The sequence below is a fragment of the Chanodichthys erythropterus genome, chromosome 13, assembly GCF_024489055.1.
Source record: "Chanodichthys erythropterus isolate Z2021 chromosome 13, ASM2448905v1, whole genome shotgun sequence".
NCBI classification, from domain to species: Eukaryota; Metazoa; Chordata; class Actinopteri; order Cypriniformes; family Xenocyprididae; genus Chanodichthys; species Chanodichthys erythropterus.
The window spans coordinates 27,491,446-27,775,121 of NC_090233.1; the positions used below are offsets into that span (position 1 = coordinate 27,491,446).

The 283,676-nt window shown below is 36.5% G+C and overlaps 14 protein-coding genes and 5 non-coding genes across 32 annotated transcripts; 14 read left to right on the top strand and 5 right to left on the bottom strand.

Moving 5' to 3' along the window:
* Positions 1–324: 324 nt before the first annotated feature.
* On the top strand, positions 325–72,337 carry garnl3 (GTPase activating Rap/RanGAP domain like 3). The gene is given in 30 exon segments (XM_067406568.1): positions 325–651; positions 25,232–25,301; positions 40,714–40,788; positions 43,292–43,391; positions 47,033–47,151; positions 47,447–47,511; positions 47,617–47,680; positions 48,057–48,083; positions 48,226–48,301; positions 48,590–48,688; positions 48,791–48,894; positions 52,587–52,695; positions 52,869–52,914; positions 54,354–54,460; positions 54,926–55,041; positions 55,805–55,909; positions 56,012–56,086; positions 56,175–56,289; positions 57,482–57,508; positions 57,708–57,812; positions 58,599–58,715; positions 58,958–59,151; positions 59,291–59,449; positions 59,855–59,921; positions 59,997–60,104; positions 60,231–60,349; positions 61,229–61,364; positions 67,439–67,657; positions 68,202–68,319; positions 70,176–72,337. Coding segments are annotated over 30 exon segments (3,093 nt in total). The 5' UTR covers positions 325–550; the 3' UTR covers positions 70,327–72,337.
* Positions 72,338–87,425: 15,088 nt separating this feature from the next.
* On the bottom strand, positions 87,426–92,398 carry ptges (prostaglandin E synthase). Its single transcript, XM_067407920.1, has 3 exons — positions 92,221–92,398; positions 91,873–91,955; positions 87,426–88,880 (listed from the first exon to the last, which is right to left on the bottom strand). The coding sequence occupies exons 1-3, from the start codon at positions 92,326–92,328 to the stop codon at positions 88,631–88,633; spliced, it is 441 nt and encodes a 146-aa protein (XP_067264021.1). The 5' UTR covers positions 92,329–92,398; the 3' UTR covers positions 87,426–88,630.
* A 6,924-nt stretch (positions 92,399–99,322) lies between these two features.
* usp20 (ubiquitin specific peptidase 20) lies at positions 99,323–125,805 on the bottom strand. Of its 6 annotated transcripts, XR_010896924.1 has the most exons (26): positions 125,479–125,656; positions 124,477–124,575; positions 124,337–124,390; positions 121,964–122,026; positions 121,735–121,869; positions 121,489–121,591; positions 120,535–120,604; positions 120,282–120,395; positions 120,046–120,124; positions 119,296–119,728; positions 118,703–118,849; positions 118,494–118,606; positions 118,194–118,366; positions 117,209–117,303; positions 117,043–117,076; positions 116,825–116,870; positions 116,559–116,739; positions 116,272–116,398; positions 115,845–116,014; positions 112,469–112,550; positions 112,078–112,186; positions 111,351–111,453; positions 110,136–110,204; positions 109,848–110,006; positions 103,012–103,123; positions 99,323–100,584 (listed from the first exon to the last, which is right to left on the bottom strand). XR_010896924.1 is itself a non-coding variant. In XM_067407170.1 (25 exons), exons 2-24 carry the CDS (start codon positions 124,555–124,557, stop codon positions 109,852–109,854), a joined length of 2,736 nt encoding a protein of 911 aa, XP_067263271.1. In that variant the 5' UTR covers positions 124,558–124,575; positions 125,681–125,805; the 3' UTR covers positions 106,599–108,998; positions 109,848–109,851. The 6 variants fall into 6 exon arrangements, 5 of the variants coding, with proteins under 5 accessions (XP_067263271.1, XP_067263272.1, XP_067263273.1 ...); XM_067407170.1 differs by lacking the exons at positions 99,323–100,584; positions 103,012–103,123; positions 125,479–125,656 and adding exons at positions 106,599–108,998; positions 125,681–125,805; XM_067407171.1 differs by lacking the exons at positions 99,323–100,584; positions 103,012–103,123; positions 125,479–125,656 and adding exons at positions 106,599–108,998; positions 125,700–125,746.
* Positions 125,806–125,926: 121 nt separating this feature from the next.
* On the top strand, positions 125,927–128,655 carry c13h9orf78 (chromosome 13 C9orf78 homolog). Its single transcript, XM_067407174.1, has 9 exons — positions 125,927–126,096; positions 126,354–126,413; positions 126,572–126,623; positions 126,734–126,804; positions 126,892–126,969; positions 127,076–127,273; positions 127,409–127,545; positions 128,102–128,200; positions 128,296–128,655. The coding sequence occupies exons 1-9, from the start codon at positions 126,017–126,019 to the stop codon at positions 128,388–128,390; spliced, it is 870 nt and encodes a 289-aa protein (XP_067263275.1). The 5' UTR covers positions 125,927–126,016; the 3' UTR covers positions 128,391–128,655.
* Positions 128,656–128,940: 285 nt separating this feature from the next.
* On the bottom strand, positions 128,941–134,068 carry med22 (mediator complex subunit 22). 5 transcript variants are annotated; one of them, XM_067407179.1, is made up of 6 exons: positions 133,929–134,068; positions 132,751–132,837; positions 132,400–132,574; positions 132,233–132,313; positions 131,397–131,605; positions 128,941–129,535 (listed from the first exon to the last, which is right to left on the bottom strand). In XM_067407179.1, the coding sequence occupies exons 3-6, from the start codon at positions 132,520–132,522 to the stop codon at positions 129,364–129,366; spliced, it is 585 nt and encodes a 194-aa protein (XP_067263280.1). In that variant the 5' UTR covers positions 132,523–132,574; positions 132,751–132,837; positions 133,929–134,068; the 3' UTR covers positions 128,941–129,363. The 5 variants fall into 5 exon arrangements, with proteins under 5 accessions (XP_067263280.1, XP_067263278.1, XP_067263279.1 ...); XM_067407177.1 differs by having other exon boundaries at positions 128,942–129,535; positions 132,400–132,563; XM_067407178.1 differs by lacking the exon at positions 132,751–132,837 and having other exon boundaries at positions 128,942–129,535.
* On the top strand, positions 133,015–137,278 carry rpl7a (ribosomal protein L7a). The gene is made up of 8 exons (XM_067408206.1): positions 133,015–133,038; positions 134,785–134,905; positions 135,112–135,261; positions 135,844–135,984; positions 136,297–136,376; positions 136,613–136,743; positions 136,956–137,025; positions 137,139–137,278. Exons 1-8 carry the CDS (start codon positions 133,015–133,017, stop codon positions 137,241–137,243), a joined length of 822 nt encoding a protein of 273 aa, XP_067264307.1. The 3' UTR covers positions 137,244–137,278.
* Positions 134,645–134,712, top strand: LOC137035143 (small nucleolar RNA SNORD36). Its single transcript, XR_010897038.1, has one exon. It is a non-coding gene; the product is annotated as a small nucleolar RNA SNORD36 (small nucleolar RNA).
* On the top strand, positions 134,965–135,036 carry LOC137035145 (small nucleolar RNA SNORD24). Its single transcript, XR_010897039.1, has one exon. It is a non-coding gene; the product is annotated as a small nucleolar RNA SNORD24 (small nucleolar RNA).
* On the top strand, positions 135,604–135,673 carry LOC137035146 (small nucleolar RNA SNORD24). Its single transcript, XR_010897040.1, has one exon. It is a non-coding gene; the product is annotated as a small nucleolar RNA SNORD24 (small nucleolar RNA).
* Positions 136,420–136,494, top strand: LOC137035141 (small nucleolar RNA SNORD36). Its single transcript, XR_010897036.1, has one exon. It is a non-coding gene; the product is annotated as a small nucleolar RNA SNORD36 (small nucleolar RNA).
* LOC137035142 (small nucleolar RNA SNORD36) lies at positions 136,793–136,864 on the top strand. Its single transcript, XR_010897037.1, has one exon. It is a non-coding gene; the product is annotated as a small nucleolar RNA SNORD36 (small nucleolar RNA).
* A 1,193-nt stretch (positions 137,279–138,471) lies between the features above and the next one.
* Positions 138,472–142,633, bottom strand: surf1 (SURF1 cytochrome c oxidase assembly factor). Its single transcript, XM_067406505.1, has 9 exons — positions 142,486–142,633; positions 142,285–142,360; positions 140,014–140,141; positions 139,840–139,922; positions 139,551–139,742; positions 139,381–139,453; positions 139,042–139,204; positions 138,847–138,928; positions 138,472–138,624 (listed from the first exon to the last, which is right to left on the bottom strand). The coding sequence occupies exons 1-9, from the start codon at positions 142,546–142,548 to the stop codon at positions 138,558–138,560; spliced, it is 927 nt and encodes a 308-aa protein (XP_067262606.1). The 5' UTR covers positions 142,549–142,633; the 3' UTR covers positions 138,472–138,557.
* A 23-nt stretch (positions 142,634–142,656) lies between these two features.
* Positions 142,657–145,715, top strand: surf6 (surfeit 6). 2 transcript variants are annotated; one of them, XM_067406503.1, is made up of 5 exons: positions 142,657–142,887; positions 143,068–143,166; positions 143,300–143,494; positions 143,589–143,668; positions 144,843–145,714. In XM_067406503.1, the coding sequence occupies exons 2-5, from the start codon at positions 143,073–143,075 to the stop codon at positions 145,554–145,556; spliced, it is 1,083 nt and encodes a 360-aa protein (XP_067262604.1). In that variant the 5' UTR covers positions 142,657–142,887; positions 143,068–143,072; the 3' UTR covers positions 145,557–145,714. The 2 variants fall into 2 exon arrangements, with proteins under 2 accessions (XP_067262604.1, XP_067262605.1); XM_067406504.1 differs by having other exon boundaries at positions 142,660–142,788; positions 144,843–145,715.
* Positions 145,716–146,049: 334 nt separating this feature from the next.
* On the top strand, positions 146,050–153,101 carry kyat1 (kynurenine aminotransferase 1). 2 transcript variants are annotated; one of them, XM_067406596.1, is made up of 14 exons: positions 146,050–146,128; positions 146,338–146,444; positions 146,557–146,615; positions 147,163–147,310; positions 147,449–147,598; positions 147,757–147,843; positions 147,926–148,051; positions 148,818–148,938; positions 149,023–149,099; positions 149,245–149,334; positions 149,420–149,606; positions 150,138–150,214; positions 150,316–150,402; positions 151,526–153,101. In XM_067406596.1, the coding sequence occupies exons 2-14, from the start codon at positions 146,373–146,375 to the stop codon at positions 151,583–151,585; spliced, it is 1,341 nt and encodes a 446-aa protein (XP_067262697.1). In that variant the 5' UTR covers positions 146,050–146,128; positions 146,338–146,372; the 3' UTR covers positions 151,586–153,101. The 2 variants fall into 2 exon arrangements, with proteins under 2 accessions (XP_067262697.1, XP_067262696.1); XM_067406595.1 differs by lacking the exon at positions 146,050–146,128 and having other exon boundaries at positions 146,139–146,444.
* A 10,527-nt stretch (positions 153,102–163,628) lies between these two features.
* ifitm1 (interferon induced transmembrane protein 1) lies at positions 163,629–164,096 on the top strand. Its single transcript, XM_067408207.1, has 2 exons — positions 163,629–163,817; positions 163,908–164,096. Exons 1-2 carry the CDS (start codon positions 163,629–163,631, stop codon positions 164,094–164,096), a joined length of 378 nt encoding a protein of 125 aa, XP_067264308.1.
* A 2,241-nt stretch (positions 164,097–166,337) lies between these two features.
* On the top strand, positions 166,338–178,153 carry prkaa1 (protein kinase, AMP-activated, alpha 1 catalytic subunit). The gene is made up of 10 exons (XM_067406817.1): positions 166,338–166,493; positions 168,556–168,697; positions 170,389–170,482; positions 171,493–171,637; positions 171,985–172,072; positions 172,250–172,474; positions 172,606–172,755; positions 173,481–173,829; positions 174,889–175,015; positions 176,076–178,153. Exons 1-10 carry the CDS (start codon positions 166,397–166,399, stop codon positions 176,369–176,371), a joined length of 1,713 nt encoding a protein of 570 aa, XP_067262918.1. The 5' UTR covers positions 166,338–166,396; the 3' UTR covers positions 176,372–178,153.
* Positions 178,154–180,070: 1,917 nt separating this feature from the next.
* On the top strand, positions 180,071–190,189 carry kank1b (KN motif and ankyrin repeat domains 1b). Of its 3 annotated transcripts, XM_067407140.1 has the most exons (12): positions 180,071–180,208; positions 182,069–182,163; positions 183,031–185,478; positions 186,038–186,124; positions 186,815–186,902; positions 187,056–187,187; positions 187,278–187,365; positions 188,077–188,296; positions 189,132–189,274; positions 189,373–189,573; positions 189,724–189,822; positions 189,933–190,189. In XM_067407140.1, the coding sequence occupies exons 2-12, from the start codon at positions 182,127–182,129 to the stop codon at positions 189,984–189,986; spliced, it is 3,597 nt and encodes a 1,198-aa protein (XP_067263241.1). In that variant the 5' UTR covers positions 180,071–180,208; positions 182,069–182,126; the 3' UTR covers positions 189,987–190,189. The 3 variants fall into 3 exon arrangements, 2 of the variants coding, with proteins under 2 accessions (XP_067263241.1, XP_067263242.1); XR_010896923.1 differs by lacking the exons at positions 189,724–189,822; positions 189,933–190,189 and adding an exon at positions 188,503–188,561 and having other exon boundaries at positions 189,373–189,505; XM_067407141.1 differs by lacking the exons at positions 189,132–189,274; positions 189,373–189,573; positions 189,724–189,822; positions 189,933–190,189 and adding an exon at positions 188,503–188,629.
* A 6,835-nt stretch (positions 190,190–197,024) lies between these two features.
* LOC137034916 (probable global transcription activator SNF2L2) lies at positions 197,025–203,121 on the top strand. The gene is made up of 6 exons (XM_067408155.1): positions 197,025–197,180; positions 200,197–200,426; positions 200,653–200,758; positions 201,138–201,239; positions 201,948–202,080; positions 202,320–203,121. Exons 1-6 carry the CDS (start codon positions 197,097–197,099, stop codon positions 202,472–202,474), a joined length of 810 nt encoding a protein of 269 aa, XP_067264256.1. The 5' UTR covers positions 197,025–197,096; the 3' UTR covers positions 202,475–203,121.
* Positions 203,122–244,870: 41,749 nt separating this feature from the next.
* LOC137034170 (neuropeptide FF receptor 2) lies at positions 244,871–272,390 on the bottom strand. Its single transcript, XM_067406846.1, has 5 exons — positions 272,257–272,390; positions 264,836–265,190; positions 250,239–250,338; positions 247,194–248,106; positions 244,871–244,967 (listed from the first exon to the last, which is right to left on the bottom strand). Exons 2-5 carry the CDS (start codon positions 265,188–265,190, stop codon positions 244,950–244,952), a joined length of 1,386 nt encoding a protein of 461 aa, XP_067262947.1. The 5' UTR covers positions 272,257–272,390; the 3' UTR covers positions 244,871–244,949.
* Positions 272,391–283,676: the final 11,286 nt, after the last annotated feature.

A 283,676-nucleotide genomic window follows, 5' to 3' on the forward strand; every position in this document is an offset into this window, starting at 1 on the left:
AGGAAAACTGTGTCTCGGTAATTATACTGTTCTCACCAGAAACGTAGAAAAAATACAGCGCGTATATGTTCGTTCATTTGAGAGCACCGCCCCACAAAAAAATCATGTATTTTCTTCCATTCTTCTGGGTAGACATTAGGACCGCGCAGACTCTACGGCTGGAGTGGTATATTACTCCAGTATACATGCCCTAAACTACGGGGAACGGGGGATCGACCCGGAGATTATCTAACCTACGACTTTTTGCACTTTTGATCCAAAGGATCCGGTGTGAATGGAGTTTACGAATCCCTTCCTCAACCCAGGGAACGTTTTATACACTTGAATCATATCTTCTCTGGCCACAGAAAGTGTGTGGTTCACTTTTTGGTTTTTCCGTGGAGGAGGACCCTCTGTTGATCTTATATCCCCCTCTCTCTTTGTGCGCCCTCCCGGTTCTCCATTCGCCAGACGCGGAGCAGAGCCGCATCACCATCATCATCAGCGCTCGCGCTGCCTCTGTGTCTCTGCGCGTGCAGTCAGGACCCGTGTGCCCTGCTATCCCACCACCATGAATTCGGATATTAACATGTACTTGGGGCGAGAGAAAACGGGGATCATGCGAAAGAGAGCCCTGCTACTCAGGAAAGGCTGCAGTTTCGAAATAACGAGGTGAGTTGATATATGGGGAAGGGGTTTTATGTGGGGAGTGGGCATTTTGAGAGCACCGCATCATCCGGTTACCGGATGGTTGGGTTGTAAATTATCACAGCAGTGTTAGGGCATCTGAGATAGACATGTTTACTCAAGTGTGTGGGTTTGGACTGGCTTTCAGGGGGATTTGGCATAGACCAGCAGCATATTAAAAGGGTCTTAAGGCTGTCGCTAGGGATCTCAGAGTCAACAAAGCTTTATTGGCATGATTGTCAGCATATATTGCCAAAGCATATATGCAGCACTTAAAGTATTGAAATTCAAACAGAAAATACAGTAACAGAAAATAAAGGCACATAAAACCAGAGGGGAAATAAAAAGGGGAAAGGGTGGTGGTGGTAAAATATAATGGAAATGGACATATACATATGTGTGTATATATATATATATATATATATATATATATATATATATATATATATATATATATATAAAATTTCTTGAGAGTTTAGACGCGAGTCATGGTCCATTAAATGCTGAGACATCAGCCTCTATTGGCAATAACCCACTTTTTCCATCGGGATTCCCCATGAACAGTCGTGAGGAGATCCGGGTTTTCTGCAAAAAAGACACCACACTCACACACCCCACCCCCTCTATAGGCTATAATAGAGAAATATTCCTTCCTATAAATGCACATCTCAATTATCGACCCGTTGTTCTTGCATGTGCAAGAGTATTGTGTTTTCATTATTGTTTTCCATTTCTGACAGGATGTTAAAGCTCATACTCAGTAATGGTTCTGCATCACTGTCAGACACACCAACACAAGCACTGGTGGTTTAGCAAATGAATGTGTGTCTGTGTTTATGTCAGAAATGCAGAGATATATAGAAAGAGAATGAGAAAGAGGTTACACCCCATTTTAGCCTATTGCCTGTGTTAGGACCATCATTGTGTAGACTGCGGTGTTATGTTGAGACAATACTGTATAGCCTATTTCTACTGAATCTTAGGTTATTTTGAAATGAGAGACCCAGTATTTACTTATTAATTCATTCATTCATTCATTAATACTAATTAAACTAATACAAGTTCTGCAAATCTGCATAGGTCTTTCATTAAGTTGCTCGAGTAAAAATTGATGACATTACTGTGTCTGTGTTACATGATATTATAATTAATTAGTAAGCCTATAATATGGCTAACTGTTGTAGCTGGCGGATCAATGTTTGTATCACTCTTGTCCGTATGACTGTCTGTTTTTAGTGGTGGAGATTTTTAAGAGACCCTTTCTGCTGGTTAATTATGCAAGTATGTGTTGACAAATTACTGTCTTTGTGAGAGAATCGTTGAATCATTCATTCCAAATCAATTCCTTCAAATCACTGATTCATGCAGGAACAAAACAAGTGACTGCCTTTTTGAACAAGTCATTGAATCATTTACTTAACAGTTGTTCACAAACACTGAGACTTTTAGAAACTAAACAAGTGCACCCCAATATGCATACTACTTTACTATATAGCAGGCAAAAAATGGTATGTGAAAAAAGTAGGTGAAAATGTACCCAGATGATCTACTACTTCCGGCGACTTTCTGAAGTGCACATCCAATGGACACTTTACTATCCCATGAGGCCACAGGAGAGGATTTGTGAATGGCAGTGAATTGAACTGATGCTGGGAGGTCACATGACAGTAACAACATGATGAATTTGAAAATGACGAATTTAAATGTGTTTTTCAGAAAAGTATACCTACTCATAGAGTATGCGATTTTGGATTTAGCCAGTGTCTTTACGATCATGTCATTGAATCATTCATTTAACCGAGTCAATTCAAGAACGAAACTAATGGGCATTGCTCAGGTACACAATGGCTATTTCTACTGTGGCTACGTTTTGAATTATTTTAGTTTTTGGTACGAAATTAGACAAACTGGCAATATTGTGTCTGAAATGTAAATATTAACGTATTGTACATTGAACCATTAAAGTATAAAATCAACTGCAGAGAGTGCAGCAAAAATGCTGTAATAATTCAAGCACTTGCAGGTAATTAGTTACACAGAAACATGAAGTCTGTAAAGTGTGACCAAAAATTGCTTTATATCTTCAATGGGCTCCATGGAATGTACCTTATTTCAATAAAAGCTACACAAATCCCTTCCCATATAAACCGCAAATTACATACTACTCCCCAAACAAGCAACAAATTACTCCTGCGGACAGACTTAATGTGCTCAGACAAGGACATTGATGAGGAGGAGAATGCATCAGCCCCTAACAGCGTGTAGGCGAGAGACCCACTGCTTTCATTTTATTTCTCCATAATGTTTTATCACGAAGACTGTTTTTTCTCAAGTGGCAGAGTATAACATGATCATTCAGTTGTTTTGAAGGCCACACACAAACACACATGCACAGTACTTTATGTCTATTTACAAAGAAGGTCTGGTAAAATGCTGTGAAAAATATTTCTGTCCATTATGGAGTTTTTATGGTATGTCTGTAACATCTTTCTATTTTGCCTAATTTGCTACCTTTTTTTTCTTTCTGTACTGAACACTTAATTACAAAGTCCTCCTTTCTCTCTCTCTCTTACTTACTAGGTCCTTTCTGTGCTCATTCATGCACCATTTATTTTGCTGTCTTTTATCTACTTTCTGTAGTAGCTTCTCTGTCAGGAATCAGTTGTAAACAACTCTAATGGGACTTTAATTTCCTCAACATTATAAATCATTCAAGACACAAAGATACCTGTTGTCTTTTTCAGTCCTTCAAAATAACTAGTCAAACTAAAATCATAAAACATTGTAAAATGTAAGAAATTGAAAATCAATGAGAGCATCAATTCCAGACTCCCACTTCATTTTTTTGAAATAATGAAATATATTAAATAACAAGAGCTAATCAAATACCATTTTTCAAAGCAGACATACTGTAGTACAATAACAAAGCCTCATTGTGATCATAGAAAGTATAACAAAGCATTTTATATAGCCAATTCTTCCTTTCACTAGAGGTAGGAGAATTAATGTATTCTTGTGGATTTAACAGTTGGTTTTGTGTTACCTACTTCCTTTGTACAGCCGCCATAAAAAGTAGAAATAACAGTGGACTGCCCACATTCTCCACAGGAGAATACAAGAAAGGATCACTGTTAATGTAGTTAAATGCAAGCAAGCACGTGCACAAATACACACCAAAACTTTAACAAATAAATAAATCATGATTTTCAGAAGTTACAAAGAATAATTATATAATTGTTTAAATATTTGGTAACACTTTATTTGACAGTTACACATCTTACATGTACTTACTATAGTAATAACAGTAAATTATGCATAATTAAAAGCAATTAGCCCTAAACCAAATTCTACCCCTAACCCTAATTATATAGTAAGTACATGTTGTTATTTAATATTACTTAGTACTTATTTGTATAATTACACTGTAACAAGCACATCCTAAAATATAGTGTAACCAAACATTCATGCCAAATTTATGCCTTGATTTTTTTCCTGTCTTTCTGAATTTTAGCACTCATTGCTAAGCAATCTAAGCAAACTAATTCTAAATCCAAAGTTGATAAACAAGTTTACAAACACAAGCCCCCTGCATTCTGTAGTTATTACTAATAGAGTGAATAGTGAACACAGAAATGAAAGTGAGAAAGTTCACGGCACAATTTAAGCTGTTAGGGTGGAGATGACACTCTATGACTCACACTGAGCTCATTTGTGTTTGAGCGTGTGTGAATGTGTGTATGCTGAGCAGCTGCACACAAACTCATCTAGTAACCTGAGCATGAGCCTGTATAGTATCTCATGAAACTCATTTGAATCATTTGGATTGTGCTTGCAAAGACACTAAAGTTCTTTCTATTTTCAGTCATCTCTCTTTTGCGTCTGAGCAGCTAGCCCTGCAGTTCGTACCAATCTGATAATACTAGCACTACAGCTAACACTAATCACTCTCAGCTGTGCGGTCTGCATGTGCTCGAGCACAACCTCCTCATTTGAGAAAAATAGACGGAAATCAAGCAGCGGAATAAAAGAAAGAGTCCCGCTCTGATTACAGCCCTATGTAAACTTTCATTCCGCGCCCACATATGCTTCCATTTAAGGTTTAAAGACGCATACCTACACATTAGTGTTTTTCGCTGCAGGAAGCCTCACTAGGAAAGACTCTCTTCCCATTATAGCAACCCTGGAACGCACCCAGCTTAGGATGGATGGAGCTTTTTGGAGTTTAGCCTTTGGCGGGACCACTGTTTAAAAACTGTTGGTTAGCTCCCCACCACAAGGGCATTCACACTGGGTGTGTGTAGCATAAATTTAGTGGTGTGGCTCTGTGTTAGGATGGCTAGGGATCTTTAAATTGGAAGTGCTGTATGTGTAATGCCCTCTGACATGGTGTTATATGTTGGTAGGCCTATTATATATACCTGAACTGAGAGGTAAAGGAAATATTTTTCACATATGAAGTGACACTTTTTTTTTTTTTTTTTATTGTTCAAATAATTAAAGTTATGGGGTGTATTAAAAATACAGGCAGGTGTGTTGGAGCAGGGATGGAATGGAACTCCTGGAGCAGGGTTGAGTTCCTTTCAGCTACGGTATATACAGTCAAACCAAAAATTATTCAGACATTTTTTATATTTTTGATCCATTTTTACTAGTGGGTATATGACACTATAATTCATTTATGTAAGTGAGGATAGCAAAATAAAGTAAACTGTGACATATTATACCCAAAAATTCTTCAAACAGTGGACTATTGATACAAATTTGGAACCACAAATTAGTCAGACACTTTGGCCTGACCATGATTTGCTTAAGTTTTATCTGACATAATTAAGATTTTTTTTTTCTGACACAGATTAACTCTGAGATCTTGTCATATTTTATTACCATTTGTTTAAACTATAGTGAATAAACTGTAATAATGAATGAAATGTTCAAGGTGTCTGAATAAATTTTGGTTTGACTATGTATATAGTTTGTCTAGTTTGCCCCACCTGGTGGTCAGTGACCACCACTTCTGACAATAAGGTTATAATTATTTTAGCAATGTTTTCATATTATATCCACATATAATTCATATAAATATATAGTCATATTATCTTTTTAAAATATTTAGATAAATACTTTTAGAATATTCAGATACATATTTTTTTTATTAGGTCATATTTTCCTCTGCTAATGGAAAACATCAGCATTTCAGTATTTACAATTTTAGGAACGGAATTTCATATCATTTTGTTTCAAAAACATTTTTGTTGAAAAACTTATTGTAGCCTACATAACTAACTAGTAAGCAAAAGGTGACTGGAATAAAAAATAAAATAAAAATAAAAGCTATGTGAGTCTGAGTACTATCAGTGTAGCTGCTTTGAAGGGATAGTTCACCGAAAATGAAAATTCTCTCATTTAAAGGCCCGCTGAAGTGTTGGAACGCGCAGCCTTATTCAGTGTGTTGACGTAATTTCAACTGAAACAGGAAGACAGGGTGATATCTCAAACAGCCCCACCCATTTTTTTAAATAGCTAATAGCGTTTCGTTCTCGGCCAGAGCTGTTAAACTCAGTAAAACCTCTGTTTCCTTTTAACAGTTCATCCTTCTAATCTCCTCTATATCACTTTAAAATACAGCATTCTGTGCACAATTCAAATGGGTCCGATACCTTTCGTGGTCTGAGCCGACTTACGGATATGATCCGCTCTGTGCTCTCGTGTCCCAGAGCAGACTGTGCACGAGCCACGGCGGTTCACGTTATACTAACACAAAAACGGGAGGATGGAAAGCATATTTACATCTGAATCGTTCCCTATTCTCTATATAGTGCACTATGTGCCTTTCACCATGTAGAAACTAGTAAATGTGTGAACAAATGACCGATTTCACACGCAGCTTGTATGTTGATTGTGTAGGAGTGTACAGATTCTAGAGAGCATTTGATTGGACAGAAGATTTGATGAGAAGCTGAAGTGCGATGTGATGTCATGAAAATTGGAACACACCAGCTTATTCATATCACTAAGGCTAACATATTCATACTAAAAGCTAAAAAACTTAAATTTTGATTTCAGGGGGACTTTAAATAAGGGTAGCCATAGTTTGGGGGGGGGGGGGTGCTATGGAAGTCAATGGGATCCATCAACTGTTTGGTAACCGATATTCTTCAAAATATCTTCTTTTATGTTCATCAGAAGAAAGAAATTCATACAGGTTTGGAACAACTTGAGAGTGAGTAAATGAATGACAAAATTTTCATTTTTGGGTGAACTATCCCTTTAAGAAATTTAGGACATTTTCTGTAATTCTTCCTAGTGTATATAATTATTGGATGTTAACTCACAATAAATCTCAGAGCTTTGCTGCCTTTGGATGAGTTATTTTCTTGACTGTAATGAATTACCTCTAAATCAGAGGGCGAAAGTTGATTTAGATGACTTTAATGCAAATAGTCAAGTAGATCACATTACCAACTGTATCTGGTTCTGCAATAGACACATATAACCACTAGAGGACACTGTGGTCCAATATATGTAACCCATTGGATTTTAAGACGCAAGAACCAGGTATCATAATTTTGCTGTACTTTCTAAGTCAGTTGATATTTTCTGAGAGATCTGTAGTTGACACAAAGCATTTCAACAAAGAAAGTGTGTCCTTTGGTTTGTCAAAAAGCCCATATTTTTCACAGAAGAAAAGTAAATGATGTGATGTTTAGCTGCCATGGGTCTTGCAGTACTATATTTGATACACGTTGAGGCACAATTCAAATGGTGGCTGGAAGTTTTGCTGTTAAGCTGCCAGTCGATCCAGCCTATAGTATTCCATAAAGGGCATAAAGCATAGGTTTAATATGATTAGCAATGCACTCTGTTCCAACTGCATTATTATTAGATTTAAACAATAAAATAAGAGACTGTATTTTGTCTAATGCATTTCTAACATTTTTTAAAGAATTTTTTCTTTGGTACATTCTTCTTTCCTCAGGGAGCATTTAGCCCCCAGTCTAACATCTGCCCTCAGTCTGATCTGCTCCAAAATGCCAGCAGTTCATAGGCTGGGCTCTGAAAATGTCGCCCTGTCAGACACACACCATGAAGAATGACCCCACTCTTTATCCTAATCAAAGGACTTAACCTTTGTGCCACAGCTGGCCAGCTGCAGATATGTGCATTTATATGCATGGGCATGTTTGTGTCAGAGTCATGATTTTTCGAATCATCTACATCCAAGTTTAAAAGGGAAAAGGTTGCTGTTCTGTCTGGTCAGAAATGCTCTTTTCTTGTCCTCGTGTTCTGTGTTCATATTTCTTGAGTTGTAATGGCTACCGTTTAACTTTCATGAGATTGTAACCAAACTAATATATAGCATTAACACATTATTTGATGTTTACAGTGTAGGTTAGCCCTCTGTGGGACATCATTTATAAATGACTCTAAATTGCATTTAAAATACAATAATAATGTTAAAAAATAGAAATATGACATCCCTTCAACCAATAAAATTAAAATCTATTATTTACTTAACATTTTTGGCAACAAGAAAAGTGAAGGAGACGTGTTATGCTGTCAAGGTACCGTATTTCATTGTACATCCAAATGTGATGTTGATTTTACTAAGTTTTATAGAAGTCAGAGTGGAAAAGCTGTTCCTTTTCCTAAAAGTATTGATGGTAGTGATGGCAGTGGATCAGAAAACTAGGTCGTAGTAAGAAAGAAATTTGAGGATCAGAGAGGATAGAAGCAGTGAGGGTGATACCAGAGATGAAGAAATAAGTCGTAGATTGTTGTGGAAGTCAGGCATTTTGGTACATTGCCCTCTGGCAGTTTGGAAGATGTGATCCATAATACAACAAAATGTCAGATGCTATTGCCTATTGGCCTCACTACACTGACAAGCATGGATGCTCCAAAAATGACTAAACAGGTCAAAATCGAGTTGCATGTGGAAAGTGTGGACTACACTGAAAAAGAAGAGTCTTGTTGACTTTCACTTGTGCTACAATCATTGATTTGAAATTCCAAGAAAGAAACAATGTTAATTTTTTTTAATGCTTTTTGAAACACTTCCAGGCAGTAAAGTTGAATCTGAATTTGTGTCAAGACATTTTTACATTTTCCAAATGAAATGTACTAGCACAAGATTAAATGGAATGTTAAGAAAAAAAAATTTTTTAACACTAAGACGTTTTTACTACTTTTCAGATGATAGTGAAAATGCAGTAGCACATATGATATCTGTGAAGTTTCAGACAATTTGCCAAAAATGATTTACCCTAAACTGACAAAGTCAGTTATAAATGTTGGCATCCTAAAAAAGTTCAAAGGTCAGATGTAGAAATCTAATTCTGGAAAATGATTTTAGTCTTAAATGTAAAATATAAACTAATTTTTTTTTTCTAGCTGTGATTTCACAAGCATGTGTACACTGTGTTGATATTTCTAAATTCTTGATAAATGTTGGTACTATGTAACATATCGTAATAAGGAAAAAAAGCCTCAAATCAATGTGAAAAATTGTATATAATCATGCAGTATTATTAGCATATTATCCTAAGGATGTTTGAATGTTAGCTATGCATTTTCATTGTTTTCTTCCACTAAAAGTCTAATGAATTTTGATGCATTAGTAATGATTTTATTGTGCTTTGTTCAAATAGAATTTAGATATTATCATAAAATCAATCTATAAACAATTCTTTTAAACTCTAAATAGTCAGCATCATTGTTAGCATTGATGCTGTTATTCTTTCTGTTTTCACCCAAAAATGAAAATTCTGTCATCATTTAACCAGTTCCCATGAAAGCCAGCATTTGGCAAATGATTGGAATACTCAATATAGAATGGAGCTAAAGTGCAAAATTGCTGATTTTGTATAGCATGATGTCAGTGAGGGTGCTTTACATCAAGGCTGATCTATGTGGGAAAAGATCGTGCTGTGCTTAAGTCTGTACTTGGCAAGGAAACACACAATATGTTCATGTGATTTTGGGCCCGCTCGATCTTTGCTCTCCACGGTGTGTATGTGTGTGAGAGAGAAAGCAGAGGATCAGTGGTGTGGTATTACAGGATTTTCTGTCACATTTCTAGTTCTCAGGTACATAGACAACAACAAATATTCCAACAAATAGCACTGCTCGCTTAGCAGAATTCTACCGGACAGTTATTCCTGTGTCGCTCTAACGGCCTACTTTGATTTACAAAAAAAAATCTTCTTATGGTCCACACAACATTCATGATGGGAGCAGTAATAGGGTTTAAGCTGACTTACGAGGATATTGTTCATGACCAATGAGGATTTTAATAATGTTTTTGCTCTTTTAATGAAGACTGACATCTTTACTTTTGCAAGGATTTCAGCTTTGCCATTTTTTCCTGCAATCCTCAGAAGTCAAGGACTCACCCATGATCTGCTTAAAGTATCAGAACACTAATAGGTAAGGTTTTATTGGGAAAAAATGTTTTTCCCAATTAACATTATTCAGATTGCTAACAGCCAAACACACTAAAATATGCATTTAATGTGCTGATTGCATTGATTTTATATTGGACAATCCCATTCAGGGATTTTTGGACATGTTCTTTCATTTTAGCTGAACAGATCTAATGTTTGAATGTTGCCAGATACATAAACTAGCTGATGCTAAACAAGTCCAATATCTGTGCATGAAAATACAAATTCGATTTGTATGCAAATAGAAATGATTTATTTTTAAGGCATTCAGTGTCTGATAGTTCCAAAGCAACAAGAATAACCAGGGATAGCTGTACTTTCCCCTTCAATGGATGTTTTTGGAAAGACCTGCTTTGGAAAGAATACTTGTCTTCTGCAAGTTGTTGCTGCAAATCATGTGAACTGATGCAAGGTATCTTTTGGCTTATCAAAAGGATCATATTTTACACAAAAGGGAATTACCAAGGATCTTGCAGTAGCACATATGATATCTGTCGAGGCACAATAGAGCTGCTTTTGAGCTGATATTGCCTCAAGCGGCGTGGGGGAAATTGCTGTCCTGTTGTTGTATGATCACATATGTGCAGATATTCCACTCCCTTGCTTGTGTGATATTGTTTCATTTTATAATATACAGTAACAAAGTCTACTACTGTTATTTAAGGTCTTCTCATACATTTTTGTGTTAATGTTCCTAAACTGTTTTGCACCATCAACACTTAGGAATTGGTTATTTATAATCAAAATCTCAGCTTTCGGTATAGTTCAATTCAATTCACGTTTATTTGTATAGCACTTTTCACAATACATATCGTTTCAAAGCAGATTTACAGAAAATGCATGCCTACATTACAATTTAGAGTGAACTGTTATGAGGGTATCAGGCTGGTATCAGTCCAAATTATGAATTTCAGAATTGTACATATAGGAATCATGCCATTAGCTAGCAATGTGTACTAATAGTTTAAACAATGTATTAATTTAAAGCAGAAACAATGAGCTCAATGATGTAAAAAATACATTTTGTTAACAAATGATTAGGATATATAGAAAGATTTAGCATTGGAGCATGTTGATTCAGTTTTATAGTATTATGTCATAGCAAACTTGTTCTGTCATATTTCTAAAAACTGTCACTATTAGGGTTGGGAACCGAGAACCGGTTCTCATCCGGAACCAGTAGTGTTTTTTGAAAAGAACCGGAACCGTGCAAGATTTCTAACCCTAACCCTAACCCTAACCCTAACCCTAACCCTAACCCTAACCCTAACACTCCACCATCTGAAATGCGCCCGTTGCAGCCCACATCAACATACAGAAATCTGTAGTTGCTGTCTACCAGTGCCATAAGCACTATTGAGAATGTATGCTTGTAGTTGAAGAATTTAGATCCAGATCCTGGAGGGGGACGAATGTTAATGTGCTTTCCATCCAGAGCACCCAGGCAATTTGGGAAATGCCACTGATTCTGGAATCCAACGGCTACTTGCTGCCACTCTTCCACTGTGTCTGGGCACTAAAAAACAATATAATTAAAAGAAATTAGTTTAACTCGTCAGACCATTAATAACTCAGTGATTTTGACATTCTTGAATTAACCCTGCAAAGCCCACTTCTGCAGAATTACAACATCACTTTCAAAAATTTAAAAAAAAATGCCTGCAAATGTTTTTTTCTCTCAAGATCACATTTACATAGTTAATGGGTTCTATTGTTCGTCCTCACAATGCTATTGGGTTGAAGAAGTGTTTATAGGTCAGCATTAGGCTCTTTATGTTTTGGATTTTGGGGGAGATGCCTGTTGCATTGTTCAGGGACAGGTATGAATGGTCTTGAATATGAACCTGTAAGTGCTCTGGGGGGATGAATGTGTTCTTTTAGTATGATAAGTAGAGAGCATAATAGGCCAGCCAGACTGTATTGTTTGAATGTAGTAGTGGAATTTTATTTGCATTGAAATTATAATTTGATGGATAATACTTAGATCTCTGCCCTCGACACATGGTCTACCATCCTGTCTATTCTTTCAGTTTATCTACTACAATATAAGACCCTAAAATTACCCTTATTAAAATGTAAAAAAACTGAAAAATCTTTAATTTCTACATCAGAGGCCTCCTAAAACAATATCTGAGAGATCAAAAAAATTGCTCATTTTTGGGCTAAAACAAAAAACATTAAACAGATACATGTATACCTTTAGGTATTTCTCTTTTAAGACTTGGTAGATTGCTGCACAGGTTTCAGGAACAAATTGCTGAATTGTGGACATTCCCACCCGGAATTGGTAAGAAAGGCTCTTGAAGCTTTCTCCTGCAAAGATTACAAACACATAACTCCACTATTAATTTTCCACACCTTTTACAGAGTCAAATCTAACACTTTTAATGCATTTGTACTACACTACATTAAAGCAAATATTTTTTTTATCAGTTATTAAAGACATTGTGCTACAAACAACCATAATAATGTTTTATACATTGTGTCTTTTTAAAGTAGGCTACAACTGGATACAAAATAATAAAATTCTTTTCACTTTTATAATGCTTCATAATACACCAAAATAAACACAACTGAAAAGGTGTTTTAATGAAATGTTCAAACAACGAATAACCTTACCTGTTGCCAAGAACCGTAGTGTAATCATCAGACGTTCCCCCACGGAGATACAATCCCGGTAGTTCGTGTTTGTTCTCTGTATGATTGGACTAATAAGTTCTTTTAACATGTGAAATTGAGTGGGAAAAAGCCGAGCGAAATTTTTAAAACCACAAGTTTCCTGTAACTCGAGCTCTCGACACAGGTTCGGGAAAGCACCTTGGGCCTGTCTCTGGAGTATCCATGGTTTCACCCATTTAGTGCGCTTTCTCCGTATTTTTCTCATCCGCTTCTTCTTTTCCTCTTCCACAAGCAAAAGACCAAGGGCTGACAAAGCCAGTGCCATTTGCAACGTGTCGGACATTTTTGAAATAACACGAATCCGTATGTGATGAGCGAGAACTGGTTTTTCATGCACCTTTGTTTATGTTTTGTATCCCTGTAGCTCTTCCGGTCTCCCTAGCAACGAACCATAGCAACGAACACAAACTACTGCCACCTGCTGGCATGGAAAGGCATTTCATCTCACGCAGGCGCAGAACGGACGTGCTATTTGGCCGTCGGCTGTCGAACGTCGGCTTGGTGTGTCAGGGCAACTTTGGACCCAGACGCTGCCGACGCCAGCCGACGCCAGCCGACCCCGCAGTCTGCTTTCGTCGCCACTAGTTCGTCGCCGTCGGCTTGGTGTGTTCCGGCCTTAAGTTTCGGTTCCGAAAACGGTTCTGTGTGATGTGGTCGAAGTGCGGGGAGCGTATCCTTTCATAGAGACGTCTCACATCATGAATATTATAGCAATGAATGCACTGAAAAGCCCTCGCACGGCGCTACTCATTTACGCAAGATTTCAATAGAGAGAGAGAAAGAGACGTGCCCAAACCTGCACGATTAATCTTTAAAAGATCGCGTTCTCGATTTCATCCCCCACATGATCGCCCATGTTTAAACCTTTGACAAAAGTAAAATCGCGACATTCAAACCTGCGTTTGCGCTGCCGTTGATCAGAAGATAGTTGTAATGTGTAAACAGCTTTTCAAAAGCACAGTAGGCTATCATTATTTCTGTGTGACAAATAGGCCTATTCCAATTATAACAGAAGTATACAAAAGTTTATTATTCAAATAGAAACGCTGATGTTTATGTATAATAAATTACCTTCTGTTCTGAAAGTGACGACTGCATCGATTGCATTGTTACGCCACTAGGTGGCAACAAATTTACTGTTAAAAATGTGTCTATCAATGAATCATTCTGTCAGAAACAAGTCTTTATGAATCCAACTTACAAAAATATTCAGTTTCACCTGTCTGAATCTTACATGTTTGTTAAAGCATCTTATCTTATTTGTGGTAACACTTTATAAGGTTCATTTATGAACTAACCATCATTAATACCTTTGTTACTGTATTTGTTAATCTTTGTTAATGTTAACAAAAATACAGCCGTTCAGAGGTGTTACTTCACAGTGCATTAACTAATGTTAACAAATACAACTCTTGATTTTAATAATGTAAATGTTTAAATTAACATTAACAAAGATTATAAATGCTGTAGAAATGCAGTTCATTATTAGTTCATGTTAATGTAGTTAAAGGTACAATTTGTGATATTTTTTCCGCTAGAGGTCGCTAGAAGCCTATTCAAAACAAAGGCGTAGTTTGAAGACGCCAAGTTTTAGAGCGGAAACTTGGGACATGTGGTCTCCATCTCAACGGATTGTGCAAAAGAATAGGGATTGGAGTCTGGAAGAACTCATGTTCGTGGATGCGATTATTAACGTTACTGTAGTATGAAGCAGAGCAGGACCGAGTGTTGCGGGAGCTGGAGCGATTGATCATCACACGCCTCACGGGTAGCGGGACTTTTATTATGACACAGTCGCCGGCGCCGCTTCCGCTTTTCCGGTCATGACTTTACGGGAGCTGTCCCTTGTCGACAGAACCAGCGTCAGATGGTAAACATTAATTATGTTCCATAAAAAAGTGACACAATCCACCATAAAACGTGCAAGAAGTAAATAAGGAACTGCTTGAAGCAAGCTAGTGGTTTGCTGGACGCTAGACACTACTTCCGCATTTGTCCACGGCACTGTTGTCATGTGGTTTCTACGTCAGTAAAGGCGGTAACAAAGGTAACTGACGTTATTGACAGGCGACTGCACTGCCCCGTGTCACTGTTTAGAATGGGAATTTTCTCATGATTTACAAGTAGTTCAAAACATTAGAGATATTGTTTGTAATCAGCTGGACAAAATATATAACAATAGCCTAGTGGTTTTTGGATATTTTACTGCAAAAATTTTACATATTGTACCTTTAACTAATGTGAACTAATGAACCTTATTGTAAAGTGTTAGCAAATTTGTTGAGATTAACAGTTTGTTAAATTAATTTTACACAAAAAGGACTGTTTGAGTCGAGTATTGTGCATTTTTCCCTTATTACTATTTTTTAATAGTTGTTTAATTATTTTAATGGAACCGGAACCGGAATCGTTAGGCAGAACTGGAATCGGAACCGGAAAATTTCTCACGATTCCCAACCCTAATTATAATAGAGTGTATATATTAATAACTATAGTAAAAGTAACATTTTAGTATATTAAAGGTGCAGTGTGTAAATTTAAGCAGTATCTAGCGGTGAGGTTGCGAACTGCAACTATCAGCGCACACTCCTCACACCCCTCCCTTTCAGAGAAACTAAGGCGGTCATCATCTGAGAGAGCAGAGAGTAGCTTGTGTGAAGCAATGAGGTTTCTTCTTACTTCTAACATACGTTCTAAAGAACGGTCTCTGTTTCTAATAAACCAGACGACTTACTACTACTACTACTACATAGTGACGATACAAGCTGCCTCTAAAAACACAAACAATTTAGAATAAGAACAACATAGTGACAAAACACGCTCTGTAGTGTTTGTCCATATAGGGCTGCTGTAGAAACATGCCGGCGCATAATGGTGACTTGACATGGAGGGGGGACCCGCAGTGTATGTGATAGAAATGGCTCATTCTAGGGTAATAAAGACCTTACATAACGAACCGTTATGTTTTTATGTACCACTGAAATCATTATGTATATTATATTGCATTTCTGTCAATAGATCCTCCCAAATTTTACACATTACACCTTTAAAACATGAGAAGCTTAGCGAAAAAGTGGATCATATTGCTTTGTCCTGTTGTGGGAAACTTCTTAAGTATATACTTAATTTTTTCAAAATTTCTATACCTTGAACTGTGCCAGAAGTTGCAGTGGCAAACTGAGGCTAAATGCAAAAGCTATAACACATAGAGTCAATTCATAATATTAAATGTCATGTTTCTGTGCCTGTAAGACTTCTATAGTAGGCTATGTAAATGTCCTCTTTGCATGTGAAATTTTACATGTACTCACAAGCTATACTGTACTTACATTGCCGTTATAACAACAACAGCCTCTTTGCAAAGTCTGAAGCACTGAGGTTTCTAACATTTCATTCTTTAGAAAGAAAGTTTCGGGCTAAGTTTTTGAATAGCAAACAGGTAGGCCTATTGTTGATGTGTAAATGTAGGCGGGCAGGTGTGCGCATCGGGCGCCAGAAAGTTGTGGAGCTACTGTCAATAAATGAATGTTTTTAGAGTTTTAAAACATTACAGAGGTGTGGTTATATGTGCCCATTTATTTCAAGTTTTAAGAAGTATACTAGCTAAACATGTTGTGAAGAGAATAACATGTTTGCATGCTGGTGTTTGTGTATGTGCAAATGATCCACATTTCAGTGAGACGGATTTGTTTTTCACCTTGCTCACAGATCCCCTCTTCCACATACATTGAAAGTTTGATCTGCATGTGTGGTCAGGAAGAGTGAAGCAATTGAATACTGAAGCAAAGCGTAGCTCACAACCGCACAAACACGGTCCTGTCTAATGTGCTATTCAGCTGGAAGAGCCAATGTGAGATGAATGCTGTTATCATGTGCTGAATTTTTCAAAGACTAGCTGTTTCTAACGTGACTACCGTGCACCTGTCTGTTGTTTATAGTCATTAGCATCTGGATTTTGCGTATGCTGCTTTAGTCGAAAAATGTCATTATGGTTTAAACTGTTGTGTAATATTCTTTTGTAACGTGTATGCATGTGTATTGTTGTGAAGTGTGTGTGTGTGTGTGTGTGTGTGTGTGGACTTGTATGTGATTACTGCACCTGTAATTTGAACTCTTATGTTGACAATGAGGTGCTCAACCGCACATTTCATTTGGTGCTATAATACCCACAAGCCTCGAAACAAAAGAGTTTAGGTTACAAACACACACAAAAGCCTGAGCACACACACACCTGAACACAAACCATTCAGTACATAAACACCCCTGCATGCTCAGCTTGATTTTATGTAAAATTGTAATTGTAAATGGTTTGATTTTCTTCTGTTTGCCAGTTGTTTGCCCAAATAATCTTACAAAAATTGCAGTTCTTTTATAATTTTACATGTTTTAAGTGCTTTTTTGTTGTTCATTCAAAGTCCTTTATAAATAGATTAATTGAATAATTAATTGTACTATGCTGTCCTTACACTTCAAATCTTATATATTATATAAATATCAAGTAAAACACACAGTTTTACCACACATCCCAATTTTCTTTCAATATAGGTTTCCAAATCTATTCATTACCTCTTCCCAGTCATTCCATTACTGTGATGTCACCAGGGAGGGACTTACATACCAGATACACGCCGATACGTGATACACATACGTTTGTGTTGGAGTCTGTTTACAGCATGCCTCAGCTAATAACATGCTGTTCTGCTAGTAATAATTATAAAGAGTAATAAGTCTGAAATTAAATCTCTAATCACTTTCTTTTGCATATATCAGGATTTTTATATTCCTTAAAGTCCCTGTGTAGTCAGTAATTGTATCCCTTAAAACTCATCTTTGATCATCTTAAAATTACATATTTAAATGTTTTTTTCCTATGAAATTTTTTTTAAAAATAGCTTGAATGTAACTCTACACCCTTGCTTCATTTAGTATAACCGGATCAATGAATATGCAAATTAGCCCCTCCTCCACTCACTCACACCAGCTCGGAGATCCACTCGATCAGCTTTACTCAAGTTACTGTAGTAAACGCTGCACAATGGAATCACTCTTTACAACAACTGACACATAACAGTATTAATATGATTAGCCTTGTGCTTGACTATGTTATCAAACAGCTAATAATGTTTTGCTAATATTACACAAGCCATGTTACTACACAAATCAGTATCATTGGAAATGCTTTGAACAACTTGGAATGTCAATGGAGAAAGACATATAGTTCATCATAACATTGTAATATATAGATCATATACATAATTCTCTCGCTTTATTGCTAAAAGTACCCGATTTTTCATAACAATAGTAAAATATTTCGGGATAACCTTGCTTCTCTTAAAACTCCCCTGCTTCACAGCATAGTTAATGATATGCTAAAGCCCGCCCACACCCTAGCATGATTAGTTACAAGGTAGTTTTGTGACATAAGAAAGACAGGAGATTTTGAAGTTTTAAAGAGAAAATATTCAGTAATGGTGTTGACTTATGAATTTTCACATGGTTTGTCTTAAAGCATATTAAGAACACTACATAGACAGACATATAAACAACATTAAAAACTTGATTTTCACCACAGGGGGTCTTTCACCCTTTCTCTCGGTCTCGCTAACTCTCTAGCATTTAAACATTTACATGCTCTGCAGGTGTATAATGAACAGAACAGGCATGTAGATGTGTCTGACTGTGTGACATCATCAGACATTGAGGGTGAGTCAAGAGAGAGAGAGATTAAATGAGAAGAAAAGGTTATTGTGTGAACAATGACCTCATTGCGCCCCTCACTTCTGTGCTAGACAGTAGGATTATGGATAGACCCGGGGCAGTGGAAAGAAAAATGAAGGTTATGAGATCATAAGGGCAAAAAACACTGTCTAGAAACACATAAACAGCGCAGGAGGAATGCTTTTCATTAGCGGTTGTTGTTCTCAGTCCATTTTGTGAATGCAAATTGTGCAGCGTCCTTGGAGACAGATGTCAAAACATGCACACATTCACATCTCACATGCATGCAAACACATATGGCTAATGATCTGCCTTTTGAAATAAAACCCTGTGGAAAAAACACCCTCATTTGCATGGACTCACCTCATAATGTGTTTGCATACAGAGCTGGTGAAAACAGTTATTCCTTTACCTGTGATGAAGCAGCTGTAAGTCACAGTCACCAATTGTGACATTATTGAAAATCATACAAGCCTGAATCTAATGTAAATGAGTGTCATAATGAGAAGCTGTCTGGCTCTACAGCATGATGATCTCGGTCAGCGTTACATGCTGTTCAGCGCACTCAAGGCAGTGCCTGTGTAAATGCCTCAAAATGATGTTGACAGCAAAACTAACAGACATGGAAATGTTGCTAATAAAAAGATGCTCAGCATTTCAGTGAATGCACTCGATTAATAATAATCTTTCACTCTTTAAATCACTTTGCCACAAAGGCAATTAAATATTCCAATTAAAATATTTCACCAAGTGTTTTTGTATGAGAGAGAGAGAGAGAGAGAGAGATGAGAAACCAGCCTTGTCTATTACTGCACATTAATTGGTTAACTCCAGAATCCCTTAAAAATGTTATTTGTGAAAAAATAAGTATTTTTTTGTTGTAGAAAAATAAAATCTATATTTTATTTAACAATAATATATAATCTTTTATGGTAAATTATTGTTAAAATTATGTTTTTAATATATAAATTATGCATGAGTCGCCTTAGTATGAGAATTACATCACATTTATTTGGATTTTATTTAAGTTTTTTAGCTATGTTGTTTGAATTGGAGTGCTATGTTGCTTTTTATGTTATTTGGTTTATAGCATTAATTTAGTGTCATGTGTGTTACCCTGATTATGTGTTGTGTCAGTTGCTGCTTATTCACAGGATGCTTCGATATTTTCTCGTCGTTTATGATTTTGCAACGGGTCTACTGCTTTTGCAACGTAAACAGAATATGCAGTTAACAAGCTCCCCACCTGACTTTCTCTGTCACGAGCACGGCGCGCGACCGTGAGGGGACTCCAGTCCATGAGAATCTGTTTCTTGAATGTTCAGTTACGTGCGAGGTGTGTCCATGTGAATCTAACCACTGCGTCCATCAAGGTGCATTAAGAAAGGGACCGGCAGAAACGCGCTACTTCCAATAGCCCAGGCTACTAAAAAGGCAACGCAATGAAGGGATACAGCAGCACGGGCAGCTGTAGGGAGAATGATGGTTACTAATCTGTCTCTTTGAAAGAGAACACTAAGAAAAAAGGCGAGGGACAGAAGAACTTGGACTGCGGGAGAGAATAACATCGCATGGGGCCATGAGCGCTGCAGACCCTGCAGCGAACAAACTGTTGAGTTTCAACCAACGGTAAAGCATTCAGTTACTGTATTTCATGTTTATAGGTACTGATATTTAAAATAAGATATCTGAAATCAGATGTTAGTTTGTGGAGGTTATTCTGACACAGTCATTGCAGCAGTATCAGGGGTTATATACTCAACACATCTCATTTCAACGTGCAACAAGCGGCACCCTCCCAGGAGTGATCAATCAGCATATTAGATGCGGATATTGGAAACATGCACTTCCAACAAGAATCATTCATTTTTCTTTTTACGAACTGGTATTTGAAGCTTGTATTTTATTTATGCTAATTTTGTGTGTGTGTGTGTGTGTGTGTGTGTGTGTGTGTGTGTGTGTCTTAATAATGTCGCGGTCTAGTAAACTTAAAGGGACACTTCACAGAAACGAAAATTCTGTCATCTTTTACTCACCCTCATATTGTTCCAAACCCCGTATGACTTTTTCCCCGTCAGATGCAAAGGAGAATGACAGTCTCAGTCACTGTTCACTTTCATTGTATGGAAATATGCAGTGAAAGTCAGCGGTGACTGAGCTAATTTTGTCTAGCATCTCATTCTGTGTTTAGAAGTCATATACAGATTTGAAACAAAAAGAGAGTGAGTGAATTACAGAATTTTCATTTTTGTGTGAACTGTCCCTTTAAGAAGCAGCTGCGCTCTTATTTCTCTTCAGCACCGCAGTAATATTTGTACATACTAGTCCACAAGTCTTTGCATCGCAAATGTTAAGATTAAATTCAGCCGGGAAGGAGGAAAACTCCTCTGTTTTGTCTTATCCTATAGGATTCAGTGGTGATGAAACACAATGTTTTAGACTTTCCCACTGTGTAGTGGGATATACTAGTACGGAAAAACAGTAAATTATTCATGCGAATGCCTCGGTAGAATGGACATCCATGCGCCACAGTGACTGGTGTCACTGTAAACGTGATGTTTCCTCTGATTCAAATATGAAAGCAAACAGGAACTACCTAAAAACTGATTTGCTGTGCATTTTAAGGCGTTATATAGTGTATTTCTTGTCATGGTAATGTGTTGTTGTGAGGCATGCGCAATCATAGCAAGCGGTTTTCCTGAACACCGCAGCGAATCTGCGGTAATTTGAGGTGAGTGTGATGTCACTCTGCAATTATTTACATGACAACATAATGTAACCTCCAGTGAGTTGGCCTACAGGACAAAAAAAAAAACCACAAATCCACCTGTTGACATGTCCCAAATAAAAGCAGCAGGAGTTAACGCACATCTGTTACAGTAACAGTAGTTTTTTACAAAACAAACCCACTCACTTAGCATAATTTCAGATCATGTGTTATCTCAACAATGCAACACATAGAACTCTCCATATAATTAATGTAATATAGACTCATATTTCAGCTGCCTACTACTAAATTATCACCACAAATCCCATAAAAATACTTCAAGTTGTGTATCTGCAATGTGTTCATCTTTCAATTAAAATAAGTGATTTTCTCTTACATTCTTTCGCTCTGATATCTTTGCATGTGTTTATCTCTATTATCCACTTTTATCACATTCTCAAAAGGCAAGTTCCCTGAACTCTCGCTGCAGTTAGTGCTGGCTTAATTATATTAATCTGTTTTAACAATGCCATTGCTTTTTTCTGCAACAGTGTTGGCAAATAATAAGAAATGTCTGAGTCTTTGAGCTCTGCATCATTGGAAACATGATATCATTGCCAGATCATTATGACTAAATTATTATTGAAGATTCATAACAGGAGTGATTACTGTGAACAAACTTGACCGTATTTGGTTTCTCGGTATCACCAGAGGGTAATGGCCACGCTAATTATGTCATGCTGTTGCTGTCATCATAATCGCAAACACAATCATGTGCCGGCGCACTTGTGTCACCATTATTGGATTTCTTTTCATAAAAATAATCTCATTTTTGTGACTTCTTTCTTCTGAATTTAGTAAAGCATCTTTCTTTCAGCCCCGTGCCACGATAAATCATCTAATTATGAGCCACTCCTTTCTTTTACTTGTTCTCCAGAATCACATTGGTCTTTAAATGCTCTTAGTCAAATAAGATATGCCTAACTGACTGTAATTCAACAGTGGGCCATTCTGACAGGATTATGAGGCCATTTCTGAAGTCGACCTTTTATCTCATTTCATTTTTTCCCCCTCTTTCAATTAACCATCTCCCTTCCCCCATCTAGGTGCATAGGAAATGAGGCATCTATGTTTAAACTTCTTCTGAAGCTAGCCTAATTAAAGAATGTATGTGCATTTGCAATTTCAACATATTATATGACCACACAGGATCTGCAGAATTCAGTATTTCATTTATTTTTTTATTTAAAGGATTAATTCACTTTCAGATTAGCCCAAGCTTTACTCACCCTCAAGCCATCCTAGGTGTATATGACTTTCTTCTTTCTGATGAACACAATCAGAGATATTTCAATAAATATCCTGACGCATCTAAGCTTTATAATGGCAGTGAGGGGTTACAAGTATAAGCTGAGGAAAGTGCTTCCATCCACATCCATTCATCATAAACGTACTCCACACGGCTCCGGGGAGTTAATAAAGGCCTTCTGAAGCGAAGCGATGCGTTTGTGTAAGAAAAATATCCATATTTAACAAATTATGTAGTAAAATATCTAACTTCTGCCAGACGGTTAAAATCAAAACCTCGATTAATTGAACATTTTACCTCGATTACGATTAATGAACGATTATTTTGTTTTTGTTTTTTAGTTTTTTGCCCTCATAGCTCACTGACAAGGTTTGTACTGTAAATATGCTTGACTATTAAAGGTGGGATATTTTTTCCTATTGAAAGAGTGATCTGACATAACACTTTTTCCACAAGTTGAATAGGGAAGGCGTAGGATGTAGCGTAAGCTTTGTGAACTGCATGAGTTTTACGCTTTCACGGTCTGGCGGAAGTTAGATATTTTACTTCATAACTTGTTAAATATTATATATTTCTTACACAAATGCATCGATTCACTTTAGAAGGCCTTTATTAACCCATCGGAGCCATGTGGAGTACGTTTATGATGGATGGATGTGGATGGAGGCACTTTCTTCAGCTCACCCTCGTGACCCCTGATCACTGCCATTATAAAGCTCGGATGCGTCAGGATATTTATTAAAATATCTCTGATTGTGTTCATCAGAAAGAAGAAATTCATATTCACCTAGTATGGCTTGAGGGTGAATAAAGCTTGGGCTAATTTTCATTTGAAAGTGAACTAATGTTTTAATAAATATTTTGGCTAATTTCATAATACAAATAAGAGTGCCGTTAAACACATTTTACCAAAGTCCCATTCAAGGAAAGTCTGTTCAATCAGTGACCATATTTGCACCGCCTCCTATTTCGGACATCCAAGACCAAGTCTTCAGGATTCCCCCGATCAAATCAATAAATCTCAAAATCTGACGTGAACTGACCCATAAATGTTGTTTCTTATGCTCAAATAGCATTAAAAAGCATATTTTAAAGGCTAAGGGAGCTAATGAGCATGTGCAGTCCTAAGCGTGAATCTCGGGTTTCGATTGGAACCGGAGCTTCTAACAGCAGCTGCAGTGATGTAATTACTTTACTTTAGAAGACAGGACATATTCCGCAATATTGGCACGTTGCAGTTTCTACCATTCATAATTAATAGGAGTGCACCGTCTTTGTATATCTATAGTCTTTGATTTTACTGTATTTAAATCCATAAAAATCAGCTCAAAAATGCAAACAATGTCTGAAGATTCCAGCTGGTTATAACTTATCACCCCGTATGCATGCATGTGCAGTATCTCATCTGTTGTCCATAAAGACATTCTAAGCTGCATTCTGCACTAATGGAAACATAATGATAGCCCTCACATAGAGGAAATGTGTTTGCTCACATGCACTATTTACATTGCACTTGAAGTGAAATGGCTATAATAAATGTAAGCATTCATGTGGCTCAGCATATAAATTGTTTAAACCTCAATCAGAGGAGATGCTGTCCTCGATAAAGCAAATATTATGAAAAAGAAAATAGTTTTGAGGAGTACTTCATACCACTTAGCCAGAGTCGCAAGTAATTTGCTAAAACAGCAGCATTATTAAAGTTGAGGTTTTTATTTAAACAAAATACTTTTTCATATCCCAGTTTAATATACAGAGACATCTATAAATAAGACATCCGTATCTTGATGCCTTTGATAAGTAAACACTGTTGCTCTTATGATGGCTTTTTTGTTTGAGCATCTTAACCTGACATAGCAACACTGGCTCAACCAATGGTATCAGGGCTTAAGGTTTAGGTACCAAATCAGGACAGTAGTTCAGATTTGTACCTGCCCTGGTGTGTGTGTGTGTGTGTGTGTGTGTGTTGCTGTCATCATAATCGCAAACACAATCATGTGCCGGCGCACTTTTGTCATCATTATTGGATTTCTTTTCGTAAAAATAATCTCATTTTTGTGACTTCTTTCTTCTGAATTTAGTAAAGCATCTTTCTTTCAGCCCCGTACCACAAGAAATCATCTAATGACGAGCCACTCCTTTCTTTTACTTGTTCTCCAGAATCACATTGGTCTTACGTACTTACGTAGTTCTGTGCTAGTGGGCTATCCTTATTGGTGGGGTAAATTTGGAAAACCTGTTTGAAAACAGTACTATTTTTGCTATTTTATTTCATCATAATAGTGGCACAGAAATGACACACCTTTAGTGCTTCTTTGGTCTTCCTGTGAATTGGTTGGAATTGAGGTTTTGGGAAGATGTGTGATGTCTAGTTGTCAGCTGAGTCACTGAGCATGTAGTTCTCGCTCTAATAATCTGAAACAATTTCACTCAAAAAGTCAAAAAAACTGCTACATCACAGGGTTGTGAGGTGGAGAGGCCAGGGCTTCTACTTTTTGGAATGCAGGTTTCTGGTATTGAAACTAAAATGCTGTTTCTGTGTTGAGTCAAATAGCAAAGCATTTCTCTGTAAGGAATCCCATTTACAATAAGACGGTCTTAAAAGTGTAAAACATACAAACAGTTCTTTACAAGAGAATGAAAAGATCGTATTGTGTGCTATTAAAAAACATGAAATCGGTTTGAATTGTTATACGCTTTGTTTTGCAGCTCAGCATCAGAGGATCTTGGGTGCAGGAGAGGAGAGTTCAGCCGAAAACACTATGGATCAGTTGAACTGGTGAGGACTGTCATATTTTAGCTCTTCTGTACATATTTACATATTCCACCTTCTTCTTTTTCTTCTTCCTTCTAATCTTTCTTGGCCTGTGCATTGCTGTGAATGTAGAAGCTACATGTTTCTCCTTGATTTCTTATCTGTTATATATCTGTGGTTCAGTCTGTTATATCAAATGTGATTCGTACATCTTTGTAATTTAATTGTTCTTGAGATGAAGTTCACTCAAATATCATCTCACCATACCATGAGCATTGCAATAGGTGAAATAGTCAGCATCATTTATATAATTCAGAGTGTTTTGACTGGTCAAACACATGTGCTGTATTGAGTTGGTGTGGGTGTGTTACTTTTCAGCAGTGTCTGTCTCTCCTAGATAGTTGTTGTACGGAAGTGGCTTAATACCACACTAGATACTACTTCCTATGTGAAACGTGCAAGAGGTTTGTGGGTGGAATGAAATGGGTGACCTTGTGTCAGATAGAGCCATGTCACAAAACCACATGCATTATCATGCACGACAGATGGAGAATATAAATGTGTGTGAGAAAAGGAGAGAGAAGGGCATTTGTTGCCGCATGTGCCATTGTTCTTAAGTATCTAAAGCTACAGTTGCGTCAAAACGTCTTAGACCACTAATGTAAATTTTTTTTACGTTTTGAAAAACGTACATGAATCTTAGAATATCTTAGCATTTGGATTTTTTTTGTTGTTGCTGTTTCCTAGATTTTTTAACAGAACTAGATTGAATGACCATGATGTTTTGACACAATAATTTTTTGGGTTGTGTAGAAAATGTAGCATAATTGCATAAGAGTACCTACTTTGCGCTCTGTAATACTTGATTGGTTTGGTCAGTCGCTTATTCTGATATTTCTGAATAATGACCGTTGTCCAGGGCAATACTGACCAATACTGTGAATGTGTTCTGTTTCTTCACAGTTTCTACAAGGCAGTAAAATATTACATCTCCAATTGTCATCTCAAATCAATATTTCATGTCCGTGTATTTTTTGTAAGAATTTACATAATTATTCAGAAAGTCATTACCACAAAAATAAACATGGAAAGGTCGATCCTGGACACTCCATACGCTCTTTCTTTTCACAAAATAAAATGATTTAAACTCAAATCAATATTTCATGTCTGTTTATTTATTTAGTAAGTAACCGTGTAATATGTTTCACACCGCGTCCCTCTTCTCTCTGTTGGGGTTTATTTTTGCGTAATGACCATCTGATTGCACATTACCCCTTTCTTATATCCGTTGTAAATTTAAAGCAAGATATATCCAGTTTATTTAAAAAAAAAAAAAAAGTAATGCATGCAAGCCACATTTACATTTGTTATGTTGTCTTTATTTTTCCAATTGCATGTTTTGTTTTTATTCCATTTCTTACTGTTTGTTTTGCTTTGCCGCATTTCTCTTATTAAATTAGGATGAGTTACTAAGAAACATGCTTGTACTGTTTCTCTCTTTTTCTCTAATGATTGCTGTGCTTAATTACATTCATTATTCCAGAATGTGTGTAAGTCTCTTATTTTGGTTGGAATCATTGGTTGTTTTGTGTATTTATCTGTCTGACAGTGTTTTTCTGTTATATCAATTATTATATTATACTGCTAATAGATGCTATTACAGTTTTTATGCCAGTGTTTGCATCATTTTACATTTGCACTTGCATGTGTGTTTTGCATTTAATAGTGTTAATCATCATGAGGGAAAAATATACATATTGTCCACCTTCGTCACATTATTACACAATTATACTGTGCAAACATACACAAGGAAGACATCCTCACATACAGATTACACACAGACTGTCTGAATTATAATCAGAGCATGATTATAGGGACATTTTGTGACTATACTTTATAGGCTGCAACCTGAAAACCAAAGAAATGTGTGCTCTTGATGCTTTAGATGCAATTTCTATATGCATGGCTGGCTAGCTGTATGTTTCAGTTGGTTTATGTAAGTGCATTAGCTCTAGGGATCCTCTTATAGGTGATTTTATGACCTCTAAGTGCAAAGTGTGTATGTAAGGGTTGAAGTATGTAATGTGTGTATGTCTATGTAAGGGGTTTAAAGTTAAAAGCTTCCCAAGTGCTCCATTCTCTCATTACTGAATGTTAGCCTAATGTAAACATGACTGTTGTTTAGATGCTATTACATGCCGATCAACCTTTTCTAGAAGTGGCTAGACATCATCTAGAAACTCTGCAACCTATAATCATAGCAAACTCAAACATTGGACCTGATCATTGATCAACAGCCAATGCAATATTTTTGAAAACCAGATTATGTGCTGCATTTGATGACTTTTCCATTGTTAATAAAGTATGTAACTTATGCATGTGTGTAGTATGAATACAATCTGTACGAAATGCATCAGTAGTGTTGACTTTGGACATACTACTCATTTGACGTACTGTTTTTTGCATACTTTAAAGTATGGAAGTAGACATATTTGCATGCAGGGACTGTGATGTCAAAGGTTGACTACTTAATTAACATAGTCAATGAGATACCAAGAAAATATGATTCCATCCAAGGCTGTAACCATATATGAACACTGGAGAGGGAGACAAATGTCACAAAATGTAATGGTAATTTTTATTTATTTTAAAGTATGCTCACATTAACTCTTAATCATGGCTGTTATTTTTCTTGTCTTTAACATTCAATTACTAATTACATTAAAATAATTACATAAATGGTACTGTATAGCCTATTTTCAATTCAAAACCAAAAAGTTAGTATAGTATAGAATAGGTTGCATCACTGGATATTACTGTCATTTATATTGTAAAACTTTATATACTAACTTTAAATATTAAAGGGTAAGTTCACACAAAAATGAAATTTCTGTCATTAAGTACTCACCCTCATGTTGTTCCACACCTTTAAGACCTTTGTTCATCTTCGGAACACAAATCAAGATATTTTTGATGAAATCTGAGGGTATCTGATCCACACATAGACCTTTTGCCGTCCAGAAAGGTAGTTGTTTAGCTACTTCTTACATTACAGTCTTTTACTGTTAAACCTGAAGTGTTCAGCATCTGTGAACATTAAAGCACTTCTTCTATGATTTGATTGACCATCCCTATCTTTTTGAAAGTCCTTACAATGAGTTGTGTGTAATGGAGTGAAGGACAGTAACATCAATAATATCAAATATTGGTGGAGGCAATTTGGCTATATCTAATTATTGGGGTCGACTTGTCCCTGTCAGTGTCTATGGTGGTTACTGCAGCTTCCAGAACTATGCATGCTTTATATAGGGTTTGTAACAGAATTTGTAAATATCCAATGTTTCTGAACTTACACGATCAATCTCTCATCCATGTTTGAGGGATAATATACTGTATATTGATTGTTCAAAAACTGGGATTAACATTAACAAGCTCTTGTTACCAGAGCTTGTTGCATCATCTGTAATCCGCATATGAAGGAGCGGGAAATGGTTTGTTTCAAAAAGAGCAGGTGAAAATGTTTTGTCATAACAGCAGCATCACTGAAGTCTATGACAGGACTCAGATGTACTTGCATGAAAGCAGATAACATCAAAGATGGAGAGAACACAGCTGACCTACAGTGCACACCTGTATACAGGTTGAAGATGTGTTGGAGAACCTTTATAATCCCAAAAGAAATTTTGAGGAACAGAAATGATATGGAGTGACATCTAAACCCAGCCTGATCTGCCGGCGATTTGATTTCGCCCGGCAACTCAGTCTGGAAACCCGTACATTCATTTCTACTGCTTCTGTTACACTTTTGCAGGAACCAATCACAGACTTGCTTATCCACCTTGCTCGCTATTGGCGGGTATAACAAGATGACGATAGAGAAGCGACGGCAAGCACGACCGTCAATCCAATTCCTTTTAACCTCTCGGTGATGCTGAATGACTTCTTTAGTTTAGCAAACAAATCGCTCGAGTGGGTGTAAATACCGATCACTTTCATGTTTTTTTTTTGGCACAACCTGCAAAAATTGCTCGATGCTATTGCTGCTTCTGCAAACCGCTGATCAATGCTACAAACCAATACAAACTAAACCTGTTTTCGCGTCGCTCTGCAAAGTACGTCACCCGGATCGTTGATCTGATTGGTTGAAGGACTATCCAATTGTGTGAATAATGCTCGTTGATCACGCCTCTTGTGCAGTAGAAAATGCATACAGACTCCCCAGACCAATGTTCAATTTTAAATTGAGCTTGGTCTGGTGATAGCCAGACAAACAGAACTAAGCTTCACTGTCCCTCTTTCATTTCATCACCTTTTCTCCATTCAGACACATTGCTGTATGAGCTCTTTAATGCCTCAATGTTCCTCATTCAATTTCGGTCTCTCAGTCACTCACCATTATATTTCTTCCTTTTGTATGCATTAAAAAAAAAGTTTATGTGAGGATTTTCCCTTCCTGGAGCTCTGTTTGATTGTCACTTATTCTTAAAGCTCTTTTAAAATGGACATTTATAAATAGCTTCAAAAACTAACCAGATGAAGAGGTCTTGTTTTTTTCTTTTTTATGGCACCTGATGGAGCAATTGGTGGGAGTAAATAAATTATTATTCCATTTCAATCGAGAAATAAGCATTGTAGCCACGTTTTCTTGGTTATGTCTACAGCATATACGGTGACCGGAAGGGCACATGCTCGATTCACTTATTAACTCTTGGGAACATGATAATATATGTCGTGGCCACAAGACATGTGTTGTCATCTAGATTTTATCAAGGTTTTATATGTTGTTTCCTCAAGATCCTATGTTGAGGGAATGACATCTGTTTCTCATGACCACATGACAAACATGCGTGACTATAGAAACTTGGGATTATCAGAAATGGATAGTATTGATAAATTAATATTTATTATGAATTACGGATTGACAAAAAAGTGCGGAATTAAGAAATTAATATATCAACCCTTATTATACTATTATATTAGTTAAATTGTTATATTGCGTGCATTTGTATCTAGTGGTAATTTCAGATGCAAAATGCAGTTAATTCTATATGGGACATTTTGGGTTTTTTTCAGAAATGTAAACTTTGCTTAAATACGTTCTCAAACAGCTAATAACATGTTGCTAATGTTACACAAACCATGTTTGACAGCTGCCTTCTAACAATCAATATTCTTCCAAACACTTTGAACAACTCAGAACGTCAGTGAAGAAAGGCATTTAGTTCATCGTAACATGTATGATATTTACCTGATTTTTCATATCAACTGAAAAAATACACCGGAATAACCTTCTTTTGAGACTTCCTTTCGCGGTCAGTTAATGATATGATGTGATTGGTTACAAGGTAGTTTGTGACGTCAGAAACACCAGCGATTTCAAACCATGGGTTTGAGACTGTCTTTGGTTTACTGCAGTTTTAAAGAGAAAATACTCAGCAATGGTGATGACTTATGAATTTGCACATGGTTTGTCTTAAAGCATATTAAAAACACCACATAGACATATGAACAACATTAAAAACTTGATTTTCATCACAGGGGGACTTTAAAGTAATAAAACAAGCACATTTGGCTGTGGATTCCTGTTGCTTTTAACAAATAAACAAACAGATAAAATAAGATAATAATAAGATTGTATTACATATATATACTGTATATATACTGTATATATATGCACACACAATAAATATGAATACAATCAATATAAAGGATGGAGTTGGATCTATTCACATTGTTTAGTAGTTTATAATTATAATTTCTGATAACTTTCTTATAGATACAAATAGTTCTTGAGGATGATCTCCTGAGTTTTAGAGGTTGTTGTTTGCATTAACTTATATTGATACAGATATAATAACAGATATAGCTGACTGGAGAATTAAACATGTATATAGTCATGAGGGCCTCCCTTTGGCCGTATTGAAATTTCTAATAATGCTTCATGATGACACATACACATCTCACAGTATGCATCTTCTGCCTGTGACTTATTGCTTTTATTATAATAATTTGATTCTAACCAAGTCCAAACGCCTTCAAACCCCACACACATATGCTGAGCAGAGGGAGGGTTGGCTGCAGAGCGACTGCGGTGTGTAAAATTAGCATGTTGGGCTCAGTGGAACATGCTGCCTGCAGCTCTATCATATGAGGAACTAGGAGTGACTCATGCTCACTGTGTCCAATGCTGTGGGTGGGTCACTTTCACAAAGATGGGACAAAATTAAGCAATATTGAAGACATATTAGTTTGGTTATGGATTGTCTGAAGGTTAGCTGTGAGTTTGGGGTACTTGTCAAAGATTTTGTGTGAAGTTCTGGTGAGAAATGGCTTACGTGGGAAAGAACAACGCATATACACATCAAGTCAGTATGATTAGCTCATTTACAGTATGTGTGGGTGTGTGTTAGAGGGAAATCCTTTGTTTTGTTAAATATAACTGAATTAAACTAGTTTTACTATTTTCTCATTCTCTCTTCCTTTTTTCTCTCTCTTTTCTCTAGTTCATTCATCTGTAGTGGACAAGTTTATGTGTATGTATCGTGCAGACAGGGTTGGCTACTTTAAATCTAGCTAATAATATTTAGAAAGAGTTAATGTAAGCTACAAACAAAAAGTAGCTAACTACATTGAGGTTACCTAATGGGGCAATATGTATATATTTTTGTGAATGTGTTCATTTACATGAACCACCAAACCTTGAATTTTAACTAGTGACTCCCCTACACTGGTATTCTGTTTGTCTACTGTATGTGTGTGTTTTATAAAGTTTTAGGGAAAGACGTAAGAGTGAGATCGGCATTAAGTCACACACGCATTCTTAAAAATAACATTGCACGAAATGTCTCATGTTTCATGTCACTGCTACAACCTGTGCCCCTTAAACTTTAAAAATAAAGGTCCACCACTCACCAAAAGGGCACATGAAGCAGCTCCTCTGGCATTTATCCATCGCTGCATTGGTGTCAAAGTGGCATTATATTCCACAACCCAGACTCATTGGAAAAACGTGCCTCTGGCTACATTTCTGCAAAGTGATGTTACACCACTATTTGTACTTTTTCACAACAATTTCAAAGTGAATTGTCCAGTGAGTGGCACTAAAAGTGTGTTTAATTTTATCCAAAATGATCTTCGGAACACAAATTAAGATATTTTTGATGAAATCCGAGAGCTGTCTGACTCCTCCATAGACAGCAATTTAATTACCACTGTCAAGGCCCAGAAAGGTACTAAAGACATCGTTAAAACAGTCGACATGACTGCAGTGGTTCAACCTTATTTTTATGAAGCAACGAGAATACTTATGTGCAAAAACAAAACAAAAATAATGACTTTATTCAACAATTTCTTCTCTACTCTGTTAGTCTCCTACGCAGTTGATGCAGTAAGCACAGTGAAGACTTCTGTGTTTACGTCCAAACGCCGGTTCAGTATTGGTTGATGCTGTACATGTGAGCAGCATGACGCACGCCTGTGATGCTGACGCAGGGGCCGGCCAATAATGAGACGGCGTTCTGACGTAAACACGGAAGTGCTGCACTGTGCTTACTGCATCAACTGCATAGGACACTGACATGAAAGAGAATAGATTGTTTTGTTTTTGCGCACAAAAAGTATTCTCGTCACTTCATAAAATTAAGGTTAAACCACTGTAGTCACGTGGACTATTTTAACGATGTCTTTATTACCTTTTTGGGCCTTGACAAGTTGACCATAGTAATGATGAAGTTAACTTTTTATATTCTTTTATTCCGTGGCTTCCACAGACTGCTACTGCAGAACTGTCATTTTCTGCCACCAGGTAGGCTCCGCCCACAAAAATGTCATCGCTGTTTGCAAACACAAAATAGGTCTACAGGTACGGTTTTCAGGTTTCGCAAAAATATAGAGGCACATTTTTCCAATCAGCTTATGTTGATATTCAACCTCAGGTTTATACACTTTGTTAACGTGTATGCAATTAAACTGTTTAAGTAGCAAAAAAAAAGTTGAAGTAGCACAAAACTTGCAGTGATTAATTTCCTGCCACGGTCAAAAAGAAAAAAGACCTGATTATTTTATGGTAATTGTAGGCCTTTGTTTGATGGTCTCATTGTATATTAAACCTGTTCGGTATTTCAAAATTCACCCAAAGCTCAGTTCCACTGTGTAGACTGATTTAGAATATGGAAATGTTTCCTTTTGTTTTCCTCTCAGATTCAGATGCTTTGCTTTCTCCATGTGTGTCTCTCTCCATATTCTTTCCTCATCTCATCTGTCTCTCTCTCTTTCTCTTGCTCTATTGTGTGAGGCATGAGAACACATACAGAAGCTCTCTAAAAAGATCAATGCTACATCCCCAGTCACAATAGCATTGATTCTCTTGCTCTCTTTCTTGCTCTCTCTCTCTCTTTGTGTGTGTGTGTGTGTGTGTGTGTGCTTTTGTTTATATTACATTGTGGACAAATGTCCCCACAATGTAATATAAACCTGAGTTCACCTATATCGTGGGGACCAGCCACCAGTCCCCACAATGTAAATTAATTAATAAAAATACTAAATGATGTTTTTGTGAGAAAATAAAGGTGTGCACAGTTTCCTGTGATTGTTAGGTTTAGGGTTAGGGGTAGGGTAGGGGGATAGAAAGTACAGTTTGTACAGTATAAAATGCATTGCGGCCTATGGAAAGTCCCCACAATTCACAAAAACAAACATGTGTGTGTGTTTGTGTGTGTGTGTTTTGAACTTTTGGTTGAGTTAGGTAGACTGTCCTGTCATTATCCTGCTATCATTAACCTCATGCCATTTATCAAAACACCTTAATAGCATCACAGAATGTCACTGAGCAAAAGAAAAAATTCTCATGTGACACACATAATTGTGTCTCTGTGTGCTTAAAGTAGATTCCTGGGGTGTGTAAGTCCATTAGCGGGGATGTTGTGTATCATAGGCATGTGTCATGGGCAAATGTCAAGTCTCAAGGGTTTTGATTCAGCTGCATCTATTTTTCAAACAGTATGAAATTTATCCACAAAACCTTTTAATACTTTACCTACCACTGATTTGCCTGTTTTCCAGTCAGCCTGCATTTACTGTTCTGCACATTCATTCAGGCTGAAGTTTTCCACTGCTCAAACCCAGCTAACAAAAATATGCTTGAAGAATGTGTTGCTAACGTCCCTATTAAGTTAAGAAAACGTTGGTTGCGTCCGTAAGCTTAGAAATGCTGCTTCGGATTGATTTCAAGGTAGGAAGGCATCAAGGGATGACCGAATATAATGTTAGCTTCACATTCTGTCTCCGGAGATACCTTCATCTATCCCACAAAAGATGGCGTCTGAAACAACTGATCATTGTTAGTTCATGTTAGCTCAGGTTTTGATTTTAAAGGTGCCCTAGAACTTTTTTTAAAAAGATTTAATATAAGTCTAAGTTGTCCCCTGAATGTGTCTGTGAAGTTTCAGCTCAAAATACCCCATAGATTTTTTTTAATTCATTTTTTTAACTGCCTATTTTGGGGCATCATTAGAAACGAGCCGATTTCAGGTTGCGGCCCCTTTAAATCGTGCGGTCTCTGCCCCCTCCCGAGCTCTCGACTCTATCACAGCATAAACAAAGTTTACACAGCTAATATAACCCTCAAAATGGATCTTTACAAATTGTTCGTCATGCATACTGAATGCATGCGTCGGATTGTGTGCGTATTGTATTTATCTGGGTGTTTATATTTGATATTGAATGAGTTTGAGGCTATGCTCTGTGGCTAAAGCTAACACTACACTGTTGGAGAGATTTATAAAGAATGAAGTTGTGTTTATGAATGATATAGACTGCAAGTGTTTAATAATGAAAATAACGACAACTCTTGTCTCCGTGAATACAGTAATAAACGATTGTCATTTTAACCACATTGAACAGTACATTAGCAACATGCTAACAAAACATTTAGAAAGACAATTTACAAATATCACTAAAAATATCATGTTATCATGGATCATGTCAGTTATTATTGCTCCATCTGCCATTTTTCGCTGTTTTCCTTGCTTGCTTACCTAGTCTGATTATTCAGCAGTGCACATCCAGACGTTCTGCCCTTGTGTAATGCCTCAATCATGGGCTGGCATATGCAAATATTGGGGGCATATACCCCGACTGTTACCTAACAGTCGGTGTTATGTTGAGATTCGCCTGTTTTCCGGAGGTCTTTTAAACAAATGAGATTTATATAAGAAGGAGGAAACAATGGAGTTTGAGACTCACTGTATGTCTTTTACATGTACTGAACTCTTGTTATTTAACTATGCCAATATAAATTCAATTTTTAATTCTAGGGCACCTTTAATAATATAGTAGCTATTAAATGTTGAAACTAACATTAACTAAGGTTAATACATGCTTTAGAAGTATTTTTATTACTAGTTAATGTTAACTAATAAATTAACTAATGTTAACAATTGGAGCCTTATTGTAAAGAGTTAAAGGATTCACTTTCAAATGAAAATTAGCCCAAGCTTTATTCACCCTCAAGCCATCCTAGGTGTATTTGACTTTCTTCTTTCAGATGAACACAATCAGAGAAATATTAAATATCGTGACGCATCCGAGCTTTATAATGGCAGTGAGCGGGATCAACAAGAATGAGCTAAAGAAAGTGTCTCCATCCACATCCATCCATCATAAACATATTCCACATGGCTCCGGGGGTTAATAAAGGCCTTCTGAAGCAAAGCGATGCGTTCGTGTAAAAAAATCATCCATATTTAAGTTATGAAGTCAAATATCTAGCTTCCACCAGAAGTAAACCCAATATTAACACATATTATTAATCAGAAAACAAGCATCATAGCAGTTCAGATATTTGAGCCAAGTGGAGTATACTGTTTTTTTTATATATATAAACAAACTTCACCCTCCTCTACTAGGATGCCATATAATAAGTGCTTATTAATTGATTAGTGTGAGAGCAAGAGTCTATCTAGAATGATCTGCTTGGACCTTTAGCATTCTCAAGCCAATACCATCTTCCACACACACACACACACACACACACACACACACACACATACAATGGCAATCTAACACACACAGCTGCAGTCTGTTTTTAGCAGTCTGGTCTGCCAGATACACAGAAAAGGGAAGAGAAAGAGAACGAGAGAGTGCAAGAGAGGGAGGCAGACCAACAGGTGGAGAAGAAAGGTGAGAGAAATGTGAGGAGGAAAACAAGGTGACTGAAGAAAAAGGAAATGGGAGAGGTTCTGTATTCTGTTGCCTAGCAACTAACATTGTTCCATCTGGGGGATGTTGCAATTTTACTGCAAAGACCAGATTACATCGTGTCAGGTGCAATTGATTGTCCCACACACAATATCTGAGCAGGTAGACTTTCACTGAAACTACTTCTCTTACAGATATGTGCTAAAACAAACAGATTGTGTGTATGTGTGTGTTCTTGTATACATGGTTTATCAGGACACAAATGTGTATAATGACATGGGTATTACAACGTAAACATGGTTTACGAGGACACTTCCTGTGTCCTTGTGAACCAAATGGCTTAAAAAACATACTAAACTGTGTTTTTTTTTTTTTTTGACATTGTACCGTGCGTTCACACCGCCGGCGGCGAGAGCGTCAACATTCGCCTTGGCCGCCCTGCCAACAACGCTGTGCTGTTCGTTCAAACCGCCGCCGACGGGAGGGTCAAAGCAGAGCCAAAGTAAATGACAAGTCGCGTCAACCAACTGGAAGCCTCTCAAGCGAGGACCTCTACATTCTAATTGGTTGCCGCCGAACCGCGTTCGATTCTTGATTCTTGTTGTTGCAGCACGGTAAATGTTCCGTGGCAAGCGTCACGGGCGATGCGTGTATGCGATGCGTGTATGCAATACACCGCTCACGCAACAGGGGGTAGTAGAGTCGCGTGATATTCAGATCAAAATGGCAACTGAAGAGGAGTGTATTCTGTTGCTGATTTTACATCGGCGGCAACAAAGGCAACGCAGAGATAGACGGTGGTATGTTCGCCCTTTAAATCAAAAAAGAGATCAGGATGGGGAGTTTGTCTCTGGTGCTTCCCATGCGAAGCCTGGACGAGGAGAGACATTTCCAGTAACAAAAACTAGGACGACACATTTGGCTACGCACCGACGCATAATGGCGGCCGAAGCGTAACGATGCGTAGCCTCGGGGACGCGTATGCGTACAGATGCGTTGACTATGAAACGGCCCTAACAGCGGTTCACTCACCTGCTCAATCTCCAGTGTCATTACAGTTATATACAGCCCTTTGTACATTTAGCTAGTAATGCCTTCGTCACGCAAATGCATATTACATGGTTGTTAAAATATACAATATGCTCGGTCTCCTTATTTAAATTTCCTAAAACGATGATATTAAGGATTCTAAAGTGATCGTTCTACACCGGATAGTTTTACAAACTTTCATCACAGATTCACATCGCTGGGATTCACAGATAATCCGCTGTTTGGTGAATGTGACTGAACAGACCTCGGCCTTCTTACCGTCCCGACGATAACCGATGATATATGGGGCCGGGCAGAGTCTCTCCCGTCCCGGCCTTCATCCTCCCGTCTCGCGGCACCGTCATCTGTCGACTCGACAACAGTCCGGCAGTACGTGCCCAATGAGTGTAAGTTGTCGTGTGTGCTTATGTTATAATACGTAGGTAGTCCACAGTAACTCTACTAAAATGTGCAACCCTCAAACGTGATTCTTTTGTTTATATGCATCAGTATGTTTGACTCATTAGACAAGTAAGTTGAGACGGCAGCTCTCGCGAGTGGGTGTGGTTTCAGCGTCGACAGCGGACACGCCCCCAGCGTTTGAGAGCATAGAGCGCTGCCTATTTTTTCGAGATTTTGATAACTTATTTCATTTTTAATCATTCAAAATTGGCTGGGTGGTTAATAACACATTTTTCTGTGGTGTGACAAACTCAGAACACATACTTTAAAATTACTTTACAGGGACTTTAACAAAGCAATGTGAAAAAATAATAAGTAACCTAAAATGTGCTTAATTTAGTGACTGAACTGCTTGTTTTCAAAAATATGATTTAATATATCACTAAGTTAAACCAAGGGTCAAATAAAATAGAAATGGCACATCAAAAAGTTACAGTTGCATGATAAAACCTTTTTTTTTTTTTTTTTTTTTGCGCGTGTGTGTGTGTGTGTGTGTGTGTGTGTGTTTACATTCATTGTACAGGTCTGATATAAAGAATTTTTTTGCTCAGGTGGCCAAAATGTGCGCTCAGCGAGAAATAAAATTTAGAGGGAACATTGCCTGTAAACCACATATACAAGTGTGTGTGTGTGTGCAGAGACACACAGATGAAATGATCAATGCTCCACACAGATAGATCAGACACACAGGGATCACTTGTCTGTAATTAGTCTGATTGTGTGTGCAGCTGCTTCTACATTGAAGGGGTTTTATGTAAACAAAATCATCTGTATGTGTTCTGAGTGTATGTCACAGCAGATTAGGTATGCTGCCTTTTTGCTGTCTTTCATGTGCCTTTTTAGGCATTTCTTAAACTTCTTATATTGCTTCTTATTGAAAATAACTGAATCGTTAAAGAGAAAAATTCAACAGCAAAGAGAATGAATGCACCTCCCGTCTGAGGCTACAATAAAATCTGTGATTCGGATTTAAATCTGGAAATAAATGACATTTTAGGATTTTAGAAATCCTTAAAATCAAAGAAACAATATCTGTTGTAACATTTACATTTAGATAATAGACACAATCATCAATGTCAAAGTTTGAGAGAAGCGAAGGTACAATCTAGTGTATTATTCCAGCATGAATCAGTGGTTTAAGAGGTTAAAAGTGCCATATAAGATGTAAATTGACAAATAAGGAATATTTGCCCTCTGTTTTCTGATAAAATAAAACTTTATATGAATGTTTTCAGGATATAAACATTAAGGGCCCTATCATACACCCGGCGCAATGTGGCGTGAGGTGCGACGCGAGTGATTTTGGTAGCTTCAGACCGACGCAGTTAGCATTTTCACGTTCTACGCTACGTTGTTTAAACAGCAAATGCATTTGCACCCATTTGTGCTCTGGTCTGAAAGCGAGGTGTGTTCAGGCGCATTGTTGGTGTGTTAATATTTTAAAGGTGCCCTCGAATGAAAAATTTTATTTATCTTGGCATAGTCAAATAACAAGAGTTCAGTACATGGAAATGACATACAGTGAGTCTCAAAAACCATTGTTTCCTCCTTCTTATATAAATCTCATTTGTTTAAAAGACCTCCGAAGAACAGGCTAATCTCAACATAACACCAACTGTTACGTAACAGTCGGGGTGTACACCCCCAATATTTGCATATGCCAGCCCATGTTCCCAACATTATGAAAGGCATTAGACAAGGGCAGCCAGTATTAATGTCTGGAGCTGCACAGCTGAATCATCAGACTAGGTAAGCAAGCAAGAACAACAGCGAAAAATGGCAGATGGAGCAATGATAACTGACATGATCCATGACATCATGATATTTTTAGTGATATTTGTAAATTGTGTTTCTAAATGTTTCGTTAGCATGTTGCTAATGTACTGTTAAATGTGGTTGAAGTTACCATCGTTTCTAACTGTATTCACGTAGACAAGAGCCGTCGCTATTTTCTTTTTTAAACACTAGCAGTCTATATCATTCATAAACACAACTTCATTCTTTATAAATCTCTCCAACAGTGTAGCATTAGCCGTTAGCCACGGAGCACAGCCTCAAACTCATTCAGAATCAAATGTAAACAATATAACAGTATACAATACTCACATAATCCTACGCATGCATGGTAACATAGTGGAACACTTTGTAAAGATCCATTTGAGGGTTATATTAGCTGTTTGAACTTTGTTTAGGCACTGTTTAAGGCAAGCGCAAGCTCCGTGGGCGGGGAGCATCAGCATTTAAAGGGGCCACGCAGCATAAATCGGCTCATATTTAATGATGCCCCAAAATAGGCAGTTAAAAAAATTTATTAAAAAAAAAATCTATAGGGTATTATTAGCTGAAACTTCACACATTCAGGGGACACCTTAGACTTATATTACATTTTGTAAAAAAAGGTTTGATGACACCTTTAAAGCAACTGAAATAGACTGTGCCATTGACCAACAGAAACCCGGTCTAAAGTCAATGGCAGAATATTTTTTTGTTATTTAAAGAGCGCGTTAGTAATATGAGCCTATAGGCGGGAGCACAACGTGTACACTCTGCTTATTACACACACAGGGACACGCGACAGCACGCAAACATGCCAAATATAAAAAAAAAAGGATTACAATGTACAAGATTATTATTGTGTGCATAAACATAAAAATGCTTTGGTGGAATCCGGCTTTTCCCGTAGATGGTCTACATCATCCACATGATGCAGGTGGTCTCACATTCATGCCGTATCTGTGTTTCTCCTCAGCTCATCTCCAGTGATGCAGATGGGGCTATACAGAGAGCTGGGAGATTCAGAGTAGAGAACGGCTCAATAGATGAGGTAAGATACTCATTAAATATTGTGCAGTCTGAAATGTGTGTGTGTGTGCACTGAATGTGCTGGATTGCAATAGACCACTAAGCGTTACAAAACTATTATGAAAATTGCCAGAATAGAGGTTAAACAGCCCTACAATTGTTGAAGTTCTCGTGAACATGGAGGTTCAATAAGGTTTTGAACTTATCCACATGCATACTGTTGGCTGCGGGTTCAAGTCAGTGCAGTACTGCAGGAATGGGGGCGATACAATGTATTTAAATACATGCATAAGAAGTGAAGGTGGACAGGAAGAGGAACAGATTAAAAGAAGTGGGAGGAAGGATGAAGAAAAGAGAGAGGGAATAAATGTATTCATCTTCTGGCAGTGAGTAACAAACCAAAACTGCCAGCTTTCGTGTCTGTAGGTGTTTCAATGAAATACACATACATCAGCAAAAACAAAGCAATTCAATCAATCCTCAATGTTCTCGCTCTCATTTTCTCTCTCTCTCTCTCTCTCTCTCTCTCTCTCGCTTTCACTCCATCCACTTGTCCTTTTAATTTCAAGAACTGGACTGTAGCTATGACAACCTCCAATGCTTTATCCCACCAAAACAGACCTCTGATTGGTTGTTAATGATTTAGGGTGGACTGTCACCATAGTGATTAGGGTTCCTGACTCTCAGAGTATATAGGAAAGCTGTTGTTTATGTTGAGTTTTTTTTTTTAATTTGTCAGCCTGAAAATAGAAATTGGAATTTGTTCTGGAACATGATGGAATTGATTATTGGGTGAGGAGAGGTAATAACCAACCAGACATGTTTGTGTTCGCAAGTATGTGTGTGTTCCCTACCACAAAGCTCTATAAATAAAAAAAAGTGGATCAAAAGGACAAATGACTATTTCGCCAGAGACAGTGTTGCATTGCCAATGAAAATCTTACATTTTATTTATTGTGTGCAATGTGCATCCATTTTGATGTATTTTGATACATTATTTATTTTTTTATGATACATTCTATATTGTTGCTGCAAATTTGTCAAAATTGCAAGAATGATGCAATTTTGTCTTGAAATTGTCTTGAATGTGTCAGTAAAAAACCAAACTACAAAATAGTGTCCAATCAGAAATGTTTTCACATGACAATTTTCTAGCCAAAATGTGCTTATAAAGTTACACTATAGCTGTAATATATATATATATAATATTATATTATATTATATTATATATATATATAATATATATATATATTATATATATATTATATTATATATATATATAATATATTATATTATATTATATATATATATATACAGTTGCAAGAAAAATATGTAAACCACTTGCAGAATCTGTGAAAATGTGCAAAATTTTAACAAAATAAGAGGGATCATACAAAATGCATGTTATTTTTTGATTAGTACTGTCCTGAGTAAGATATTTTACGTAAAAGATGTTTACATATAATCCATAAGACAAAAAAATAGCTGAATTTACTAAAATGACGCAGTTCAAAAGTTTGTGAACCATTGATTCTTAATACTGTGTGTCATTACCTGGATAATCTACGGCTGTTTTTTTTTTTGTTGTTGTTGTGTGATGGTTGTTCATGAGTCTCTTGTTTGTCCTGAGCAGTGAAACTGAGCTCTGTTCGTCAGAAAAAATCTCCAGGTCCCAAAAATTCTTCAGTTTTCCACCATCTTTTGCATATTTGAACCCTTTACAACAGTGACTGTATGATTTTGAGATCCGTCTTTTCACAATGAGGACAATTGAGGGACTCAAACACAACTATTAAAAAAGGTTCAAACATTCACTGATGCTTCAGAAGGAAACACAATGCATTAAGAGTTGGGGGGTGAAAACTTTTAAACAGGATGAAGAGGTCCAAATGTTCAAATGTTTTCACCCCCCAACTCTTAATGCATCGTGTTTCCTTCTGAAGCATCAGTGAATGTTTGAACCTTTTTTAATAGTTGTGTTTGAGTCCCTCAATTGTCCTCAGTGTGAAAAGACGGATCTCAAAATCATTTAGTCACTGCTGTAAAGGGTTCAAATTGCAAAATATGCTTAAACTGAAGAATCTGCAGGACCTCAGAACAAACAAGGGACTCATGAACAACCACCACAAAACAAACAAACTGTCGTAGATGATCCAGGTAACCAAACACAGTATTAAGAATCAGTGGTTCACAAACTTATGAATGGGGACATTTGTGGATTATATGTAAACTTCTACTCAGGACAGTACTAAATAAAAAAATAACATGCATTTTGTATGCATCATCGCCCTTATTTTGTTAAAATTATTAAGATTTTCACAGATTCTGCCAGTTGTTCACATACTTTTTCTTGCAACTGTATGTGTATATATATGTTATTTCTAGGAAAAATACATTGCTAAAAATAAATAAAACATCGTTGTTTTTTGTTAGGGGCCAATGAAAATGTTACAGGGCAAGTACAAAAAAAAACTTTACTGTTGAGTCCTGCACCTGGTTAAATTCTTGATGGGGCTTTTCTGCAGACCTCTGACTACACGCCTGGAACATGGAGGAGAACTGACGTCCATTTGGAGAACCCAGAGTACCACACCAGATGGTACTTCAAGTACTTTCTGGGAAAAGGTGGGATTCCACTGCCAAGTATAGAGTATGCACACATACACACACAGATTTACAAATTCTCTTGTACTGCATATGCATACTGTACATGCACACACATACAGTACAGTTGAGATAATACTGAACACAGCTTAATGGAGAGCATAAATGTGGCATTGTTTTGAGAAATCCCATTCTGTGAAATTTTGGCTAATAAGTTTGTGGGAAAGATAAATTGAATTATATAGGGAATAATTAAACAATGTTTGAAAGTAGTATGGCTGCATTGAGTTCTTATTCAGAACCAGTTCCATTTTATAAAAAAAAAAAAAAAAAAAAAAAAAGTGGAAACAAATACATTTTATTACATATGTTAACAATTTTTGAATGTCTGCATTCTCATGCTGAGGAGGACGAAGCACCAAATACTGGTATTTTATACTAGTGTTTTATATTTTATGCTAAAATACTGTTTTACACTTCATCACTCTGTTTTTCTTTTATTTGTTTTTCTTTATCTCCCTTCCTCTCAAACAAATACAAACACTGTTGTTCCCACACACATTCCCGAGGCAGATTCTGCATTATGTCTCTTTAATTGATTTAAATCACTGCAAATACCTTTTATTCAATGAGAGAGAGATTGAATGAGAGAAAGGGAGAGAGACAGAATATTCTACAGAGGAAGGGTGGAGATACAGAGACAGACCAGATCTTGTCTTCTAATTGGATTTCAGCCTCTTTTCATTTGTCTTCTGTCTGTAAACCTGGACTGTCTCAATCCAAAATATTCCCCTTAAACAGCAGGCTTCCATCCCTTCCTTCCTCTTTCCCTCTTATTCTGATGCTCCAGGAATAGATCTAAATAAACAGGCATCTTCACAGTCACGTCTCTGAGGACAGTTCACATGGTCACAGTGCTTTGGTGTGGAATCTATCAGCATCATTGTGCAGGCAGCACATTAAGGCAGCACAAGTTACATTATTCAGAAAAGAAAATAGCCAAAAAGAACTTGATGCATTGATTAAAATCCAGCTGATGCATTGGTCTTAAAATATGTTCATTGTTTCATTATGTCACATTTCTGAAACTTCATGCATTTATTGATTAATCCAGCTGTAACATTTTAAGATGTTGACGATGCACAAAGTAATTTTGCCAGAAATTGAGTAATCACTTTCCCATTGTGTAGTAAACCAGGGTCCTTACCAGTGCCCAGATCTGTATACATGATTTACTGTTTCTCAAGCTAGGGAGCTGATTGAGATGCAACCATTGTCTGTTTTGCCAGAATTCTAGTCATTCATTCGTTGTCATGGTTTCTAATTACCCCACACCTGTTCCCTGTTCTGTTAATCATCATCCTCTACATATAGAGGGTATGCTTTGACGTCACTTTCCCGCCGGAACACGCTCCCTCAGCTGGACTGAGTGGTAAAAGAACCTGCTGCATGACTGGATTTAATAGGGGAAACAGCAAAAACGCGAGTAAAACAAATGATATCACAAAAGGTTGGGCTCGAAAGTGTTCCTTATAACATGTCAAAGAAATTTAATCCATGGACATTGACATGCAGCCAGGAATCATGGTTCCTGACATAAATATGTGCCTGATGCTTCTGCGAATTGTACAGATGCATTTGCTTCTTTTTTTTCTCAAGTTTTCAGTAGTCTGTAAAAATATATCAGATTTTGTGTCAAAGCTATTTGTACAGTCAATCGCAAAGCTCTTTCTCGTTTTGGATGTGTTTTGTGTGTTGAGGCATTCATGATGAAAACCAATGCTGCCACTCTTTTTGCCACTCAGTGGGCATAACCGCAGTCATAACGGCCGATGGTGACGTCACATGCATACCCTCTATTTAAGCCTTCTATCTTCCTCAGTTCATTGTCTTGTGTAAACGTTTATGGATTGTTGCGTTTGAGTTCTCTTCGTATTTAAAGGTGCTCTAAGCGAAATCACGCGTTTTTAGGCCAAAACATTTTTTGTCACATACAGCAAACATCTCCTCACTATCCGCTAGCTGCCTGTCCCCTGAACACACTGTAAAAAAACGCGGTCTCTGTAGTCGCCACAAGCTCTGAAAACGGCAACAAAAACAAACTGATGCAGCCTGGACCACGAAACATAATAAACATGCTCCAGCCAATAACCGACAAGCAGCATCAATACGCAAGCTACTTACATTTTAAATGCGTGTTCATGACTGTTTCAGGAAGCACGGAGGGGAGGGCCAGGAGGAGTAGGAGGGAGGGTCTAGCTGGCCTCTGTTTTGTTTGACAACACTTTGAACGTCAACAGGAAGTTACTCCGCTCAGAATCGCTTAGAGAGCCTTTAATTAAAGTAGTATCTTCGTTCATTCTGCATCATGCATCACCCTTTTGATTAAACACAAGCATCCCATGATACAGCAAGGATGCATTAAATTGATCACAAGGGTCAGTAGAGAAATTTATAATGTTATAAAAGATTTATACTTCAAATAGTTCTGTTCTTTTGAGCTTTCTATTCATCAAAGAATCCTAAAAAAAATGAACACTGTAAAGTCCAATTCATTTCTGCAAACTGGACAGTTTGGTTCAGTGAACCGGTTCAAAAACCGTTTCATCCGTTCCTTGCGTGATATGATGTGATATGTCTCTACGCATCTTTTCTAACAACTCATTGTTTTATGAAACATTCAGATAAAAAGTTACGTATATATCTGATTATTGCCTTTCTTTCTCTTAAGTTAATGGTGTTTGTGGTCATACTGTCATTCACGGATTCTTTATGTCGGATACGACAGACCAATATTGAGTAGCCTACATCTTGGATAAGCTTGTGCTTAAAGGTGCTGAAGAGGTTGTTTTGTTTTATACATTTTTGCAATATTACTTGAAACTGTCTTTAATAACTGATAAAAGACTATTTATTAAGTGCACTGAAAGGAATAATATTAATATACATCATCTGTGCACGAGGTAGGTAGTGCATCTATGCGATGATTGGCCCTCTGGCTTGTCAATCACTGTCATGACGTTCCTTGTGAGAGACGAGCGCGGCTGCGCGCTCCAGTAACTTTCCACACTCCACAGGCGCCTCATGCAATGTTTTTGTCAGGAGACCGGATTAACAACTGCAGATTATGAGTTACCTGCGGTGAGTCCGACATAATGAATCCACTAACACGACACAGCGAATGCCGGTGGTAAACACTCGTGTTCCAATACTCGTGCACAAGTTTTGGGAGGCATTCCCTTGAAACGAGGGGGGTTGTTCTTACGCATGCGCTCATTTCACTAACAGTCTTTGGTTTCTCAGTCGACGAAAAGATCCTCTTTAGCACCTTTAAGCAAGCTACTTTGGCTTGTGTGTCGTGCGTCATCAACCTGGAACTAAAGTTTGATTCAGTTCGATTAGTGAACCGGCTCAACCGGTTACTTCCTATGAACCGGCTCAAAACAACGATTCGTTCAAGAACCAAACATCACTACAAATATTAAGCAGTACAACTGGTTTCAACATTGATAATAAACGTTTCTTGAGCACCAAATCAGTATATTAGAATTATTTCTAAAGGATTATAATTAATGTGACAATGAAAACTGCAGTAATTACTGTTGGAAATTTAGCTTTGCCATCACAGAAATAAATAGCTTTTCTCTCCCTTCTTTCTGTAGTTCATCAGAACTATGTGGGGACGGATGCGGAAAAGAACCCCTTCTTCCTGTCTGTGGTTCTGTCAGACCAGAACAACCAGCGGGTCCCACAGTACCGAGCCATCCTCTGGCGCAAGTCGGTGAGTCGTGTGTGCGTCACTTTTGCTCTGAGCAGTGACTCACATAACAGATTGACCTCTTCATGCAGTGACTACACTGTTTTGTTCTGATGTCTCAAAGGCCAGTATGTGAAGACTAAATGCTTAAAAACCCTGAATGCACAGTGACACGGTATTAAATGTCACCTTCCTATGAGCAACAAGGTCTCGGTTATAAAACCTTGTGTCATAGCCTCCAGCAACACTGGCTTGCTGTCTTGTTATGCCATGTCACATTTCGCTTTATATATGTATAATATATGTCCATCTCTTTCAGGGTACTCTAAAAATCAGCCTTCCATACAGTCCAACAAAAACACTATCAGTCAAATCTATATTAAGGCAAGTCTGTCTGTAATGCACCCTATTCACACATGCGAAGATTCAGTTTGAGCGAAATAAATTAAAATGCATTAATTTGCCCCTCTTGACCCTTTCACCCTCCAGTGCCATGAATGTGGATCGTTTCGAAAAGGGCCCGAGGGAGATCCTTAACCCAGAGATTCAGAAGGTGCCCACCCACACCTGTCAATCAACATTACATGTCCTCCTCTCTGTTAATTACTGTCTATTTTTGCTCTGGTTTGTTGTTCTGCTTCACAATCACTTTAGGATTCAAACGCAGCCGCTGTCTGAGCTGCTATTGCTCCAGAGAGCTTAGCTTTTGTGAAAATGTTTGCCGCTAATCAAAGACCATTGTCAGTGGCATTCAGATATTTGAATGCATGAACATGCTCTCTGTAATGTTTGCGTAACCCACGCTATTAGTGCTCCTAACTGGTGTTTAGAAATTTAACCTCGATAAAAACTGATTGTTTTATTGTACTGGGATATAATGATTTGATTTGAGCTAAACTGTTATTTATTTATTTATTTATTGTTGGCAGGACTTACTGGTGCTGGAGGAGCAAGAGGTGTGTACTGTCAAATGTGTGTATGTGATTGATTTAAGTATGCCATGCAAATAAATAAAATAAAAAGTTCTTAGTGATTTTTAAATCAATTTCTTAGTGAATTCCCCCTGAATGCTTCTCAAATGTTTGTATGTTCTTACAGGGCAGTGTAAACTTTAAATTTGGTGTTCTTTATGCCAAAGATGGGCAGCTGACAGATGATGAAATGTTCAGTAACGGTGAGCACAGAACCACTCATAACATACTTATAATACTAAATATTTCTTTACCTTTCTACTGAGAAGATTTGGCTCACACACTATGTTATAATAAAAACCAATAACCAAATAAAAGGATATTCTGTTTTACTCAGAAATACATCACATTATGGAAGTACAATGCAATTAATTACAATTCACATTGATTTTAAAATATCTATGTGAACAGCATAAGGTGGTGTCTTATTTATTTATTTATTATTGCTCTACAATCAAGTTGATTTTCTATGTTTTTGTACTTTTTTTCAGAAACAGGAAGTGAGACCTTTGGCAAATTTCTGAATCTCCTTGGCGACACAATCTGTCTGCAGGGCTGGGCAGGGTATCGAGGAGGACTAGACACTAAGAGTAGGACAAATACACGTGTACACATGTTTACAAATGAACAGAGAGATATTTCTTTCCCTTAAAACTGTATTTTACTCATTCATTTTCTCTCTCTCCGTTTAGACGACACTACAGGAATGAATTCCATCTACACAGTCTATCAGGGTCATGAGCTCATGTTCCATGTTTCCACCATGTTACCTTATTCTAAAGAGAACAAGCAACAGGTAAGTTGTAGAACACATACGCTATGTATGCACAATATGTTGTATATTGTTTACTGACCGATATTAGTGGGTTTTCCTACACTACTTTTCAAATGTTTGGGGTCAGGAAGATTTTTTTTATGTTTTTGAAAGAAGCTCAACAAGGCTGTGTTTATGTGATAAAGAATGCAAGGTCACACTTTAGATTAGGGTCCAATTCTCACAATTAACTACGACTTTTGCCACAATAAACCCCTAATTACTGCTTATTAATAGTTAGGAAGGTAGTTGTTGGGTATTGGGTAGGATTAAGGGATGGAGAATATGGTTGTGCAGAATAAGGCATTAATATGTGCTTTTTAAGTACTAATAAACAGCCAATATCCTAGTAATATGAATGCTAATAAGCAACTAGTTAATAGTGAGAATTGGACCCTAAACTAAAGTGTTACAGAATGCAGTAATAACATTCCGAAATATTATTACAATTTAAAATTCTTAAATATTATGACTATTTAAAATAAAAAATTTTATTGTAATATTTTTTAAAATGTAACTCCATGCAAACCTACTTTTGATCATATTATTTTTTCCTTGTTGAATTATTATTATTATTATTATTATTTTTTTTTTTTTTCAAAAGAAACCAAAAAATCATACTGACCCCAAACGTTTGAACGGTAGTGTACATTGGTCAGTTTTGGATATATAAAAAGAATGTGTCATCATTTAGAATTTACTTAAAAGTTAACCTTTAAACACAGTAATAATGTAATTTAATAACACTGTCAAATGTAACCTTTAGCAAGTCTCAAAATACCCATTTTTCATACTGTGCATTATTATGATGTGATGCCTAAATTGCAGCATTTAAAATTACTGATTTTACTTTTTAGTGTTTTATTTAGACACAATAGTATAGACATTTAATATCAGCCATAACATGAAAATAATTATGAGATTATCATATTATTAGTATCATTATCAGCCCATCCCTGGGATTCAGTAGGACTATAGAGAGACATTCTGGTTCCAAACGCTACCAAAAAAACAAAAACACATCCATGTAAAACTACAAACAGAATGAGATAAAGACAGAGAAAGAGGGAAATGAGACATTTGAATGATAGAAAGAATGGAGCTGCGTGTGTTTGTTGAGGCAGAAAGGAGCCAGTCTGTAGCTCGGTAGGTGGTGAGGGGAAAACAGGCTATATTTAACATCCAAAAGCGCTGGACATCACAGCGGTCAGTCTCTCCCTCTCTTTTCTCTGTTGCTTTTTCCCCTTCCCCCCTCAGCTCCATATCCTGATTACATCAAGCGTCAATCACTTCACTCTCTCTCACTTCATATCCCTCTCTTCTTGATTATATCATCACACAGTAATCCCTTTTCTCTCTCTCATGCTCTTCTTCCGTTTCTCACTTTTCCTCTTTCACTCTATCAGATCATATGATTGAGTACAAGTAGAGCTCTTGTGCACTGGAGTGCTTGTGGAAGCATTCACAATAGCAGGATTTTCAAAGTATTTGTGTCAGTTCAAGGTCTTGGCACTCTACAGCCGAGAGCCTCTTCAGTCCTCCATATCAATAACCACCTTTACCAATGCTAAACCGCTCATGAGAAGAGCAGAACAGCTCATACACTTTAAAAGTCTCTTGCTGATCCTACAAGCATGCAGATATACTGAACAGGTGGAAGACTCAGGAATCAAGTACTGTTCACAAGGGAGAGTTAGTTTTTTCATAGAAGAAAACTGTTCTTCAACTAAAGAACAGGATCCAAGATGTTTATGTCTTTATGTCATCCAATGTGTTTATGTCTTTCTTTCTTCAGTCAAAAAGAAATTAAGGATTTGAGGAAAACATTCAAGGACTTTTCTCCATATAGTGGACTTCAACAGCTACCAATGGGTTGAAGGTCCAAATTGCAGTTGAAATGCAACTTCAAAGGGCTCTACACGATCCTAGCCGAGGGATAAGGGTCTTGTCTGGCAAAACGATCGTTCATTTTCTAAAAAAAAAATAAAAATGATATACTTTTTAACCACAAATGCTCCTCTTGCACTGCTCTGCGATACTCCACGCATTACGTAATAACGTTGGAAAGGTAGGCGTAAGTACCGAGAAAGTGTTTTACAAAGCAATCGTGCAAAGGCTAAGTCAAATGGCCTTTACAACAAAAGAAAAAACAATGATGTCGGACGATTCTGAAGTTGGAGGAGAAAATAAGATGGAAGTTTTTCGCAAGTTTTTTGTCATTTCCAACATGATTACGTAATGCGTGGCGCATTGCAGAGCTAGTGCAAGACGAGCATTTGTAGTTAAAAAGTAAACAATTTTTATTTTTTCTAGAAAATGACTAGATAAGACCCTTGTTCCTCTTCTGGTATCCTGTAGAACCCTTTGAAGCTGCACTGAAACTGTAATTTGGACCTTCACCCTGTTGTTAACTGTTGAAGTCCACTATATGGAGAAAAATCCTGGAGTGTTTTCCTCAAAAACCTTAATTTTTTGAAGAAAGAAAGATATAAACATCTTGGATGACATGGGGGTGAGTAAATTATCAGGAAATTTTAATTCTGAAGTGAACTAATCCTTTAAAGAATCATAGCTTTTTTTCCATCAAGGACAGTTTATAGGGACTGCATGAAAGACATGTTCACTATGAACCGTTGTATGGAGAAGTGGTTTCTTTCACGAGTTTGTGTGCCCATGTAATCATAACGTAAGTGGTAAACAGATTTTGTTTGCTGTCTGCTATAGAGGGGTTCAGAGGATATTCTCAAGTTCTGATTGCACCCCATTACATAGACAAAAATATACAAAAAGGAGGAGAAGGGGAGGAGGAGGGATACTGAAAGAACTAACAATGGGAAGTGGTATTTTTTTTTACCTTGGTATTAATTAGAAGATTAGATAGGCGTATCCTCCCGAAATTACTTTAATAACTTCACTTAAAAAAATTCTCCTATTAACAACATATGGGTTTGGAAAAACATGAGGGTGAGCGAATAAAGATCAAATTAAAATTTTTGGGTGAACCATCCCTTTAAAATAATCCTCTGCTTGACCCTGTCAAACGGCTGGAAACAGGAAGGAGTCAGTCATGAAAGCCTGTTGGTATTGTTCAGGTGTTATGTTTGTCACTGGAAGGATGTTCTGTGTAACGGTGAGGAGAAGTGGCAGAGAATCATAATTAAGCTCTCAGTAGAAATGAATCCATCACTGAAATAAGTAAATACTCATTCCTGTCACAGCTCGCGGTCAAGCGCATGTATCTGTCTAGATGCGTGTTTTTGTGTGTGAGAGAGAGAGAAAATGAGAGAGATACCGGGAGAGAGGGGAAGGTGAAAAGCAGCCATGTAGTAATTGAGCTTTAAGGGGTTGTTGTGTGTGTGTGTGTGTGCTCTTGAGACAAAAGATAAAAGCTCTTTTTCAAGCGTAATGGTCCAGACTCATTAACAAGCTCATTTATGCTTCCTGGCTAACGGGTGTGAGGTGTCAGAGGGCATTATGAATGTCCAAACATGCACACAAACCAAACTCCCCAACAAACACACACATAGGCATGTACTCTTTTCAAAATGAAATACTTTTTCATTTAATACTGGAGAGAAAAAAGTTGGTGTATTAGTTTTAGGTAACAAAAGCAGCTTTTTGGAATGTGCTTCAAGCATGTATGATTATAGCTTCAATTATTTCACTCTGTGCAGGTAGAGAGGAAGAGACACATTGGGAACGACATCGTGACCATCGTGTTTCAGGAGGGAGATGACGCCTCTCCGTCCTTTAAGCCCTCTATGATTCGCTCCCATTTCACACGTATCCTTCATCCTCGAACTGAGTTGAACTGCTGAAATGAGTCACTCAGTGTCAGTGATTGGGCTATTTATGGGTGGCATGTTTTTACAGAAAAAAAGACTTTAGATATGTGTAAATTATTAGTTTTGTATGTGGAGCTAATATATGGATGATTTCCTTTACATACCCCACAGATATTTTTGCCTTAGTTCGATATAATAGCCAGAATGATAGTTACAGGTATGTGTGTGTTTGGACGTTTTACTTTTGTGCATAGCATATATGTAGAAATGTGTGTTATTTAATATATTATTTATTACATTTTATTTTAATATAAGTATTATATTGTATATAAACTACCATTGAAATACGGAAGAGGATTAGGGCCATGCAATAATAAAAAAATAAAACCATCTCGAGATTAAAGTCGTTAAATTTAGAGAAAAAAGTCGAGATAAAATGTTGAGAAAAAAAGTCATTAAATTACGAGAAAAAAAGTTGAATTTCATGAAAAAAGTCGAGATAAAATGTTGACAATAAAGTCATTAAATTACGAGAAAAAAGTCGTTAGATTGAGAACAAATTCGTTAAATTATGAGAAAAAAAGTCGTTAAATTGTGAGAACAAATTCGTAATTTAACGAATTTCCGCTTCTATAGACATCATTGTGTATTTTACAAACTCTAAATATATTGTTTTGTTAGTACTCATGTGTATTTAAATATCTGAAACCTAAAATAAACATTATTTGGTTGAAAACACTGCATAAATGTGATTATATGAAAAGCGCTGCGCGCGTCCGTCTCTGGTTTAGCGCCAGCCAAAGCATTTGAATTTGGCAGTTGATCGCGTGATGCACTTCTAACGTTCTAATCACACCGGTGTGATCGTACGCGTCAAAGGGTTAATGAGTTTACTATCAACATTTTATCTCAACTTTTTTTCTCAATTTAACAACATTTTTCTCATAATTTAACAAGTTTATTCTCAACATTTTATCTCAACCTTTTTCTCGAAATTTAACGAGTTTATTCTCAAGATCTTATTTCGACTTTTTTCTCGAAATTTAACAACTTTAATCTCGAGATGGTTTTATTTTTTATTATTGCTTGGCCCTAATCCTCTTCCGTATTCAAAAGTCTGAGGTCAGTAAGAGTTTTTTAAAGTGAAATGAATACTTTTATTCAGCGAGTATGAAGTGACAGTAAAGACTTTTACATTATTTAAAAATTCTCTATTTCAAATAAATGCTGCTCTTTTGAACTTTTATTTATCAAAGAATCCTGAAAAAATATGGTTTTCAGAAAGAAAAAAAATGAGCAGCCCAACTGTTTTCAATATTTATAATAACAATAAATGTTTCTTCAGAACCAGATTAGCAAATTAGAATGATTTGTGAAGGATCATGTGACACTGAAGACTGGAGTAATGACGCTGAAAATTCAGCTTTGTTGTCACATGAATACATTACATTTTAAAATATACTGAAATAAAAAAATCTTTTAAATTGTAATTTTATTTAAATTGTATATTTGATAGATCCCAATTTTTTCCCACATCCCCACAAGTATTTTTCATCAAATAAATACTTTTTCAAAAACATTTTAAAAATCTTTATGACCCCACATTTTTTAAGCAGTAGTGTATATTATTTGTGTCTTAATAATTTTATGTTGCAGGTTGAAGATTTTCTCAGAGGAGAGTGTGCCACTGTTTGGCCCACCCCTCCCTTCCCCTCCAGTGTTCACAGACCACCAGGAGTTCAGGGACTTTCTACTAGTTAAATGTTAGTAAGCAGAGAAGCAGAAAACACATTTTAAAGACGGCATGAAATCAGTTGTTTTCATAGTCTTTCACCAACGTGTAACAACTTGCCTCTGAAACAACACTTTTCTGCTGATGTAACCAAAAAAGACGAGCTATATCAAAGCCTATTAATACTGATTGAAAGCATGAAATCCCATCCTACTAAACGTGTTTCCGACTGAATATCCTCTTTCAGTCAAAAATAGATTGTATTAGAGAATTTAAATTAATTCTAAATGCCATTTCATGGCATTTCAGTACACAGACCTCCTGTTAGAATACACACCTGTGTTTTTCTGCTGCCAGCTTTATTGATTTGTTTTGGCTCATGGACTCTGTAAAGCAGATGCTTTCATTAAACAGACCTTGTAAAATGTGTCATGCTGTTTCCTAAGGGTGATTCTGTTACATAATACTGTTACCTTTATCCTTCTGTCTTCTGTAGTAATAAATGGAGAAAAAGCCACTCTTGAGACCCCCACTTTTGCTCAAAAACGTCAGCGTACGCTGGACATGCTGATCAGATCCCTGTACCAGGATCTCATGCCTGACATGCCCAAGGTATGGACGCATAATCTAGTACAGTGTTCTCAACCAAGCGGCCAAGGGCCCATTAGGGGGCCCCACACCTGAAAAAGACATGTAAAATAATAAAATGTTATAATATCGTGAGCATTCTTATAATGAATACACATTTTTCTAGTTATGCCAAGTTCTAAAATATTTTATAAACCTAAAATTGTGCGAAAAATATATTTAAAAATCCTTATCCAGTAAATCACAACCAACTGGAAAATTCATGGGGCCATTGTATATTTTAGTGGACTATGAGGGACCTTGGAGTCAAAAAGGTTGAGAACCACTGATCTAGCACAATACTTTTCTGTATTTCACTATTACCTCACTTTTTATTTTCCTGCCATATATGTTTCTTCTCACAATTCTCTCCCTGTCAGCTGGTCCTAGAGCTGGATACTGTCTTTCTATTGTTGTCTATTCCTGTTTCTATTCTCAATTATAGGGTTAGGAATCAGGAACCGGTTCCATTTTTTAAAAGATGTGCAGGTTTTATATTTTAATGAGAAAAAAAGACTTGCTGCAAAACAATGCAAAGATAATAAAATCTTGTTGTGTTGGAACCACACTTTGAACCATCATTATTTCCTTATGATTCCGAACCCAATTTACAGTATTATGGCTTATAAGGTATAGTGGTAAAAGAATTTGTTAGTCTCTGCTTTGCTGTCTTTCTGGCTGTTTCTGGGTCAGTCTCTCAGACCCATGTTCATCTCTACCGCTCCTGTAGGTTCCCTTCTCTCCGCAGAACATGCTAAACCGACGCTCATTCAGTGATGTACTGCCAGAGTCGCCCAAATCGGCCCGTAAAAAAGAGGAGGCACGTCAGGCTGAGTTTGTTCGGGTGGGACAGGTAGGGTGTATACATCTATGCAAATATGACATTCCACATAGGTATGAATGTTAAAGTATGAGAAATTTTGTTAATAAATAATAATAATAATATTGTGTCCAGGCCTTGAAGCTCAAAACTATAGTTCGAGGTGATGCACCCACCAGTCTAGTCACTACTGGCCTTTGCAGGAAAGAGGTGAGGGGCAAGAGGAAAAAAGCGAGGGATGCTGTTATTTTTCTCTTACGGTTCATCTCTAACAGTATGTTCCTATTTTTTTCTGCAGCCATGGGAGTCACAGTCATTCTGCAGCAGCTTCCCGTATGATATAGTCTGTGGAGACTCATGGGGACAGTCATTACTGGTCGCCACAGATTCAGCAGGGGTCATGCTGCTGGAGGGTAAGAATGCTTTTTCATGTGAAACAACACAGCTGGAAAGAGTAGCAGTTTTCTTAAAAATGGCATGTAAAGACACACTGGCTGTAATTTTCACCAGCTTCTAAATAGATAGATCTACATGGATCATATCAGCGGACAGCAAAAATTAAAATTCTGAAGGAAAAAAAACACAAAAAGAAGTTTTGATGCTGTTTGAATTTGTCCTCCAGGTTTCATTTCAGTGATGCCAAATGTTATTGGTCGCAAGATGCAATAAATTTAAATGTGAATATTTAAATTGCACAAATCAGATTTCAGGGCTATTGTAAAGGGGAGCATTTTCAATAATAAAAATAATAAGCAGAATTTCCATATGTTCCTTACATAGAGCTATCACATGGCTTCAGAAGACTGAAAGACAATAAAATACATCACACAGTCATATAGTGTTCAATGGTATATTAAAATACTTATGGTGCTTTTTAGTCATTTTTGGAGCCCCTGGTCATCATGTATATTCAATGAAAATCAATATGAAATGAATATGCTTAACATATTCTATTGTAGTCTATGTTGGAGCATGGGGGGAAAAACATTTTGACAGAATTTTCATTTTTAGGTGAACCATCTCTTTGAATAAAAGCATGCATGTGAAAAGTTTGTAATATATTTGGGTCAATTATAGTGGGGGGCTAACATAATGAAATGTACACAACTATTTCAAAGGGGGTCGGTAAGATTTTTTTTTTTTTTTTTTGCATTTATTTGATCAAAAATACAGAAAAAAACAATAGTATTGTGAAATTATATTAACATTTAAAATACATTTTAAAATATATTAAAATTAAAAAAGTTAATTTATTCCTGTGATGTCAAAGCTGAATTTTCAGCAGCATTGCTCCAGTCTTTACTGTCACATGATCCTTCAGAAATCATTGCAATATGCTGATTTGATGCTCAAAAACTTGTTATTGTTAATGTTGAAAACAGTTGTGAAAACAGTTTTTTTTTTTTCATGATACTTGTATAATGCAGTATTATATATGTTTTTAATGTGTTCTTACTGAAAAGTATACATTTTGACAGCTGCTGTAAAAAACATCTTACTGACCCCAAAATATTTGAACAGTAGTGTTTGTATGATGCATATGGCACTTTTGTGTTCTTTGAAACTAACTTGCTGAATTTAAATCAAATCTGTCCTCCCTTTTAGCCTCAGATCCACTGTTCTCCAATGTAGGTATGTATAGCATGCCCACAACACTGCAGTCAGTGGATATAAATGTTTATAAATATTACAAAGTATTTAAACATGTACCCAGTACATTTTTGCAGTGACAGTTAAAAAATGTGTCTGTTAATCAAAGCAAGTGAATCTCATTGGGGGATTGAGTTACCATGCAAACCACAAATTAATCTTGCTTTGCATGCTGGTCTAGATTCACCAACCCTGCCTCCGGTGCAGGTATTTGACAAGACCTTGACGGTCAAACAATTGCACGTGCTTGAACCTCAGGACCTCCTCATTGCAAGAGCAGATAAAGGTAAGACATGAGTTTGTGTTTATAATTATATAAGCATATAAATATGGCACAGTTCTTTTGTGGGTAGAAGAAAGTGTGTGAAACGATCTGCCAAAAGATTTGCATTTACATTTATGCATTTAGCAGACGCTTTTATCCAAAGCGACTTACAGTGCATTCAGGCTAACATTTTTTACCTAACAAAAAATGCACACAAAAAAGATAAAGTGTGAGAAAGAAAGAGACCAAGCAAAGCAGCAAAAGAAAACTCTTGGTCCTTTGCTCTAATAATGAGCATCTTTATCCAGCTGGGAATAGCACAAAATAGTATTCAAACACACACATATGGGCATTACCTTTGGTTCGCATTGTCGAGACTTATAGCTCATTATAAAGAGAACCAAGAGTAGAGATCCATGTAATTTAGTCTCTACCACCATCTTCCATACTGATCATTAGTTCAAGACGGTGTACAGCAAATTCTCACTCTTATTGGGAAGTACAGCTTCTGCAAAGGGGAAATAATGAATGCGTTAGCAACTCCGTCACCAAGCAACTTTCATTCACTATGACAGGCATTTGAAATCCAAATGTTGCATTAGCCGAGAAGTCATTTAGTTTGATGAGACGCATCTCTTATTTGTTGCCTATTATCATATATTCAGTCCTGAAAGCTTCATTTGTAGAATTCACTAAACAGCTGAAGTAGTCACACTCATTTGAATAACCGTACCAGGAATGTATAAGAGTGCTTGAAATTTTGTTTAATTTCAATTACTTTAATGACCAATTTCAATTCTGTTGCAGGGAAAGATGCTCGACTGTATGTTTACAGACTGAGCACGCTCAAAAGAGGGATAGAGGAGCGGCAGCTTGTCCGCACCAAGTATGACAGTCGGGAGAACAAGCTTGAAAAAACCAAAGGTATGAAAACTTATATATAATTCCTTCTTAAATTGATTCTAAATGCTACTTGAGAGATATTCTAGGAGAATGTGTTCAATATGGCTGTGTGCGCAATACAATGTGACATCAAATAGCATCACTATTACCGTATCTTAGACACCTTTTTTGTGGCCTGAAGCTGATAAAATGATTTCCAAGTTTGTCAAAATCAAGAATACACATTGCATACATTTGAAAGTAACAGAATTGTGTTTCCTCAGGCTGCCATCTCTACTCCATAAACACACATCATGGGGTAGAGCTTAGAATCGTTGCGGCGATAAGAAACAAGCTTCTTCTGATCACCAGGAAACAGTCACGCCTCGATTGCCTCAGCTCTATTGCTACAGTCACAGGGACTACTGACTCCAATACATACGGGTAGGGCACGGATTCATCTCTCACACACACAAATGTCATGCATGGATGTCTGTTTTCATCATAAGTTAACTGGATTTATCTGTCATTTGTAGCTTATAGGAAAGATTCTTTCACAGACATTTGGCTACTTTTAAGCTCTCAACATTTCAGATGTTTGCTGTCGCTTGTCTTAGGAGATCTGTTTATGTGACTCCCCGGTGGTCATGGCTCTGGTTGATGGCCCAACAGGAGAGAATGACCACATGATCTGTGTGGCCTACAGACATCAGTTTGACTTGATCAATGAGAGCACAGGAGATGCCTACAGACTACACCATGTAGATGCCAACCGGGTGAGAATACAAACATACATTACTGTTCAAATGTTTGGGTTGAGTTAAGAGGCAATCGCCAAAGGGTAAAGTCGCTGCAGCTGCCATTAGAGGCTCTGGTTCCCATAGAAGCAGTAAGACAAATGCAATTTTTTTGTCATGATTTGAGCGTTTACAAAAAAAAATTATGAGACAGTTGTTGTCAGATTTCATTAGAGATTTCAAATATGAAATCTGATCGAAAGCTTGACAAACAGCTTTTGAGAACTTTGTTTCCCCATTCAAAGAGATAGGAGCTACACTTGCATGCCCAAGAGGCGTTTCAAAGGTGGCCGCCGAGTGAAATGACTTTTCTTAAAGGGACTTTGGTAGTCTACATATTCATATACACAGTATACAGTATAACTTCACTTTTTTTTTTTTCAGGTGAACTTTGTTGCTGCCATAGATGTGTATGAAGATGGAGAGGCTGGACTACTTCTTTGCTATAACAGTTAGTGTCTATTAAAATGTCAGTGACTGTATCCGTGTAGTCAGATCCTCTAATGCTATACTTTTCTTCTAACAGATATTTGTGTATATAAGAAGGTGTGTCCGTTTAATGGAGCCACCCCTATGATTCAGCCCAACTCTTCAGACTTCCATTTCAGCTGGAACCAAATGCCCAACGCTATTGGTCAGTACCTTTAGGACCTGCATTCTTTATTATTACTACTTTATCCTCATTTCAACACTCATTTTGCATTTGCTTTAGTGGAAATAATTGAGATATCTCCCTATTATTTCACTTCCTGTGTCACAGTGTGTGCGTTCCCATATATCCTCGCATTCACCACTGACTCCATAGAGATCCGGCTAGTTGTTAATGGCAACCTAGTATATACAGCTGTCGTTCCAGAATTGCAACTGACTGCGTCCAGAGTAAGTGTTCAAGCCATAAGGTTTTCATTTTAAATACATTATACAGCTGTATATATATCAACAGGTATACAGTATATACAGTGGGGTCCAAAAGTATATTTTATTTATTTGTGTAGTCTTAGATCATATTTAACATCTGGGATTTAAAATCTAATGTAGATCTGCAAATAAACCATTTAAAAAAAATAATAATAATAATAATAATAATAAATACTTAAGATGTACTGATAAAATAATTAGAAAAAAATGTGCTGTTGAACCATTTTGGACCCCACTGAATGTGATTTATGTATTTATTTGTTATATGACGCTTGTCTTTTTATTACAGTGTGTAACTCTACACTCTTTATACATTACTGTTTAAACATTTTGGGTCTGTAAGATTTTTGTAATGTTTTTGAAAAATGACTCATGCTCACCAAGGCTGCATTTATTTGATCACAAATACAGTGAAATATTTGTATTAATTTTAATATTATATAATAATGTTATCATTTAAAATAACTGTTTTCTATTTTCATATATTTTAAAATGTAAATGTTATGGCAAATTTATCATTATCAATGTTGAGAACAGTTGTGCTGCTTAGTATTTTTGTGGAAACTGTGATATTTTCAGAATTCTTTGATAGAGTTCAAAAGAACAGCAATTTTTGTAACAGTTTAAAAGTCTTTACTGTAATTTAATAAATCTTAATGACCCCAAACTTTTGAACAGTAGTGTACACTAATAATAATAAAAAAAAAAAAATGCAATGAATAATTCTTAACAGAAAATATATTGATGACAGTGTCAATTCTTTTATACAATTAATGCATTCCTGTCACTCACATTTCTCACTGTTTTATCTTGTTATTTCTTCCTCTCTTTTTTCGACAGTCTGATATCTATTTCATCTCATCAGCACCTATAAACTCTGCCTCTAACTGTAGCTCCAGAGACACTAGTTCCCAGAGTTCCCCTCAGACTCCCACCGGCTATGAGATGCCTGTCTTCCCTTCACCGCTTGGAGATGGTACGCTTCTGATCTTGAAGAAACATGTACACAATTTACTTTAATTTTCTTATAGGGTTAGTTCACCCAACAAAAAAAAAAATTCATTATTTACTCACCCTTATGTTGTTCCAAACCTGCATGAGTTTATTTCTTCTGTTGAACAACAAAGAAGTTATTTTTAAGAATGCTGGTAACCAAACAGTTGACGGTAGCCATTGACTCAATGGCTACAGTCAACTCTCTGGTTCCCAATATTCTTCAAAATATCTTATTAGTAGTTCAGCAGAAGAAAAATTTTACAGGTTTGGAACATAATGGTGAAACTTTTGGGGGGGTGAACTAACACACTTTAAACTGAATTCCCCTCGCTACAGAACTTAGGTATTTGTGTTTAGGATTTGAGAGAGTGTCATACTGGGCAAATTCACCCATTGCCATTGTATATGATATGTTGCTTTTTTTGCTGTTATAGGGTAACGAGTTACGTACATGCGAGTCATCTAACTGTCTTTGTGTATTGTCTTATGGTGTTTTTGTCTTTTAACCTATGTGTGGGTTGGGTTGATATATTGCTCTTTTCCATCCCTGGTCCAGATTGTATTCGGATCCCCTACGGCACCAAGCTATCCCTCTACATGTCTAAAGACTCTGAAGGTACTGCAGGCACTTCTGTTGCCTACATTTCCCATGCTGCCTCACTAATGCACGTTACCATGGAGACTTACCATGTCTATTATTCAATTAACAAACGCATGCAGACGGTGTTGAGTGAAATAGTGTGCAGCTAACTTAATGTGTCCCTTCCTTCTTGCAGTCTCACAGAAAGAATAACAAAGACAGATAGAGAAATGGTGGCATGAGGAGTCTTTGGGGAAAAACAGAACAGTGGAGAAAAACTGAAGTGAATGAGATGGAGAGATGACAGAGGAAATCAATAGACAGAAAGAGACAGATACATAGAGGCAGACAGAGACTTTAGGGAAATGGGACACATTTGCTGCAGCATGAGTTACAGATCGCTGTGTCACCATGGATACTTTTGTCAGAGCCCCTCTTCCCTTCATGCGCACGCACAGTTTGGACGGCCCTCCAGAGCTTAGCGCTTCTGTCTACACACGCAGCATGAAGAGGGCCGTCAAGGGGCTGTGACAAAATCCACATCCTGGTGTTTTTAAACATCCAGCCAGTTGTCTGTGGCTGCCATTTTTGCACCATGGGAAATAGACTGATATCATAGCAGTACTTATCTCATCATAATGTTCACATGGATACAACAGCATTGTGTTGCAGCCTACACATTTTGGCAACACTTTACATTAAGGTTCAATTTGTCAACATTAGTTAATGCATTTGGTATCATGAAGTAAAACATGAAAATTACTTAGAATGTATTAATCTGTTAATTTCTACATTTCATGCTGTATAAATTATCATTCATGTATTATGAACAAACATGAATTATCAATTAACAATACTATATTTATAAATTAACATTAATCTGGATTAATAAATGCTATTAAAAATTACTCTTCATTGTAGATAATGCATTAGCTAATTTGGTGAATTTAACTATAAAATGTTATCATTTCTTGTTGTATGTTTTTGTTTTCTATCAATTTGCATACAACAAAATTGATATAACATTATAGTTGTGGTCGTTAAGATGTTTTAAATGTTTCTGAAAGTCTTTTGCTTAGCAAGGCTGCAACCCCTTCAGCCGTGACTTATTCACGATACAGCACTAGCCTCGGGTACCTTTTTGCTTCTATAAAACTGTTACCACACAATACAAATATTAAAGCCAAAAATATGTATCAATGCAACTTTCATGAAGTAAACTTTCACTAAGCCTTCCTTCCGCTGGAAAAAATAGTCCCTGACTGTGAACAGCAACAGAAGTTACATTATTACACCATTAGATGGCAGCAAAGACTGTCTTTATGAGTGAGTCAGTCAGTAGCGAAGACTTTTACATTGTAAAGAATGAATTGTTGTGAACACGGAACAAGACACAACTGACAAATGCTTTGACTAGCGCTGTCAGTCATGGGAAAACCCCTTAACTGTTAAAAGGACAAGATAATACATCCGACATTTAAACTGATTTATTATGAACAAAGCACTGACCTGAAAGAAAATGCTAAATCTGAATGCAAGTAATAAACTCGCTCACTCGATCTCTTTCTCACAATACTATTCTACATAATACAGTAAGCTTCAATGAACGATATCAATTGAAAACATACAGTTTACGTTGCTAAGAGTGGTTGCAGCACTCGTTGGGTGAAGCGGTCATAGCCGTGTTTTATCGTGAATAAAACACAGCTGTTGACGAATGAGAATCAAGGACAGGAACTGTTTTATATATATGTGTATGCATACATATTATGTATCGTGCTGTCCCATGGAGCAAAGATGTCTGTGGAATACTTTCAGTGTATTCCAGACATGCGAATGGATTTATAATGAAATAGTCCTGTGTTTGATTATGACTCTCTAATTATTCTAAATTAACTTAAAGGGGAAGCATCCTTCCTCACCTGGAAATCTGTATATGCTGTCATGTCTCTAACCCGATCCTTGCTCTTTTATCTAACATGTCCTCAGTTTTCAATATTCTTGCTTGTTGCTACTAAATATGTGTGAATTTTTATTTTCTCCAAATCAACATGTCTGTGACAAATATCCAAAGTATAGTTTAAAAAAAGTTTAAAAAGATTAACAAAAAAAGTGAATGCAGTATTCAAGAGAGCAATCATGCTTATGCACTATTACCAGTATCAGTCATATGCATAAGCAATTACATAGCATGTACAATATTTCGATTTTTCTTATTGAAACATCTTAGCCAGATAAAATTAGCATGTTTTAGATAAAAGTAGCAAGTGTTTTAGATTTTTATTGTGTTGTTTCTTTATTATAAAGCTGCTTCTGGCAGCATATATATTTTTGTTGTTGTTGTTTGTTTATTCTTTTTTCATTGAGACACCGGTGAAGGTAACATTTTTTATATTGATATATTAACCATTTTGTTGCAGTGGCCTATCAGTTAGTGCCATTCCATCATTTCCTGCTCTCACTCTACCAAAAGTTTCCCAAAACCAAGTGATTTTTACATGGAATTGTTCATTAATATAGGCAGACAGCCAGCACTGATCAAGTGGCTTCCCTTTTAAACACCTGCCTTTCCCATGTGGTTGTCCTTGTTTCTGAGGAACAGGAATTAGAGACTCGTTTTCTCAACCACTCTTGATGTCAAGTCATTGTTTTACAAGACTGAGTCAAGACAATGGGCCCTATTTTAATGATCTAAACGCAAAGTGTAAAGCGCACGGCGCAGGTGCACTCAGGGCGTGTCCAAATCCACTTTTACTATATTCTTTTACACTGTAATCCTTTTGTTTTTAATATTTGGCATGTTTGTGTGATGTGCATCCCTGTGTGTAATAAGCAAAGTCAACGCGCACTGTGGACTCGCCCAGAGGTGCAGTTTCTACCAACGCGCTCTAACAAAAAAAATATTGCGCCATTGACTTTAGACTTTAGACCAGGTTTGAGTTGGTCTATGGTGCAGTCTATTTTCAGCTCCTTAAAATAGCAATGCGCCGGAACACCTCTTTTTAGACCAGCACACCCATGGGTGCACTAACTGGCGCAAATGCGTTTACTAATTTAAGGATGTGGCGCTGAACGGGAAAACGCAAACGGCGCCGGACGCAAACTAGCAAACACACTTGCGCTGCGCCTTGCGCCTGGTGTATTATAGGGCCCTTAATGTCAAGTCTTAAGTCTAGTGGATAGAAAAGATGAGAATCAAGTGTAGTGCTGTACATTTACCCTATAGATATCTACTGTAAAAGCATCATTGTAAATATGCTTTTTTTTTCATGCTAATCGACAGCATTAAAACAAAAATCAATAATGTAACCAGTCAGACTTTTATTGCAGCTGACAATGAAATTTCCCAGAAATCATATTCCTATTCTGAACCATTAGGCGTTATTTTGTATATCAGGTTAAACTTACTGTTTTACTGCATCTGGCTCAGAATGTTTGAGACAGTAGACAAATTTTAACACATAAGATTAGGCTCAATGTACCCAAAAAGCAACAATGTCAGTCTGTGAATAAATAACTCAACCGGAGTCATCAGATCAAGTCTGAGTTGAGTCACAAGTAATTGCAATGACGACTAAAAACAGACTCCAGTCTGACTCACGTCCAAGTCATGAGTCTAAAGCCCACTTTGGAGAGGGGAAAAATACTCTAAATAACACTTTGTCCTAACCAGACGTGACGTGATAAGGTTCCTGATATAAGTAATTTGTCTGTCTGAACCATGGTCTGAACGTGAAAACGCAGCGTGACAGTACATAGCTGATGTTCAGTTTATAGCAATGTATGACATTTCACAAAAGGCAGGACTACACAACAGTACAGCGCAAAAATAGACATGAAATAGTTCCGCGTGTTGCAATACATATGGGTCGTGTGTGTGTGTTCAAAAGTTTAGAGTCAGTAAGATATTTTTTAAAAAGAAATAAATACTTTTATTCATCAAGGATACATTAAATTGATCAAATGTGAGTAAAGACATTCATAATCTTCTATTTCAAATCTTATTTGAAATAAGATTTCTATTTTTAAAAACATTCTTTAGAACGTTCTATTTATCAAAGAATCCTGAAACACAGTTTACACAAAAAATATTAAGCAGCTGTTTTCAACAGAATAAAAAGTAATGTTTCTTGAGCACCAAATCATCTATTAGAATTTTTTTTCTGAAGGATCATGTGACACTGAAGACTGGAGTAATGATGCTGAAATTTCAACTTTGCCATCACAGGAATAAATTATATTTTAAGGCGAGACACCCCAGGTGAATAGGGTAAAAACAATAACTAATAGATATCACCATACTACCCCATGTGATTGATTACATTAAAAATTGCAAAAAAATTTTGTATTACAAGTTTTCTAAAATGTTATGTTTAAATATGCAAATGAGGCATTATATAATTAAATATGCGCTAATTTGCATACATTTCTAGAACAAAAATCTGAATATTGGATGACGTCAGGTTCAAAATTCTCATTTAATGTTTTGGACATATTAAATTCAAAGGTTTTTACCGAGAGAATTTTGGATATCTCTTTTTATCACTCCATAAATCAGAAAATACTGTCAACAGCCAGAAAAAAATATATTTTCACCAGTTTTTTTAGGAATAAAATGTATAAAATCAGGCTAATTATATATCAACAAATCCCTCTGTAAAAACCTTCAGAATATAGGTGGAAATAAAACTGTAAAGTTTGGTGTATATAAATTTGCTGAAGTGGAGATTTCTGATCAGAGCAGGAGAAAAAACTCATTTTGAGAAAATGGCCTTTAAAGATATTTACTGTAATTGGAATCTATAGACACAAATAGATAAAGTGCTATAAAATATACACTTAAAAGTATTTTGGATGTCTGAAAAAACACTTTATGAAAAGCCAAAAAGTGCAAAATCTCAAAATTGACAGGTGCCTGAAAAAACAATGGTTTTGCCTGTAGTGTCCCCCCTTAAAACATGAAATAGTAAACTGTTATTTTAAATTGTAATAATTTCACAATATTACTATGTTTACTGTTTTTTCATTAATTAAATGCAGTCTTGGTGAGCATAAGAGACTTCTTTCAAAAAACGTAAAAAATAATCTTACTGACCCCAAACATTTCAACGGTAGTGTGTGTTTACTAATAGACTGTTGTTTTTGAATTATATTAAAACTTCATTTTTAGTTATTCCACAGATGCATATTTAAAATAAGCTTACCTGTGGGTAGAAGAAACAGTTGTTTTCATTTGAGCTAATTAGGCTAATTACAGTAGCGTGGATCCAGCAGTGACTCTGACTGTATTTCTATGTATGTGTGTCTTAAGGCAATGTGTGCACATTATGTTTGTGCTGAGTAGATATTAATGTGCCTAACAGCTGCTCTGCTCCTAGACCGACCACTAACGCTGTGGCATCATTTATTCTAAAGTCTCATTTTTTAGCCTTCTCTCTTCTACCTCTTTCCAACCATTCCTTTCTTTCTTCAAGGTGAAGCTCCCTCAAAACACATCTATAAGATCCCATTGAGTAACCTAGTTGGACGGAGCATAGAGAGGCCCCTCAAGTCTCCATTGGTCAATAAAGTGCTAACGGCACCTGCCCCAAGTGTGATCGGCCCCGCTCCCATGATCGCGAGCACAACCTCCCTCTCGCTGTCTCGCATGGAGATCAAAGAGATCGCCAGCCGCACACGGAAAGAACTGCTGGGTGAGTGTCTCTGTATTTGTGAGCTCTTGAAATGAAAGCTATCATTATGTATGTGTGGCGCAGTGGGAGGCTGGCATGAAATGTACCGAATGAAATCTGCCACAGGATAAGTGCTGCTTTGAACGTGTTTTTAGGGTTGGACAATAAAGCTCCAAGTGGTGCAGCTCAGTACCATTTATTATTAACATTTTAATTGCATGTGATAAAAAAACTGCAATGATACTTATAGTTGATCTGTTGTAATGCTTGTTCTGCAGTCAAATTGAGATGAGACAGACATTTTTCATTATTAAGTGTTGGCGTGACACATTAGATAAGCTGCTAGATCTACTAGACTGCCACACTTCACACCCCACACACACACACACACACACACACACACACACACACACACACACACAAGAGTGACTAAGTAGACTATAGGAAGCGCTATTGCACCTCCTGCAGGTGCATCTTTAATGTCATCTTAAAAATTCTGCTTAAAATACGATAGCATAAGAATTCTTGTTTCTGAGTTTGTCTATAATCTCTGTACCTGTTGTAGGTTTAACTGAGGAACCCAGCAGTAAAGCAGACGGTAACTCAGTGAAACAGAGAAGAATGAGCAAGAAGAACAAGGAGGAAGAGCAGAGGAGAACAGCAGAGATTAGCACCACTGAACAGTAAGTGTGTGTGTGTGTGTGTGTGTGTGTGTGTGTGTGTGTGTGTGTGTGTGTGTGTGTGTGTGTGTGTGTGTGTGTGTGTGTGTGTGTTCGGTGGGTGGTAGGGCTGGCGAATACATATTGAAAATTTGGTAGCACTTTATTTTAGAGTCTTATTTCACATGTACATACTATATACTTGATGTAGTAATTACAGTAACTGGGTAATAACTAGGTACTGGTCCTGAAAACCTATAATCTTAACCCATGTAGTTACCTTATATTATTCAGTACTTTCTTGATAAGTTACACTGTAAGTACATTGAAAGTGCATATACTGTAAAATGAAGTGCAAATGAGTATTCATTATATAAATAGGTTGATTTATTCCATTGATTTATTCAATGAATTTGAATTCATGTACTGAAAAGTTATTTTATTTATAAACATCAGTATTTACTATGGAAGCTTGTTTCCGCCACGGAATAAAAAAATAAAGGTAATTGCAGCTTTTTATCTCACAATTCTGACTTTTTCTCACAATTACGAGTTTACATCTCGCAATTCTGACATTTTTCTTCTCAGAATTGCATGATATAAACACACAATTCAGAATTGCATAATATAAAGTCACATTTGCCTTTTATACCTCCGGTTTCACAAACAAGGCTTAAGCTAGTCCTAGACTAAAATGCATGTTTGAGCTGTTTTAACTGAAAGTAACTTGTACTGACAAATCTTAAAATATGTCAGTGCCATTGTTTTGTCTCAAGATGCACACCAGTTATGTTTTTTCTAGTAAAAATTTATAAAAGCTTTGAAAAAGTTTATAACTCACAATTTTGACTATTTCTTGCAATTGTTTATATTTCGCAATTCTGACATAACTCACATTTATATTTATTATAAATATTATTATTTTATTATTATATTATTTATTATATATGTTATATACATTATGACTGACATTTATATCCCTAAGAAAAGAAGTTAGAATTGCGCTATATGAACTCGCAATTGTGAGGAAAAAAGACAATCGTGAGATAAAAAGTCACAATTACCTTTTTTATGTTTTATTTAGTGGCGGAAACAAACTTCCATAATTTACTAACATATGCATTCAATTTTGGGGTCAGTAAGATTTTTTTAATGTTTAAAGTTCAATTTCAGTTCAATTCACATTTATTCGTATAAAGATTTTCACAATACATATTGTTTCAAAGCACCTTTGCAGAAAAAGTTATGTTAATCACAGGTGATAGTGTCAAAATAATGTTCATATGGAAAAAATGTACACAGTTCTGAGAGAGATCATGCAGTTAGTTAAGAAGCCTGCATTTTATTTTTCTTTAAACTAAAGTAAAAACCGTAATATTATTACAATTGAAAATATCTCTTTTCTATTGTAATATATTTTAAAATGCATATTTTCCTGTGATGGCAAAGCTGAATTTTCAGCGGCCATTATTTCAGTCTTCAGTGTCACATGATCTTTCAGAAAACATTCTAATATGCTGATTTCTCAAGAAACTTTTTTACCAAAAAGTTGTGCTGCCTTATATTTTTGTGAAAACTGTGATGCATTTTTTCTCCAGGATTCTTTGATAATTAGAAAGTTTAAAAAAATAATAATATTTGAAATAGAAATCTTTTGTAATATTATAAATATCTTTATGATCACTTTTGATAAATTTAATGCATCCTTGATTAATAAAAATATTAATTTCTTTCGAAATAAAAATCTTACTAATCCTAACCTTTTGAACAGGAGTAGATATTCCATAATTTTTAGCTATATGCAGCTTTAAGCATTTTTTCTGCATATTAGATGCAAGTAGAGCAATGATGTGTACTGACTATGAGATATCTTCAACCAGAGTGGGAATGGAGTCTGTAGAGGGAGAAACTGACATCCAGCGGCTTTGCTCATCTGGCTCTGAGGTGGAGCCACGAGATGATAGCCCACCCACGGCCAGCCCTTTTACCTTATCCACATCTTTCGAGGAGGATATTTTGGACCTTAAGTGATGACAATCACAGTCTGTGGATCTAAAGTGCACCTCTCACCTTACACATCCTCTTACCTTTTACTTTATATCATCCTTTTTATCATGTTACATTGAATTTTGTTTTTTCTTCAGTCTGCCCACTCATTTCTGTGTGCAAATGAATCCCCAGAGCTTTAAACTTGAAGGAGTTTACAGTATGGTGATGTCAAAATTCACTCCTAGTGGATGTGTGCGTGTGTGTGTGTGCGTGTGTGTGTGTGCGCGTGCGTATGATCCTGTGTTTACTCTATAAGAAAGATAGGAATACAACTAGAAAATCTGATTATCAGCGATCATTTCAGAATATTGCTGAAAGAAAAACTGACCAAAAATGTTGAAAACGCCCAAGAATCTGAGTTAGCCAGTGTTCGATTTAGTGTCTATGACTGACGAGACACATTCTCCATCAGCTTTGGGACAAATTTGTAGCTTTGTAGCAAACCTGAAGCCATATGAACAGAAATAGAATGTTTAAACAATTTTGGCATGAAAGGTTTGAGCCAAAATCTAAGGTCAAGACAAAATAATATTACTTTTCACTCTAAGACCTGAATGTAAGATTGACGCTCCTAAAAACAATGACACCTATTTTTTAACTCCTTATTTTGTGTTTTTAAATGTTTTCTATGTTTGTGATTTGTACATTGTGTGATTATTTCAAAGTTGTAAAAAAACTCTATATGCATCACGGACCAGATGCACATGAACATACAAATGTAAACATACATATATATATATATATATATTAGTATATATATATCTTTCTAGTTCTGTTGTATTATGGAGAAAATAAAACTCACTTCTTGTGTATATCAATATTATGATCTAACCTGCCTTCACCCATACCATGCTTTTAAACCCTGACATTCAAACCCTTGGCAGAAACGGCAGGAGTCTCCCACAAGTGCCATTTTCTACTGCACCCGTCAACCACTAGCGCCCTCTATCAGACTGACCATGAATTGCATATGTCATGAGGCAGAAACAAACAAAAATCATTAAAGAACACAGTTTGGTAACTACAGCTGATAAAATTTGCAGCGGTTTATAATGCTAACAGTATAAGCTTCGATCCACCAACGTCCGCATTTACAGGTACACAGTCAAACACATTTTTAAAGTGCTGTTGCTACTTCAAAAGGGCTCTGGATCACCTGCATGCCTCCCTTCAATCCTACTACAAAATAAAAGGGATTTGATGTATTAATGTTTTAGAATTAGGATGTATTATCTTTATATTTCTAATGGATTTGGTAAAAATTCAAAAATAAATAAATAAATAAATAAAACTCTAGGAATTCAAGCCAGGGTCAACAAAACTAGAAAACAATACAAAAATCTGAAACATTATTTTTGCTGTCTAATAAGAGAATGAGAATACTGATCCTGCTGTTTACAGTTCAAACTCAGAATGTCATCAAAGTGACACCAGAACAAGAGCCTCAGGAACAGCACAAGAAGAGGAGTAAGTAATAAAGTATTAAATTGCTTAGCTGAATGCATGCCCCCCCCAGCCCCTCCACCACTCTCGACCTTTCTTCATCTGAATGTGAACCACTCAACACTAGTAGCAGTCTGGAATAAAAAGGGAAAACTTTGGAATATTTTTGTAAATGAAAAGTTTTACATATTATTTATTTGCTATATTAGTTGTTCTTTGAGGGGAATGGGTAAGCCAGAGACTGAAGGAATATATTTTTCTGTTTTTTTTTTTGTTTTTTTTGTTTTTTGGCATACTGTCTATTGTCTCCCTCTGTTCAATCTCCTGTTTTTGCAGTGGTTTTGTATCTATATCAATATTAACTGTTTAGACTGTTGCAGAAACTCTGTGATATCGGAAATTATATAAAAAAAAATGAATAAAAAAACACCAAGTGTCTTAAAATATTGTATTGCCATTGTTTTTAATGCCAAGTACTACTTGTAAATGTTTGTGTTTCAAATGTGGCCTCAAAAATATTATTATTATAGCATTTATTTGAAAAAGTGCTGTAGCCCACTGCTGTAGTTAATATTGTTCATTGATATGAAATAAATATTTATGAAATTTGACCATGCAGTTTGTGTTTCAACGAGTGTAAGCAGACTATAGACATGCTTAAACATTTAGAACATATATTGACATATCGTATAGGAAATAGCTTTTTTTTTTTTTTTGGTTTCCCAATATTGAACTGTTTGCTTTTCCACTGAAACAAAGATACACCTGCCACCACTATGATACATAGTCATGCTATCTAGGCGGCTGCAGCTTAATGGGTTTTCAAGACAGTCTGCAGAGACCGAGTTCCCAATTTAGGATAACCTGTAGTAATTTAAATAAGTGGTTGTACGACCTTATTTTGCTGTGGAAAGAAATTGCTGGTATTGTCATGGTTCCTTGTGTTTTTTTTTTTTTTTATTGCAATATTAACAAACAGAACAAGTTGGTACATGTAAAAAAATAACAATATTTCAAAAATTAGAGAAGAGAATAAGAAGAAGAAAAAAAAGAAAAAAAAAAGAGGGCAAATAGATAAATATATTAAGGAAGAATATTAAACATGGTACAAATTCTGGATGTTTTCATTGCTTTCTTGTTAACAGAGGTTGAAATTGTATTTAAATACATCTTCAATTCTTGTTTGAAAAAGTTAAAGTGGGGTTTACTTTTCATGTATTTACACTTATGGATATAAAACTTTCCAATAAATAAAAGAAGGTTTATACAAAAACTTGCATTAAGTAGATTCTTGTCTTTAACATAAAACCCAAAAAGAATGTGTCTATATGATAAAGAAAAGTTACAAAAAACATTTTGGACAATCAGAGCATCAATATTATTCCAGAAAGACAAAGTAAAGGGACAATCCCAAAACAAATGATCAACAGTTTCAGTGAAGGCTTCACAAAAAGAGCAGGATGTATCAATGTCACTTCTAAATTTCTGTAAAAAGTACTTAACTGGATAAAATCTTTGAATAATTTTATAGGATATTTCTTTAACTTTGTTTGTTAGAAAGAATTTCTGAGGGAGTGACCAAACATACGACCACTTAATATCATCAAAAAGGTTATTCCAATAAGAAATGGAGGAAGGAATAGAAGTGACGATGTCCAAAAATAATGACCTGATTTTGTAATTAGATTTATGCCCTGAAAAACAAATAGACCCAACCACAGTGGATTCAGGGCTAGGGGGACAAACAGAAATCACTGTGGCACTATTATTGTTTCTAAACAGCATACAGATTTCTAAAGAGATGGCTTTGAAAACTATATTAAATTCTTTACTAGATACTGGGAATTGATATCTTGAAATAAAATCAGAATAACTAAATAAATTACCATCACTATCAAACAGCTGGTTTACTAACATCACTCCATTAGTGAACCAATTTTCAAGGAACAAAGATTTCCTCTTATGTAGAATATTACAGTTGTTCCAAATAAAAAAATTGTGTGGCGAGAAGTTATGCTTGTAAATAAGTCTCCAGGCCAGAAGCATTTGCTGATGATAATTGGAAAGTTTGATAGGAAGTTTACTAACAGAATAATTGCACATTAAAAGGAAATGTATACCTCCTAATTGAGAAAAGACATATCTTGGGATTATACTCCAAATAGAAGATTGATTGTGAAGGAAACGTTTAAGCCAATTAATCTTTAAGGTATTGTTAAGAGAATCAAAATCAATGAAATTTAAGCCGCCTTTATTATAAGAGTTCAAAATGACTGATTTTCTAATATAATGAGTTTTATTTTTCCAAAGAAATTTTAGTAACATTACATCAATCAACTTGCAAGTAGATTTATCCACAAATAAAGACTGAGCAGCGTAGGATAACCGGGAGATCCCTTCTGCTTTAGTAAGAAGAGTTCTGCCTTTCAAAGATAGATCTCTTAACAACCAAACGTTAAATTTTTTTTGCGTTTTCTCCAAAACTGGACTAAAATTCATCTGACATCTTAGTTTAGTATCTTTTATTATTTTGATTCCTAAATATGTAACACTATCTTTGATGGGAATGTTACAGATAGAGGATGCAGCACATTTTTTAATCGGGAGTAACTCACATTTATTAATATTAAGCAAAAGGCCAGATGCATTAGAGAAAGACTGAAGAGAGGTTAAAGCAATGGGGATCTGAGAGATATCTCTTAGAAACAACGCTGTATCATCTGCCAGTTGGCTGGTTCCTTGTGTTTGTGATCTCCAAAAATGCTGTCAACATTAAAGGACAGTTATGTTTAACACTGACCTATAGGTGGTAGTGTTGTTGAATCAAACTGTTGGGCCATGCAAAGCAAAACCACATACAAGCAAAATTTTCATGAAATAATAGGCCTAAATGAATAATTATTAAAACATCAATGACGTCATAATGTGCATCAAATTACATCATTAAATATGTAAATATAATGCAAATTGACCGCTTTATTAAGAAATTGACAAAGGCACAGTTTTTGTTTTAAATTTGTGCAAAAAGGTTGGTAACTTTTATTCCTATACTGAATGCATCTCAATTTTTGGAGTGGATACCTCACCTAGAGTTGGGGTTTTAAATGTATTTCACCTAAACTATTTGGTTAATTCATATTGTAGTTACTGAGTATCAAATTGTGAAATGCCCAAATCATCCATTGGAGGATTGGAGCTTCTAATGTTAAATGTATCTATTTTTGGATTAGACGAATCCTTATTAGATCAGCTTCATTATAAAATTAAAGCTGCAAGCACCGATGAAACAGCCCTCGCACCTGGGCTCACCGCCACCCGTTGGCCTTAGGAAAACAGTGAACAGTGGGTGACATGCATGTAAGCGAGGAAAAACGAGAATTTTGGCAAAGTTATTTCAAAGTGCCAGGTCAGACCTTCAGAGGGTTTACCCTATGAGCTTCGAAGGGATGAAGGGTGTAGGGGTAAAAAAAAAACCTGTTCTTTTGGAACGCACTTCAGCGTCATCTTAACGAGACAATCAAGGAGGTTAGATTGTGCAAGCTGCGCCTTTTGTTTAACGTTATTATTTATTTATTTATTTTAGGTTTACCGCATGTAGGCTACATTGAATCTATGTATTTGAAACATTTGAATGGACTGATAAATGAGCTGTAAAGTATTTTTTTTAAGTACAATGTCATTTTGACCATAATAATGTACCAAATCTAACTCGTATATTACAGAAGTACAGAAAAATATTATACTACATACCTGTATAGTTAAAATCCGAACTCCTAACCTCCTGTACCCATTCTGTGACGTCAAACAACTTCCCTGTGCAAAGGATCATGGGGGCCCGAAGTGTCCATCAGTTGTTCCCTTCGAAATCCTTCATTCCGAAGGTCCCTTTGAAGTGGCCAGTTTTGAGCACTTTGGTTTGGAACGACCCTTCAATATGGCGGCCATGATTATTTTCACTCCGAAGTGCCCTTCAGAGGGCGATATATCCCGTTTGGAACGCACCGATTGTATGCCTGAGTTACAATAACTTCCTGTTTCGTAGCGTTAATTGCCTCTGACCTAAAAAAGGGCGGGACGGGAGGGGCTGTGCGCGCGCGACTATGTGAGACAGACGCGTGAGTGAGAGACGCAGGGAAATGAAATGCAGCTGAATGTTTGTTCTATGAAAGACAGATTGACAAAGACGAAGGACATTTAATCTATAATTTTATTTTAGTTAGTTTTGCCAAACACACATTACAGTTTTGGTGAGTTATCGTTTTTTTGTAATGCCTCGTTTTTATTTTTATTTCAGTTAACGACGATGTTTTTTCCCACCTAGTTTTCGTTTTTTCGTTCGTTTTCGTTCACAATTATAACCTTACCTTTCCGACAACGTTAAGTCGTCTCACCCGACAACCGCGACAATCTCCTTCTAGTGCCGCTCATGCAGGCTCAGCTCAGGTGCCGGTCGCGTGCAGCGCTGCAGCCACGTAAACAGAGTTTGCCCTTCCCCTACTGACTTTCACTTTCGGACGGGTGCCCGAATATGGAAGTGAATGGAAGTGAATTTTTTTTTTTTTTTATCTAGGCCTACGTGAAATTCTGCATCCATTGTACGATTTTTTATTTATTTTTTTCCACCTCGGAAGGGCAACGTGAGTCGAGAAGGGCATGTGGGCAGATGCCCGGGCAACCTGAGCAACCCCCTGTGCACGTCCCTGCTTTCATGGTGAAACATCAGACTTTGTCAGGCCGCCACGAACACGCCCTTCAGCGAAAATCAAGATCTTTGCAATTTAACATCACAAAGGCCTTAAGATTAGACTGACCATTTATGATGTGGTTCTGGTTAAATTTCTATGAGTTAATCACAGTGTAAAACAGGTCATTTCCTGTTGCCTGCAGGTGGCGCTATGACTGTCACTGAATATTGCCATGTAGACGTGTTCAGGCAATTTTGCTACACCTAATTCTGAAACCCATATCAGACGTAAATTTTCACCACTTCTGATGAGTGTGCAAAGTTTCATAAGTTTTCAAGCATGTTTAGGCCCTCAAAAATGTGATTCATTTCAGAGAAGAAGAATAATTGACTGAGCAATTACAATAGGGTACTCACACCATCAGTGCTCGGGCCCTAATTATTCATAATTACTAGCTGTAACTTTTCTTTCTAAATTTAAGTTGGACATCTCTTCACAATGCATATTCTGTAACTCTATAACCTTGAAACAATATCGCACAAGAAAGCCACTCAAACTGTTCTATTGATGAAAATAATTATGGTTTCATTATGGGTTACCCCCTGAAGATCTTATTTTTTTATTTTTTTTAAGGAGCTACTTGAGGGTGAGTAATTAATGTCAGAATTTTCATTTTTGGGTGAACTAACCCTTTTCAGGTCATTGACAATCCCACTGACAAGTAGACTGAACAATAAGCATGTCCTAGCCAGGTTCGTCACTTGTTGGGATCCCCTTAAAACATTTCCTTTGTCGTCTGTGCTATTTGCATCACGTTTCTGTATGTGGTTGCATTGTGAATATTTGCTGTGCGTTTATGTATTTGGATGTGTTGTGATTATATGCAGTACATGTGTTGTCAAAAAAAAAATTTTTTTTTTCTTTTTTCTTAATTTGCTGTTGTTTTTTTATTTTTACTTATGTTTTCTTCAGCTGCAGCGCATTGAGCTCTGTCGGCCCCCGTAATAGGAGAGATTCTCGCATACAACCATCGATAAGTGACACACGTGGTTGTGTTCTTGGCAAATTTCTGGTGAGTTTCCGAAACGTAAGGAGAAGAAGATACAACCTAATTGGCCATTGGTCCATCCCTTAGGATGTTTCACAAAATTGACAAATCAGATAGAGCTTTCGTCGTAAATATTAATGTTCGTCCTACCAGCTGTTTTGGAAATTTGCTCGCTGCTGGAATTTCTGCTTATGATCATCAGGTAGGCTATGTAATAGATTAATACTGTCAAATGTTTGCATAGTTTTGAATCGTGGCTTGACTAATAATGAGCCAGAAACAACTGCGTTCACACTTGTCATGTTTGGTTCGATTAAAACGAACCCTGGTGCGATTGCTCGGATAGTGCGGTTCATTTGAACATATGTGAACGCTGCCATCCGAACCCTGGTGCGCACCAAACAAGCGGACCGAGACCGCTGAAAAGATGGGTCTCGGTCCGCTTCCAAACGAACTCTGGTGCGGTTCGAATATATGAACGCAACACGGACCAAAGACATGTAACCGAACCAAAAACAGGAAGACGAGACCCTAAAAAGGACAGAATCCTCACGCATATGTCGGTTTTTCTTGTCATCGTCGCGAGTTTGCCCATGACAGGTATCAGACCTATGCATCAGACGCGCGTCTCCATGCAGCAGATCATTTGTGTGTGTGACGGAGGGATTCCCGCCGGGGTTTTGACTACTTTACACATTTTATAAGCTCTTCACGAGTTCCCAGCTGGCCAAAATACCATCACATGCAGGCTACGCACACACAACGAGCGCATTTACCTCAGCAAACAGCATTGTTTTGGATGTTCGGTAAGTTCCGTCTCAAAATAGGCAATACGTCATAAAATCCGACCAATCACGTTGTGAATGTATCCCTATGCCTTTAGGTTCGGTATCTTTTGGTTCGGTGATAAAATTGCCAATCTGAACGCTAACCGGACCAGGACTAAATGTTTTTCTTCTTTGGTCCGGACCAAATTAACCAAACGAACCAAACTACAATCTGAACGCACCCTGAGTCTAACTTTTTTGTCCTTGTGCTTCAGGGCTGTCCAGAATGTTTTGTCTATGTTAAACCCAGGGCCATCACCAGAACATAGGGGGGATATTCATCCATTCTGCACAGTCATCCAGAGCCGATCGAAGCACAACCAAAACTTATGCAAAATGCATAGGCCTATGCATTTTTTTACATAAGTTACATAAGTAGCATCCCAAATTACACACTATGCACTTAGTGCATATCCTATGTTCTATTCACTATGTTCTCATCCGTGTAGTGTGTGAATTTTATAAGGTTATTTTGTCATTTAACATCGGAGTCTGACAGCCCCTCTCCCTCCAATACGTAATTAAAGGATTAGTTCACTTTGAAATGAAAATAAGCCCAAGCTTTACTCACCCTTAAGCCATCCTAGGTGTATATGACTTTCTTCTTTCTGATGAACATAATTGCAGAAATATTAATAAATATCCTGACACATCGGAGCTATATAATGGCAGTGATAGGGTTCAATGAGTATGAGCTGAACAAAGTGCTTCAATCCACATCCATCCATTATAAATATGTGCTCCACATGGCTCTGGAGTGTTAATAAAGGCCTTCTGAAGCTAAAAAATGCATTTGCTTAAAATAAATATCCATATTTAACAAGTTATGAAGTCAAATATTGAGCTTCCACCATACCGCCTTCAGTATACAATTGAACCCTATCACTGCCATAAAGCTTGGATGCATCAGGATATTTATTAATATTTCTCAGATTGTCTTCGTCAGAAAGAAGAAAGTCATATACACCTAGGATGGCTTGAGGGTGAGTAAAGCTTGGGCAAATTTCCTTTTCAGAGTGAACTAATCCTTTAAAGCTGCAACAGTTCAAGTGTCCAACATTCCACACTTTGTTTTTTTTTTTCATTAATTTAGTGCCATCCAGGCCACATTCCATCATCCAGGTATTTAAAATGCACTTTTTCTTTTTGGAATTTTCAGTGTGAACACACTACTTGCACTATTTATACTTAAAAACACCATAGAATAGTGCGTAATGTGAATTGGGACACACAGAATAATGAATATTCATATATGAGCACGGAGAAAATGACAACAAACTCCCAAGCACAGGGGAGAAATGCGAAAGCATATTTAAAAGGGCTAATAATACTTTAATTACATTTACGAGCACTACAGTCTCATTAAAAACAACACGTAGTTTAACACATAAAAGAATAAAGACATAGTTTAATTTTTGTCCATTCTCTAAGGCTGCATTCACACGGGGCGCCGGCGTTAACGCTTCTCGTTTACTTTGAATGGGGTGACGTCATGCGTTGCCGAACTGAATTGTGGGTTCCGTCGCGTCGCTTCACTCGCGTTGCAAGCGGCAGAAGTTGAAAATTTCTCAACTTTTCAAGCGCCAACGCAGGCGTCATCCAATCAGATCGCCCTATGCAAATACCCTAGAGCAGTCGCAGCCAACTGCGTTCGTGCAACACCGGAAAGTAATGTGATTGGCTGTAATCACTATAACGGGTGCGTCAGCACAAGCTTCAGACACGCCCTCCGTCAAGCGTTGACGCTGACGCCCCGTGTGAATGCAGCGTAAGTCTTTTGTTCATCAGAATAACCGTGTCATCGCATTCAGATACACGTATCAGCCCAGCAAACACAATAACGTTGTAAAAACGTTTTTTTCACGTTGTGAAAAGGTCGTGATAACGTTTTAATCGGACGTATTTAATACGACAGATGTCGGGTTTTTTTTACGTTATAAATACGTTTTTTTCACAACATTGCAGAAAAGTCTTTATAACGTTTTTATCACGTCTGAATGTCTCCTTGCAACGTTTTAAAAACGTACTTGACACGTCCAAACTAGTACTTCATATGCTGCCATCAAAATGTTTTTTTTAGTGTTATCTTTCCAGATAAAATGACTAAAACCATATAAAACAAATATATAAAACATAAATGTATAGTAAGATAAATACATTAAGTGGTGTATTTTATATTTCTTTATAATTCATCATAAGCTATTATGTCAGTTTACAACATTTCTGTAAATCTGAATATTCAACAGAACTTTTTTACATTGCACTACCTTACCTGTAGAGCAGACCTCTGGTTGTTGTCCATTGTATAAGCCTACATTAACATATATGTAGGCCTAATAATTTATACTACACACAAATTTTGTCACTCATATTTATTCACAAAATGTAAAAAAAGTAACATGATATGGAAAAAAAGGTAAATATGTAAATAAATAAAACACATGAAAATTATGCCATTACTGGCGAATTTAAATATGGGGTCATTAACAAATTCCAAGAAATTTCAGAGGACAGATGTTTTTACAGAAGAAAAAAACATTTAATTTGTAAATTGTAAAGTATTTCATTTTAAATAGATACAAATTATTTTATTGCGATTATAATAATTATATTTTAATCACTTGTTTGCAGTAAAACTAATGCTTATATTTTAAGGATTTTTTTCAACACAAATTACAAATATATAGGCATCGGAACTTAAATAATATATATTAAATAAGAAGTTTATTGTTCAATAAATACCTGATTTTGAGAAACTATGTTAGCGATTTCTCGATTTTTCAGCGCTTTCATTGCAGGTTACATTGTTATGCCAGTAGGTGGCAGCTAGGAGCTGTCTTAATGACATAGTAAACCCAAAAATGAAAATTATGTCAATATTATTACTCACCCTTGTGCTGTTCTACAATATTAAGACCCAATACTAATATTAGTAGGCCCGCTGTACTGTTTTAAACGTTTTAGTAACTCTCTGGGCACTGAAAGTGTAAATTAAAGGATTAGTTCACTTTCTGAATGACAATGTCCTGATAATTTAGTCACCCCATGTCATCCAAGATGTTCATGTCTTTCTTTCTTCAGTCGAAAAGAAATGAAGGTTTTTGATGAAAACATTCCAGGATTATTCTCCTTATAGTGGTCTTCAATGGATCCCAGATGGTTGAAAGTCAAAATTACAGTTTCAGTGCAGCTTAAAAGGGCTTTAAATGATACCAGACAAGGAATAAGAATCTTATCTAGTGAAACGATCAGTCATTTTCTAAAAAAAAAAAAAAAAAAAACTGTATATGATTTATAAACACAAATGATCGCCTTGCGAGTGCTCCTGTGTTGTGTATGCTTCAAAAGCTTACGCTGTATGTCCTACGCCTTCCCTATTCAACTTACGGAACGAACCCGGCACCAGTTCAGTTTTTTTCCGTACGTAGAATAGGGAAGGCATTGGATATACAGCATTAGAAGAATACGGAACATGAAAGCACTCGCAATGAAAGCACTTAAAAAAACGGCTGATCGTTTTGCTTGATAAGACCCTTATTCCTTGTCTGGTATCACTGAAAGCCTTTTAAGTTGCACTGAAACTGTAATTTTGACCTTCAATCGTCTGGAGTCCACTGAAGTCCATAGGAGAATAATCCTGGAATGTTTTCATCAAAAACCTTCATTTCTTTTTGACCAAAGAAAGAAAGACATGAACATCTTGGATGACATGGGGTGAGTAAATTATCAGGACATTGTCATTCAAAAAGTGAACTAATCCTTTAACTTGCTGGCAATGGAGGCCTCACTGAGCCATCAGATTTCAGCAAAAATATCTTAATTTGTGTTCCGAAGATCAACGAAGGTCTAACGGGTGTAGACTGACACAAGGGTTAGTAATTAATGATATTATTTTCATTTTTGGTTGAACTAACCCTTTAATTGCTGATCCAAACAGTTATAATGCCGAATTCTGTAACCCACTAAATTATGTGACCCTAGTAGGTTATAAGGTGTAGGTTATGGAAATTTATCATGGTTTTACCATGATTAAAAGCAAAAAATATAGTCATTGTAGTAATTCCATGGTTACCACAAATGAACCATGGTTCTGCTAGAAAAACAGTTTTAACTATGGTATTTGTGTGATTATACAAATGGTAATCAATACGTCAAAAAAAACAACAACAACAAAAAAACAACAACAAGATTTTACTATAGTAAAACCATGGTTAATTATCAAAAGGGTAGGATTAGGGTTAGGTTTAGTCAGATTAGGTCAATGCAGTGCCTATAGTCATATGATTTGGTAGGTCACAGAATTCGACACAACACCAGAAAGAAAGAATGTTATAAACATTTGTCTGCATGCACCCAATTCTGAAGCGAATAATAATATGCTAGTATACAGCAATCCATATGAGAAGTCTGGTGTTGAAGGTGGATCTGGAACTGACTTCTGTCCAGGTTGTCACAGCATCTCGTCTTCACAAACTGCCCTGAAATGCAATTCACACACCAACAATGATTGTTATTAATATAATGTGAGGCTCTTACATTCACAATGCTCAGTACTTTTTTTATTATCATCTGTCTCATTTTGAATTATGTTGGACCTTACTGTAGGTTGCTAACTCTATACCAAGTGTCCTCAATGCAGAGTTAAACAAGATGGCCATAGAGGACTCAAAAAATATTTGATGAATGTTTTGAATACTTGATAAACTTTTGATCAAACTTTAACATGGAAGAATCTAGGAACATAAACAAGTTGTCACAGGGCCAACAAAATGTAGTATTCAATGTCAGGTTTATTAAAAAAAAAAAAAAAATAGAATAGAGGTGAAATGCAGAAATGAGAAAGAATAATATACAGAACATATATATGTGTGTATATATATGTGTATATATATATACATATATGTGTATATATATATATACATATATATTTATATATAGGCTATGTGTGTTTGTCTGTGTGTGTGTGTGTGTGTGTGTGTGTGTGTGTGTGTGTGTGTGTGTGTGTGTGTAAAAAAAAGTCTTAAGATGCCAGCATTTACATTTGTAGCTTTACTTATTTAGTATTCCTCATACAATGTCACTTAATTATGTTTGGACGCAATAAATATAAATTATTCATATATCTGACGCTCCTGAAATCACAGTGCAATTTTAATCAATATTTATTTACCATGAAATATCAAAACATGTTTGAAATAACGTTAGTTTCACCCCATTTTCACGCTCCATATAAGTGACGTCACCGATTAACAGTACACCGCATACTTTTAAGTTATATTTTCTAATCATCCATTGACAAATTGCCAGAAAATCATTTACAAAACTATCAAAACCTCTAATCTACACATAAAATGTGATTAAAAGCCCAAACTTTCATAAATAAGAGTTTATGTCAAGTTAGTCTACCTCTTAAAGTTAGCCTAACGGTTGAGATTCTAACGATCTTTTTCCAAAGACAACAAACCTTTTCTATGAAGAAAATATTCAACAGAAGCTTGTCAATTACATGTATGAACGTGTCAAGAACAGTTGTATGTATTATTTGTGTAATTTTAGGCACTAAACTTACCTGAAAGCAGTGAAAATAACAGTGACAGACGGTCGTGCTCTTGCTTGACACTTGTCAGTTGGTTGAGTTGCCGCCTGGTTGCCGCCCCCGTTTCCATGGTGACTCCAATCCGATTGCTCACGGGACTCGAAATGTTAAATGCGCACGCCAATTAAACATGTCAAAAGTTAAGCAGCTATCGTTTACATTACAGCGTTAAAACAATAGACTACTGATGGAGTCAAGGGCGTAGATTTGGTTTCAACATTGAGGGGGTTGAGCGTTGGTATGCTGCCTGTTTTTTTGTGTTTTTTTTAATTAAAAAAAAAAAATCTGTTTTATGTGTAGCGTTATTGGATAATTTATTTCTTCTCTATCTATCTATCTATCTATCTATCTATCTATCTATCTATCTATCTATCTATCTATCTATCTATCTATCTATCTATCATAACTTTATGGAATATAACTATTCATCAAATTCTAACATAACGGAGTGATTCTAAAAATAAATAATGTTATATATTGAAACCGCCAGTAGGTGGCAGCGATTCGACGTTTTAATGAGTGAGCTACTTAAATCGTTCATTCAGCCAATTCATTCAAAAATCAGATTAATTAAGGAAGAAAACAAACACCGATTTGAATACTTTTGTCACTGATAAGACGCTATTGAAAAATGAAGTAACAAAATAGATGGCTGTTTTAGTAATTGGTTACAGTTACACTGATAGTTATGGCTAAATTGCAATGGATTAGCTAGCTAAAATATATGTGGAGTGTACTTAACTATTACAATGTTTTCATACCTCCTTCTCAGTACATGCTTTATTCTTTTTAACGTCCCTCTTTGAACAGAAGTTTAATATAGTCGGCTGGGCAGCGGTTCTCTTCTTTTTTGGTGCTACCCGCTCTCATTCATTCAAACAGTAGAGCGCCACTGGCGTTTTTTTGGTGAAAATGCGATGCGCATTGGTTGGGCGTTACCAATCGGTTCAATGGAGGGGGGGGGTATTTTTTTTACTAATTTATTATGACAAACACATATTCGATTATAAACAAAATTATTGTTACAAAATAAATGAATTATACATATTTTAGTATAGATCTACTGTGATTTTCATGTTGAAATATTGGGGGGGGGATTGTAACTGATGGATTTGAATATGGGGGGGGGGGGGGGGTTAATATAATATAATATAATATAATATAGCTTTAGAATACTTAAGTTTTCTTTTTCTTTTCTTTTTTTCTTTTTGACTAAAGAAAACATATGTTTTATATACCAGAAATGATCAACGTGGTGTACAAATAAAAGTAGGCTATAGGCTATTGCACAACAAATAATAATAAAAAACAGAATGTATGTGTTTTGGCCCTAGCATAGTCTTTGTTTTGACATGGTTGTATTTTGGTACTGTCATGACGTTTTTTAAACGTCGTATTCCAACGTGCAGATTACGTTATTTTAACACCTGAATAAAACGTCTCCCAAAAGTTGCAATTTGGTATAGTTTCGTTTTCGTAGTAGACAAACGTGATATTAACGTTTTTTTGACTACTTAAAGAAAACATACCAGCTTGGTATTTTCACAACGTTTTTAAAACGTTTTATTTTGGTTACATTATTTATTTATTTTAAAAAACGTTTTTAAAACGTTTTTAAAACGTTGTACTACAACATTACCTAATTGCAACCAAAATACAACGTTGTGAAAAGTTGTAAAAACGTTTTGTGTTTGCTGGGAGGGTCCAGTTTGCACATATATTTCATTTGAAGAAGACTTGATGAAATATGTGTGCATACACCATGCTGGTTCATGTTTGGTGCAGGAGAATGTGTTAAATATGTCTATAAAAACTTTAAAAACTGATACTTTATTCTATGATCTATGATCCACATGTTAAACTCATCACAGAACTCGGCGCTGAAATCGATCATATGCGCGCTCCACGTGTAGGCCTATATCATGTGTTCGTATTCAAACTCCAGTTCTGACCGCATCGCGGGCAAAATACAAACAACACTCATGTGCTTGCTGTGCTGAGGGAAACATACACACGGCTCGCGTGTCCGAACGCAGAGGTGAATGAACAGCACTTTTGTGACATTTGAATTATCCGCTGTAGTGCGATCTCGTGCGAACATATTTTCCATTTGTGATAGTAGATTACAGCAAAACAAACCACATGCACCCAAACTTCTGCTCTGGACGCGTCGCAGGAAAACGCATTTTTGTTGTAGCACTGAGAAAACAAACACAAATAAAACCCATGTCTCTGAATGACAACAGAGACAGAGACGAGAGAAGTGATACTTCCATGTGCATAATACCGCAATTATAGTCTTATGCATACTACAGCACAGTGATTGGATTGAATGTGCTTTTTCACATGAATAAATGTAGAAACTGTTGACGTCGGCATGTTCGACCAGCCCATACTTGGAGCCAACCAGCACTCCGGATCTTGCCGGTAGTACACGATGACGTCAGATTTTGTGACGTTGCTCCGACTTTGCTTCTCAAACCGGAAGACAGAAATCGCTCTGAAAAATGCAAAAAATAACTAATTTCAAATTATAAATTAAAATAATGAGTACCTTTAGGGTTTTCAATGATGTGCAGCCTATACATATCTGCTCACAGCTCAAAAATGTGTTCAGGACCCTTTAACTGATGCAACGTCACGGTCTGGTGGAAGCTAGATATTCTACTTGATAAACTATTTAAATATGGGTATTTTTCTTACACAAAGGCATCACTTTGCTTCAGAAGGCCTTTATTAACCTTCCGGAGCCATGTGAAGGACGTTTATGATGGATGTGGATGGAAGCACTTTCTTGAGCTTCATACTCGTTGGTTCCGTTCACTGCCATTATAAAGTCTGAATGTGTCAGGATATTTATTACTATAACTTTGATTCTGTTCATCTGAAAGAAGAAAGTCATATACATCTAGGATGGCTTGAGGATGAGTAAAGCTTGGGGTAATTTTCATTTTAAAGTGAACAGACATGTGACAAGCCAGGGCATGTTTTAGATGACTATATGACTACATAGGTTCTTATGCAAACTCAAACACACACACACTTCCTTCCATGCTCTCAAGCAAGATCACTTCTGCTTGCCCTTTCACATATTCATCTTGATTCACTTCTGCTATTGCCGGCAGTGGTGTTTTCATCAAACCAATTAATATTGTGTTTTTCATGATAACGTAATAGTGCAGGAGATTTGGTTTATTTTTTAATGTTAAGCAATAACATTCCTGTCTCACAAAGTCTTTTGAACCCATATATATTTTCCTGTCAGTCGTTTTACTTCCCTTTACTGAGAAGTAACAATGGGGTCTGCTGTGTTATAATTGCCTATTTGGCAGCAATTCATGTCAATATCCTTAGATTTTTCTCTCTCTTTGTCCCTCTTTCTCTCTCAGCTCTTGTTTTTAGCATGTAGGCAGTCCACTGTCCCCCATTTCTTGATCTGATTCAACAAATCACATTTACCCATGCACACACAAAACCTTTCATTATTCCTTTATTATAAAAACTATGATTTTCTCATCATCTCTTTATAAACATCACTACACAAACGATACAATATTAGAAAAAAATCTAAATAAGTTACACATTAAAAAAAAATATATATATATATATATATATATATATATATATATATATATATATATATATATATAAATACTGTATATAATAAAAGCACTGTGTGATGAATTACCAAAACCTTAACCTAAAATAAAAGCTTGTTCACCTAAAACACTAGCTTTGCATGCTGTATGCATCGTTCTTGAGGACAGGCAAAGATCCCGGCTGTGTTTGAAATGCAGTAAACCCAAAGCCCAGTGGGCAAAGAGGAAAGGGCAGTGGTTGTGCAACAGCGTTTGTTTAACGCTACAATAAATTTGAAAAGCCTGGGCTCTGTAGGGCTTATGGTTCAATAACAGAGGAATTTTTACAAGTTAATGTGGAACAGTCACTCACATGGACTCTGAACTGACCTCAGCAGTTATTTCTGGTGTAAACTTTGCAGTATGAAAGTGAAAAGATGGTGGTCACTTAAATTCTTGAAAATAATGGCTGCGCTATAGACGGGAGGTCCATTCAAGGAGATTAAAGGTCTATTCACACCAAGAACATAACTTTAACAACTATATTAGCGTCCGCATCAGTGGATGAGATCATGCTGCAGTTTTCGTCTGCCGCTTTAAATGCTTATGCTCTTTAAAGCAGGATGGTTTCTGATTGACTTTTGAATGTTTTTATCGTTCATCAGCTAAAAAAATTCATTCTGAAAGTGATTCTAACAATACTGTTTTCTTGTGTCGTTATCATTATACTGTAGTTGAGGTGTGGACTCTGCTATTCTTTTATATTTAGATTGATTTTTAGAACTATATTGTTATTGTCCTTGGTGTGAACGGGCTTTAAGGCCTGTTGTTTCAAATATGTAAATATGATGAGTATATGCAAACATGATCATGGGGAAAAAAAGAAAATAACATTAAATAACCTTCATTTGAATGGCAATACAACAACACACATTGCATCAATACAAACCCTAGTGTCCAGTACTAAAATGACAGCAATGAATGTTGTGATTTCAGAGCAGAGCTATTAAATGTCAGTCATCAAGTGAAATTTTGAGAGGCCGCACCATTCCGCATCATAGTTGTAACCAGAAGTCTTGACCAATCACAGGACTCCATATTTGACAGGGTTATGCGAATGAGGCTACTTCCATGAGTATCTGTATTGCCATGGAAACACAAGGCACCTGAGCGATGACATAGGCAAATGAACGCGTCGGTGCTTTAAGTGCCAACAGGTATGCTATGCTGTGAACGACTCGACCCAGGAAGAAGACCAGAAAATGAAGTCGTGCTACTGCATACGAGGGACCTGTCATGGAGTAGACGGCTCCGAGAAATAAAAAGGGGAAAATGTTCTCCATATCATTGCAATGTGCTCTGGAAAAAAAAAAACACACACACAGTGTAAAATTAATGTAGGAAAACTTTTGAGAATTGTAATGTAAACAGCATTAGTGTTAGTGTAGAGGAAGTATATAAGACATGACTTTGGTAATAGCAAACAAACATTTTGTTGCCATTCATACAGTAAATGATGTACTACAACATAGCATGACATGCTTGTTTAATCATAGCTCACCATGAGTAAGTTCTTTTCAAGTTTTAACCACATTCCTCATGCATTCCCACATTGTCATTTAAGCCTCTCTTTCAACTACTTCTAGGTAATGTTATTCTTGTTACACTGCATTTGAATGAATAGCCTTTTGAGGCATTTTTAATGTTCCCGACTGCGGAAATACATATGAAAAGCTGCTTTTCTCAGGGCACAAGAGCTGAGGAATGTACGCTCAACATCTGGTTTTAATCAAGACTTCAGCTGTAAACTGTCTGGCTCTGTCTAATGGCAGCATGCCTGAACAGTAAGCATTGCCAACATCACATAATCTTGCAATATAAATTTACTTTTACTCTGAATCACTCACGCAGTGCGTCATGGCTGTCCCATGAATGGATCACAGCAATATGAAGTTGTAGTACTTCCTGTACCCGCTTTAAGGGAATTAATTATGTGTTGACATTCATACCACCATGAGCACATTATGGTCACATTTCCTATTATTTTCCCAGCAGAGCAGTTACATAGCAGTACTTGGTCATCGTTGTGAAATCCTGCATTACACAGCTTCTTCCTCATCTCTTTGCCCCAACAAGAACTTTCCATTTTCTGCTGGTATTTCATTTTAAAAGAGGAAATAACTTTTACTTATTTGTTATTTACTATTTTCCACATCCTTCATTGGAAGATGTTCTAGCTTTAGATCCTATACAATACAATCTGATAGTAATAAGAGATTATAAAATATCTGAAATACGCAAACCTGTCTCCATGCATCTTTTCAATTCTATATTAATCTTCCAAACTGCTAAATAATATTAATAATCATTATTTTAAATAAAATATAATAATAATGATGGTGAAAGTCTTTGAAATGTCTTGTGTTTTTACTTGTATTTCTTCTGTAGGTTTCTCAGAAGATCAAGAATGTGCCTGTTTGTCATTTTTGCTGCCACATCAACATAAAGTTTTTGATCCGAACAGGAACTTTCAAACTATTTGATCTATTTAACACCTTCTTCCTTTCTGTTCACTTGCAGTTATTTGTTTGCTATTGAGTTGTAGTGAAATACCTTTGCGAATGCATTCCAATTACCGTCCTCTTCACTAAATAACGGTCTTGTCAGGACTTGCTGATAACCGTATTATATTTTACCAATCTGGCAACCACAAGCTGCTACTCACAGGTCCTCAAAATCACCAATGAACATCTATGAATACCTTAAATGATCCACTAACAGAAAAAAACTTTCCAGTGCCAATGTTTTTTCAGTGATTTCAGAGCAGTCTACTGAAATAACATCTTTATCATTTTCCGATTGTGCAGACGTAGGTGGAGTGGGCTGTAATGGGCAGAACAGGCGAGCTTCCTGATGATAAATTAGAGACTGCCAAACACTAAAAACCCTGCAGCTTAAAGTATAATGAATGTTTCCTAACAGGCCGCCAAGTCTATGATTATTTTAGTATGTATTCTCAAAAATAAATTCAGGTATTGAGAAGAGTCTACTGTGGAAACATATTCGAACAAACAGGCATGGTGACTGACTAATCATTATACAAAATAAAGAAAGATATCTTAGCTACACACAGTCCATTATGAATTAAACATAATGCTTCATATATAGAGGACCTGTGAACTTTCAAACTGAGGCATGCCAGTACTCCTTTTCTGAAGACTTCGACAGTACTACAGAAACTTACTAATCTGCCAGACATCCTGCACAGTTTTTCCAACTATGGGCACAGTGGGAACAAGATGGAAACGTAAGTGTGACCCTTTTCACATTTGCAGAGTTTTCAGAAGCAGAAGTTGCCATAGTTGACGAGTAGACAAGAGATGGGAGATGACAGCAAATATAGTTTTTGTATTCCCATTTGCTCCAATAGCAAAAAAATAAATCAGTTATAGCATTTCCACTATTTTCCAAAAGAGAGAAAAAAATATCAAGAGATTTCCGGCAGATTTGATGTCACTCCCTCAGCTATTGTATTAGAAACACCCTCGCAGCAGCACCAGATTTGTGATGTTGATAACCGTGATACAAACAATTGCAGTCTGTAAAAAGGGTCTATATAGACACGCAACGTTTTTATAGAAAAGAAACACAAATTTTGAAAAATTCTCCAGTCAGAAAATGGAACCCATGTGAACACAATAAATGAAAACTAATTTATGAAGATTAATGGAAAACATGTAGCCTACATGGAAAATATACAGTAAATAGTAAATAATGTACATAGTAAAAAAAAAAATTAAAACAACAACAACAGGCAGGTGTGGTTGCCAGAAATTCACTGTAAAACTTACAGTGACAGCGTACCATCAGCGTTACACACAAAACTAATGCAAAAAAATAATGCTACAAACTGTAAATATGTACAGGCCCAATTTAAAACCATCTAATGTAAATCTGATAACAAAAGTAAGAAGAAATTTAAATAAAATATAATGAAATGTGTTCCACACAGGAACTTATGGGAACATAATTTATTAATGTAAATTAGCCTATAAGGTGACTCAAACTTTTCTTTTTACAATTTATACAGTGTAGAGATTTCAAAAATTAATCTATTACATTTAATCTTGATATATTATTTAATATATGTAAAGCTATAGGCCATATCTAATGTTACAGTTATTCATAAACAGTGGCATGCATTATGTAACATGGCAAAAAAAAAAAAAAGTATTTGTTTACATTGTATACGTTTGTTGTCAATTGCTGACTTAACCTATACACTCGAATTAGTGAAATTAAACGTTAAATCACAGGGATTTAGGGCAAGTGTGTAGAATTGTGCTCCTACCTCCTACAGCGCTCCACGTATGGATCGATGCGGCAGAACTGCACACCTCCGTGTCTGTCGGCGTCCTCTGGATTCGCAAACGCCTGTCAAAAACAAGTAGTTTTTACATCTGTCTAGGATGTTAAGCACATCTCTGACCAACTACCTTCATTTATTTCAGAAGTCAGCCCAGACCGTTGCAATATGCAGACTATTTCTATTCGAATTAGAAACCTTTTTCTCGCTCGACACGACAAAGAAACGCTTGCATTACAATGAACGCGACTGTTGCAGTTATGCTGTCGCGTCGCTAGCGGTGTGTTTGCAGTAGGCTAATGAAAAGTATTTTAAATAAGTTTCACAACTCACCTTTTTCCGAAGTCTCACTTGTCCCGTAATGATAGCAATGATGTACATCTTTAAGATTAAGAGCGTGCTGTAGAAGATGAAGCACAACAGTACATCGCTCCCGAGCATCTTGACTTCAGCAGACCGAGTCTGTATGATATGAATATGATGGAGACGTATTTGGAGAAGGTTTTATATGCGAATCCCAGACCGTTTGGTCCAGCCTCTTCCCCAATCACTCACTACCTGGAAAAAACTTTCACTGACGTGCAGAGTAGGCTAGACTTCCTGCCCATGTGATGACACACATGTCCCATATGAGGATAGGGTGAGACATAAAGAACTGAAGAAATCTTACATTCATTTTAACAAAAGAACCTCCACCACATTTAATATGGAATACAAATTTAAACCGTGGAATTTTCCTGTTTTTATGTTCCCAGATTCCCAGTGATTAAGCTGGAAAATAGCTTGCCATTAGTATTTTATTAGGATATTAATGATTGTGGAAAGACAGACTGATAGAAATCATAATAAACTATAATGTTTATTCATTTTATATAGGCTTAGTTGGGTGTACAAGTAATGTACATTTTTCTCGGAGGACAGCTGAAGCATGTTATCGAGTTGAAATTGTTTGCAATCTGTTTTCAAATATTAAAATGCCATGAAATACTACTTCAGTGTTTTTTTCCCCAAGCTCTTACTATGGCTTTGGATGTCACTACATAGCTATGACATGTAAAAATATAGCACTAAAATAATTTGGGAGAAAAAACGAAGAAAAGAAAAAGAATGTATTTATTAAGTGTTGAAAACCGAACAGAACCAACTTACAGTCTCAGTACAGCTGCATTAAGTCAAACTGTGTTTCTCAGCCAAATTAAAAAAGTAATCTTTGATTGCCTTCCCCTGCAGGCACAGATTTGGAAGAATATTATGCCTTGTTTGAGTTGAGACACAAAAAACTCAAATATTAAATATTAAAACATGTAGGCTACATATATCATTTGTGGAAGTCTTAGGACCAAAAAATGTTTGTCCAATCATTGCATTCGGACCGATGTCCTTCCTGCCTGTCAACATGTGTATTTTCATACCTCCACTCACCCTGCTCACACACACATGGCTGTGCAGAGTTGTAGACAGACAGTTGCTCCTTTACAGTTGCTCCTGAACCAAAACATTGAGCTTAAGCTATATTCACGCATTGTCATATCCCGTAAGTATGAGATGGCAACCGTGTTCTGCATCCTCAGACTCGGATTTATTCATTTCTATCAATTAATCTGCACTATCAATTAATCTGCTGCAGTCAGATGGTACAAGTATACGAGCTCTGTAAGTTATGTTCATTATTATTGCAATGATATGTGCTTTGAGACATGAGGTTATTTAACACCGTCTCTCATCTTGTGACTCTTTGCAGACTCTGCTTTGTGCATTCATCATGTGTTTTGAAGGAGGCGTGGCTTTGGGAAGCGCTCTGAAGGGTGGGTGGGATCTCATGCTTTCAAAGCTTAGTTGTGACATAAGGAATGCCGTCTCAACAGCTGTAATGATGATTATTTATTAATATTTCACATTTAAGCTAAGCATTTAAAAACTCACTACAGTCCATCAACATGCAACAGTCAAAAGATCTACCGTCTAGCGTAGTGGTTCCCAAACCTGTCCTGGAAGACCCCCAGCCTTGCACATTTTGTATGTCTCCCTATTTCTGACACACCCATTACCGGTCTTGCTGTCTCTACTAATGAGCACCTGAAGTGAATCAGGTGTGATAGATAAAGGAGACATACAAAATGTGCAGGGCTTGGGGGTCCTCCAGGACAGGAAAAACAATGAAAAAATCAGAGCAGTAGAATAAAAAAATATGCATTATTGTGAAATTAAACATTTAAAAAAGACTGCAAAAGATGCAAGTGCAACACTCAAAACGTCGGTCTAGTGCATGTTTTTATATATATATATATATATATATATATATATATATATATATATATATATATATATATATATATATATATATATATATATATATATATATATATATATATATATATATATATATATATATATATATATATATATATATATATATATATATATATATATATATATATATATAATAGAAAAGCAGCACGGTAGACCCTATGCAAAAATGCATTCTGTGGGAATGAAGTAAAAAAAAAAAAAACTTTTAAAAAATGCATCTCTGGACCTTGCATCCTTTCTAATATTATGTATAAATGATATATACATTATTCTAACATTATGTATCGTAATTATGTTTTCTCTTAATATTAGTTATGTGTATCTTTTATTTTGAAATGTTATTTTGCCCTCTGTTATTATAGAGACTTTTATTCTGAAACGAGGTTTTCGGGAAAGAGACGGGAGAGCAAAGGGTAGAAGAAGGAGAAAATCGGAGACAAGGAACCATGCGGTCTCAGAGTTTACATTAAATTTAGGACAGTTGCTGCTTGTTTTAGTTTTGCATTGCTTTGGCTGTTATATAGGCTACCTTGTTGAAAAGGACACAAAGGTTAGTGTATGAATTTATATGTGGTATATATTTTATTTATGCATGTTTTATATGCATTTGCTTGATTTACGAGTAACATTAAGTCATTTATGTTACATCATGTTAGTCCTAATTTTGTGATTGTGTTGTTAAATAGCAGAATACTTTCATTTTTATGAATGTGTATTCTTATGGTGTTGTGGGGTCGAATAAGGTATATTGTGGAGTTAAACAAGGATAATAAATGAAAAAAGGGACACCCATAAAAATAAGTGCATGAGCCAATTTCTTTATTTCAACCTACATTAAGAGCTTACTGCATTGTTTCCATTCACTGGTGGACCAAGGGTCCAAGTTATGCACTCCTGTGAAGGATTTTTAATGTTTCCATTTCCTACTTTCTCAAAACAGATATACAGATGATGAGATAGAAAATCATTTCGAAGGTGTAAAGAGAGATGAAGCACACTGCTCTGGTTGTGAACAAATTCCAATAGAAAAGATGCTTGTGTATCAAAAAGAGGAGTAATAAAAGGCAGAGACAAGGCTTATGTATGCATATGAGCAATGGAAAGCTGAGGCTTGAAAGGCAATAGGGCAGCTGAAAACAGACATTTATGAGAGTCAACTAGCAATACTTATGCTAGGAAAAAGGAGACAATGTAATGAATGCATAAATAAGGGTTCGAAGTTATGTTACTCCACCCACTGATACAAGAAGGCAGATTGATGCTGTGACAAATGACATTGTAAAGATAGCTTATGAGAGGATCTCAGGTGTTGATGGAGACTTTGATAATGAAAGAGTAAAGGGGCATCTTCCTGAATTGCTTGATCGAGTTCTGCAGTCTCACATATCAGCTCCAAGTCAACTCCACCCATAAGTCAACCCGTACTGAACTCCATGATGATAGTTATACAAATAGAGGCAAGCAAAAGAGCTTGCAGCAAAAGAAACAGAATATGCACCGATAGTGGAGGAAAAGGAACAAATGGAATTAAAACAACTTCTAGAAGAGAGGTAAAGGAGAGAACTTGATGCTCAAACGAGTGGGTTGGAAAGATTGGTGGTAAGAGGAGCTAGAGCAAGACTAGATATGTATGACTATTTACCAGATATGTATGACTATTACTCTCCATTTACACTACATCACTGGGTCCCATCATTCAGGCACATGGTTTCTCCTACCATTGCTATGCTGATGATACACAACTTTTCCTTTCATTCCAACCAGATGATCCCACGGTAGCTGCATGAATCTAAAGCTGTCTGGCAGACATCTCAGCATGGATGAAAGAACATCATCTACAGCTCAACCTGGCTAAGACTGAGTTTCTCGTCTTCCCTGCCAATCCAACTCTAAATCATGATTTCAGCATCCAGCTAGGCACATCCTCAATTACCCCATCAAATTCGGCCAGAAATCTTGGAGTAATCCTTGATGATCAACTGACCTTCAAAGACCACATTGCAAAGACAGCTCGGTCATGCAGATTTGCACTATACAACATCAGGAAAATCAGACCTTTTCTAACAGAACATGCAACACCACTTCTGGTCCAGGCCCTGGTCATTTCTAGGCTTGATTACTGCAATGCACTTCTGGCTGGACTGCCATCATGCACAATCAAGCCTCTACAAATGATTCAGAACGCAGCAGCACGTCTCGTCTTCAACGAGCCCAAAAGAGCCCACGTCACGCCTCTCTTCATCTCTCTTCACTGGCTACCACTTGTTGCTCGCATCAAATTCAAGGCGTTGACTCTTGCTTACAGATCTACCACAGGCTCAGCACCCTCCTACTTCCACTCACTCTTTCGAGTCTACACTCCTACCAGAAACCTGCGCTCATTAAGGGAGCAAAGGCTTGTGGTACCATCACAGAGAGGCACGACATCACTTTCCAGAACATTCTCATTCACTGTCCCTTGCTGGTGGAATGATCTTCCTGCCTTCATCCGGAATCCCTGGCAATATTCAAAAGACAGCTGAAAACCCATCTCTTTCGTGAGCACTTAACCTCATCTTAAAAAAAAAACAAAAAAAACCCCTTCTTATTCCTATCCTTTCACTTCCTCTAATCCCTCTCTATTGTATCTTAGGATAATCTGAGCACTGCCTATAACTTGTATTATGAGCACTTCTTGTCTATTTGCCTCGTCATGACGACTCGCTTGTATTCCTCACTTGTAAGTCGCTTTGGATAAAGGCGTCTGCCAAATGAATAAATGTAATGTAAATGTAAATGACTAACCAGCTGTGCGTTTCCCAAAGCGAACTATGGTCGCAAGTTCCGTCGCTACCAATAGAGTTCAATGGGACTTACGACCATAGTTGGTTAACAATGCTTTCAGGAAACGCACCCCGAATGATGGGTTGCAGCAACTAAGCATTCCTACACAAGAACCTGTGTATTCATTCTCAGTTAGTTCAACACTCGATGGCAAAGCGTTATCGCCACCTTCTAATGCTGACCTTGCACAAGCCATCCAAGATAGTATAAGGAAAACTCTTGAAGGCATCTTATACAGAAACGATGAGGAAGCCTACAAGGATGCGTGGAAAAGACTTAAGGATCACTATGGTCAGCCGTTCATTATATAAAGAGCATTCCGAGACAAACATGCAAAAATCTCTACTCTGACAGACAAAATTTCCCCATTTCAAGATTGTGAGGTTGGTCTATGAATAGGATAGAATTGCTACAGAGCTTTGGCACCTAGAGAAGTGATAATTAGAGCAGACAACAAGTCATAAGCTGTTTGCACGGGTCTCAGATGGAGTATTCTGGGTTCTTCCTTGCCGCACCATGAGTCACAAAGTGATGTGTTGATGTGTTAGAGTATAGCTATCAAGGAGATTCCTCCTGTAACACCCGCAGATGTAATCAAAGTGCTGGAGTCAGTTTTCAAAGATGCTAATAAATACTCAAGGGTAGTGTCTCAAGAAGACATTGTGTTTTTGAATAAACTAGGAGAAAACATCAGAATGAACAAAGACAACCACTTGGAAATCCCCCTTCCCTTCAAGCAAAGACTCTATCTTCCAAATAACAAACCTTTGCTGTTGTGAGAGTTCAACATTTCAAGCGGAGATTAGTGAAGGACAAGGAGTACAAAGAACATTACATGAAGTTCATTGAAGTAACAGGAAATGGTGACACAAAGAGTACTTGATGAAGGAAAAGCAGGAGAAAAATGGTACATCCATTATCATGGGGTCTATCACACTTGAAAAAGCCAGGGAAATTTCATGTAGTCTTCGACTGCCTTGTCAGATACAAGGGAACCAGCTTAAACGATCATCTGCTTAGAGGCCCTGACCTGATGAACAGCCTGACTGGCATTCTTTTGTGGTTCAGACAGCATCCAGTGGCCTTGATGTGTGATATTGAGAGGATGGTCTCATGGTGCAGAGCAGATCAAGATTACTTAGTTCTATGGAATAGTATTGTCAAAAATATTGATATTTAGATACGTATCAAAACTGAATTATCTTAAACAATTTCAAAACTAATTTTCTACGGTATCGATACAAGATGCGCAATCTCGCTTTTTCTTCTCTTCAATGGCGAATTGACAATTTGATACACACCCGCCTCCTCTCACTCACTCGTCTCATTTGCGCCTGTTAAACAGTGTTGGTGTTGCAGGTGCAAATGAGATGAGTGAATTTCCGGATGGTTGCAGGTATTGCACATAATTTTACTCATTACCACAGGTTTCGCACTCACACCAAAAGTGTGCACCACTGAGTTGCTTCTCAAACAGTTCTTGAGTACCAAATTTAATTCTTTTTAATGGCTTATAGTGCATCAACGGTCAAATGCCCATCTTGGCAAATATTCAGGTAAACACAGTCATTGTTGAGTAAATTTCTGACATTTAGTTGCTGTTTGTTGTTTTATTTTTCTATTATTTTAATATTTTTGTCTTTTGCTGTTTTGTACCTGGTTGAAAATTCATACCATTTTGTATTAGTTTAAATTCCTTGCAAATACCAATATTTTGTTTTAGCTCTCGAATAAGGTGTATTGTGGAGTTGAACAAGGATAATGTATGGAAAAAGGGACAGACATCAGTGCAAGAGCTAATTTCTTGATTTCAACCAGGCTGCTATACATACAGTACCTTTTACATAGCATTTCTAGTCAATATGTTTTCTATTCCCACAGCTGCAAGCAGTGTTCTTTATTACAGAAGCTCTTTTATTAGAACAATAAAATTCAATGCCTTGTCATCCCCTGGGTGTGCTAACTACCGGCTAAAGAATCTTGAACGAGAAGGTGAGCATTCATACTCCCTAGGAACCCATTGCGAAATCTATCAGTGTAATCCCCGATCGTATGGCTTCCTTTTAAAATGACTGGATTGCACTTGTGAAAATTTGCCAAACAATAGTAAATTTGACAGCACCTTAAAACAGCATCATTTCCTCAAAGTTCATTGTGAAGGTTTTTGTTCCTCCCAGAAGAAACCAACAGCATTAAAATCTTTACATAATTGAATGCTTTATTTTTAGAATGTACATTCATATTTCCAAACTGGATTTCCATCCATAAAGATAAAAGAAAATGTGATTCTGTTATAGACACAACGATTTTCCCTGACAGTAATGGGTGTGTTGCTCAAATTGGAGTTGGAACGAAATTGTGGACATGATGAGAGCACAACCCCTTTCCACATAGTCAAGACACAAGGTTTAATTTGGGCAGATTAAGCATATTTCATTGTCATTGGGTGAGTGACTGAATTTGGAGCCCAAGGGAATGGCAATATTTGGCACAAGGTGTCAGTAACCTGCAAAACTCCAAAACCACAAGTGTCAGCAGTCTATTCCGAGATAGTCCGAGGAGGATGAAGAGGTTGTGCTTGTGATGTCATCGCAGCAGTCCTCCGCATCAGAGAAAGATGAAGTATAGTGGAGGCCTGAAAGTCTGTGATAATCCTGCTGAGAATTCTCAGGCAAATGGGACATGTCCATTGATGTCTGGCCTCTTTGTGAGCCAGAAACACTCCACATATCAATCAACTGTGTGCAAATGGCACAACCCATTGCTATATATCCAGAATGTTGTCAGATGCAATTTGCTTAAACAAAAGACTTTCTCCCTAAATTACGAACTTTTATCAGGTATACACTGAAGCACATGTCTGCAGTGTAGAGGCCTTTACTCATTCAAGCACTGGCTGTCATTTAAGAGAGTCAACATATGATGGCAAAAATGAGCGTGTCTGTGTGAAAAGAGCTATACGGGAAAAAAAGAGAGCGTGAGAAAGCAGCCAAGTCTATATATCTTTCCAAGGAATGCTTTGTTCAAACCCTCGCCTGGAGGTAGTGACAATTACAAGGTGGAGTACAAGATGAAAACTGAAAAAGATGCATTGAGAAATGAAAAGACAAAGGGATTATGAGTCAAATTGTTGTAGCATGTATTTTGCAGTCCACAAATAGGTCAGAGCTGGACTGAGGACCGCAATGGAATTACTGAGAGGTGACAAGGTTACAAGTTCAATAGTAAGTGTAGTGCAAAATATTGAAACATGGTCAGAAATATTTCTGACAGATTCTTAGTCTTGGTTAAAAATATGACAACTGGAATATGATATCGGAGTGTTTAATCTAAAAAATGCACTACCACACCTTACTTACTTTGCTTTAAACTCACATTACTTTATCATATAAGTATAGAATATCAAAAGTTAATTAAGTCCCCATTTTGCCCTAGTCAAAGATCAGTGAAGCTGTATTCTCCCACCCTGTGAATCCTGGGTGTGACTCTGATCATTGTCGCTACTGTTGCTAAAGTCTCGGCGGTGTCATGAGTCCACACACATCTCTCGGACCATTATCCAGCCTGGGGAAAGAAACATAACACGTTCAGCTGTGTCGTCTGATGGCATCTGAGATAATCTGCATCTCATAACAATGAACATTAAACTAATGTAGACTGCTGTTTACAAGAACTCTGGATAAAAGACTGTGCAGTCAGATGATGTGGACTATATGCTAAAAATCACTCATTCTACATGTAAAAAAGGAAAATTAAATGTACATGAAAAATTGGATATTCATGTTCAGATTTGCTAAAAAAATAAATAAAAACTACATTTAACTGTGTTATTAAGTTGTAGAATACTCTACAATCTCAGATACAGTCTCTAATACCAGTAACCAATACCTCATTCAACCAATTATTTATATTCCATTGCAAGTTTTTTCCCCACAAGGATAGTAAAACCTGAGATCACCTAAATTGTGGGGACCAGCCAGCGGTCCTCATGAGAGAAATGGGCAGGGGTGCATATAACTTTTTTGGTCTGGTTCTCAAGGGAGCACCTGTAGATGCTGCTTGGTACTCAAACTTTACGCAACACTCTTATCCTAAGTTGTCGTCATCACTTTCCTTCTGACAGCTCTCCTCTCTATCTTCTTTGCTGTCGAACATGGTAGATGATGATGTTTTGTTTTTATTTTATTAACACTAATGACACAGACAACAGCAGGAATATTAGGCTGCTGTCACTTTAAGACCGAATGCGTGGACCGAATAAACTGACACATATCCGGTTTCTTTCTCAGCCGTTCACTTATGACACAACCGAGAGAATACTTTCCGAGACGGGTATTTTGACAAAATTTTGTGTGTACGTGTCCGTTCAAGCGCAAGTAAACGTGAAAGAAGAATTAATTTGGTCTTCGAGCGCTGTCTGAAAGCCTGTCTCTCTCTCTCTGTGCATGCAATCGCTTCGGGTGTGTTAGGCGCGCAAATCCCGATTTTCTACTCTTCTTCCGCGTTTAAAACCATTTGAATGTGTAAATTGCCAAGACAAAACACGTCCACATAATAAACTTTCACATCATGATGGTTAAACTTAGCAGTTAATCCGCAAATCACATGCATGCCGAACCGCGGAGCCAACTGCGATCCGTTGCACCCCTAATAATTAACATACTTATCAACATGATTGCTATTTTACCAGAGATGGAGAAAAATCCTACTTCTGTAAGTAAACTTGCTCTGTCCCCAAAAATGTTGGTACTCAAAAGCGCTTCCCGCCACGTTTTCTGGTATGCATCATTTATTTTTACCGTGCATGCGCACTAGTTATGTGCACCCCTGGAAATGGGTTAATGATCACTAAATGATGCTTATTTAAAAATGTAAAAATGCAAAAAGCTTTCTGTGATGGAAAGGTTTAGGGGGTATGGTTAGGGGATAGAAAATAGTACAGTATAAAAAACATTATGTCTATGCGAGTCCCCACAAAGATACCGAAACCTAACGTGTGTGTGTGTGTGTTAATAACCTGAATAATTTTATCATTTTGAGCACTTGAGCTGTGACAGGCTGACAGAGATGCACAGGCTCTGCACACACTGAAATGTTAATAACAAGGTCTATAAAAAATTAATTTCACAGCCATGAGGTTATTACCTCATGCGATGTTGCCCTGGTTGACAACATTGCTCTGAGCTCATCGGTAACGCCTCTTGCCTGCTGCCTTTGTGTCTGAGATTACTGAAGGAAATCTCTTTTATAGCATAGACATTTGAGGTTTGGTGATTTATTCCTTGGAGACCGCAGATACCTCCAGATTACATGTTGATTCATGTCATTTTAAAAGCAATTGTTTTTAGCAATTAAATGAAATAAGAGAAAGACCTTTTCAATATACTTGAATATGAAACTTCCAAAACAGCATAACACATAGGGTGTTCACACACATCAAATCTGAGCAGAAAGCACAACACATCTACATAAAAAAGTTTGTGATTAGTGAATATTTCCATTTTATATTAGGCCTTTCTGGATAAATGTTATAAGTGTTAAGGCAGGAAGGGCTTTTTATCAACCAACTATGTTTATCTTTACTGTGAAAATGTTTTTTTCACCTCTGTGTATAGTAATGTTACTCTTAATCATACCATAAATTCATAACATATATATTATTTGTTTTTTTTTTCGAACCAAGGATGTGAATTCTTTCCATGTTACTATCATTTCAAGTAAACACACTGTAAACAGAATCTTCACTAACAATAACCTGATCATTTAGAATCACCAATGCAATATTTATCTATTGTGTTAAACAAAAGAGCTGCCAGATGTTTCTGCAGCCCAGCTAGTACCACACATGCTAATGTTTATAGACAGAGGACCAAGCCAGCAAGATGTTAATATCTACGTTATACACAAAGCATGCTAATTTCCTGAAATGACCCTTTAGATAATAAAAGCCAGATGCAGCAATTGCGCAAAAACAGAGGAATGATGACTTACTTCGGGCTGAAAATTACAATCCTTTCCCCGGCAGACAAGACAGGCGCTCAGATGGGTGGTCTGCAGCTCTCCGCATCCTTCTCTCCTCCTCCTGCGCTCTCCTTTCTTCAGCCTGCAAATAGAAAGAGGACTTATAATGACATAAACAATGATAGTGAGCTCTGCCACATAAATATTCACCTTCCATTTGAGATTATTTGGTTTATACGTGGTAGTTGAAGCAATATTCCAGGGGCTGTCTGAGGACAAAGAGAGGATAGAGATGGGGGTGGGGGTTGGGGGCATGTATGAAGTGGTGATTAAGATGAATGAGATGAACAGAGCCCCGAGCCTGAAGGTAACATTGAGTAGATGGTTTTTAGCATGGGAAGCTAAATATGGATCCTTGAACATTTTAAGACACAGTTGATATGATAAGTGATGGACCCATTGAAATAGCTTAGCCTATAAACTAGGCTTTTGTGTTCTTTTTTATACATAGTGATAATAAATATTGTTACATAGGCAGAATAAAATAAAATAAATAGCATTAAGAAAAACATGGAAAAAAGTTGAAAGAGTTGTCCAACTAATGTTGTAGATTCAGTGTTGTTATTGTTACCTAAAGCTACTTAAAATACTTTTAATTGACTATTAAAACTAAAATTAAATAAAGATTAAATAAAATATAAGATGGGAAAACTTCAACTGAACTTTAAGTTGAAGTACGAAAAATACTAAAATAACTTAAACTGAAATAAATTCAGTTAAAGCCAAATAGAAATGTATAATAAAATAAAAACTGACAAAAGCACATAACAAAATTACTAAAACTTCAATTAAAATTCAAATGAAAACAGAAAAAAAAGCTAATCAAAATATTAAATACTACATTATATAAGTACTAATACTAAAATAACACTACAGGGTATATTGTAAATGTCCAGTATAAAACAATTAAAACATTATTAAAACAATTTATTTGTAAGAATTAATTTAAAATCTTCAGCTAAAAAAAAAAATCAAGAGACGGTGGTTGTGCAGGTATAACATCACTTTGTAGGCCAACCCGGAAGTTAGCGGCACACGGGTTCTCTCAATCGAAAGCCTATGCATTTTTCCCATAGACTTTTGGAAAATCGCAGAAAATAAGCTCTGTGTTTAACAAAGGGTTATGACACTTACACGTTTTGTCTATCAAGATAATCTTTACAAGTTAACACAACATTTATAGATTTTGAAGCCTAAATAAAGTGGTCAGATATAAAAGGCTAACAGTAGGCTATAAACGGACTACAGCACACCATGGTCGCGGATCAACGTCGTCACCACCAAACTTCCTCAAACTTTACTTAGAAAACAACTCTATTTAAAAACATGCTCACTGATTATGATCTGTGCTGTTATGAATACTTATTAGTTATGGGACATTTGAACCGAGGCTTCGGAGCTTATATCGAGCATAAATGGGCGTGCCAGATGAAGCGTCGATTCGAGGCTTGTGTTGGGAATGTAGAAATCACGTGACCGATGACAAACGAGGCCTCGGTTTGTGTGGAATACGTCATCGGTTCGGTTTGAGTGTCGCTTCCGGATAAAGGGGGTTCGAAACACACGCCACCTTGTGTGTGTTTCAGGAGTAGTAGAACCAGTAGTAGTAGAGTGTCGGAGAGTCAAAGAATTGTGTCATTGTTGTTATTGTATTATTAGAGCTATATTATTACATTAAATTATGTTATATTAGGTTTGTATGGTATAATTTATGAATAATTAATTATCTGTGTGTGTGTGTGTGTGTGTGTGTGTGTATGTGTGCGTGTGTCTGAGCCAGTTGTCTCTGCACAAGTAAAGTCAGACAGAGAAGATACATATTTTATTTTATACCCAGGCAATGCACAAATGTCTGTTCAGGTCATACCCTGACAGCAACATTGTGTCGGCCCAGATCCGGCCCACATCTGATCCGCGTGTGATCCATATGTACCAGATCTGGGCCACAGTATGTTGCTGTCAGGGTAGGCTCAGGATTAATTTTGTCTATTTCTTTGCACAGTAGCTAGGTGTCACTAGTGAGCAATGCTGAATGAAGCTTCGGGTAATGAACCTTTTGGTGAAGCAATGGGTTGCTAAGCCTAAGTGCTTCATGAGGCTTCATTTGCATCATTAATACTTATCCACTTTTTCATGAGAAATGCTGTCCAAATGTCCCGTTTTTAATGATGACGTCTAAAGTCCCCGCCAAAGGAAGTCCCTTTTAGCAATTTGTTAGCAACCGCCGATTTTAAGACACAGTAAAAGTAAAAAAAAATCACAAGTGGCTTATAACTGTTGTGTTTTATGTCATAGAGCAAAACGTGAAAGTATTTAGAGGCTTTGTTAGCCACAGACCTTATTTCAGGCAATTCAGCAAAAACCCATTCAAAAAACCCATCGACTTTACGGCGTTGGAACCACTAACCCCCTGGGGCACTCTATTAGGATCCTGGTTAAGAAACTACTTAAAGGGATAGTTCACCCAAAAATGAAAATCCTGTCATCATTTACTCACCCTCAAGTTGTTCCAAACCTGTATGAATTTCTTTCTTCTGCTAAACACAAAAGAAGATATTTTGAAGAATTACAGTTGATGGGCCCCAATAGCCGGGTTTCCATTACCGATTTGCGCAAAACTTTTGCGATATTTTCTAAATGTCGATAAAAAACTATTGACAGTGTTTACATTAACTAATGTCATGTGACTAAAACTTTTTTTTTCCTCTCACGATAAGTTATTCTAAAACAGATGTTAGTAGGTTTAAGTATATCGCAGCCACTGCACTAGCCATGTTTTTAATCGAAGGAGGCGTAGGCATGTTATCCAAGCATTAATGACAAGGAAAGAACCTTATACTTGGGAGCAGCCACATATGAGGTGTTTCATGGTGTTTCTCCCTATCTGCTTTGAGGTCTTGATATGGCATTTCTTTATTGTTTAGAATAATTTTATCATTTTGAGAGAAGGCTGTCTCATATTCTGTCCAAACATACCATGCCATCTTTAAAGAATGATAGACTTTTACGTACACCAGGTGAACTGTAAATGCGAAAAAAAATGGTTGTATTGCAGTTTTGCAAAATATTCCTCTTTCAAATTGCCTCATGCGAGTGTAAAAACGTTTTTGCGCAATTGACACATTGGGCATATTTTCAATTTGCAATTTAAATTTGCGCATTTTGAAGGGTAATGGAAATGGAATTATTGACTTCTATAGAATGAAAAACATACTACTGATGTCAATAGGGACCAGAAACTGTTTGGTTACTGACATTCTTCAAAATATCTTCTTTTGTGTTCAGTAGAAGAGAGAAATTCATACAGGTTTGGAACAACTTGAAGGTGAGTAAATGATGACAGAATTTTCATTTTTGGGTGAACTATCCCTTTAACAAGTGTGGGCATGGGTTTAGGTTACGCAAAACAGATTTGAAGTTTATTACTGGATCAGGCTAGTCATGAACGTAATCCTCATCACAACCATTGCTCAAAGATGAGGAAGACAATTCTGGGAATCACAGTAATATGATCAAATAACTATATAAAAACTAATCAAAGAAAGAAATAGACACTGTGGAGAAAGAACAGGCTTTATTTCTATTTGTCAAATCAGACAGATCTTAACATTTAAATCACTTAAGTTAAAAAGGCATTACATCAGAAGTTACCTTGGAATTTTTAAGTTCCTGCAACAAAATATGTAACAGACCATGCTGTCCTATACACAACTCAGCAATTCTCCACAATTCTGACCATTTGCTTATGAGAAAAGACATTCATAAATAAAAACTGTTAAATTTTTTATGTACAAAGAATATGCTCGAAATGACATACTTAAACTAGAATAGTTTAACGGCATTCTATTAGCATTTTCAACACATTTGATATGCCTCATTGCACGTTCCCTTAGAAAAGTAGTTTAGTTTCATTTGGGGCTGTGGGGCTGCATCACTAAAACATTGTGAAATATAAACAAAGCAGCTTTTAACAGACAGCACACCAAGAACCATGTTGAGTAAGCAGTATGTTTTTGCCAGTCTGAGGAAATTGTGAAAAATGTGAAGACCATTGAATACTGAATATGTCAAATATAGTAGCTTACGCAACCCTGTGCCAGAGATGGGGATATCCAGGAAGGATTCACTTCCTTCTATTGGGACAGATGGGATTTTGAAACTGTCAAAACTGAGGATTTTTTAAAGTGCATTAAAACAAAACGTAATATTAATGGCAAACACATTCTGAGCTTTTAATATTGAAATCTTATATTGGGTAATAATAGTTGTGGTCAAATTTCAGTAGCATTGAGTAAACAGTTCTAGATCAAAGAAACTTTTACTATCAACATGAAAAGCAGTCACCTATGATGTCACATCCTATTACTACTCAAGATGAATCAGTTTGATGCCTGAATTATAACCTCAAAAGCAAAAGTGTTGAAACCGGCATATATCTGCAACATCAGATCTTATTCATCCCATAGTATCCAAAAATCATGATTTAGTGGCTAGCGTGAACATGCTCCTTGATTGTTAAATTTTGATGGAAATTGTTTTCTCATATCTTGGAAATAGGAAGCGAGTTAGAATGTAAACAGAACTCGCTTTATAATAGTGCTGAACAGATAAAGCCTTCAACACCATCAATGATTCATCACAAGAAAAAAGAAAAAAAAAACTCACAGTGCCAACATGCTTGATTTCATCTTTTGTAGTGTGAATTATAGTGATATAGTGGAGTTGGGTGGCAAAGAAAGCTTCTTTGAACATGCAGATACTAAGTTCAAGCCTTGTTTTGCTTAGGCAGACGTCAGCAAAGAGCTCTATCAAAGATTTTGAGTGAGAGTTCAAATGTGTCCTGCTTGATGCATTATGTATTTACCTCTGCACTACTGAGAAAGGCTTACATCATTGGCCTTTGTCCCACTGACAACAGAAACAAGCATATCAACAGCACACATGAATGAAGCTCGTTCATGAATGTTAAATATGGGTAACACTTTACAACAATTTTCATTTACATTAGTTCATGTATTAACTAACACGAACTAACCATGAGCAATACATATGTTACTGTTTTTGTTAATCTTTGTTAACGTTAGTTAATAAAAATACAGCAGTTTATGTGTTCATGTTACTTCACAGTGCATTAACTAATGTTACCAAATACAACTCTTGATTTGAAAGGGTTAGTTCACCCAAAAATGAAAATTCTGTCATTAATTACTCACCCTCATGTCGTTCTACACCCGTAAGACCTTCGTTCATCTTCAGAACACAAATGAAGATATTTTTGAATCCGATGGCTCAGCAAGATAATTAACACTTTCAGATGCCCAGAAAGCTACTAAAGTAACACATCCTCGTTTACTGAAATCACGTGACTTTGGTGCTCTGAACCACTGAATCAAAACAAAAGATTCGTAAAGCTTTGAAGCAGTGTTTTAAATTACTAGATCTTGTTAAAGAGTCGTTATTTTGTTTTTTTGGCGCACAAAAAGTATTCTTGCCACTTTATAATATTAAAGTTGAACCACTGTGGTCACATGAACTGTTGTTTTTAGTACCTTTTTGGACACTTGAAAGTGTTATCGTGCTGGCAATGGAGGCCTCACTGAGCCATCGGATTTTATCAAAAATATCTTAATTTGTGTTCAGAAGATGAACGAAGGTCTTACGGGTGTAGAACGACATGAGGGTGAGTAATTAATGACGTAATTTTCATTTTTGGCTGAACTAACCCTTTAATAATGTATTATTAACTAATGTTAACAAATGAACCTTATTGTAAAGTGTTACCTAAATATGTCATATGTGCGTGTCTGATAATAGATTTATTCACTTAATAAATAAGACCCTTTCCTATGCTAGGAGAGCTCTGTCAGTCACAGATAGCAGATCCACAGAAATGCTCACGAAGTGTTTGTAAGACAGAAATTTAAGCGCAGTGTCATCCACATGTTGGTCTTCATCACCTACAGTAGAGCAAAGAAACAAACAAAACCTATCAATAACATTATTAAATATATGGGTGATTCTTCAGCTACAAGAGTTGTTCTGTCTCCTAGGATGATTTAATTACAATACGTTTTTATTTGTAAAATAATCTAGGGGACAGAGAAGCTCCTGTAAAACATTTAAAAAAAAAAACAAAAAAAAAAAAACATCAATGTAGTGTTAAAGCATAGATTATAATTGCTATGTAGATGGTGATTAATCAGCCTGTCTGCATCATACCAGTCTGTACCATACGCTGACGAAACAGGTCTGGTATTAATGATGCTAGAGCTTTTCTTAGAACTTCACCTTCTCAGTAAAAAGGATTCACACAGGTGTCACAGAAGAGTAGGTGTAGATCAATGCATTAACTATAGACATATTAACAACATTTGAAAACAAAAAGGTATCTAAATACTTGTATTTTTTTTAAACAATATAATATAAACATTAACAATATCTTTTTTTACTCATATGAAACCTAAAAAACATATTTTTGTGAAATTATTTAGTTTGAAAAGCATGTTTAATCAATGACACTTAATTTGACATTTTGTTATATAATGCAAATACATTCATTCAGTTTGCTTACAATTTTCATGGAAACTTTTTTTTTTTCAGGATTCTTTGATAAATAGAAAGTTTGAAAGTACAGCAGTTATTTGAAATATAAATAGTTTGTAACAATATAAATACCTTTAATGACCAATTTAATGCTTCCTTGCTAAATTCTTTAGAAAAAAATCCCATTGGCAACAAACATACATAAAAGTGTGGTTTAGTGTTCAAATAGTTTTTTGAGGTCACTGTGTGTGTGTGTGTCTTACCATTTCAGAGGGCTCTGGTCTCCGCCTCTATCTTCCTCTCACCATGCGTGTCAGTGTCTGGGGGGCTGATGGTTTGCCGCACTGCAATCTCTGGCCCACCGCCATAAATACTTAACAAGTACTGCCACGTTTCTTCAGATATCTGCCCGTAGTCTGCTCCTGCAAACCAAACGATAGATAAAGAACTATGTATATACAAAGACAGACAGACACACACACACACGTGACTCAGACAAAGTTCTGACACAAGATGAGTCACAGACATGTCAATTTGTAGAAAGGCAATACCCTGTTTAAGCTGGATATGTCCGCCTTTCATTACTGCAATCTTGCTGTTGTCAATGGGGCCAGGCGGCTCTAAACCAGCAGAAAGAGAGAGAGAGAGAGAGAGAGAGAGCGGAAAAGAATAATGACCTTTACAGTGCATAAGCAAACATTCCCTTGAAAATACAGAGGGTGGTCTTGGCTGAGCTGACAAGAAATCCCGCCATTGGCTGAGTCAATGTTGGCTGAGTCAGGCTGGTTGGGACACTCAAACAAACAGAGGGATGTTTTGAATGGGTTTCAGTGTTTATCATTTTTAGGGAGTACTATAACATCAAAAAAAAAATTAAATACATCACCTAATGTAAAATGGACTTTTGTAATGTATTTTACACAAAGCCTTAAAGGGATAGTTCACCCAAAAATGAAAATTCTGTCATCATTTACTCACTCTCATGTCATTCAACTTGTATGCATTTCTTTCTTCTGTGGAACACAAGAAAAAGATAAAGAAGATATTTTGAATAATGTCTCAGTGTTTTTAGTCCATATAATGAAAACAACTTCTTTTGTGTAAAGAAAAAAGGAAAGCCATACAGGTTTGTAACAACATGAGGACAAATTTTAGGTTAACTATCCCTTTAAAGTCAGCATTGATAGGAAAATGCAATCGACTTTTCTTCCCTATTGTAACATAAATGCAAGTAAAATGGCATCTTGAACAAGAAAAAAAAAATTGTGTGTCCATTGGGAATTCAATGACTGGATTTTTGCCATTTGCTAATTGCTGCGATTGTTTCATGTGAGTAACAAGTTTTTGGAGGGGAGGGACTAAAGCTTGTTAGGCCATTGGACAACCTTATTGCCAAGTCCTAGTGCTAGTTTGCACGTCAACAGAGAAGAGAGGTCATTGTAAGGGGAAGGGGACGTTGATGTTTTTGATTAAAGATTATAAGGGCAAATGGAGTAAAAAAAAAAAGTTGTGCATGGATAACTTGATTTTTTTTCCTCACATAGTAATTTTCATTTTGGGTGAATTATACACAATACATATTGTCACTATATATATTGTTACACCCCTAGTAAAATAGTTGTACAATATAAACAGACACTTGAATTCCTCCGTCAGACCAGTGAACTAAATTCCGCAGATTGACATCATTCATTTTGTTGCATGTTTTTTTTTTAAAATAATAAATAAGCAGTATCACATGTTTGTGAGTTTGTATGAGAGTGTACCGTTGTCTTTGCCCTTTACAAAGTTCTCCCATTCTCTGAACCACTGCATGCTGATACACAGGATGACTGTAGGCGCTTCTTCAGCCTGAAACTCTTTATTTAACTACAGACAGAGAAAGACAAGAAACAGAAAGAGCTATGACCATTGTCAACAATTATTCAAACTCCCTCTAAACAATTTGAGAGTTTCAGTACTCTTTAGTATAACAGTTATATGCTGCATTTCATTTTTGAAGCACCCCTTGAAAACCTCTTGCGTTTCAAACATGAATTTTTCCAAAGCATGTTTTAAATCTAGTGGTGCATCAGCTGCACCTGATAAGATGCTGCTGTCCTGATAAGATTCTAGTGCAAATCATATCCAGTACGCAGTCTGTTTTTCATCAGTTCTCTGGCATTACGAGCAGCAAACGCTTCCAAGAACATTATGCTCCTTCCAAGAGGAGTTTCTGCACTACTAAAATGCTGTATATTTTAGTGGATAACCTAGAAAAACAGTATTCAAATACACTCCCTGCCTATCTGTGATTCACATTGAGTATTATGGTGAAATCTCATTGTTTACTTTTCATTGTTTACTTTTTACATTGTTTACTTATACGTTGGCTACAAAAGTTAGCAACATATTAAACCTGCAAGCGCAAATTAATTTGTCTGTACATGAAGGTCACTTCTTTCCACAAATGTTAAAGAGCTCTGATCTGTGTGTATGAAGTCATTTGTTCACCTTGATAAAGGTGTCTATCTCCAGCTTCCGTCGTTTGGCTAAGGTCTCGATCTCTACTTGGCAGATGGCACACACGTATAAGTGATTCACGGCCGGGCCTCCCCCAAACCTGTGAAAGACATGAAAAAATGTTCAAAGTATGGCCAGTGAAAAGAGCAAACAGATAACTTGACAATGTTTACATTGCACTGCTCGTTTGGAGTTCCTTACGCATGACATCAGATGTCTTGAACCGATACAACTCCATATATATCTTGTGAGTTCAGGGTTGGACTGAGGTTTGGACTTCACAAGTTCAGAAGCTCAAAAATAATCCCATGTTCCACTAAGGTGATAAATGTCAAGAGAACTTCCTAAAGGTCAAAAATGTGCATTGCTATGCATGACTCACCTGTTGTAAAGATATTCCCACACATTCTGAGGAAGGATCACAACCAGATCGTCCACATAATGGTACTTAGTAGGAGGGATTCCTGTATAAAATCATACCCAAATTAAGTTTTTGCAGCTACAGCGAGTAAAAAAGAATAAAAAAAGTTTGTGCAAACCATATGGGGAATATACTGGGTTGAAAATTAGGTATTTGCCACAACTGCCAATGGTGGGTAAAATGAGTATAAAAAAAATAAAACTGATTAATTATAAGATTATTTTGCTGTTCACCATGTCTCTTGTAATATAGTTTCTACATGTAACATTGTCTCTCATAAAAACATTAACACGCTAGATTTTGTGGCTTAATGCAATTAATAGTTTACATATGAGTCATCACACGGAGCACTAGAGGAGGGAAAAAAAAACAAACTTCAGGCATTTTAGATAAACTCTGGTGGTATTTTTTCCACTGAGGAAAAAGTTTTAAGAAGATATGCAAGTTCTAACAGCCACATAATGGGCTCAATTCTTTACATGCAGACAAAAGAAATACAACATTTTCAGACAGTATGTCTCTGGTTTGTTTTTCTATGTCACTTAGGGTCACTTGAGGGTCAAATGGGGGTGTGCGATAAGTATTGTCCGCGGTAATCTCGTAATTGTTGTTTTAACGAAGTGTGAGCTGACATTGTTAAGTATGTCACTCACTTTGCAAAAAACAAACAAAATCATGCCTTGAGGGTGCATGCTTTCACTGTGTGATGTAGCCTATTAGAATGCAGTTTAAAGTTGCATCCCAAATGACGCACTATACACTTATGCACTTATACACTATGTACTCATGTGTGTAGTGTGTGAATTGTATAAGGTTATTTTGTCATTTAACATCGGAGTGTAATAGCCCCTCCCCCTCCACTATATAATTAAAGCTGTGACAGTTCAGTGCATCAAGTGACCAACATTCCACACTTCGTTTTTTCCCGTTAATTTAATGCATCATCTGGGTACTTAAAATGCAATTTTTCTTTTTGGAATTTTCAGTGTGAACACACTACTTGCACTATTTATTCTTAAAAACGCCATAATAGTGCATAAGTGCACAAATTGGGATTCGCAGAGCAGAACCATTGCTTGTTTCTGAGAACGAGACAGTGGTGTTTCAATATCGAACAAATTTGCAGTTTTGAATGAATCATTTGAGTGAATGATTCATTTATCCGTTCAGAAAAACAGTCACTGGCTTCGTTTCTGAATGAATCCACCATTTTGAACAAATTGTTTAACCCTACTTCTCTCCTCCCCAGAGAAAAACAAAACATTTTTATTTTATTTACATCTAAATTATTGAATTTTATCATTTTAAATTTTAAAATAAGCATATTTTTGTACATTGTTTCACAAAAAAATACCTCATTCCAGGCCTATTCTAGTGAAAGCCTCTTTAAAAAAAAATCATGCATTCAGTCATTGAGTGTCTCTGCTGACCTCTTGTGGAAATAAAATTACATTGATCTGCATTTCATAATAACTGCCAACAGAGGGGCAAAGTTTCTCTATGGAGATTCTATATACAGAAAATAAACTGGAATAGAGTAACAAAAGTCCAAATTGAAATTTGAATTTGCTTTATATATATTTTATAATATTATATATATATATATATATATATATATATATATATATATATATATATATATATATATATATATATATATATATAAATAAATATATATATATATATATATAAAAAAAAACAATATTTTGTAAAAAAAAAAAAAAAAAAAAAAAAAAAAGGATAAATTCATTTTATTATGTAATTCTATTTGTGAGTGTTGTACACGTGTATGTGTGTGTTTGTGAGAATTTTCTGCATTAGGGTTATTCTATAGTCTCATCCCTTCATTTGTGTTTTGGATTGTGCCACTTTTTTTTTTTTTTTTTGACAAATAAAAATATTCCCCATTTCCTAATCATTCCTTATGGGGGTCAAAATGACACAAGAGGGAAGGATTTGTTACTAAATTTCTAACTACAATTTTTTTTTTTCATGGCTGTGTGGATTCTCTTAGGTGTTCACACCTGATTTTTAAAAAATTAAAAATAAAATAATTTCAGGTCAAAATTACCCAAAGAGAGGTGTAAGTTTAAATGAATAATGCAATGGCTCACTCATTAAGCCAGTAACATGCTTCCACCTATTGGTGGTATTTATTTCATGTTTAAAGTATTTCATTTTTTAAATCATTTCATATTTTATAACTCAAAGATATCTTTTTTTTGTTGTCAGTCACACCCCATAGGATCTAGTAATTTAAAATAATCTATTATGTGGAGGTTTACAAACTGTAGCCACATACCACTTACTGTAGTCATTAAATCTATTTACCGTCTCACTTAAAGGGTTAGTTCACCCAAAAATGAAAATAATGTCATTTATTACTCACCCTCATGCCGTTCCACACCTGTCAGACCTTCATTAATCTTCGGAACACAAATTAAGATATTTTTGTTGAAATCCGATGGCTCAGTGAGGCCTGCATAGCCAGCAATGACATTTCCTCTCTCAAGATCCATTAATGTACTAAAAACATATTTAAATCAGTTCATGCGAGGAAGCTTCGGAGCGTTATGAATCAGTGTATCGAAACAGCGATTTGGAGCGCCAAAGTCACATGTGAGTACAGTGACTCAATATTAATATTATAAAGCGACGAGAATATTTTTGATGCACCAAAAAACAAAACAAAATAATGACTTATATAGTGATGGCCGATTTCAAAACAATGCTTCAGGAAGCTTCTGAGCATAAATGAATCAGTCAAACCGCCAAACTGCTGAAATCACGTGACTTTGGCGCTCCAAACCGCTGTTTCGATACACTGATTCATAATGCTCCGAAGCTTCCTCGCATGAACTGATTTAAATATGTTTTTAGTACCTTTATGGATCTTGAGAGAGGAAATGTCATTGCTGGATATGGAGGCCTCACTGAGCCATCGGATTTCAACAAAAATATCTTAATTTGTGTTCCGAAGATTAACGAAGGTCTTACGGGTGTGGAACAGCATGAGGGTGAGTAATAAATGACAGAATTCTCATTTTTGGGTGAACTAACCCTTTAAGTCAATATGTACTCACATTCAGCACTTCATACTTGCACAGTAATTACAGTACAGAGAAAAGAATTGTGGTTTTCATTCGAGCAGCAAACTTTATAACAGAGTAAAGCTCAGAAGTACCCACTGACACCTCCTAAACTCTTCTGAACCTGTGGTCTGACAAAACCTTGATATAGGTGAATTAATATTACAGTCACGTAATTAATTACACTTAAATTGGTCCAGTTTGGAGAGGTTTTAGATATACATGACAGTATTTGGGTGTGATTATACCTCCATGCTGACAAAGGAAAGTGTGGTTGGTGATGGGTCCAGGCTCAGTGAATGTGTTGAACTTGTTGAGCCATTCTCTGGAAATGTAGAACTGAAGCAGACTAGGTTCCTTTAAATTAGCCAGAGCGACGACCTTCTGTCTCTCTCTCACAGATTCTTCACTGCTCTTCCTGAAAGAAAATTAACATCATGAAATTACAACCATTTAAAAGTGCACTCAACACTAAGTGTTCCAATAGTACATACAATTAGGCATACAGTTAGGTCTATATATATTTGGACACAGGCAAAAAAAAAATATTTTAGCCGTTTGCCAAAACATATTCAAATTACAGTTATTTAATGAATGGGCTTAAAGTACACCCACTCAGCTTCAATTTGGTGTGTTGGTGTGTAACATAAAAAAAATAGCAAAAAAAAAATTTACCTGTAGAAGAGGACATACGCTTCAGCATTCTGCACTACCGTCTCGTGCACTTCTGATACATACTGATCGTCAAACTCGTACCACTGTCCATTGATCACATTCTGACAGTACGCTATGTAGTGACCACCTGTTCAACAGGGAAAAACAAAATTCACTCAAATAAAACAGATAAAATAGTACAATTTTTCTCATCTGGGAAAAATGCCGGCTATAAACAAATGTCAGGCCATATATCAAAATCTCGAAACTCCTGCTACATTTCGCAATATCCCACGGAAGTAACTTACTCCCAGCAGTGCCGTGATGACAGATGACAGACAGCAGGTCGTAGGTAGTAATCTGAGATGAGCTCTCCTTAGCCAAGAAGGGCTTGAGATCCAAACCCTCCAATGGAAATGACACGTGGCTATTTATCTTGAATGAGTACATGACTTCATGCCTGAAACGCTTCAGATGAACGCACAATATCTGCAAAGAAGATCACACATAAACACACAAACTACGAATACAAGTTGTATTGAAGTTGCAGATTGAAATGGACGGGGGTACTTACTTCTGGTAGACGCAAAACTTTACAATATTTCACACCATTTCTCAATCTGGGAAACAGGTAGAGTAAATGAGCATGTTTCATCAACTAAACATGTAAACCTAATAATAACAGTATGGTTTTGGCTGTAAAACCATAAGTAAGTAAGTGAAATAGTTACACAGCATTTCAACCACTACATTTTTATATGTTGATCACACACATTTTTAAAGAAATCTTACTTTTTACATCGTTCACAGCTGTACATGTTGTCTCCTGTTTGGTAAAAAGGAAATAAACATCAACATCATATGTTGCCAAGGAGTACATCTTTTTTTTTTTTTTTTTTACCTTTTTCTGTCACATTCATTATTGCATAATCAGAAATGTCAAAAATGGTGTGGTTACCTTTCAGCTCATCAGCAGCGAAGAAAGCTGCCAGGCAGTCTTCCAGCGTTACCATGGGTCCCCAAAACCAACTGGGAATACAAGACACTACAAACCTGAATAAACACACACAATAGAGGATCAGCTCTAATGTCACTCAAATCCACTGTTAAAAATCACCTGTCACCAAAAAATTCACCCATCACCCGCCCGAACATATCATCTCTGATTTAGATATCTCATCCACCCATGACACTCCCACAATTAATTGGGTTATGAAAATTTAAAATGTTATTTTTTATTACTTGGCCCACCTACCTGTGGATTATTCACGAATCACGATCCGTGTTTACTAACACACATACATTTACATTACAATATCAATGTTTGCGTTCAGTGCAATTACATTGTTTTACATTCAGCGTTGGTGAAAACACACACTACAGTTTAAAAGTTTGGGGTCAGTATGATTTTTAAAAAAAGAAATGAATACTTTAATTTTATTCATTTTATAAAATCATGAAGTTTATTTATTTATCAAAGATGCATTTAATTTATGCACAAAAATGATTTTTTTGTAACAAGTCTTTACTATTTCAAATAAATCCTGTTCTTTCAAACCTATGAACTATATTCATCAAAGAAATCTTTAAAAAGATTAAAAAAGGTTTTCAACAAAAATACTGAGCAGCACAACGGTTTTCAACATTAATAATAATAATAATAATAATAATAATAAGGTCACCAAATCAGCATATTAGAATGATTTCTGAAGGATCATGTGACACTGAAGACTGGAGTAATGATGCTGAAAATTCAGCTGTGCTGTCACAGGAATAAAATACAATTCAAATAGAAAACAGTTATTTTAAATTATAATCATATTTCAAATGAACGCATCCTTGCTGAGCATAAGAATCTTCTTTCAATCTTACAGATTTTTGTACTGTAGTGCAATTCATTTTTCCCTTTGTTCATTCTCAGCCCCACCACACCCTCACTATACCTTCGTATAGAGTCCATGATGTAGGAGATCCATCCCTGGGCCGCATAGCCATCCGTGCAGACACCCGCTTTAACAGGAGCACTCTGGTGGATGGAGGAATGGAGTTTGGCCAAATCTTCTTTACCCGGAATAGGCAAAGACAGGTCCTGAAAGGTCTCCACGGTTGTCGAAACCTACAAAAGGCAGATATTGTCTTTAAATCATTGCTATTTCTGCAATCTTACACATACTGTACCATTAAAATAAATCCTTCTAGTTACTTAACGTTTGGTTCTACAGTTACATTACATCTTTCCTCACCCGGTCACATGTCAAACACTGAACCAGACTCAGAATGGATCCATCAAAGATATCTGAAATAACACTGCGGAAACGTGATTGCTTCTTTTTCTTGGTGCTCAGGAGCATCTGAGCTATAAGACAAACAAACATAATGGTTATTTAAAGCAAAATTCTACTTTTTTTTTTTTTTAATCTATGGTGTATTTGGCTATATGAGAGAAGCAAACCTTTCTTTAAGGTGTAAGTGGGTCCAGTTCTGAGGGGGCTGGATCTTGGTGGGCTGCTGGAGAGTCTGGAGTGAAGCTCCTGCAAACTGTGAGCAGGGCTACAAGGATGAGAGGACGGACAGTGCATGGAAGCTTCATTATCAGGTTCTGCAAGAAAAAGAGGGATCAGGAAGTGAAAAGATTTATGTTTTCACATCCAAAACCTTCATAAGGACTCTGTGTCATCTGAAGGTTTTAGATCCAATCACTGTTCTCCACCAGAGCTGCTTCCGCCAGTTTGGTGTTCTACACTCGACTCAAATGCTTCGCTCTCCACCCAGATATAAAAGCTGCAGTCGGTTAATAAATATTTGATGAATTAACTCGCAGCTGCGATTGGACTCTTATTGCATTAAAAGTGATAAGACCTAAGACGGATTTCGCCATCTTTGGTAACTGGCGCTATGGTTACTGAATACGGGCTTGTTTCGAGATGCTAATGTAAGCTGCTGTGTGAAAGGGACATTTCGAGACTCACAACTGTAAGTAAATGTGGATGTCAATCCCAAAAATTGACAGTGTGAATGTAGCCTAAGATTATAAGAACATCATACCTGTATTTCCTGATGTCGGCACAGTTGTGGTTGTAGTCGTTGCTTCTGTTTCTCTCTCTGCCTGTCCCTCTTGTGCGGCTGTGTCCACATCTGCATCCTCATCCATTTCCCGTGTTCTCTCTTCTCCTCTTCTTTCCTTCAGCCTCTCTTTCTCTGAGATCCCGCCGTTTCCTCTCACGCCCACACACTCATCTTGGATGAGCAGCTCTGCTTCTCCTCCTGCCCTCTCTACATCTCCTTTCTCGCTTCCGGATCCAGAGTCACACGATAGGAACTCGTCCTCAGAGGGGCTTCGGTCTCCTTCAAAGTGATTTTGGTTGTCAAGGTTGCGGTCAGGGTCGACATCTAAGATTGCACTGCTGCAGTCGGTCAAAGGCTCCTTCAGCTCCTCATGAAGCTGGTCCATCAGACATCGCAAAAACTCCTGAGTGTCCTAAAAAGACAGAAGCAAGAAGCGTGAAAAAGTCTCTGAGGCTTATATGATAAACACATTTACAGTCTTGAAATGTTTCATAGTAATCGTCATATCATTGTTGTAGCTGTTAACTAAAACTAAACTATTCAAATTAATTTTGTTCACTGAAATAAAATATTAAATGAAAAACTTATAAATCTTAAATGAAAATTAGCTACTTCGCAACTTACTAAAATAAAATAAGTTGTAGTACTAAACTGAAACTAAAAGTAAACAAAGGCAATATTATAATAATAATTATTATAATACTAAAAATATAACACTGCTTTATATACCTGTTGAGCGTAGCCACGAAACATGGGGTTCACCAGTTTTATTCCATGAAACAGACTAGTGGGAACAACATAGCTTGGCCTGGACAGAAAGCCAAAGTAAGTACAGAAGAGGGAAAAGAAAACCAACGGAGAATGATAAGGTTCAGATAATTAGGATCAAGCTCAAACGGTTAAAATTAGGTACGCTAGAACTGGCCAGATCTACGTTAGCGGTTTGGCAAGTCAGTGCTTGTTACCGTTTCTTGTGCCAGAGCTCAGAGATAAGCTTCTGATAGCTTTTACACAACGCCGGCTTCTTATCCGTACGCACCAGCCCACTGCAATCCAGGAAAAACTGAGTCAAAGGAGGACTGAAGAGAAAAAGAAACAGGAAAACCATTGTAAGTTTAAAGGGAAGGATGCACCGAACTGAAAAATTGATCAGTGAAATCAGTCACACTTCCAATCTGTGTGTTGCCTGGATTTATGCTGCACAAGTTGTGAGCTCACCAGTTAGACAGGGCCTGCAGCGCAGCGTTCATGTAACAGGAGTTGCCAATGTTCTTCATCCCTGTGAGACCTTAGATAGAGTAAAGAGCATTAAGCATAACAAGCTTTTTTTTAATCATTGCTTTTAGCAATGATAGATGAACCTCAAATTTTGCACTGTGGAATAGAATCTTAGTCATTACACATAACCATTGACAATGATATTCTATTTAATTCAGGCTACTTGCATCCATCAAGCAATATTTTCATATTAAAATAACTAAGAAATTGACTGGTTATTTGTTCATTATTCAAACCTCTCTTTTAAGCTGTTGTATAAACATGGCAAGATATCCACATCTGTTAGTAAATAAAAATGTAAAGGTTTATATAAAAGATCATCAATAAGATTTTTTAAATAATATAAATAACAAAAATTAATACTTTTATTTAGCAAGGATGAATTAAATTGATCAAAATGCCAGTAAAGAGTTTTATAATTATACAAAAACATTCCATTTAAAATAAATGTTGTTCTTTTTTTAATTTTCCATTCATGGAAGAATCCTGGGGAAAAAAAAAAAATTCTGCAAAAATATTCTAAATAAATCAACTTATTAGAAAGACTACTAAAGACTGGAGAAATGGCAGCTGAAAATTCAGCTTTGGCATTGAATAAACTGCATTTTAAAATATATTAAAAACAGAACACAGGTATTTTGAATTGTAATAATATTTCAAAGTATTACTGTTCTTACTGTGTATTTCATATAAAAGCAGCCTTGGTAAACATAAAGGACTTCTTTCAAAAACAATTTTAAAAAATCTTGCTGATCTCAAACTTTTGAATGGTAGTGCAACATGTTCCCATCAATGTCTAGGGGTGTGTCCTTGCCTTTTATCATTTATTCTTTATACATCATTTATATGAAATGACATGCAATATGTACTAGATTCCTGTCTACATGATTATACCTCTAGGTTTAATCTCATCCTCCTCAGATTCTGAGCCTTCCTCATCCGCCACTGCGATAGGAACTGCCTTCAATGGGTAACATGCTGTCTGGGGAAGAGGATCCTTTGGGGATGTAAAAAAGTGAATTGTGTATCTTGTATTGTACATGTGCTTTATAAATTATTGTGTCTAAATGAGATATTAATAATGCAGAAGACACAGCCAACCTCAAACAGAAAGTGCCATCTTAATGCATGTTTATTTACCTGTTCGTGTGGTTTGCAGCGGTGAGCTACTGATATAGGAATAACAGGTTTTGGTTCCAGAAATACCTCCCTTTCACAGACATAACACCACACCCTGAATGTGGTCAAGTTTACTGTCAGATTGTGTTTTTTGGCCTGGAAAAGGGTAAAAAGAACATGTACAAAAGAACAAAAAATGGATGATACCTAGATAGAATTAATGCCTAGACAGAATGAAAGAGAACGTCACCTGTGCGTGTATAGTACTGTGATCAGAATATGATTCTCCGCAGCCTACATAGGGACAGTCACACTGTGGACAAAGCAGGATAATAATGAGAGTAATGATTTTCAAGAAATATATTATTTAGAGTCGCCATGAAACAGAAGTTCTGATAGTCTTTTGATTTCTATTGTGATGCATATCTGAGTGAAACTGCTTCACAAACAAACAAAAAAGCAGAACAGGACTTGATTGTGTCCATCCATAATTGATTGGACCGTTGTTGTTTACTAATGCTGAGTTACAGGTTGTCTTGCCCTCACACTGAAAAACACATCATCAGAGAAGAGAAGAATGAGGGAGGGGGAAGTTGAATGTCATTTATTACTCAACCTCATGTCGTTCTACACCCATTAGACCTTCGTTCATCTTCGGAAAACAAATTAAAGGTGCCCAAGAATGCTTTTTTACAAGATGTAATATAAGTCTAAGGTGTCTCCTGAATGTGTCTGTGAAGTTTCTGCTCAAAATACCCCATAGATTTTTTTTTATTAATTTTTTTAACTGCCTATTTTGGGGCATCATTAACTATACACAGATTTTGGCAGCGCCGCCACTTTAAATCACGTGCTCCCTGCCACACGAGCTCTTGACTATATTACAGTGCATTTACTAAGTTCACACAGCTAATATAAGCCTTAAATGGATCTTTACATGATTTTCGTCATGCATGCTGTATGCATGCTTCGAATTATGTGAGTATATATTATAAGTATTATAAGTAAATAAGTATTTATTTTGTTGTTTACGTTTGATCCTGTATGAGTTTGAGGCTATGCTTTGTGGCTAACGGCTAATTCTACACTGTTGGAGAGATTTATAAAGAATGAAGTTGTCTTTATGAATTATACAGAATGCAAGTGTTTAAAAATTAAAATAGCGACGGCTCTTGTCTCCGTGAATACAGTAATAAACGATGGTAACTTTAACCACATTGAACAGTACATTAGCAACATGCTAATGAAACATTTAGAAAGACAATTTGCAAATATCACTAAAAATATCATGGATCATGGATCATGTCAGTTATTATTGCTCCATCTGCCATTTTTCGCTGTTGTTCTTGCTGGCTTACCTTGTCTGCACAGATCCAGACATTAATACTGCCTTTCCTTGTCTAATGCTCAAACATGGGCTGGCATATGCAAATATTGGGGTCATACATATTAATGATCCCGACTGTTACGTAACAGTCGGTGTTATGTTGAGATCCACATGTTTTCTGGAAGTCTTTTAAACAAATGAGATTTATATAAGAAGGAGGAAGCAATGGGGTTTGAAACTCAATGTATGTCTTTTCCATGTACTGAACTCTTGTTATTTAACTATGACAATATAAACTGAATTTTTGATTCTAGGGCACCTTTAAGATATTTTTGATGAAATCAGATGGCTCAGTGATGCCTCCATTGCCAGCGATGCCACCGAACTTCTCAAGATCCAGAAAGGTACTCAAAACATATTTAAGTTCAGTTCATGTGAGTATAGTGGTTCTACCTTAATATTATGAAGAGAATACTTTTTGTACACCTATAAAACCAAAATAATGACTTCTCAACAATATCTGGTGATGGCTGATTTCAAAACACTGCTTCGAAGCTTTACGAATCTTTTGTTTGCCTACTCGCCCTCATGTTGCTCTACACCTGTTACTAACAGGTATAGAATGACATGAGGGTGAGTAATAAATTACATTATTTTCATTTTTGGGTGAACTAACCCTTTAAATCTGTTCATCTTATAAAACAATTGAGTCGCTTCAGAAAATAAAGCACTCAATTCATATGGATTAGTTTTACGATCTCTTTGTAGACTTTTTGAAGTGTCAAAGTGGTAGTTGCATAGCTGTCTATAGAAGGACAGAAAGCTCTCTGGTTTCATCAAAAATATCTCCATTTGTGTTCTGAAGATGAACGAAAGTCTTATAGGTTTGGAACGACACAAGGGTGAGTAATTAATGACAGAATTTTCATTTTTAAGTGAACTAACTCTTCAATCAAAATAACTTCCCCCTCCCTCATGCAACAACATTTCTTCTCTTCTCTGATGATGTGGTTTTCAGTGTGAGGGCACGACAACCTGTAACTCACATGAGATGGCAGCAATAGTAAACAACAACAGTCCAATCAATTATGACTGGACATGAATTTAAAAATAATAATAATAATGATGATGTGCACAAACAAATAACAAATCCTGCAATATTCCATAAAAAAAGAATTGTGAATTTTGATTTCATGGTGACTTTAAAGAAATGTTCTGGGCATAATCCATACATCTTTCTACATGCTTAAAACCCATTGTTTCTTGTATGTTTTTGCTAGGGAAAAGGCTCCTTACCTGTAGACATGCCCAAAGGTTTGGTCCACCTACCCCACATGACTGACACGTGCCCTTGAGTAAAAATAACATGATACAGTTCAATACAAATCACTCATAATACTTTTAACAATTAAATATCAACAAAAGAAAATTCTAACCTTTGATTTCTGAATAAGTTCCTCCTTAGTTATTTCACCAATAAAATCCAAGTGAGGACAAAGATCCCCGCTGTCAGTCATCTTGATTTTGACTTCACTCTATTACAAAGCACAGAGAATTGACAACTACTGATACAACTCTAGACAGCATCAATACAATAAACAGCTGTGAGGTTAAAGTACACCCACTAAAAAAGAAAAGGAAATTAAATGAAATCATCTATTTAGCCTCAAATAGTTTTAAAACCCTACTTTCTATCTTCTGTGGTAAACAAAAAGAAATATGAAGACAGTCCCCATCTAATTAAGTCACCATTAAGTCAGTAGCCTTCTAATGAACTTACAGTATCAGAGTGAAAGAGAAAATCTGCCATCATCGAATAAATTATATATATATATATATATATATATATATATATAAAAAAATAATAATAATAATGACAGAAGAAAACAGGAATAAAAATTAGGCTGAGCACATCTGCTAGATGGCACCACTGTGAGTCGGTGACTGAAACTCTCAGGAGCACAAAAATGCTGTTTCATGCGACCAGCACAACTGAAGGATGCATTCATCGCATAACAACCTGTCCATTGTTACAGTGGAGAGATGCACAATGCTACATTATAAAAATGATCTGTAAATCTGCTTTTCACACGAAAAGTAGCTTTAACAACTCCGAAGAGAAACTGAAAAACAATAATATTAATACGAACCAGACCATACTACTCATCTTAATCGAAAAAATAATCTCAAAACAAACCATACGGTTTCTTTCTTCGGCTTCGGTAATTATCTTGTTCTTCAAAACATCACAGTTTCTCTAAATGTCATCGACAACCACTCAAAGGCTGTTTTACATCACGATCTTGCAGAATAAACAGGCCATATTTCCACTCGGGCTGCAAGACACTTTTCATTCGCTCAGTCAACATGATGTTATCTTAGCAAATAAACAGTGACACTTCGCTTCAACCAAAGGAAAGATAAAAACAGTTATTTACCTGTCAGACATAAACAAAAATAACACTCATAGATGATCATTTTAGGCCAATCTGTGGTGTTTGTAACAGAGGTGGGTAACAGTGTACTAAACAGCATCCATACTGAATACAACAGCATAAGTGTGCGTCACAGCTTTGACCAGAGCCAATGAACGCTTTCAGCTCTTTCATCTGATCAAAAAAATATTTTTTATTTACTTACACTATTAAAATGTACGTACTACTTGTTTGGGCTGTTGATGTTTTTAATTGTTTTTGTTATCATTTTTACGTTTTTGTTTTGTTTTTTCTATTCAGAGAAGTAGCTGATCTTGAACCTGCCTCTTCGTCCCCTATAGTCGCTTTACTCCGTTTAACGGTTATTTGGAAAAACAGACGAGCTGATCTTAGATCAGTTGTTAATACAGTAATTGTGATGTCAGCGGAAGTTTCCGGAAATTTGGAGAGAGGTCCGTCGCTAAATACAGACCGTCGACGCTGCGTACAGGCCTGTGAAAATAAACATTAAATATATAGATTTAAAAAGATCTTTGAAATCATGCCACCGGGTAAGAATTTTAGGAGGAAGAAAGAGGATTCATCCGACGAGGAAGATGATGAGACAAAAGCCGTGGTCAGGTAGATATGTTTATCACGTTCAGGCCAAATAAAGTAACTTAAATTTAGCCATAAATCAGATAAACCGAACTACAGAAAAGCGTTTATACACGTCAGATTCATTCAGAGGCAACATGCAGATGCCATTTTTATATATGTATGTATGTATATATATATATATATATATATATATATATATATATATATATATATATATATATATATATATATATATATGAAAATGTTTAAATTTGTTACATTTACATTTGTTTTCCAAGGTCCAAATTGGATGAAGCCAAGGAACTTCAAAGTCTACGAAAAAGGCAGCATGGTGTGAGGTTGGTCCGATGTCTAGTTGGTCTTAAACGTTTGCACGAGTTTTAATTTTTGCACAATGTTTCATTTTTAATTTCTGATTTTTGTATATAAAATAATTTTCCATTATGCTTAATTAAATTCTAAATATTACATGCAAATTTTTATTCTATTCCTCCAGCATTGCAACGTTACTTGTAGGAGAGAAGCTTCCTTTGGAGGCTGAACTTGAGGTATGAATGTTTTTTTAATCAAACTACATTTTGTAGTACAATGTTATAGTAAATGTATCCTATGAACTAATAAAGGGGTAAAATATTGTCACTCCCTTTTTGTGTATTAGGATGACCCATTTAAACTGAAGACTGGAGGTGTTGTTGACATGAAGAAAGTGAAAGACAGAAACCAAAACTTGTAAGTGTTATAATGTTTGCTTTTCATTTAAAGTTGATGTTTTTGTATTTTACAAGTTAAATAATTAACTTTTCCCCCACACTATAGGACAGTCGATGAAAACGACCTGAATCTTGGCACCTCCTTTTCTGCCGAGACTAACAGACGAGATGAAGATGCAGACATGTAAGTTGCCAAGCTGAGTTTCTGCATGATGGTCTTTCTTCATTGGTGATTTTGCCTCTGTTAATATGGTTTTGTCTTCTCTCTCCTTGTATGTGATTTAATTCAGGATGAAGTACATTGAGACTGAGTTAAAGAAAAAGAAAGGCATGGTGGAGGCAGAGGAGCAGAAGGTGAAGGTGAAGAATCCAGAGGACCTCCTGTACGAGCTTCCAGAGAGCATCCGTGTCAATTCTGCCAAAAAGACAGAAGAGATGTTGTCCAATCAGATGCTGAGTGGAATTCCAGAGGTGGATCTAGGGATTGAGTAAGTAAAAAGACCAAAAATAATTCAGATGTTTTCCACTGATCGCATCAGATATTTTTCTCTGTAGTCTGGGTTATTAGACCCACCTAGATTTGGATGCCAGCTTCAAAACCCTCTTTTTCCCATTCTTACAAGTGCAAAGATAAAGAACATCATCAGCACAGAAGATGCCAAAGCAAAGCTGCTCGCTGAGCAGAGGAATAAGAAGAAAGACAACGGGACCTCCTTCGTTCCCACTAACATTGCTGTGAATTATGTCCAGCATAATCGCTGTAAGTGTGCACATACACTACCATTCCTTCAAAAGTTTGGGCTCAGTAAGATTTCAATGTTTTTGAAGTCTCTCATGTTCACCAAATACTGTAAAACAGTATTATTGTGAAATATTTTTACAATTTAATAATAATTTAAAGTGTAATTTATGTCTGTGATTTTCAGCATCATTACTCCAGTCTTCAGTCACATGATTTTTCAGAAATCATTCTAATATGTTGATTTGCTGCTCAAGAAACTTATCTTATCAATGTTCACAACAGTTGTGGTGCCTTTTGTTTTTCTTTTTTTTTCCAGGATTCATTTTATATTAATTTTTTTTGTAAGGTTAATGTATTTGTCCTTTATTTCTTTATGTAAACCAATTAATTGTATCATTAAACCTATGTGTAGTTTATATTCAGAAGTATTGTTTTTTCCATCAAGATTATCAATCACATCTAGACTTAGTTAACAGCTTTATCTATGTCTAATGTTTAAAAATGTAATTACTAACTAGGAATGTTTGAAATATTTCCTAACAATGGTTAACTCATTTTCTGTTCTTCTCTCAAGTCTATCATGAGGATGTAAACGCTCCACAGAGACGCCACAGAGAAGAGCCCAAAGCCAGGCCGCTACGAGTAGGAGACACTGAGAATCCAGCACCTGAGTGTAAGATCAAAAAACCTATTTTGCCTAACTGACAGAGTGAATTGCATTTAATGAATTTGTTCATGTGATTTATGTGTTTTTCTTTTGCTCTCCAGCCACACCACCCAATTTCCGCAAGAGACCGAATAACGAGAAGGCCACAGATGACTACCACTATGAGAAATTCAAGAAGATGAACCGACGATACTAATCCTCCACCCTTTTTTTTTTTTAGTCATCTAGACGTACCGTTTCTTCTTTCTGTAAACTGAATGATGTAAATATTTTTACTGTATTTAAAAAATGTCTCCATAGCTTACAATCAAACATTTTACAATAAAACTTCTCTCAAAACATTGTTCATTTCTGAAAACTTTTTAAAGTAGGACAACATTTTGATTTAATAATTATGTGCTGTGTAACTTTGTTTCAGTCTGATTTGGAACAATTTAACAAAATTGCCTGGATCACTACATATTAATGAAACCTCATTTTTTATTATCAACTGTTATTTTTATTCTAGAATTTCCTAATGAAATAAAATTTTAACCTATTAAAAGAGTTTTTGCTCAGATTACTTGTAATAACCTGAAATGGAAAGGTAAAAAATATATAGGAAACTAATAAAAAAAAAAGACAAAAAGAGAACATTTCCTTGGCAGTCACATTTTGAAAAAAAATGAAGAGCATTACATTGCACATGTAATAGTGAAATTTAACAGTGAATTTTGTTACTTAAATAGAGAAAGATTTACTCTGAAATGTATGCAGCATGTTTACAGAGAAGTCTTTTCTATTAGCATACAAAACACCACTTCCTAAAACAAGTTTAATTACAGAATTTATCTTAATCTGTACTTTTTTTTTTTTTGCAGAACAATAATGAAAATAAAGTATAGCATAGTAGTAGGCATTAAATGTAGCCAATAGACAGCAAAGAATACATTTTATTATACCACTGTTACCCAAAGTTACTCAGCTACAATACTGAAATATTACTCATAAGAAATGATCTCAGTATTAATTCAGTGTCATTTTTGCAGGAAAAAAAAAAAACAAAAATCACATCAATTCAAGTACTCTAGATTTGCAGTCTACAGCTGGAGGTTTACGACGGGGCTTATTAAGATGGCAAGTTGCTTGGCTGTGTAATCTAACTGGTCCATAAGGAAGCTGCCAGTGTTTCACGACTGCTCACTAGTGCTGCTGCCGTGCATGGACTCCTGGGTCCCCAAGTGGTCTGAATCCTCTGGGTTGGCATGTGAAGGGTCAGAGGTCATCTCGGGGGACCCCCAACTGTCCCGCCGATGAAAGGCCTCACAAAGTGGCAACTCAACACCATCCCACTGTCCACAGCTAGAAATGTCATACACACACGTTACACACAAGCACATGAACTAACATTTCCACTGTCCACTTCTGCCTAAAAACACACTTGGTAAATTAGGAGTATATGAGAATAATGAACATTTGTAAGAGACACATACACAAACAAACTCACATAACATGAAGGAACTGGGAAAGGAAGCCCAAGCAGAGAAAGGAAGTTGTGAAAAGCATTATTCAGGATTGCTACTAACATATTGATTGGAAACGTGTGGTCACATGATGGTCTGTCAGATCACATTGCTCTTCTGCTTGCTGTCTTTCTGTGCATTGAACAGATGTGTGTAGAGTTTAATAATAGAATTGCTCAATAGATGAAAAGCGAAAGGCTGTAGGCTGCAGAGAATTTAGACTGAACTCAACAGACAGAGGCAGAACATAAGTTCCAAATCGGAGGCGAGAAAATAATAGATCGGACACTAAATGTGCACTCGTTTCTATCTGGTTTATTTATGAAATTTTAAATGACCAGTTGGTTTGTGGAAAACCTGACGAATAATCTGATACATTTTAAACAGGTACTAATGTGACCCACACTGTTTCTATTAAATACGGCACCACAAAGAAACATAGTGTAGTGCAATTTTATACCACTGAGGAAAACAAATGCCTTATAAATGATAAATTTTACATTTTTAACTTTACACATATGCCAACTGAAAGCTAAAATATTTTGCCAGATACACAATCTTCACTTAGCTTAACAGAGAAAGAAAAAAAAAATCATGCCGTTTATGAATTCTCAAAAAAAAAAAAAAAAATTCTGCTTCTTGATCTTAACAACTTTCTTCAAACAAGCAAATTAATTTGATTCTTAAAAGTAATCTATACACTACTTACACCCTATATTTGTTTTAAAAATTCTGAAGTGCTTTTAATTTTGCAGCTCATCCAACATTGTGTCCAATCCAATATCAAATGACATTAAAATTTAATTTTTTTCTAAAAAAAAAAAAAAAAATTATGAGATTTTTTCCATAAAAGACCCAATGAAAATTTCTCTTCACATATTACTATTACTGGTTACAATGGTGTGCTTCAAAGACAGCTTAAATTGATCTAAAATCATTAAATAACAATAAAGGTCCAGATTTATCATTTACTAATCTCTATTAAAATAAATGATCTGACCAGCACCACTAATAAAAGTAAATACACATCCTGATTCCTGATTGCAAAATAAAATAAAATCTTCTCAAACACAATCGATTAAGGCACCTGGAGAGGAAATATTTACATGCACTTATATATGTATAACAGAAGTTTTCTTATACAAAACTTTTTATATGGAAAGTGCTTTATAATGTCTTTGGTGTGACTGCAATATGGATGGATATGACAATATGGATATATGGATTTTGCTATAGCAGAAACAGATATGATGATGTCCGGCTTGTTATAAACATGACAAGTAGAATAAAACCCAAGGGTCTACAGTATCTAAATTGTAAGCGAGTCTAACTACATGACAGCTGTTTGAGAGGAAAAATGCACACTTTCATTAGCTATAGGCTTACTTGCAAGAATAAACACTCTCATTAAGGCACAATGGTATATGAATGTTTGCATGTTTACGGAGGACCAAACTAGCAAGGTATAATAAAACAAATAGGGCAAACCAACAAGGTTAGCGCATTTAGTAAAATGATCAACGGTTATAGCCAATAATTGGTTGTGCAAGTTAAAAATATCTTTATAGACATAGCAACGGCTCCATAAATCACCATGTATTATATTCTTACGATGTATATATGCATCACGTTTATGGCGTTGGTAAGCAAGGGAAGGCAGAGGTGACTGCACACGTTTGGGATCACTGGTCTATTTGTACCTGGAGGAGTAATACTCTTCCTCGAGCTCATACAGGTCGATGGCAATCTCATCACGCAGGGAGATGAGCTTCTTGTCGCACTCTTCCTGCAGCGTGCGCAGCTGCTGGTTGCGGAGACTGATGGCCTCATTGACAGAGGGGAAGTCATTCAGGATGAGGAACTGCTTCAGGTCCGAGACGAGCTTCATGAGAGACTCTCCTGCACGGACCTAAAACACAAACACACTGAAAGGGTTGGCTCACCCAAAAATGAATCTTCAGTTGCTCACCCTCATGTCATTACAAATGTCATTCATCTTCAGAACACAAATGAAGATATTTAAAGTGTATTCGCTTCAAACTAATCTATATGAATTGAGTGGTTTAATAAGTCTTCTGAAGAGTCATGGTCACTTTATATGACAGAGATTTAATTTATTTAATTTATTCACATATAAACATTGATCAGTGCACATAGAGCACATCAAATATGGTAAACGGAAGCTCAAGCATGCTTGCTTGACACATAACGTCACTGCAACGCGTTTCAGCTTCCGCAAGTAAAATGAGTACGGCTGAGATATTTGAGTATATATATGCTGATCAATGTTTTATAAGCTCTTTAAGAACATTTTGAAAAGTCAAAGTTTTGGGTGAATAGACTTGGGGGGACAGAAATCTCCTAGATTTCATTAAAAATATCTTCTTCTGTGTTTAAAGATAAACTAAAATCTTATGAATTTGGAACGACATGAGCGTGAGTAATCGATGAAAGAATTTTCATGTTTGAGTGTACTATCCCTTTAAATGTGTTAACTGTTAACATCACCCAAATCTGAGGTGTCTATCATACTTACAATGTTAGCGGCTCGCACATGCATCTCATAGTGGTCCTGCTCAGCTTGTGTCGCCCTGGAAACCTGAGTCTCATCTTCCACCTGATCGAAGAAATAACCAGATTATTGTCTCATTGTTAAAATCATATAAATATGAACATCACACAGCACAATGCATGCCAACATACCTTGGCAGTTTTGATTATTTCCGTAAAATTGTCTAGAATTGACCTGATGTCATCTTTAAGTCTCTTGTTGTAGTTCTGCAGTAGAGTCTCTTTGCTTTGCGGGAGGACTCTCTGTGTGGTCATCTCAGCGCTCTTCAGTCACACTCTACTTTGTGCTAAAGGATCTGAAACAAAACTTTATTAGAATTGCAATTAATTATCACACAAACCGCAACTAATCACATATAACAGGCATTGTTGCATTTCCACAATTTTTAAAATGAAATTATGTACTCATTATTAACCCATAATAATTATATACTTAAAGGGATAGTTGACCCAAAAATGAAAATTTTATGTTTATCTGCTCACCCCCAGGGCATCCAAGATGTAGGTGACTTTTTTTCTTCAGTAGAACACAAATGATGATTTTTAACTCCAACCGTTGCCGTACGTCAGCTGTATAATGGGTGTCAATGGTAACACAATTTATAAGAGTCAAAAAATATGCATAGACAAGTCCAAATTAAACCCTGCGACTCATGGCGGCACATTGATGTCCTAAGACACGAAACGATCGTTTTGTGCGAGAAACCGAACCGTATTTATATAATTTTTTACCTCTAATACGCCACTATGTCCAACTGCGTTCAGCACTCGGTTAGTGAGGTCTGATCACGCTCTGACAATGGCTGTAATGTCTTGCGCGTATACTTCAATGAGTGCTAGATATTACTGCCTTTGTCAGATATTAAATTGTGTTACCATTCACGCGCATTATAAGACTGACAGACGGCAACGGTTGGAGTTAAAAAATCATCATTTGTGTTCAACTGAAGAAACAAAGTCACCTACATCTTGGATGCTCTGGGGGTAAGCAGATAAACATCAAATTTTCATTTTTGGGTGAACTATCCCTTTAGTACTGTTTATACTTTTTTATACTTAGTAGTTAATTAATCAACCCTAGGTAGTTATTTTTACAATTGTACATTTACACTTATAATGTACATTTGTAAATCCTGGGTTTGCATATGTAAAAGATCAATTGGACGGCTCGTGAAGGCAAAGTGACTTGGTTTAACAACCACTCGTCCATCTGTGAAAAAGTCAATTCTGGCTATTTTCAGAAACACATAAAAAGAGAACGGACTATTCTTCAACACAGTTAAATTAATGCATTTGCAAATTTCAAATTCAAAATTCACAATTGATTTATTGGCATGACTGTAAATAACACAATATTGCCACATTTTGAAATATATATACATAAAACAATAATAAGTAAAAAAAAACATCAATATAGTAGAATAATATATTATCAAATATTACAACTTAACAAACTTAAATTAACAGTGTAACAAATTAGAACATGACTGAACATTTGATGCCAGTGTTTGAATGTTCGCGATTTATTTTGTTTCTCTCAGACGCTAAAAATAAACAGCGCGTGAAGATTTCTGCGACTGTACGTTACATCACGCATGGATAATTAATGAGCTAAGAAGAGGGTGTGTACTATAACTTAAATATATAAAATCGCTACTTACAACTGCAAGCATTCTTCTAATATCTCTTCAAATAAACATGAACCTCCCGCTTTTGTTCTGTCGCGTACAGATGATGTCACTACCAAATGTCGCGGTAGTTAAATTTCCCACAATCCCCTTCTTCCTCCTTTCCGTCTGAACCAACATGGTGAGTGTCCGATGGTTTTGACTGGGGAGCCTTCACCTTATAAAAATCGTTAAGCATCCTGTTTTCTGGGGTGTTCTAGGGCTCATAATATATCAGTTATGGAAAATAAAGCACCAGCGCTTGCTCTCTGGACGAGAATTGTGAACATTTTAAGTATGTAGATGAAGAATTATGAGAACTTCTGTAAGCTGTAGTGTCCGTTTACTGTCAGCAGCGACGCCTCGAGATGTGGCGCCTTTGGACCGTGAGCCTTTAATTGTTCTTATCCGTAGTTTTAAAATGGGCTCACGCTTATAACTTTTAAAATAACATGTTTATTATTACGAGTAACTCAACAATGGACTCGAATGCTAACGTGTTAGCGGATTGGTTTGTAGGCCACAAATGAATCGGGTCGGCCCGCTGGTGCTTCTTAAACACAAGCATTGCTGTATTCTACACCATTACACGCGTTTGTCAATTAATAATTTGCCAATTATGATTAATGAAAATGCAATGGTGTTAGATAAGCGTTTATCAACAATGCTAAATTGCTACAACGCATGTCACAACATAAGTTTTTTGGCTTTTGCAGTGATGTCTTGAATTTCTTCACCTGAACTTTTGTGTAGAAGTTATTTTTTTAAACTGAGCAAGAGCTGTAAAATGCTATTTAATGTTATGCTCATTGTGGATAATGAACTCACAATGTTGTGCATCTCTCCATAGCCTAAAGGAAAAAAGGCTAAGGGGAAGAAGGTGGCACCAGCCCCTTCAGTGGCCAAGAAGCATGAGGCCAAGAAAGTTGTGAACCCCCTTTTTGAGAAGAGGCCTAAGAACTTTGGCATTGGTGAGTAACAACTAGACTTGATGAGATTTGAGTCCAGTCATTTGAAGTGTGTAAATAAGTGCAGATGATGTAATGAATATTTGCTATCTTAACAACAATGCAGACAATTTTCCACCAAGATCGCTGATGCACAAATATCTGGAAATTGACAGTATTTACCTTAATGCCATTTATTGCTAATGAAAGTCATGCACTTTAATCTTCAGGTCAGGACATCCAGCCAAAGCGGGATCTGACCCGATTTGTGAAATGGCCACGTTATGTCCGTCTGCAGAGGCAGCGGGCCATTCTATATAAGCGTCTGAAGGTTCCCCCTGCGATCAACCAGTTCGCCCAGGCTCTGGACCGCCAAACCGGTGAGTCTTTCGTTTGACTGGTGTCTCTTGACTTTGCCATCTGTACAGCAGTGCTGTTAGAGGTTGCAAATAAATGGATTTTTCCAATTCAAGAACAAAAAATTTAAATTGTGCTTATAACTGATTGCAGATTGTTTAAAATCAGTAAAGTGAACAAGCTTTCTGTGTAATGTAAAAGTGCTGTACTTTATTAGAAGATTAATAATGACTTGACCCTGAGATTCTCAAAAGGAAATCAATATATTACAATATTTTTAGGGAGAACCTCCAGTTAATTGGTAAAAACAACACGTCGGCCTCTAAATGTTTAGACTTCTGTGTAATTTTATACATTTGTGGATGTGCAGATGATGTGAATAATATTTGCTATCTGAAGTTGATGTGGACAATTTCCACCAAGATCACTGATGCACTGTTGTATATTATTGCTGCTTAGGAATTGTACTGTAAAATTTGGCTTAAGTTTGTCCTAAATTTGACTTTGAGGTCTTTCTAGCGTTGTTGCTACCTGCTAGAATTGATTGCTGAAAAGGTAAAATGGTTTTTTCAAATTTTTATTTTTTTTAATTTGCCTTTCTGTAGCTACCCAGCTCTTCAAGCTGGCCCACAAATACAGGCCTGAGACCAAGCAGGAGAAGAAACAGAGGCTGCTGGCTCGTGCTGAACAGAAGGCTGCTGGAAAGGGAGACGTGCCCACTAAGAGGCCACCAGTCCTCCGTGCAGGTGGGTCTTTTTAAAGTGTCTCTTCCTTAAAGACATTGAAAGGTACAAGCCTTTCCGGAGTTATGAGTTACTCATTTGTACATGGCATTTATCTCAATCAGTAGTTCTCAACCTTTTTGACTCCTTTGTTCAAGACATTATTCAAAGGCCCTCCCATCTGAAATGTACATCTGGTCATCTTTTTTTTTTTTTTGCCTTTTAGTGAAGAATATTTAAGTCATTAGGGCCTTCTAGAATCTTGTTGAGGCCCCCTAGTGGAGAACCAGTGCTGTTATTTTTTTTTTTTTTTAATTGACACTTGTTGTTTCTCAGGTGTGAACACAGTGACCACACTAGTGGAGAGCAAGAAGGCACAGCTGGTCGTTATTGCTCACGATGTGGATCCCATTGAGGTGTGTTCCCCTCAGCTGTCAACAGAATAGCCCATGTGGTTGTCTGCAATGATGTAATGAATTTCTTCACCTGAATTCAAACTGAAGATTAAAAATGAGCTTTTTAACCCTGAGCAGCAACCACTCAATGTGTCTCAGAAGCATTTCTGTAACTATTCTTTCAGAATTGTTTTGGGTTCTGGTTTGATGTGTGTAGGTGGAGTTTGTTGTTGATCAATTTAATTTGCTATTTGTAGCTGGTGGTGTTCTTGCCTGCTCTGTGCCGTAAGATGGGTGTCCCATACTGCATTGTCAAGGGCAAGGCCAGGCTGGGCAGACTTGTGCACAGAAAGACCTGCACTTCTGTTGCCTTCACACAGACCAATCCGTAAGTAACAAACGCATTCATGTGTCACTTAACTGTGCTGCACATCGTATGGCTATGATGTATGAATTTCTTCAACTGAACAACCGTGTGGCTTCAAATGAGCTTTTTAACCCTGAGCAAAATGATTTGCAGTTACACTCTGATTTGGGCATTATGGACATAAGACCTTTGTGGTGAACGTTTTGTTTTTGTCCTTCTCTCCCACTCTTTAGTGAAGACAAAGCAGCTCTTGCTAAACTGGTGGAGGCCATCAAGACCAACTACAATGACAGATACGAGGAGGTCAGTTTATAGTGGTTACAATTGTTGAAACTAATACACTACAGATTTATTGATTTACAATAAATTGATTTGGCTTTTTTCTTTTTTTTTTCTACCATTTCAATTCTCTTTAGATCCGTCGTCATTGGGGAGGCAATGTCCTGGGTCCCAAGTCAACTGCTCGCATTGCTAAACTCGAGAAAGCAAAGGCCAAGGAGCTGGCTACTAAACTGGGTTAAGTTCCTGGTATTGTTTAATAAAAATGTTCACACAAGTATCTGGAGTTTGACTTGTTCTTTTTCTTTTTTTTTTTTTTACATAATACATTTATCTAAACTAAACATTTTAGGGATTTGTATAAAGATTATATAAATTTTGTAGATTGTATAAACGGGCTACTGAAATTTAATTTAAACCGCCCTCTAGAGTTTTGTTTTTTGTTTTTTTTTTTTTACTTAAAGGACCCCATTGTCCATATATAACCCTCTGGTGTTCTTTGCAATTTTGAGATTTAATTTTCTCATCAGAATGGTGCAAAACTTGGCAAATGAACACAATTGCTATGTGAACTCAATCATTGACTTGTTTACAAAAGGTTAAATGGTCCTGAAAACTTCACGCTTGTCCTCTTTTTGGTCAAATTACTGTTGGAATTGAATTGGAAACATTTTATCTAGTGGAGACTTTTGTACTGTGTAGACGGCTTATTCTTTGAAACCTCAAATTTATAACAGTTTAGATGTATGGCTTTGACTTTATTGGAGGTTGAGTAGAATTTGTTTTAGAAAATATTTAATATAAAGATACTGAAATGTTTTTTCACTAAAGCAATCTGCCAAGTGTTCTCCAAAGAGAGCAAACTTGAGTTTCAAGCTTTATGACTAAGTTTGAAAATTCATTCTCAGGTCTATGCTCAAAGTGAATAAATGGATAACTACTGCCTTAATTTGGTATCATAAAATTTTAATTTGGTATATTTTATTATATATAAATTCATTCAAATAAAAATTGGCTTTTATCTGTGAAGAATGAGGGACATTTAACCCACCAGAAGGTTAAATGTCCCTCATATAAGATAATTGGTGTGTTTGACTTGAAGCAATGCTGCATAATCCAGGTGTATGACATCAAAGTACCGTGAGAGCTATTAGAGAACAGATGGCTCCGTATTACTCCAGCATTCCTGCTACAATTGACAACACCACTTGTTTTCTTTTTATTAACTAGGAGTTTTGTTTGATAATTATTTTGTGATTTTATAAGATTCTGATGTTTTACTGTTTTTCAAACAAAATCTATAATATTGAGGGGGAAAATAAATTCAGTATTACAGAATTTGTCATCCTGTGGCCTCTTTGGAAGTTTGCTGAGGGCCCCTGGTTGAGAAGCACTGCTTTAAAGGATATTTTCCCTTTATAACCTTTGTATCAAAGCATAAAGGTTTCTTTAATTCATTATTCTATTAGACAAATCCACATCTTTAACAAAATTGGGTTCAACATTAAAAGAGCTTTATTATTCTACAGTGCATATTTTACAAAGGCTGAAAATGTTTATAAAGCAATACGCTTGATGAATTTTGCATACCACATATAGGAGGTAGCAGCACACAGTCCATACCTAAAAAAGGAAAAAAAATTCAGTCAAAGACCAGTTGACCTCATGCTCATCTGTGAAATTACAAATCAAGTAGTTCCTGAATTCTTTTAAAGCAATTTTGTTTTGGTTTTGGTTCAAGGGTGAATGCATGAATATTTAAATAAAAAAACTGAATTTAGCAATCCAGACAAGTAAGGCATGTTTTGAGGCATTACAATAGATTAGTAATTGTGTTTAACAAACCATGTGATGACATATTGCATGTGTTCATTTCTCAGGGCCACTCTTGTCTGCCCTCCTATTGGCCCACCAGGTATTGTGCTGTCTAAATGAAAGAATAGAAAAAGATTCACATTCATTACATTTGATGTGATCACTGGACACAAATGCTTATACTAATTATTCACTGAAGGTTAGTATATTAAGAGCAGCTCTAACCAAACACAGCATCAATGAAGATCTCCTCAGCACCAGTGACCTTCGCCATGGCCTCCAGGTCACGATAGTGCCACCTATTTGCCTCCACATTGTTTTGAGGGACAAACGGTTTCCGCTGCTCGGTTAAACGCACCACACCAACAAGATCTACATCCTCAGTCACCTTTAAGAAAATACAAACACGCCTCAAAAATGATTTAACATTTAGAAAGATTAAGATAATGTAATAAAGCAATTATCATTATTTGAAAAATTAAAAGTCTCAGCGAAAAATTAAGTAAGACTCTGAAGTGAGTTGATCATGTTTATGCATGGATTTGATTCAGTAGACATTATTACCTGTCCCTTCATCCTGGTTTCTGGTTTGATCTTATCTTTGGGTACATAACCTCTGTTCACCAAGATAGTGATCCTAAAAAAAAATTGATCCATAAAGTTTTTAACTGCCATATTAGAGTGCCAGGCAAGTGTACATAACTAAGTGTAATTCAAATTGATTGTGTTTGTACCCCAGATCAGTACAGTAGAATGGTGTAATGACATTAGCTCCGCTCTGAGCACTGGAGGAAATCCTGCCTGCCTCCCGGCTCTCTCTCTCAGGGTCCACAGGGGAGCGGGGCAGGACATACAGCTCTTTTGAGTGATCAAAACGCCCACGCACCTTCACTCGCCTGTACTCCAGCTGTTTGATTTCCATAGTACTGACACACACAGATTACATCACCAGTTTATCACAATGTCTAAGCTTAATAAAACTCGAGAGTATGGTACACGGATGTGGAGAAGGCACAGACTCACTCTATGGGCAGTGGGATAGGCTCTGAAGTCGTCAGGCTCTGAAGATCACGGATCAGCTCCAACTTCCACTTTCTGCGTTTTAACTACAAAATCAAACAGAAGGCTTTTCACAAACAGCTAATGGCAGTATCAGTTATGATTTTTAGCAGATAAAGAATTCCCTTATGCCTGTACCTGCCATGTTCCAAGACAAAATGTGGCGGCAGGTATCAACAAGAGAAGCCACTTCAGGAAGGAGTCTTCTCCTTTCTCTGTTCTCGCAACAGTGGAACTTGATCGCTGACTGAACCTGGCTAGGTTACCTATGGAAAAATCAACACTTTAAAAAAACTCTGCAAATTGTTTGTGCATAATGCCTGAAAGAAAGACAGCTATACAGTGGGTACGGAAAGTATTCAGACCCCCTTAAATTGTTCACTCTTTGTTATATTGCAGCCATTTGCTAAAATCATTTAAGTTCTTTTTTTCCTCATTAATGCACACACAGCACCCCATATTGACAGGAAAACACAGAATTGTTGACATTTTTGCAGATTTATTAAAAAAGAAAAACTGAAATATCACATGGTCCTAAGTATTCAGACCCTTTGCTCAGTATTTAGTAGAAGCACCCTTTTGATCTAATACAGCCATGAGTCTTTTTGGGAAAGATGCAACAAGTTTTTCACACCTGGATTTGGGGATCCTCTGCCATTCCTCCTTGCAGATCCTCTCCAGTTCTGTCAGGTTGGATGGTAAATGTTGGTGGACAGCCATTTTTAGGTCTCTCCAGAGATGCTCAATTGGGTTTAAGTCAGGGCTCTGGCTGGGCCATTCAAGAACAGTCACGGAGTTGTTGTGAAGCCACTCCTTCGTTATTTTAGCTGTGTGCTTAGGGTCATTGTCTTGTTGGAAGGTAAACTTTCGGCCCAGTCTGAGGTCCTGAGCACTCTGGAGAAGGTTTTCGTCCAGGATATCCCTGTACTTGGCCGCATTCATCTTTCCCTCGATTGCAACCAGTCGTCCTGTCCCTGCAGCTGAAAAACACCCCCACAGCATGATGCTGCCACCACCATGCTTCACTGTTGGGACTGTATTGGACAGGTGATGAGCAGTGCCTGGTTTTCTCCACACATACAGCTTAGAATTAAGGCCAAAAGTTCTATCTTGGTCTCATCAGACCAGAGAATCTTCAGGTGTTTTTTAGCAAACTCCATGCGGGCTTTCATGTGTCTTGCACTGAGGAGAGGCTTCCGTCGGGCCTCTCTGCCATAAAGCCCCGACTGGTGGAGGGCTGCAGTGATGGTTGACTTTCTACAACTTTCTCCCATCTCCCGACTGCATCTCTGGAGCTCAGCCACAGTGATCTTTGGGTTCTTCTTTACCTCTCTCACCAAGGCTCTTCTCCCCCGATAGCTCAGTTTGGCCGGACGGCCAGATCTAGGAAAAGTTCTGGTCATCCCAAACATCTTCCGTTTAAGGATTATGAAGGCCACTGTGTTCTTAGGAACCTTAAGTGCAGCAGAATTTTTTTTGTAACCTTGGCCAGATCTGTGCCTTGCCACAGTTCTGTCTCTGTGCTCTTCAGGCAGTTCCTTTGACCTCATGATTCTCATTTGCTCTGACATGCACTGTGAGCTGTAAGGTCTTATATAGACAGGTGTGTGGCTTTCCTAATCAAGTCCAATCAGTATAATCAAACACAGCTGGACTCAAATTAAGGTGTAGAACCATCTCAAGGATGATCAGAAGAAATGGACAGCACTTGAGTGAAATATATGAGTGTCACAGCAAAGGGTCTGAATACTTAGTGATATTTCCGTTTTTCTTTTTTAATAAATTTGCAAAAATGTCAACAATTCTGTGTTTTTTTGTCAATATGGGGTGCTGTGTGTACATTAATGAGGAAAAAAAATGAAGTTAAATGATTTTAGCAAATGGCTGCAATATAACAAAGAGTGAAAAATTTAAGGGGGTCTGAATACTTTCCGTACCCACTGTAACTGTTAAACTTCTTTATTTTACACTACCATTCAAAAGTTTGGGTGACAGAAAGTATACTTTTACATTGTTTTAAAAAAAAATCTATTTCAAATAAATGTTGTTCTTTTGTGGTTCCCCTACAACAAGCAGCACAACTGTTTTCAAGATTATTGATAATAAAAATAAATGTTTCTTGAGCACTAAATTAGAATGATTTCTAAAGGATCATGTGACACTGAAGACTGGAGTAATAATGCTGAAAATTCAGCTTTGCAAAATTACACTTTAAAATATATTAAATTTAAAAAAATTTAAACTGTAATGATATTTCACAATATTCAATCAATAAATGCAGCCTTGGTGAGCATAAGAGACTTTAAAAAAAACATTAAAATCTTACCGAACACAAAGTTTTGGACGGTAATGTATTCAGTCTAGTCAATAATTAGGAATATAGTAAATGAGAAAACTAAACATAATTACAGTGGAGCACTGGAGCATCCTGACTGAACAAACCCTGTCGTGTCACAAACAGCGTCCTCTTGGGTGAGATGAGAATCTGAGAAAAGAACACATGAACTACACTTGAACTGTCAAGAATGAATTACAAACATTTTAACAATAAATAAACATTATTTAAATTGCAAACTGCGTAAAGGCGGGAAAACATGAAAACAAACTTACACTCCCTCGAATGATCTTAAATGTGTTATTAGAGAACATCACCATTAATCTGAAACTGCTCATGTTAGCTGAAATTGTAACCTAAAATGAACTGTCAGGTCGACTACATAACATGTCTTGTGCTTTCAGGGGAATGCTTTCAATGTAACCATTTCCGGGGATTCTGAACCACCATGCGCATGCGCAAGACAATACACACGTGGGGCATGTTTCTGAATACATATTTGGTGAAGTTATTAGGGCTGTAGTATTCAGTCCACGTTTGAAGGCTTTTATCCGATTCGGTTTGTAATTTCTAAGGAGGTAAATGCCTTTATTATCATTCTCCTGCTAATGAATCACAGTTACCTCATCACAGAAGCTGTCCGGTGAAATTTCGATTGACGTTTTTTATTGCGCGAGGTAAAATATACTGTACAAGTCAAACGCTTAATAATACGTTTATTACATCCATTCATTTTCATCGTTGTTATTGTTGTCATAAAATACTGCATATGTTTCCCATTACTCTGACTTTGCTAAAATCGTAATTAATATGTTACCTATCTACATCTGCTGCGTTTACTTGTTTGTTTGTATAAGGAAACATGGCCAGCCTTGCTGCGAAGTATGATTATCTGGAGAAGTTGACACGTAAAGTATGCGTATCTCAGAAAAAGGAGCCAAAGAAAAGACCCTATGGTAATGTTCTGCATTGTTAATTGCACATTAATGAATTAGTGAATACTAAATAGTCACTTGCAGTAGTGGTGAAAGTCAGTAGTTGAAGAAAAATACCTTTTTGTTAATTGATAATTATAATTTCCCCTTTTAGTTCCATTTCGAGGCAGCGGGGTTAATGATGGCGCTCCTCCAAAGAAGAAAAAGAACAAGCAAAACCCAACAAAAGGAGACAACATGAATGCGAGCAAAAATAAACCAGTTTCAAAGAGCACTCAGCCTGCAGTACCTCCAGCTCAGAGAAAACCTGTCCAGAATGGGATTTCAGAGGCACAAAAGAAGCCTGAGGGTAAAAAGCAGTTTGAAAATGAGAATATGAGTTCATTCAGAATGCTTTATTATTGTTGAATGTTAATAGGTTTTAACTGATTCATCCCTGTTAGGTGGAACATCACAGGAATTTAATGCTGTAGACATTCTTCGTCAGAGGCTCCACCAGAAGATTGAGGAGTCTCGTGGACAGGTACATGCTCCAGTTGGACTAAAAGATTAAAAACTGAAGAAAATGTAATGTTATTAAGTGTAAATAAATGTGCTGAATATTTATGCTGAATAAATATGTTTTCTATGGGTCAGATAAATGACTTAAATTGCTCACCAAAGTTACATTATGTTTTTCTTCAAAAAACAACATAAACATTACTTGCATTTAAAGGGTTAGTTCACCCAAAAATGAAAAATGAATTCTGTCATTTGTTACTCGCTCTCATGTCGTTCTACACCCGTAACACCTTCGTTAATCTTCGGAACACAAATTAAGATATTTTAGTTAAAATCCGATGGCTCCATGAGGCCTCCATAGGGAGCAATGACATTTCCTCTCTCAAGATCCATTAATGTACTAAAAACATATTTAAATCAGTTCATGTGAGTACAGTGGTTCAATATTAATATTATAAAGCGACGAGAATATTTTTGGTGAGGCAAAAAAACAAAATAACGACTTATTTAGTGATGGCCGATTTCAAAACAATGCTTCAGAAAGCATCGGAGCACAAATTAATCAGTGTGTCAAATCTTCTGTTCGGAGCGCCAAAGTCATGTGATTTTAGCAGTTTGGCGGTACACTGATTCATTTATGATCCGTTGATTCTTGTAGCAGTGTTTTGAAATCGGTCATCATTCGGAGCATAAATGAATCAGTGTACCGCCAAACGGCTGAAATCATGTGACTTTGGTGCTCCGAACAGCAGATTCGACACACAGATTCACAATGCTGTTGTGAATGTTTTGAAATCAGCCATCACTAAATAAGCCTTTATTTTGTTTTTTTGCCTCACCAAAAATATTCTCGTCGCTTTATAATATTAATATTGAACCACTGTACTCACATGAACTGATTTAAATATGTTTTTAGTACCTTTATGGATCTTGACAGAGGAAGTGACATTACTCCCTATGCAGGCCTCACGGAGCCATCGGATTTCAACTAAAATATCTTAATTTGTGTTCTGAAGATTAACAAAGGTGTTACGGGTGTGAAACGACATGAGGGTGAGTACTTAATGACAGAATTTTCATTTTTGGCTAAACTAACCCTTTAAATTAAAAAAGTACTACATGGAGAAAATAAGAAATGTATTATATCACCCATTTAAGAAGTTTTAAGCCGAGCCTTTATATGTGCTTTCTTTCAGGGCCCTCCTAAAGATCCTTCCTCGGACGAGGTAAAGAAGAAACGAGAAAAACGAAAACAAGAAAGGGAGCGTCGGAAGAGGAAAAAGAAAGAGTTTCGAATGAAAAAGTTAGCTGATGCTGCAGCTTTGCAGGCAGGAGAAGATGACAAAGAAGCAGCAAAACCCGAACTGCAAGTCAGCCCTACATCGAGCACACCTGCCAAAGTGGAGCAGAGCTTCATAGTCTTCAACAAGATGGAGGTTGGAGAAGACTATGTGGACAAAGGAACCAAGCTGATCCAGAATAAAAAGAAAAGGAAAGTGAAAGGAATACTGACTCCGCTCACTGGCAAGAACTACAAGCAGCTTTTAACACGCATCGAGGCGAGGAAAGATTACCTGGAGCAGCTTAGGGAGAAGGATGAAGGCAAAGCACAAAGAGAGGAAGAGAAGATGAAGTGGACAAATGTTCTCTACAAAGCTGAAGGTATGAAGATCAAAGACAATGAGGAACTCCTTCATGCATCTTTAAAGAAGAAGGAGAAGAGGAAAGCTCAGAAGAAAAAGAAGTGGACAAAGAGGAGCCAGCAAGTTGTGGAGCAGATGCAGAAGAGACAAGACAAGCGGAAAAGGAATATTAAGCAACGCAAGGATGCCAAGATAGAGAAACGCAAACAGAGGGCGAGGAAAAAGGGTCGTGTACTGCCTGGGGATATCAAGAAGGCCGACTTGTAGGCAAAAAGGATGAAAAGCAGGACTTTGCCTTGTGTTTCGGATTGAAAGAGACAAAAAATTCACATTTTTTTTCACAAAATTGCATTGTGAAAAGAATTTTTTTTTTCTGTTGTCACTTTTAAGATATCAGCTTTATAAAGAGAATGATTTGTCTATATTTTGTGTTTTTATTATTCTACCAAGCCAAGGTTGAAGATGTTTACATTTGTACATTTCATTACATTATTTACATTTACATGTATTGATTTAGCAGACACTTTTATCCAAAGTGACACAATAGAGGCGCATAAACAAATTGTCACAGAGCCAGCACTATTCAAGGTTTATTAGAATGATAGCTTAGGAAACAAGCTAGAGTGGAGGTGAAATGTCTAACATTGTACAATAAGAATGATCATTACAAATTACAATGTGTACAGTATATATTGACAGCCTTAGTGCTAGCAGTCAATGGCCACGCCCACAGCGGAAGTCTGCTGCTTGGAGAAGGAGCTCTGCTCGCTGGTTCATTGGCTGAGAGTGAGGAAGACGCTTGAGAAGCAAATGTGTGACGTCTTTAACAGCTGGGGGAGGTAAATCAAGGTTTGGTGCAAAACAAAGTTTTGTGCATTAGTTTTTAGATTACGGTATGAAATCGACATTAACGTTTGTCGCTTGAATCTAAATCAAGACTGCTGTCATGTCACTGAACCGCACGACATTCAAAGGTTGACAGTTCCGTAGCTAGAGATGTGGCCTGAATTTAATATGTTACTATGTGTTACTACTGATTTACCTGCAGTAAACCTGCTGTAAAGTGGTTTGGAAAAAACTGGCATGTGGAGAAGAGCGGCGGTAAATGGACCTTCGCTGTCAAACAGATTACTAATCGCAGGTTTTCATGATAAGGTATTACACATTTCACACTCGATCGGTATTCCTGATCATTTTGTGGTTTAGTGGCGTAATATGCAAACGTTTTGTCTTATTACATGCTTTTCTGATTTTTTTTTTTACGCAGGACATAATGTCTCGTAAATTGCACGCGAGAAGGATTGAAGGAATTGACAAAAATATATGGTAATTAACTTTCATGGTGAAAGTGAAAGTATAATTGGGTAGACCAGCTATTTATTGCTGTACATTCAGCTTATTACACTGCATTTACCAAACAAGGAAATACAAGGACGTAAATATTGAGTTATTTTATTAAATTATTATTATCTTACTATTTTGAGTTTCCTATCTATCTATCTATCTATCTATCTATCTATCTATCTATCTATCTATCTATCTATCTATCTATCTATCTATCTATCTATCTATCTATCTGTCTATCTGTCTGTCTATCTGTCTATCTATCTATCTTAAAATAAACACCTTTATGTTTTATTCTTACCATAAATCAAATTGGGTAGTCCTCCATTTTTATAGTCAGTAGTCGCAATAACACTTGTGAGCCGCAAGATGGCGCAAACGAGCCATTCTTGTATTACAGAGAGCCGTGTAATTATCTGATAATGCTAGATCTACCTTACCATTCTGCATCGCACTTATTGAAGTAAAGTAAATTAATTTTGATGTGTAAAACTGCATGATATTCCTATATTGTGTATGTCATCGGTAGGGTGGAATTCACTCAGCTGGCTGCCGACTATAAGGCTGTGAACCTGGGTCAAGGGTTCCCTGATTTCCCCCCTCCTAGTTTCATTCAAGAAGCCTTCTGCAAAGCATTGAATGGAGGTTTCTCCATGCACCAGTACACACGTGCTTTTGTAAGATACTAGAAGTACAAGTGCTTTTAAGCTTTCAGTTAATGATTTGTTTGTTTACTAAATGAACAACCACTGCATACTATAAAGAGTATAATAGTAAAGCTTTGCTGAAGTATCTAACAACATGCGATCATGCAGGGCCACCCAAATCTTGTGAAGATCCTGGCCAAGTTCTTCAGTCGGATTGTTGGACGGGAAATAAATCCGATGGAGGATATCTTGGTTTCTGTTGGAGCGTATCAAGCACTTTTCTGCACTTTCCAGGCTCTTATTGATGAGGGTGATGAGGTAAAGTGATCATTATCAAGGCAATATTCAAGTTCATAAAATTAGATTGTCAGTAATAGTCTGTGATACATTGTTAGTAGAGAATGAAAAAGTCACTCACTGTTTCCTTATGTTCAATATGTGATATCAGGATACCCTTTTTTCCTTTTCATGAGCAGGTGATTATTGTGGAGCCATTCTTTGACTGTTATCAGCCAATGGTAATGATGGCGGGAGGAACGGCTATTTATGTGCCCCTTAAACCGGTATGTTTATATATCAGGTGACAAGATCTGTTAACTTAATCTGAGATTAAAATGTTTCTTAATACTTGCTGTGTATTGACAGAGGGAAGGCTGTGGTCCTGCTCTGTCCAGTGCTGACTGGGTGTTGTCTCCTGAAGAGTTGGCGAGTAAATTTAGTGCTCGTACCAAAGCCATTGTCATTAACACTCCTAATAACCCTCTTGGCAAGGTGAGTCAGTCACCAACAAACAGAGGACAATTTTACCCATTCTTATACTTTATCCAAAATAGTTGTATAGAAGTTAATTTCATAAAATCTGTCAAGAAATCTCTGGTTTGTATTTCATATTCCAAAATCAAAGACACTGGCCCGGTTTCACAGAGAGGGCTTAGACTAAGCCAGGAGTAGGCCATAGTTCAATTAGGATATTTAAGTAGCTTTTACAAATGTGCCTTAGAAAATAAAACATTGCATAATATGGTGATTTGGTGCTCAAGAAATTCTTATTATTATCTTATTATTGTCGGTGTTGAAAATGGAGGGTTACGCAGGTAACCCAGGTTCTGAGAATAAGGTGCTGATAATGTGTTGACTGAGATGAAAAAGAACAGAGTTACGCATGTATCCCTGGTTATGTGAATAAGGTCAACACACCACATCATGTGGCGTGTTGACAGATGAAATAGAACAGTTTGATACATACCATGATACCTTATTTCATGATTCTTTGATGAATAGAATGTTTAAAAAACAGCATTTATTTGAAATAAAGACTTTACTGTCACTATTGATCAATTTAATGCATCCTTGCTGAATAAAAGTATTAATTTCTTATTGACCCCAAAATGGTAGTGTAATTTACGTAAAAATTTACATGCCAGTCATACAGAGCTGGAATTAAAATTGAGCAGAAATGTCTTTTAAGGTCAGTGGGTTTTTTACCACAGATACATATGCCTATGTTCAGCCTATCCCTAACTGTGGTTTCTTGCAGGTCTATCTGCAGGAGGAACTTCAGGTGATTGCTGACTTATGCATTAAACATGATGTCATATGCATCAGCGACGAGGTGTACGAGTGGCTCACATATGATGGAACAAAACATGTAAAGATTGGTAAGAGTAGAACTGTGAGAGTAATGCAATATATCAGTTTTGTGGACTTACAAAGTAAAAGAATGTTTGTTTGTTTTTTTACAGCCAGTCTTCCAGGTATGTGGGAACGCACTGTCACCATTGGGAGTGCTGGCAAGACTTTCAGTGCCACAGGGTGGAAGGTGAGCTGGTCAAATTCAACAGTGTTTGTTTTTTGCCGTATTATTTGCCTCTGTTTGTCATAATGTCTTTGTAGTGCCTCTGCAGTATGTTATTTTAGATTATCTCTATTTTGAGTCATCAAATTACTTTATTGTTTTAACGTAGGTGGGTTGGGCAATGGGATCAGGGCATATCCTGAAGCACTTAAAAACCGTTCATCAGAACTCAGTGTATCACTGTGCCACAGCTGCCCAGGTAAAACAATGCTCCTGTGTTTTAAAGATAAAGTTTGTGTCATTTATTTTTCAGTGGGTTGACATTGTCAATTATTGTTCTTAAGGAAGCTGTAGCAGTAGGTTTTCAGAGGGAATATGATGTATTCGGAACAGAGGACAGCTATTTCCTCCAGTTACCCCTCAGTCTTCATGAAAAGCGACTAAGGCTGGCAGATTGTCTGAAGAGCGTTGGCCTAAAACCCATTCTGCCCCAGGGAGGATACTTCATGATTGCTGATATCTCAAATCTTAGTAAGTAACAGAAATGGTGTAGAACAAAGTATTAAAGCAGGAACTCAGATTTCTGTATGGATTATAGAAAAATAATTTTCATATCTCAGAATTCCCCAATCTATCTGCCTGAGATAAGTAGCTTTCATGTTTATTTTGTTTTTAATTTAATTGCAGTCTTCTCTCATTTTATATTTCTTACAGTATAATAAACGTATTATATTGTTCATGCATTTTCTGTCTTTTCCAGTCGTTCGCCGTTATTAGATAAAGATATTCAATAATCGTTTTATAGGGTTTGCAGTCACAAAGAGCAAATTCTAGCCAGTAAAATACTGTAGCACTGACTCTAAACTAAAAAATATACAATATCCATAATTAAAATATATATATCCATATATATCTTTAATTTTAATTTAATACATTTTGTAGCAGTGACTGAAAACTGGAAAATATACAGTACACTCTGTGATAGTAATTCATTTATGGACATGGCTATTCAAAAATAGTGTTTTTAATTTTGCTTTTTGATTTTAAATGCTTTTCTTTAAGATATTGACCTTACCGACCCTAGTACTAAAGATGAACCCTATGACTACAGATTTGTGAAATGGCTCGTAAAAGAGAAGGTAATCACAAACCTGAGTATTTACAGTTATAATATCTATAACAATCTATATAGCAAAATATGTTGTTAAATTCATAACGCGAGTTCTTCGCTTCTGAATAGGGACTCGCAACTATCCCTGTATCTGCATTCTACAGCCCGGAACACAGAGAAGAATTCCAGAAATACATCAGATTCTGCTTTGTTAAGGTATTTTCTAACACAAAAATGAAACATGAAATTATTTGAAATTTAAACACATTTTATAATTGCTTAATTATTTGGAATGTCAATGTTTTGTGTGAGGTCAATGTTATGCTTTAGAGACTGTTAAGTTTAATCATCACCATGACTAGTCTTTTTAGTTTTCACTTTTTTAATCAACTCTGTTATACCTTAAAGTTAAAGGGATAGTTCACCCAAAAATGAAAATTTGATGTTTATCTGCTTACCCCCAGTGCATCCAAGATGTAGGTGACTTTTTCTTCAGTCGAACACAAATTATGATTTTTAACTGCAACCGCTGCCGTCTGTCAGTCAAATAATAGCAGTAGATGGGAACTTCAACTATAACAGTAAATAAAACTTCCATAGACAAATCCAAATTAAACCCTGCGACTCGTGACGGCACATTGATGTCCTAAGACACGAAACAATAGATTTGTGCGAGAAACCAAACATAATTTTTACCTCTAATACACCACTATGTCCAACTTTGTTCAGCTTCCTGTTAGTGAGGTCAAAAAACGCGTTGTGTTGACGGAAGTGATGTCTCGCCCATATACGCGAGACATCACTTCCGTTGTTATAGCGCGATCAGACCTCACTAACAGGAAGCTGAACGAAGTTGGACATAGTGGTGTAGTAGAGGTAAAAAATTATATAAATACTGTTCGGTTTCTCGCACAAACCGATCGTTTCGTGTCTTAGGACATCAATGTGCCATCACGAGCCGCAGGGTTTAATTTGGATTTGTTTATGGAAGTTTTCGACTCTTATTGTTCAAGTTCCCAATCACTGCTATTATTTGACTGACAGACGGCAGCGGTTGCATTTAAAAATCATAATTTGCGTTCGACTGAAGAAAAAAAGTCACCTACATCTTGGATGCCCTGGGGGTAATCAGATAAACATCAAATTTTCATTTTTGGGTCAACTATCCCTTTAACATGTTAACTTTGACAGCCCCTATAATTTTAGATGCAGTATAGGTTGCTTTATATAGGTGAATCATACATCAATGCAGGAAAAGTGATTGCCATTAAAATCTGTAGTTCACCTTGTTAAAATGTTGTTTATATTATTTAATTCATATTTTTGTCAACATTAATAGGAGGACTCAACCCTGCAAGCAGCAGAGGACATCCTGAGGCAGTGGAGTGAAAGCAAATGAAAATTCAAAATTCTCCACAATCTGAATCTTTTTTTTTTGTTTTTGTTTTTGTTTTTTTTGTAAGGAGATAGCAAAGACAAATGAGAATGGTTTGTAGCAGTTTACGATATGAATAGTTATTTAAAAAACAATTGTTATTATGCTTAAAGGGATAGTTCCAGCTAAAATGAAATTAAGTCATCAGTTACTCATCCTGGTGATGTTCCAATGCCGTATGCCATTCTTTCTTTACCTGACCACAAAAGAAGAAATTTTAAAGAACTTCCCTCTCACGCTCATACATATAATGGCAGTGAATATATTGACCAGAATCAAGCTTTTTTTTTAAAAACATGCAAAAGTATCATAGAATGGTCCGATTTTACATGTGTCGGATTTTCAGAGTATTCTGAGGGTATATGATATGGTTTAGTAAAACAATACATTAAATTTCTGTTTTTTTTTTTTTTTTTTTTAACAAAACTCCTGACCACCTTCTGTGCTTGGCACATGTTCGTGAGGCTCTAATAGACAGTTCACAGTTATTCATAACAGTTCACTCCGACTCATCCAGAAAATGCACACAATTAGTGGGACATTTTTAAAAAATGTATCCTTTTGTGGTCTGAAAAATAAAGACATAGTGCATTAAAACAACACCAGGGTGAGTAAATGATTACTTTATTTTCATTTTATGGTGAACTATCCCTTTGAGGTTGAATATATATATATATATATATATATATATATATATATATATATATATATAAAATACCTAAACAGAGAGATGAAAAGCTTGCATGGCAAATGGGGTTAAAAAAGTTCTTATTTCTGCCTTCTTTTTGTGTTCTATTTAGTTTTATGTTCTTGAATTGAGGATCATTGCTGCCATGATAATGTTCAAAATAATATAATTTTGTGCTCAAAAGCATATTAGTTTGTGGAATCTTTTTAGTTGGTTAAGCAGTATTGTGCTTTGTTATAGTCTCATTTTTGTTGTTGTTTGTCATCGTATTGGCATGTATTTGCTACCATTTGGATTATACTTTAAACTGCAACACTGGTATAACAGGTATTACTGTTGACTCCACTCCAAGTTATAAATGACTCATTAATAGATTTCTCTTAATGTTAAACTGTTTTATCAAATTACTCAATGTAAGTATTATGTTTGGAAACTTTTCTCATAAAATATTCTAAACTACCTCATGCATCTGCATGTAAAACGTTTTTTATAGATGATCTAGACACTGTCACCATAATTTACATAAATATGTTCAGGAAAACACAATAAAAGTCTCATTGTCACACACTGGTTTGTTTTAAATAAAGAACACACATTATTGATTGCAGCATAATTGTAATAAAACAAATCTGAATATACTCTTGTGGTAAATTGTCATTTTTTAGCACACTAACTGCTATTATATAGTAAGTAAAGCAGAAAGCCTTTATTATTTGAGTTGTTTCTGAGAACTGCAAAATTCCCATCAGTATTGCTGTCGCAGTCACTGCCGTGCACTACACTTATCATCAACATCCTGCTCACCTGCACTCCTTCAGCAATTTCCCAAACCTGTTATGGATTAGTCACCACTCAGCCACCCTGTTTAACCACAAACTTCACACTTAGTCAGCGTCCGGTCTCATAGAGCTACAGACTCATTATAATGATCTCATGTGTTTCGTCTGCGTATTATCAAGTGTTCTTCAGTGGTATCTTCTAAGTGTTCTTCTAAAGCAAGACTCCTTCCAGTTCTCCGGTATCTGTGGATTAACCTTACCCTTGTACTTACCTGCCTTCCTTGAGGTGTGTGTTTCATATCCCTCTGTCAGTCACCACCAAGTGTCCACGATCTCCCAATCTGCAAAATACAGAGCATTACTATTTTGGTAACACTTTACAATAAGGTTCATTAGTTGGAGACAAGTTCATTAGGACACCCACTCATGCTCTTTGACTTGTGCTGTAATAAAGCTGCTGAACTTACCATCGGTGTCCTGAGTCTTTCTGTTACAATTGCCAAGTACATTTTTAACCTGAGAGGAAACCTGAGATCATATGTGATACAATTCTTTTTTTCTTCAAAGAATAGGCAACATTTAACCCTTTCAATTAATACTATACATCAAAATTTTACCTTTTAGAATGTGATTTCTGGACATTTTTTGTTGATCTTGGAACAATATTCCAGTCTGAAAATTTAGTCTTAAAGGATTAGTTCACTTTTAAATAAACTTTTCCTGATAATTTACTCACCCCCATGTCATCCAAGATGTTTATGTCTTTCTTTCTTCAGTCGAAAAGAAATTAAAGTTTTTAATGAAAACATTCCAGGATTTTTCTCCCTATAGTGGACTTCAATGGGCACCAAACAGTTGAAGGTTAAAATTAATTTCACTGCAGCTTCAAATTGTTCAACACGATACCAGATGAGAAATAAGGGTCTTATCTAGTGAAACCATCGCTCATTTTCTGAAAAAAAAAATGAAAATTCTATAAGTTAACCAGAAATGCTCATCTTGAACTAGCTCTCTTCTTCTCCTCTATATGAATTCCAGCAGTGTAGACACTGCTAAGTGTAATACTGCCCTCCATAGGTCAAAGTTTGAACTAATTGCTATATACTATTGAACTAGCATATTGCATATAAAAATTAGTTCAAACTTTGACCTGTGGAGGGCAGTAATACATTTAGCAGCATCTACACTGCTGGAATTCAAATAGAGGAGAAGAAGAGAGCTAGTTCAAGTGAGCATTTCTGGTAAAAAAATTATATAATTTTCTTTCTTTTTTTTCAGAAAATGAGTGATGTTTTCTCTAGATAAGACCCTTATTTCTCATCTGGTATCGTGTTGAACAATTTGATCGTGTAGAACAATTTGAAGCTGCAGTGAAACTAATTTTGACCTTCAACTGTTTGGTGTCCATTGAAGTCCACTATAAGGATAAAAATCCTGGAATGTTTTCATCAAAAACTTTCCTTTAACCCTATTCCTACACCTAAACCTAATCCTACCCATAATTTATCCCTAAAATCAGAGGGGAAAGATAGGTGAATAACATTGATGTAGAAGCACCTAACCCTGGTTGCAAGCCTAAACTTGACATAAACAGTAAACTTGTTCCTAAAATCGTATTGGTTGATTGGAATGTTGTTCCAGGATCAACAAAGATGTTGATCCAGGAACATTGTCTTACTTGGCAAAATCACAGTGACCTGTTTGGTCATAGGCCTATTATTGTTTCTGTATTTAAAAAAAAAAAAAAAAACACACACACATGTGCCCCATTGTTCTTGATTAACAGAAAGAAAGAAAAACCCTAAAAAGAAGGCAAATTGATGCTTAAGCTGATGTGTGTTTGTGCTTGACATTTTGAAGACACAACTATGCACATCATGTGCAGAGATACGATCTTGTTTATCTAAATGGTTTGCATAAATCTTGCTGGAGTTTATCGCTGTATCATGTTACTTGCTACCACATGTCTTTTAGATCACAACACAACACAAGAACAGAATTGTTCTTCACACGCACTGTAACTGAAATTTAAAACTGTTAAAAGGCTAAAAAAAACTGTGGAAACACTCCCAGAAGGTTCACAACATGGTTACAATATGCCCACGATATGTTATGCTGTTTGCTGTAACAACAGTAGTCAGAGAAACACCGAACTACAATTTTATTCGATCCAAAGACTGTAGATGTAGAAAGATGGTTCACTCCTATTAGTTAAGAAGAAACTGCAATGCGCAATATGGCAGAATACCTCCTGACTTCTAAAGTAAAAGAGACGATTGTTGATTGATAAAATCATTGCGTCACTGCAGCGGTTCCCATAGAAACCTGAGACTCGCACTTAGGACTGTACATGCTCATTGGCTCGTCTAGACTGAAAAATAAGCCTTTTAATGCTATTTGAGCATAAGAAACAACAATTATGGGACACATAAATTCAAAATCAATGTTATTTTATTGTAAGTTCGCCAAGCATTTTTTTAGATTTTATTCCCCCATTCAAACAGATAGGACTTGGTCTTGGATGCCAGAATTAGCTGCCCAGAGGCGTTGCAAATATGGCCACCGAGTGAACAGACTTTTCATGAAAGGGACTTTGTTCGATCCCAAAAGGAGTTAGATCATTTGAATAAATGGTTGGCTTCAATCAGAAGGGACCACTGGCAGCCAAACAGCAATACACAATGTAAATAACTACTGGGACTGTCATATACATAACATTATAATGGGAACACTATTGTAATAAAATGTTGTGAATTCTCTGGGTTTAGCTGCTATTTGAAGGTGCTGTTGTAGGAAGAGCACATCCACAACAGGAGTTACACATTCTGATTAGCACATAACGAGTCATTTTGTGCAGCTAGAAGTTAAAAAATTGTTACGGATTGCACTGGGATACGAAGATAGAGGATCTAAATGCAGGTTTTATTGAAAGGATAATCCACACTTGAGGTCAAAAACAGGCAAAGGGTCATAAAAACAGGCAAAGGGTCATAAATCCACTGAAAGGCAGTCCAAACAAACAACAAAGCAGAACCAGACAGACAGACAAATCCAGAAAACAGGGAGTGAATAAGAATAATCAGGAAACAGGAAACAAAAAAATCATGAAAGGACACAGGAACTATTTATACACAGGCACAAACAAGCTTAACAAGATGAGAATTAACAAGGGGGCGTGGTCCAATGAGTGTCCATGGTAACAGACAAAGGGAACAGCAGCAGGGAAACATCAGGTGCACAAACAACAGTCGAGTCAGGGAACACAGACTGGGATCGGGACAGTAATATTAAGTTTATGTAGTATAAATATCTAATTAATCTCACAGGTATAGGATGTGTTTCGTTGAGGTAAATAACCCGCAGTGCTTCATTGTGCCGATGATCATCTTTAGCTTCAAGGGTTAGTTCACTCAAAAATGAAAATAATGTCATTAAGTACTTACCCTCAAGTCCTTCGTTAATCTTCGGAACACAAATTAAGATATTTTAGTTGAAATCCGATGGCTCCGTGAGGCCTCCATAGGGAGCAATGACATTTCCTCTTTCAAGATCCATAAAGGTACTAAAAACATATTTAAATCGGTTCATGTGACTCACATCATGTGAGTACAGTGGTTCAATATTAATATTATAAAGCGACAAGAATATTTTTGGTGCACCAAAAAACCAAAATAACAACTTATTTAGTGATGGCCGATTTCAAAACACTGCTTCATGAAGCTTCGGAGCATCAATGAATCAGCGTGTCGAATCATGATTCAGATCGCGTGTCAAACTGCCAATGGCTGAAATCACGTGACTTTGGCGCTCCGAACAGCAGATTCAATACACTGATTCATTTATGATCTGATGCTTCCTGAAGCAGTGTTTTGAAATCGGCCATCACTAAATAAGTCATTATTTTGTCTTTTTGGCGCACCAAACATATTCTCGTTTCTTTATAATATTAATATTGAACCACTGTACTCACACGAACTGATTTAAATATGTTTTTAGTACCTTAATGGATCTTGAGAGAGGAAATGTCATTGCTCCCTATGGAGGCCTCACAGAGCCATCGGATTTCAACTAAAACATCTTAATTTGTGTTCCGAAGATTAATGAAGGTGTTACGGGTGTGGAACGACATGAGGGCGAGTAATAAATGACAGAATTTTCATTTTTGTGTGAACTAACCCTTTCAGTGTGAGCGCTCAAACAAAAATGCAAAACATTAATAAGATTGGGTTTGTCATATACAAAACATTATAACTGTATACGATATTGTAATAAAACGTTGTGAATTCTTTGGGCTTAGTTGACATGTTTTAGCATGTTGTTACGGGAAGAATGCATCCACAACAGGAGCAACATTCTGACTACATAAGTTCAAGTTCATCTGTGCATGATTTTGTGCAAATATTAGTTGTAATATTATGTTTATTTTGTATAAATATCTGAATTATTATCTTATATAGGATGTGTTCCATTGAGTTAATTAACCAGCAAAGTGCTCTCTTCAGCACATGCAGCTAAAATAGCAATGATGTTATTTCAAACAGTAATAATAAAGATTATTTACTATTACTGTAATATTAAAAATATTTAATATTTAAAACATTGATGCATTATTTTTAATAACTAGCACTTGTATTGTATTGCTATTATTTTCATCAACAATATGGTTTGAATCATTGAATCAATTCCTTATTGTCCGTGTGGAGGCTATTTCATTTTATTTATCCATGGCACATGCATTTTGTTTCTTTATATGTAGCCTAAGTAATGTTGTCTAATGACTTGTTTGCATTTAGGTATTTTATTATTTATTTATTGATTGTTAAAATAGATATTTGGTAATACTTTTTCTGGTGTATGGTGATGGATTATATAGAAGATATATCTACCTTATTCTCAGGGGCGCTTTAGAAAATGTAGAAATGTTCAGAAAAGTAAGTTGGGGCAGATGCATCGCAGATTTTAAGAGACAAAACACAGCTGGAGGTAATAAATAAGGATCACAACCGTTAACAGATGTTTTTTCCAAATATTGATTTTTTTTTTCTCCCTCAAATTGTCTCATTCAGAATGTGCTGTGTTCGTTGCCATGTCAGACACAAAAAATGGCGGTGAGCATAGCGGAAGTGACGTCCATGAATATAAAGTGGTGCAGACATCAATTTGTAGGCCAACGAGTTAGCAGTTTAGCACTTCCGGTTCCATCGTGCCGAATTCAATGGGTTTTTTGAATGAGATTTTATTTAAATGGCTAAAATAAGGTCTGTAGTAAACACAAGCTCAATGTATAAAACGCTTTCATGTTTTATAGACTATGACATAAAATACATCAGTATTAACCTACCTGTGACTTTCTGAAGCTGTTATGTTTCTTGAAAAAGGTGGTTGCTAACAATTGGCTAAATCAGACTACAGAGGCAGTCGGGGAGATTAAACGTCATCACGCCAAACAAGTAAGCCGAGTTCACTTTTACAGCCTCGTTATACTTACAGTTGTCCTCTTATAAACTACTTTGACTCAAACTTTATAGTTTTAGATAAAAACTGAAAGAGCTTTTAGAAGCATGGTGATGTTGAAGTTGTGAGACCTTGGTGTAGTTCGTTTATAGCCTATACCAGTGGTTCCCAACCACATTGCTGGAGGCCCACCAACACTGCACGTTTTGCATGTCTCCTTTCTCTGACACACCCATTTTAGATCTTTGAGCCGCTACTAATGAGCTGATAACCTTAATCAGGTGTGTTTGATTGAGGAGACATGCAAAATGTGCAGTGTTGATGGGCCTCCAGGAATGTGGCCTATACCTTTAGGTTTTTACTTCTGGCAACTACATTTAGGCTTCAAAATTCATAAAAATTGTTCATCTGTGAAAACCAGTGTGAAGCTATTGGCCTACTGTTACGTCCCATGACGTATATCATTCATTGATGTTAATTTTGTGAATATATGTGTATGTGACTGTGTTTCCCTGATGCCCAACAGCCTGCTGGGAAGTGTAGTTTTTCCCTGTTTTCCTTTGTTCCTCCCTGTCCTCTTCAGGAGCCTAATTGATGCCACCTGTTCCTCGTTAGAGTTGCGGAGAGGAGCTTGCATTAACACAGAGGGAACTGGCTGTTCACCAGAGAGAGAATGGCCTGTGTGCCTTCCTAGACCTTTTGTTGAATGTTGTGTTGTATAGCGACAGCTAAGTGTGTAATTGCGCCATTATCACTGCCTGTAGACACAGTAGGGAGGTGGGTGCCTTTTGTTTTTACTAACCCCTGTTTTTGGTTAGTAAGGTAGTCAGGTAAGATTTGTTTAATTGATGTTTTTGTTTGACAGGTTATTTAGATTCCCTTACTCCCAGGTAGTTTGCTACTTTTGTTATTTTGGCTTGAGCCCCCTCCTGAAGCTAGATGTGTCTTCTCATTATTTATCATTACTTATTTGAGTTATCCCTATTGTTTTGCCTTATTCTTAATTGTTATAAGAGGCTTTAATTTGAATAAAACCTTGCAGAGTTAATCTGTGTTTGTGTGAGTTCTGGGAGTGCTGACAAAACCAACTCCCTCTCATTTTTGGCCTTGTTTTTCGAAGGGATACATTTTTCATTAGTTTTTATTTCTATATATTGCTCTCCTGCCACCCCTAGACAAAAGGGGGATGTAATTAGGGTTGCACGGTGTACCGGTACTACGGTAGTATCGCGATACTAAAGCTTCAAAATACTGGCGATGCCATTGTATTTTTCAAACGGTAGTATCGTCAGTACCGTAAGGAATGTTGTATGTGCGGCAGGTACACTTCAATTGAACATGCGTGCCTGCAAAAACATTACAAGAGACTGCCGTTGACTGTCTGCTGTGCCCTGTGTAGTAAATGCTCTGTAGAATTAGCGCCTTATTGTTTCCTGATGCTTCAGTTAATTTTGCAATGAGATAAAGTTGCGCTTGCACGTTGTTGTTGTCATTTAATCTGGAGGAAGGGTCTGAAATTCACTTAATTAACATCATAAAATCTTTATATAAGACTGAATTCTCGCAGTTTTCCGTTGCTCATTTGGCCACTTCTGGAAAAGATTAAATAGTTTGTTTCTAGAAACACGACAAACACGATTCAGACAAATGCAATTCCATTCATCAATAAGTTATAGCGGGTTTGCTCTCGGTTCTTATCAATCATACCAATCGTGATTTTTTTTTTTTTTTTTTTATTATAAATGTATTATGTTTTAATATAGGCTACATAGCCTACTGCTCTCCAGTCAGGGTTAGATATTTCAAGATAGGCTGGCAAAAATGCTCCTGATAGTTCGTGACACGAGCAAGAGCGCTGTTTTTGTTTCGTTTCTAAATGAATCTGTTTTTGAACAAATTGGGCGAGTCACTGACTCACTAATCCATTCATTAAGAAAGTCATTTGCTTCGTTCCTGAATGAATCAGCCGTCTTGAACGAATCGGTTGAATGATTCATTGACTTGATCATTAACACTTGCTGCCACCTACTGGCGACTTTAGTCTCCCATCTAAAAGTAGGTCTATTCTATCATTTTTTTCCGCCAACATTTTTATTTCTATATTCAAATTTTATATTTGAAACATTAATATCATAACATTATTTATGCAATTGTAATTGAAGTGTAAATGCATAAATGTTACATCGTAATGTCAGTTCATACAGCTTCTGTGCAGTGCTAAGATGAATTTTGTTTACAATGATTCATTTGATTGGTAATAAAAGCCTGTTATTCATTCTCATTAATGAAGTAGGCTATTCAGAGAAAAATCTGGTCTGTTTTCATGTTTTTTTATGAAAGTTTGGTTCATTTTGTATACTGCATGGTATCGCGATACTACTTGGTATCGTGATACTTCAGCTGGTATAGTATCGTAAGACATTTTTATGGTATCGTGACAACCCTAGATGTAATACATTGATGTCAAACTTGCACCACTCCATTGGAGCCTTAAATTATAATACTTTTATGCAATATAAAGATCATGACTTGTTCTGTCCTCTCTATAATATGTTGAATTATTAAAAAGCTGCACTATTCATTTAAAAGAAATGTCTTTTCATTTTATAGAAGCCTTAGCCTATATTTGTTACGAAATACATTAATGAAAAACAATACAAAGAGCAATGTGGAACATTTTAACTTTTATTTGTTCCCCTAAATGCTGCTTTTTTTTCTTTTTTTTTTAGTAAATGTATATTTTTATAAAACTATTGTGCACTCATGATTTATCTAGAATAATTTTTGCTGCTGAATTGTCCACTAACCTAATTTATTTATTTTCCCATAGATTAGGGTTATAGTCTTGTCTTACTGTGGCAGTTTAAATCTTTGCAAATATCTTCCGAAATTTCTTTTGACAGAGATGGTTGGTGGTTTTGTGTGTGAGTGCGAATGATTCTTGGGTGGGGGAGGTTTAACAACCAGGGGGAAAGGGGCATGGTGTCCAAGGTCACTGCAGCTGCCACCACAGCTGGAAAAAATCTGGAAACAATGAATCAAGTAGCCTGAAGCAGACAGCCTTTATTATACAAGTTGTTCCTAAGAACTGCAAAATTCCCATCAGTGTTGCGAGACATTGCCTTAATTTATAGGCTACAATTCCTTTTTTACAGTCATTGCATTGTATTACATAATTACAGAACGGTAGTTATGTAGAACTGAAATATGGTTATAGCTACTGTAAAATACCTTTTTAAAATGTCTAACAGTGTGGAAAATCCTGTAGTTTCTATGCTATTTAATGCAAAAATCATTCATGTAATCTCAACCCAAATGTATTAAATGGTTGAGCACGATAAAGATAAACGGTGACAACAAAGAATTATCTTTGTCAAAGAATTGTAAACTTGTTTTGTCTTGTCTTCATTTTTCAGTGCGTGCGTGTTTAGCATGTCGGTGCATGTTGTGGGATCATGACTGTTTTGATTCAGGGTTGTATTTCCCGTAAGCATCGTTAGCCAAATATGGTCGCAAGTTCCGTCATTCGCAGCATGGTTCAACGAGTCTGTGTTCCCGAAAACATCATACGTTCCCAAACAGCATCGTAAAGTTGTGTGTGTGTGTGTGTGTGTGTGTGTGTTTGGAAGGAACGATAGCTCTCGATCTGTGGTTACTAGCATATAGTTTCTTGCTTGCATGTCAGCTTGCTTATTTTGCTTAGGATAAGGATTTATTAAGTCCACATGTCATGCAAACGAGGAACTATGATTCTAACCACATGTCGAGAGCTGTACCAACCACACAAGTTTGCGATGCAGTTTGGGAATGTTCGTTTTGGAACTAGTATATGTTTTCGGGAGACACCGACATGTTAAAATTGGCTGATAACGACGGAACTTGCGACCATAGTCTGCTAACGATGCTTTCGGGAAACGCATCCCAGTTTGGGAATGTTCGTAGGGACTATGTTTTCGTGAACACAGACTCGTTGAACTATGCTGCTATCGACGGAACTTGAAACCATAATTGGGTAACGACGCTTTCGGGAAACGCGCCCCTGAAACAGAGTGGTTTATTGAGGAAATTTAAACAAGACCCTGATGTGTAATTTCTCTCTTTCGCTTTCTTTTTTCTTTCCTTCCTCTTTTTCGTTTTGCTTTTATTTTTGTTGTGCTCTGTTCCACTGTATTTTCTTAAGCTTCCGCACTGCCTAATTGTTCTTGTTTCTTTATGCAAAAAGAAAAAAAAAGTAGTCACGCATGTTCATGTCACATGTTCAACATGCAGATATGTAAAAACACACTCAAAAAAAATTAACCTAAACATACACTAATACACTAAGCAAGTTACAGGTACACTGTTGTAATTCATTCGTGTGAACTAAATGTAAATTATTTAATAATTTTTATATAAATTCATTTTTATTTTATCCTACGTAAGTACTACTGACAGACACAATTACAAGATATTAAATTCTTTATTTAAAATATTGCATAGCCTGTATACAGTATACCTGTATTTTCCCAAAGAACTTCTACAGACTGTAATGTTTTTTTGTGAAAAAAACAAACTCAAAAACAAGTAGAAGTTATAAGGTATACCGCATGGAATAGGCTACACAAGCCTCTCAAAGTCATAGGCACTCATCTTAACAACACAAACGCTTTTCCACCTCATTGTCTATGGTGGTTATATGACCCTGGTGTGTCCGTGTCGAAAACATTTAGTAGTTTTTTTCATAGAGATAGTTCATCCAAAAAATGAAAGCGTCACACACAAACACATACACACACAAATAAATAAATAAATAAATTCGGGAGAACTTCGCCCAATGTTCATGAACATATAGCAAATGACGCACACATACCCTGATGTGTCCGTGTCGAAAACATTTAGATTTTTTCATAGAGATAGCATCAAAAAAATGAAAGCGTCACACACAAACACACAAAAAAATAAAAAATTCGGGAGAACTTCACTTTAACTCCGCCCAATGTTCATGAACATATAGCAAATGACGCACACATACCAGCTGGAGCTCTCTATAAAATGAACTGAACACTTACAGACATCACTGAGAACAGCTTCAACTTCTTGAATTGACATGACAATGCAGGCGTACCCATCAAATGGCGGGATCCTGATGCAGGACAAATGCATCTACAATGCCCAGCCGGTGATCCTGCCCATGCCTGATCAAACACTGAATGATGATATCCTTTTTTCCACATTCAACCTTCACTTCTGTAACCATTGCTGCCTTGGGTTTGGAGCATTGTACAACTCAGTGAAGGTAATCAATAAATATATTTCATTATGTAATCATTTTGCTGCTTCACAAATACCTCAAGCTTATCATATTTTTTCTTTTTATTTGTGTCAGGCCAGGGACAGCAGATTGCTTGGAAACTACGCAAACGCACGATCTTACGGCAGTAGAGCTCGCCGTATGAACATTGCTGCCGTCATTATCGGTTTCATCTTTTTTATTGGCTTCATCTTCATCCTTTTCAAGATATCGAGTGGTCTCACGTCAGCCTTTCATCACCTGACTGTTACTCCAGGGAATTAATGTCTGAATGTTTGTATTTGCCTACAACGGTTTTTATTAAAACATTTATATCTGAAACTTTGCTTTGTTCTTGTCTGGTCACTTGCAATAGTAATTAAATATATTATACACAACAAATAAGCAATAAATAAGACCATTATGTGTTTGCAAACAGCGATGACATTTTCGTGGGCCTACCTTTGCAGAAAATAACAGTATCCTACTGCAGTAAAAAGTTAATTTCGAGTTTTATATCTCACAATTCTGACTTTTTTCCCCCTCGCAAATCCGAGTTTATATCTCACATTTCTTAGAATGACAAACAGAATTGTGAGATATACTCGTTATTCTGTCTATTTCCCTTAGAATTGTGATATAAACTCACAATTGCGAATTATAAAGTCCGAACTAAGAGATATAAACACGCAAATAAAAGAAAAAATCAGATTTATGAAATAAAAATGCATGTAGGCTATGTATGTACCCTATGAACTGTGTATATGAATATCATGTAGACGTACTGTTTACATCAATTCACACTTTAATAGTAGATTAATCATTGCAGGTTTAATCAGTCCAGTCACTGTAAAAGGTCTCCGCAGGACAGTAGTTACGGAGTTACCACATCAGTGGGCGAGGCCATAAACAGAGGGGCGTTTTTGAGAGTGTTACCTCATTTGCCGACGTCAGACTGTGGCTAGGGTTTAGGGGTGGGGTCGGGTGAGGGGGATCATTTTCATTGCATGATTTATAAACACCCACCAGTTTGAAAACACCCACAAATACAGAAACGCCCACTTTTGTTCCGCAGGGACCTCATACACCAAGCAGTGACTGTGACAAATTGGTCTATACCATAGACTGTAAAAAAACATATACACACACACAAACACACACACACACACACACACATATATATATATAGTAATGTTTTTAAAAGAAGTTTCGTCTGCTCACCAAGGCTACATTTATTTAATTAAAAATACAGTAAAAAAACAGTAATATTGTGAAATATTATTACAATTTAAAATAACTGTGTACTATTTAAATATATTTGACAAAGTAATTTATTCCTGTGATGCAAAGCTGAATTTTCAGCATCATTACTCCAGTCTTCAGTGTCACATGATCCTTTAGAAATCATTCTAATGTGCTGATTTGCTGCTCAAGAAACATTTAATGTATACAGATGTACAAAATATTTGTGTACAATATTTTTTTCAGGATTATTTGATGAATAGAAAGTTCAAAAGAACAGTGTTTATCTGAAATCTAATCTTTTGTAACATTATAAATGTCTTTACTGCCACTTTTGATCGATTTAATGCATCCTTGCTGAATAAAAGTATTCATTTCTTTAATTTCTTTTCAAAAAAATAAAAATAAAAATTCTTACTGACCACAAACTTTTGAACGGTAGTGTATAATGCTGCAGAAGCTTTGTATTTCAGATAAATGCTGTTCTTTTGAACTTTCTATTCATCAAGGAATCCTGAAAAAAAAGTACACAATTGTTTTCAACATTGAAAATAATCATAAATGTTTCTTGAGCAGCAAATCAGCATATTAGAATGATTTCTGAATGATCATGTGACACTGAAGACTGGAGTAATGATGCTGAAAATTCAGCTTTGCATCACAGGAATAAATTACTTTGTCAAATATATTTAAATAGTACACAGTTATTTTAAATTGTAATAATATTTCACAATATTACTGTTTTTTTACTGTATTTTTAATTAAATAAATGTAGCCTTGGTGAGCAGACGAAACTTCTTTTAAAAACATTACAAATCTTAGTGGTTCCAAACATTTGGACTGTACTGTATATATATATATATATATATATATATATATATATATATATATATATATATATATATATATATATATATATATATATATATATATATATATATATATATATATATATATATATATATATATACATACATACATATATATAATTTTGTTTTTGTGATTACCTCAAAATAACCTATATCTTTGGAATCCAACAGTGCATTTCAGAAAAAAAGTACCATTGTGGACTCAAACTAAGCTTAAATTTAACCAGGTAATCACTTATTCCTGCTATAATAATACTATTCATAATTAAATAGTGAATTTGAATAATTGTGTTGCTATAATTAGTTAATATTTTGAAATAATGTCATAAACATTAACCCAAGTGTATAATGTCATAAACATTAACCCAAGTGTTTAGTATTTTGGCGCTCTCGTCTGTACCGGTAGTTGTCAGTAGAGACGCTGCTCGTCCTCGTCCCGCTGCTGCCTCTCTCAGGTAGGGCCTCAGAGCGAAGATGGCGACGGACAAGCAGAAACATGAAGGCAGGGTGAAAATCGGACATTATATTCTTGGAGACACGCTAGGAGTGGGAACGTTTGGAAAAGTCAAAGGTAAAACAGTCCCAGATGTTTTGGGTTTGTGGTATTCCTGTACTGAAGACAGTCAAGTAAAACCGGAGATGATCGAGTCTTTAAATGCGGCTAAAGCAGCAGCAGCACTTGTTGGCTAATAACAGTGTAACGTTAGTCAAGAAACAAACATTAAACAACGAAGCTGTTTCTGCGTTTATCACTGTAGATAGTGTCGGCCGATCGTTGTTTGCGTTGGTTTCTGAATAGTTTCACGCCCTGGTGTGTTTGTGCGGTTTACAGATGGATTGGTCGCAGCTAACCTGGTTAGCTTCTCGGTTTATGGAGTGATTATTAGTAACGTTACTCTGAAGTTGCAGTTTGGTGGAGACTGATGGATGCGCTCGTGCACAGGCCAAATGTCAACCGCAGATGCTGCTTTTCAGAAAGTCTATATCAAAATGACGACAAATTGTTCATTTTTTTCCTGAGTTGCATGCTGTGAGTTGGATGAATTAAAACAATCGCGCTTTTTGTTTGATCCACAGTTTTATAATCGTAACTTAATTAGTCCAGTATGGCATATATATTCATGCCAGGTTAATGACATTTGTATTAGTCAAGCTATGTTTATCTTACATCAAGGGCTGCAACAATAACTTATCTATAATAATAGATAACGAAGTATCGTTTAATCACGCCTGTGCAAGGAAAACATCCGCCAGTCACGTGACTTTACAGTAGTGAATAACGCATTTCTATGGGCAAAACGCATCTTTGCTTTTTTTACCTTATGGTGGTAAAGTTTTAGAATGTGATGTTTATATTTTAAACCATTTTTATAATTTATAACAGCCTACATAGATGCATTTTTCAGTTTGCACACTATTTGAAGGACAACATTAACCAGGATGAAATAAACATAATATAAAATATTGCTTTTTTACTGTTTATTTGAAGACAGAATCAACAGATTAACTGAAATCAACAGATGAACTGAAATATTTGCAAGTTGAAATATTTGCAAGTTGTAACCCTACTTATAACTGTGACTGCCCAGAGGCACCCAGCAGCTGATGGCTTTTCTAAAATCCCATTCTTACCCAATCATTTTTTTTTCTACAATGTCTGATGCAATAATGAAATGTCTGCTGTACAACAGCGAGATAATAGTGAATCATAGCTTCTTCGCGTGCTGTGCCCCTTAGGGCAATGTGTTTATTGAATCATCATTGAATCACCCTGTATTATGGGGCAACAGACAAGGCAAATCTTTCAATAAAGGAAGTGTGTTGGTTAGAGCAAATATTTCATAAGATTGGGTTTTGGGAAACAGAGATGTTGATATTTTTTGACAACATGGAAGCTACTAATCAACAATCGCACAAAAGTAGCCTTCATAAAGACAATTGACAGTGCTGTGTTAGGCCTCTGAGGTCTTAGGACACACACACAGTTCCCTCTGCATGACTGGGTTTGTGTTAATGCATAACTAGAGCAGTCTAGTTAAAGCAGGCAAGCAGTTTTAAATGTTGCAAATTGACTGAGACCATACACCGCTTCTGAGAACAGTTCAAACTTCAATGTACTTGCGCTTACTAATGCAACAAAATCCAGCCTTATAAGAAGCTGGTTTGCAAGGCCTTCAATAAAACAGTTTATTGAAAAATTTAACAAATATGCAGTGAACTTTGCACATTACTGGCACTGTGATGTTAATGCAAGCTTCAGATTTGTCCCTTACATCATTTAGCAGTATTTTAGTGTCATTTATCCCAGTGTTTCCTACCTAGAGATATTTTAGGACACTGGCTTACATTGGACATCAAGTAGCAACCTAGGGTAGTACCAAAGTTGTATAATATATTATAATTATTTTTATTTATTACCATAAGCAGAATTGGCCTAACAATTTGTAAACTGATTAGGCTTACTAAATGCTTACAACAGCAAACAAGTGATTGCTCTGGCATTGGTTATTCACAAAGATTTTCTGAATATGATGTTTATTTTTCTACATTGAGTGTGCTTCATGTGTCTTTTTCATAAATACATTGTGAATTTTATTGTATATTTTCCATTGACACTCTATCTGTCTGTGCAGTTGGCCAGCATGAGTTGACCAAGCACCAGGTGGCGGTAAAGATTCTAAACCGGCAGAAGATTCGCAGTCTGGATGTGGTGGGGAAGATTCGACGTGAGATCCAGAACCTCAAACTCTTCCGTCACCCACATATAATCAAACTGTGAGTAACAGCCATGACCTGTTTGTTAAGAATGTGTACCCTTGATTAAGGATTGGCTGATAAAAGCAATTATTTTCACTAACGGTCATTGGCAGATTGTTTAAAAACAGCCGATGGTCAGGGAAGATTGTATCCTGTCAATCAAAAGGGGAAGGAGAAATGTGTCAAGACTGCAACTCATACTGTGTGTGAAGACAATGACAACATCTTGTGTTGAATTTAAGTTAACGCAACAATAATGCATCAACAGTTAAAAAAAAATTGCAACGTTGAAGCAGTCTCTATTTGACAATATATGAATCGCCAATAATTCAAACCAGGGTTGCCAGGTCCACATTTATTTGTAGCACGACTGCACCTCACATCCAATAATCGCAAAGACTTTGTGCTTTGTTACTTCTGATAAGAAACAAAATCTTAGCTTTCATAAAATTCAAAACAATAAATGGGGTTTTGACACATTTTTAAATGTGATGTGACAGATCATTGTAGCACCTCAGTTCAAATGGCAGCACAGAGCAAGTCTTCCACTTTAATATATAGGTTATAGCACAAAAAAACATGCATAAACATCAAAAGGTATTTTGAACGATAGAGTGTAACTTATTAAATTGTATCGTGTCTCATGTAGTCATTCAATCGGTGTTTCAACTGCATAAAACTTCAATAACTTGTGAACAATGTCACTTAACAAGCATCCTTGAGCTCTGGAAAGGCGCTATATAAATACAAATTATTATTATTATTATTATTATTATTATTAACATTGCATTTACCTAAAGAAAGTTATGACATTTTGTTAGTTAGCTATAAAGTTCCCAAGTGATGATAAATTCACCAAACGAATTTCCTTGGCAGATTCATTCCCTCTATATTCTAATACACAGATAATAAATATGTGGTGTTTAATTTAGAGGCTAGAAAATGTGCACCTATTTGACCTACACAATCTTTTTGAGTAGATTAAAAAAAAGTATATTTATCCCAGAGTCGTAAGTAAAATAGTAACAGACTGTGTGTGTGAATGAGCCCCCGCATCTGTGGTTAATTTCCCTGGTGCTTGTATTTTTCTTCTTTTTTTATTTTGTGGCATGGGATGAGGCAAGACATTCATGGAATTAGAGGAAGGAGAAGAGGGAGGTGATTTTCACTTCCTCCCATTATAGAGAAGTAGTAAAGCTTTGCCCTTTGATGCTCTGTACAATTTTTTTTTTCTGTCTGTCACCTTTTTGTGTGCGTCAGTGTGTACTTCTGAGCTGTTTGTGTGTTGATGTTTTATTTTGAGGTCAGTTTCAATTGTAAAAACACATACCTTTACTCTGGCCAGAAAATACATGGGAATGTCAAAGCTATCTAGCCTTGCTCCAAACCATTAAGGATTAATTGACATTTCCCATAAAAATTGTTAAAAAAAAAAAAAAAAAAAAAAAGTAAGCTTACAATCTAGAATTACTAACTAACATTAAAATCTAACAATTAAACCCAACAAATAAAAATATGCCTGAATTCATCATTAAACTAGTACTAGAAGGAAACAATTCAGAATATATTTTCTTGTTTTGAACGATGTAGATCTTAAAAGCTTTACATTTACAATTCAGATGTTTTCATCGTTCAGATGCATTTAGCTGTGTCTACAGAAGCAAACGCATGTATTCCTCACAAATTTGGGCATTTTGTTTGTTTGGCAGTTACCAAGTCATCAGCACACCAACCGACATCTTCATGGTAATGGAATATGTGTCAGGAGGAGAACTCTTCGACTACATCTGTAAAAATGGAAAGGTACAGCTTTTTAATTTGTAGGTTATGATTAGGACTGGAAACTGAATTGCTTATATTGATTATAAAAATTATCAACCGTTCATTTAGTTGTTGTATAGTTGGGTCTTTTTGCTGTGCCCAGAGAACCTCCATCAGTGACGTCACTTTAATTTAGTAAAAAATGCATTTACTTTTTGATGTGATGTGCTTATAATACAGAAATTTGAGTTTTGCAATACAGAATCAAGCAGGAAGTGAGAGATTAAATGCCACTGTCATTTCAAACAAATGCATCATAGATGTGCAAAAAAAGGAAGTGCAATCTAGGGATGTGTGCAACAACTAATTTCATTAATGTTCAAATGGAAATTTTGCAGCCGACTAGTCTGAGGTAAAATTAAGTTGTTTTGTTTTTCAGTCCAGATAGACACTTTTCAAAATAATATATTACTTTTAAAATGCTACATGAACATGAGAGTAATTCAAAGGTGGCCCTTATAAAAATAAATAAATAAATAAACCAAAACATTAAATGTGCAAAAAAGATTAACAACTAGTATTTCCAAGTCGACTAGCAGCAGCAGTATCGTTTAATCGACTAGTCTCGCACACCTCTAGTGCAGTCATTCTGATACGATAGACTTTAGCCAATAACAATACAGTTACAATTTAACTGATTTGTAATCTTGAAATCATAATATATATATATATAATGCAGGGAATTTTTTGTTTGTTTAAATGAACTTAACTTTAATGCCATTATTATGTTAAATAGAAAAGTTATTTAAAATTGTAGTAATATTTCACAATAATACAGTTTTTACTGTATTTCTGATCAAAAAAATGCAGCCTGGGTGAACATAAGACTAATAATGAATAAAAAAATCCAACCCCAAACATTTGAACAGTTGTGTATATCAGGGGCCACAAAAATGGCACAGTAGGTTGCGACAGGGGAACAGTAAATGCAGTTCAGTTCAGTTCAGGCCACATGGGAGATGTAAAAATAATGGTCTTCTGATTTTGGTCAGTTGGATGAGAAGGAGAGCAGGCGTCTGTTCCAGCAAATCATCTCAGGGGTGGATTACTGCCACAGACATATGGTGGTGCACAGAGACCTCAAGCCTGAGAACGTCCTGCTGGATGCACACATGAATGCCAAGATTGCAGACTTTGGTATGTTGAACTCTTCATATTTATGAAACATGGTGGTTATTTTAAAGTGTTAGTTCACCCAAAAATTCTATCATTAATAACTCACCCTTATGTCGTTCCAAACCCATAAGACCTTCGTTCATCTTCGGAACACAAATTAAGATATTTTTGATGAAATCCGAGCACTTTGTGATCTCCCTATACACAGCAACATCATAATACATTTCAAGGCCCAGAAAGGTAGTGGAGTCATAAACGGTCTGTAGTAAAGGTCTTACTGGTTTGGAAAGATATGAGGTGTGTAATTAACCCTTTAATGTTTATATTACAAGTTATACAGTCTTAAATTTCGACTTTTTCTCACGTAGGCTTGTCAAACATGATGTCAGATGGAGAATTCTTAAGGACGAGTTGCGGCTCTCCTAATTATGCTGCTCCGGAAGTAATCTCTGGAAGGTACGGTTTACCTCTCTGGCTGTATTTACCTTTTTCCACTTGTTTTTTTATATTTAGTGATGATCTCAAAAACCTCCTCTTGTCTTCTATGTTGATGCTCAGTGCCGTTTTACCAATGGCTTTGTGAAGTCCGTTCATTCAGATTATCTCTTGACTGATCTTGCTCTTCTGACCCAGGTTATACGCCGGGCCTGAGGTGGACATCTGGAGCAGCGGAGTGATTTTGTATGCCCTGTTGTGCGGAACGCTGCCGTTTGACGACGACCACGTGCCAACACTCTTCAAGAAAATCTGCGACGGGATCTTCTTCACACCTCAGTACCTGAACCCCTCCGTTATTAGCCTTCTGAAACACATGCTCCAGGTGGACCCCATGAAGAGAGCCACCATCAAAGAGATTCGGTCAGAAACTATACCAGGCACTGTCCTTTTCATTTAATAATGCCATAACTATAAGGATGTGGAGAGTAAGATTTGTAAAAGTTGAAATCAATGTCTTCTCTCTTTCTCTGTTGATTGCTTTCCATTCTCAGGGATGATGAGTGGTTTAAGCAAGATCTTCCCAAGTATCTGTTCCCGGAGGATGCTGCATATAGCAGTAATATGATTGATGAGGAGGCGCTGAAGGAGGTGTGTGAGAAGTTTGAGTGCACTGAGGAGGAGGTGCTCAACTGCTTGTACAGGTTTGTGCCAATTTATTTTTTTCCATCTGTCACTGCCAGCTCAAAAATAATAATCCACCGGTGTGATGAATATCGCCCCCAAACAGTTTAGAGTTATATTTTCCTATTTGTAATGGCCAAAGTGCATGTTCAGTGCTGTTCGCGAGTGTCACAACAGCAATCAACTGCAAACCACTTATGTTTTTATGATAACCTAGAGCTCCTGCACTCCGATTAAAGCAGCTACATAGCTTTCTTTGTGGTAATGCCGAAAAGAAAGAACAGCAGTGAAAATTTTAAAGTAGGCTATATATTAAAAAAAAAAAAAGTCTGATTAAGACTCTGGATTAAAACATATCCTGTTATTGAAACTGGTGCTCTGCTGCAGCTTTCGCTTTTGTTGCAGAGACCTTTTATATCTTATAATGTAAATATGTCACATTTATGCCCGCATGAGAATCTGCACAACTTTCAGTGGCCAGGACTGTTTGATGTTTTTAATAAAGAAACATGGATGAATGAGAAAGTAAAGAGTGGGATGTGCTTGACATTAAAATAATAAATATTAAAAACGCAATAAGCTAAAAAAGAGAACTGAATTCGCTAATGACAGGATGCTTTCTGTGCGCAGACAACAGACAAGCCTCGTAGCTAACGGTCAAATACACGCAGAAATATATGCATATATGTATATGTGTGTTCTTTTTTTTCTCATCTGTCCTGCTTTATCCTCCCCTCTTTTGCAGTCGCAATCACCAGGATCCTCTTGCTGTGGCCTATCACTTGATCATAGACAACCGCCGCATTATGAGTGAAGCTAAAGACTTCTATTTAGCCTCCAGCCCCCCAGACAGCTTTCTAGACGATCTGCCTGCTCATCACTCTGCTAAGATACACCCTGAAAGAGTGCCATTCCTAGTTGCCGAGACTCAACCGCGTCCTCGACACACACTGGATGAGCTTAACCCCCAAAAGTCCAAGCATCTCGGTGTTCGGCGGGCCAAGTGGCACCTGGGAATTCGTAGCCAGAGCAGACCGAATGATATCATGAGTGAGGTCTGTCGTGCTATGAAGCAGCTGGACTATGAGTGGAAGGTAAGCGTCTGTGCATGTGCTTTGAATGTGGAGGAGTGGCAAAAATAGATAAATGGAGTGAATGCATGTCCTGCTATGCATTTTTTTTTTTTTTCTGCTTATCCTCCTGAGATTCATGATCTTAGGGTAAATTCCATCTCTGCCTTGTGGGAAAGAGTTTTGGGGCTTCTGGTAAATTCTATAAATAGAAAAGTCTTGACCGCGTTCTCACACAGACACACAAACATACAAAGGCAAATTGAATGTTAACAACAAACTTTACAGTATGGTATCTGCATATATTACAGTCACTGTTATAACAGCCTGGAGTTAAAATGTGAACAGAGCCTATATTAAGCACAGAATTAGTTTTTTAATGGTACACTACTGTTCCAAAGTTTGGGGTTGGTACGTATCCCTTGGCTGTATTTATCTGAAGAAAAATACATAAAACAGTAATATTGTGATTTGAAATAGAAATCTATCGTAACATTGTAAATGTCTTTACTGATCAATTTAATGGGTCCTTGCTGAATATGTTTTTTTTTTTTTTTTTTTTTTTATGGACTACGGAATTCTGGGGTCTCTGTTGACATCTGTGTTTGAAACATAAAATCACAGTGTATTGTTTTATGTATGTTTATAGTAAGAGGAAATCCTACAAGAGGAATAGCCATAAACTGTTGTTTGACAAATAGTGTATCTGCCACCATCGTAGAAAGACCTTTGACGCCAACCTCTTGTTTGTGTGTCTTAATTCATCTGGCTGAAGTTCAAGCATGTTTGGCTGAGTGAGTCATCAGTTTTGGACATAAATGGCCTAGATGTCTTTGTTTAGAATAGCTTTCATTCTTTGTCTTATCTCGTAGCGGCCTCACTTATCAAGTGGAACAATGTTTACAGCTGTTCAGGAGTACGCCATTCAAACCTACTCAAAACAGTGCAAATGGTGTTACAGTGCAATGAACCTGTCGACACAGTCCTTTTTAAAGTTAAACATTGCTAAATATTAATGCACTTGGGGTCTATTACAGTCAGATTTGTTGACTCTACTGACTTTTTTCCTTTTTGGTTTGATAGGTAGTGAATCCTTATTACTTACGAGTGCGGAGGAAGAACCCAGTCACTGGCATACATACAAAGATGAGCCTCCAGCTCTACCAGGTGGACAGCAGGACCTATTTACTAGACTTCAGGAGCATAGATGGTAAAATTGTCACTCTCTGTGTGTGTAGGTGTGTGTGTAGGTGTGTGTGTAGGTGTGTGTGTAGGTGTGTGTGTAGGTGTGTGTGTAGGTGTGTGTGTGTAGGTGTGTGTGTAGGTGTGTGTGTAGGTGTGTGTGTAGGTGTGTGTGTAGGTGTGTGTGTAGGTGTGTGTGTAGGTGTGTGTGTAGGTGTGTGTGTAGGTGTGTGTGTAGGGGTGTGTGTGTGTTCTTGTATACATGGTTTATGAGGACACAAATGTGTATAATGACATTGGTATTACAATGTAAACATGGTTTATGAGGACACTTCCTGTGTCCTTGTAAACCAAATTGCTTAAAAAACATACTAAACTGTTTGTTTTTTTTATTTAAAAAATGCAGACAGTTTCCTGGATTGGGTAGGTTTAAGGGTAGTAGTGTAGGGGGATCAAATATACAGTTTGTACAGTATAAAAACCATTATATCTATTGAGAGTCCCCATAAACCAAATATACTGTACAAGTGTGTGTGTGTGTGGTTTTATTCAGTGTTTAGATTTAATAATTAATATATTTAATACTGCCTCAATTTACGAATGACCAATTAAAAATTAAAAAACAATCACATGAGAATATGAATACTGATAGATATGACTGAATAATGCAAGTATAATTTTCAGCATGTCTAAATTGTTACTATGTTATACAGTTACTGAATGATTGACATTGTGTAACAATACAGTTTTGTAGTCAGGGGTATCTTATAAAATGAATGAAATGTAATGCTTTTAAATGTAATATTTTAATATGTTGGGGCAATTGTTGGATTGCCTTTTTGTTATTGTAGTTATTAAGTCAGTAAGAAATGTGTAAACATTCTGGCATCAGACTGCTGAGCTAAACAAAGTTTTTGTAGTTTCTTATTGTGAATGTTAAGAATTGGCTTTTTTTTTTCTTTTCAAATATTGTTTTATTAACTGTACTAAAAGGAACCAGAACCATTAAAAGGAATCATCATAACCAAAATCATAACCTGGGGTGTTTTCTGCATACTTCACCGTCTGATGTCTTCTGTTTCATTCAGATGACATGATGGAAGTAAAATCAGGGACCGCCACGCCTCACCGCTCTGGCTCAGTTGGTAACTACCGGACTACCCTAAAGAACGAGAAAAACGAATGTGAGGATGCGGTAAAGGGCGACGCGTCCGCACCCTCCACGCCTCCGATATCCGGAGGGAAAGCGGCGGAAAGCTCTCTGGCTTCTTCTCTTACCTCCTCAGTGGATTCCACCGGGGGAGAGATCCTCCCCCGCCCAGGAAGTCACACCATAGAGTTCTTTGAGATGTGCGCCAACCTCATCAAGCTGCTAGCACGATAACTTGTGGTTCCTCTGATGCCTTCTCTCTCACTCTCCTCTGTCTTTCCTCTCACTCTCTGGCTTGATTTCTCTTTCTTCTAGAATACTCTCTACCTCTTCATCCTCTGATATCTGTGTCTTCATCCACAGCAGTCCTTCTATCTCTATTCTTTTGTCTCTCTTTTTCTCTCTCAGTGTCTTTAGAGCAATAAGCATGCAGACAGACTCAAGACTCCATGCATCCCATTCGCATGAACAAGCTGAATGGTCTGTGGCCCTCCTGTCGCCAGCATCAGCCTGTTTGAGGGGACTGAGAAAAGGTGCGAAAGGGAAAAGGATGGATATTGTTTATTGTGCCACAGTCAAGGTGTCAGAAAGATTGCTAAGCCACTTTATAGTATCTATACTCTTTTAGAGATGGTTTTACAGTTCTTTTCCGGGTTTTATAGCAAGGATTTCCTTGCAGAGAGTTGGGCATAGAGTTATACACTGAGCTAGCTGTACTGTACACGATGCTGTTGCAATTCTTGGCGGACCAAGAGATTTATAGAGAAAGAGCCCTTGTGGGCATGTGGGCCGACAAGCGAGACTGAAAGCGCTTTTGCACAGTTTTACCTGTAAGTTTTTGTGTGCCAGTGTCATGACTGGTTATCCCATTGACACGGCCTACTGGGAAGGGCACTCGATTAAGAGGAGCCGACTTAAATAGCGGGCCACTGCTGGGACGGGCCAATTTAACATGTTGTGCACTTTAACACAAAGGGACAACTTGATAAGTCAGCCTTTCTTAAGGAAGAGACCAATGTAAGACCAATTTATCCTGAGGGAGTGCAATGTCCTTGCCTCTGTTTCATAGATTTTGTTTGTTTGTTTGTCACACATTAGACTTTTTTTCTATTTGCTCACATTTTACATAAATTTAAGTATATACAGAATTTAATGCATTCGGATTTATGATTATCAGTGCTTTAAATGGGGTTGTAGATTGTATTGAAATTGTAATATTGGACTGGATAATTTTTTTTAAAGAAATGTTTGATTATATCACTGTAAGATGTTTTATTCCATACACTGCTTTATCAAAAAAAAATGTTTTTAGTTGTTTTACCAAACAATGGTTGCTTCAAAAATAAGTATTCCTTAAAGAAAGAAATCAAATGTTTCTGTTTTCCTTTTTTTTTCTTCTTTTTTTTAAGTTTCAGACAGGCCCAATATTAAAACTGCTGGATTTCCTTAGTATTTTTTTAAAGTGTAGGCTGCAAAGATAAGCATTTGTGAACACTTTAGAAGAGCTGAGGTGCCCAATATAGTTAATCGTCACAATGAATATCCATTAGAGTTTAAATATTGACCGATATCCATGAAAAGTGATGCGCTGGCTGAGTGATTCACATAGCCATGTCTTATTCTTGTGTTTGAAAGCCAGTGTGAATTCATAATCGTAAGATTGCGCGATCTGAAAATAGGAAAGCACATCCTACATGCATATGGCTTCATGTACCATCTTAAGTCCACTAAGAAAGGTCATCCTGTCAGCATGAATGGAAAATGATTTTGCTACTGACCGGAGTAATCCTCCTCCAGATCAGTTTCACAGAGTGCAGTGAAAACAATTTGGTTTTTAAATAGTTTGCTCTTGTTTGTTTTCCTGTCCGGAGTTCAAATTAAATATTCCAAATGCAAAGCTGAAAAAGCTAGAATTAATATATGGCACCGCTTATTTACACATTAAGTCATGTGATATAAGCAAGAGTGTCTTATAGTATAACTTGATTGATGATGATGATGATTGGTCCTAACAAATGCAGCAACATCAAGTTCTCAAAAAAAAAAAAAAAAAAAAATGAAGGCCAGTAATTCTGATTTGACTGAATTCTTGAGTATTTGTTACATGTTCATGTCTAGTTTCCTAAAAGGAATGAAAGAAGAAAAATGGTTTGGTTCTTTTTGTTCTAAGCTGCACTGTCATTTCAGAATCTTTATTAATGAGACTTTGAAGCTAAAACTTGACAATCTATGCTTTGTAAGCCAGCTTAAGACAAATCCATGCGAAATTGTTTGGTTTTGCTCTGTCCCCTTTACCTTTTTTTTCTTTAAAAGTTTTTTTTTCCCCCATGTAGTAGTCTTGTTCAAATGATATCTCTTCCTTATCATTAGGGAACAATTTTATTCAGCCTTTGAAAACATGCATAGAAAGTCTGTTGATGTTCTTCTCTTCACTGCATTTATGTTGATTATCTGCAGAGATGCACCTCACAGAGGCTTGCCAATGTAAATTTACAGATAATTACTGATAATTTACATTTAAAAAGATGATTTGTAAATACAACTGCCTAATAAAATAATACATGAAGACATGATTGTTCTGTCTTTTGAAAACATGGTGTACTCTGTATGTTGTGTGACATTATATTTAAAAATCACTGTAATATGTACAGTACTATATATGGATAATACTTACTACTGTTATTAATAAAAGTAATGGTTACATTAACTAGCAATGACAGTCCATGTGTATCTGGACCTAGTAAACCCTGCTTAATGGGGGACAAAATAGCCCAACAAGGATGGCTATATCCAAAATCCTTGTCCTCATGGGGATATTTTTTGGTCCCCATTAGGAAAACAACTTCTAAATCATAGTAAGTGATGATTTTTGAATATGTAAAAATGCAGAAAGTTTTCTGTGATGGGTTAGGGTTAAGGGATAGAATATAAAGTTTGTACAGTATAAAAAATGTCTATGGGAAGTCCTCAGCATGTATGAGAGTATAACCCAAGCCCAACAGCTTTTCTGTAGACTTTTGCAGAACTAAAGGTACAGGTAAATGACCACCAGATGTCGCTTTAATCTTAAAGACATGTCGTCATCATCAGCATTAACAGATAATGAACCTTTTCTGATTTTTAACTTATTAATTTTTGTATAGGATCTGCTATTACAGTATTGGGCTAAATTTCAATAATAGGAAATGGCCAGCAGATGTCACTCTAATCTTAAAGACATGCACTAAAAATAACAAACTAGAATTTACACAGTAAAATACCATTTTCCATTGAAACAGTAATATATCGTAAAAAGAATGCATTCTGTGTAATATTATTAGTCGTTTTCGACAAATATTTCCCAGAATGCATTGTTTTTACAGTACATTACCTGCTATTGCAGTATTGGGCTAAATTTCAATAATAGAAAATGGCCAGCAGATGTCGCTCTAAATAGGCTGTGTCTTTATCGGCGTTAACTGATACTGAACCTTTTCTGATTTCCAACTTCTTAATTTTTGTATAGGATCTGCTATTACAGTATTGGGCTAAATTTCAATAATAGAAAATGACCAGCAAATAAAAGTCTAAAAATGCTATTTTGCTATTTTAAAAATGCTATTTTAAATACAATAAATGGCACATAACCATGTATGTAGTTATTTTAGCGCATGTTTAGTATAGCCTAACTTGTTTTCAATATTTTATTTTCCCACCATCTACTTACATACACGCTTCCTTTTCTACTAAGTACAGTTAAGTAGTAAGTTAAGTCAAGTGGGAACTAGTTGGAATAGCTTACATGCATACTACATACTATTACTTTTTCTTTATATGGCAGAAATAGTACAAGTAGTACGCTATCCCGCACTGATAGACCTCCGCTGCACACCTGCCGTAGTGCGTCATGGCGTAAGCAGCAACTCCTCCATACGCATATACAGAAGAACAGCATGGTAAAGTTGCTCCAGGACTCGCTCTTTACGCTAAGCATTCTTTACGGGAGCACCGTTTCAAGATAAACTAAAGTGTTCAGATGTAGAAGAACGCAGAGCGAGTTCCTGTTCATCTCTGAAGTTGCGCTTCGCTCTGGTATGTAAACAACAGACTCACCTGCACTAATGTAGATATGATCTCTTATTGAAAATTATTCACTGCATTTGTTGTCTCTTTGGACGGAATATTGTGCTGCAGACATAACATGTAGCCAGTGTAATTATGAATAATATTTATAATTATCTATAATGTTTAAGAGAAATGTTTTCAAACATTTAAAACAAGATAAGGTGGAGTATTTAGTGCTACCAAAATACACTTTATTAGTTATTGCACTCTTTATTTAAGTTATGTTTACAAGAATGTAAAATGGCTGTGGTATTAGTTGAGGATCTGGGCTCTCTGGTACAGCTAGTCTCCAGGCAGTGTGTAATCCAGTGAGGCGAAGATATACTGGGCTGTACCAGGAGCAGATTATGTCCATTAATGCACACATACATATTTCCCCCCTTAAAACTATGTAAATCTTAAGAATGGAATATCCAGTAAACCTAACCAGATTGCTTTACCCTCTTTCACTGCATTACAACAAAACAGCCCTTGTTTGTGTTTAAGGATCCAACATATGGAACAAAGAGAACATTTTAGTTCTTCTGCTAGTGTGCTAATGAATTCAACAACATGGACATTTATTATTACATCTAGTATTCAAGTTTATTTATAGTTTTTGTGTTTTCATAGTCTGTAAAGTATGTTTTGTAAGAATTATATGTATATTAGATGCACATATTATTCATCAGTTAGTAGTTATTTCATGGCATATTTGTTATTCTGCATTAAAAAAAAAAAAAAAAAATTCTAAATATGTGCCAAAAAATTATTTATCTGTTTGTAGTTCTCTTTTTCATCAGTCATTTATGCCCTAAGCCTTCATATAATATCAGATATGTGTGTGTTCATGGATCAGTGTGTGTCCATTTGTGCGTGTTGTGTCAATGTGTCCGTGTCCTCTCACTGCCAAGCAATTCAGCTGACACAATGCAGGTCTCATGTTTCGGATATCTGTCTGCAGTGACAGTGCAAGCTTCTCCTGGGTTGCAGGGTTTCTCTCCCTCTTCATTTCTTTCTTTAATCAGAAGGAAGTTACATTATATGGCATGTTTTTGCTTGTTTGTGTGTGACTGAGCTATAACTCCTGCTTGCAGCTGCAGCAAATGGTAAAAACTATTTAAAAAAAGAACATGTCATGAGTTTCGCACCCTCGTGTCATTCCATACCCTTTGACTTTATTTTTTCCATGTAACACAAAAGGATACATTTTAGGTAATGTAATGTTTTCCATGAAATTACAATGAAAGAAGACTGCAAAAAATTCAAAACCACCATAAATGCACTTTAGCAGTATTATAAAACACTGTATGTATACTATACTGTATTCCAAGTCAGTCAACTGATGTCATATTCATTGCTTCATGTGTTAAATAGAAGAAGAACTGGATCAGTCCAATCTAGTCATGAATGATTCATTCAAAACATTCAAATCCCTTTATGTTTTTACAATAAATGTCTGTAGCTTATCAGCCTCTCTGTTTTCAGGTGTTGTATTGAAGGCTTACTTTTTATATCTCCAGCAGGAGGCAGTATATGAAAAGAAAAATGATCTGAGATCCATGATTGAAAGATTTCACCCCTTACTTTTATCTGTTAACCACTAATAACCAGACACAAAACCTTCATTCTACATCTGTGCTGTTTTAGCTTTAGTTTGTTTGTTTATTTGATTCAAATGGAATGAATTTTAAATTTTTACATAGAATACCAATTCGTAATTTGGACAGACAACCCTATCTGTACCAGTTTGTTTTTGAACAAGAAAAGATTATTCGCAACAACAACACATACTGTATGTCTTAGTTGATATGTTTAACATGCTATTGTCTGTTCTTGTTTTTCTAGTGTTTCCACTGCTGAGAAAGAGAAATTTTATTGGTGGTATCATCAATAAAAATCTGCCATGACTCAGAAAACACACTTCCACCTGAATCAACAAGGTAAGAATCAGCAACTTTCCTTAAATTATAATAAAAATGGTTTTGACTTCCATGCTTTCTGTTTCTGAATGCAAGAGAAAAACTTTATTTATATTTTGGAAGGTTTTTTTTTCAATATAAAGGCATGTTTTTTTTTTTTTTTATTTGAACTTTTCAATAGAAAAGTTTTTGAATGCTTGAGTTGATGAAAGAGAAAGGGAATAAAAAAAGCAGTGGGAGGAGAGAAACACAAAATAAGAGACTGAAGGCCTGGAGGAGGAGAGCAGAAAGAGTAAGACAAGGACCGAGAGGAGAAAGAGAACAGATGAACTTTACTAGAACTTTTTTTCTGTGTCTACAACCTTTTATTTATGTGAAAATTGTAATTAGCAGGTAAGAAAATTAATACTATGTCCTCTTTAGCCATATTTTATTTGGAAAGACATTTGCCGCTGAGCGTTTTAGTAAAGAATGCATATTTGTATGGAAATCAGATACATTTTGAAAGCTGAGAAAGTCACCACTTGAAATGTGCCTGCGATACTGTGAATGTTAATTGTATGTTTGTACTATTTTATTATGAATTTTGAAATGTTTTACATCTTTTTCTTTCTGCAAGTCTCAGTTTCATTCTGTGATTTTTAAAGTGTTTTTTTTCAGGCATGTCAGTTATAAACAGTCCATAGTCATACATTTTCATGTTCTTGGCTTGGAAGTGCATTTTTAATTTAAAGTTTTTTTTTTTTTTTTTTTTTTTTTTTTTTTGGTTTTTTGTAAAACTTTAAAAGTAGAGATGTAGACACATTCACTTTAAAAATTTGAACTTTGAATATGAATTCTCTTCCAAATTCCTTTGCCAAAGTAATTTTGTCATCTTTGTTTAAACAGACTGGAGTGAAATCACTGCAGACACTCTTCAGAGTAGCCCATTCAGCATCGATACACCGTATGGGTACCAGCTCGACTTAGATTTTGTTAAATACGTGGACGATATTGAGCGAAGTGACACCATTCGACGGCTGCATTTTAACAAGCGGCCCGGAGCCGCAAGCACTGCCTCCGAGTCGCAACGCATCGTAAACCCCACACAGTGGACTTCTTCAGAGTCTTTGTCCTCAGTGAGCAGTGATGAAGCCAAGAAAACTTCTCCCTCTTCATCCTCTTCCTCTTCTTCTGTCAACAGAAGAAGACCCCCACTTCCCCATTCCAAACCTAAATCCTCTAGTCCAAGACCTCCGGTCCTTCAAGACCTAGTCACCTCTCAGAGGTATGTAGATGAGACACCTGCTCCAGCCACACATCCTACCCTAACCAAACCAAATCCTTTAGTGGACAAAACTTTGATAGAAACATGCAAACGTTTGGAACATGAGAAAGGCTCATCGCAGCAAGGACCTCCAGAACCACAGCCACGCCGCAGACTGGCCAGTTTTGGTGGCCTTGGATCTAGAGGTACCCTATCTCCGTATACGAGCTGGAATGCCCTAAATCAAGGTGCCAAGATGACAGTCCTAGACCAGCCCCAACAAGGTTCTTTGTTATTGGGGAACACCCTTAAAATCAGTCCTTCAAGCTCTGGCCGAGCATCTCCAGTGAGTGGTGTGAGCCCACTCCACCTGCAGATGGTCAGAGATCAGATGGCAGCTGCTTTACGAAGGTTAAAGGACCTGGAAGAGCAAGTGAAGGCCATTCCTGTCCTACAGGTGAAGATTTCTGTTTTGCAGGAAGAAAAGAGACAACTGACCGCCTTGGTCAAGAGACAAGATGAAGATCAAAAATCAGGCTCTAGCACTGACAAAGATTTACAAGAATTTAGCAGCAAACCAGCGATGGAGGTTTGGGAGCACAGTGTCATCTCTGGTCTGACGGAATTCCAACAGCTCAGTGTTGAAATGCAACTACTTGAAAAGAAGATCCAAGATGCACGTCTTGAATCCTCTGCCTTCAAGATGAGGGATCGAAAGTCGGTTGCAGTTGGAGATGACAGGAGCATCAATGAAGTTGTTGACTTTCATCAACATTTTTGTAAGGATGTTGCTGTTGGTGCAAAACCTGAGACTCAGTCAGTGGCCATCAGTGTCACCGAGTCTATGCTCGGGGTTGTATCCAACAAGGAGGCAGAAACCGAGTTGCAACAGCAAACCATCCAACATTTAAGTGATCAGGTTCAGATACTGGAGGCCGAGCTTGAAGAAGCAATGCTTAAGGCAGAAATGGGCAGGCTGAGGAGTGAACTGCGGGAAGCAGAAGCGAGAAACCATGCTGACAAGAGTTCCTCCGCACAGCCACAGGTGATCTGCGCCGCAACCCAGACCGGGTCGCAAACTCGCACTCTTGGGGTTGGAAACCACACCAACCTTGTGCATTCTGCTGTTGGGGGAGGACTAGAGCGGATTTCCATTGCTGTTGGAGTCTCCTGCAAACCCGAGGTGAGGGTTGTTTCATCTGGCCCAGATACACCTATGGAAGAGTGGGAAGTGCGCCAAAGAGTAGAGCGAAAGGATCAGTGTGTTGGAAGCAAGCTTGCAGACACAAGAAATCAAGGTGTTGGGACAACAATTTGCATGTGTGACGCTGCCACAATTACTTTGGAGACAATGGAGAACAAGAAAAACATTTCCCACCAAACGGTGGGCTGTGGTGACTGCACGGTCGACACGGATGTCGGAACTGTCAAATCGCTAATTTCCCAAGGAACCGTCACCGACCCAGTGCGAAGCGTTGACTTTGGTGTAATGGCAAGCCCACAGACTTTGTCGCAGCGTACCAACACAGCCTTTTCCACCGTCTCGCGTAGCACCAGCACTTTTCAGGCCTGTATCTCTGAGGCCAGCACCAACACAAAGCACACGCTCACCAGGGAAAGACATACCAACACAGCACACACGATCACCCGATCTCTGGCAGTTGGGGATGGAAAGGTTTGCGACCGAAAGGCTACTGTTCAGATGCACTCTGTTGGGACCACTACATGCTTAGCTAGAGACACAAGCACCTCTGCTGTCCCTAAATTGGGGACACGAGATGTTGGCATCGGAATGGCAAATATCAATGAGAATATTCTCATCGGTCTCCATACACGAAACATTGCATGTGGTCCATCCCGTCTACCAGATCCGGTCAAGACACGTAGCATCGGCGTAGAAGTGGGAGATGGGAGGATACGCGACACGGAGGGCCAGATGTTTGTGCAGACTGAGCCTGGACTTGATCATTACATAGATCGCATGCAGAAATTACTTAAAGAACAACAGGACCTGTTAACCGACAGTCACCCTGGGTCAAAACATGAGGTCATACTCCAGTCCCACAGTCACTTAGATGAACAAGTTGGAGGTAAGGATGTGTAAATTTGTGTATCTGCCTATTTAAAGCAGAACTAAGTAACTTTTTTTACCTTCATAAATAGTTTTCTAAGTCCTTACGATGGTTAATTGACTTGTAGTGGTGTGTTTGAGGCGAGCACTAACCCCCTCTGGCACGTCTATGCCAGAAAACAGCACTTGCAACTTGAGCTGCATCGACCTGAAACAATCTCGCCTCACGTTCACGTTCACGCGAGAGTGACAAAATGCTTTACGGTAATTCAAAAACAATGTATATATTATGACTTAATAAGACAATTTCGAAAATTACCCACCTCCATCGAGTGTACTGTATTTGCAAATTACCCACCTCCTCGTTCTTGTACTGTATTTGCAAAACTACTTCGCTGGCGAGTGTTGTAGTCGTTGTAGTCCAGAGCTGCGCTTGGAGTATTTATGACAGTGTCATTCACTGAAGGAAACTGTAGGGGGAGCTTCGTGAATCTTGCTTAGTTCTGCTTTAAAAGCATTTTGGCCAAATTTAGATGCTTTATCTAATTTCTTGCTTTCTTTTTCTTTCTAATTTCCAGTCAGTGCACAAAGCCAGACGTCAAATGAGACTACAATGGTTAAACAGAAGAATCAAATGGAATTGCAGATGTCCGCTGCTCTTCATGGTATGTATTTACTGTACATGTGTTAAAGGTAACTCAAGTTAGCAAGCAAAAGTATTGCATCCTGGTCGAAATGACTCCACCCGGCAAAGAAGTGCATGTAAGATACAAATATAAGCAGAAAAGAGGAGCCTTTTTTTCACAGCGATCTTTCTACTGTGGAATTTGAACGGGTGGTGAAAATAGCTCTCTCTGGTTTGTCTTTTGGCTGAATAAGCCCTACACTTAGAATATTTGGGCTGCTGTTGGCTTGTGGAATGCTCTTATGTCCTTTGGTATGTGGCAGAAATGAATACCATCCACACTGGAAGCCTGCAATGTGCATGGTTTCTGAAAGGCAGGAGTGCTTGTGTATCACGAGCCCTTATTAAAGAATAAAAAGAGCCTTTAGCAGGTGTTTGTGGTGTAATAAGAAGTGTGTGCATGCTTAGGTGATGTCATTGCAAACCAGGGACATCAAATGTTTTCAAGCTTCTTCACGTCAAGGACCCACAAATATGAATCACTTCCATGGAACTTCTTTTATTAATATGTGTTCAAACGAAGGGAGATGAACATCAACTGTATGCAGATTTGTTTTGATCCACAAGCCTCACTTGTACCAACTAAAATGTGAATTGTAAATGTAAAAATTGTTTTATATTGTGTCACATCCTATTAGTTTAATTAGAAATATGTTGTCATTTCCTTCAGGCTCACCCAGTGATGACCGCTGTCTCAGGTCTATCATGAAAAGGAAAAGCACCACGGATAGTATGAACCCTAAGACTGCATCGCTTGGGTAAAAAAAGTATTTATTAAATAACTAATAAATTCAGCTCCGTGTTGCATTGTTTCGTTGCGCGAGAGCTGTTGTGTATTGTATGCCTTTTTCTTATTTGAATAATATATAGTGCTATGCATTTAATTGTACATCTTTTCTGTGCATATAAAGTACACAAAGAAGTATTGTGGAGCTCTTGTCTGAGGGTGGTGATTCTGAGAATGAAGAGAAGAAAAAAAGGGGAAAGAGAGAGAAAGAGGGCTGTACCAAAGATAAAGTGAAGATTCCTAAAAGAAACGAAAGGTTCATGCTCATAACAAGTTTTGTTTTATCAGTGCAAGATGAAACTGTTCAGCCAAATTTATCATGGTACATCTGTTTTCTACTGTATAGGTATACATTTAGTGAGAAGATGCTTTCTGCCTGCCAAACTCTGGAGGTACACCTCAATGGCAGCAAGGTCATATCCAACAGAGAACTGGTGAGTTAGGAACTGAGATTTGTCTTTTAATGTCAGTTCTTTTATCTTTTCCATGTATTTTTCTATTCTCTGCTGTTAGTAGAGGCTAAGGAGGAGTCTCTGTAATATTTACAGAGATGGATTGCAAGACATTGAATCACTATTGTTTAGTAGGCTTGTTTCTATGGCTTTTGCTTAGTAATTAGTCATTTGACCTACATTCTTAGTGGCTCCTAATTTTTTCTGTTGCTTTGTCGCACACAACAACAACATGTTCAGGAAAAGTTGAACCATCTCAGATGGATCTAGCTTTAGTGAAAATGTTTAAGAAACACGTGGGAATGAATTCTCAAGGTTCAGAAATATATAACTCAGGAAAGCAAAAGAAGGGCAAACCAAACTTAATTTATGATGTATTGTGGAGATGCATTTCACAGTCTGAAAAACTTGTTGATGTATTCTAAGTTTACTCAGTCTTCTCCTCATCCCATAACTACCCACTGGCATATAGATCAAATTGTTCGGTACTCTGTGGGATTTTGGAAGTTTAAAATTATAGTGTTGCCGTATTTTGTCTGTGTGTTAAAAGTAATTTAAGCCTGCTTGTGATGCCTGATTTAATTTTGTTCTTGGCATAGTATGTCTAAAAAGTGTCCATGTAGTTTACACTGATACTCTACCCGACTTTTTGATTTGATTTTTCTGTATTTTATCTGTTTGTCTTTGCAAAAGCGCTCCTGTCTGGGCACAGTGCAGCAGGAGTGGTTCTGTTTGTCCAGTCAGAAGAGGGCATGTCCACAGATTGTGGAGGAATTCCTCTTCGCCTGCCGCCATGTCTCGCCAGACGTGCTGTGCTATGTGGCCAACATGGCTGACCAAAATGGCAACACAGCCCTTCACTACAGTGTGTCTCACTCTAATTTCAGTGTAGTAAAGATTCTACTTGCCGCAGGTACCTCGAAACCACCTTATTTTGCAATGAGAAAGTAAGCTATTTTCTGTGAATATGCAAGATTTCTGATTCACTATGTGCCCACTCTTACGTTAAAAATAAGGTGGATTAACATATTATCCTAGATTAATCCAATGTGAAGTAGCACACCAGATTCAACGTTTGTGTTACTACCTTATTTAGCTGTATTACTAATATGCTTGCAGGATCTTCATTGAATATTTCCACAAAACTAAACCACTACTCTATCATTCAAAAGTTTGTGGTCAGTATTTATTTATTTTCTTTAAGAAATGAGTACAGCAGGGATGCATTAAATTAATCAAAAGTGACAGTAAAGATGTTACAAAATATTTCTAAATAAAAAATACTGTTCTTTTGCACTTTCTAATAATCAAAGAATTCTGAAAAAAAATTGGATTCCACAAAAATCTTTTCTTGAGCAGCAAACCAGCATATTAGAATGACTTCTGAAGGCTGATGTGAAAATGTATAATTTTCAGCTATAGGTTATTTTAAATTGTAATAATATTTCAGAAAATTATGGTTTATACTGTATGTTTAAACAAATTAATGTAGTCTTGGTAAGAATAAGAGACTTCTTTGAAAAACATTTAAAACTCGTGCTGACCCTTTGAATCATTGTGATTTGTTTAATATAAATCTTTAGACAGGATTTCCCAGACTTGAGTGTTAAATGCTTCTGTTTCTAGAGCACTGTTTAAATAAACTGTAGAGAGACACTTGATTGTTAAAAAAAGGGTTCAAATTGTGGATCCTTTAATGTTTTGACATAGATGGACAGTTCATTTGGTCTTGATTCCTTCTGATGCAGGAGTGTGTAATATTGATTATCAGAATAAGGCTGGCTATACTCCCATAATGCTTGCCTCCCTGGCAGCTGTGGAAACAAAGGAAGACATGATGGTTGTGCAAGAACTCTTCAGCAGAGGCGATGTTAATGCCAAGGCCAGCCAGGTATTTATCTCTTTGTTTTTGTCTGAATATTGAGCTATGTTTATATGAGTATTTAAACTGAGAAAACGTTTGTGTTTACTGGACTGTTTTCTTCACAGGCTGGTCAGACCGCTCTCATGCTAGCAGTCAGTCATGGGCGTATAGATATGGTCCGGGCTCTATTGGCTGCGGGGGCAGAGGTCAACATCCAGGACGACGAGGGGTCATCCGCTCTGATGTGTGCCGGTGAACACGGCCATGCTGACATTGTCAAACTCTTACTGGCCCAGCCAGGCTGTGATGCCACACTGACTGACAATGTGAGTAACCACATGGCTATCTGAGAGAAAAGATGTCATATTTATTATTCTCATTTGTGACTTAAATTTGTGTTCTTGGTTAAATGTGTCCATGACATTTGTATCTGTGCTTTTGTTTGGTATGTTTTGTGTATGTGTGTGTGCTGGTAGGATGAGAGCACCGCTTTGTCTATAGCTCTGGAGGCCGGACACAAAGACATTGCTATGCTCCTCTATGCCCATGTCAACTACTCAAAGGGCCAACCTAGGGTATGACTCTTTCTTATATACGCCTGTACTCTCTCATCGCATTTCAATTGATTTACTTATCTACCAGTTACTCAAATTAGCAGCACAACTGTTTTCATGCTCATCCACAGGGATCCCCTCGAAGCAAGACTCCTCCTGCGTCACGCAAAAGCTTTTCTGATTAATATGACATTTTCCCATGCTCTTTTCATCTATTCAGACATCCCCTCTGAACAACCTGTTCAATCATATGACTGAGATGAATATGACACATTCTCTTTTCAAATAGGTGGATTATTAAAGAGAGCAGTAGTTCTAAAAATGCAGTGCACTCACTGTTGGCTGTTATATTTCTCAAATATAAAAATACCAGTTATCCACTTTACTAACAAAGATCTATATTTTAAATTCAAATGTTCTACTATAATAGGAAACTGCATGTCAAAACAGTTTTATGTATTCATTTTATGTAATATATATGCATTTTATGATACTGTATACATTTTCTTTTACTTTTTTTATTTAATTTCTTGTAATATTCCACTTATTCTATGCATTTCAAAATCTAAAATCTAGATTTTAGCAACTCTTTATAAAAATGAATGAAATATAAATGTCATGTTCATATATACGTAAATAAATATGTGCTTACAACACCACCTTGTGTTTATTGCAAAAATTACATTACTTTTTCTTTTTAGATCAGTTATGATGCCATCTAATGGTGAAAAGCTGGACTGCAGGTGATGAGTAGAAAGGGACTCCAAGGAGCAAATTTAAAAAAAATATATTGTTATTGTTATTACTATTCATAATATAGTACAATTGGAAAGATCTATGGGTAAACGAACCCAATGCTTTAGCAATCATTAGTGAATGTTTTTTTCCAGTGAATCGGACAAGCTAGTTGAAGACCTGAATCGGTTCGCGATTCAGTCAAATCATTCGGACAGCTCAATCACGGACTGAATTGATGTTTCTCACTCAGTGAGACGGTTAACCAGATGCTTTAACAATAACAGAACAATAAGAGCGCTGGATGAAGTGGATATTTTCCTACAATTAATTAAAAACAAATCTATTGTTTGTATCAGTGAAGAAGGTCTTTATCAAATTCAACATCAGCATATGCGGTGAACGACAGCAGGTAAAAACATACCGACCAAAAGAGTATCAAATCATTAGCTTACACGAAAACACTATAGCCACCGGTTTCAGACAAGGGTTAAGTCTAGTCCCAGACTAAAATGTATGTTTGAGCTGTTTTAACTGAAAGCAACTTGCACTGACATATCTTAAAATATGTCACTGACATTGTTTTGTCTCAAGATGCACACTATTATTTTTCTATTGCACGTTTCTATATATATATATATATATATATATATAAAGCTATATATAAGCTAATACATTTCCTTATTAAACTATGGCCTAATCCTGGCTTAATCTAAGTCCTGTCTGTGAATCTTTCCCCAGAAATACCATGATATTACCATGTAAACATTGTCACATGAATAAAGTAATATTTAAGTGCAAAGATATTGAAGAGTCGTGCAGCGGTATAATATTTTTGGTACTTTTTAAATTATGTTTTCTATCCCATACAGTTAGTTTTATATTTGACATTCTTGAAAATCCCCATTATATTCTGTTCCTATCACATAGCCTACTTAAGCGAAACCAACTTGGAAATGCATGAATATGTTTTCTTTGCACAGCTCAAAGCAAAATTTTAAACATCATTTATGTTTTAAACACATTTGACATCATACCAAATGTGAAGTGTTGCTAAAAAATATCTCTTTCATGACACAAAGCTCTGTTTGTGGAATTTACATTCTATTTCTTTCCAAATAAACATAGTACTGTAAATGTATAGGCTATAATATTCTAATTCCAACTAACTCAATGACCATTTGACCTAAAGACATGAAACCATCTGTAAAATACTCAGAATACTCCCAAAAATAAGTCTTGTGCTATGTGAAGAACAATATTTGAAGTGTTTTACAGTTCGTTTTATGTCTCTAGGTCAAACAATCATTGAGTTTAATGTAAATAGAATATCATATACATTTTCACTACTATATTTATTTTAAAAAGAAATAGAATGTAAATTACACAAGCAGAGCTTTGTGTCAAGAAAGAGATATTTTAGCAACATTTCACATTTGGTATGATTTCATAATGAGAAAGGGTTAGAATTTTAAAGGATTTATAGGGCTAGGGTTGCAAAGGGGTGGAAAGTTTCCGGTAAATTTCCGGAAACTTTCCACGGGAACTTAACCTGGGGAATTTTGGAAATATTCCAATTTGGAAACTTAACAGGAATTTATGGGAATTTACGGGAATTTATGGGAATTAATTGGAAATTTTAGGAAATTGATATAAATGTATAATATTTACATAAAAAGTATCATATAAAAACAAATATAAACATTTTGTTTGGTCATAAGATAAGTTATTTATTTCTCGCATTCAATTAATTCTAATTCAGTAAATATGTAAAATAAATATATTTTTATTGCAACAATTGTGTGTTATTTATTTCAATGTCACATGATCCTTGAGAAATCATTCTAATATGCTGATTTGATACTCCGTTATTATCATTGTTGGAAACAGTTGTGCTGCTGAATATTTTTTGGAGCCTGTAATACTATTTTCAGGATTCACTTATTAATAAAAAGTTAAAAAGAATGGAATTTATTCAAAATATAAATCTTTTCTTACAATATCACTTTAATATCACTTTTATTTAACCATTTCCCACATCCTTGCTGAATAAAAGTATTAAATCCTTTCAAAAAAAGAAAAAAAAAAATACTGTCCCCCAAATTTTGAACGGTAATGTATATTGTTACAATAGATTTTTATTTTAAATAAATGCTGTTCTTTAAATTTTTATTCAAAGAATCCAAAAAAAAGTATCACAGGTTATAAAAGAATTAAGCAGCACCAATGTTTCCAACATTGATAACAAAGGATCAGATCATCATATCATAAAGATTTCTGAAGGATCACTGAAGACTGGAGAAATAATGCTGAAATTGTAGCTTTGCATCAAAGAAATAAATTATATTTTTATGTATATCAAAATAGAAAACCATTATTTTAAATTGCAGTTATGTTTGACAATATTACAGTTTCTGTATTTTTAATCAAATGTGCATGCTATGGACTGGGAGAATGCACAGTGCATGCAGGGGGCGTGGCCTCAATGGCCCTGCAGTAAGTAGTGTGCTGTGTGAATCTCAGGGAAAAAATTCAACTAAAATTATATTAAATATGGTTTTTTTAACCAAAATTATGCTGCAAGATGTTCTTTTCAACTACATTTAAGTACCCTGTCATAGGCTAACCAGGAATTTTGCGAATTCTCTGTTTATTCCCATTAATTCCCGTATATTCCCGTTAATTCCCATATATTCCCATTAATTCCCATATAGTCCCGTTAATTCCCATGGAAAGTTTCCAGCTTTGAAAATTCCCGGAATTTTGCAACCCTATATAGGGCTAATAAAATTGATCTAAAAATCTTAAAATTCCTCTTTATGCTGTGCAAAGAAAACTTATTCATGCATTTCCAAGTTGGTTTCACTTGCATGTGATAGAAACAGAGAATATAATGGGCATTATTGTTAATGTCAAACAAATGTCAAATATAAAACTAACTTAACCGCAGTGCTCTACTGCTAACCTTTCTACAACTGTGGAATTTCATAATAACATTATTTAGTTTGTGTATTAAGCTGTTTTTGCCCTTGAAGTCAGATAGATGTTGATCTTTGCCTGTATAATTATTTTTTTATATCGAAGAACAGAAAATGCAGCTTTTGAAAACACAACTGGCCTTCTTACCACAGCCAGTGATGAGCTAATTTTACCAGCCTCTGCTGCTGTCTGCTCACAGGGGAGCAATTCCCTGACCAGACACTGATATAGTTGCTTGGAATGCTTTCAGTGGGGCATTTACAGAAACTGGTCTGGATGTGAGCATATGCCATTTGACTGATCTGCTCTTTTTAACCCCGCATACCTCAAATCTTTGGAGAGGTTGCTTACAAACCATGGGGCTGGACAATACACCATATAATCAAAAAATATATTATGTACATTTGTCAGATGGATGTCTTTTGCCATTGCGTTGCATCTTGCTAGTTTTTTTTTCTTTTCAGTTACAAAAAATACAAAACATTAGGCATCATATCTTGTCATTATGTAATGAACCACTGGCCAACTTTTTCGTTCATATAGGGTAACACGGGGGAAGATGCCCCCCTTAAGAACAATGTGGAAACTGTAACATATTTAGATATAACTTTAGCATGTACTGGATTATAATGCATCAGCCAATGTGTTATTATAGGAAATAAATTTGCTAATTTAGTTGTTAGAGCACAAAATGTCAAATATTAAAGAGGGGTAAGATGGCCGCTATGGGGTAAATTGGCCCCCTACCTGGGGCAAGAAGTCCCCGCTGGATAAACTTTTACAGAATGTATCTTAAAAGTGCATTTAATGCAAAATACTAATTCAACTGTTCTATTTAAAATTGTATTTTGACAATTTAGTTAATTGAATAACCGATGACAGACAAAGCACAATCCCAGGAAAAAAGATTTATCTGAAAGGTAAAATTATTCTATGACTTATGTACAGGCATCTGGATATTTACATATTTAATTGCCCATATAATTAAAGATATGTCATAATAGAAACATTGTGAACTCAAATTGAATGATTTGACTTCATTACTTTTTAAAGAAAGCAAATATGTCTGAAGTGTACATCTAATTCATCTGAATATTAAATGATAACCCCACTAATTACAATAAGTATCAAATTTTAAAAAATAATAACACTAGTAACATGCCACTTGGCACCTTCTGTGCCAAATCTGGGGGATTTAAGAGTCTAATTTGATCTTTTTTTACCTCAGAACTAAAACTAACTTTTACTTCACAAATCCAGAAACATTAATGTGTCCACAAACCTTGAAAGATCAATCCCTCATTCATTGTAACTGCATTTTCCAGTACATTCTTCAAAACTAATTATTTTGTGTTCCACAGAAGAAGAAAACAAGTCTTACGGGTTTGGAACCACATGAGGGTGAGTAACTGAGGACAGTTTTTTTATTCATTTTATTCAGTGAACTAATATTTCAAATGAAATCCTGTGATAATAATGCATTCAATGCATTCAATGACAATCAATCTGCGCCCATTTTCAGGTTAGACAATCATGTTTGCAATTGTTAACATGATAAAAGAGATTCTTCACAAAATGAAGGGCACTTTTCTTTAAGAATAAGGAGAGAATAACATGTAAAAAGGACAACAGCTGACATTCAATACTTGTTATGTAGAATCAGTTCAGCTGTACTGAAAGGGAAATAGACGGCTGTCAGATAAAAGACAGCCCATAAAATTACACAAACAATATCTTGTGGTGAGAATGAATATAGAAGGCTGCATTAATTGAGGTTAGGTTAGAAGATTTACGCAGCTTTTGTGTAACATGCCATTGCATGTATGTTTTTGAGTCGGAATGCGTGCAGAATACATATACGGTAGATGCATGCATGTATATCTCTTATTTTAGTTCATTTTAATAGCTCATCTTTATGTAGCTCAGTGGCTCATTGTGTTTGAGAGTGTTCAGCACAGTGTGTCTGTACGACAAAGTGTGTGTCTGTGTTTTGTGATAAAATGCTATAGCATTACAGCTCAGTGCGGTCTGCAGCCAGTAAAACGTGGTGTTGCCATAGTAACCGCCTGAGATGTTTTACCAAAATGCCCTTGTCGACCTGATAGCAAAACATGCATATGAAATGTAAAATTATGACAGCATGTAATCATACCATAACACACTAATAATCTGCTCTTCCGTGGTCAAGCAACATTTACATACTTCTCAGAGGCTCGTCAGATATTTGATTACATTTGATAAGATGACCTGATAAATTAAACAATGGCTTCTATAATGAAGCTGTTGCCATGGCAAATATACAGTACATGAACAATGTCGTATCTTAAAACTGCGTCTTATTTTAAACAGACAGGCATATTTCATTCATGAAAATCAAGGAGAATTATTAAAAGCAGAATTATGACTCGTCACAGGGTTTCTGATGACAGATGGCAATGTAAAACATTGTTGGCAATTTATTAAACTGAACTTTCATGAGAAATTTAAGATCAGTTTACAAATTGCTAAAGATAGCACATGACATTTTACTCGGTGTCATAACCTCTTCCTGTAATAAGTTTCTTTGATGTTATATAGAAGTATGCGAAACACGTCGTGGTCAGTTATTTTTATTGCTGTATGTGACCCTGATGCAAGTTTTTCAGCTTTATCTCAATGTCTGTTTTGTCTATCTCAATTATCTACTGTTTATTATTTCTTTAGTTCGTGATAAACAGATTTGAGTGAATTAAAATGCATAATATCTGGTTACAGCACATTTTCAAACCCGATTTCAATGTAAACAAACATCTCTCAGGTCCGATCATATTTAACCAAGAATCGAAGTAATAAAGGACACTGTCAACCCCCTACAATAATACACATAAAAATGATTGAACGTCTTTGAGCTACATGTGAAGCTACTTTATAAGTTATTGGCCTCAGTTCTCAATGAGAAGCAGACAGAAACTGTTATGTTTTGGCCTATCTGGTAATATTTATAGCCCCGAATGATTTCACCAGAATCTCTATGCTCTTTTATGTTGTAAAAGCTACCAGACGCAGATACAAACATGCCATTAGCCGATTCATGTGTGTGCGTGTGTGTGTGTTTGAGAGTGTGCGCAACACAACATTAACTACCCTGGAATCCTCTCAAGATGTCAGGAAGGCTTGCAAAAAACCATCTGCATAGACACAAATATGGAGCCTGGTTCTTTTAACAGAGGGGCGTTTAAAAAAGACTGAACGAGAGCATAAAAGAGAGGGAGAGGGGAAAAGGAAAAAAGGAAAAGAAACCAGATTGCGACAGTCGATATTAAAACATGCAGTGAGTGAGAGAGAAAAGGAGAGAGAGAGAGAGGGGGAGGGGGAGAGAGAGAGAAAAGCGAGCTGCAGGCCTTTCCACGGGGACAAACTAGCAGAAAGGTTTCTCGCAGTTATTCCTTTCTCTCTCTCTTTCTCTCTGCTCTGTCTTTCTCTCTCACTCACTCTCTCTCTCTCTCCCTCTCTCTCAACATCCTAACGGCAATTGATTTGTGTATGAAAAGCTGGGCGCTTTTCGCCCCCCTTTTGGGCTGTGCGTTTTGAGTGATCAGCTGATGAAGAGACTGGCTGCGCGCTGCAATGCTGGTTTGCTAATTCTCTCTCCTCCAGACTGGAGCCAGCCTGGAGACCACAGTCAGGTAAATCGCCCTCTTCCTTTCTCTCTCTCACTCACTCACTCTCTCACCCTCTCTCTCTCTCTCTCTCTCTCTCTCTCTCTCTCTCTCTCTCTCTCTCTCTCACTCACTTGCTCTCTCTCCAGCGCATAGAGCACGCAATCACACCAGGCTTCAGCACATGGGCACAGACAGAAAGTGAGAGAGGGAGTGTGTATGTGTGTGTGTGTGTAGGTGTGATCTGTGTCTGCCGAAGGAAAACATTGCCCAGACAAATCGGTTGTGAACGTCCTGACGCCTCTTTTTTCCTTTCTAGAGGTTATGGGGAACAGACTTGTGTAGCGTAACAAGAGTTTTTGCATGTTGCACCAAATATAGACTTTTCTGAATGTGCTTTTTTTATGTTTTGTGTGCAGCGGTTCAGTTGTGCGCCTGTGCATGCAAGCGTGTGTGTGTGTGTGTGTGTGTGGGTATGCATTCCATTATTATGCTGTTGATTATTAGGCCTCCTTCCTTCCACATGGTCCCCTGGGGTACGTGTGAATAAATGCATTCCGTGTGTTTCACTGCGCGCTCGCGCTTTCACGTTTCTCTTATGCCCGTGATGAGAATGTTTGCATGAAACGCTCGCGTCTGTGAGGGGCTGTTCTCTCACCTCAGTACATTGCGTCTCGTTTTGTCTGAAGTGTTTGCATTTAAGTATTTGAGAGCGTTCTGTGTGCGTGTGTGTGTCTGTGTGTGTATTTGATTTAGACATCAATGGCTGGCGCTGCCTGCATAGCGTCATACTCAGAATTCATATTTTCATCCCTCTCATATGCTCTCTGTGCCAGCAGTGGCTGCGGCAGGAGTATCACTGCACTTTAATTGCCTTTGTGTAAAACACAGACTCGGCAGCGCGCGCGCGCGCACACACACACACACACACAGTGGATTTGCATTTGCTTATTGTCACACGTGAGGCGTGTGCATGTTCATGAGCGGCGGTTTCTCGTCTCGTGTGTACCGGAACACGTGAACGCTGTGTAAGGTGAACCGTACGCCACTGTTCCTTTATGTTGGCCGGAGATCAGCATCGTCGTAAACCTCAATCTTTTTATTCACAATGGGAGTGAAGATCAGTGTACCAGCATCTCTTGCCTCCCCAGCAGCCCCTGTGTGATTTCATACAGAGCTCGTGATATTGCTAAGTGATTCTTTATCAAATATTAAATGGAAGTGAAAGCATCTGTTCGTGTTAGAGGCGACTGAAGATTGAAGGCATATCTCGCCTGGTGAGACGTGTAGCCTAGATAATGATGATATGTGCCAATTTAGACCTGGAAATAGTCGGATTAAAGGCCAGAAAAGTCATTAAACTGGTTGGTTATTTAATTATAACTATTTTGGTTTTACTGTTATTCACTCTTAAAAAAAATAAAGATTCTTTTTTGGCATTTGTGGTTCTATGAAGAAGCTTGAATTGAACCTTTTCAGTGCACAAAAGGTTCTTTAGATTAACATGTTCTGAAAAGTTCAGTAAAAGTTCTCTACCAAACAAAATATGTTCTTCTGTGGTATGCACTGCAAAAAAAACAACAACATGGCTAGTAAATGCTGCAAACTTATACATGTTCATAGTGCATGAATTAAAAAAAAAACTGCACACTGTTACTCTCCCTTTATTTAGAAAATTTTTGTTTCGGTCAAAGACCTTCGTCAGCCACACACAAGGTCTTTGACCGAAACATTGCCACTTTTAAATTTTTCTGAATAAAGGGAGAATAACTGTGTGCAGATATTTTTTGTATTATTTGATTTTTTACTTTTTTTTTTTATCTTGCACCTGGCCGAGACAGTTTGGATGTGCGTACCTTGACCTTTTTCATAGTGCATGAATTGCCACAAAGTCTTTCAACTGAGTGTTATCTGTGGCAATCCATGGCATAGAAAATGCTGATGATGGCACAAAACTAACAAAACACTGAATTACTTCTGCGATGATTATTAATCCCTTTTTAAAATTACCCCCAAAATTAAAATTACCCCAAGCTTTATTCACCATCAAGCCATGTGTATATGACTTTCTTCTTTCTGATGAACACAATCTGAGTTATATGAATAAATATCCAGACACATCCGAGCTATAAAGTAAAGTAAGTTATAAAGTAAAATCAGTTTCCTCCTTCTGTATTCAACTGACGTCACATCAGTTACGTTTTTCAATACGGAAGGCGTAGGGCGTAACAAGAGTTTTGAAATGCGAGAGGCGTTACACTTTCTTCCTAAGTTGAATCCAGATGGCGGTCTGGCGGAAGCTAGATATTTTACTTTATAAATTTATAACACAAATGCATCCTTTCACCTCAGAAGGCCTTTATTAACTCCCCGGAGCCGTGTGGAGAACATTTACGATGGATGGATGCACTTTCTTGAGCCTCATACTTATTGGTATCGCTCACTACCGTTATAAAGCTCGGATGCGTAAGGAGATATATATAACTACAATTGTGTTCATCAGAAAGAAGAAAGTCATATACACCTAGGATGGCTTGAGACTGAGTAAAGCTTGGGGTAATTTACATTTTTAAAGTGAACTAATTCTTTAAGAATATTACAGTAATGAATGCAAATTCACATGCACTATGCATTTTGCAAACTGTAGCTCTTTACAGTAAAGTTCAATTTGTTAACATTTGTTCAGGTATGATAATTGAATGGCCGCTTTATAGAATTTATTAATTTTGGTTAGGTAATTTATACATTACACCGTAATAACAGTAAGCTAACAGTAGGCTAACCTAGATTATGAAATGCTTAAAGATGATTTACTACTAGTTCATACTTATAAAGTTAACCATATGAACAAAACCACTGGCTAACATTAAGCAAGTTACTGAAGAGAACAATGACTGTTCTTAGTTGAACGTATCATTTTATTTTTGATCTTAGAATGTGCACAGTGAGGCTACTTTTCAGTTCCAGTTGATGTCCAAATCCCTATTTCTGTCACATCCAGTAGTGCTCATCAGTGTTCCCACGGATCATGTCTTGTCCTCAGTCTCAGGCTATCCAAAACGGAGTGTCTGAGGTTATGGAGGAGGAAAGCAACTTGAAGAAACGAAAAAGCGATCAACAAGGCAACCAGGGCTCTGAGACTGGTCAGGAGGTGGTGGAAAAAGTAAAAAAGAGACGGGGTCGCCCTCCTGCCGAGAAGCTGCCCCCCAACCCCCCCAAGCTCACAAAACAGATGAACACCATCGTAGACATGGTCATCAACTACAAGGACACGTCAGTACTTAAACACGCACGCTTAATCAGTTGTTGTTGATTGTGGTTTTGTTTCATGACATAAATCATGACACTAAAACAGAATGATTTACAAAGAACTTCAACAATGTTTTGAGTTCATACTGTTTCCCTTTATTCTTTAAATCAGGTCAGTGCGTATGTACTTCAAGTCAGCACAATAAAATGAGTAACAGCTCTTTTTATTGAATACATCACTGTTCTACAGGTTGGGCCGACAGATCAGTAAAGGTTTCGTCCAGCTGCCTTCAAGAAAAGAGGTGCCAGAGTATTACGAGCTCATCCGCAAGCCAGTCGACTTCAGGAGGATCAGGGTGAACTTAGTTTGTTCCCAATTACACAAATCTCACCCTCCGCTTCCATCACTCCCTTTTCCACCAGACCACTTTTTTCCATTCTTATCTCCACACTGACATCCCTTTCAGCTCAAGAAACACATTGATTTTGCTCGTCACACAGGTTGTGTGTTTTTGCTGATTGGGTTTTAGAGTGATATGCAGGAGGCGGAATTTTTACAGGTTCGATCAAAAAAAAAAGAAAATATGTCATTACTTTTAAAGTTCCATTGGTGTTTGCATAGAAATGATAAAGCAGGAAATTTATGTGTGACGGTTAATGGAACTTTTTCTTTGTTTCTGACTTCTGCTCTCTTACACTAATTCCTTTGAATTTATCCTGGCTTTGCTTATGCAGGAGAGAGTGCGTAATCACAAATACAGGTGCATTGCGGACCTGGAAAAGGATATCATGCAGATGTGTCACAACGCTCAGACGTTTAATCTGGAAGGATCTCAGGTGTGCCTTAAGAACATTTTATTGGGTCATTCATCCTTTAAAAATACTTTGTAAAACATTTCAAAATCTTTTGCATTTTCTGTGCAATAATATTCATACCCTGAACCAATTTCCACATTGGTATTTGCATTTTTTTTCTTTTATGTTGCACAAGTTTACACATACAGTATGTTTTATTTACTGTATCTATGACCTCTTTTGAACGTTTTATGTTTAAATTCACAAATTGTATGATTTATATGTAAACGTTTAAAATTAAACATTTATGTAAATACATTACATAACAGTTTTTTAGAATTCTGCCTAATGTAAAAACCATTATGTTTATATTTGCATTAAAAATTAAAACAATTGACCGTTTGCAAAGACCCGCCTCCTATAGTTACTTTCACTTTATATCATCAAATAAACATGAATGAACCACATTTCAACCACAGAAAGACATCAGTACACATATTTTCAAGTTCAAGTCCACCAACATTAATCTACTAACTCCCCTGACTGATTTGTCGGACAAAATGGCGGATTCTGCATTATGATTGGTTAGATCGCCTGTCAATCAAACTCCCGGCGAAGGGTCAATTACTTTAGTAGTTACTGGGTGTGATAAATGGGTCTGAATATTTTTGCTAGGCAAAAAGCTGTTAGTATCAGTGAATATAGCAGGTGAATTGTATAAAGATTGTTAAATGTCTCTCTATATCTCAGATTTTTGAAGACTCCATTGTTTTGAAGTCTGTTTTTGAGAGTGCAAGACAGCGAATAGTGGAACTCAGCGAGGAAGACAATGATGCTGTTGGAAGCAGTGAAGCAGATGGTGGCCATCATTTTAATCTAGAGGGTAAATCAAAACGCTTTCAACACGTAAATCAAAATGCTTTTCCTTGTCCAGATTGAAGTGAAATGCATATAATTCTCATATAATTCATAGTAATGCAATAGATGATAATCAATGCAACCCAAAAATACTTGATAAATGCTTGAAATAGTTTCTCTTTACTATGAATCAATATCAGTCAAATTATTAAGGATGAAGTGTTTAAGGCATCATGTAAAGTAAAAATGTTTTTGTCTTAAAAGCTCCTGTTTCAGAGTCAACAAATCCCAAACCGGGTGTAAAAAAGGAGAAAAATAAAACCGGTCCTAGTAATTCCAGCTCAAAGGAGACGGTCACAAACAGTGATGAAGACATTGGCCAAGAATGTGAGAATAACACAAGAGGACTATTGAATTAGACCCCAAATGACAGCCACATATATTGTCTGCCATTTTAAGAACATTGTATGGCCATTTCAGTCCAGTTTTCCTTGATGTTTCGCTCAAGGATTTGCTCCGAATGTGATCTCTCATTATATTGATTGCTTAAAACACCTTTATAAAACCTTTGTATTCTAAACACATTATTAATGCAGTGCTTCTGCAGTGATGCATTTTAAATTGGCATTATTTTCATGTATTTATATAATGTAAATAAATCATAAACCCAAAATAGATCATGATGATAAAGTTCTGTAAGTTCAGAAAATGTTCTCTCTTTTCCCCCCCAAGGATGGAAAATGGTGGTATGACATATTGTATGATCATTGAAAAAAAAAAATGCATTCAATCTTTTAAGATGCGATAAGCTGTGCTAAATTTGCAAGCTATTATGTCTCTGTCTCAGAGAATTTTTAATCGGTGTTTTTTGTGACTATGAGCACTTTGTCATCCTCTCTTTGTATGTTTCCCTTTCCTTCATTACCTGTCAACATCTTTTAAAAAAAAAGCAACGATTTTTTATCCAACAGCTCTTTATCTCTCTTTAGTTTTCACAGGATCATAACTATCTGTACATAGAGGAACTTGGGGCATAATGGCAATGTATTCTTTGGTGACAGATCAGATACTGCCCTCAAAGAGAGGCACCTATTGATGATGTTGTCACACTTGTGTGTTCAGTTTAGGATGGATGGCAGAGCTGGTGTGTTTGTGGACAGATTCTGACATTAAAATGTATGGGGTTTATACGATGTGAAAGGGCAACAAGGTTTGAGACATCATCTTGAAATAAACATTTTTATGAAATCGCAGGGCCTAATGTGGATCAGTTTCCTCTCTTGCTTCGTATGTAATCAAAAGCTGTTTTACTACAGACTTCAGATTCACAATATTATATTTTGCCTCTTTAAAGCAATACAACACTGTAAGCAATACAACAATAAGCAAGAAATGAGTTTCTGTTAGTAATTTAGTAATCTTGCTTTCTTAATACTTTTATTTTACAGTGGGCTGACTGATGACTTGTCACACTGATTCATGAATAGGACTTGTTATAAGTAGCTTTTGTTTGGTTAAATATTTGTAATGCTAAATATTAAAGTAATTATAATAAATGTAATATAATAATAGCAGAATAAAAAGTGTACATGTATGAAATGAATATAAGAATGCATCAGTAATGATTAAAACACATATATAATCATTATTATAAATATTATTAATCATTGCTGATGCATACTTTAATTTGTAATTATTTTTATTATTATTATGTCTTTCAAAGGTTTGGGGTCAGTAAGAAGAATACCAAAAAGAATATGAAAAGACTCATAGAGTCATATGAACACATTATATCCTCTTATTTTATTTGTGCAATATTTCTATGTAAGAAAATATTTTTCTTATTATTAATTGAGATAATATATTTAAGCATGTTTGTTATGTCCTGTTAAAAATCTATGTTTTGGTACTCTAATTTAGCTGGGCTGTAAATAATATTTAGTTATGTTTGTTGAAATTTGTCTTCATCTTAATAATTGTACTGCTTATAGCTAAACCTGCAAACTTTAATTTTGTTAAATTTTATTATTATTATTTTTAATGTTAATGTATTATAACAATCCAAACTAATTATTAACCTGCAGGAACTGTGCAATAATTGGCATTGGCATGATTGTATATGTAAGCTGACTGCTAGTGGTTAGTATAATTACACAATGTTAGTCTATTGCTTAATGAGCTGAGCTGTCAGCAGTGAAGTACAACTTTTACAATAGAGTACAATAAAGTGAAGTCATTAAAATATAGAGAATAATATAATGTAAGGCTTCAATTAATTCAGGTTAGAAACAACTGGTAAAGAACAAAGGGAAAAAAAAAATTGTATAGTTTGATAGAGCCATTGTAGCCTTTTGTAGTAATTATTCCTTGGAAATGACTTTTCCAAAATGCCTATTTACAGTTTTTCTCTGTTCTTGTAATGATTTAAACATGCAAATTAGTGATTTGATTATGCATTTATTATTTGTTACATCACAGAGCATTACGACCAGTAATGAATATATACAGTACCTGTCAACAGTTTGAAAACATTACCATTTTTTTTATGTTTTTGAAAGAAGTCTCTTATGCTCACCAAGGCTGCATTTATGTAATCAAAAATACAGTAAAACCAGTAATATTGTGAAATATTTTGACAGGTACTGTGATATATATGGCTTGTCTTGGGAAAATGGTACACTTTTAAAAATAAAGGTTCTTTTGATTCTTTGCAGCACCTTAAGTTTAGTACACTTTTCGTTTGATTTGCATACATGGCTCTTTAAATATTAAAAAGTTGAGCTTGTCCTGTTCATAAGGTTTAATACCGGGTTATTTGAATCACCACATATAATAGAGCTTTTCTTATGACATCATATGAACTTAAAAATGGAATCCTACGGAATCATGAAACATTCTGCTATGATATCATGCTATAAAACCCCTTTTTGGGAAATTATAACCCATAACAATGTTTTTTGGTAAAGACGCATAATCTGCGTGATGATGAATATTCCACAAAACCACTAGGTGGCGCCAACAAGCAAAAGTTGCAGTAGTTAACCCATTTGTGCCCAAATTTTTCTGAATGGTTTCATGCATATAGTCCTGGTGTATGTGAACATGTTCTGCATTTATTTTCCCCAGGTTTTTTTTTTTTTGTTTTGTTTTTTTCTTAAAAAACGTGTTTGAATGTGCGGCAACTATAGTTGCCGGTGGGCAAATTTGTTGTATGCACCTCTCAATGTAAAATTTGAATAGAAGGATAACATTTATGCATCTAACTCAAATTAGCTGCTTTCAACAGATCAACAGATCAATAAAACTTGAAGAACATTTGATGCGAACACAAGAAGGTTGTATAGCTTATCTCTTGAATATGAAAACAAAACAAATCCGTTTGTTTTAAAGTGGTGGAACAAAGTGCAGAACAAAGTGCAGCCATTAAGTTGCTCCAACAGAGCATTGTGAATCAAAATGTTAAATTACATTGTACATTAATTTAATTAATTGTACAAAAATACATCTATATGTGACCCTGAACCACAAACCCAGTCATAATTCACACGGGTATATTTGTAGCTATAGCCAACAATACAATGTTTGGGTCAAAATTATTGATTTTTTTTTCTTCAATGCCAAAAATCATTAGGATATTAAGTAAAGATCATGTTCCATGAGGATATTTTGTAAATTTTCTACCATAAATATATAACAAATTCTCTTTGTGAGTGGATATACATTGTTAAGGACCTCATTTGGTCAAATTTAAGGTGATTTTCTCAATATTTTAATTTTTTTGCAACTTCAGATTCCAGATTTTCAAATAGCTGTATCTCAGCCAATTGTCCTATCATAACAAACCATACATCAATGGAAATCTTATATATATTCAGCTTTCAGATGATGTATAAATCTTAATTTAATAAAATCGACCCTTATGACTGGTTTTGTAGTCAAGGGTCACATATAACAAACAAACTAAAACTAAATAAATAAAAAATAAATAAATGAATTAACAAATAACAATATATAACAATATAAAATATTCTGAAAGCAAAAAGCACTAAACAAGACCAATAACCTTGATTTATTAACCCATTAAACACAGTATACCCCATTTCCCCATGATATATGTACTTACAAGTCATTTGCCCACCGGCAACTATAGTTGCCGCTCGTATGTCAACAAAAAATTCTTAATATCAACATGAAGATTACTTTTCTTTGGAAGGGTTTGCCTGCTTCCTGGAAGTAGGGGTTGGAAGTTGACAGCCTCATGTCACAGGATGGAAGTTAATACCTTTTTTTTGTTCTCGAAATCCTTTATTTGGATGTTTTCTTGCATGTCATTGAGACATAAAACATGGAAAACATCTAGAAAAATACTTACAAAAGAAAAATGACAACCATACACTGTGGCAACCATAGTTGCCGGTGGGCTAAAATGGGTTAAAACTCAACATAAAAATCATTGTAAGTAAATAAATACATTTTAAATAATGGGCAATGAAGATGGAGGGAAAATATCAAAACCCTGTACAGAGACAATTATATATATAATTGGTCAAAATATAATATATAATAATAATAATTTATATTATTTATATAATAATAATGTCTATTACAGCATAAAACATTTTCTTCTAAGAGTGCGTCATTCTAAAACATCTTGGTCAGGGTGAGTGAAGCACGTAAAATGGAAAGAAAGTGTTATTTCATGATGCAATTGTGTGGTGATATCAGGTAAAAAAGAGGAACTAAGACATGAAATGAAGAGAACTTATGCAATTGCCTTTACGCATGTTGTGCAGCAGAACAAAGAAAAACACATCCACTTTAGACAGGCTTCAGGCTTTAACAATATCAAAGAAAAATCTTTTCCTTTGCTCATATTTCATATACAGATCATAATGCAACGTTTGCTACTTTGAAACAGTAAAGGAGTGAGAAGTGGAGTCACAAGGAGGAGAAGAACAAAGATTAACTGTTCCAAACTACTCAAACTAAGAAATACTGCAATTCGAAAGATATATAGAAATGTCTGCAATTTCACTTTGTTTGAATATCCACAAGCATGAAGGAGATCTGGGGATAAAGTTTGCTGCTGATCGCCCTGTTTTCTTTGTGTGGAATTGATCATTTTTGTTTTTAGAATACATAGATCCAGTCAACCAAGTTATGCACTGCATATTAATATAGACATAATGTACAATATGTGCTCTTTGCATACAGTATTAGTTGATCTTCAGTGCTGGGTAGATTATACAATTAAGCGTTAGTTCTGGCAGGTCATGTCAGTCAAGCTCACATCACCTGACTCTCAGCTGATCCACGTCAACCTATAAGAATATGACGCTTATCACAGCATCCCTATATAAGGTCTATTTAGTATCAGCAGCTTTATCGTGTTGCTCTGGAGCCAATTACCCTCCTCCATCCCCAGCTCCTCCTCTCATCCAGCCAAGACTTGGCCTTCTGATATTCCTCTTTGAATCATCACTTAAAACTTTCTGCATTTTTACTTTATGCGTCTGTTTTTTTAAAGGGATAGTTCACCCAAAAATGAAAATTTGATGTTTATCTGCTTACCCCCAGCGCATCCAAGATGTAGGTGACTGTTTCTTCAGTAGAACACAAATACTGATTTTTAACTCCAACCGCTGCCGTCTGTCAGTCAAATAATGCTAGTGGATGGGAACTTCTACTATAAGAGTAAATAAAACTTGCATAGACAAGTCCAAATTAAACCCTGCGGCTCGTGACGACACATTGATGTCCTAAGACACGAAACGATCGGTTTGTGTGAGAAACCAAACAGTATTTATATCATTTTTTACCTCTAATACACCACTATGTCCAACTGCATTCATCACTCGATTCGTTTGGTCTGATCGGCTCTGACAGCGGCAGTGATGTCTCGCGCATATACTTCAATGAGAGCGAGACATCACTGCCGCTGTCAGAGCGCGATCAGACCTTACTAACGAGTGCTGCACGCGGTTGGACATAGTGGTGTATTAGAGTTAAAAAATGATATAAATACTGAGGGTAAAAATGCTGGGGGTAAGCAGATAAACATCAAATTTTCATTTTTGGGTGAACTATCCCTTTAACAATTTGAATCATGTGGGGGATGTGGCCTAAAACCTGGAATAGACTCTACAATGGGGACTTTCCAAAAAGGACTTTGAGTCCTCATGATGTATGTCAAACCAGTACACACACACACACAAGTTATCAAAGTGAGGATATTCCATAGGCGTAATGGTTTTTATACTGTACATTCTATCCCCCTACATCAACTCTACCCCTAAACATCGCAGAAAAACATTTTGCATTTTTACATTTTTAATGAAACATTGTTTAATATGTTTTTAAAGCTATTTTAAATGAGGACTCATGAAATGTCCTCATATTTAATGTTTACTTTGTAATACCAGTGTAATGCCCATGTCATTATACAAATTTGTGTCCTCATAAATAACAAAAATGTATGCACACGCACACACACAGATACACATAATCCAGTCTAGGAGGAGCAAAATGTTTTTCAAACAAGAAACCTTGTAGGAGATGGAGCAGGATTAAGTAAAAGAATATATATTTTTTAACATTTCAAATGATGCAACTGGTATGACAGTGTGCCAAGAACATGTCAGGCTGAACAAATCCCTGAGCTACCTGATCTTCTGTTCACTAACAAGGGCAGTTATTTGCCATGTATGCCATAACATTCCATAACTGCATGCCTTTTCAAAGTCTTCTGATTATCAGTGTGTGTGTGTGTGTGTGTGTCAAAATATATATCAAAAATAATGTGTGTATTACGGGTGATCTGTGTTCTTCATGTTTAGTTCAGTTTTCAGTTAGTTTTCATCCGTTTCAATGGTTATTTGCACCTGTTCATTTAATTAATTAGTTTGGTCTGTGTATTTAAGCCCTGTGTTTTGTTCAGTTCATTGGTAATTCTCGTTGCGTTAGCTTTGATTGTTCCATTTGTGTTTATTGTTCCTGAATTCTGTGTAAATAAAAACTTAAACTGCTTACGTTTAGATATGGCATTCATCTTTATTGCAACCAACTGTAACACCGTGGTTCAATTATTGGAATGTGTTCCAACAAATGAGTTCATGTTTCTATGGATTTCACCAGAGTATAAATTTGAAAATGAGAGAATGTTTTGAGAGGGACGTTCAACAAAAGAATGACACATTACTGACTTCAGCATGCCATTATTTTAAAAGAGATCTGGAATCTCTCACAAGGTATTTGAACTTTATTGACATTTTAAAGGTAAACCACTCATTCAGTGATTCGTAACAAGTGTCACCTAATTTCTAGTCCATCATGTATAATAACTGTTGTTATCACACTGGTTGGCATTATTAAACGTTTTGACATTCACCCTGCGTTGATAGCCAGTTCAGAAAGGTGAAAACTGTGATAAGCCAATGATTATAAGTTTGAATAATTATACTTTACACATAAATTATAATTATGCTTTAATTTGAATATATTTCTTAGTTTGTTTTGTATACTTGTTATATCAAATGTCATTAAAAGACAGCTAAGGTCAGCCAGGTGCAGTCTCTTTAAATAGCTCACACACACACACACACACACACACACACACACACACACACACGCACACTACATTGGAGGGGAATGTAATCGGCAACAGGTTATGCTAAACAAACAAAGAATAAAAAACATTCATTATTTTTAACCATGTCAAAGAATTATTTCACCTGTTGCCGAATACGTTCCCCTCCAACATTGTTCTTATAGTAATATGACCCGTTGCGCTCTGTCTCACTGCCTGTATCTACTTGTGTGTCCTTAAACATTCATTTTTTGGGGTCGACAGCTTATAAAAACGTAGTTCTGTTTTTTTTTAGCTTGTTTGCTGTACACCATGTCACATAGCAGCTTTTAGACATTGTTCTATTTATTGTTATAAGCCAGAAAGCTTTCAGATTATGACACGTGTCTGAAATAGGAGAATATGTTTTCTGTGAATTTTCACAAATTGTATTGTCTGAGGAAAAACATGAAAATATACACTTGTGATTTAATTTGTTAATTTGATTCAGTTGATTAGTTTGCAAGTAAACCGCTCATAAGCGTTATGTTCCACCTTAAATGACAAGGAAATTTATTTTATGTTATTATTAAGAAGCAAATCCATGCATTCATCCTCTTGAATGGCTCTGGTATTGCAGAGTGCAGTCTGTGGAGCGCAAGCCTCTACATGCTCCAGTATCCTGCCCAGACAGCAACAAAGTGTCAGCCCAGATCCGGCCCACATCTGATCTGCATGTTATCCACGTGTACCAAATGGGGGCCAGATCTGGGCCACACTATGTTGCTGTCTGGGTGGAGAGTTTGGTAATTTTCAAACAGAAGTGCATTCAAAAAGACAGAGGTTAGTAATGTTGTCATAGAACTATTTAAAGGGATAGTTCACCCAAAAATGAAAATTCTGTCAGAATTTATATCATCCTCAAGTTGTTCCAAACCTGTTTGAATATATTTCTTCTGCTGAACACAAAAGTTATTTTGAAGAATAGGTAGCCAAACAGTTGATGGATCCTACTGACTTCCATACACTCTAAAAAAGTTGTCTCAACCCATGTTTGGGTCAGATTTAAATCAACGGTTGGGTTTGTCCATATTTGACACAAATATGGGTTGAAACAACCCAGCATTTTTTTCGAGATTGGGGCCCATTAACTGTTTGGTTACTGACATTCTTCAAAATATCTTCTTTTGTGTTCAGCAGAAAAAAGAAATTCACACAGGCTTGGAACAACTTGAGGATGTAAATTATGACAGAATTTTCGATTTTGTGTGAACTATCCCTCAGTGATTTCCACACATAGACTTTAGGCTACTTGGGCTGGCTGCCCAAGTATATTTGGAGACACATTTTTTGATTTTATTATTTTTATCCTCTTATACTTTTTTATCCGCCTGAGATAATTAAACCTTCCGCGATCGATTAACTAGTGGAAAATCTCCCCTCGTCCTACTCATTTTGATCATACCTTCTTGTTCTGTGTGCATGAGAACTGTTTACTCCCGCTGACATTCCCATGTGTGCAGCAGAGATGCGTGGATATTTCACAAAGACAATGCGGGCGCTTCTGTGTGCAAATTGTATTTAGGAGCATGTGTGGTAATAAAACAAAATCCCTCCGGGTGAGTTTTCTTAAATTTAATGTAAAAAAAAAAAAAAAAAAAAAAAAGACTTCAATACATGAAATGGTTGGCTAAAAAATTTATTAATGATCATTTTAAGACATCTTATATGGGGATGGAAAAACATAAATCGCTATACAGCCTATTGATTATTAAAAGGCTATGATTTCATAACTCATAACTTCTGAGCGAAGAAGTCACTGAAGCACCAACAAAATCTTTTTTTTGATGGTTTTATAATCATAGTGAAATAACCTGATTCACTGATGCTATTTGAATGTAATAATTGTGCCATCGATATGTTTAAATTATAAACCCTGTTTTTCTACAATATGAGATCACACTGTATCACACTGTAACTCTGGACATCACAAAAAAATGACTAAAAGACAGAACAAAAACCACAGCAAAAAATAAAAGCAAATAGTTATAATTAAAGAAAATAATAGGACAATTCAGCTGCATAATTTATTCATGTTGGGAGTTTTGTACAATTGTTCCCAGCATGCATTGTGGCATGGTATTTTTGATTATCACCATTGTTGAAATTCATGATGTCTTTGTGTGTCATCTGAGAATTTTTTTTAATCTTCTAACTGATTGCTACAATATAGTGTGATTTCATGTTGCAGTAACACAGGGTTTGTAAGGTACATTTTTAACTGAACAACACAATTATTAGATACAAATGCCATCAGTGACCATTCATAAATTATATCTATTATAAAACCATCAATAGCTAATTTCCATTATCTGATGTCACTTTGTCCTTCTTTGCTACTGCAAATGTGTTTGACAGAATCCAGAGAAAACAAATTTAAAATATGAGTTAAGAGCCCAACTAATGGAAACACTAATCACTATTGTGATACTATGGTGATACTATCGTCACTATGGTGACGCCAAATGGGGAAAAAAACATTGCATTTAAATCCCTGTTCGTTCTCAATAAGAACTTCTGTAGATTTCTAACAGAAATAAAGTCAGTGGTTAGTAATAAGTTAAGCTGGTAACGCTGTTTGTGGAGTTGTTTAACCCTTTGATGCACAACATGGGTCAAAAATGACCCGGCTGAGTTTTTATTTTCTATATCTTTGCAAGAAATTATTTTAATCATTCAGTATTCCAGGTATTCCTCAATTAACTTGTTTTTGATCATCACAAATCCTCATTTTAATTTTTTCTTTCTTACTTTTTTAATAAAAATCATTTTTGTATCACTACCCTTCTAATGCGCAACATGGGTCAAAAATGACCCGTATTCATTTCCTATGTAATTTCAATCATGGTTGACTGTTTCTTTGCTGAATCTTTGAAAGAAATGTATTTTATCATTAATTTATTCCAGGTATTCCTTAAATATCTTGTTTTTGATTGTAAAAAATCATTATGTTCATTTTTTCTTTCTTACTTTATAAACAAACACAGTTTTTGTCTGTCTACATCAATTTTACACACATGGGTCAAAAATGACCCGTATTCATTTCCTATGTAATTTCAGTCATGACTGAGTGTTTCTTCGCTGAATCTTTGAAAGAAATTTATTTTATCATTTATTTATTTCAGGTATTACTTAAATATCTTGTTTTTGATTTTCTACAAATAATTATGTTTATTTTTCTTTCTTACTTTATAAACAAACACAGTTTCTACATCAATTTTACACACATGGGTCAAAAATGACCCATATAGAAATCTTTAAGATTTGCAAATTTTTGCAAGTAGGAACATATTTACTGCAGACAACTGTTCATCTGCCACACATTTTACATCTTAACAAGGCTACTTTTGTATATTTGATGGATGTAAGTCTTATTATATTTAATATATTAGGCTATATATTTCATAATTTTTAATTTTTTGTCATAAATCAATGCAATTGGTCATCCTTTATGTCTGTCAGCGTTCCTGAAATGTAACAGTTTTGGACAAATACAACATGTGTCAAAAGTGACCCGAATTAGTTATTTTCTATATCGCATATATTACAATAAATTAATTTTATCATTCATTATTCCATCTATTACTCAATAACCAAATCCTTATTTTAATTTTTCCTTTCTTTTTGAATGAATTTTTTTGAATGTGTGTGTCATTACCTTTCTAAAGGCCAACGTATACTTCACTTTTTATGTGTACGTGAGGGTCAGCATACAGATTTTTGTAACTTTTTATAATTTCCGCCGGATTTCTGTAACTGTGTATGTGCAACCCTGCACATACACATTTAAATTGCGTTTGACTGTTCGCAAAGTACACTTTCAGCTTTTTTACAGTGATGTCATCATCCACCTCAGTTCTGTTGAGGACCAGCCACTAACACTCTAGATAAAGAAATTCAAAATCACTGTTGATCGATACACTTATTATATATTTTCACTGTTGGACAGAAACCTTGTTCAAAACTGTTACTTTTCAGGAACACTGATAGATGTAAAAGGTGACCAGTAGCATTGGTTTATGACAAAAAATACAAATTATGAAATATAATATACAGCCTATTATATGAAATATAATATGTCTTTCATCCATCAAATATACAAAAGCAGCCATGTTGAGACATGAAATGTGTGGCGGATGAACAGTTGTCTGCAGTAAATATGTTCCTTCTTGCGAAAATTTGCAAAGGTTTCTATATGGGTAATTTTTGACCCATGTGTGTAAAATTGATGTAGAAATACAAAACCTGTGTTTGTTTATGAAAAAAAGAAAGAAAAAATAAACACAATGATTTGTTAAAATCAAAAACAAGATATTTAAGGAATACCTGGAATAAATAAATGACAAAATACATTTCTTTCAAAGATTCAGCGAAGAAACACTCAGTCATGACTGAAATTACATAGAAAATGAATACGGGTCATTTTTGACCCATGTGTATAAAATTGATGTAGAAACTGTGTTTGTTTATAAAGTAAGAAAGAAAAATAAACATAATTATTTGTAGAAAATCAAAAACAAGATATTTAAGTAATACCTGAAATAAATAAATGATAAAATAAATTTCTTTCAAAGATTCAGAGAAGAAACACTCAGTCATGACTGAAATTACATAGGAAATGAATACGGGTCATTTTTGACCCATGTGTGTAAAATTGATGTAGACAGACAAAAACTGTGTTTGTTTATAAAGTAAGAAAGAAAAAATGAACATAATGATTTTTGTCAATCAAAAACAAGATATTTAAGGAATACCTGGAATAAATTAATGATAAAATACATTTCTTTCAAAGATTCAGCAAAGAAACAGTCAACCATGATTGAAATTACATAGGAAATGAATATGGGTCATTTTTGACCCATGTTGCGCATTAGAAGGGGTTTTCATAGCTTGTGCATCAAAGGGTTAAGCATGTCACCATTGTTGAGATTCATAGGCTGATTCTTGGTGTATGTTTGTGAGTAAATCTCACCGTAGTTAAAATTGCTTAGTGTACAATCTGTTTTCAGATGTTCTCATTCAGATGTTCTACACAAATCACAAGAAAACAAAGTTAGTAAGATACTGCTCATATCTTGTTGTTTCTCTTTCCTTCATTGATTCTGCTTGTTAACAGCAGCTATCTTCAATAATTCTCAATCATCACTTAATTAATTACTTAATTATCTCATTAACTCCAGCACTGATTCAGTGTTACATTTAACAGCCTGTAGTGTGCACTCTGAACAGTGTTCATTTCATCTGGGCTAAACCATGTGAGCCCTACATGGGTGTGCTGCCTGGAAGGCATCCCGCCAATGGGATCGTGACAGTTAAGAGGTTAAGCTCTTAACTGTCACAGTCCCGCTGGCCGGATGCCTCCCAACCAGCCCAGATGAAATGAACACTACTCAGTGTGAACACTACAGGCTGACTGAATCAGTGTTAGAGTTAATGAGATAATTAGGTGATATCGAGGAGAATCACAGAGGAACAACAAGAACTACTTCAGACACAGCCTTAGATGAAATCAACTGAAGATAAAAGACATCTAAACCTTTGTTGATTCTCAATAAGAACTGCTGTAGATGTGTGACAGAAATAAAGTCAGTCTGGTTAGTAATAAGTGAAGCTGGTAATGCTGTTTGCGGAGTTGTTTAATCAGATCTTGATTTAATGTATTTTGTCTTCAGTTCATTTAAAGTCCGCCCTAACCGAAAATTGCAAACGACTTTTCTCCAGTATTGTGACGTATTTCCAAGTGAAACGGAATATTGAATAGAGGGCAGAGATTTACTTTAGCACTCCTCCTCTCCATATCTTGCTCATAGCAGACGAACGGTTGCAGTGGAGTGGTTTACGCGTTTTCAACCCAAGCCGTCAAACTGACGTTATCAGAGAAGGAACGCCATTCCAGACCGGAAGCAACTTTTCAGATTTTGATTAAAGATTACCGCGTTTTTTTCTTTCTGTGTTTTAACTTGCACGGATCAATTGTTTACATCAAGACTAGTAATATGCACTAACAAAGTAAATAAGGTCAATTTTGATTTCATGTGTACTATAAGGCTGTGACTGAAGAAAGCTGATTTTGTGTTCCCACTTCGCGTTCTTTCAGTGCTTGTTCACAGCAGGTGTTTGAATGACTGAAAGAAAGAATGTTTCAGGAACATCACACTAACCTTTAAATAACATTCTATTAATATTAAGGAAATTTGACATTTTTATGTTCTTGGAATGTTACAAATCAAAGTTCCTAGAATGCTGAATTTTAAATCAAAATTAAAATCAAAAGAACATTTGAGGAACATCATACCTTATAAAAAACGTTCCTCTAACGTCAAGTAAACTGGGCATTTTTTACACTCCCAGAACCAACAGTGAATTGGTGAACGTTTCTATGACAAAATTCTGTTAGCTGGGTTATTGGCTAATTGTCTATTTATAACAGCTGAACATAGTAACAAATAAAAGAAAAATGTTTTTTAATGTAGTTATTCTGAAACAATGTAAAAACGTAAACAATGTAATTATGATAAATACATGTTGTTTACGAAATAATTTTTATATAAACATTAGAAATTTCATAGTAGCCTTCTCATTACTTGTTGAGAGTGTAAACTAATTTGTGTTTTATTATTACCAAATGATGCAAATGATAGAAATCAAATGCAAAACAGTAGGACTTTGCCTCCTCATAAGAATAATAAAACATGAATAATAATGTAGAGCACTTGTCATACTGATTAGCCTTATTTCATTGTTATTTACAGTCATACTTGGTGGTTGCTATATCTAAAATGTAGTTGGCTCACCGGATGTTTTCAATCTGGAACGTGTTTGAAATACAGGGCTTGTTTACTTTCAAGTGAATGCTTTTATTTGATTATTTTGTGGATTCATGTTTTTCCTTGCAGAAGCATATCAAATCCATGTTGGACATGTTGTATAATAATGTAAAAAATGTTTTAAAAATTAATTGTTTTTGTTTATAATCTGAATTATTTCAAAAAACTATTCTAAGTGAGCTACAAACTATCTGATGTTAACCTGGTCAAGCATTTCGAATTACATTGGAAAGTTGCTAGCCTATATAACACAGAAATAGCATTGAACATGTTTTGGTCCTACTGCACAGACACAAACCGCAACTGAAAGCATCACTCAAAGAAAGAGAACAAGTGCTCTGTCAACATGAGCTTGGAGGTAATCACTCTGGCAGAGTGATCTGTGAAGCTGCCATTTTCCTTTCGCTCAGTACTGTGCTTTGGCCAATGAAAGTTTTGAGTAAAGTAATAGTGTTTTCAGTGCGTCCTGTGGATCATGAGGAAATTATCTCTATCGATGTTTTCTCTCTCCCTCTGTTTGTCTTTGTTGATTTATGTGCTCCCCTCAACAGAATACACACACACACACCTGTCAGAGCATACACACAAACACTTTTCTTAATTTTCACTTTTATAATTTGTCTCTTTGTGAAACGCTGGTTTTATTTTACACTGGTTTTTATCATTTGTGGATAACATTTCCCAAAGATGGTATAATATTTGATTCCTACAAGTATTTGAGGTGGCATTTGAAAGACTGTTTGGGTCAAGAGAGGCTGTGCGACACTAATTATATAGAGGCATGGCTATTTTGATGGGCTTGATTTCTCAATGCTTAATCAGAAGGAAAAGAAAGCAGCCTCTTTATCAGAGAGAGCATGAGGAAATTTCCTTGCACCATGCACCATGTGACTGCATATTCGAATATTTCTAATAATGGATATATGGTTTGTAGTACTGTCAAACCCAATTCCCATTATAAACAACTTGTTCTGTATGTCCAGTTCAAGAACACTCATTCAACTTGCCCAAAACTGATGTTAGTGTGGCTGATGAAATGAAAAAACACTACACGAAAGTCCATTTATGCAACCATTTTTTCCCAATTGATTGATGGTAATTATTTTGTCTCTGAAAGAGCACACTGTGTCCTAGAAGGCAGAGAAAATATAATGGACATATTGGGCTGCATTAATGAAACACGCGCAGAATAAATGTCTGTGTAAATTGTATTTAAAACCATACATACATTGTTGCATTTAATTCAATAATGGGACAATTTACATTCAGATTAATTTTTGAACGATTTTTGTGTTTCATCATGAATAAGGTCCATTCATTTGTTTGTTTCATTTAATTATTTCCGTAAGCGAGACAGAATATAGATTATTTTCCAGCCTAAGTGCCACTTTAGATATTTAGGGTGTACTCACAGTAGGCACAGTTGCCTTGAACTGAGACTGAGCGTGATTGTCCCCGCTCCCCTGCTGACCCGCACTCACACTGCACTTAACGTTCCGGGCCGAAGCACGCTTACGTCATATACAATGCAACTTTTTGAATGGAAGAAAACAGGAAGAAATGCACTTTCGCTAAGATACTGCCTAATATATTTATCATTTATGCCACGCAGCGATTTTCACTTATCACGTATCAGAGGATTATTACTGCAGCTGACGTTAATGGAGGAATTTGCAGCTATACTCGCAAACTACAATTCCTGTTCATCAATAAGGTGAGAAGCAGACCCGTTATACACTCAAATTAATTGATAAGTGTACTTTCAGAGTAGTAATAAAGATGTTTGCCGTCATAATGAGGACAGTAGTGTAGCAAATTAGCTCAAAATAAATATGAATAATTAATCATAACTAGTTATAATTAATTATTAATATTTTAATCAGTCAATAAAATTAACTTAATGTAATAAAATTAATATTACAATCAATTAACCTGTTGTTCAATGAACACACAGTGTTAATTGTTTATTAACTAAGAAATGTTCATTTCCAGGTTATGGGAAATAACAATCTTATTCTACTAAAAGCCTGTAGTCAGGACCGACATGAATAGGGACTCCCGTACATGAGCGCAAAACACGGACAACCTTACGTGTGACATGAACAAGACTTTATTAACTAGACTAAACACTTAAACTACTCTAACATTCACACACATACATGCATACAGTTTACCAAGAGAGAGAGAGAAAGCAGAGTACAGGAAGCAAGAAGTTACAGCATTGTTGGACATTCAGCAGATCAACAGCCTTGAGCAAACCATCAGTTTAGTTTTAACAGGCCCTTCTTTAAAAGGGGTAAGGATACTCAATGTATCCGATAATGAGACTAAGTTTGATACTTGCATGTCTCTCCAAGTTGAATTAAAACTGTCCTGATGCAATTTGTGGAGGCTCCTGTTGAATCTTTGCTGATATTTTCTTGACGAAAGAGAACCGGCTGGATTCAGAGGATCTTTGGTGAATGGAAGGTCTAGGCCGAGGCCTGGCACAAGCTTGGGGTTCCTTAGAAGCTTCTAGCTTCTTAAAGCATCATCTTGACGTCAGCATTCATCAGTAAAAGAGAAGAAGAGGAGGAAGAGCAGGAAGAGAAGAGTTTGATCTTGTGTTCAGTGAATATAAGAGGTGAAGAGGTCACACCCTCTTAAGGTGTCTGAGCCAATAAGGAGTTGCCCCCTCGGAGGGAAGTTTTACGAGTCTTTGTTCTGTAGCAAGATATTAGCATAAGACACTGGATTGGATGAATGAGAAAAGAACCCTCTAAATTCTTATAATACTAATGTGTCACAGAGTTAGTAACATGTAACATAAATTACCAAATAGGAAATTAAAGTTGGAGTCCGTAGATACCAAACATGCTGCCAATGTGATCTCAGTCAACTATACATTTGCAACTATGGAACATTAATACCAAAATAGTTCAAAAGAGAGAATTAATACATAGAATAAAGCCTATAAAAGGAAAGTCGTGATATGGGAAAATTGGATACATGTTTATACATTTCCCAAGTGGTTATATAGAGAATACATAGGATTAAGAGAGTTTATTTGTCCCTCTCAGAAAGAATGAGTCACTGGTCTCTGCAAAATTGTTCCTGATCGTAAAAGGTCCAAGTATCTGTAACAGGACACCTAGTTCTTCCTGTAGTTTAGCTAGTTTGGGATGCTAGTTGCAGTTTTAGGGGGATGGGTTCACAGAGCTTTGATAAAGTGAGTTCATAGGTAATTCATTAACTATATTGAATCATTTTGTGTGGCTGATTAGTCCAGACGCTACATATATCCCCCCTTTTGATCGTTGTTGTTCTTTCTGTGGACAACAGCGAGCGACATTGAAGGTGCAGAAAGATCAGGCACACCACTAGCACACAAGGCTGGAAGGCTGTGATGGACTCTGGTTGTATGTGTCTCCTGGAGTGGTGATCGTTCCATGGCGGTTGATGTAGCCAGTAGGCAAGCTCAGGTCTCTGAGCTGGTGCTGCAGGAATCAAGGCAGCCAGTGCCTTGACCGTGTGTCACCTGTCAGTTAGTGTTGGTACAGTTAATGCGGGCAAGATGTTTGCTGGTGGCAAGGTTCAGGTCTCTGAGCTTGCTCAGCAGGTGTCGAAGTAGCAGGTGCCTTGACAGTGTCACCTGTCGTCTGGACGCCTGTGGAGCAGGTGGTTGTAGGAGGAGGTTACAGGAGTTGTAGTGTGAAGAGGGTTTCAGACTCACCTAGGTCTGATGGCAGAGGAGCAACCGGTGATTGTAGCCTCTGCTCTCAGTCAGAAGCAGTCTGAAGTTTGCAGTGTCACTCTGCTCTTGTGGTGTGGCTGGCTTGAGCAGGGCTGCATGGTGTTGTGTGAGTGGTCAGAATCTTGTGCTTCTGAGTACTTCTCAGGTAAGACCTGTTCAAGAAGCTCTTTTACTAGCATTAGAAGCTCCTGTGGGTCCAATGCAGGCATGTCCATTCGTCCTTGTGCAGCATCTGGATGGCTGCTGTGTGGATGAGGAGGTGGTTGCTGCCTGCTGTTGGAGGTCCTGCGGGGTCTGCAGGATGAGGATGCTCCCATCCATGGCTTCTTCCTGTGGTAGGTCTGGTACCTGGGTCTGTCTGAATTAATCCTTCTCCTTCTGAAGCTGCAGAGGATTTCAGGAAATTGTCTGATAAGGTGTCAAGCAGAAGGCTTTGGCTCCCCCCCTCTGTACCTCTGTGCTTGGCTGGGGGAGGTTCTTCTGCTGACTCCATGTGGTGAAGTGAGATGTTTCTCCTGCAGTGGTTCTGTTTGCTGCAGGTAAGAGAGTCTCAGTTCTCTTTTCTTCTGTGTCTCTATTCTGTCAGGGTCCTTGTGTCTGTCCCGAGCCTCCATCTCTAGCTGGTCTATGTGGCTTTTAGCATGCATCAGCTCCTAGTGAGTCTCTGTGATCTGGAGTTTGAGGTTGTTCACCTCCTGTTTCAAAACAGTGAGGATGTGGGCCAGGAAGAAGTTGACTTCAGTCAGATCATTGTGACCATACCTCTGGTTTGAGTCATCTGCCTTTACTTCTCTTCCATCTTTGTCCAGTTGCTTTTGGCTCTGGTGCTGTAATTGATCAGCAGCACTGGTTAGGAGGGTGTTCCTCACGACACCTAGCCAGTCCTTTTGGTCTGCCATCTGGGCAGTTAGGCTGAGCATCTGCAACATTTAGGCACGCTTGTGGTGAGAGTAAGGGCAAGAGACTACTGCAAGATCAAACAGAATTTAGGGCTAAAGGCACAGTGAGCAGCCAGGTGTATAAAATACAGCTAGGTTTAACAAATGACTTAAGATGGTTCTTGTGGTCAAATTATTTCTTAGTATTTCTTACTGATGGCTCACGACAGGCTTGACCTCTGAACAAATAGGAAAGAAAAAGGGAGAGGAAGAAGAGAGCTTTCCTATTAGATTCTGCTTATTAGTGGTGCTCAAAATTATGCCCTAGTAATTGTTCAGATTACTTTTGTAGCTGGTTCATAAAATTGAAGCAACTGTTGTAAATAAACAAAATCAAGAAGGAGAGTATGTCTAGTTGCTTGTGGTTATATTGGGAAATTAAACCACAGAAGGAAAAAAGGAAGATGTAAGTAAATCACAAAGATGAAAGAAATAATACTAGTAAAAATTAATAGCTGACTGCTATTATAATTAAAATCAATAAAAAGATTTAAAGAAGTGACTAAAACAGCAGAATGGGTTTAGATCAGTTCACACTGCATACACACAAGCTGTAGTTAAAGGCTTCACATAAATGATGCTAACCACTAACTGTAGAAGCTATTATTTAGCTTAGCCTGAGGTGCAGGGCTGCTAGGTGAGGTTAGCTTAGCCACCTAGCCTGGTTTGTTTACAATATGGCATCACAGGGTGATGAGTTAGCACTTCCTGTGACAAGTCGTTGTCATGGGAACCAATGCACATCTGAGCAATTCAAACAGTTTATTGAGACTGTCTGCTCATTTCAAACAAGTTACGTATAGAGTTAAAATGTGACGCTTATACTTTCAGATTTTCAAAAACTTGATTTTACATTCAGTAAAATGCAAATATGTTTTGCCATTTGCAAATTTTACTCATGTAAACTCTTCTCTCTACTTTAAACAACGTCTTGTACTTGTTTAAAGGGTAATTACACAGTTTGCTGTAAGTCAAAGCTTGTTTAAGCATATATAGTTAAGTCCGTCTTGTGCATGAATACTGATGTTCCTTTCAGCGAGTGAAACACAGTTTTGGTCAAAAGGTAGCTATGCTTGTAGGTGCAGGCAAAGTTTAGATGAATGACATCAATCTTAACTATAACAGGGGAGCATTACCCAAATCTACATTTATATAACACTGTACTGAGATTCATTCATCAGAAACAGGTTAAGCAATACTGCAATTGGTATTTCTCCAACCAAAGCAGAATAATCAATTCTGGTACAGTTTACATGCCGCTGAGCTGAGATTCCTTCGTCAACACAGGCTTACGCTCTAATACTGAGATTAGGATTTCTTCGCTAAAATCAGATTAACTTTACACTGATACCATTTGAACATATGCTAAAATGTGTCAAGAGTAGACTCTTTCAGTTACAGTAGAGATGTCAATTCAAGCCATCACTTTATCAGCATCCAACAAACCAGCAATTAGTGACCAAAATGCGCATCGTCTGACATATTCTGACTGGAATTATCAAATGCACACTTTTAAATTGACAGTGGTTTAAGCTCATAACCTTTGTTTATTCATGCCCCGAATTCTCCACCATTTGTAGCAAATTAGCTCAAAATAAATATGAATAATTAATCATAACTAGTTATAATTAATTATTAATATTTTAATCAGTCAATAAAATTAACTTAATGTAATAAAATTAATATTACAATCAATTAACCTGTTGTTCAATGAACACACAGTGTTAATTGTTTATTAACTAAGAAATGTTCATTTCCAGGTTATGGGAAATAACAATCTTATTCTACTAAAAGCCTGTAGTCAGGACCGACATGAATAGGGACTCCCGTACATGAGCGCAAAACACGGACAACCTTACGTGTGACATGAACAAGACTTTATTAACTAGACTAAACACTTAAACTACTCTAACATTCACACACATACATGCATACAGTTTACCAAGAGAGAGAGAGAAAGCAGAGTACAGGAAGCAAGAAGTTACAGCATTGTTGGACATTCAGCAGATCAACAGCCTTGAGCAAACCATCAGTTTAGTTTTAACAGGCCCTTCTTTAAAAGGGGTAAGGATACTCAATGTATCCGATAATGAGACTAAGTTTGATACTTGCATGTCTCTCCAAGTTGAATTAAAACTGTCCTGATGCAATTTGTGGAGGCTCCTGTTGAATCTTTGCTGATATTTTCTTGACGAAAGAGAACCGGCTGGATTCAGAGGATCTTTGGTGAATGGAAGGTCTAGGCCGAGGCCTGGCACAAGCTTGGGGTTCCTTAGAAGCTTCTAGCTTCTTAAAGCATCATCTTGACGTCAGCATTCATCAGTAAAAGAGAAGAAGAGGAGGAAGAGCAGGAAGAGAAGAGTTTGATCTTGTGTTCAGTGAATATAAGAGGTGAAGAGGTCACACCCTCTTAAGGTGTCTGAGCCAATAAGGAGTTGCCCCCTCGGAGGGAAGTTTTACGAGTCTTTGTTCTGTAGCAAGATATTAGCATAAGACACTGGATTGGATGAATGAGAAAAGAACCCTCTAAATTCTTATAATACTAATGTGTCACAGAGTTAGTAACATGTAACATAAATTACCAAATAGGAAATTAAAGTTGGAGTCCGTAGATACCAAACATGCTGCCAATGTGATCTCAGTCAACTATACATTTGCAACTATGGAACATTAATACCAAAATAGTTCAAAAGAGAGAATTAATACATAGAATAAAGCCTATAAAAGGAAAGTCGTGATATGGGAAAATTGGATACATGTTTATACATTTCCCAAGTGGTTATATAGAGAATACATAGGATTAAGAGAGTTTATTTGTCCCTCTCAGAAAGAATGAGTCACTGGTCTCTGCAAAATTGTTCCTGATCGTAAAAGGTCCAAGTATCTGTAACAGGACACCTAGTTCTTCCTGTAGTTTAGCTAGTTTGGGATGCTAGTTGCAGTTTTAGGGGGATGGGTTCACAGAGCTTTGATAAAGTGAGTTCATAGGTAATTCATTAACTATATTGAATCATTTTGTGTGGCTGATTAGTCCAGACGCTACAGTAGCGCAAACAAAAGTAGTAGCTGTTCCATGCTCAGGCACGGTTAGCGCTCACACTGCATGCGAGTCCAACTGAACCGCGCTCTGGCCCACCTCTTCCAAGTGGGCCATGGACGGCTAAACGAACCGCACCAGGGCACGGAATGGAGCGCTCACACTTGTCAAAAGAACCGGCCTTTGAGGGTCAAACATGCTCAGGTACGGTGAGTGCCTAGTGTGTTTACACCCTTAAAGGCACATTTGAATAGCTACATCCTTGAACCCCTTATAAACCTTTGAAAGACTTGCAACTTGATGAAGACACCAAATAAGAATCCTGTCAAAACACAAATTTCCAATTACATGTCATTTGTAAGAAAAAAAAACATTCTCTTCATTTAATACATCCAAGGTGGCATAATCAAACCTCTTCTTTAATAGCAGGTAAATCGGGGTCATGACACACTATTGTATTGCACATGATGGGATACAATGATAACAACTTATGGTTATGTTGTAACCCCGAAAAGGGAATGAGATGCTGACGCTGCGGGGACACATCCCGCTGAACCTGGTGTCTGAAGCACACATGAATTCAAGCCATGATGTCACACCCAAGCTTACAAATGGGTACCTGTATTACACATAATCAGATATTAGTTGTCTGAGGGACAAGTATGGCGAACCCTAAGACAAGGGGTGTCCAATCCTGCTCATGGAGGGCCACTGTCCTGCAGAGTTCAGCTCCAACCCCAATTAATTACACCTAAACCAGCTAATAAAGGTCTTACTTGGCATACTAGAAACTTCCAGGCAGGTGTGTTGAGGCAAGTTGAAGCTAAGCTCTGCAGGACAGTGTCCTTTTGGACACTCCTGCCTAAGGCATTCATTTTCGAGGGAACTATGAAAAAAACCCAAAGCCTCCATGCTCAACCATTTCTGGAACGGAGACTCCTGTATTAGACCAGTCTGAGCCACAGCTACAGGACAGCCCAGTGAGAGCAGAGCTGCTACAGACATAGCCTCAGCTAAGTCCATAACACTACATCTAGCAGCCAGACCAGGCGATAGATGAAATGCTGAGTTGTTAGCAGCAACTCTACATATAACCCTTCCAGACCGGAACACAAGCTTAAGGGAGCAGTGTACCGAAGGGAGCATGCGAGGGAATTCTAAGAATATGCAGACTAATAAGCTGGAGAGGCAGCAAAGAATGGGTGGTACAATCATGATGCAACCATTCTGTTCTTTCAAACCCAGCTCCGAACTTTGATTAGCCTAGGGATGGGGATCAACCAATTCACAAGGAGCATAATTCTGCTTCGATACCTAAAATGACTTGACTAAAATCAGGTTTCCAGAGGAACGAATTTTGGCTTGCACTTCTCTAACCAAAGCTGAATTTCTTTTCCCATGTAATGTATCAGTCACACTGTTGCCAACTATTTTCAATAGAAAGTAGCTAAAACCTATTCAAAAAGTCGCTAAATGTCATTGGATAGCGTCATACGCAAATTAGCATATTCATTTAGTCATTATGTCGCACAGTGTCTCTGAACACGTTCTTCCAAAACCCATTCATTAGGCTTCTGAAAGAGTGTGTGCTGTTTAAAGCAACATCTCAATTAGCGTAAACAAATCAGCTGATCAGCTGATATTTTCTATCACCCTACACTACCCCTACCCCTAAACCTACACATCACAGAAAACTGTGCACATTTTCACTTCCTCAAAAAAAACCTCATTCTGTATGATTTATAAGCCTTTTGAAAATGGGGACATGGGGTAATGTCCTCATAAGTCACCCTCTCCTTGTAATACCCATGTCATACCCATGTCATTTTACAAATTTGTGTCCTGATATGTCACAAAAACATGCGCACACACACACACACACACACAATACACAGCTATATTTGATTGTGTTCCCTTACAGATAATGGTGTGAGAGGTCTGTGAAATAATGACACTTGAAGATCACATGGTGGAATTGAGAAAATGGATTTATAACCTTACAAATGTCAAAGTGGACAAGTAAACAATATTAAACGGAAGATGTTGCTGTCAAGAATAGATTGTTCTCTTTTATCCAATTCTAAGCTGAAAATAATAGAGATCATCATTGTCATCATCTGCTCTCAAGCACACCCCACAATAATGATTTCCCCTTTAATTTTTCACTCAATTTTTCTTCTATAAAGCATTCACTCGTATATACAGTGATTTATACTATGGTCTCAATGCATTCATCCCTTGACTCACTTTATAGATTCTCAGCCTGGTCTCATTGTTAATACACTGTATTAATATGCAACATTTACAGATGCAAAACCATGTTTTCATTTTGTCTCCATTTTTAATGTATCATTTTAAATCCAGCAAAGTGCTAACAATATTGTCTTGTTATTAATAAAGTGACAGACGGATTGAGCCTAGAGCATTATAGGTGTTGAAGTTTTCCTTTTGGCAAAAGGTTTTTCTCTAGTCATTAAAAAAATGCATTGACAGTCAAGTTTTTTAAAAGCCCTTGTCAGTGATGAACTACCCCTTTAAACCTCTTTTCCAATTCAAATTAAAAACATTTATTTGTTGGATTTGAATGGTACATCATCTAATTCTTACATTTACAGTCCAGCAATCCTGCACAACAGAAAATGTTTCAGTGAGAAGCATGTGCAGGCACCCACTGATTTGAAAATGATTCAGAGTTGAAAAGGCAGGAAGGAATGAAAATTATATAATGGAGAAACATAGTGGATGGATGAAAAGTACATTGAGAGAACCAAAGCAAAAGAAAAAAAGAAAGAACTGAAAATAGACTCACTATACCTGAGGGTTGTGACATAAAGAAAAAAAATGAGATTAAAACACTGAAAATACACAGCAATTACAGACTAATCAAAACTTTGAAGTATATTCTCCAGCTGTGTTCCTGATAGATTATATGTTGCCTCCAAGCCAGAGAGCTTCATGACCATCTCTCTGAAAGCTGGTGCAATGATGGGTGAGGAGGCTGAGTTTGACAATCTAAAATACAATTTGATATTGAATATAAGACATTTTGAAACATATATTTCAGTCAGTGGAGTCCAGAACAACATTGACTTTCATTGTATTAACATTTTCAAAAAATATCATCAGATGATATAACAAAATATCATCTTTTGAGTTACACAGAAGAAAGTCATACTGGTTTGAATGACTGACACATGGTGATAGGACATCAGAAACACTTCTTTCTCAACTGAGTTATAGCAAAAGAAAGTCAAAGAGGAGCGGTTAGAACTGACAATGATCCTGTTAAGAGGCATGATCAAATCTGTTCTTTGGCTCCAATTGTGTATAAATTCATAAAATCTACATGTACATGTGTTTGACTATAATTCCAGTGAATACAATGTTATCATCATGAACATTGTTCCAATGGACTAACAAGTCTTAATTATATTTAATCTAATAATTAGAACTACTTTTCCATTTTGAGATTTTTTTTTTTTTTGAAAGATGCTGCTAAAGACATCCATCATCAAGTCCTACAAATAGTAGTTTGGAATTCATTGACTTTTATTGTAAGCCTATATGTACAAAAGACATCTAAAAGATTCTTCAAATATTTTCTTTAGTGTTCTACAGAAGAAAGAATGTCAAACAGGTTTGGATCAACATGAGGGTGAGCAAATTTACATCTGCAGTTTGTACTTCAGTGCACTGAATTACAGTTGATCAGTTCTTGCGTTCCCTGGAAAATTAAAGTCATGACCTTGGTGATGCAAGTGCCATGCTCTACTAATTGAACTAAAGTAGAATTGACATTTTTGGGTGAACTGTTCCTTTAAGCAGATGGAATCAACTGCTTCACTAAAATCAGACAGTTCTAGACAACATGGGAAAAGATATATGTAGTGATAAAATACAGTGTTTTTAATGTTTTTGTCTGGTTCCCAAAAGACACAGATACAAGATCTTTGCATCTTGATGCACTCATGATCTTAGAACTAAAAAAAAGTCTCTTTCATATTTATTATATTATAAGTATTGCTTATGTATTAAGATATCTTGATAAAATGTATTTTGACTCAAATTAGCTTCCATTCTATATGTTTCTTCTTTTTATTTACAGGTCATTTCACCATAGACTTCAGTGTGGCTTAAGCATTTGCTATGAATCTGGTTTGATAGATGTAGATGCTGAGGACATGTTACTTTACAGATGTTGTCTTGTTTTTTCTTTAGTAGGATTTGCTCACAGTTGGTACAACATGCACTACTTTAAAATCTGACAGTTCTGTGCAGTAGATACAGCACGTTTATTCTGCTCCTTTGGCTCTTAGTGAACCTGCCTAAAGCAAACAAGCATTTTTTAGGCAGTCAATACCCATTATGATGCATTTCCAACAGTTCACAGCACAGGGTTACATGTGTGTACTGTTAAGCATAGAGTTTGTGAACTCTCTGGCATACTCTGAATAAGATAAGATTCTTTGACAATGCAATTATTATAGAAAATATAGATCATTATGTTGATTGGATGACTTTCAGCTCCCGTCCAGTTTATAGTTATGCATGTGGAAATGTGGCTGTAGCCAAACATTATTAGTAAGAGATTAATCTAATTGTTTTAATTGACTCGACTGCTTGAGAAACATTTACATGTGAATGCAATCTAAATGCAATCATAAACCACCATCCTGTAATTTGATGTGCTAATGAATTAAAAAGTAAAACTGTACTTAAATGATTACTTTATTTCCCATAAAATGAAGGACTTGAATGATTGTGTCTTGCTAATAAGAAAAAATTGATGGGTATTATGCAGAATATAAGACAAAATCCATAAGCAAGCAGCTCTAGATTTGTTGAGCTGAGTAAACATCAATATCTATGCTGTACCAGATCCAGCAACAGATATTGGTCTGTTCTCCTTACATATTTCCATTCCTTTGTCTGCAAGGATTGTGAGTTGTTTGTCAATTATTTTCAATCAAAATTCTAGTGGTTCTTTTCCCCTTTGCTGTTAACAATAATGAGCCACAGTCCTGTCAGTGTAGCTGGTCAGAGGTGATTGCTTTTATTACAATAAGCCACTCCAGGTTGACTGTATAATAATAAAGCCCTCATATGTCTTCAGAACTAAATATATTCGCTATGAGTGCTAATACTGTGTGTGTGTGTATGTTGGTGTGTGTGCGTGTAATTGGATTTGATATGTAATCTAAATTTTGATTTGCACACAGTATGGTTGAAGTTATACTTTAGATATGAATTTGGAGATGTAGATTTTATCTTAAACAGTGTAAAAATGAATTGAAGATGCTCTAAAAATATGGTCATACAGAACTAAGTCAGATGATGACATCACTGCTTCATATATGAATTCAGCTATTTTCATAATTGACAAGCTTTCAACATTTATTGAACTAAACAGAACCAACACTGAACTGAATAATGATTGTTTACTTATGTCTTTTTAGAGCTGCTTCTCCAATACATATGGAAGCCTGTTTCCGCCACTAAATAAAAAAATAAAAACAGTAATTGCTACTTTTTATCTCACAATTCTGACTTTTTTTCTCACAATTGCGAGTTATAAAGTCACAATTCTGTGATATAAACTCGCGATTTTGTTCGATAGAAAGTCAGAATTGCGTGATATAAACTCGCAATTGCGTTATATAAAGTCAGATTTGTGAGATATAAACTCACAATTGCATTATATAAAGTCAGAATTGTGAGATATAAACTCACAATTGCGTTATATAAAGTCAGATTTGTGAGATATAAACTCACAATTGCGTTATATAAAGTCAGATTTGTGAGATATAAACGCACAATTGCATTATATAAAGTCAGATTTGTGCGATATAAACTCACAATTGCGTTATATAAAGTCAGAATTGCGAGATATAAACTTGCAACTGCGTTATATAAAGTCAGAATTATGAGATAAACTCACAATTGCGTTATATAAAGTCAGAATTATGAGATAAACTCACAATTGCGTTATATAAAGTCAGATTTGTGAGATATAAACTCACAATTGCGTTATATAAAGTCAGATTTGTGAGATATAAACTCACAATTGCATTATATAAAGTCAGATTTGTGAGATATAAACGCACAATTGCATTATATAAAGTCAGATTTGTGCGATATAAACTCACAATTGCGTTATATAAAGTCAGAATTGCGAGATATAAACTTGCAACTGCGTTATATAAAGTCAGAATTATGAGATAAACTCACAATTGCGTTATATAAAGTCAGAATTATGAGATAAACTCACAATTGCGTTATATAAAGTCAGATTTGTGAGATATAAACTCACAATTGCATTATATAGTCAGATTTGTGAGATATAAACTCACAATTGCATTATATAGTCAGATTTGTGAGATATAAACTCACAATTGCATTATATAGTCAGATTTGTGAGATATAAACGCACAATTGCATTATATAAAGTCAGATTTGTGCGATATAAACTCACAATTGCGTTATATAAAGTCAGAATTGCGAGATATAAACTCACAATTGCATTATATAGTCAGATTTGTGAGATATAAACGCACAATTGCATTATATAAAGTCAGATTTGTGCGATATAAACTCACAATTGCGTTATATAAAGTCAGAATTGCGAGATATAAACTTGCAACTGCGTTATATAAAGTCAGAATTATGAGATAAACTCACAATTGCGTTATATATAATCAGAATTCCGTGATATAATCTTGCAAGTGTTATATAAAGTCAGAATTGCATGATATAAACTTGCAACTGCAAGAAAAAAAATCAGAATTGCGAGAAAAAAGTTGTTACAATTGTTTATATCTCACAACTGCAAAAATAAAATTTAAGAAATGTGACTTTATATCACACAATTGCGAGTTTATATCTTGTAATTCTGACATTATAACTCGGAATTGTGAGAAAAAATACAGAATTCTGAGATAAAAAGTCGCAATTACTGTTGTTATTTTAGTAAAGTTCCTAAATGTAATTTAGGCATGAGCGAGCCCATCTAATCTTCCAATCAACAGCCAGAGTATATAAGCAGCTGCTTACCTCTCTTCAGTCTCAGCTGTTTCAGCATCCCTCCACCTCCCCAAACTCCACCTTCATCTCAGGTACCTTGCCCTATGTAATCATATCCTATATTTATTCACTGGGGGGGTATATCAGAGCTCGAGTTGAAGATGCTTCATCGAGCCCCTCCTTAGTGGACAGCAAGCCAAATTAGCTAACCTAATACCCTAAAGATTATATGGGCAAACGAACTTGTTAATTATTTAGTGGCAGAAACGGGCTTCCATAAATACATGCTGGGAGCTTGAAAACCATTAACAAATCATTCATATAAAACTGTTCGTACAGACATTTTTATACTAGGACAACACTTGCTCTAATGTATGATTTATTTTCAGAAATAGTTCATGTTTCTTAATAACTGTGACTGAAAAAGGCACATATGCTGGATGTAATGTAATTATTTTTTAGTGTTACTTAATTACACATTTGAATGTGTAAAATTGTACAGCCGTGTATGGTTCTTTATGCTGTATGAGATTGTTTATATGTGTCACAGTCACAGATCTGTGAAATATATTTGTGGGATGGTTAGGGAGGTTCAAATTTAAACTCTCAATTGCTACAAGTGTAGCATATATAGCATATATGAAAATGATTACTCTCTGTAGTTACAAGTTTGGTTTAGGTTTTTATATCAATATTATTTTTTCTCCATTAAACCTATATGCTTCATTCCAAATTTGCTTACAATATTTATTTATTTAATTAGTTAGTTATCTAAGTATTTAGCCATTGAGATCCAGTCATATATGGTATCATCAGCATTGTAATTGGTTATGGGTAAAACACAACTTTGTCATTCGAGTTGTGGATATTTTTTGCTGTGTCTAACACAAATGAACACATTGTTTAAACATATCATGCTAGAATGAGGAAAAGTCCTGAGAAAATATGACAACTATGCCCTATATTATGACAAGCCCCAATCTCATTTGGATTATCAACAAGTATCCACACACGTTTACATTTATACATAATTCATGGTCTCCATTATAATAAAGATGGCAGCACAGGAAAATGTTTGTACAAGGCAATTATAAACATGGAGAAAGAAAGATCAGAAACACCTCTGAAGTGATACATCATTCATTAGACTAATGTTACAAAGAGCGCTCACTGGATAATGCTTATGAAATCTTTATATGAAGAGTTTATTTGCAAAAACAGTTAAAGGTGCTAAAGAGGATGTTTTGTTTTATACACTTTTGCAATATTACTTGAAACTGTCTTTACTAACTGATAAAATACTATTTATTAGGTGCACTGAAAGGAATAATATTAATATACATCATCTGTGCACGAGGTAGGGCCTTAAAAACATCAGCCAATCGTTTACACGATCAGCGCGTAAACGATTGGCCCTCTGGCTTGTCAATCACTGCCATGATGTTCCTTGTGAGAGACGAGCGCGGCTGCGCGCTCCAGTAACTTTCCACACTCCACAGGTGCCGCATGCAATGTTTTTGTCAGGAGACAGGAGTAACAACTGCAGACTATGAGTTACCTGCGGTGAGTCCGACATAATGAATCCACTAACACAGCGAATGCCGGTGGTAAACACTCGTGTTCCAGCACTTGTGCTTGTGCACGAGTTTTGGGAGGCGTTCCCTATAAATGAGCTGTGAAGGAGGGGGGTTGTTCTTACACATGCGCTCATTTCAAAAACTCAGTAACAGTCTTTGGTTTCTCAGTCGACGAAAAGATCCTTTTTATCACCTTAACTCCATTTTTATTAAATCTCACAAATCATGTTTTTTTTTTATTGTGCATTCCAAGTAATATCAACCAAACTGCAGTTGGGTTGTTTTGATTAAGTAATAACTCTAAAAAATACAGGTAAATTAAAAAATTAAAGTTCATTGAAAGTATGTTTTTTAAAAGTTTGTTTTTTAGAAAAAACAGATAACTCCAACAGTCGTTTTTTGGCAAAAAGCAGATAACTCCACATTTCATGTTTCAGAGATAAAACAAAACCTTAAGTAATTGCTTTGTTATTGCATTTAAAACACACTCAAACACACACACACACACACACACACACACACACACACACACACGTGCGCGCGCGCACACACAACCACACACACACACACACACGTGCGCGCGCACACACACGCAAAAGAACAACCAAGGTTTAAGCATGTAAGTCGTGTATGGTGTACAAGGACTTAAAGGAGTTGAAATTATAAATCCTCGATCACTTTTAGTGAGCTTTGATAAAACTTCCCTCAGCTAGCGCGTCTTTTTGAAGTGACTAGAAGCCTTGTCACCTGACCTGAATACTGCGCGCTGATTCGCTAAAACGGACTTATTATCGGTTTCTGTACACAAACAACAAGGGCGCTTGTCGGCTTCTGCTGTAAAACGTGAACTTGCGACGCCTGACAGTGGACAATACCGGCTTTTCTGACAAAATGGATTTAGGGTACAGAACGTGCTATATATGGAGAATAATGCTAAGCACTTAGTTCATTTTTTTTTTAAAATGGCGTTTATCGGTTTTTGCAAATGAACTCTTTATAGAAACTAGTTATGGGAGAATAACTCAAGAAAATATTTTTTCTCATCATGTTTTGCCACAGATGAAATTTAATTCTGCATGTTTAGGAATTACATGTTTAACGACTGTATGTTTGTCAAGTTTTTTTTTTTCTTTTCATTTCTGTTTTTCAGAGACAGCTAACATGAGAGTGCCAGTGCCAGGAGCAGTGACACATTAATGACCCAGAAATAACTGTTCAAACGCCTCCCTCAAAGGTTAAACAAGAGCTGGTGTGGAACAATGCCTCGTTAAATTAAAATGGTACTTCTCTAACAGCAAGGTCGTGTCTGCCCTATCAGTGAATTCAAGGCAATTATGTGAGCATGTTGATCTGGAGTAGGGGGACATAGGATGTGTTAAAGATGCTAATGGCTGATATTTAATAACAACAAACATGTACTTGACCCCAAATCTCGACTTTACTCATTTATTGTAATTTGTAACGATATTTGTATGTATGGTGTCTGCAGCAACGCTTTGCTTTTTTCTAAAGCTGTGAGTGTGCGTGTTAAATGTGTTGACCGACAGATTTCAGGTGGGTGATTGCTTTGATCACAGTGAGAGCTGCAATGTCACAGTTGACAAAACACACTCAGAAAAAATGCAACTGAGCACGTCTCAAGATCAGAAAAAAATATGTTTTTGATGTTGCCCCAAAAGGCTGATTTTGAAGTGTCTATAGCACTTTTAGACTTTCCACTTTCCTTATGAATGTTTGTGTATTATAATAGTTTTCTTCAGTTGTGTTAATTTTATGTAGGCTATAAAGTGAATATAGAAAGTCATCATACCCTGTGAAAATCTTTTTTCACACTACACCCTGGAACATAAAATAAATTAAGTCTTTTTGTACACATTATAACCCTCCTCATCAAAGTAAAAGTAACATTTTAAAACATTTTGGAGGATTATTTACATCCTAACACCACTTTTAACTAAAAACATAAAACTTTGATAACACTTTATTTTAGGGTCTTTTACCGAGTTGCTTATTAGCATGCATATTACTAGAATATTGGCTATTTATAAGTAATCATTAAGCACATATTAATGCCTTATTCTGCTCAACCTTATTCTACATTCTTAATTCTACCCAATATCTAAACATAACAACTACCTTACTAACTATTAATAAGCAGTAAATGTCATGAAGAGTTTATTTCCCTATACTAAAGTGTTACCAAAACTTTTTTATGTGTTTTGGCCTTAGACTGTAAAAAAAGATGGACACATTCACTCTTTTCCATTGTAGTAGCTGAAGCCACCAGTGTGCCAATCTGGCGCTGACATGTTGAGTCTCGAGTCTGCACAGCAGTGAGCACAAAGTGGAGCCACGATATCAATATCCTGCCCAAACTCAGAACAACTCATTATGTTGGTGTGAAATAAACAGTTCTGGAAATGTAGAAATTAATGTTAAAGCTCCAATCTCCTCGCAAACATCCAGAAAAAAGTCAGTTGGCGCCTCAGTGACTACTACACTCAGAGAAGCTGTCAATCTCAGCTGTCCCTGTTTTTATAGCATCAAATAACTAAAACCAAACTTTTTTTAAAGAACAAACATCTGAACTAACACCAGCATGATAAAAACTGCCTAAAATGACATAAATTGTCATTGGAAAAAAAAAAATTTGAAGTGTAATTTGATTGTTTAGTTTGTCACATGTCCCATTGCATTTCATGGAGAGGGCGGGGTTTATGACCTATACTGCTTCCAGCCATTTGGGGGTGATCGAGACGCTTTTGGCTTCATTTTTCAGGACTTCTTCAGGCATACTTGGATTTGACCGTCCATTTACATGACAACAGCGTTTTGGTGGTCTGAAAATGCAAACTTTTGTAAACAGATTTCAAAGTGCAAGTTTTTGGAAACAATCATTTGTGTGTAAACAACAAAAACACAAATCTGTGAAAACGGTGACATCATGTGCATGCATATCACGTGTTCAGTCTGTAGGTGCGTGTGTTTCTTTACAAAATGACATCGCCATCTCCTGGCCTGGCAGCAGAATACATTGATTTATGTCATTTTCTTGGATTTGTGTGAATGGGGTTCAATTTGACAATGTTGTCATCTGTACGTGAAAATGCAAAGGAAAACTTTTCCTTTTTTAGTACATCATTGTAATGTAAACATACCCTTAGAGCAGGGTTCCTCAAATCCAGCCCTGGAGGGCCACTGTCCTGCAGAGTTTAGCTCAAACCATGATCAAACGCACTTTGTGCATTCCAAACGGGATGTATCGCCTTGAAAACAATCATGGCCGCTATTTTGAAGGGTCATTCCAAACCAAAGTGCTCAAAAGTGGCCACTTCAATGAAGGTTTTCGAAGGGTGCAACTTATGGACACTTCGGGCCCCCATGATCCTTTGCACAGGGAAGTTGTTTGACATCACAGAATGGGTACCGTGGGCTCGGAGTTCGATTTTACCTATAAATGTATGTATTTTTCTATACTACTGTAATATTTATCCGAGTTAGATTTGGTACATTAGTTTGGTCAAAATTACTTTGTACTAAACAAAAATACTTTACAGCTCCCTTTATCAGTCCATTCAAATGTTTCAAATACATAGACACAATGTACATTATATTTAACGTAAAAGACCGGCAGTAGCTTATAATGTTACTACAGTAAATTAATGCGTATTAATACAAAGAGTAAACCATGGGAAAAAAGACGAAGGCATCTCCTTGATTGTCTCGTTAAGATGACGCTGAAGTCCGTTCCAAAAAAAAAGAGTTTTTTGACCCCTTCACCCTTCATTCCTTCGAAGCTCTCACTCCGGAGGGTAAACCCTTTGAAGGGATTAGGGCATAGGGATGAGCCCTTCCGTATGGAACGCAGGGCTTGATTAACATGTTTAGATGTGTTTGATTAAACTCTGCAGGGCAGTGGCCCTCCAGGACCGGATTTGAGGAACCCTGCCTTAGAGTATACCATTATAAACTTGCTCAGGTGCAACCGATCTACTTCCAGATCAAACACCAGGCTAATTGCCCCACCTGACATCAATTGTAGTGGTTTGATTTCTTCAGAATAAAACAACTTTGAAGACTTTATGACTGACTGGTCTGTCTGCGCATGTGACAAATATCTCAAAAGCTTTACACAAAGCTGGGCTGTATGGCAGGGTGGCAAGAAAGAAACTTTCTTGAAAAAGTGTCACACTCAATCTTGTTTGCACTATGCAAAAAAAAGTGGACTCTGATGCCATCTGACAAAAGGTGCAATGAGCCCAGGGTATACTTCATTTTTTACACGTACACTAGTGTACACAAACAGTCGAACACACAGCCCTGCAAAGTATATTTCATTTGACTTGTACGCATACACACGAGGTCGACACGTGCAGTTTTGAGCAATCTTGAGAAGAAGTAAATCTCTCTCATTTACTTCCTCTCGAGTTGATATAAACCTGTATAAATTTCTTTGTTTTGCTCTACATAAAGGAAGATATTTGGAAGAATGTTTGTAACGAAGCAGATCTTGTCCCATTGACTACAGTAGGAAAAAAAAATACTATGGTAGTCATTGGGGGGTGAGATCTGCTTGGTTACAAACATTCTTCCGAATGTTTTCCTTTGTGTACAGCAGAACAAAGAAATTTACACAGGTTTGGAACAACTTAAGGGGGAGTAAATGATGACAGAATTTTCATTTTGGAGTCTGGATTTGAAATACAATGTAGATTTCAAGTGAATCTGTTTACCTTCACTGAAACATTACAATGGCTATAGTTTGGGTTTGTGTGTGTGTGTCAGCATGTGTGTGTATACAAGCACTACAAAACCTATTACAAAATATATCAAAATCACATGACTGGGAAGGAGAGACACAGAACTTGGCACAGCTGGCAAAGCATTATAAGAGACAGCTGTGGCCACTTGCAGTGAATCCATGAGGACGTCTAGACAAGTGTGAGGAAGGAAAAGACTAACAAACTGTCATTTTCTACTGTTTTTAGAATGCTTTCATTATTGTGTTTTGTTTGCATATGCCATCGACCCTTCTCCTCCAGCACTTGGGAAGAAAATAAGCACTACAGCAACACTACATCATTTTTCCAATCCAGTACTCTTTCACTCTCTTACCCTCTTTACAGTATCTCAACTTATCTCGGCACCCAAGAGAGAGTTCCTTGAAGCAGAAACATCAGAAAATGTAGCCAGAATATGTGACATTAATTTTCCTGAAAGGCTTTTAACAGCTCCTCATGCAGACATGCTTGAATGCTACTGTTTCAGGTTATGGATTTCAGCCTGCAATCTCTGTCCGACACATTCTTCTCTGAACCTCAATCTCTATTTCTGTCTATTTTTTTAATCTCAAAGAGTTGTCAGTGCGTTGTCAGTTTAAGTGCATTTGGGAATGCAACGTGTGCCAGTTATGCTTTATTTTCAGTCACATCATTTCTACATTTTTTTGGATAGATGATTACAGAATTTCACTAGATTTGGAATGAGACGTGTTTTGTATTTTCACAGAAATAATTTTTTTTTCTTTTGCAGTTTTCCATCAAAACAAAAGCTCGTGGTTTAAACTCTTGCAAGTAAAGAAAAGAAGACACATATTGTAATTTTACTATAAAAATATTGAATATGCTTATAATATTGATTTTTTTTATTTTACAGTGCAGTTGTATTACAATAGTAATATATTATTGTCTTATATGCATGCATTGCCAGGGTTTTATGAGCTATTTTTATTTATTTATTTTACATATAAACACTTTAATGCAGGGAATGCAATCAAGATTAGTTCATTTAATCAAATCCAAATGTGCTTTTCACCATTATTCAATCTACAACCTGAATTCAATTACCAGTTGAGAGATTGCATTAGAACATTCATGCCATTTGTCAAAACACATTCCTTGTCACTGATGAAGTTAAAGCACCTCAGTCAGCATAAAAAAAGTCATCAGATACAATGTGTCTTTCATTAATTCTGAGTAGTAATGAGAAGCAAAAACATGAACAGTAGCAAAAGATTCTCTCTTTAAGAATCAGCAGAAGGTTAAGTCTCTCTCTCTTTCTAATTAATAGCACTTACAGTAATCCTCTAATGGAGAACCGCCATGTCTCTCCCTTATCTAAAGAGTTTTAGAGATAATCTAATAATGGGAGATTTGTAGCTCTTTTCAAGTCCTCCCTCAGGAAGCCCTTGTCATAAGTGCTGAAGTGCCATCTCTCATTTTTGCTCGTTGCATGGCATTGTCATGGGAAGGCTTACCATTTAATTCTTCTTCTCTCAAAAACCTCAGTCATGAACTTTGTGAACCTTATGCATGAACAAATGTCCCTATTAACTGATATAGAGTGAATACAAAGTAGGAAACTTTTTTGTCATTGAGATGAAACGTGATTTTGAAATGAATGGCAGAATCTGTCTCGCTATTATAGATAGCCATTGGGGGCATATTACTTTCTCAGGGGTGTTGTGTTTCTCTAGGGAATCTGAGCAATTTTTCCTCTCAATGAAAATTTGTGTCCTCTAAATGAAGAAATGATTGGTTTTTAAAGCATTTTATAAGGTATATGCCTATAATTCCATTTCTCTCATTGTTGGTTCTTCTGGACTTACCTCATTTTTTTAGCGCTGAATAGGCGCAATTCATGGTCTGTTTATTTGTTGATTTAAATCAGAAAGTTTAGACAAAGACAATGGCAATCAAGTTCATGTTAAAGGTTGGCACTGCAATCATTTGTATCCCAAGCCCTACAAAAAGGAATAAAGGATGCTTGTAAATATTAGGGAAGCATGTGAACATACAGTACACTCTAAAAAATGCTGGGTTGTTTCAACTCAAATTTGGGTCAAATATGGACAAACCCAACCGTTGGGTTAAAAAATGCAATTAAAAATTTAACCCAGTGGTTGGGTTTGTCCATTTTTGACCCAAACTTGGGTTGAAACAACCCAGCATTTTTTAGAGTGTACCTTTGTACTGAAAAAGCCAGCAAAATGCAGGTGTCGACATTCTGAAATCATGCCACACAAGTAAATTTTGTTTCTTAATTTTTATTTCTTAACACAATCAAACACATTCAATAGACAAAATTTTATTTATTAGTTAGTTTTATTTAATATAGGCTACTAAGGCAATATTTACAGTCACATATAGTCTACCATCTATATTTAAACAACAGAGATGAGCAGTATTTTTTCTTGTTATTGCATAAAGCCATATACAAATCTTCATTGGTGGAGGAAAAAAAAAACAAGTCCCTCATTCCATACTTTTTTTTTTGCTGTTTTGAGTATATAAATATGCAAATGAGCAGTGTTCAGTGAGCTGTATAGACTCAGATTTGTACACACAAACTGTCACACAAGGGAGGACATCTGTTAAACAATACAAAAATAATTATGCCCAGAAAATATTCAAATATGACATCATGCGGTTTCATAGATTTGACATTCCATGTACAAAACACCATTCCAGTGTGCTCAAACACTGATTATATAGCACAAAATTTACAGTTTAATAACATCACCATACAACAGATATGCTTTCATTATCTGGGTTCTGCCCAGATTAAATGTTCACATTCACTGAAACATCTTGAAACAAATGTATTTATAACATTGACCTTGCCAGAATGTTTCAAAGGCAAATTTCTACAGCATATACTTATTCTAGAGGTCCCAAAGCCAACTGTCAATAGAAGTTATATCAAAACAATACACACAGCAGTTTTAGAATGACTTATTACGGGTACAAGGATGTTAATTGACGCAAATATATCTGTAGTGTATTTTTTACATTATTTCTCCCATTTACTTATGAGTTATAGACTTGTCGTTTAAATTAGCAATCCTATTAGAGTAACCTGCTGTTGGTATATCAAGATCTCAATAACGCTCCAGCACACTCTTACTTTAAACTTTTTATTACTAACTAAATCCTTAAAGTGAAAATGAACGCAAAATTGATTATTTTGATTTTTGTGGAATATTTCAGTGTTTTTAATGAATGATGTATCTGTGCATTAAAGTGTCCTCGTAATCTGTTTTTATTATTATTATTATTATTATTTTTTTTTTTTTTACAGTTATAATTATGTTTTTTTTTTTGTGCCTTTATTCAGAGAGGACAGTAGAGAGCAGACAGGAAAGCATTGGGTGGAGAGAGGGGGGGATTGGCAAAGGACCTCAAGACGGGAATCGAAGTCGGGTCGCCGTGAACGCATTTGCGCCATATGTCGGCACACTAACCACTAGGCTATCGGTGCCGACGTCCTCGTAATCTTTAATCAATATAACTTCCCCTCGCAAAAACATCTCTTCACAATAGGAAAGAAAGGAGGATCACAACTTCCATTTCATGCCAATTTTAGGTCTATCAGTGCCACTTGATTAATGAAAGTAAGCTCCAAAGAGCTGAAACAGGAACATTTCCCAATCAGTACAGAAGAAACAGAACTGGTTTCACACTCTCAAGATTGTGCAGATTTGTGCTCTTAAAGATGCTGTGCTACACTGTGTGCAGACAGTGGGCACAAGCCCTTTTCCCCAAACACACAAACAGGGGTGCAGCAGCACAGTAGGGGACAAAAGGTTTTGTGTGCAGTTGCTTTCCCCTGAATGTGTTGGCTGAAGGCACGATGGGAAAGGACTTGTTGACGATACAACTTAAATGTTCATTTAAACAACCATGATGATTTGTTCTCATCTAAAATGATTGATTTTCTAAACCTGATATCATGTTTTCATGTGTAAAAATTAATATTGTTAAACTCTTTGATTTTTGCATGGGATTGCTGACATGATGTCTCCCCAGTGGCGCAACGCGATGAGAAACAGGCATAGTGATAGTGGGTCCGAGTACTTTGGGAACTTTATTGGGGCATTAATGTTTAGAGAGTCGGACTTGTAACCAGAAGGTCAGGGGTTCGAGTCTCAGTACCGGCAGGAAATGTAGGTGGGGGATTGAATAAACAGTGCTCTCTTCCACTCTCATTACCCACAACTGAGGTGCGCTTGAGCCTAACCAGTAATTGCTCACCGGGCACCTCTGCAAAATTGGCTGTGTTCATGGTGCATGTGTGTTCAATACTCACTACTGTGTGTGTGCGCTTGGATGGGTGAAATCCAGAGCACAATTCCCAGTATGGGACACCATACTTGGCCCCATGTCATGTCAATAATCACTAATTTTCCTTAAAAAAAATCTAAAACACGTCTTTATTAAACTAAAAATGGATGGAAAACACATCTTTGGTGGGAATATTAACTAACCACTACTTTGGGTGTCTTCTTCGTCATATTTATTTTCATATAAAAGCAACAGAATTTAGATTACATCCAATTTATTAGCAAAATGCATGATTGTGAATCATGCAATATCCACCTTTGATCAAGTAGATCCACTTCAAGAAGTGAGAAATGCAGCCGTCTACTCTTGTCTAAATTTCAGGTGTAGTGAGGCGCATCTCAATCGAGACTATTGTCACTTACAATTTGAAAATGCAGAAACATATCCACCTTTTTCCTGATAAACACCACCATGACATATTCTAATTTCCACTCTGCTGTTGTCCTATTCCAGTCTTCATATGAACCCATGTTAATACTGGGTAAAACAAGCAACCGAATTAAATAAATAAAATAAGCTCATAGCTGCCACAATAGCAGCAATAAACAAAGAATTCCTGAAATTAATTGATTTGTGCATCAACAAACCTGAAAAGAATATTCGTTTCTGGCACCATATGAATTGCATGTCAGTGACTGATGAGAGAAATTGAGCATGGCAGCACTTATGTAAGCAAGGTATATGAGTGCTCGTATAATGTGGATAATAAGCCCTCTGAACTTCACCGCAATTCTGAGCTGTATATGTTATCAGCATAACTTCGGGCCACTTCATGTCATCTATACCCACTCATTAAACTGTCGAGGCACTGTAAAGTGTCAGCACTATGGAGCCGTATGCTTTTTTTAGTCATTTGAATATGTTTAATGATACATTTTCTTCTAGGAAAATATGCTAATTTGACCAGAAACACTGGAGAAGTTTTCTGTACAAGTTTTCAGAAAAAGGATGATAGAACTGAAGGTTCTTGATGCTGCGGTGGATGATATACATAGTGTGGGAATCGTGTGTAGCATCGCATACTTATCAACTCCTTTGATGCTGTTTCCAGGTTCTAAAGAAGAATAAACTGAATGTCAGTGTACAACATTGTGCGACTGCCAGTGCTGGAGACATTTAAACACTCTGAAATATAAAGAGATAAAATTAGATGTTTTCTCCCTATAATTTTCCTATCTGCTGTGTTCTGTGCAGTATGTCAAAATAATGTTGTTTATAGGCTACGTTGTTCTATAGAATCTCTCTTGTTGAGATGAATATGTTTCAGTGGTAACATTAGTAGTGTCAATATCCAACAAATATACTGTCAAATATGTCCCCAAAAATAGGACTTTAAAGACACGATTATGCTGTCACGACACACTGACATGACAAGTAGGCTGACACCCCAAAATGCTTTTCACTTTTACAAAATGAATGTTGCTCATCATAATGATCATCAACCAGTAACACATTTCAACAAGTTCCTGCTTCTCTCTCTAACTCTTGTTCTCTGTCTGATGCACATTATGCAACAAGCAGTGGTGATATAATGATACAGTAATTGTTTCTTTTTGTAATTATTATAATTAAGCATTAGATACCATAGCATTCGTTATGTGTATGATTTGCTCTCAGAGACAAAATACACAGCATTTTTAGTCAAATAATAATAAAACAAATCCAGCCTAACCTCAATTAATGACTATTTCCTGAATAGATTGTTGTTTACACGTCATTGCGAAGCAAAGTAAGATGCAAAATTGCAGCCAAGAGGATATATTACCTAACTGAAATTTTTCACGGCATAAAAAAAAATGTTTACAGAAGACTTTGTAGCAGCAATACATTGTGTGCCTCAAGTATATCACATTGTACTCAACTGCAGGTTTACATTATAAACAAAATTTCCTTTTGGAGTGAGGTCTTTTTTTTTTCTACACATACAAAATAACCAGCGTAGATTCTCATCCGCCAAAAAAGAAACTGAAATATGTATAAATGTCAGATGCAATAGCCAGTGACAGTTTGGACACTTGCCTTTCCCTCAGGGATGTTTCTTGACTCATTCCACATAAGATTGTTCAAGTTCTCATGGTTTCTGACCGCTAATGCCATCTTTTTAAGGCACTGCTCTTGTTCAGCAGCTCATTTACATTGAGGTTTTGAGTCTGAAAAGATCCTCCGGCACTGACCCCATGTCAGGACACAAACTTTTGAGTGTTTTTGAAAATAACTGGCAAAATGCCCTTACTGTTACAGTGGACTATTTTATACTAATACAGATTCATAGTTATGATGCTCCTCATTTAGTCACAGACCTACTACATTCACCCTGTAAATACGCCAGCAAGAAACCTGCAAGTTTTGCAGCTGACATTCATTCAATGTTGGTTAATGATTGAACAGGCAGTTTTAAAAAAGGTAGTCATTTTTCAACTCAAAGAGGAGAAATTGAACAGGCCATTTTAACAAAATGCAGTAATCTAACCATCCAGGTAGAGATGCAATAGAAATCCCTCTCAAATATGCCTTGTTCAGGTACTTCAGTCAGTTTGAGATGTGGCTTAGAATCAAGACCTTTTCCACAGGAATATCCGTATTAGTTACGGCCTTGACATTTGGTGTAATTTTATCTGAACCTCAGGGTGTATTCCTCAGGTTAAACAGGGTGACAGAGCAAACATCCAGGAATGACACTGGGCATAATTTGGCATCCAGTAAGATGTCATTTCATTTCACATCTTATCAAGTCAAAGCTAGGTCAACAAAATGGCCTTCTTTGTGCTTATCACACACAGTGTCTGAATTTTAAACCCTCCAGATCAGGCTGCCGTTGTGGCATGATTATTGTCTTAAATTAATAATTTTATGAGAGAAAAGGCAGAGCACATCTTGCCTACAAGATGAAAGAGATGAAAAGAGATGAAAGACGAACTCATGGTGTCCTCCCAGCAGTAAAACAGTCAGTGAGAAGAGAAAATCATCTGAGTGCACAGTATCTTTGACCATGGGTTCCATGAAGATCATTAAGCACCTATAAATCATACATTACCTGTGAAGAAAAACAGACAAACAATGGTTACATTCATACCATTTATAAGACCCTGATTTTTTTCACTGAAACCTTCTGTAATAAAAATGGACCATACAGGGTCTATTAGAAAAAATCTGCTGATGCCAGAAGGAGATGGAAGGTGAAAACTGAAAATTTAGAGAAGACCATCTGTAAAATTGCCTTGGTTGCCTATAAAAAAAGATGTTACTAGCATCTGTGCTGTCAGAAATAATGTGCAAGAATTGTACTTTTAGGGTTACAACAGCTTGTCATTGTGTGGACAGTACCTTTAAAGGGATAACTTTGTATCTTATCTACCCCTAAAAGGTTAATTTTAGTAGAGTGGTAATATGTTCCCTTAAAGGGTTAGTCACCCAAAAATGAAAATTCTGTCATGAAGTACTCACCCTGTTAGACCTTCATTCATCTTTGTAACACAAAGAACTTTTTTTTTTTGGATAAAATCTGATGGCTCAGTGAGGCCTCCATTGATGGCAAGATAATTAACACTTTCAAAAAAACAAAATAAGGACTTTATTCAACAATATCTAATGATGGGTGATTTCAAAACACTGCTTCATGAAGTTTCAAAGCTTCACAAATCTTTTGTTTCGAATCAGTGGCGTGTATCAAACTGCCAAAGTCATGTGAACCTTTGAAATTTTGAAACGTTTATGATGTAACGAAGCCTCGTTTACTGAAATCACGTGACTTTGGAAGTTGATACATGCTCTGAACCACTGATTTGAAACAAAAAATTCGTAAAGCTTTGAAGCAGTGTTTTGAAATCATCCATCACTAGATATTGTTGAATAAAGTTGTTATTTTGTTTTTTTTGGCACACAAAAAGTATTCTTGTCACTTCATAACATTAAGGTTGAACCACTGTAGTCACATGAACTGTTTTAAATATGTATTTAGTAACTTTCTGGGCATCTGAACGTGTTAATTATCTTGCTGGCAATGCAGGCCTCACTGAGCCAATGGATTTTATCAAAGATATCTTAATTTGTGTTCTGAAGATGAACGAAGGCAAAGCCGAGAGTCGTTTCAAAGATGGCTGCTGAGTGAAACAACTTGTCTTAAAGGGACTTTGACTAAAGTCTTACAGGTGTGGAACGACATGAGGGTGAATAATTGTTGACAGAAATTTCATTTTTGGGTGAACTAACCCTTTAAGGTTCTAATATGAAATTGTGAGAGTAAATAAGGTTCAAATTTGTCCCTTTAAGGCTACTGCCACAGTGATGTACAGTTTTTAACCCTATACTTTGGACAGCTGTTGTACCCCTAAAGGTAAAATGTTTGCCAATTTTTTTTAGTGTGTGCTGTAATGGTAACTGCTCAAGGATATGCCAGTTTAATAGTGTGGAATTTCAGTATGAAACTAGGGAATTTGCCATGTACAAATCCTGTTGAATATGTAATTTTTTGAGATCAGTATTTCTCATTATTTATCTTAACTTTTCTCAGATCAAATGAGAAGCCTTTCGCCAAACTTTCACTATATTTAAATATTTTATATATAATATCTAATTCTGTGTTTTCTTATACCAAGGCTACATTTATTTGATTAAAAAACAGTAAGAACAGTAATCTTTTTTTTATATATATATATATATTTACATTTTCTATTTTCTTATACTTTAAAATTGCCAAAAATTGATGTCTCATGATCCTTCAGAAATCATTCTAGTATGTTGATTCACCGCTCAAGAAACATTTCTTATTATTATCAATGTTGAAGACAATTGTGCTGCTTTTTTTCTTTGATGATTAAAAAAGTTCAAACAAAATATAATTAAAAAAATATTTATTCTGTTACAGTATTTCATATCTGGAGTTTAAGGGTTCTAAAACAATATTCTTTAACACACACACACACACACATGTTTGTTTTTGTGAATTGTGGGGACTTTCCATAGACTTCAATGCATTTTACACTGAACAAACTGTACATTCTATCCCCCTACCCTGCCCCTACCCCTAAACCTAACCCTCACAGGAAACTGTGCAAACTTTTACTTTTTCACAAAAACTCATTCTATATGATTTATAAACCCATTTACATTGTGGGGACCGCTGGCTGGTCCCCACGATGTAGGTGAACTCAGGTTTATATTACATCATGGGGACATTTGGTCCCCACAATGTAATATAAACAAAAGCACACACACACACACACACACACACACACACACACACACACACACACACACACACCTTCTCCAGATCTTCCATGATCAAATCCTGTTCTTTCATGTTCTCCTTGCCTGAAGACTGGCTTCTGTCACCCTGACTCTTCCCATTGCCCACAGACATCAGCCCTTGGATGAGCTCTTGTCCTTGTCTGGGACCCCCAGCCTCCAGTACAGACTCCTTGGTCATGGGCAAGCTGGCAGGTAATACAGCATTCCCCTGCAGCCGGTGAGAGTAGCTTTTCCTCTTCCCTGAAAGGGCTGAGCAGAGCTGAAGCTTAAAGGCCGCCTTGAAACCCTTACGGAAGTTCTCATTAAAAAAGCCATAGACTATGGGATTGACGCTGCTGTTACAAAACGCCAGCCAGTGAGCCAGAGGATAAAAATAGATATTAATGACGCGATGCTGATGCTCACTCAAGCTTGCGTAGTCGCTCAGCATCATGAGAGCCCACAATGGCAACCATGACAGGATGAAGAGCAGGGCCACCACAAGCAACATTTTAATGACCCGCTTCTTTTTCCGGGACACCAGTTGACGACTTTCATATCTGCCATGTTTCCCAGAGCCAGAACCAGAGCCTGAGGTCCCAACTTGGCACACAGCAGCAGGCATTGATGTTTTGAAGAGAGTGATTCCAATCCGAGCATACATAATGACAATGAGAGTCAGAGGTGCCAAATAAATGTTAGCGAAGAGGACCGTGGTGTAAATCTTGCGCATCTCCTGGTTTGGCCAGTTTTCACGGCACCAGTAGAAGGGTTGCGTGGTGTTGCCATCGCCTAGCAAGATGGAGACCCTGTGCTCTTTGGTGACCTGTAGCATTACACCAGATGGACACATGATGGAGATGGCCAGAACCCAGATGATGACAATGATGAGGGTGGAGGTGGAGATAGTGAGCTTCTGTTTGAAGGGATAGACAATGCAGCGGAATCTGACACATTAATATAAAACAAGGAAGAGGAAGGACGTATTAAAAGGAGAAAAGAAAAGAGATGGATGACAGAAAACAGAGCAGAGGTGATCGAGACAGAAAGAGAAAGTAAGTGTTTCAAGAAAGCGTTTTAAAAATAATGTACAATAAATGGAAAATGTTAAGATAATCATTCCTACATTTATAATAAATCTATTCAATTTAAATCTTTCAGAAGTTTGGGGTCTGTTTGATTTTTATATATATATATATATATATATATATATATATATATATATATATATATATATATATATATATATATATAAAATAAATAAATTAAAACTTAAAGGATTAGTTCACTTTCAAATTAAAATTACCATAAGCTTTATTCACCCCCAAGCCATCCTAGGTGTATGTGACTTTCTTCTTTCTGATGAACACAATTGGAGAAATATTAATAACGCAGCCGAGCTTATGAAACAAGCATAACTGACATGATACCAGTTCAGTTTTTTATGTAATTTGAATTCGGAAGGCAGTTTGACGGAAGCTAGATATTTTACTCCATAACATGTTAAATATGGATTTTTTTTTTTTTACACAAATCATTTCTTCGCTTCAGAAAGACTTTATTAACCCCCCGGAGCCATATGGAGTACATGTTTATGATGGATGGATGTGGATGGAGACACTTTCTTCAGCTCATACTTGTTGATTCTCGCTCACTGCCATTATAAAAATCGGATGCTTTTTTACAAGATGTAATATAAGTCTAAGGTGTCCCCTGAATGTGTCTGTGAAGTTTTAGCTCAAAATACCCCATAGATTTTTTAAATGAATTTTTTTAACTGCCTATTTTGGGGCATCATTAACTATGCACCGATTCAGGCTGCGGCCCCTTTAAATCGCGTGCTCCCTGCCACACGAGCTCTCGACTATATTACAGTGCATTTACAAAGTTCACACAGCTAATATAACCCTCAAATGGATCTTTACAAGATGTTCATCACGCATACTGCATGTATGCGTCGGATCATGTGAGTATAGTATTTATTTGGATGTTTACATTTGATTCTGAATGAGTTTGATAGTGCTTCGTGACTAACAGGCTAACATTACACACTGTTGGAGAGATTTATAAAGAATGAAGTTGTGTTTATGAATTATACAGACTGCAAGTGTTTAAAAATGAAAATAGCGACGGCTCTTGTCTCAGTGAATACAGTAAGAAACGATGGTAACTTTAACCACATTTAACAGTACATTAGCAACATGCTAACGCAACATTTATAAAGACAACTTACAAATATCACTAAAAATATCATGTAATCATGAATCATGTCAGTTATTATTGCTCCATCTGCCATTTTTCGCTATTGTTCTTGCTTGCTTACCTAGTCTGTTGATTCAGCTGTGCAGATCCAGACGTTAATACTGGCTGCCCTTGTGTAATGCCTTGAACATGAGTTGGTATATGCAAATATTGGGGTCATACATATTAATGATCCCGACTGTTACGTTACAGTAAGTGTTATGTTGAGATTCGCCTGTTCTTCTGAGGTCTTTTAAACAAATGAGATTTACACAAGAAGGAGGAAACAATGGAGTTTGAGACTCACTGTATGTCATTTCCATGTACTGAACTCGTGTTATTCAACTATGCCAAGATAGATTCAATTTTTGATTCTAGGGCACCTTTAATATTTCTCCGATTATGTTCATCAGAAAGAAGAAAGTCACATACACCTAGGATGGCTTGAGGGTGAGTAAAGCTTGGGCTAATTTTCATTTGAAAGTGAACTAATCCTTTAAATGTTGTTCTTTTGCACAATTGTTTTCAAATGTTTTCTTGAACATCAAATAATCACAGAATTATTTCTGAAAGTTCATGATCAAATAAATTACATTTTAAAATATATTTTAAAAAGAAAACAGTTATTTTAAACTGTAATGAGATTCCACAGTATTACCGTTTTTACAGTATTTTTGATCAAATAAATGCATCATTGGTGAGTGATGTCTTTCAAAAACATTAAAAAATTCCCCAAACTTTTGAATGGTAGTATACAGTATATATGTATTACTTATCCTGTCAAAAAATTATTAATCAGAAAAATAAAATATTTTGACAAAACTACTTTTTTGCCTACCTGTCCACAGCGATGGCCACTAAAGTGAAGACAGAGGCAGATACCGATATTCCCTGCACCATCCCACTCAACTTACACACCAAACTGCCAAAAGGCCAGCCTGAAAGAGAAAAGTGAAATATGAACAACAGAGCAGAAATTACTTTGAATTACATAGCTTACGAACATCTTAAGAAATCACAATTTTTTCATATAAAATTAGCTTTTCATTATAATTTTTTAAGGCTCCTCTCCCAAATTGCGGCATCATTGTTCATCTTTCTAGATTTTCTAGAAAGTACAAATCTTGGGGGCTACAACCAGACTACAGCTAGTTCTCATAAAATGTATCATTTACTTTATTTAATTTTATATAACATTTTGTTGTCAATCCAAGACTGTCACTGTGAACATACTGTAGTACTTGTTTTCTTCCTCAGTTTACAATTAATGCATCTTGACAAACAGACTTCATAATCTGAACTTTCTGATCTCTCTTTTTCTCTCTTCCATTCAGTGTTCTCTCCTTATTTACTCTCTTTTTTCACATACTGACACCACTTTAAGCTGGCACTTTTTTTGTGTGTGGTGAGAAGTGTTAGCTGAGAGGATTAGAGAAGACTGAAGAAAAAAACAGAGCTCAATCACTCTGGGAAATGTTGTTTTTGTTCACCTCTTGCAAGAGTAAACCCAGAAGATCCTTTTAAGAGGCTGATTAAATTTGTAGATACAGCAGCTGGTCGAAATGTGGGTGTGAATAATGATGTGATCGACAAGGAGGTTTTTAAAAGACAGATGGAGTAAGAAAAAATGGGTCTGAAGAACAGAGGAAATTAAAGCTGCAAGCAGCGATGAAAGGGCCCTCGCACCCAGGCTTACCGCCACCCGTTGGCCTTAGGAAAACAGTGAACCGTGGGCGACATCTAAGTGAGTAAATACATAAATACAGGAGAATTATGGAAAAGTCATTTCAAAGTGCCCCACTTCCTGCTGCCAACAGGCTGAATATTGAATACTGAATAACTGAATATTGCCATGTAGATGTCTTCAGGCCAGGACTATTATCAAACATGTGAAGTTTGGAGCAGATTGGACAGTTACAACAACTTCCTGTTTCGTGGCATTATTCGCACACATTAGCACTTAGCCAAGTGTTGCTTGATTTATTTGTATTTCTAGTATGTTTGGCACTTTGTGGCATATTGAAATGTATTTCTGGGAGTGAATCACAGTGTAAAGCATGCCATTTCCTGTTGCCAGCAGGTGGTGGTATGAATGTAACCTGTAAGATCTTCACAATTTAACGTCACAAAGGCCTTTAGATTAGACTGACCAAATATGATGTTGATCTGATTAAAGCTCTAGAAGGTTCGTTAAAATACGACCTCTGCAAATGGCAAAAACTGCAAGAAATTTGCAGAGACATCTCAAAATATCTCACTTCCTGTTGGGTTTACAGATTTTGCACCCAGGGGCTTTTTTTTAGGTATTGGGCTGTTACATCGGTCTACCGAATTTCATACCTGTAAGTGAAATGTAGCACGAAGGGCACTTAATTTAAATTTTGTAGGTGGCGCTTGTGCCATTTTGGCACACCTAATTCTGAAACCCATATCGGACATAAATTTACACCACTTCTGATTTGTGTGCAAAGTTTCATGAGTTTTCGAACATGTTTAGGCCCTCAAAAATGCGATTAATTTCAGAGAAGAAGAATAACTGACCGAGCAATTACAATATGGTCCTCACACCATCGGTGCTCGGACCCTAATAACAGAGAAAAAAAAATTGGGTAGAGATTGTGAGACAGTAAAAGAGGAAGTTATCGAATGAGTGTGGCAAAACAAAGTAACGAATGAAAGAATTAATTTGAGAAACAGGAGACAACAAATACATACACAAAGAATGTCAGGGTTCATTTAAGATTAAAGATTAATTTTCCTCATTTAAAGAACTGAAAACAGTTCAGATTTAAATTTATCCAACTGCAAATAAAGATGACTGTATTGCTTATTCTTACATCATTCCCGTATATACAAAAACCCTGAACACTAAGGGCCCTATAATACACCCGGCGCAATGCAACGCAAGGCGCAGCACAAGTGTGTTTGCAGTTTGCGTCCGGCACCGTTCGCATTTTCCCGTTCAGTGCCATAATTAGTAAATGCATTTGCGACAGTTAGTGCGCCCATGGGCGTGCTGGTCTAAAAAAGAGATGCGTTGAGGCGCATTGCTATTTTAAGGAGCTGAAAATAGACTGCGCCATAGACCAACTCAAACCTGGTCTAAAGTCTAAAGTCAATGGCGCAATATTTTTTTGTTAGAGCGCGTTGGTAGAAACTGAGCCACAGTGCGCGGTGACTTTGCTTATTACACACAGGGATGTGCATCACACAAACATGCCAAATATTAAAAACAAAAGGATTACAGTGTAAAAGAATATTATTGTGTAGGCTACATAAATATAAAAATGTAACTTTGTTTAACTTCTAACTAAACATTTAACTTCACGCACAAGCAGATCGGTTTCTTCGCTTGAAAAGCGTTCAGCTTTTCCGCCAACAAATTCCACCATGTAAATAGCAATCCGCCATGGCGCGAGCGCATCTCGCTCTTAAAGGGAATGGGAGATGACACTCTGATTGGTTTATTGAACGTTACGCCCATTACTCATTAAGAGAATAGGGACAACCCATTTTTTAAATTAAATATGTAGCGGACTCGCAAAGCAGGTTAAGGTTAGGGTGTATGGTCTGATTAGGAGTTAGTGTCTGTTGTAGCATAGGGAGTCAGCACTGTGACTGACGAAGTAATAAAATCTTACGAATCAGATAGATAATACTTTTCAACAGTCATTAAGTAAATTCATGTAGTACATACTCATGCGATTTTGGATGCAGTGACAGTCTTTATGAGTGAGCCAGTGAATCAACTCAACTGATTCGTTCAGTTGACACTGACACTGAAGCTGCCTTCCGATCCAAAGGTTCCCTATGCAGTGTTCACTGCCTTTGTTCTCTGAGCACAGGATATCTGTTAAAGTTCACTTCACAAAATGCATTCATTCAGAACACCCTAGGTTTACATTACAGGTCCCCCATCAAAAAGTGTCCCCATATTTCATACCATTATAAATGTATAGACATAAATTGTCTTTACCTACAGTGAGTCCTTCACACGCTGCTTAAAGCTGCAGTCCGCAACTTTTTTGGTGTTAAAAATTTACAAAAGAATATACGAATACAAAAGAATATGAGAATATACAACATGAATCCATTTTCCAATCCGTGTTTTTGTCTTATCTTGATTCATTATGGTACACTTATAATAAGTGTTTATATTCGGACTATTTCAGACCGGACTGGTAGGACTCGCCGCAGAGTATCACAGAAACTGCGTGACTCACCATAGACTTACATGGAGAAAAGTAGCTCCGGCTAGAATGTTCCTCCGCAAGACGGGTGCAGTTCTGTTTATTAACCGCTAGAGGGCCAAAAATCACGGACAGCAGCTTTAATCGTGATAAATAGAAAACAATTGTGAGTTTTTGTTTCCTACAATGAATTGTAGGTAGCCTAAATATCCACCTCACGCTTTCTGACTGGGTTTAGAACTGATTTCGCTGGCAGAGAAAAAATAACAATACTCTGTAAAAAAAATGGTAAGTTACTAAATATTAAGTTCTTGTTAATTGAACTGTTCTGTAGAAGCAGTATCACATTGCGATCATGCTTGTTGGTGTGAATATCACCACTTTTGTTTCACTTGCTGTTCAATTATAATAAATAATGTGAACGCAGAATGCCTACACCTAGGCGGTATAGACCAGTGGTTAAACCTGTGTCTCTTCCAAACAAGCTGATGACCTGAGGTTTGTTTGATTGGCTCCAGGAACAGGGCTGAAATTTGTACTGTTCCAGCTCACTGAAGTGCTTTGTCTGAAGTCTGCATGAACTTCATTAGATCCATTTGCCTGCAACCAGAATTGTGTAATCTTGCAATGGTGAAATCCAAGCTAGTCTGTAAACTTGCTGAACAGTTAACTGTCAAAACAGTTATTTATAATTAACATTTTTAATTATTTGATAATAATAATTCATTTATTATTTGTTTCTTTTATTTCCTTATCACTTGAACATGCATACAGGCATGCTGACTAACAGTCCACAGCTATTCTTTTTGCAACTGAGGTGCGATTGAAGTGCCATTCTGTCCAAGGGAGTTGTAGAGACATCTTTGTGAATGTGTGTGTGTTTTTTTTCTTTCTATTTACTTAGTAGTGCTGAACTGAGGATGAAGGTCATTCCTTGGCAAGAAAAAAATCATGAACAAAAGATATGTATGCTGGCGTTTTCCATGGGGGGACCTTACAAATATGCATCTGTCCTTGTGTCCTTGTCTGCTATTACTTGCGACCTCGAAGGCCAGGGTATCCTCGACTCTTAATAAAACTAAGAAAGAAACAAGATATTCTGTCTGTCTTCGCAATGGCCTAATGTGACTCATGAGCCAACAGAAGGTCTGTTCAAGGTCAGTCATCAGGCTATTTGAGGTGATGTGATTAAAAACAACAAAAAACAATGAGGTAATTTTAAAAGCTTGGGAGCATCTACAGTACATCAAAAGCACAGTCACCTCTTAGTTTCAATCTGGATTTTGGGATTAACTAATAATCATTGGTTGGAAAACCAGAGAAATTTCGCTGGATGGTGTTCCATCTAAAGCTTGGAGAAAACACTTTTGGACAACTGGACTGTGCAAAGAGTCTCTTCTTTGAATTATTCAAGAGCCGTGGCTGTTGTTGTGTGTATGTGTGTTGGGGGGTGGGTTAGAAATAGGCAGGCGTGAAAGACTGGATTGTCTGACCCTTTCCTGTTTTTAACAATGAAAATGCTCAATTAACATATTTCATCATCAATAAGAGTTCTATAGTGGCAATGACTGTAATAGAAATGCAACCTTTAGGATCATGAGCTCGGTGTCTGTTATAGTGTCAAAGTAAACTATTTGACTAACAGTCCACAGCTATTCTTTTTTGCAATTGAGGTGCAATTGAGGTGCCATTCTGTCCAAGGGAGTTGTAAAGACATCTTTGTGTATGTGACTCTTGATCAGCACCCAATTCGTGTCTTTTTGTGTGAGGTTTATATCACAGTTTCAATGTCTGGAACGAAACACGGCAAACTCGAGAGAGAGGTGAAAAAGGTGACATGACCAAAACATTTTATTAAGTTATTGTATTAATAAATGAATCATATTAAATAAACAATAAATCTAAAAGAATAGTTAATATTTAATTAATTTAGATCACTGAATTATTATATTGATTTGCAGTTACAAATATACAATGGCAAATAAATTTAAAACATCTGCTTTGTACACAGCATAGACTGCAGCTTATTTCTACTGTACTCAAGTCGGACTAAACAATTACGTACAGTACAACTGAAATTTACATGGATTTATAATTAAGCTCCTTTGTGACGTTGGATTGACAAATATTTCATATAATCTTTGTCAATATGTCAATACATATTTTGGATTCAGAACAATTGGTAATGTCTGTAAAACTAGCATTTCACTGGCAATGGTTAGAGCACTGATCTGAAGTGTTGCACTGCAGTCACCTTTTTTAGGTCAGCAGATGCCAAATGGAAGGATTTCAAACCTGGATTTATTAAACTTATATTTACAATGAATAAGTGTGATGCCTTTTTTCTTTGAGTCTCTGGAATAGTGCCGTTAGGCTGCTGTCAGGGTCTGCTCATGCTGAACTGCACACAATGGTATTGTCACTGAGGTTCTTGGCTCCGGAAATGCCTTGAAGTATTTGGTGGATTGCATTTTCCAACACCTGAGCAGCAGAAAAAAATACCAAAGTTGAGGGTATCTCCTCTGACCTGTGGTGATGTTTTGATGTGCTGTTGGGATCAGCAGTATATCCTGCTTTAAGGCACCAATATACTTGGGAATCTTAGAGTATACTGGTGTGACATAATTTTGAATTAAATCATACCAATGCACAGTTGGAGTTTGTTTCGGGAGTCCAGCTCACCAAAGCAAACTTTCCAGAAAAGTTCACTCCAGCTTAAGTACCACTGGTCCGTGGCAATTACATAATAGGTAGGTTTAGTTCAGTCCGTCAAGGTCAGGTGTGAGTAAAAACACGTAATCACAAAAGACCTGCTTATAGTAAAAACTGAAGTGGCGTCAGGATGTTCGCTAACAATATATCACCACAAAGGTATTTCAAACTTCCTTTTCTCCCTAAGTTAAAAACGTTTAAGTTAAGAACTTTGCTGTGAGTATATCGAGACCTTAAATATAAAGCTGAGAACACAGAGTCCAATTAAATTTATGTCATTTGTTGTTGGTGTAAGGCACATTGACAAATAATAGAGAAATCTTCCTTCCATATGTCAACACATGTTTTTACTGTTCTTAGCCTGGGTTTTGGAGGTGTGAGGTATGGAGTCAATTACATGGAGGTGTTATAGGTGGGGTCGTAAAAGCACCTCTGGTGAGGGTGAAATGTTGGTTGTACATAAAGATTTATGTGTTGTCATTACCAAGGAGTCTTAGAGTTCCCTTTCGTGGGAACTATCAACGCTACGTCGAATGACGTGATGGGAACCCTCTGCATTTTGTGTTCGTGAAGCACCTCTGTATCCAACCAATGAGGAAACGTGACGTCAGAAGCGGGTGACATCACGGACCAGGAAACTATAAAGCATACCCAGAACAACGAACACTAGCTTCTGTTGTCTTCAGCAAGCGCTCACTGTATCTTGTGTGTCTTATTTGGTGTTGTTTGTCTTATCACATATAAATAATCACGATCTCTTCGTCTGAGGACAAGAGTATCTCACACCAATCCATATATTTATATATAAAAAAGACACGTATTATGGCGAGAAACAGCAGTGAGGTGGGAGTGAGTATGCCCAGGCAGCTCTCGAGGGAGCCGTCTGTGTGCACTGTAAAAACTCACTCTCAGGACACTGTGCTCCAGTGTTCCCCACGGATCGGGTCCCGCTTCTGCTGAGGCAGGGCAGGGGCTCCGTTCATGGGGTTCACAAATGGATCTGACAGAGGGGTTAGAGACGGGCGCCGCCCTTTCTCTGCCTTCACCTGCCAGGTTCAGTGCCGTCTCCCAGGTGGAAGCACGCTCTGCGGGTTCTTCCCCCTGATTGAGGCACCGATATATTCACATGTCCAGCTCTGAGGAGGTGCATATTGTGATATCGATCTGAGGATCGCCACCTCACAGTCACACACATATCGTGTTTCAAAATCACACGTTTATAACAAATCAATCGTGAACAGCAGTTTGATTTTCCCCCTGTGCTACACTACAAAGCGAGTGGGGATACACACGATTTATGTGTCGTTTGCTGGGAGTGGAGCATGAACGTCAGCTCACAACTGACAGTGACAGTGTCCATTCATAAAAATGTCCCGAAGAAAAGTAAAAAATGCACTAGCGGGAGTTTTGTAGCTCCAGTCCTGTTGGCTTTATTCTCGAGGGAATAAAAGTCTAAGCTCGGATCTCACGCTTGCCGAGGCAGCGCGTGGGTTGAGTTTTCATTAAAGAATATATGGCTCGGATCTCGCGTTGCCGAGGCAGCGCGTAGATTAAGTCTGCAAGAATGAATATACAGCTCGGGTCTTGCGTTTGCCGAGGCTGCGCATGTATCACGTGTCCGTAATTATGCATGTGTGTGTGTATGTAGCCTATATATATGTATATATATTTATATATTAAGGGATCTGAGCAGACGGGAGTTTCCCTTTCTCTCTTTCCCTAAAATACCTTGCGAATTATTACGAGCTATAATTCTTTTTTGCATTCTAAATATATTCAGTCGGTTCAAAAATATATATATTTATATAAGAACTGGCTGCATTTAATTTGAGGATTAAATGAAATATTGAATACATTAAATTCTGAGGAATTTAAAATAAAGTGTCGCCCCCCTTGGCAGAAAGCTTGGGGACAGGGACAGGCGACACAGCCGAAGTCTTTGTGGGGTAACACAGATCTGTGGACTGTAATTATCACCAAGAAGGCTTCGAAGAGGTCCTGATGCCAGTGGCACGGGACATTGGAGGGCAGCCCCCTCCAGAGAGGGTTGGGTATTAAAATACTTGGTACCCATCCCTCTTTGGCGCCCTCAGGGGGCCGTTCTGCTAACCCTGCCACCCAGTGTGCTTTAGGGTGCAGCGGTCTCCACCGATCCTCCGAGGAGGGCCAGTCATCACTTGATTCGGCTGTTCCTTGCCGGTTCGCCGCTTCAGGGCGCCGAGTCAAGTGCTCAAAAAACACCAGAGGCCAGTCTCGAGAGACTGGTTCCATTTGTAAATAAGGCAGAATGGAAACTTCTCCCAAATATTTCAAAATGGGTGCTGCTCACAATAGAAAAGGGTCACAAATTCGGGTCTCGCCCGCCCCAGTTTAATGGGGTCCTTCCCACAGTGGTGGCCCCCGAGCAGTCTCTGGTAATGGAACAGGAGGTTATGACGCTCTTGCAAAAAGGAGCTACAGAAGGGGTTCTCCTCCCAGCAAGCTCAGATCAGGTCCGAGGACTGGTTTGTTGTGATAGACCTGAAAGATGCTTACTTTCATGTATCCATCATGTATCCATCCATTGCTTTCGGGGACAAAGCATACCAATACAGGGTTATTCCTTTCGGCCTATCATTATCACCCTGCACGTTCACGAAGTGCGTGGATGAAGCGCTGCCTCCATTGAGACTCCAGGGCATCCACGTGCTGAACTATATCGACGTTTGGTTGATATTAGCTCAATCAGAACAGTTGGCAGTTCAACATCGAGATGTTGTTCTGTCTCACATGAAAAAGCTTGGGCTGAGGCTCAATGCCAAAAAGAGTGTGCTGGATCCGAGTCAGATTGCAAACTATCTACGAGTAATCTGGGATTCTACCATGATGCAGGCACGGCTGTCTCCTGCTCGTGTGAATTCCATTCTCGGAGCCGTGAATTGGATGAAGTTAGGCCAGTCACTCACTGTAAAACAGTTTCAGAGACTGTTGGGTCTGATGGCAGCTGCGTCCAACGTGATTACTATTGGCCTTCTGCACATGAGACCCTTACAGTGGTGGCTCAGGACCAAGGGGTTTTCCCTGAGGGGAAATCCTTTTCGCATGATCAAAGTCACGTGGCGATGCCTTTGTGCTCTGGTCATGTGGAAAAAGCCTTGGTTCCTGTCCCAGAACCCATGTTGGGGACTTCTCGTCATCGCGTAATGCTTACGACGGATGCTTCCCTCATGGGCTGGGGGGCGATCATGAGTGGTCGCTCAGCTCAGGGTCTCTGGGAGGACCATCAGTTCCTGGCACTTAAATTGGCTGGAAATGATGGCGGTATTTCTTGCAGTAAAATCTTCGCTCTGCTCCCGGGAGTTCTGGAGAAAGTACGCCAGGAAGGGGTCAGTCTAATATTGATAGCCCTGTACTGGCCAACCAAAATATGGTTCTTTAGTAGCCCGCCTGCTATAGCTCTGTTGGTGGAGACAGAACTGAGGGAGTTCAGTGTTTTAATGAGATTAGCCTCCCTGCCTGTTTGGTAACTAAGCAAAGAGCAGCTGTCACCAGGTATCACATAGAAAGTTCCACGGATCGTGTTGCTATGTGACAGCTAAGAGCACGCAGGATAGGAAGTGTGTGCTTAGAACTGTAAAGCCGCGCACACACTTAACGATTGTAAGGCCGATTATGAATGTAATTAGATACTTATGACTGATTGCTCTCAAACGCGTCCAGTCAGAGTCAGTTGCGTTCAGTCTGCGATTACAGTCGGTGTTCAAATTCCATGTTAAGTATTTAAATCTGCCTCAGTCGCAGGAAACAATCGCTGTTTTAGAATGTTTTAGCTAGTCATTAAATATGTGCCCGGCTTTAGAGAATATTGCTAGTTGGTCAGAGTTCTGGTGACTGATTGTCACTGGGGATTCGTAGCAGCTCCCAAATCAATGACTATTAGTGTTTTGTTGTTAATTTCAGTGTCTGTTTGCAGTATCTTAGGTATTCAAGATTTTAACAATATAAACATGCACATTATCATATTTAAGTACAAGAAACCCATGATCTATATTAGAATACACTAGATACATTTGAAAATGGCATTTTTGTTTCAGAACTCTCTCTGTAAACATTAATCAAAAACGGCCTTTTGCAGGAATGTAGGGAGATTGCAGGAAGATTATACAAAGTAATATTTATTTTTAGCAGCACAATAAAAGCAAATAGCAGAAACATGCCGGCCATAACCATAGATATCATTGGGTAAAATGTGTCACATAACTAAACATCGTTTGTCACTGTTTTCGAATATCTCCATTTTCACAGTCCACACTATAACATGAAAACAGCTATTTTCAAATTTATCCACAAAGAGCATCTTCAAAAGCTCAGTTTTCGCAGGACAAAAACACTATCTCAGTGCGGACAGAAGGCCAAAATGTAGAGAAAAAGATTCTACGCGAATCAACATGGCAACTACAATAGATAGCTAAACAAGACATAGATAAGGACAATTAGGGGATAAAAAGGGGAAAACAGGAAACAAAGCAAAACTACAAGTTAAGAGTCCACATAACAAAACACAGACAAGCGATATGCCAGATGATTGCAATTCTGAAATTTCAAAGGGTCTACCATGTGCCAAACAAAACATGTTCTCTCAGAGCAAATCTAAAACGTCTGGAGGACTTTCAGCTCTGAATAATTTGTGCTTTGAAGTCATAGTTCTTTTCAAGCATTTGAAGCTTTGTGATGTACATTTTTACTTGGTGAATGCATTGCATTTTTGGATATATGCATTTCAAAACTTAAACTTTATGCACATAAAATTTAAGTTTTGAAATCGGCATATTTATCTGCTGGCTCATCAATGTTGTAAATGTTGTCTGTTCTCGTGGCTATCATTCTTACACTGATAATGCTGTGACGATTAACAACTCTCTGTTTTCCACTATCCGACAACCAGGCATCCTCACTGAATCATTTTATACTTGGCAGGCACAATAACAGCCATCATTTTAAGATGTATATAGCAAAAATTGCACTATTGTTCATTTCAGAACCACCCTTTCCAAGACTTTGACATTTCAATTTTGAACCATCTTATCCACACAAAACGCTAAGAACATTGGTGTCACACTGAACACTAACCTGTCATTTACACCTCTTATTTTAATAACCACAGTCAGGACATACAGAATAATACATGGGCAAGCTAAAAAAAAAAAAAAAATCATTGGCTTATTTTACACTGGCCTGTATCTAATCTTTGTAACTTTTCTCAGTCACTCTGTAAAAAGAGCATCTGTTAAATGCCATAAATGTAACTGTCATGTACCTCCTCTTCTGCCATATGCAGGAGAAATGCTTTGAGTAAACACTGATATTCAGTGCAGTCATATAATTGTTGAATGAGGTCTGACAGAATGCTGACAGAATGATGGTATCTGCTAAAAATTACATTCAACAGTGTATTAAAATATTAGTTTTAAAGATGAGTTTTAAAGAAGCATTAGATGATAGCAAAGGTAATCTAAATGTAAAAAAAAAAAAAATCACACATGCAAGCATGAATATCAGCACGGCTGTGAACATCTGCGGCACTCGCTCTACTCAACAGCGCATATCAACTTAAGTCACTTCTTTCATATTTTATGTATAGTATCTTTATGTACAGTGCAGCATGAACACATTAATAATTTTCAAAAATGTACAAGTTGGTTTAGTTTTGTCATCTACAGTTCTTTCTATTGTACAAATAAACATCAAAGGCTCAGAATCCATTGGATGTTTCCATTGTTTTAAAAGTAACAAAATTTCAAACTGCTTTGTAAAATCTTTCCTGCTACTGTCTTTGCAGTATTGCAATATATTTTCTTCAGTTAATTTCTGCATTCAGATGCCTTTCACAATAGAAGGTTCTTCCCGTTTACTGTCTGAAAGCTTGTTAAGCTCCAGGGGAACATATCTCGGTGGGGAGGATTAGCAAGAAGAACTGTGATTCATAACAACTCCGTGAGGTCCATAGTGATTGTGATTGTAGATTCTCTGATGAATGAGCACACTCGGTAGGCTTCAAAGTATGTAATGATTGCATGGTAACCAGATGAAAGAAATTAGGATGCAGCCAATAAAAAATTTCATTCCTCTCTGAAGAAACCACTTAGAAAAAGCTACTTATTTTAGAAAGAAATTGTTGTTTAGCTTAGCAGCCTTTATAGTGATGTAAAAGAACAGACCAATTTCAGGGTGTTCAGGAAGAGATTGTTCAGTCAGATTCACTTGATTGCCTACACATTGCCAAAACATTCTTCTATGATTAGTTCAAGGCCTATAATGTCTGTGCATTCATCCTCTTGAAATACTAATAAATTGTGCATCAAATACCTGTGTAAGCACCACACACACAAAATGTACTAAACAAAACAAGACTATATATTATACATATAAATAATTTCTCAAATGTGGCTGTTTTAGATTGCCTGATGTTATCATGTTTGACCTTCGTTCAATGGAAAGTTAACACTTTTTATGTCACCACTGAACATATAAACAGATATTTTGATGCTGGAAACTATACTAGTGGGGTTTTGGCTTAATTTCACCCCTCAGTTAGTTTAGAATCATGCACTGTACAGAAAGGCCTTTTGTAAATAGTTACCATTTATTCTGACTTAAGTGGAAATAGTTCTAATTGGCTATTTCTTTGCAAAGCATCATGGGAATGTGCTGTTTTGATTTTACCCTCTTGTAGAAGTGTAGTGCTGTCGTGAAGTGTGTGATGTTTTGTTCTGTGAGTATCTTGGAATAAGAGCTTGTATATTGTAGTGCTGATTTTCACAAACTAGTTAAATTAGAAGCAATTAAATGTCATTTTCCTTTTTGTATTATACACATAAAAGTGTTAAAACTCATTAAATGAATTAAAAATTAACCTATATTTTAAAACTGACCTGACATCAGTTAAAACCATTATACACTAGTTTATGGGTTCACCAGATCAACCTCATCTACACTGTTTATCACAAGGTTTTTTCTTTTGTCAAATCAACTTCAAAAATGAATGTGGTTCAGATAACATAGTATTTTGAGTTTCTGTTGATTAAACCAATTGCTTTTGTTGTATTAATTCAAATTTTTAATTTCAATGAACTCAAAATTTTAAAGCAACCAGGTAGCTTATTTTTTTTAAGTTAAACCAACAATTATTTTTTACAGTTTAGCAGCAGTTTCTCAACCAAGGTTCGAAACAATGTAACAAAGCCTTGTTTGCTTAAATCATGTGACTTGGTTAAAATGAAACAAGCTCCGAACCACTGATTCGAAATAAGATTCGTAAATGTCTCAAAGCTTCATGAAGTGGTGTTTTATATACTTTATAAAACGGTTACTTCCTGTCCTTGATTCTGATTGGTCAATAGCTGTGTTTTATTCACGATAAAACATGGCTAATGTTTTATCCATCACTTCTACCACTAAAAATTGCTTTATAAATAATCATCCTGATTAGTTTCATTGCCTTGTTAGCCTGATTAGCATACCAGATAGCTTAGAAGACCTTGATGTTGCAACAGAAACTATTCACTATGTCTTTTCCAGCACATTAGACTCAGTTGCTCCTCTGTGCTTAAAGAAGATTAAGGAAACTAATCCAACGGCGTGGTACAATGAGCACAATCGGGCCCTAAAGGGAGCTGCCAGAAAAATGGAGCGCAGCTGGAAGAAAACAAAACTAGAAGTTTTTGCATTTCATGGAGAGAGAGAATGATTGAGTACAGAAAGACCTTAAAAACTGCTAGATCTGCTTATTTCTCATATCTTTTAGAAGAAAATAAAAACAACCCTAATTATTTATTTGATACAGTGGCTGAATTAATGACAAATAGAACTTCAACTTCTGATGTTTCCAAACAGCACAGCAGTAATGACTTTATGAACTTGTTTACTTGCAGGATTGACAATATTAGAGAGAAAATTATAACCATGCAACCGTCTACTACAGTATCGTGTCAGACAGTGCACTGCAGTGTCCATGAGGAAAAATTCCATTAATTTGTTGCTTTAGGACAGGAAGAATTGTCTAAACTTGTTAAATAATCAAATCAATAACATGTATGTTAGACCCTATACCGACTAAGCTATTGAAATAGATGCTTTCAGAGGTCATAGATCCACTTCTTAATATTGTTAATGCATCTTTATCACTAGGATACGTACCAAAAATGAAAGCAATAAGGTATGAGAGGCTGTGCTGTATCGTGAATAGGTCACGGCTGAAGGGGTTGCAGGCACTCCGCTTCACGTTGTGCCTAACAACGCCCTTCAGCCGTGACTTATTCACGATACAGCACAGCCTCTCATACCTTATTGCTTTCGTATAATTAATTTAAGGTAAGAGGTATTTATGCCTAGACGGTGAACTGTGCAAAATAATATTTACTGTAACTATACATTGCAATTATTTAACAACGATATATTTTTTGTATGTTTACCCTTTTAATGCAAGTAATATAGTTCAATTTTGTTTAAAAAAAACACAGAAAACATTTGATCACAATAGCAAAAAGGGCCTTACCCGTGATGATGTTGTCCACCAATGTTGTGGGCATGCAAAAGATGCCAACCAACAGGTCACTGATGGCCAGGTTGAGAATGAAGAGATTGGTGACTGTACGCATGTTCTTGCTCCTTAGCACGATAAAGCACACCACTCCATTTCCCACCATGCACACAATAAAGATGAGGAGGTAGGATACAATGAAGATAGCAGACACCAAGGGCTCGTGCAGATAGAAGTCCACATAGGTGATGTTTGGATAAGGGTATGGACGAGAGGAGGAACGGTTCACTGAGATGTTGTGGCCGCTCTCCACAGGGGAGAAAAATGGAGATGTTATAGTGGAGTTGGGGTCCAATAGTTTCATCGCCATCTTTGTGAGGAGAGAGAGAAAGACAAATTAAATACTATTCATACCAGTACTGTATGTGAAACAAAAGGTGATTACTCTAAAAAAGATATATCATCCCTGCTATACTTTAACTATTAGTATATAATACTGGAACCCTCTTATTTTTCACATCATATCGAAAAGAATATTACTACCGCTTCAATATGTCATATTCCCACAAGGTATAATCAAATGTCATTATTTTAATGTAATAAAAGGTGTGCACAAATCCACTCTAATGTTCTAACATGCAGTGTGCTTTAAATATTATAAATTCTATTCCATTCTCTCACCAACTGGTTGTCTGTTAGTTGTCTGTGCTTTGCATTGCTAAAATGGTGAGGTTGTGAATATTTTAAATTGTAGTCACATCTTGTGAGAAAAAATCCATTATGTGTGATGTCACACAGTACTACTGGAGAATCTGGCAAGCAAGCTCCTTTCCTCTGCATGAAAGCTTAAGGCGAGGTCACGTATGCTGGATAAACAACTGTGACATATAAGGTATGACGTATAAAATGCATGAAGAAGATAAAACGCATGGATTACAGACTCTCTTTTTTGCAGTCCTCTTAATTTATAGTGTAAAAGCAGTTCAGTGGCTGCATTGGTCTTTTATGCTTTACAAACTAGAGTAATTAATGAAAATACTTCCAATGTGAATGTGCTCTTGTTGAGAGATGTGTATGCAGTAAAAAGACATGGGAAGTTTGAGTAAGATGAGCATATGACAGCACATTACAGATGTTTTTTTTTCCAATTATATAGTTATTATGTCAGAAATTAAATGTTGCATTGATTCATGTTAGACAGAGACCTCTAAACATAATTAACAGCAATCTGATGTAGTGTTTCTAATGGCAGATGGCAAGTATAATTCAAGGTTCAATTTACTGCCATTTTCACATTCACTTTGACTATTCTTTGAGATAAGAGAATAAAGGCTTCTATATAAAAGACACATATAGTCATATTTGTGGCACAAACCAACAACTTCAGCAAGGATGAATGAGAAAATTAATTTGAAAGCAGCTTGTATCAGCTAGTTCAGAAAACGAAAGAGAATATGACCGTCTACAAACACTTAAAGCTAAAAAATAATAGCTCCCCCCCCCCCCAGGCAATAAGCTGCAATAGCCTTGAAGTTTGTCCTTTATAACTTTTAATCAACATTTCATATGTACATATACATTACCAAGCATCAGTTATTTATAGTCTGCTTTGACAGAACTTCATTGAAAGCCATTTCCACTTTCAGATCACTGCTGTCTTGTCATAAAATTGATGTGATCTATATTGCTGTGAACTCTGAAGGACATGACCTTCCCAAGCTTCATATCTCAGCTGATAGTGAGCAGATAAGTTGTAAATTATAACTGGTTTGACACTCTGGATTATCCAACCCCATTTGTCTTGTTTTTTGAATCAGATAATGGCTTTTGTGCTGAATGACTAAACAGCAAATGTAAAAAAGGAAAGAGTTAAATAATAGAAATGCCACATGAAAGTGTTGTACTAATATTGTCCTGTCATTGCCTTGAACTCATGCTCTGCAAACAAAGCAATGCACTTACATTGATAATACATGGAAATCTTAAATATCAAAACTCGTAGCTTTGTATTTTGCAGTTAAAAAGACATCCTAAAAAGCATTTCTCTTCAGTTTTCTTTTTTTATATGTGGTGTTGAACTAATTTTGCTGTAAAACTACATAAAAAGCACATTAGAAGTCCCTGTGTGACCCTGACACAACATATTATATTTTATTTCAATAGTTCTGTTTTGTTATCAGTAGTATTATTGTTACATTTGCTGTTATTTATTTAATGATTATTGCATTATTTTAGCATCATAAGTGTTACCCTGATTTGTGTTTGTGTGTATGTCCCTTATATTATTATTATATTCCGTAATACCTGAAACATTGTCACCATATTTTATACAGTGAATTTCTGACAACCACAGCAGATATTTTTAATGTTAATTAATAGATATTAATATATTTCTCTCTATTGAAAAGGGTATATAAATCATTATCACAGAATGTAGCTGAAACAGAACGCAGTGAGGTGCTAATGAAATTTAACTAAATGCAGTATTTGAATAAAGCAGCATTACCCACACCTAATCAGCCTGCTTTGGGCTTAATTGTCTGGCTTAGTATTTAATCTCCTTACACAACTTTTCCTTCCACAAGGTTTAGTTACAGTGAAAGTTTTATTTTTGAAAAACAAAGCCAGGAACATGAACCATGATTTGCATTGATATATTACAAAATCTATTTAATCCTGCTCTCTCAGTATTATGAAGCAATACTGAAGATGTATATGTGTGCTGCAGTGGAGTCCCTCAAGCTTTCGGCTTCCAGTCAGGAGTTCACATCCACTTAATAACTCATCCATTAAGCATGAAGACTCGCACTGCAGAGACAGACAAGAGACGAGATCTGACACGATAATCATTCTTTTGTCAATTTGCAAAACAGCTGCACACAGTTATAGCTTGGAGTTTTGAGCATTAGTACCTAAAAAGCTCTGTTCTGAGTTTAAGGCCGATGTCAATGGAGACAGCCTAGCATCTATGATGAATTGTGGATCAGAAGGCTGTTGGTGCCAATGTAGAAGTAATTCTTCTGCATTCAATAACTCTGCTGAGCAGTGCTGAAATAAAGTGCTTAAAATAAATGGTGATAAATGGTGCTTTTTTTTAGCTGTACATACATCTGTCCCTCCTGACTTTGTCAATGCTTGCTAGCTCTACAAACCAACAAAAATGGGTTAGTTCACCCAAAAATGAAAACTCTGTCATTAATTACTCACCCTCATGTCGATCCACACCCGTAAGACCATCATTAGTCTTCGAAACACTAATTAAGATATTTTTGATAAAATCCGATGGCTCAGTGAGGCCTGCATTGCCAGTAAGATAATTAACACTTTCAGATGCCCAAAAAGCTACTAAAGACATATTTAAACAGTTTATGTGACTACAGTGATTCAACCTTAATGTTATGAAGCGACGGGAATAATTAGTTAAAATGTCATATTATTTAAATTTTAAAAGTGTTTGTTTTCCAGTAGATGGCGGCAATCTTCCACGTCTAGTCCACGTTATCTTTAAAAATTAAAGTTTTTAAACACCCCCCCCCCCCAAAAAAAAAATATAAAAATAAAGGGGGGAGTCCCTTGAGAGGTATACCTAAAGTGGTTAGCAAAACGCCATGTCTTTCAAATAAGAAAACATTTCAGAATCCTGGATTATAATGAATGTCCCAAAGCCTTTAATGTGCATAAAGACTTCATCCGAGTTTTTTAAATTTGTACATTTTAATATTAGGCTACGTCTACACTAATCCGGATATATTTGAAAACTGAGTTTTCGTCTAAAAACGCTCCGCGTCCACACTATCATTTTCAAACGTTTTCCAAAAGTTGCTCATCCACACTGAAACGTATGAAAACGCTTATATCCCCCTACTGCGCATGAGTAAAGCTTCGACCTGCGTCATTCCCGCTAGGGGTTTATTTACTTTCTGGCTCTTTGAAACTTTGAGGCAATGTCGAGGAAAGGCACTGAGTTTTTTAAATGGACCGACAGTGAGGTGGAGTTGTTGCTGCGAGTAACACAGGAGTATAAAGTGGCCAAAGCAAGCGAGAATGTAGACTGGGAGACGTGTCTTGGCTGAATTGGTCATATGACTGCATCACATGACTAAAAATGCATCATCGTATTCAAAAGCCTCCGTTTTCACAGTCCACACTACGACGCAAAGACGGCATTTTCAAATTTATCCGCTTTGGAGAGCGTTTTCGAAAAGCTATGTTTTTGTTGACTTAAAACGCTGTCTCAGTGTGGAAGGAAGGCCAAAACGTATTAGTGTGGACATGGCCTTAGAAACAGTGCTAATAGTATAAGTGTTACAAATGGAGAGGATCCAAATGCAGCGTTTATTAGAAGTGAGCGTGGTCGTACAGGCAGGGTCAAACAGGAACAAACAGGAGCAATAAGGAACAGGCAGAGTCGTAGTCAGGGTACAGGCAAGGATCGAGGCAGGCAGCAATGGGTCGTAAAACAGGAATCAGGCAAGATCAATCAAGAAAACTAAGCATCTTTGTTTAGAAAACTAAACAAAATAAGTACTTGAGGTTCTGACAAAATGTCTATTTAATGTTATACATCTATTTATAAACATCTAAAATGTAATTTTAAAAAATATTTATTTTTAAATGATTTCACTGTGTAAAAAAATCTTTTGAAATTAATGAATGAAGACTTGTCTCGTCCAGAGTTTTTAAACGCATATCAAGTACATTTTTAAAAATAACTGGTCGCCACCTACTGGCATAACAATGTAATAAAATCTTTATTTGAAGGATAACATTTGTTTCAAAGGTTATCCACTCATTTTGATCGCTGCCGCAAAATTTAGTGTTTATATCTGGCCAGCGTCTGCTCATTGTTGCGACCCCATTTTACACTGGGGTTATTTCAACGCTATCTCACGACCAATTCGTACTTATTCTACGAGGTGGCTATTTCGTATAAATTCATACGACCTCACTCGTGCGAATTCGTACGATTTGTCTAAACCCCAGTGACGGTTAGGTTTAGGGGCGGGGTTTGGGGTAGGTCATTCGTATGAATTCATACGAATTTGTCAACTCGTAAAATACATACGATTTAGCAAAAAATGTATGAATTAGTACGAGTGAGGTCATATGAATTCATACGATTTAGCCACCTCGTAAAATACGTACGAATTGCCGTGAGATCGGGTTGGTTATTTACCCCACATTATTATGGCTGTTTCTCAATTCCAAAAAGAGTCCGGAGTCCGGTCTTGCCAGGCAACCTTGAAATCACCTTGTGTGAAAAGCTTTCAAAGACTAAATACACTTTTGTATTTGTGTGTGTGTGTGCTTGTATGTGTGTGTACAGTCACCTTTAACTTAAGACCAAAATATACTTTCATCTTTGTATAGATTAAATATGTGATGGGCGGTTACTTTCAATCAGCCACCTTCTATTTTATTATATCCTATATCTCCCACTTTAAATCTGCAACTATATGAGAGAAAAAATGTTCAGAGACTGAACATAATCCAGTCTGCCACATCTTGTTATAGCTAAACAAATTATTTGTACATTCGTGGTGCTATACTTTGTCTGTCTTTGCTAAAGGCTGATCAAATGGTCTTGTGCACTCGGCTGAACTGTGTTGTTTAATAATGACGTATCCAGCTGTACACGCTGTGCCTCCTCTGGAGTGTGAACTATGAAAATCCAACTAGCTTTCTCAGAGCCCCCCATCCAAAACAGCAGCAATTTCACCCAAAGGCTCATGCACTGTTTAATCAAATGATTGAACCCCTACTCAACTCTACAGTAACAGTAAAAACATGCACAGTGTTTGTCATTGTCTGTATAATCAGGTAACCAAAATCAATTCCCCTCTCTGACAACTGACAGCCTTGAGCATCTATTACATAATATGAAAAATGTTGCATTTTTAAGGGTTTAATTTTTTTCTTGATTTACCAAACATTTCCTCTCCAATCAGAATAACCCTATTTTCTGCCATATTATAAATAGGATAAGGGTTGACTTACTTATTTCACATTCAATGGCATGACAAACAAATAGGTATTGATTACTGTTTAATACAACATATTATCAACATGCTATCAGAATTTTTGTTGTGACTCATGTGAAAATTAAAGGCAGTCACTATGCTAGAAAAAGGTTGTCAATTTTTTTCATAACCCTGTGAAAATAACTGTATTTATCCAAACAGCACTGACAAGCAAGCCTTCGAATAAGTTTCATTCAGCAGCACAATAGGATGATGTCACTTTTTTGAATAAGAAGGAACTGTTGTCCTACAGATGCCACTCATTGATTAAAGTTAATGGGATAGTTCACAAGAGAAGATAATTTTTTAAGAATGTGGGTAAACAAACAGTTGATGGGTCCCTTTGACTTCCATATCATTTTTTTTCCATACTATGAAAGTCAAGTGGGGCCCATCAACTGTTTGGTTACCCACATTCTTCAAAATATCTTCTCTTGTGTTCAGCAGAAGAAAGAAATTCGTACAGGTTTGGATCAACTTGGTGAGTAAATGATGACAGAATTTTCATTTTTGGGTGAACTATCCCTTTAAATGAAGACGTTTGGAATCTTTTTCCAGTTTTATCAGTGTAAACATCCCTTGAAACAAGATACTGCCTCCACAGTAGAAATGGCATGAAATAATGATTTCATAAAGATTAAATAGCCTATAGTGAAAATCACTCATTCAGATCAATGATCCAGAATTACAGATTGCACATTGTAGGTTAGATGAAGGCAAATTTAGCAAATGATGCACTCAAAAGAGCTGACTAAAAGTGCATATATTGCCTTTATAATCATTTGATTCACTGATTGATTGATTGATTGATCTGTATTTATACATGCATAAATAGCCTACATACTCCTGTATTTATGTACATGTACATCTCTTGACACATCACACTGAGATGTGCTGTCCTCTCCTGGCATGAGGATCAATGACCACATCCCTAATGTTCAGGCGAACGCAATGGTGTTCAGATTAAGGTACGAACTTAAAATCTAAATAGATGTGGGTTGGGTTTACCTGACTAATTTGTTCAGGAGCGCACTTCAAAGAGATGAAACTGACGCAGCCTAACTAAAGTACTGCAAGTATGGAAATTACATTACAAACGATTACAGATTATCTAAAACCTTATCTAAATGATTCTGATAATCTAAAAGATTCATCTTTTTAGTAATGTTAAGTGTTTAGCAAAGATAAATGAGAAAAGCATATTAAAAAGAAAAATATAAAAACTTGATAGGCTATTCGGTAGGCTAGCTATTTAAAATAGATAATTCAGTCAATATGATTTTATATTAAAATCCACATAGACTAAAGTAAAATTAATAAGTGCATATTAACGTGAAATAGAGCCAATTTCAAACAACGTCACGCGATCTTCAAAAACAACATTTCCCTAGCCACAAACAATATAAAATGTCTCACCTTTTGTGAGATAAACGCTTCCACTCTTGATTCAGAAGAAACTCTCTGCTTTCTTTGAGTGGAAATTAACTCAAAGCGAGGAAAGATCCAAAAACAATTCAAAAGATTTTGTTTCTGAGTAAAGTTGTGCTGTTTACCCGCTGCGCTGGTTAGTAAACTGCTGTAGCTACTGCACGCGCTGCGCTCTTACTATTAAAACCTGACGGAGAGATTCCCGCCCTGCTGCTGCGAGGAAGAGAGGAGGAGAAACAAACCATAGACATATGTCTATGAAACAAACTACACACGGACTGCGATCTCCCTGAAGGGAATAATAAAGATGCCATATTAGCCTTTTATCTACTCTAAATAGAAAAATTAGGGCATACTGTGATAGCACTATTCTTTACAGTTAGTTCTCGTGCAACCCATGTTAATGGAAGCTGCTTTGATTTCAGTTATCACCATGGCAATTTTAATAGATTTCCAAAGCTTTCTTCATGAAAAGACCAACAGATTCCAAACAATTATTCCCATATCTTCATTAGATTATGAAGTGTTTTAGCACCATCTCAAAAATCGAGTTACATGTTTCATGATGATAGTTTTCATATCAATATAGACATTCAAATGATCTTTTCTGTCATAGAGCTAACTGCAGGATAAGGTTACACAAATTTTCTGCATGTTTCACTGTTTATTTTTGCCATAAGGTGTCTTTAGGTGTTTTGAGGACATTGAGTGCTCAAGCACATTGATAAGAACTAGTCTAAATAATTTAAATAAACCAATGCTCTACTACACTTGCATTCTGTTGATAAGGCCACCTGGTCTACTCCTTACTATATCCCACTCAACAGATGAAAATTTAGACCTGTGTATGTCAGATTTATTTATTTATCCTGTAGTTTTTAAGGAAATTTGAAATTGGGCTGACAAAGTTGACATCTAAGGACAAATATTCCTGATGAATATTAACACAGAGCCTGTTACTGTGCAGCACACAATGTCTATTTACTTCAATTTACTCATTCACACAATACCTGCACACTCAGGAACACAACATGAAAAATTCACTTTTACCAACATAAAACATATGCTAATTCTTTGCAGCACAGTCTGCTCATGCAAAGGAAGGTGTGCATGTGCCTGGCATGTTGTCTATATCTGAATCAGAAACATTTCCCCTTTCCCTCCCTGTTCTCTATTTGGAATATGTTTCATTATTCAGAACAGAACAATAAAATAGTACCAGGCTTTTCTCCCAAGAACACACATGCAAATACCTATATTAACATATATACACAAAAAGAAGTAGCCTATCATTATATACAACAAGCCAAAGCTATTCCTTCTCTCTTAGTGTTGCTGAATGAATGTTTTGTGCTTCAAAAAGTGGCTCTGGTGTTGTTTTCATAGGTCTTACCTTCTTTTCTTTTTTCACAGTGTTTTCACTGCACTGTGTTTGCAACCATATAGGCGGAGGGTGGCAACTCCAGGGTAAGGCTAAAGAGATGTATTTCCCCTTTAAAAAAAAAAAAAAAACGCTTGTTAATCTTTTTCATAACCCTGTGAAAATAACTGTATCCAAATTTTACAGATGCCACTTATTTAAGTTAAAGGGAAAGTTCTCAAGAGAAGATATTTATACTGACTTCCATAGCATTTTTTTTTTTCAATGGGGCCCATCAACTGTTTGGTTACCCATATTTTTCAAAATATCTTCTCTTGTGTCAGCAGAAGAAAGAAAATCATACAGGTTTGGATCAACTTGGTGAGTAAATGATGATAGAATTTTCATTTTTGGGTGAAATCTATAAATGACGAAGTTTGGAATCTTTTTTCCAATTTTAACATTTTAAACACTTCTTGAAACAAGATACTGCCTCCACAGTACAATTGTTATGAAATAATGCAATTTTTGCAATCACTAAAAAGCTGTCACTAATCTTAGTTCATTGCAATCTCAAAAAGTTCTGTTATAATCAATGAAGCTGACTGCATTATGAATCTCTTATTTACTTAATTGTTTGTTATAATAAGAGAATTTGCGAGTGTGCAGAACACAGAATCAATTCACCGCTCAAGTTTTTGTTCAGTGCTAACTTAAAAACACCTCTGATTAGCGTTCAAGAAATCAACAGATATGTCTGATTGGCTACAATACTCAGAAATAATAGAAACCTTTGACGTTCTCCAGAGCACAGACATAGATACGCACTGGATCGTTTGCCACGTTTTGCCAGTATGCTTATAATACGGAGAAAAGCTGCCCATAACTGCTGATCGCTTTTCTTTTCTTTCTAGAGCAGTCAGAAGCAGCAGCAGGCAATGGTATGAGCGAGAAAATTCCACGCTAAAGTCTCAGTATAGTCCGAGCGATGGGAAGGCTAAACCCTGCCCAGCCATACACATTCTCCGCCTATGTTTGCAACTGTTGTGACAAATCACTTTTTGGTACAGCTACAGTGATTAATAACAGAAGATTTAGCAACCATTGAGCAGTTACATCTATAAAATTAACTTGAGCACAGCCTGGATCAATTCAAAGAAAGCTTGTAACTCAATGCCACCTATAAGCCTCTACTAACGATCTTCATCAGGAATTCATTGGGCTTTCAGAGGGCAAAACTGGAGACCAACTTTTAAAAAAACTGCAAAGATGACCCTATGCTCAGACGATGCTTCAAGACAATGCTATCTTCACCCCTTCTGCTGGCCAAATGAGGAAATCTGAGCTCTTTAACATTCCAACGTCAACCATCCTAGTTGAAATATAAACATCTATGAACACAGTCAATATTTCACACAGCAACTTGAGGCAACATGTGTGGATGAAGAGGAAGAAGAACACATAATGGCAAGTATAATGGCAGGATAACTCCATTCATGGCATATACCAGACTGCAGAGATGGCTGACATTGGCAAATTGTGCCAGTCACTCGAAATGGCAGAATGTGAAGAGACCCCTGAGACAATCCGGCATCTAATAACAGGATTGTGGATACACTAGTGCTTTTGAATTAATGACATCATGCATTGGAGCCGCACACTTTAAATTAATGTCTTCTGGATATTACATATATGTGCAGACTATGCACAGCATGTATAGCGCATACAGATTTCCTTTCAAATAGAAAATCAGTATGCAACCAATAGTGCCAAGATAGTATGCTATTTCAAACATAGCCTGAACTCCTGCTCAAAGGATTCAACCCAAACCATCAAATATGTAATATATGAATGGTAATTATGAAGAGTGTATAAATCTTAAAAATGAAATGAACTAAGAATGCCATAATTGGAACCAGTGAAGATGGAAGGAGAAACAGTGGTTTAGAGAAACGTATTAATTTGATTAAATGCATATATAGGAAAGGCATAATGATCAGCTGCAGAATTAATTTGAGAAACAATGTGATTTGTGCTTTGGCCATGAAAACTTTGAAAATTTCACTGTTAAGTAGACAAAGCTTTGAGCATACCATTGAGTAAAAGAGTACAGACATTGTTTTTGCACAAGAAACACAGAAAAGTCTTTCATTTCAATGATAGAGTAAAGCTCTCACAACAGGAAAAGTGATGACTAAGTTTTTTTCCGATTCTTAGATGCTTTTGTTGATTGTAGACATGATTTATTCAGTAATATGATTATGAAAGCTGAATCTGTCCCCAAACAAAGACGAAGCTGCAGAATGAATAAACAGAATAGGTAGATTGATCAAACCCTCTACACATTAATGCAGAACACAGAACTGAGAAAACCGAAGGCTTAAATACACAGAGGGAATGATCAACAGAACAAAAACAGGTGTGTAACTAATCAGAAACCATGACGACTAATGAAGAACTAGAAACCAGGCACAACAGAGACAGTGAAAGCCATGATAATGAAACTAAACATGACATGACTGACAGAATCAGAATGAGATTTGTCCAATAATAACAGAAATCACTTACTGCTTAGAGAAGGGGTTTACAAGTCGTTTGCTTCTTTAGAGGAAGCCATATATTTTTAGTTTAGGGTCCAATTCTCACTACTAAGTTGCTTATTAGCATGCATATTACTAGGATATTGGCTGTTTATTAGTACTTATAACTGCCTTACTCTGCATGACCACACATCCTTTAATCATACCCAATACCTAAACTTAGCAACTACATCAATAACTCGCAATAAGTAATTAAGAAGTAATTAGGAGTTTATTGGGGCAAAAGTCATAGTTAATAGTTAGTTATTAGTGCATGAGAATTGGACCCTAATCTAAAGTGTGACCATGTTTCTAGACTCATTTGTACTAATAGCACGTGTGATAGCTTGTTATATTAGACATGTTTTTTCCAGAATTAATTGCCTTTTTGTTGTGTCATTATATTAAAGACAAAACAAATTATTAAAATATTATCTAGAATTTTTTATTTTCCATTGTTCACATCTATTTTTCACCCACAAGAGTAATGTTTGATATTAATTAAATTAAAACTAGGTTGTCACAAGACAATATAATTACTTGATTTCCTACCATTGTTTACACTTTATTGTTGACAGCCACAATTGCCTGTTGGTTCTAAATTCATCCATTAAAAAAGGAAACAAAGAAACTGTTTATGAGTGGTTGGTCACCATCATAGAGAAGTGCATTTATCAGATCAGAATTTATGTCAAATTAATTTACATAATGCTGGTTTATTATGCGTGCCTTTAGTCAGGAGAAAAGTGCTGCCACTTAGCCGAAAATCTAACCCTCACAAGCTCTTGATCTAGACGTCATTGTGTGAAATCAGTTGTTCTTCATCTTCCAGCACTAGTTGGACTGACATCAGCTCTTGACTATCCATATTCAATTTTAAAGACCTGACCATTTCAGCAGGCTTTTTAAAACCTGAATCTGTGTCTATCAGGCAGGTTGTGACAGTAATAACTAAAACATGCTTCTTGTGAAGGGCTGGTTGGCTGACAGCGGAACAGGTAGTGCCTGTGCATTTTGTACAGCAGGTAATGGAAGACAGGAAGACTTCACAAGGTGCATCAAAAATGGACTATTTAAAGGCTATGAATGTTGAGAACTGTCTCAATGGAGGGGGTTCGATTTTTGTAAAGCATGTAGACTGGCAAAAGATTACTGGAAAACTTTCTATTGGTGCTGCAGAGGTACAAAGCTATACATTAGTATATTCAGGGATTTGATAACTAAAAGGATCACTGTTGCCAGCCTCATCCACAAATGTCAGTTAGTGGTCTCGGTTCAAAAATAGACTAGTAAGGATATCAAATATATTTTGTTTGTTAGTCTTGTGATTATTTTTTAAGCAACTGTTGTTTTGTGTCTGGAGTGACTGATTGGACAACTGGAAACAAATGTGCATATCTTTAATTAAATTATTTTAAATGTGTAATTGTAAAATTGCTTACACTATGTAAATGAACTGCACGGTCAAAAAAAAAGGAAAAATAAAAGCTTAAACTTGGATAATTGGGATACACATTTCTTTAGACTCCTACATATTAAAAACCATATAGTTCTGTCAAGTGAAAACATTTACATTATAGATCCTTATTTCAAGAAGGCATTTTACAATAATGGCCTTTTATTTTAATCACAGTTGCTTTTTTGTCCCATGACCAGCATATGTGCAAAGTTATCTTTTCAAAAGACAAGACAGAACATTATGTGCTCTTAGAAAAGTGAGTATCTGCTCTGTTGCATCTTTAGAAAGAAAAATAGGTCCTTGGGCTTAATTGTTTAAACTGAAAAGAAAGAAAAAAACATCATAAAAAAGGTTAAACTGGTTAAATGCTTTCTTCAAAATGGTTAAAAATAATACCTCTTGCCAAATTGCCAATTGAAAAGCAAAGCATATTTTGTCAAAATGACCATCAGAACAGAACCAGGGTTGCAGTTAGGAATAAAAACAGCTGTACCAGACAGGCATACATAAAACATTTTAATATGTTATTGCAGATCTTTTTTCCAGTAGTAATAAAACAAATTCTCATTCACTGGTATTTGTCTAAAGACTGAAAACAGTTTAAAACTTTCACCTAAGTTTTCACCTTCTCTGCAACCACTCACCTATTTCACAATTCTAAACAATCCAGTTGGAGCCCCAGATATCAGAGACAATTAATGTAAGATGTAAAACACAGCCACATCCATAGAACATTGAGAAGAACTTTTTAACAATTCTTGAGCAAAGTGACACAAGAATAGCAGTGTTCAGTGCAGAGTCAAAGCAAGACATGTGTATTTCTGTACCAAGGCAAGTGCTGTAATTATTTACAGCAGTGCTACAGCACAAGAACCTATAGAAGGCATTATTTGTATAGGCTGTAATTTATAACCTCTTAATTTTACCTATAGGGGCAATTCTATAGACCCTTTTAGGGGGCTTCACTCTTAATAAAGGCATACTTTAGAAAAAATGAATTTTTAAACTAAAAGGATTATTGTAGATTGTGGCATTACATAAACAAGCAGTCATGAACAGAAATGAATTGGGACAGTGACAGATAGCACTCAGTCATTGCACTCATTTAAACTGCTTTTTAGAGTGAATGTAGAGACAGAGAAACATCATGTGGAGTGTGTGTGTGTGTGTGTGTGTGTGTGTGTGTGTGTGTGTGTGTGTGTGTGTGTGTGTGTGTGTGTGTGTGTGTGTGTGTGTGTGTGTGTGTGTGTGTGTGTGTGTGTGTGTGTGTGTGTGTGTGTGTGTGTGTGTACACCGTTTGCACATGGAACAAGGAATCAGGTAGTCTCGTATTTGGCTCACAAGTAACCAATTACTGCAATATTGTGGAATACTGCAGTAGAGTAAATACACAACCCTATCCTATATACCCTAGTATGATAATCCTTGGCTATGCATTACATGATTTTGCTGCACAATGTGGAGGCATTTATACCCTCAAAGGGGGCTAAATCCCACTTTTTTACTGAACTGGGAGCATGTCCACCACAATACAAGGATATATAAGCAGCGGCTGTCGTCATTTACTGTATGTTTAGTTTCATTGTGTTTTTTGTTCATGTGTTGTGGTTTCTTTTATCCTTTCAATTTATTGCTCTCCTTAACTTTGTTAATTTCCTTGGTTTCTCATGAGTTAATAATTACAGTCACCTATCGTCTAATTAGTTCCCTTGTTATGTATGAGTAATCCCTGTTTTGATCAGTTCTTTGTTGGTAATTGTTAACATAATGCGTGGAAAGAATTTATGTTTCTCCTGGGATACTACTATGTATTTCTCTTATGGATAAAAGATGATTTAGACTGAATTCTGGTGTTCTTCATGTTGGTTTACTACCACACATTACACCTACAACCACTGACATTTCCAGCATCTATCTACCAAACCAGAACCACCTTTACTTCTATAATATCTCTATTATAAATGAATAGACTTCCATTAATTAGGGGCAAATCATCATGCACAACAAACCAAAAGGTGTTTACCTGTTTACCATATTCCTCAGAAGGATGACTGAAGGATGAAACTTCAATTTTTCTCTTTAAATTTCAGATTATGAAAATAAATGCAGTTAGGCTGCATTTAAAAAAAATAAAAAAAATAAACTTGGCTTCACACTAATGCTCTAAGCCAATGTGGATCAGAAAAACTGTTGACAGTTAGTGTATCAAATCTACATCTGAGAGAGCAGGATTTTCTGGCACATGTTCTGAAAAAGCTTTGCCTGAAGAGCAGTGTATACTGCAATGGTGATGTTTAATGAAGCAGTCTTGCACATCACATATTGCCACTCAATTAGAGTCTTAGTGTGTCCAGACGCCCACAGGCTTGTTACAGTGATATGTGTTTAGTGAATCACATGTGTAGAAGAACATAATGTATGGACTGATTAGAAGACTTCAAAACCACCATATTCCTTTTCTGATGTTGTTTACTTATTCAAAGGGGGAAAAAATATCACTAAAATGTGCTCAATTTATTTGGGATTTGTGTCCTAAATAAAGTGAAAAATAGACTTAGGAAAATAATTTAATCACATTACACCTGCACCTAAGTGAATAAATAAGTATTATTATTAACGATTAAATAGCCCTAATAGATAGCCACAGCTTCCTGAAAAATATAAAATTAATAATACATTATCTCTAAGTAAAGGCAAAAAGCAACACAGCTTAGAACATGTATTTCTAAGAACATTCCTTTTGATGACTGATGTTCACTAAACCTGTATGTGTATTATTTTGAGACTGATGCTCAAAAGAGAACTAAAATAGCACAAGGGAGAATTGAATGCTGTTTGAAATTTTATTTTGAGGTTTATTACAGATACATGATAGCAGACTATAACACTGTGGAAAAGAGCCTAGCAAACAAACAGTATTCAAAGAGGTTGGACACTCGCATAAAAATGATCTACCAATTGCAAGTCTACACTCAATAACAAAGGCACTGTGCAAATGTGATTCTGAACACTCTGCCAGTAAATTAGAGCCGTAGATCTTCAAATCTATATACATATTTATAAAAAAAACAGCGTTTCTTCAAAAGGCCACATGCTTGTAATCATCATCAGAGGAAAATATATTCACACAGTATAGTTATGTGGAGAGAAACAAAATTATTAATTTACCAATGCTTTGATGGGAAGCAGATGGCATTATAGTCTAAACAAAGCAGAAGAAGCTGGAGGATAAAGAGTTGTAGACAATTCCCATTTAATGATATGGATTTGTGGTATCAGATCTGAAAGCTCATCCTAGGCTGGAGGACATATCTGTGCATGATAGACACATTTAAACAACTAGCTACAAATGGTGCACTATAGCTGTTTTTTTTTTCTATCCCCTATCTCCTACATTTTTTTTTACAGAACAGCCTTGTTTGTTCATATACAGTTGAGTTTACTGCTGTATTAGGGTTAAAGGGTTCCTTCCTGAAAAAGTGAAAATTATGTTATTAATTACTCACTTAAAGGTCCTGTCTGTAAATAATTATTCTTTAAATAAGATTATGGAAGGGTTTAATTGGTAATGCAGTATTTCAAACACCTGGGAAGAACTACATTAACAGCAGAATGATATGCATCAGAAAACACCTCGTCATTGTATTCAGAAATGCAGCAGTCAGTCTTCTGTCTTCAAAATACTATGAGCAAAACACTATTGGTTGCTGCATCATAATAATGATGAAAACAGCATACAATACACTTAACAAAATGCACTGGTATACTGGTCATATAATTAGAATATCATCAAAAAGTTGATTTATTTCACTAATTCCATTCAAAAAGTGAAACCTGTATATTATATTCATTCATTACACACAGACTGATATATTTCAAATGTTTATTTATTTTAATTTTGATGATTATAACTGACAACTAAGGAAAATCCCAAATTCAGTATCTCAGAAAATTAGAATATTACTTAAGACCAATACAAAGAAAGGATTTTTAGAAATCTTGGCCAACTGAAAAGTATGAACATGAAAAGTATGAGCATGTACATCACTCAATACTTAGTTGGGGCTCCTTTTGCCTGAATTACTGCAGCAATGCGGCATGGAGTCGATCAGTCTGTGGCACTGCTCAGGTGTTATGAGAGCCTAGGTTGCTCTGATAGTGGCCTTCAGCTCTTCTGCATTGTTGGGTCTGGCATATCGCATCTTCCTCTTCACAATACCCCATAGATTTTCTATGGGGTTAAGGTCAGGTGAGCTTGCTAACCAATTAAGAACAGGGATACCATGGTCCTTAAACCAGGTACTGTTAGCTGTGTGCAGGTGCCAAGTCCTGTTGGAAAGTGAAATCTGCATCTCCATAAAGTTGGTTAGCAGCAGGAAGCATGAAGTGCTCTAAAACATCCTGGTATACGGCTGCGTTGATCTTGGACCTCAGAAAACACAGTGGACCAACACCAGGAGATGACATGGCACCCCAAACCATCACTGACTGTGGAAACTACACTGGACCTCAAGCAATGTGGATTCCTCTTTTCCTCCAGACTCTGGGACCCTGATTTCCAAAGGAAATGCAAAATGTACTTTCATCAGAGAACATAACTTTGGACCACTCAGCAGCAGTCCAGTCCTTTTTGTCTTTAGCCCAGGCGAGACGCTTCTGACGCTGTCTGTTGTTCAAGAGTGGCTTGACACAAGGAATGCGACAGCTGAAACCCATGTCTTGCATACGTCTGTGCGTAGTGGTTCTTGAAGCACTGACTCCAGCTGCAGTCCACTCGTTGTGAATCTCCCCCACATTTTTGAATGGGTTTTGTTTCACAATCCTCTCCAGTGTGCGGTTATCCCTATTGCTTGTACACTTTTTTTCTACCACATCTTTTCCTTCCCTTCGCCTCTCTATCAATGTGCTTGGACAGCTCTGTGAACAGCCAGCCTCTTTTGCAATGACCTTTTGTGTCTTGCCCTCCTTGTGCAAGGTGTCAATGGTCGTCTTTTGGACAACTGTCACATCAGCAGTCTTCCCCATGATTGTGTAGCCTACAGAACTAGACTGAGAGACCATTTAAAGGCCTTTGAGTTAATTAGCTGATTAGAATGTATATTGATCAATATTGATAATCAATATTGAACCTTTTCACAATATTAATTTTCTGAGATACTGAATTTGGGATTTTCCTTAGTTGTCAGTTATAATCATCAAAATTAAAATAAATAAACATTTGAAATATATCAGTCTGTGTGTAATGAATGAATATAATATACAAGTTTCACTTTTTGAATGGAATTAGTGAAATAAATCAACTTTTTGATGATATTCTAATTATATGACCAGCACCTGTAAATGGGTGTTTCTTACATAGCTTTTTTGTAGTCTCCTTTTGTTACAAATTGATTCTATTTGGCGATTGGATCAACAGTGTTGCTATCTATTTTGAAATAGACTATCAATACATTTTATTAATACAATTTATGTCAGATCTTCTGCGGATAGAAAAGATGTTTAGAATCAGCAACTTTTACATACTGCAGCTTTATGAAGATTTATTTGTAAGACATATCCAAATTAACTTTCCCAAAACGTGTACACCATGCAGGTTTTTTAGGATGAGAAGGGAGATCTGGTTGGTAGAATTCTGTAAGAGAGCTCTGAAAATATTCCATTCAGCAGCAGCAGTTATAGAAGATTAGTTCTGTGCTGAGCACCAAAATCTAGACTACGTATTCATACACCATCCCTTAAAGGAACAAAAAGAAAGAAATTACATGGTGCTCATATAAATTAAACTTTTATTTCTTGATAAAAAAAATTAAATGACCCCTGTTTTGTCATATTATGTACACTTTGGCAGGTTTAAGAAACTGAAAAATGAACAAGGTATTATAAGTATTATTTATTGACTATATTGGTGTAAATGTTTTAGTGGTAATAGCCTGGCTGACTGATGGTAACAAAGCCCATGGAGACATCACCATAAAGGCTTTTTGAATTTTGGTGTAACATAAGACTTTGC

Coding starts and splice junctions, on each gene's coding strand:
- ptges (XM_067407920.1), bottom strand. CDS start 92,328: ATGCTCGGGAGCGATGTACTGTTGTGCTTCATCTTCTACAGCACGCTC. Junction 91,956..92,220: donor AAGTGAGACTTCGGAAAAAG/GTGAGTTGTGAA, acceptor TGTTTTTGACAG/GCGTTTGCGAATCCAGAGGA. Junction 88,881..91,872: donor TACGTGGAGCGCTGTAGGAG/GTAGGAGCACAA, acceptor TTTTTTTTCCAG/AGCACATTGCAATGATATGG.
- usp20 (XM_067407170.1), bottom strand. CDS start 124,557: ATGACTGACAGCGGGGATCTTTGTCCTCACTTGGATTTTATTGGTGAA. Junction 118,607..118,702: donor CACTTACACCTTAAAGAAAG/GTTTGCTTCTCT, acceptor TTTGTCTTATAG/CTCAGATGCTCCTGAGCACC. Junction 116,871..117,042: donor AGCTGTGAACGATGTAAAAA/GTAAGATTTCTT, acceptor CCTGTTTCCCAG/ATTGAGAAATGGTGTGAAAT.
- c13h9orf78 (XM_067407174.1), top strand. CDS start 126,017: ATGCCACCGGGTAAGAATTTTAGGAGGAAGAAAGAGGATTCATCCGAC. Junction 127,274..127,408: donor GAGGTGGATCTAGGGATTGA/GTAAGTAAAAAG, acceptor CATTCTTACAAG/TGCAAAGATAAAGAACATCA. Junction 128,201..128,295: donor TGAGAATCCAGCACCTGAGT/GTAAGATCAAAA, acceptor TTTGCTCTCCAG/CCACACCACCCAATTTCCGC.
- med22 (XM_067407179.1), bottom strand. CDS start 132,522: ATGACCACACAGAGAGTCCTCCCGCAAAGCAAAGAGACTCTACTGCAG. Junction 132,314..132,399: donor AAATAATCAAAACTGCCAAG/GTATGTTGGCAT, acceptor TTCTTCGATCAG/GTGGAAGATGAGACTCAGGT. Junction 129,536..131,396: donor GAAGAGTATTACTCCTCCAG/GTACAAATAGAC, acceptor TGACATTTCTAG/CTGTGGACAGTGGGATGGTG.
- rpl7a (XM_067408206.1), top strand. CDS start 133,015: ATGTCCAACTGCGTTCAGCACTCG. Junction 136,744..136,955: donor GCCTTCACACAGACCAATCC/GTAAGTAACAAA, acceptor CCCACTCTTTAG/TGAAGACAAAGCAGCTCTTG. Junction 137,026..137,138: donor ACAATGACAGATACGAGGAG/GTCAGTTTATAG, acceptor AATTCTCTTTAG/ATCCGTCGTCATTGGGGAGG.
- surf1 (XM_067406505.1), bottom strand. CDS start 142,548: ATGAGCAGTTTCAGATTAATGGTGATGTTCTCTAATAACACATTTAAG. Junction 140,142..142,284: donor GGATGCTCCAGTGCTCCACT/GTAATTATGTTT, acceptor ATTTTTCCATAG/GTAACCTAGCCAGGTTCAGT. Junction 138,929..139,041: donor CTTCATTGATGCTGTGTTTG/GTTAGAGCTGCT, acceptor TCTTTCATTTAG/ACAGCACAATACCTGGTGGG.
- surf6 (XM_067406503.1), top strand. CDS start 143,073: ATGGCCAGCCTTGCTGCGAAGTATGATTATCTGGAGAAGTTGACACGT. Junction 143,167..143,299: donor GCCAAAGAAAAGACCCTATG/GTAATGTTCTGC, acceptor TTCCCCTTTTAG/TTCCATTTCGAGGCAGCGGG. Junction 143,669..144,842: donor TTGAGGAGTCTCGTGGACAG/GTACATGCTCCA, acceptor GCTTTCTTTCAG/GGCCCTCCTAAAGATCCTTC.
- kyat1 (XM_067406596.1), top strand. CDS start 146,373: ATGTGGAGAAGAGCGGCGGTAAATGGACCTTCGCTGTCAAACAGATTA. Junction 147,599..147,756: donor TTATTGATGAGGGTGATGAG/GTAAAGTGATCA, acceptor TTTCATGAGCAG/GTGATTATTGTGGAGCCATT. Junction 149,100..149,244: donor TCAGTGCCACAGGGTGGAAG/GTGAGCTGGTCA, acceptor GTTTTAACGTAG/GTGGGTTGGGCAATGGGATC.
- ifitm1 (XM_067408207.1), top strand. CDS start 163,629: ATGACAATGCAGGCGTACCCATCAAATGGCGGGATCCTGATGCAGGAC. Junction 163,818..163,907: donor CATTGTACAACTCAGTGAAG/GTAATCAATAAA, acceptor TATTTGTGTCAG/GCCAGGGACAGCAGATTGCT.
- prkaa1 (XM_067406817.1), top strand. CDS start 166,397: ATGGCGACGGACAAGCAGAAACATGAAGGCAGGGTGAAAATCGGACAT. Junction 172,756..173,480: donor GTGCTCAACTGCTTGTACAG/GTTTGTGCCAAT, acceptor CCTCTTTTGCAG/TCGCAATCACCAGGATCCTC. Junction 173,830..174,888: donor AGCTGGACTATGAGTGGAAG/GTAAGCGTCTGT, acceptor TTGGTTTGATAG/GTAGTGAATCCTTATTACTT.
- kank1b (XM_067407140.1), top strand. CDS start 182,127: ATGACTCAGAAAACACACTTCCACCTGAATCAACAAG. Junction 186,903..187,055: donor CCTAAGACTGCATCGCTTGG/GTAAAAAAAGTA, acceptor GTGCATATAAAG/TACACAAAGAAGTATTGTGG. Junction 188,297..189,131: donor AAAGATTCTACTTGCCGCAG/GTACCTCGAAAC, acceptor CTTCTGATGCAG/GAGTGTGTAATATTGATTAT.
- LOC137034916 (XM_067408155.1), top strand. CDS start 197,097: ATGAAGAGACTGGCTGCGCGCTGCAATGCTGGTTTGCTAATTCTCTCT. Junction 197,181..200,196: donor AGCCTGGAGACCACAGTCAG/GTAAATCGCCCT, acceptor TCTTGTCCTCAG/TCTCAGGCTATCCAAAACGG. Junction 201,240..201,947: donor TTAATCTGGAAGGATCTCAG/GTGTGCCTTAAG, acceptor TCTATATCTCAG/ATTTTTGAAGACTCCATTGT.
- LOC137034170 (XM_067406846.1), bottom strand. CDS start 265,190: ATGGCGATGAAACTATTGGACCCCAACTCCACTATAACATCTCCATTT. Junction 250,339..264,835: donor GGTGGACAACATCATCACGG/GTAAGGCCCTTT, acceptor TTTCTCTTTCAG/GCTGGCCTTTTGGCAGTTTG. Junction 248,107..250,238: donor GTGGCCATCGCTGTGGACAG/GTAGGCAAAAAA, acceptor TTAATGTGTCAG/ATTCCGCTGCATTGTCTATC.